The sequence below is a fragment of the Falco biarmicus genome, chromosome 3 (assembly GCF_023638135.1).
Source record: "Falco biarmicus isolate bFalBia1 chromosome 3, bFalBia1.pri, whole genome shotgun sequence".
NCBI classification, from domain to species: domain Eukaryota; kingdom Metazoa; phylum Chordata; class Aves; order Falconiformes; family Falconidae; genus Falco; species Falco biarmicus.
Window position 1 is genome coordinate 29,736,114 of NC_079290.1, and position 288,358 is coordinate 30,024,471.

General features: G+C 41.2%; 7 protein-coding genes, 1 long non-coding RNA gene and 1 other non-coding gene across 15 annotated transcripts; 4 read left to right on the forward strand and 5 right to left on the reverse strand.

Annotated features, from left to right (window-relative positions):
• Positions 1–6,537: 6,537 nt before the first annotated feature.
• Positions 6,538–29,709, reverse strand: POP1 (POP1 homolog, ribonuclease P/MRP subunit). 2 transcript variants are annotated; one of them, XM_056332371.1, is made up of 15 exons: positions 29,370–29,709; positions 26,487–26,669; positions 25,433–25,608; positions 24,252–24,500; positions 23,591–23,678; positions 23,123–23,298; positions 22,240–22,457; positions 22,013–22,106; positions 21,103–21,214; positions 20,019–20,138; positions 12,873–12,988; positions 11,321–11,512; positions 10,268–10,422; positions 9,095–9,433; positions 6,538–8,295 (listed from the first exon to the last, which is right to left on the reverse strand). In XM_056332371.1, exons 1-15 carry the CDS (start codon positions 29,491–29,493, stop codon positions 7,644–7,646), a joined length of 2,994 nt encoding a protein of 997 aa, XP_056188346.1. In that variant the 5' UTR covers positions 29,494–29,709; the 3' UTR covers positions 6,538–7,643. The 2 variants fall into 2 exon arrangements, with proteins under 2 accessions (XP_056188346.1, XP_056188345.1); XM_056332370.1 differs by having other exon boundaries at positions 22,240–22,490.
• Positions 29,710–29,814: 105 nt separating this feature from the next.
• On the forward strand, positions 29,815–38,573 carry RIDA (reactive intermediate imine deaminase A homolog). The gene is made up of 6 exons (XM_056332394.1): positions 29,815–29,956; positions 34,039–34,144; positions 34,699–34,753; positions 35,597–35,665; positions 37,284–37,339; positions 37,769–38,573. Exons 1-6 carry the CDS (start codon positions 29,892–29,894, stop codon positions 37,829–37,831), a joined length of 414 nt encoding a protein of 137 aa, XP_056188369.1. The 5' UTR covers positions 29,815–29,891; the 3' UTR covers positions 37,832–38,573.
• Positions 38,574–38,667: 94 nt separating this feature from the next.
• Positions 38,668–54,050, reverse strand: ERICH5 (glutamate rich 5). Its single transcript, XM_056332393.1, has 4 exons — positions 53,708–54,050; positions 49,561–49,974; positions 47,509–47,622; positions 38,668–44,805 (listed from the first exon to the last, which is right to left on the reverse strand). The coding sequence occupies exons 1-4, from the start codon at positions 53,787–53,789 to the stop codon at positions 44,783–44,785; spliced, it is 633 nt and encodes a 210-aa protein (XP_056188368.1). The 5' UTR covers positions 53,790–54,050; the 3' UTR covers positions 38,668–44,782.
• Positions 54,051–62,208: 8,158 nt separating this feature from the next.
• On the forward strand, positions 62,209–66,203 carry RPL30 (ribosomal protein L30). Its single transcript, XM_056331734.1, has 5 exons — positions 62,209–62,335; positions 62,425–62,475; positions 63,379–63,524; positions 64,669–64,799; positions 66,036–66,203. The coding sequence occupies exons 2-5, from the start codon at positions 62,455–62,457 to the stop codon at positions 66,083–66,085; spliced, it is 348 nt and encodes a 115-aa protein (XP_056187709.1). The 5' UTR covers positions 62,209–62,335; positions 62,425–62,454; the 3' UTR covers positions 66,086–66,203.
• On the forward strand, positions 65,685–65,819 carry LOC130147118 (small nucleolar RNA SNORA72). Its single transcript, XR_008821140.1, has one exon. It is a non-coding gene; the product is annotated as a small nucleolar RNA SNORA72 (small nucleolar RNA).
• A 1,440-nt stretch (positions 66,204–67,643) lies between the features above and the next one.
• On the reverse strand, positions 67,644–143,745 carry MATN2 (matrilin 2). 6 transcript variants are annotated; one of them, XM_056331729.1, is made up of 26 exons: positions 143,515–143,745; positions 133,254–133,421; positions 119,737–120,306; positions 115,124–115,246; positions 110,622–110,744; positions 104,196–104,318; positions 96,163–96,285; positions 92,140–92,262; positions 89,893–90,015; positions 87,468–87,590; positions 87,183–87,305; positions 86,713–86,835; positions 86,166–86,288; positions 82,982–83,104; positions 82,765–82,887; positions 82,552–82,674; positions 82,258–82,380; positions 81,929–82,051; positions 81,665–81,787; positions 81,376–81,498; positions 78,955–79,368; positions 75,676–75,828; positions 71,938–72,009; positions 71,255–71,365; positions 70,908–71,003; positions 67,644–67,995 (listed from the first exon to the last, which is right to left on the reverse strand). In XM_056331729.1, exons 2-26 carry the CDS (start codon positions 133,405–133,407, stop codon positions 67,943–67,945), a joined length of 3,714 nt encoding a protein of 1,237 aa, XP_056187704.1. In that variant the 5' UTR covers positions 133,408–133,421; positions 143,515–143,745; the 3' UTR covers positions 67,644–67,942. The 6 variants fall into 6 exon arrangements, with proteins under 6 accessions (XP_056187704.1, XP_056187702.1, XP_056187705.1 ...); XM_056331727.1 differs by lacking the exon at positions 143,515–143,745 and adding an exon at positions 142,779–143,424; XM_056331730.1 differs by lacking the exon at positions 143,515–143,745 and adding an exon at positions 142,779–143,423 and having other exon boundaries at positions 70,908–71,004; positions 71,259–71,365.
• LOC130146059 (uncharacterized) lies at positions 71,002–75,667 on the forward strand. Its single transcript, XR_008820750.1, has 3 exons — positions 71,002–71,241; positions 72,619–72,954; positions 74,722–75,667. It is a non-coding gene; the product is annotated as an uncharacterized LOC130146059 (long non-coding RNA).
• A 13,148-nt stretch (positions 143,746–156,893) lies between the features above and the next one.
• LAPTM4B (lysosomal protein transmembrane 4 beta) lies at positions 156,894–218,823 on the reverse strand. The gene is made up of 7 exons (XM_056332729.1): positions 218,617–218,823; positions 201,765–201,876; positions 194,732–194,805; positions 193,990–194,112; positions 185,236–185,334; positions 177,492–177,587; positions 156,894–158,949 (listed from the first exon to the last, which is right to left on the reverse strand). The coding sequence occupies exons 1-7, from the start codon at positions 218,710–218,712 to the stop codon at positions 158,875–158,877; spliced, it is 675 nt and encodes a 224-aa protein (XP_056188704.1). The 5' UTR covers positions 218,713–218,823; the 3' UTR covers positions 156,894–158,874.
• Positions 218,824–239,256: 20,433 nt separating this feature from the next.
• MTDH (metadherin) lies at positions 239,257–274,347 on the reverse strand. Its single transcript, XM_056331422.1, has 13 exons — positions 273,652–274,347; positions 267,418–267,522; positions 263,007–263,088; positions 262,383–262,562; positions 260,820–260,888; positions 257,998–258,249; positions 255,777–255,863; positions 253,337–253,435; positions 250,897–251,021; positions 250,223–250,342; positions 247,795–247,914; positions 243,729–243,885; positions 239,257–242,143 (listed from the first exon to the last, which is right to left on the reverse strand). The coding sequence occupies exons 1-13, from the start codon at positions 274,054–274,056 to the stop codon at positions 242,073–242,075; spliced, it is 1,872 nt and encodes a 623-aa protein (XP_056187397.1). The 5' UTR covers positions 274,057–274,347; the 3' UTR covers positions 239,257–242,072.
• Between the last annotated feature and the right edge of the window lie 14,011 nt (positions 274,348–288,358).

Genomic DNA, 288,358 nt, shown 5'->3' on the forward strand with positions numbered 1-288,358 from the left:
TTTAATAACCTTGCAGATAGAAGAGGTCACCTCTCTTGCTTCTTCATAAACCCAGAAATCTAACTGACATGTGAAGCTCACTGTTTTCAATGGTGAAAGGAAAGTTATTATTTTTGGTAGGGTTTTTTGTTCCCATCCCTGAAGGCCACATGAAACCTGGCTACTGTCCTGGGACTTCTAGTTCAAGTTATTGTCTTTATAGTCCCTGGAGTTAACCTAATAGCCTGGGATCTTGTCTGTAGAAAACATTTGGAGAAAAATTAATTTATGTTGTATTTCCTGCATATTTTTGATAGCTGCTTGGCCAGACTAACAGCATCCCTCCTTGTACTGTGGGACAGTAATCTTTCAGCTTTTGATGGCCTTTTACAGAAGGAAATCTGAATGAAAAATACACAGTATTTCAAAATGAAGGCCATGATTTAATCAGAGTAGGGCCAAAGTGGAATTCAAAACACAGATACGGCATAAACACAGCCTTTCTCTCTTCTATGGTCTCTACTATGCTTCAGCAAGAAAGTTGTTGAAAATAAACTGTTTCACACCAAACTGCAAGGGCACTGTGTCTGAACTCTTGGGGGGAAGTCAGCAGAGGACCGCATGGAAGGATTTGATGAGAACCAGAGCGGGGGCTGCAGACCCGAACCCCCCAGGGCTGAGGTCCCCTCCGGGGTGCTGCCCAGCTGCACGCTGCTGGTTTGAAATACCGAGCTCTTAAAACCCAAGCATTTTAACTGCTGAAAGAGATCTATTACTCGAGACACATGCTAATGCTGTGGAATCTATACCTAACTCTTCCTTTGATGTGTTTTAATGTACACATTAAAGTGTGTATGCTATAGAAAACAGTCACAAGTCTACAGCATTACAACTACAAAAACTAAAGTGCTCTAAAATTGTAAGAAATTAAATAGAAAAAAATCAAAACAGCAAATGGACGGCTGCTACCATTTACACAAGAGACTCCAAGAATCTGGCTTAGTGCCCATCCAGAGAAACAGCCAAAAGTCTGTGTCATGGTGGCACGTGTATCAGTTTCCTCGCTGTCCCGTACAAGTACAGGTCTTGGAAAAAACTCCAGGTGGGAACTGGATTCACCTTTCCAGCCCTGGAAGTGATAGATGCCTGAGGCACTGCAGGCAGGTCAGAAAACAGTGCTTCATGCATCTTTCTGCCTTGTATAGAAATGTGAATGACAGACTGTCTTCCCCAAACATGTCCTTGCTGCAGTATGCATTTATGCTTTACGTTACAGGGAAGCCTTTCCTAGGACTTCCATTTTTCTGATGTGATCTTATTTTACTGCATCCACAACATAGTATCAACAGGCTGCAAGGGCACCTTCCACTAAGAAAGGAGATTTTTACAAGTTAATATATAAAATAATATCCAAATTATCTTTATAAATAAAGAGAAAACTCAAGCGTCAAACCATAGTCCTTTTAACAGGAGAGATTAAAACCACCTCTGGCTTTGAAGGTTTTGATTTTAAAGCTGTGTTAAGCCTCCTCTGCTCCTCAGGCAATCAAAGAAAATTATTTGCTCCAAGGGAAGAAGTGATTCAGATGTACGTTCATTAGGAAGTCTCTTACCATGTGTGTCATGTGTGTTCACCCATGTGCAAGCACTTGCACAGGAACATCTTGCAACATTGGTGAGCTCTGGCTTTACACCAGCGCGCAGTACAACAAAAAGGCGTTGATTGCATACGAGGTGAGAAACAAGCCTTCAGGCAGGGAATTGCTATTTTCTGGACATTTCTGGTTTTGTTGGACAATTTGAAAAGGAGTAAAAACCCTAGCCTTCTGCATGTCTACTAACCTTAAAAAGGATAGCTTTGTATGAGGTTTGGTTGGGGTTTTTTCTCCAATGAACCCAGAATGCCAGGATTGGGATCTCCGAGCTATTTGTTAGACTCGGGCTCCCTTCTACAACATCAAAGGACTCCAGAGCTTCACCATCAGCGCAGGAAGGATGGGCTTCCACGGCTTTTGACAGAGTGCTGTCACGTTGCTCCAGGAGCAGTTTCCGCAGAGGCTGTTTTCTCAGGCTCCAGAGCCTGTCTCAGCTGGCAGCTGCAGGATGCACCCACCAGACCGGGTACGCTCCTGGAAACCTCCTCAGTCCCAGCATCAGGTTTGGGGATGCTTTAGGGGCTACGGAAATCTGTAGTTTGGGGGTTGCCAGTTTAGAAGTTGTGCCACTGTGTGCTACCTACAGGCACAAAAGTAAGTTCTTAAAGACACTAATAGAAATTACTGCTAAATTAAAAAAAAAAAAAAAATCTACTGCTTAAAAATCATTAACACCTCAAAATACAGTAGCTCAGCGGAAGTCTTAAAAGGACTAATGGAAACTACAATTAATTGTCTTTTAAGACTTTCCCCAGACTACCATTTTATAGATGCACTAATGTTTATTTTCATCTGTTTCTCTTTGAAAAAAAATCTGGTTACAGTTCTTAGCCAATTTCATACATTTTTGTGATTTCATTTGGAACCCCCTTGATATATTTGCCAGCTAATTTACAAGAATTATTGCATTGTAAAAATATTCAGAAAACCTGGATGCAATTGATTCCTGTAAGACATTTTGTCTTACAGGAAAATAAATTATCTATCATTAACCCTTTAATCCCTGCTGGCCTGTATCAAAACCACTTCCATGTGCACCTTAAAAACATAAAAATCAAAATCACTGTATTAAGCAACTACTAATCTGGAAAGTGTGTTTTTAATTGCAGATTTACAATTTGTTCTTCTGTGCACCTACTCTGGATTTTTTGGTGTGCTAACGAAAAGTAACAGACTCTGACACGTGTGGTCCCTCTTTCTCACCCAACCCATTCAGAGCAACTGGGTTCGCCCGTGGGTGAAGCTGCCTTGGGTGACACCTGGTACAACCGGGTAAGATTTTTCAGAAGTACATGTGTGGTATTTATAATTAATTACAATTGTAAATACATAGGGTTCATCACTACAGCCACAGTTAAAACAACCGGGGCGTCTGTCTCAAGAGGGGAGGAGGAGGTGGCTTATTTCTGAGATGGCATTTCAGCTCATTTTTGAGTGATAAAGCTCTAAACTCAAGTTTTGCCTGTCCAAGTTTTATTTCATTCTTTTGCTAAAAGACAAAAAAAAAAAGAGCCTTTTTCATATTGTCCAATGTGAAAAAAAGAACAAAACCAGAAATTAAGTGATGTGTAAAAGTGAGCCCCAACAGGCACACGGGTTTACAGATGCATGAGCTCTCCCATCTGTCACAACCACTGCATTCTCTTTAAAAGAAAACATTTTCTGGGCTAAGAAACAAACAGCCCTTCTCATCCTATTTATTTATCTTGAGATGAAATGAAATACTGAATTGCACCATCCTTTCTAGAAATTACAGCAAATCCTCACATAGCGGCTCAAATTTCATGATCCAAATTTCTTCCTTCAGATTTCTTTTTCATTCTCCGCTTTACTCTTGCTGTGTCCTGGATGTCTTTTTGATTTCTGTTTCTTAAGAATCAGGCTTAGCTATGCAAGAATGTTAGATTAGCAGCACTGCTGTAAGCCTATGATGAAAAGACAGCTAAAATGTGTCAAGCAAGCTGATGCTGGTACGTTACGCATATTTTGGAGTGTCTAAAAAGTTTGGGGTTTTTTTAAATCATTCTGTGTAGGCATTTTTCCTACTACAGAAGAAACTGTTTCTTTAAGGAGAACCAATTCGGTAACTGAAAGCTGTGTTTTGTCTGTTCTCTTCTTTTGTCACCCCACCTACTTTGCAAACTACCTTGAACTGATTGATTTTATTTTGTCCAGGGCCAAGCAAGCTCTGACTTTCAAAGCTGCCACAAAATATTTTCAGCCCATCTCCTAGGTGTTTTCCCAGAGTTCTCATTATTCAGTACAAGCTTACTTGCTCTTGCAGGGATTTGTTGAGACCAGTATTCACAAAGAATTGTAGTACAACTGAGTTGAATTTGCATGACACGCAAACTATGGGTGCTATTTAGGTTGCTGACCTCTGGGAAGAGCACTTAGAAGTACGGGACTTTGGGTGGCAGTTTTCTGCATGTTGTACGTTTGGAACACAAAACAATGCTAGTGTTTTTCTGCTTTTCTTGGTCTTAGCACTTCAGAAACCTGCCATTGGTATTTTATTCCCTGAAGCTCTGTTCCTACTACCTACCTCACGTGGGTATGTGAACGGATCAGGTTTGACATATCTGGCTCTTCCAGATTTACAGCACTGAAAGAAAAACTGTCATACTGCATTTGACAACCCTCTGTCTGTGTGTGTGCCATGATCCCCCAAGGCTTCCACCTCCATCGAGCAGGCTGTCACCCTGCCAACTGTTTTCTCAGATTTGCTTCAACAACCCCAGCTGCCTTTCTGCTAGGTAACTTCTTCCATTACTTACACACTGCTGAACAAACTGATTGCCCTGAACATCTTTAACGTACACACAACAATCTGGCCACAGTCCCACCTCACTTCATTCCTCAGGGTAATCACCACCCTGTTCTGCAACTTCATTTTCTGGACTTGCAATGGTAAACAATGCGCATCTCAGAGCCACGAGACCCTCAGCATGGTAGGTCCGCTAGTCACTGTGCCTGTCTTAATGGAGCTGGCAATTACCATGGAATTCATGGTTCAGGCTGGGAGAAGACCTTTCACCAGGTGAGTCTCAAGTACCTTTATGCAGCTGCTCTGAGGGAGCCATAGGAAGAGCTACAGGAGCAATGCGTTAGCATTTGGGCTCTTCACAGTGCTACAGATGATGCCAGAATTGCCTTCTGTGCTACATTTCAGCTTCCAAAAGCTCTTGCCAAGCAAGAAATGAGAGCTAAGGGTTCGGGCTGGCATCCATTTTGAGAAACTTATCTGGGGAACAGCATGGGAGCCAGAGAGCTTGTGAGAGCTTCTTTCACTGGGTGAGAGCTTCCTGGGTTCCCAAAAACGCTCATGTATCAGAGCTCACAGGAGCTGATCCAGATGCTCCGGGGTAGTTAAGCAAGAGATAGTAACTGCAGTCCGATACAGCCCAAGAACAGATGTATGCTGCAAGCTACACCTGATTCAACATGATGAACACAGACATACTGTCCAGCTGATGCACTATAACACAGGTTTAATTAGCCACAGTTTGATTATCTGGTGTTGACACAGTTTTTATGACTAACTCACCCTTGAGACACTCCGAATCTGGAAATCCCAACCACAGATAAAAATTTCCTTGCAGCTACATAAAGTCACAGTATTTTTCTGACAAACTTTGGCTGAGAGTTTTGAGCATTTTTAACTTATCGGGCTTGCAGTGCATTTTACAAGGAGAGTGAAGTCTTAAGGCATAAATCATTGACTTAAAGGAAAACAACTGTGTAACAATATTACAAGATACACAGAACAGGATGCACTTGGATTCCAGTTTCTGTTCATTGGCTCACCAGAGACAAGGATCATAAATCAGAAGTAGAGAATGGAAATCAAAGAGAAGTAACAGGAAGTGTCAAAATGAAAACCTGGCAGAAATTACCAATAGGAGGAAAAGAAAAAAGACTCCAGATGTTTCGTTTTTTTAAAAAAAAAAAAAAAAAAACCTGGGAAAAATTCAGTGAACAAAAGATCTACAAGCAGAAAAGAAAAAATGATAGCTTGGGTAGAGGGCTTCTCCTCTTTCTTTCTCACATACAAGCCAGGTCTAGTGAGGCAAGAAAATATGTATTTAAATAAGGGAGGCGAGGGTGGGGGGAAAGCCATATAAACATCACCTCCCCTCTTTTCTTCCCATGAAGCACAGCTCTGGAAACTCTGACCCTAGAAATATTTCAATTGGGCTCACAATTCAAATGGTTCATTAAATCCAGGATTATTACCACGAGAGAACTTGATCAGAGCAGCCAGGCTGCAACGTTTAAGGGGCTCCTTATTCACACATACCTACAGGCTGCAGCACTCGCAGCCACAGGGCGAGGAGCTGTGAATCCCAGCCCTGCGCAGCACCAAGCTTTTCCTCTGGGGCCATCTGCCGGCTTTTGTGCGGATGCTTCTCGGGATGTCTCTGGAACGATGATTGCTTTATCAGGTGCACCGAAGGTGAGCGATGCTGGAGCCATTTGGCATCATTTCTCATGGAGCTGTGGTCCAAGCTGTGCTGATGGCTGCACCTTTCTGTCCCACGTGCTGCCTAACTCTGAACTGGCACACAAGTCTTAAAGTGGTCTTCTGAAGACTTAAAAAAAAAACAAAACCAGCCCCACTTCCAATACTTCCCTTGTGATCAGAGATATTCATCCTTCTGCATGTGTGCCATATTTAATCCCACAATGGCCCTAAACTTTAATATTTGTGGGGGTAAGATATTTTAAATCCTTCCTCCAAGCAAACAACTTCAACCAATGTGAACCTATTAACCTAAAACATTTACAAACAAAACTGTGAATGAGGGAATTAATTTGCAGACTGATACTTTGGAAGACAAAGCCATTAACTAATCCATATTAAATGTCTTAAAGAATCAAACTTAGCCAGTAGACTCCTGAATCAAGAATAGATTACATTTTATTTGTACATGATAATTTCAGGGTAATTTTACCAACTGGCATATATTTGTATTACACTGCTACTGAACTACTGTTTATCACTGTAAATTCGTTTTCAAGCTGCTTAACTCAAGAATGGCTAGAAGCTTAAGGCTACCGTTAAAAAAAACCCCAAACACCACCAAAACCGACCAGCCAACCCACACTGCCCCAGTCAAATCAAACACTTTTCTCCCTTCACCTCTCTAGCATACTTTACAAGTTTTATGGCTGTTTGAACAACATCCATAAACCATACTGCAACATGAAGAAAACTTCAATCCTAGCACATTCCATACAGAAATAATCTCATTTTTAAGAAACCAAAATATCCCCTATTATTAACAAAAAATGTATGCAAAACCCACCAGCAGCAAATTGCATCTGAAAGGATTATTACCTTTCAAAAATATTTTTCTCTCTCAGACTACAGAGAGAGATTGCTATACTTTCCAATTTAAGAGCTCCAGTTGCTATAATTCAAGATTATGTAGCTGGGCTATATTTTATTTGCATTTCATTTAAGCACAGAGATGCTCCACCACAGTAAGTACCCTTCTGCTTTCTGTGCTAGTTTCTTTACTTAGCTCTGTTCCACTGCAGCCACACATATTCAGACACGAAGAATTGTGAGAAGCCGATTGCCATATATACAGGTCCAGATCACATGCGGTTACCTATGTGTGAAAGTGCACTGGAAAGTTACAATCCATCTGACCAAAAGACTTCTGAAAGGACAATACAAAAATTTCTGTGTATTGTTACAGCATCCACTGCTCTGAGGTGAAAAATTAACCATATACTTCTTTACAGATACAGCAGACCCTGATAATGGATGCGTTACTGCTAGAGATCCTTAGCAATGCAGACATCAAAAGTAATACTAGGTCTGTTTATGCATTAGTTATTTTCATGAATAATGCTACAAAGCTTTTTAATTATTTCATAATCCTCAAGATGTTGTTTGGGCTCAGAACCACCTCAAATTTGAGACATATCAGAAAGGCCACAGAAGACAAAACAGGCATTCTTTGGTATTTTTGGTGTTCTACTGTGCCGCAATGATATTTAAACCTCAATATTAAGTCTTGCAAACCTGTACTGTAAAGATGCTGGAGTTCTTAACAAAACGAGTCCTTTTTTATCTGCTGGCTGCCTGTGTAACATATAAAGCAACCCTGTCAAGCTAACAAACCCCAGTGCTTCTCCACAGCCCGCAGCCAAGGAAAAATCCCCTCGAGTGACATATCCCAAGAGAGTTCTGGAGCAGTGGGAAGTAACATCTGGAAGAGCACCTGACCAAAGACCAAGAATGAGGTCTTCATGCTCCTCAGTTGTTTCTTTATCTGGAACATTCAGAGGGTCACCTTCTAGAGCCTTCCTGTTATCCTTCTTCTTCTCCTCTTTTAATTTCTGTACCTTGTGCTTGAATATGTCACAATGTTTGGGTTCCTGAGGACCACAGAAGAGTTTGTCTTTGCTTAGATGCAGCAAGTCATCTTCTGTTGGGATGCAAATCATGGCATGTAATTCAGGGTTCCCCTTTCTCAAGAGAGACAAGGTGACCCATACGAGAGCCCTTGGATAGCTCATCAAGATTGGCATAAAGACATCTTCAGTCATTTCCTTCTGTCCCAGTCGAGAAACAAGGCGGACACGCCGATCTTTTCCAGCAGTGGGATAGCACCAGGCTGATAACTGCATTAGTAGTTTTTCACTCCTATTAAAAATTTTTACAAACAAACATCAAGGATAGTTATTAACAAGTAGTACAACAGAAATCCAGCATCCCACATATTTACAAGAACACGATTAAAAAAAGCCCTAGGGCTTTTTGTAACCTTCCAAGCCAGTATTTGTATCACTTCTAGCACAGAAAGCACACGGGTGAGTGCAATTCATGTACAAGGCTATTTCTTCAGAAGGAGGTATTACTTGTTATAAACCCCCCAAATTTGTTGAATCACAAATGCTCTAAAACCTTCAGTGTCGTTAATGCAGCCCAGAACTGCCAATGTTTTCTTCCCCTGACAACCACACAAAAATGAAAGACTGCATTCAAGCACTTAACAAACACTGTTGCTGCCCTCATGTGTTGCACTGGAATGCAGAGGATTCTCTATTTTCTTTATAGACCTTACTAAGCAGTGCAAGAACCACCTGTGATATTGTATTAGAAAAGAGAATGCAAGCTGATTTACACAGCAACAGTTTTAAAATCACAAACATGAGCTTCTAAAAGCTCCATCCACTTGGAAGCAGACAAAGTATATGTCAACTCCAAAACCACACTGAACTCAAATGCATTACATTTAAGATATTTACTTCATCTAGTCACAAAGTTTGCTGGGAAAACGCAGTAGAAGCACTTCCACTCAACAGCAATCTGTTTATTCTCCTCACTGTACTTGGATCAAATAGTTCTCTCATCCTAATAATCAAGGCTGAGCTCTTGCCTTCCCCAATTCAGTAACTCCCAATAAAGTAACACCTCACATGCACGCATCGCTTTGACATACCTGAGAACAATGAAGTCACTTGTCATAGTTTCATCTCTCTCACCAAAGTTTTGGGTGCCTGTAACATCCTCTGTCTTTAGCACCCCTTCGGAGCTTGTTACTTCCATAGTCTCTACCTCACCAGTCTCAGGGGACGCTTCTTTGAGTACTTCTGCTTCGGGGTCACAAAAGCTATGCCCTTCAGTTGCACAGCGCTCAGGGTGTGGGGAAGAAGGATGTAAAAGTTCTCCTGAAGCTTTCATTCTTCCTTCCCAGTTCTTTGTCAGCTGCCCCCAAGGACAGAAGAAAGGGGACAGAGTGCCCAGCTTGACATAATTTACCCTTTTTGCCGGTGGACGTCTAAACGATAAATCAAGTAGGTAAGAATATTTGTTTCATGGGCCTTTATTCAGTCCTTAGCATTTCAAAAGGTGGTCTGCTTTGTCCTGCTGGTCTAATAATGTTTTCTGTTTTCAAAACCAAGTACTTAGAACAGAAAGTTAACTGTGCGTTCCCTTTGTAATGTCATCAAACAAGAAGTTTAGTTATTCTTCTAGACAACACTGTTCTATTCCCGAGTACCATATCATTTCAGCCATGCTGGGTATTTCTATCAACTGTGACTGCCACCACCACCTTTTCCCCTGAACTTCTCCTACGTGCCCCTCCTAGCAGGAAGGGGAACCAACACCAGCTGGTGCAGAGGACACTTCCAGCTACTACATGCTCATGGTTAAGAGTTCTGTGTTTATTGCAGTGAAAATGAAGGTAAACTTCAGAATACCTGGTATTTAAAAGCTGGACACTGAAATATACCTCTTTGTTCACTTTATTCTTTAACATTTAGGACACACTTTGATATTCTGCCTCTGCCTTCTCCTACTTCTTCCCTCACTTACTGCTAGGGGAGCTTGAAATAGCTTTATTTTATTTTCATATACGCTTGTTATAGCCTCATAACTGAGCATACCTCTGGGAATAGGTTTTAGTTAATTTCTATGCCTTATTTAGCAGAGCTTTTCTGTTAAATATATCTAGGATTCTTTTCTTTTTTATACACTAGGATTTAAAACACTAGTGAAAGATCTCAAAAAAGTCCAAGTCTAAAGAAACACAAAAGGTAATTAAGGGAGTATTTTAAGCAGTACCCATTTTTTTTTTCTTTCTTGTAATCAATTTTTAAGTTAACATTACCGTTTGAATTTTTCAAGAAGACTGGTTTCCAGTTCTTTGGCAAACTGCATTCCTGCCTGGCAGTCTGGGAAATCATTTGGAGTGTGAGGTATTCTTTGATATTCAGAATGCTTTAAAGCCTCTTGCAAGCCACCAACTCGTACACCTCGATATATCTGTTATAAAAACCAAAACCCAAAAAAGCAGTGTTTGTACTGATTCCGGGTTCCTAACTGAAACAAAACATTAATGCTCCAGAAGCTACTGCCTTAGAAAATGGAAATCTGTCACTTTAGCTTTCATAACAATTACCTTAAGTATGGTTTTCAGAGTTCTAGATGCTCCTTTCAACAAAAATGTTAGTCATGCTCTTATATTTAATTCTGAAAAACCATCAACAGAACTGAAAAGAATTTCACAGGCTCTGTTCTCGTACATTGCCAAGAATGCTGTATTACTTCAAAGAAGTCACTGCCCAATTTATTTTAACTGTATATTAGGTATCACTGCAATTAATCCCCCTGCACACTCAAAAGCATAAATTTAAACTGCAAAAAAACATTAAAACTGCCATCTAAACATCCACAGCCAGATGCTCCAAACAGCACCGGAGGAACGTTCAAGCCTAACTCAAACTTTGTGTTTCAAGCTTTCTCCCAAACCAGAAGCTATCAATTTGTTGACAGAGTGGTGGAGATAGCCAAGCTTGAAATGGATTAGCAGCAGGCACCAAATGGTTTCTCTTTAGAGGCATGTGCCTGTAGAAACACAAAACCGAAGAGCTATAGCATCAGTTTTCTCTCCTTACTCCCCACTCTGATTTCGTGCTTTAGACTGCCCTGTGGGCACAGTTACACCCAACAGAAGACAGGGAAAGCTATTATCTATTTTTAAGATTTTAAGACCGAGCCTCTGTCATCAACCAGTTCATACACCCTCTTCTAAAGTGAGATTTTAATCTTATAATTGCGCATTGGTTACACAATGTGAAGTACACTCTCTAAAAACTATTATTTTGAACCAAATTATATGATTTGTCATATTTACTTGCAATGTGCAATGAAAAAAACTTACAAAAGGAATCCAGAAAGCCATGCCCCAGCCCTTTGGGAGATAGATATCCCAGCCACTCCCCCATCCTGGTCGATCTTCTCCAGCCATTTTCCCTGGCTGCTGCACCAACAGTATAGGAATCTTAGATTCAGAAGGACCCAAATCAAGGTGTGATCCAGGTACCAGTAATTGAGCTCTCATATGGTTTAAATCCTGAGAAGGAGGAGACATTTCCCATAAGTTAGTAATCATTTCTCCCTCTTCCAGATACTATTCCAAGATACAGAGAAGAGGTAAGCTTATAAGTAGGAAAAATATACGAGTAACATGCTACATGTTTGAAATTACCTTCATCAAGACATGAAAAATGTGTTGGTTGTTTTTTTTTTTTTAAAAAAAAAAGGTATTAAGCACCCTTTTTCTCCCCTTCTTACTTGCACAGACCTTGATGGAGAGCAGGTACTGAAATTCAGAGCAAAAATATACAGCACAGATGAAGGAGGAAAAACAAGTATTGCAACTTGATATTTAGAGATTTGTGCACAAGACTAGACCGAACAGGTGCTTTCAGACAGTCTGTCAATACATGGAGAAAATCTGAACTACATCCAGGGAGATGAGAAGAACATTTGGTCACAAAACAGTTTCATACAAAGCATGCTGGCTCCAAGGCTTTGTCAATCACCACTTGTTTTATCTCATTGTACCGCATTAAGAATACATTTATAAAAAAACAGACCATCAGACTGCCTCTTTACACATCCCTTCTGCATCAGGTGTTTCATAAGGTAAACATTACCTTTCATGACAGCACGAAGAACACTGTCATAGACAAAAACTGCGCTAGTGTACTACTTTATACGTACTCTGCCTTTTTTACACTACATCAGCCTGTTTGAAAGAGCACAAAACTAATTTTCATAAAGAATAATTAGAGAGAAGTTTCTGCTATAAAAATATTTTCTCTTTTTTATTACAATAGTGCTGAAAGTTTATCATCTCTTGCAACTAAATCATCTTTTTACCCATGCATTTTATGGGTTGCTCCTCCATTGTCAACAGAAATGTCAAGATAGGAGATTTCAAACCTGTAACAGAACATTTAAAGCTCCCTACAAATTACAGGTTATTGCCCAGAACACCCACAACAGAGTGTGCTGCAGTTCAGAACCAGAGGGATTTATTCCCTTCCAACTTCTGTGATTCTTTTGTCAGAATTATCCTGGCTATGACTGAGGAGTGAATGGCCACAGCCTCTCTGTGCCACTTCATCCCTTTTACCTGCTGCACGAGTCAAGGGGATGTAGGAAATCCAATTCCAAACCCTTCTGACAAATAAACATACAGCTATTTAGTCCCGTAGACAATCCAAAAAAGTTTTCTTTTAATTGAATCATGAAGAATAGCTGTGCAAGAACATTACACAAAGGCTACAGAATAACAACTCAGCAGCTGGATACTATGACATTAGGAAACTACTGCTTTTGGATTTATACAAGTTTCAAGAGTCCCATTCTATGGACTCTATGGACCATTAGCCATTTCCTTCATGGCAATCTACCTTCTTAGTTACCTGCTCTGAGATTTTATTTTCAGTGACGTTCTTACAGATGTCCTGGTCCCAGATAAAGCTGTGAGCACAGTCTACAGGTACACCCTCCAGGTACAGCTGCCTAACTTTATCATTATCTACAAAAGAAGAGAACCTTCAAACAAAATTCAAATATTTTTTGTGTCTTCAGAATCAAATTACCAAACCCACTCCATTACCGTAAGTACAACGAGCAGACAGCTAAGGAAACAGACTATTAAAAGCTTAACAAGCATCACTGCTTCTGGAGTATTTTGCTATCACATTTTCCAAATACAAAATATGAAAGACTTAGTGTTAGAAGCATTAACATGGTGTTCTCTTACAGACATTTCTTATTACAAATAACATCACGTTTGGCAATGTAAATTACATCTTTAGCAAGCCACCTTTAATATTCCAGCATTTGACCTTTCAGGCAGAGCACACAGCTCAACAGGTTTGGTAAAAATCAGAAAGAGCAGCATTAGACTGATATATTTCAGGCTTTGTAAGTAAACTTGTAAGAGAAGCAAGGACGACCTTTATGAAATGTACATACAGGAAATATTTTTATGGATATGACTAGCATGCAACTACTCATTTAGCACTAGCTTCCCACTTGAGATCTTTCCAGGCTCTGTGCTTCAAGGAAGGGACTATTCTTTGCTTATGTCTACACAAACCAAAAGTTGCGTGCATTACTGAAGATAAGTAACACTTTAACACTGATTGTTGAAGTATGAAATAAATCTCTCTCATCTTCAGTTTGCAATCTAACCAAAGCAGAGAAAATGTATACCTGCCTTTGGTGATCTATCGATTAAAAGCCTTCTGTGTACAGTACGTAATGCATGCTGATCCATATTTTAAGTGAAATAATTCTTACTAATAAACAATACAGTGAACTGATTAATAGTTCTGCGATTAAAACTTACAGGGACTGCTGTTAATTCTGTGATCTATAAGTCTTACATATTAAAGGAACATAATGTGTTGGGGTTTGTTTTTTAAATCACTTCGTCTATCAAAAGAAGATTCAGCTGATTTTTCCAGTTAAAGTTGACAAAGACTTTAAGCACAGAACATAGGAATTATTCAGTAGTACTAACAATACAATAGGTACTGCTGAATATAATTGCAATAATTATTCATTTAAAAGCTATAATCTTCAATATGTCCCCATTACTAAGAGTTGCAAAATACTTCAAAAGAAATCTTAAATACAGCAGCACTCCCGACAGTTTGACAGTGCTATTAAGCTGATACTTGCTATACATTCTTGCTGATGAGTTACATTTACGTGAGAGGGAGAAAAACTATAAAGAAATTACCAGATTAGGGTGGCATAAAAACTATAAAGAAATTACCAGATTAGGGTGGCATTCCTTCAAATCAAGAACAATATAACTAAAAAGGAAATCCTGTCAATTCAGCTAGAAGAATTCCTTCTCAGACCAAAGATTTACGACAGGAACCCAAGCAAGAAACTAAGAGCTCAACACTTCTAGAGGCAAAGCACATTCTATCTGGAGATACAGCAAGTATCAATGCCTCAAAAGGAGGAGGAAAAAAAGACAGCAACAAAATCATGTAGTGGTGGCGGGGAATTCCTTCCTGACTCTTACAGATAACCAAGGCAGAAGGGCACACAATTACAAGCAAACATAAGGTTAAGGAAAGTGACTTTTCCATCTTCTGTGCAGAAAGCATTTGTGAACGCCAGAATCCCTTTATGTTAAAGTACTTAAATGTTCTAATTCCTTCAATGGTAAATTATTCACTGTAACTTTCTCTGATTGTTTTTTACCACTTCTTTCTATTACCACAGTTCAGATTGTCCTTGTCATATTCTTGGAGTTTTTTACAATTTCTATATTATATAATGGCATTAATATTTTTTTTCCCTCCACTTTAGAAAGCCCTTTTAAGTCAGCCTCTTTCCATCACCACAGTACATCCAATATCCCCCTCACTACCCTAAAATATACTTCTCTCACTTGGCATGTTCTTTCTCCTTGATCCTCACTGAACTTGGAGAATTAAATTTCTCTACTAAGCACACTATAACTCAACTCATAATCCCATATCTTCATACCAGTTCTCTTATTTCTTACCTCTCTTCTGTTTTCTTCAGCCCACCAAGATTGCTGGGGAAATAACCCTACTGATGAATAAGTTGCTGATGATAGCAGATGTTAGAGGTAGTATAGGAAATAGGGAGTTGGATTACTAAGCACACAAAGCTCAGGGACAATCAGCACATTACCTGTTTCTACTGGTGTTAATGGCTGGTGCTTAGACCATACAAGCAGCTAGAGGAAAGTTTTGTTCCATTTCAAGCTGTTCTGATTTGTGTAGCTGATTATCTTAACAGTCTTAGAAGACAGGCCTAAGAGCTAATAGTTCTTCTATTTGAAATTTTTCCCTCCCTCTGTGAGGGCATAGCAGAAAAACTAGAAATGTAAGCACTGCTCGTTCAGACCCCTATTGTGTGTAGTGGCACGTGGTACCAGGACAACTGATGCAAGAGGCGTGTTCACAGGCAAGGATTCAGGCTGTGTGTCTGCAGAAGGAACTTGAGCTCACTTATCTTTCATGACACATTTTCCTTCTATGTTTCTCATACACTGATTGTTTAAAAGCTCTACCGTATTCCATGTTGAGTAGTTTTTAAAGCAGTGGAATTTGCATTCTCCCATAGAAGACAGGAAAAGCACATCAAAATGTTGAAAGTGTACTTTAAAATGGAGGAAAGAACAGAACTAATTTGCAGTCATGCAAGCACTGACTGCTTCTTGGGAGTCTTTACTTCCAGAAGGCATAAACCTGCTGAGAAGGCAGTGAAAAGTAATTTATTCACAGACTTTCCATCCCCCAGCCTGAAGAAATGAGGACAGTTCTTTGATTAAATCCCATCAGCACATGTCTGTAACACATGGCTTGCACACATGCATATATGCATTCAGAGTGAGAGTAACTGGAAGAGGCTGATATTACATTTCATTTGTTAGCATGTTACAGGGAAAAAAACTACACACGCATATCTTAGAACAGCATTTGGAAAAAAAGAAGGGATAAGGACAGATGCGTACCATTTCACACACTGCATGTATGACAATCCACAAGCAAAGACGTGGCTGTAACTTACCTAAACTATTCACTCATTTGACAAACATGCATCTTTAAGTTAGTAAAGATTTCCTAAGAAAATCAGTTCGCTTTCATACAACATTAAAGAACAAGAGAGGCTAAAGCACATATAGAATCTACTAACATACACAGTGCCATTTCAATCTTACTAATACTAATCCTAGTAGTATTTGAATGTCTAGGAAGCAAAAAGGTAGAAAAAGTGTGGAAAAACAGCAAAAGTTCCTTTTTATTGCTCAGTCAACACGTCATTAAGGCAAATGAATGATTACTAACATTTCTTAAATAAAGATCATCTCACTGTATGACGACATCTGAGTAATGCTATATCAAAACCAAGGCTCAGAAAGTTTTTGTAGTTCTATGGTTTGTAAAAAGATTTATTCTTACAGAAGGGGCAAATTAATACCACACAAATGGAATTACAGATCTTAGAGAAGTGTTCTTATTGGGTGGGTGTTACTGTGGAAATCTTGGTAATACTATTGCTGTAGTGATGTATACGATATGCCATGATTAAATTCCTTCCTTTTTTGGTTAAACAAATGGCCCTTCACAAAACTGAAGGACAGTCTCCATTCCTGGGTTACCCTTGACAAACGAACCAGTAAAATGAGAGGACAGAACCGATTGGAAAAATGCTGGCTAAAATACTAAATCAAACCAGAATAATCTTTGGGAACATGTTGCTTCTGATCAGATTCTTGTTGGCTATGTCCGTAATCTGTCTTCAAATGTGGCCAATAACAGGTCCTGGGGAAGCATACAACGCTAGAATCAGCATGTAGCATTGCGTTTCCTCACTCTGCCAGTTCCTAGCCACATGTGGCTTACAGACTTCTTCAGAGGTGATTCTTTTGCACTGAGCAGCCTTCAAAATGTTGTTCAGATATTTAACTGATTTTTTTAACTCCTGCAAGCCTTCCAGGCAATCAAGGAGGCTTATAGGAAAAAGCAATAAATCGAAGTGGTGTATAGAGGCAGTAAAACATGCAACAAGACCCCACACTCCAAGATTACAAACTAAGCTGACAGAATACAGGAAGACCTTATAATAGGTCCTGAAACAGCGAATAGTGGAAAGAGAGTATAATGCTTGCATAAAGAGAACAGATTAGACATAAAATGCATTCTGCACAGTAACTCGTTGTGTCTAGGCTTCCTTTTATTTACACATATGGAATTTTACTTTTTCTTTCAAAACCACTGATAATTAAATGCACTTGAATGTCTTCCCCAACTAGAAAATTACAAAAGCATCTGAGCTTAATAATCTAACATGGATTAAATTTCTAGAAGTATTTTAAAAAAAAGTAACTTCTCTGCTTTTAACTACTTGAGCAAGGTGGCCTATTAAGGCAGAGATACAGCACAGGCAGTAGCTGTCACAGTCAACTATAAAATCAGGTTAAGAACAACAGTCTTTGGAGAGTAACAATAGCCTCCTGTCCTGGTTTCAGGTGGGACAGAGTTAATTTTCTTCTCAGTAGCTGGTGCCGTGCTGTGTTTTGGATTTGGTGGGAAAACAACGCTGATGGCACACTGATGGTTTTGGTTGTTGCTGGGTGATGTTTATATTAAGTCAAGGACTTTTCAGTTTCTGAGGCCCAGCCAGTGAGAAGGCTGGAATGGCACAAGAAATTAGGAGGGGACAGAACCAGGACAGCTGACTGAACTAGTCAAAGGGATATTCCATACCATATGTCATGCTGAGTCTATATAAGCTAGGGGAAGAAGGAAGTAGGGGACGTTCAGACTGATGGCGTTTGTCTGCCCAAGTAACTGTTATGCGTGATGGAGCCCTGCTCTCCTGGGGATGGCTGAACACCTGCCTGCCCATGGCAAGTGGTGAATGCATTCCTTGTTTTGCTTTGCTTGCGTGTGCGGCTTTTGCTTTACCTATTAAACTGTCTTTATCTCAACCCACCAATTTTCTCACTTTTACTCTTCCAATCCTCTCTCCCACCCCACCATGGGGGGAGTGAGCAAGCCGCTGCATGGTGCTTAGTCGCCAGCCAGAGTTAAACCATGACACCTCCCTTTCCAACTAACACCTAAGAATACTCAACAATGGAGACAGGAATGTGTCAGACCTCAGTCTTGAGTTCCTCAGGTTGGAGAGATGAGCTACCAAGTCACAGGATTCCCCCACTGCATGTGTAATGAGTACGCAGGAGATTGTGAATGATCCTGTAACTCTTCCTACACAGCATTAGGAAGTCACTCAAGTGGGCAAAGTAGAAAACAGCAGCCCTGCTGAACCATTAGTCCCTCCTGTTCTCTCTTTAACTGCTTCTATTCCCTTACCATGATGTCCTTTTGATTTTCTACTAGAAGACAGATGTATTCTCCGTCTTCTTTCATCTTTCTGCCTACTCAACTTATTTAGTACTGTTGTAACATCAAGTTCTTTAGCAGAACCTAAATTAGAAGGTATCACAGTTTACCTTTTCTTGCTAGCTGAGCAAGAACCTTCTCTCTCTCCTGAATAAAAGTCAGAGAGGACACAGAGTTTTAATTTCATGATGAAAACAAACAAACAAAAAAAAAACAATGCTCAGAAAGGAACCAGAAACCAACACCAGATGTTCTGAAAGTTTGTGGTTTAGATTTTTGCAAGTGAAGGGTAACACCAAGCAGAAAGACCTCAAAAGGCCATTTCTAGCCAGCTAAAGGAACACAGGCATAGGTATTTTCTTCCCCTTGACTTCCTCTCTTACATCATTACCTCTTCACCATGGCCCTCTTTCCTGAAGGATAACCAGCTCTGGCAGTGGGAGAGAAACTACTATGAGACATTTCCAATGCCTAGATGCCTTCCGCTGATCTTGCTTTCTTGAACACATCTTCACAGACATGACAAGCAGAATGAAGGGAGCTGAATTACTTCTTGTAGTTGCTAAGTCCTCTACCAACTCAAACCCGTATCTGTAAACAAGTGCTACATAGCTCACCTTACTTCTCAGCAGAAAGGAACCAAAGTAGAGGTCATGCATGCTGCAGAACTTCCAACAGGAACATTAATGATGATAAAGTTAGCTGAGCAGAACTAATTTACAGGAGAGAAAGGCTGTCTAGATACAGAGGGTAGATAGGAGGACGTAAGAAAATCCAAGTAACAGAGAGTTGTGCAGAGCTGAAAGACAGTAACTGAAATAGGTGTTCAACATGACTTAAGGAAAAAGGTAAGGCTAGATTATTCTAGTGTCTTGCAAACACACTATCAAGGAAATGAAGTATTTTCAAGTGTCTGGAACCTTCAACTTGTCCTATTTGCTACTGTTTGCTAACTGGCTATTATGTTTCTTGTATTAGGTGAAGCAGTCTGTGTCCAGTCAACCTAACTGTGTACAGTGCTGTGTAGGCGCTTCCAAACCCTACTGCATATATACTGCATATACTCTTGCACATTTTTCAAGGACATTCACATCCAACTGATTTTGAATTTTGCACTGAAACATTGTCTAAGTCAGCACTGAAATGAAAGTTTCAGAAGTCATGCACTTTTCATTCTTAACATAACCAGCATCTTGGCCACTTGAAACGCTAATCTTGAGATGCTAGTTTTTTTCAATGGAACCGCAACTTTCATCCTTGTAGGGCTATAAACCAGGAACAGCATCAGGAAGCCTGAACACCAAACAGAAACTTACGAAGTAGCTTTTAGCACCTGGTTGGCCTTGCCAGGATTCGAACCTGGATCATCTGTATGGTCAGACAGAGGCTTCCACTGAGCACAAGACCAGCTTTGGTGCATGTCCCTCCCTCAAAATTGCAGTTCTAAAACCTATGCAACTTTTAAGCTGTTTCTGTTCTGCCAGGGGCTGTGGAAAGGGGAAGGAAACATTCTGAAAGCAAACTGTAGAGGAAAACAGCAAGACACAATCAGGAGATGACAGTAAATGAAAAAAAAAAAAAAAAAAAAGTGTTGAGAGCAACTGCATCTCTTGCCTTTGGCAGTTCCAGGAGAAGCATAATATAAGCAAGGCATTTTACCTTGGTATTTTTCAAAGTCTGGCACAGCTTTTGTCTTCTTTTTTGGCAAATTGACTCGAGGATCTCCAACAGTGAGGCCCAGTATTGTACCTGGTGGCATTTCTGATGGTGAACTTATCCCTTTAAAAATACACAGATGAACATTGCCATGAAACTACATCTTTTCTGCACCATTTTGTGCATTTTTGCCTGCAGGATGTGATACCACTATAAGCCAGAGAAGCAATCCAGAGTACTCAAATTAACGTGCTTTGAAAACTCACCAATGCTTGTTAAGTGTCCAATAACAAAAGACAACAATAGCAGTGTAAGACTTAGTTTGCAATTACATTTGTGCTTAGCATAGAAGGGAGATCACTCTCACAACTTACATACTCAATTCATTCTTTGCATTTGGTAAATATCTTAAAGAGCCATCTCTTAAAGAACAACCAACCTTTGTCTTACAGTTGTCTTCTAAAGAAATGAAATTGAAAAATGTTTTTGAAGTTTTACCTCATCTCTACTTAACTGCCTCACATTGGATAGCTCAAGTATAGTGTGAGATCTACCAAAGCCAGCTCCTTACCTGCTTCAGCACTAGAAAGTGAGAAGATGTTGTTAACTTTATGGTATTTTACAACTCAGCCAAATAAACAACTATTTATTAGAAACAAAAATATAAAGCAAGGTGTAACACTTTTACTTTGGGTAGGAGCCTACCATTTTATCTGTGGAGGTATGGTACAACTTATTGCCTTAATTTGGTGTGTACGGGGGGAGAGAGTGTGAGTGTATCTCAGACTGTATCCCTCCAGCAATCTCAAATCTAAGTTCATGAAGATAAGAAACAAGATTCAGTTTATACATTGAGAGTTTGGACTACACAGAGGATTAAAATTCCCTTTAAAAAACTTAATGTAACACCTCCTGAGTCTTTGATGTGCCACAGTAATTACCTAAGCACATGCTCAACGGCATCACTCTCTTGATCAAGAAAAAAATAAGCATTTCCAAACTGAAGTCAATTTATTAGTATGCCAGTTTTGACTACTGGAGTTTAAGAGTTTCCCTTTCCTCCCATAGCACCCATATGCCCAAATACCTTCTAATAGCTCAAAGATAGCACTTTGACATTGATGAAGCGATACTTTTTCAGAGTCCTTGCAGTTTTCTACCCACCAGTTATTCAGTCCTGTCTCTGAATCTGCCATCTCCTGGAAAACAACACAACTAATTAAACTCAAGTGGTTATTCAGTATTTGCTACCAGTATGAATTCACTCTCATTTTGCCTTAACCACTATGCTTGCTTTCTTCCTCTTCAAGTTTCAAACCAAAATTTTTTTTCCTGATGCGGTCTATTCCTATACTCCACTTTACAGTAATCCCCAATAAGCTGTTCAGTTTAACCTGTGTTCCAAAAATTAACAAAGCAATCCACAATGCTTCCTAATTCTGTCATTAATTATTTCCTACAAAAAGCCAGAGATTTCATGGCCTCGTCATCTTTGGTGCAAGTAACAAAAAAACCCCCATTAAAATCACAGTGATGCTACCTGTCAAGAGGTGGACAAAATACTAAATCCTGGAGAAACTGCACATTTGACTGAAAATGCAGAAGTTTTCTATACCTTACGTGTCTCTTCCTTTAGCTCTAGGTGCTCTAGCCCTTTGCTTAGAGATATGACCTATGGTTTATCAAAGAGAATATAAATTATTCTGGACCTCTCAGCAGAATACGTCACTACAGCACAAACTACACAGCCCTACTCAACAGCACCATTGTTTCTATTTTCTTCCTATCCTGGCTTAAAATCCAGATAGGGGTTCTTCCCAAGATTAGCATTAGTCAAGAGGTTCAATATAGAGAAGCTAACAGAGTAGAAATACATAGGTTAGACTTTATAATAAGGAAGGCCAGATAGTTTATAATTCCTTCTAGCAACAAAAAGCTTGCACATTCTAGAAACCTTATCAAAATTACAGTAATATCCAAACTGCCAATTTCCTTACTGTTTGGAGAGAAGCAGCTTTCAAGGTCTCTGTAAGGACAGAGTGTGATAATGGGCCAATCAGCCGATATCTGAGAATCTCCATGGTTCTGTCACTGAAACAGAAGAAAATTTCAGGTGAATTTGCAATCATACAACATACAATATTTTTCCCCAGTACTGCTAAGCCAGAATTCAGCTATATTAAGTGGTTAAAGGTCATGGTTTCTGACTCTACTATAAACAAACCTGATCACAATGCCAGTAGTCTGTGAGATCCAAGAGTAGGACTGGAATGCATCTCTAGTGCCATCACCAATTATTTTTTTCACTGGCACAGCTTTTTCTCCTTCTTTATCCTCCATCTTCCTTTTCTTGCCAAGGCAAGGAACAATATCTGTTTGTTTTTGCTCTTGAATTGATGTTGTAACAGGCTCAGGAATATAGATTTCCTCAGGCTCTGAACACTGAAATATTGTTTTTAACTCTCTCAATATGCCCTTAAGAAACATGAAAAGTTTGGATTATGATAATAAGCAGTGCATTGCAAAGCTTAAATACAGTTTTAAGAATTACACTCTACTATTTTATTTTCCTATATGAATTTAAGGGAATAAACTTCATTCTGCTGGAGTCCAGGGCTGGCTAGCAAGAGCTGAAAGTAATACTGAATGTTGCTAGGAATTTATTCTCGCTCAAATTAATGTAAGAAAAATTGCTACTACCCAAAATTTTACTTTTTTTTTTATTTTTATATTTTTAAAGTTCATAGCTAAGTACCAGATCAGGATTATCTGTGATGAGACTAAACTTAACCTGTTGGGTGTGCCAGTAGGAAGGATGCGAATCAAGCAACAACATATTACAAATGTATCCTTAAGCAAGTGACACTAGAAAACATTTAACAAGCTCAAACACTAAAAAATTCTCAGAGGCATGCACCTTCTGTACAAGCTTTATAAAAACAAGCTGTAGAATATAAATATTGTTAGAGTGGAAACAGTCTTCCAACTTCCAGTTCCTAAAGCCAAGTATCATACCCAGCTCTTCCACACTTTTCAGAAGGTATCTTCAGTATTATGTATTGTACATTTTTAAAGAAATCAGAGTTAAACTATACAGAAAAAAATACCTGTTTGAGAGCTGGATGTACCCAGATCCACAACTGTCTGTTTTCAGACCCATCCCTGGGTTTCCAAATGAATGTAACAGGACCAAGCATACCCTCAGGATAACGATCTGCTTGGTAAAGATTCAGGGAACCCTCAAATCTTCCAGATAGACAACTAGCCTCTTCAAATGTTAATCCTAAAGAAGAAGATACTTATTGAAAAACAAAAAAATCTCCTGCTTAAAAGAAAAAAAAAAGAAATTAATTCTGCTAATCCTGTATCACAATTAGTTTATTAACAAGCAACTGAAAATCAGAATGTCTGGTCCTAGTACGAGACATTTTAGTTATGTTTTTCAACCAAAATCACAGCCCAGTATCAACTGTTACTACTATTGAGATTGGCTGGGTATTAAAAAAAGGAAAAAGATGGGTCATCCTTTAGTCTATTCAGTATCTTAACTTAATTTTGAACTACATAAATCTTACCTGTCTCAATGCTACATATTCGAGCAAGTGGCTTCAGAAGCTCATTCTCTTTACCAGTCAACTCCAGGCAACAATAATATGATAGGTCCTGAAACAATAGGATAGCGGTAAAGTGAGAATAACTCTTGAAAGTGACGCTGGCAAGGAAGGACCAGACAGAGCTTCACAATTTACCCCAAAATACTCATTTTTTATTCACTAAAATTCATCTCAAAGAGAAATGAGTTTTCTTTTTTAACTTAAAATCTCTAGTTATAGAAGGGCTGTCAGGCATTCCTCTCATTTGACAGCCAACCTGCCTCTCAAACCAACAGACCAAGAAGGCCATGGAACAAAGCCCCTGTCTTCACTAGCATCCTGCTCATGAAGACGATGCAGGGATTCTCTTCACCCCTTAGCTCTTGAGAAGACTGAAACTGTCATATTTCAGTCATAGTTACCATAAAACTCTTTTAATGGTTCATCTCCTTCCCTCTGATACTCACCACCCTTCATCACAATTATGAAATCACTCCTTTCGTACTTAGCAGTTACTAACAGCTGACACAAAAGTACTTCAAAGAGACAGAAATACTCCTTATAACTGAATAGTTGATTACTGCACCTTGGCAAAATAACAAAGAAAACTGACGTAAAAATAACAAAGAAAATAGACTGGTACCTGAAGAAGGCAGTGTTTTGCCATGGCACGGTAACAAGCCCTGTAGCTCTTCTCCGTAGGGCTATTTCCTAAACAGTATCCCCATTTCTTTGCCATATGAAATCTCTTTGCATGCCAAATATGGGTCTCCAGCCAAATATTCTTTCTTTGCCTGCGATTAAACTCTGCTACCAAATTTATGTGGCGCCTTCTAGCTTTGCGGCATTTAGTCTTTGACTGTTCTTTTTTCTGATGTACAGCTTTCTCTGCCTGTTTTTAAAAGAGAGGATATCGAAGTAAACCTCAAAAGGACAAACTTCTGCAGAAGAAAAATGCTGACATATATAAGCATACAGGAAGCACTAGCATTAAGTTATACTTTATTCTGATGTTAGTTCTCCATAATTCTTGAGGCTAACTAACATTCTGGAACTTTATACACAAGCCCCATCCACACAAGTGCATCAAGGTTTTACTGGAACCCATAGGTAAACCAAAATCCCCACACATTCAGAAACCTACTAGTGAACAGTAAGATCTGCTACTTCCTGTGTGAAGGTTTTGCCCAACATCAATATATCCACATGATCAAATGAATATGACATTAGGAACACCACGAGATTTGAGCTGGTACAGAAGCAGTATGGACTCTCAGACTGTCAGGTAGGACTCTAAGGGTTCTACAACGTGTAGAAAGCGAACAAGAAAGGACTGTGGTGATGTCTTGACCAAATTCTTGACAAATACCCAGTTAAGGTCTGAATTATTATGGGTGAGTGCATGGCTAGAGAGGAAGGCTCAACTGTCTCAATGTTTGATTTGTCTTTTTGTGAAGAGAAGTGGTAGAAATAAACAGGGACTATAAAACATAAAAAAATTCTTAGGGTGTCCTTTGTAAGCTCACCAAGGAAGAGCTGACAATAAACCCCTCCTGCAGTGGACCCTTTTATCATCACTACTCTAATAACTTCTTAAGACATCCAATAAGCACAAATCCAGGTGTTAGTGACATCTACTTGAGCTACCATCTAAAACTGAGGTGTTCCTGCATTTTGAATCCAAATGTCAGTCAAAGTTTGAGAACCTGTAGGGAAGTTTTGCAGATAAACTCAGGTCTGAACATTAATAAATGTACAGCTGAACACTATGCCTTAGCTATGCTCACTATATAGTTTATCAAACACTATAAAACGCACTTATACCTCTTTCCTGGCAATCTCTTGGAGCCGTCTGGGTAGGCGTTTAATATTGTGACTCATAGCTCGCCTTCGCATGTGCCTAGGTAGAGTCTGGAAAACTAGAGAGTTTGAAGACTTCTGTGCAACTGCTTTCAACATGGCATTGATCTCAGCAGCACGAGCTTGAGCAAAGGTAGAAACTGGAATGAAAAGAACTGCATTAGAGCATGACAAACGGCAAAAATCAAAGGGGAACACTGCACGTAAATTACTGAATTCCAGTAGAGTATTCCTAGTACATCGGTCTCATAAGTTTTTGAGATAAAAGTAAATACTGTATACTGTTATTAAAGAAAATTCAATTCTTTAGATATTCTGAAGCTTACAGATATGGTGAAGCAAATACTTATAAATGAATGAATTCAAAAGCCATGATATAACCAACAATTTACGCAAATAATGCAAAATTAATGCAAATAAAACTATTAGCATTAAGTACTTCTTGATGAAATTAGAGCAGCGATCTTTCAGATGGTATTCAGAGAGCTGAAAAAAAATCTGCATGGAAAAAAAGGGAAGCAGTAATCATATTACAGACTGTTTTAAAATGATCAAATAAAATCCAGAGGTTGGTCTTGTTTTCTGCTTATGGAAGCGTATCTACTATCACAGTAACACCACACTTTGGAAAGCTAGTCTGCTCTCCTAAATAAATGTTCTGTTAGATGAAAAGTTGTCTTTAGCTCACATCACGGGGAAAAACAGTTTCACTAGCTGTATTAAAAGCACATGGCTGTCAGTTCTCATTTTGCTGGCAAAGAGAAACCAAAATGCACATTCCTCATTACAATTAAATACAACTTTTCAACCCAGAGGTCTGAAAGGACTCATTAAACAACAGCTGGTCATTCATTCCAGTATACAACTACTACTGTATTTTGGAGAAAATTACGAAAAACAGAAGAACATAGCATCAGTTCTAATTTTTGCTCCTGAACAAAAACAAAGATAGACAGCAAACAATCACCTGCAAGTTGCCCGGGACATAAAAATCATGACCTTTTTCTTATATACTAACCTGTTATGTATTTTGGCATTTCCTCAGAAATACTCTGACGTCCTCCTTGCCATCCCCCGCTTCCTCTGCCTCTCTCTCCTCTGTTTTGTCCTTTTGCAAAATATTGGTCTTTCCTGTAAGAAGGCCCAGATGACTGATTCAAAAATTTCTGCTGATGATACTGCTGCTCTGAACAAACATCTCCTGCAGGGTTTAGAGATAAAAAGAGTTAATAGAAATGCAAAGCAGTCTGAGTAACTGATAACACAGTTTCTCCTCGTAAGATTGCATTGCACATTCCTCCTCTTTTATATATATATACCTATATATATACCTGCAAAAGTAATCAGAAGAATTAAGTTTTTTTATACGAAGAAATAAAATTTTTGCACTGTCCTGCAGCAAGCCTAAAGTAGACTAAATAACTTTTGTACATTCTGAAAATGGTATCCAATCCAGACTTTGTCTTCAATACTCCATCAGATCCAATAGGAAAGATCTGACTAAAATCTTTGTCTATGCAATAAATAAATAAATAAATAAATAAAGTCTATGCAATATCAGTAGTGATTTTTACTACTGTCTAGTCAGAATTTTAGCACTAAACAAGAAAAGTTTGTATTTTACCCTCTTGCCCCTTGATTTTTTCCCCCTAAGCAAATGTATTCTTGTCTCACTTACATGTATTTCTGTTACAGCAATAAATAAGGTAATCATGATACATGTATGTTGGTGCAGTAAGTTACTTTTCTGGTACAAGCATTTAAATCAATATTGAAATTAAATAAAGTCTACAGTAAGCTTCCTAAGGTATAGGAATACTTTTCAAGAGTGATAAGCACCCAACAATACTTCAAGTTTAAGAGGGCCTACAACTCCATACTTAAAGATCTGTTTATATTCAACCTATTCAGTTCAGTCTTCCTTAGGGTTTCTAGTACAACTTCAGATACAGTTCTCAGGCAGCTCCTGCTGGACAACTGGACTAGAAAGGGCCCAGCCAGCCACTCCCACCACTCCACCTGCATCATGACGAGTGCTTGCGGGAACATGAGGCCATACAGTTCAGGGAGCTTCTCTAGTGAAAATCAACCTGCATGTCCAGAGAAATGGGGCAACAGATTAAAAAAAAAATCAGTTTTCAGGTTGATGAGCTTCTTAAACAAGCCTATCCCATTGTCCCAAAAATGCTACCATTGGCATGAGGAACAGCCAGGAGCAAATCTACCTCCTGCAGCATCAATTGATGTGAATTTAAAATGGCAAAGAACCTCCTTTTTCCATTTCAAATAAGCATAAAGCTTAAGTTTTATGTTCAGCAGCAATGCTGTTGCAGCCTTGACGCAACCACACATCATGCAGAACTGCACTAATTCAGATGAAAAAATAGTTTTTACATGGAATAACTCTCTGATCTGGGTTCTCCACATGGCTGAGAGGAGCGCTGTCTGGACAGCGAGGTAAAGGTGAGAAGGAAATAGCTGGGAGAGAGGGATGGATGCTGCCTCAGTAAGCAAATCTGTGTAGACCTACAGCCCAACTCAACTGTGCAAGGGTAACTGGACAGCAATTAACTCATACCACAAACACACTCTTTCACTATCAAGTTTGCCTAAGAATGGAGGAGCTAAACATTTTAATCAGAAGATGGAAGAGTTTCAAAGGACAGTGACTGACTTATTACCTAAAGAAAAATTAAATTATTTCAGGTACTATGTAGATCCATTGTTTTCTAACTCCTATTTATACTTTTTTTCTTTCCTATGAAACAGCCCTATAAAACCGAGATACTGACTAACACTACAAAAGAATGTTATATGGATGAAAATGCATGCTATTTAACAGGACAGAAAAGCATAACCATGTAATCTTAGAAGTTCCTTGTTACAAATAAAGGTAGAAAAAATGTGTTTAATCTGGCAGTACTCTGGTAATGATATTCCAAAATCTTCAGACAGGGCTGTCTATAATTTGCTACGTCATTCTGTCTGCCTAGGAACTCTTCAATCACCTAAACACGCAGTGACACTTAAGCATTTTTTTGTTCAACCACAAAGATGCAATTTGTCAGCTTCTGAAGGCCTCACAGTAACAGGCCCTGCTCTTATGTATGCTTTTATTTTCCCCCCAGAAATAACATAGGTAACAAAATAAAAAAATGAAACTGGGGAGAGGCTGGGGAGGGGGGGGGTGAAATCAAAGTCCGCCTGTAGCACACAAGATGCAGGTCAATGAAAAAAGCATCTGGCATACAGGTTGACGGATTCTTTCAGTCTTAAAGGTCACCTGCGTACAAAATGCTCCAGCAATGACCTAGCAACACTGCCATTTTAGGGAAACGCCTTGCTGCCTCCTGCCAATACTCTCCTATAGATACAGAAGCCACAAGCCCCAGAAGGCAAATTGGCTGGGCATGCTGATCGGATGGAAAACCAGCACATTTATCATAGGGCCAGCAGGCTAAACCAGCTCCTCCTGGGGCTCCTAGGTCTGACAGAAAGAGAAGAGAGATCATTGGATGTGGTAAAACGCCTAAATTAATTTTAAGACTAGAAACCCCAGCGGGTGGGTAGGGATTTGTCGTGTAATCAAAGGGGTGATTGCAGAGAAGCGCACGCTGACGAGATGCAGGGCAGAACCAGGGCTAAAGCACCCAACGGCTGGGGACGAGGCCCCGGGGCTGAGGAGACAGGGACACCCACCCCGAGGGGAAGGGGGGATGGCACCCAGCCCGGGGCGCGGGGGGGGGGGGGGGGGCGGGGGGGGGACCCAGCCCCGGGGGGGGACGGGACGGGGAGACCCAGCCGCGGGGAGCGGGGGGGACACCCAGCCCCGGGGGGGTGCACCCCCTCGGCTGTCACCCACCCCGTCCCTGGGTAGGGGGAACCCCCTCCCCAGCCGTACCTGGAGGTGGGCAGGCTCTGCCCCCGCCGCCGCCGGGGCAGGGTCCCGGCTCTGCGGGAAGGGTGACGCTGGCCGGCTGGTTCCTCATCTTCTTGGCCCGCTTCTTCTCCCGCGCCCCAGACATCTCCGGCAGGGCCCGGGGGGCGCGGGGAGAGGAGGCTCACAGCAACCCACCCCTAGGCGGGCCTGAGCACGCCCGGCGAGGGCTGCCAAGCCTCTCCGCAGCGGAGGAGAGCCGGGGAAAGGCTGGCGGTGCAGCCGCGGCCAAAGCGGGAACGGGAGCGGTCCCCGGCCCCGCAGCCACCCGCGGCGCGGCCCCCACCGGCTACACGCGGCCGCCCGAAACCCCGCAGCGCGCATGCGCGCGCGCACACGCCCACCCCGCCGCCCCCGAGGGACTACATTTCCCAGAACCCCCCTGCGGGGCGCTGCGGCACCAGTGGGCGGGGCGGAGCAGAGCAGGCGGGCAGGGGCAGGCGGGCGGCTCGCTGAGGAGAGGGCAGGAGGGGGCTGTCGGCAGTTATGGCCTCGCTCGTGAAGAAAATAATCAGCACTGCTAAGGCTCCCCCTGCGTTGGGTCCATACAGGTATGCCTTAGCGAGACGGAGGTCTCTGGGAAGGAGCAGGAGCGAGCGGGAGCAGGTTTTGCCCGTCGGCAGGGGCCTGGGGCGGTGGTCTGCCAGGCAGCCCTGAGGGCTGTGGTGGGGGTGGGCTCCTCCATCAGGCACCGGACTCCCCTCCGGTAACCCCCCAGGGACACCTGGGGTCCTACAGCACGGACGGGTCTGCAAGGCTGGCGGCGATTTAGGCGCAGTTTTAAAATGTCTCTCAAAAAGCCAGTTTGGGAAAATAATTCTGAAATCAGTGGTAAGCAGGGGTTTAAAATGTGAATGTTGACTCTGGAGGTGATGGGAAGTGAAGGTGGAGCCCAAACCAGGATGCGCTTTGGCTGCTGGAGTATTCGCTGCCTGGGAATTGCAAATCTCTTATTCTGAATGTGACTTCCAGCAGGTTATAGGTGCTTTTCAGTCTAAAAACTTAACTGCTGTAAAACATGTAATATGTTGCTCACTGTTTTCACAAGTAAGTTGTTGCAATGGCTCTGAATGTAATTTTAAAAAGAAGTGCTCCCATTTTTAATTGGAGAAAGGTTTCGCTTTGCTATTTGGGTGTGAAAAAATACTCAATAACTATAGTAGACCCTTGTAGCTAAGGTACTGAGGGATTTTTACCAAGGCATTTTCTAAGAATTTTTAATTCTGCATTTGGGCTTTGTTTTCCCAATACAAGCACAGATTCCTTTGGTCTAAACTTTTTCCCCTGTAGCATCTTAGTGCCTTCCAGGTACGGTTTTGTCTCTGTTACTTTGTAACTGAGCTTTCTGCTCTTCAAACTGTGTGTCCTTTACGGGAATTACAAAGATGGAGAAATACAAAGTGTCGAAGCAGAGCCCTGACATGAAGGTTAACTTCTGTAAACAAAACTGTTGCTGGGGGCAGCCAGGGGCCTGGCTTGGCTTGTAGTGAGAAGAACATCTAGGATACGGGAAGGTGATGCTTTAGCTGTGCACACACAAACCACTGGCTTAGCCTTCAACATAGCTCTCCACTTCTGTTGGGGATTAACTGCACTCCAACATTTTGTGCTTAGTAGTTCTTAATGAAATACTGCTTGTTAAGCAGCCTTTTAATTGTATGATGGGTCTAACTTCAGTACGTTGATCAATAACTTAGTTTATTGGTTTCAGTAAACTTGTCAAAGTCCAGTGAGCAGAAGTTGCACAAGAACTGCTACATCTCTGCTGTGGAGTCTGAACATAGTAACAGAGGAATGTGGGCTTAATAGAGAATGAGGAATTGGGATGTATGGGCTGCCTTCCTGGTTCTGCTACAACCCTTCAGTATGCTTTTTTGGTGACCTATTTTTACTGTATTTTTGTATTTCCTTTACTGCATCCAGTTTCCTAAACCTTGAGATAGGTAGGTGTATATATAAAAAGATATGTGTGAGTGTGTATGTGTATATGTATATCTCATTAATGTTAATGGAGCCAAGATACTGTTGTGTCAACAATCATCTATGTAAAAAAGATCAGATCATCTTTGCAGTACATGTCTTTAAAGAGCATGCTTCTCAACACCATCTCTCTGCTGGATAACATTCTTCTAATGTCGTAATGTCTGTCCAGTTATGCACTTGGGTATACTGAAACCTGAATGACTCTAGGCACACCAGATTTCTGCTGAATCAGGGATTAATGAGTAGCTACAATTGACTGTAGTTATAGGATACATTTGCAGTTGAAGTATGATTGGGTGTTGTGTAGTTGAAGTTTCTCTGAGCTTCGCTCATGCATTTGACTCCTGTAAAATTATACCCTTTAGTTGGTAAATTGTTAATAGTCTCAGTGAATGGAAGATTCCACCAGTAAGCTTGTCAAGAGAAGGAACTTGAGGGGCAAAGAAAGGGACCCAATAAGACTGCTACAGATGTTGATCTGGCATTGGTATGAGAAGGCTTCAGCTTGTTGGTGTTTTTTCCTAATTATTCACTATTTAGGATGCTCCAAAGTCTTTGTTGGGATAAATGATTTGTTGTTTCATTTGCTTTATAATAACCAATACGAGACTTTTTTAGAGAGCTCATGCCTTCTTGTTGCATGGTTTTCTGTGCTTCAAACAGAAACAGAAGTTTGTGGTCTGAGGGCCTGTGCCTCAAACAAAGCAAGACATGGTAGGAAAGAAAATAAAATGAGGGAAGCATATGTGTTTGGTTCATACATGTATTTTCTATCAACAAGACTGCATCAGCTAGAAAACTACTTCATTCATTCAAACATTTCCTATGAGGACAGGCTGAGAGAGTTGGGGTTGTTCAGCCTGGAGAAGAGAAGGCTCTGGGGAGACCTTATTAGTGGCCTTCCAGTACCTGAAGGGGCCTAAGGGAAGCTGGGGAGGGGCTTTTTACAGGGACATGTAGTGACAGGAGAAGGGGTAATGGCTTTAAACTAAAAGAGGGTAGATTTAGATTAGATGTTGGGAAGAAATCCTGTATGGTGAGGGTGGCGAGGCACTGGCACAGGTTGCCCAGAGCAGCTGTGGATGCCCAATCCCTGGAAGTGCTCAGGTCCAGGTTGGATGGGGCTTTGAGCAGCCTGGTCTGGTGGAAGGTGTCCCTGCCTATGGCGGGGTGTGTGTGGAACTAGGTGATCTTTAAGGACCCTTCCAACCCAAACCATTCTATGACTCACTAGTTTTTCTTCTTTAAATGGTGTAGTTTTGTGATGTACTCTGGTTTCATTAGTTGATAATAGAGAAAATAATCACCACATAAGATATTTTACCATAGCAATTTAGTTACTGGCTATTTTTTCCCCTTGTGAAATTACAGGAGAATTTAGGACAGGGGTAAAAGAAAAGATGGGAGTGATGGCACTCTTCAGATTGCCTAACTGTAATCTTTTTATTGAGTCCCCAAATTAGGTTGGTCCAATGTGAAGTCAATGGATTGAGACAATCCAACTGAGTCAATCCAATTAAGAGAGAAGATATAATAAAAATATTCTCTGGAAGAGTCCCCTTTCTTTCCCCACTGGCATTAAAGGGAAGCTAACCTCTTAATTTAGATGCTTCAGGGAGGTGCCTAACCCTACTTTGTGTAACTTGAGACACTGCTGAATTGTCAAAACTATGTGTTTTCTTGTACAGTGGGAAGAGATAAAAAAGCCAGTGTTGACACACCACTAACACTTTCAAAAGAGTCTTTTCCTAATTTCTCTGTGAAATATTTTTAATTACCAGCTGAAGAGAAGTAAACTATGTCCCTTGTGTAATGTTTGCTAGGTAGTTTAAATCTTTGTTTTAATCTTTTAATCTCTTCGTGGTAATTAAAGACATTAATAATTGCCAACTCTACTTCAGCAAAAACACACCTGACATTTATTTAAAAATGTTTTGCAAATAGCTTGAAATCTTCAATCTTCTGAATTAACCCACCCAACAGGTCACTCAGGTTATTTGGTGAGAGGAAAGTGATTGTTCTGGGAATGGAGTGATCTAGAAGTTGTGCTGACTGGCCAAATTCATGACTCTGGAGGAATACTGCCAGAGAATTAGTGTGCAGGGCTTCAACTTACAGCTGTAACTCACTATCATGGTGCTTGTTTGAGAAGAAAAATGTTCAATTTTCTAATCAGCATTCTTTTGATTTTTCTTTCTCCACTTCCCCCCACCCCGTTCTGCAGCTGAGATGTAGGTGAAAGGTATTGTCTACCTGTCAAACTAGGGTGGGATATATATCTGGGCAGGTCCAAAAATTGTGGAAAATTGTGTTTATTTACTCTGCCTCCCCTCTGCTTTATGCAGTGTGGAAGCTGTGTAGCTCAGTTTAGTGTTGTGCTGCTGTGCTCATACCCTGTGCCTTTGCAAGAATCAGGGTTTATTTCCTCAAAACCAGAGCTATGCACTTCCATAGGTGGTCTAATCCCAGCTCTCCCAAAAGCATACACAGATTGAATGTGTGGTTGTGCGTACAGACTTGTGCATGGAAAACCTCAGTCCTCTGTCTTTCTGAGATGTTATAAACTACTGAAGAATATGTGAAATGTGCCTTCAGATAGTTAAATGTTTTGATGGGGAAACATTAAACCTAAAATGTCACTTGTTTTCAGCCAAGCAGTCCTAGTAGACCGAACAATGTACATTGCAGGACAGATTGGTATAGAACCTTCCACTGGGCAGCTTGTCTCTGGAGGGGCAAAGGAAGAAGCTAAGCAGGTAAGAAGTCTTCTAGCAATAAACTTGTAAGGGAGTTAGCATGTGTGTAGTCAAACACGGACTCATGAGAAACTGAAGACACCTAGAGATCACATTTCACACCCTCTAAAATAAGGGAAAAGCAGGAGGAAGTCCTTCCATTCTAACCCTGTAATTTTCCACCTAAAGAACTTGGAGGGCAGGGGAGGAATCTGTATTTCATGTATGAAAGAATCAATGTTTATAAGAAAGGTTAAGACCTCAGCAATAACCCTGGCTTGAGTCAGGGAAAGATTTTGTTCCCTTAGTAGCAAAAAGGTGATGTGACGTAATAGGGTGAGATGGAGCTGCATCATGCATTTACATCTAATGAATGGATGCTTTAATATTTGTGTTTATTAGAAGTTCCCTTTTATTAATTTCTGATTTTGCTTACTCACTGAGGACTGTTGATGATTTGCTGGGTGAACTTACAGTATAACGTGGATGCAGCCAAATTAAAACTATATATTTACATACTTACCTAAATACAACCAAGCTGATAGTTAAAAGATTTTTGCCTTGTTTTTCATTAGGCTCTAAAAAACATGGGAGAAATCCTGAGAGCTGCAGGCTGTGATTATGGCAATGGTAAGTGCTGCTGTGATGGTGGCAAACAAATGGTTGGTTTTACCTGGATTAAAAAAAAAATGCAGTGGGCTTAAAAAACAAAAAGGCTGTTTGCTAAACATTCAGTTGTTATCAATAGCTGGAAGAAACAAAAGGAATCATGAGTCTGGGTTACAAAATACAAGAATAAGTCAGAATGCAAGTCTTTTTGGTGGGTATCAATGGAACACTGCTTTTCACCGGAAGTTTCTGCCCACAGTGCTAATATTTTAACTCTAACTGGGGAAGCTCAGATATAGACAGAGCTGCAAATGACTACAGGCATTTTAAGCAGCCTAGGCTTTGCTCCAGGTACAAGCAGGTTTGTATCTATGGTGCTAATATTCTAGGAGCTTTCAATACTTTTTGGGGGGAAGGACTCTTAACAGTGGAGCCAAATCAGGCTTGGGCAGTCATGGGTAAAAAATTTAGTATAGACTGTATTTTCAGACCTGTTATGGACTCTTCTGGCAGCAGATATTATATAATATAGTTTATTGCCAACAGTTGGCTTACAACAGCTTTTTTAATTGACCTGCTTATCAGTTCTATGCCTCTTGGAAGAACTGGGCTTAGAATGAAATTTAAAATGGATATTTTCAGAGCTGGTCAGGAATGTCTAATTCCTTAAAGTTTTATTAAATAGTAGCTGTTCGGATTTTTTTAGGTGGTAACTCTAATAGTCAACATCTGTTTGCAAAACTTTTCAAAATATTTAGAATACTTGAGAGAAATTTATGAAATAAAAGCAAGAAATGCACTGAAGATTTCAACTTCTGTATACAAGTCAGAGGTCTAAAATAACGGCAGTTGTGTAATTTCTAGTTGTGAAGACTACGGTTTTGATGGCAGACATGAAGGATTTCAATGATATTAATGATATTTACAAACAATGTAAGTAGATCTTTTTTGTTTCTGTTTTACTAGTATGGCTTGTGGAACAAATTATATTCACATTAGGCAAAGTGTTTTAATGACTCAGATTGTGTAGTTCCAGAATCTTCGAGATTCCAGTTGAAATTTAATAGTAAAAAAACCCCAAACACCCTAATTTGCAAGCATCAGATCAAGCACAGCCTACTTTCCAGTGGATTTGTGTCCTACCATTCCACTAACTCACTGTCATGTGAAGATCAGCTCCTGCCATCCCTGCAGGTTGATCTTCCATGCCTCTTTACCTTGACAGATGCTGTTATCCCTATGTAGTTCCACCATAGGCAGCCTTCAAATGCTTATTTTCAGATTTTGTATCTCCATTTCTTTAAAGTCTCTTTGGATCTTTTTATACAATACCATACACTTTTTATACAAGGATGAGCCACACTGCTCCACTTAAGGGAAAAACAAACAAAAAAAAATGCTTGGTCAGCAAAACTGGATGTAGACTGAAATAGGTCATTCCAGTAAGCCATATTCTGCAGAAGCATTTGGGAGAGTATGCACATAAGTTCCTTATTTACATGGCTTTGGTTTTTAATTAGATAGCAACATCTGGTTTTGAATGAAGTGTTATTGATGAGCTATCAACACGCTTTTCTGCATGTCAAAGTGTGTGTTTAAGCAGGGTAAAAACAGACCAGCTGGATACTTAAGTTACTTGTTGCCTCCTGCTTGTAGTTCAAGACAGCAGTTGCTGTTCTTTGTGAGCTATTATCCTGCCTTGTCAGTGCAGGACACGGAAAGTTACCGTTTCTGAGCTTAGTGTTAACTCTCACTGGTAAAACTTCAATTTAATTACACAAATTCCTTGGAAGTGTTCAAAGTCAGGTTGGACGGGGCTCTAAGCAGCCTGATCTAGTGAAAGATGTTCTTGCCCATGGCAGGGGGCTGAGTTGGACTAGATAATCTTTAAAGGTCCCTTCCAACTTGAACTATTCTATGAGTCTATGAATTCAGCTCTTGCACCTTTACCCTTCTCCCCCCCGCCTTTATTTTGCTGTCCTGGCCCATGTCCCTTGACCCATTGTTTTAATATCCTTGAGCGCCAGGCCTAACTGGGAATGGAGGAATAGGTCAAGGGACTATTTTTCCTATGCCTGCCTTTGATATGAGTAGTGTTGGCCCCCTGTTGACTTTAAGCAGATCTGGCATCTTTGCTCATGACTTGGCAGGGGCCTGTTTCTCCCTCTTGCTCTTTGTGTGAAAGAGCACTCTCCCATTCCCTGGTGTTTGCAACTGGATGATCACCATTCTGATTTAATCGTTCTTTTTCGGCCAAGTTGGTGTTGAGGCCATGCAGTGTCAGCAGACTGCAGGTTATCACTGGCCATTAGAATCACAGCTGTAGCTGGCTTCTTGATGATGAATGGTAGCTTGCTGAGATGTTGGAGCAGTCAGTGACCAAAAAAACCTAAACCAGCAATGGGGAAATGATAGCTGGCACCAAAGACTATTTGTCCTGTAGCCTTGAACCTGAAACTGTTCCAATGACTACATTTTATACAGATTACTTTGAACTGTGTTTTATCAAGCAAAATTAAGTGATTGGTGGATGTTTCTGCTTAAATTACAGTTTTCAAGACAAACTTCCCAGCCAGAGCAGCCTATCAGGTTGCTGCTTTGCCGAAAGTAAGTGTCACTTTTCCGCCTACAAAAAGTTTTCTGAAATTCCTTACTTCTGAAGCATTCTGACAGCTTTTCTTATTATGGAATAGCTTCAATTGCAACTATTTGAAAGAAGACTCTGAAGTATTTAGTTTTTTCTAAGTATACAAGTCTTATTTCCACACATTATAAGATATCTCAATATGAGAGAGAGATTTCTTGATGGTGAAAGATGGCTACAACGCTAGAAATCAGGGGCTATGATACTTAAGTAAAGTGAATTTTCACTATTACTTAGTTCTAGCACTAATTTAGCAATGTTATCAGAAGTATAATCTCCCTCAAATGTCACTCTGTTCATACAAGATTGTATTATACATTCAGTTGCTTTGTAAAAAAAAAAAAAAAAAAGATATTAAACTCCTAATATGTTTCCTCATTGTTTTCTCACAGGGTGCCCGAGTTGAGATTGAAGCTATTGCCATTCAGGGACCCCTCCAAGATGCTTCAGCCTGACTATAAATAGAGACTGACTATCCTATGACAGCCATTTTAGATGTAATACTTCTCCCTGACATCTGTCTGTTCCTACAATTGACTATCAGCAGTTAGGTACAGTTGCAATCAGTAAACTTACTGAGGAAAGGTGCTTGCTTCTGGATTGTGGCCTTGGATTCTCTAAAATATGAGCTTACAGTGAATTCTCTGCTGGAAGACCCTGAAACCTCCTGCTAAAATCAGCTGAGCCCGATTGCAGGACAGGGCCCTTAGTTTGTGCTGGTGACTGGATATTCAGGTATTAAAGTACACACTTGGGTGAATGTATGACAGCTATACTGTGGGTGATCTGGATATGGAAAAATAATGATTTGTAATAGTAAGCTTTTCATAACAATTTTCCCATTTCTTTCATTTTTTCTCATATAAGACAGAACACTTGAATTGCATAGTGTGCATCTTCGCTTTGGTGTTTTGGGGAATTTTGTTGTATTTGTTTCTGAACTGTGTTAAACTTTACAGAATAGATTCCTGTTGGGACTCACATTTTTTTCATATGGAAGCAATTGCTTAAGAAAGTTAATACTAATTTCAGAAAGAAGAAAATTATGCTATTCTGAAGTAAAGCGCTAACTTTATTAATCAGCTGTAAATGAGTAACCTGTAACCTTTTTCATAGCAATTCAACTTTGACTGTTTTGATTTTTAAAAAAATATATATCCCATTTAATAAGAATAAATTATGATTGCATCTCTAAAACTGTGCTTGTCTGTTCTGGGAACAAACTTTTCCTGATTATGCTTCTATACTCCATTACAAAAAAGTCCGCATCTTGTTTATTCAATAGAAATAATTCAAACCATAAGAATAGGTTTATTATCTATCTCCTAATAGCTAAGGATAAAAATAATCTTCCAAGATAGGAAGCTTTCAGCTACCATGACATTATAGTTCTTGACATTTTTCTCTCTACTATTAAGGACAGAAGCATCCGCTTGATGGGGTGATTAAGCAATATTGAGAAGTCAGACAGACTGGTGATGCTAGTAAATTATTCCATCCCTCTGCATTTATCTTCTAACCAAGTTGAAATGGATATCGTGGTTTTAAGGATCTGGTTTGAAAGTCTGCTATCTCATGTTGGAGTTGATTCCCTGTCTTCTCCACAGCCATATGATTAAGCACACTATTAGTTTATTCGGGGGAAAGGAGCAGAAATTCTTCTCTGTTGTAGTCTGTTCACCTCAGCGTCTTGCTCTGTTCTGTGAAGATGGCCATCCAGTTAAATATGGGATGCTATTGTCACTGTATCTTCACTTTCTTTGTGTAGGGAGTAAAAACAGCTAAATGCAGCAGCTTGAAGAATGTACTGTTTCAGTGGCAGAAACGTGTACTTTGTTTATCAAAGGTACCGTGAGACGGAATCCTGTAGGCTGCTCATCCCAGAGGCTGGCTGCTGCTGTTTGTATGCCAGGGTGCCATGACTGAGGTGCTTCAGCAGCTATTTCTAATCCCATCCTGTGTGACCAAACCCACTCAATTTTGGTAAGCCACAAAAGCAGCAGTATAGCAAGAAGAGGGCATAGCGCTGGTTTGCCGCAGGTCAATTCACAGTACTGTGGGTTCAGCTGTCTAACAACTGAAATCCAAACTGAAGTTGTCCTGTGGGTATCATTTGTCTTCTGTGTATAATGCCTACTGATGCTCATGTCTCATACTCCTAATCAGTTAATGATTTTCATATGGTAAGCATGCAAGACAAACCCAATCTGGCAACACTGTTGCTGTCCACCTTTGCACGGCATGTGCAGATACTGCCTTGTCTGAAAATCCCCCTGCGTTCAATACCACAGCCACGTGGTGTGAATCATCTCCATCCTTAGATAAACTCTAAGTGTCCCACTTGTGGTTTCTTACCTTCCTGCTTGTCAGCTATGCTTTCCAGCTCTCATTACTTTTCAGTTGCACTATTGCAGTAACTATATTTTGTATTTTTCATGCATTCCTGGTATCACTTCAGCATACGCCAGAAGGGCAGTTGGAAAGCTGTGAGAACAGTCAGCCCGATTTTACCCCTTCTAGATGTGATGTGAAGTGGCCATTTCTCCTGCTTTTTACTAAGCTTGTAAATTATATCTTTACAGAAGAGAAGATTCATAATGAAGTTGTCACAGCAAGTATGTAGAGATGTATGGATTTTTTTACAGCACTATCTTGCTTTCTGTTGACAAAATGGAGATGATATTTTTATTAGAAGCATGATAATTCTTTTGGTATTTCAGACTGAACTTCCAAGCAACAGCCTTTGAAAAGCACCTGACTTTCCTGCATAGAAACTTCTTATACATAAACTTTGTTAGTTTTGGCTTCTGCTTTTGTTCTCTCTCTTTGGCTATAATATTCATGTCTTTTATTCTCTACAGCTCTGACTCAAGAAGCGATCCCACTGAAGAGAAAGCATAATCAGACTTGTTAGGAAGGAGCTAGTACTAACATGAATATAACTTTCTAGGAAACACAGATCAAATGTTGCTTCACTTTGTCAGTTACAACTAATTAAGAATAATGTAATTAAACAGAGTTACATTTGAAGGTTCCTAGTTTCTTCGTGTTTCTCAGTTACAGCTTTGTTCACGTATAATTACTTTGTTGGAATATATTTCACTTATTTGTAGCAGACTTAGTTAAAGTTCACCCTCAGCAGATGTCAATAGGGTTGAACATGAGCTAAGCTCAGCCTTGTATATTCGCTGTGACTATACCCCTTCCTACCGCCGCGTTATTTCCCCCTGCCTTACTTGTGCTGTGCGGCCTCTTTGCCAACTTTGCGCCTAACACTAGATGGCGGGTTTGGTATTTTTTTTCTGTGTGTGCGCTGACTTGTCCGTTTGCTGATACAACTTTTTTATAGAGCTCCCTCGGGTGACTTTACTGCTACAAAGGGGTGTGAATACACCGTTGCCATCCGCAGTAAGGTACAGTCTGAGACTGAAAGATAAGTGAAACACCTGGGGGAGAAAAAAAAGCATGCTGGATGCAGCTAACAAGATGAAATACATTACTACCATTTAAATTGTTTCTATCAGTAAGTAGGCGCCATTCTGCAAAAAGTCAGGAATTAAAATCCACTTTTAGCTCTATGATTCTTTAGCTTTTAGCTGGAGACCAGCTTCACAGTTTCTTGAATGGCTCAGGTCTAAATATGTATTGTTCAGATACAGTCTCAAAATTGTGTTGTCCAGACACAAGCGTCAAAAATACTAGAATAACTGAAATAAACTCTCTTGTTTACAGCTTTAAACATATCAGCTCTCAATATAAACAATCAGTCTTCCATAAAGATGTTTAAAACTTTTATTTTTTAAGCAGAGTTATATTACTTGATTCTGTTCTTTAAAACAATAAGGCTAAGCCCTTTAATTCTCCAATATAAAAAGCAAGTCTCATGGCTATCTCTTAGGTTTTAGTTCAGCAAGTATACAAACAGTAAGTCCTGGTTTAACTAGAGGTAAGTTAAACTTCACTTTTATTCATCTGCTAGACTGAGCTTCTAGCATGCAAAATATGAAGTTGTAATTCAGCTTGTGGCATTCCAGTCGCACCATTTAAAATTTGTTTCAATCACATGTAATATAAAAAAAAAAAACCCACAACAACAAAACAGGCCCTCTATTTCTATGAAAGTCAAGAAATACTTAAATTTGCATGTTCTACCAGGTGTTTCTTTTAGTAGTTTTCTTTCTTCTTCAAATGATTACATTATCTACACATTAAGCAGTGCAAAAATGAAGTTCAGTACCTAGTTTTAATGAAACTTTGTCCTCTGTTAAAGAACATAACCAAACTCAAACTGTCCTAATCTCCTGCTACAAGCACCTTGCTCCTGCTGCAGCTTTTACCTGAAAGCAGTTTCTTATTGAGTGAAAGAGCCAACACTAGCCAGCTGGATTGCTGATTATCTTCTGGGATCCTAGCACAGTGTGCATGTGTGTCTGCACAGAGCTGACAGGGTGCAAATTTAGCCTTTTCTAGGGCTGTTTCTTGGTAATTGAAGCAAAATTCCAACCAGAACTTTCTTGTTAGCTTGGAAATTAAGTTTGTTCCTTCAAGTGGCCTGCCCAGCGCTCCCTGCGGCACGAAATGATTACTTCTACCTTGGATGAAGTTAAGGGCTGAAGATTGTCTAGCTTTTGATAAACATTTTTAGAGATTGTTTTGTATTTTGATTATGGGTTGAAAAAAAAAAAAGCTAAGGTATATTGCCATATCTCTGGAGGCATATCTTGTAAACACAGACATTGGAGCATATCCTCCTCTCAGCTTCTATTGTGAGAAACATTTTTGATCCACAGACCAATTTCTGCCTTTGGCAACGTCTGTGATGTCTGGGGTTTGCAGAGGCAAATAACTGCATGTATTTTGGCTCTTTATGCATAGTGCATGCTTTGGTAGCTTACAGACCATGCACACTAGACCCCAGTGTGCTCCTGAAGGTAAGGAAGTTCAGTGTACATCTAGCAGCCATGTTTGGATCTTAGGTTTTAACATTCCATGTTTAACTCATCGTCAAGCATATTTCATCTTTTAGAAAGAAAAGGAAAAATACCTTTCATCTGTTGTTGTAATTACAGAATATGTAAGGACTGATGGTAACTGAGAAGAGCTGATACTGTTGAGTCGTTGACTAGCTGAGATTGCTCTTGTTACCATTAGCATTGCTTAATGACCTGAAAAAGTTGAATGGTGAGGTAAGAACGTATATTGTCATCTGTCTTGTAAAAACAGCGGTAAAAAGAGTGACTGAGGTGAGCAGGTTATCTTGATTCCCTTGTATCTTCATATTTTATTTCCAAATGCAGCCTCCTCTGTTGCTGCTAATGCTACTGACCTCTGTCACAAAACTCCTCTTGGTTTATTTATGCTTTTAAAACATTTAATATAACTAGTCAAACTTCAACTCATGATCTAACACACAACTTGCAAGTAGTCAGCATGGCTCTCCCGCTGATTTAATCTCCTGTGTTTGGGAGCAGGGCTGTGCTGGCACAGGTGCTGGTGACAGAACCAAATTCCCAGCTCGCAGGAGGAAACCAGCCATGACATGCAGCTGAAGGTGGAAGTTCTTGGTGTGTCCTGGGCCATGGATGTATGCCCAGCCCAGTCCTGTATCACCCCAGGGAGTCCTCATCCTGCTCAGTAACCATTCCCCCACTCCTCAGCTCTCCAAAGTGCATGGTATGTCTCTCATGGCTTTTTGTCATGCAACAGTTTAGGTAGGTGGACAAAAAGTTTGTCTACTTCTGTTTGAATTTTTAATTCCCACTTTCATGTCAATAGCTTTTTCATAGAACTAGCTGCTTGTTTTTACTAGCCTTCTACAACAGAGAAGTTAAAATAAATAAAAAACTCCGCAACATCCAAACTCTGCAATATCCACCTAGCAAAAAATCCCTAAAAAAAAAAAAAGTAAGTATGCATTTTGGTTCTAAAAGTTTATGGTGTTGTCTAAAAAAATTGATGTGAAATGAAGCTGACAAGTTTGTAAAAGCAGAAACCCTTCAGTTTAGCAATACAGCCAAGGAATATCAGCTTATACAAAAGGCTGATAGGCCAAGGATATCAACTAGATTATTTAATACAAACAAAATTCAGCTGGAGTCAGATGTGCACATGCAGCACAAAATCTAGCTCTTAGAGGGGATTGGTATGATTTGCTAATGACAGTAAAAATTGAGTCCTTTTGTACAATAAAGCTAATAAAACAGCAACACATGCTTGCCCTTTTTAGATAACTGACCTTTTCTCCATGTTCTACTTCCTTATGCCAGAGAATCCTGTAAACACGGTCCCCAGTAATATATAATATACAGTCCCTTTGCAACATTTACCATCAGAACAAATTTCTACTCTCTGTCTGATCATCACACCAATTATATTCAGGGCCCATTCTCACAGGAAGTGTTGGAAAGCTTTCCCATTCCGCTTCACCTCCAAAATGATTATTCAGCATTTTGGAAAATAACCCAGACAGTCCCTGACAGCATACTTCTCCTGGAGGACAGCACTCCAGGGAAATATAATAGATGACCTCTCCTTTGGGAACAGGCTTATATGTGTCTCTGGTTAGAGATCTAGTTTAGAAGACACAAATGCGTATGAGAAGCTGCACAGCTAAAGACAGGTTATTAATCACTGTCGTTGTTAACAGCTGTGAAGTTCTCTTTATATTTTGTGTGCTAGAATTTATAAGACTAAAACATCCTACTTACATTTTAAAATGCCCTCTTCTCCCTGTTTTTGCAGAAGTCATCATATATATTGAACTTCTAGCCTTTAAATACATTTATGTTTAAAAATGGAGAGTGAGCAGCAGACACCCACTTGGGTCCTGGACACTGTACCCTGTATATCTTACATTTTCTGGAAAACTAACCTCTGCAGTTAGTTACAGCTCGGTAAATGGGCACTTCCATCTTCCAGTCCTCTATGTGCTATACACTTCAATAGGTCCATACACTGGTGGTCCAGGCACTCAGAGAAATTACCTGCATACTACCATTAAAAAAAAAGAAAAAGAAAGAAAAGAAAAAAGCTACACTGTATTTTTATCCTGTGTAATGCTGGTTGGAGATTTCAAAGGTTTGAGTTAGTTATCTGAACCTGGGAAAAGTCCTAATTGAAAACTGAATGGTTATACAGCCGCTGGAAAGCTATCCCACTGTGCTAGCCGTGTACAGAAGGCACTCTGGCAGGGAGGTGAAAGTTCATGTGTTTCAAACACTTGAAGCCTTGGCAGCTTGACTCCAAAAAATATGTATAAAACTTTTCCTGGTGCCTCCCATTCATGTCTGTAGCTTGTGGCTCAATCCATAAAAGCATTTCTATTTTCCCAGTCCAATAAAATTTAAAAATATTCATGTGGACAGAAGAGAAGGCCCGCAAAGAGGGTGTTCGTAGAGATACAACTTCTATTCTTTGTTATTAGCTGTCTCTGAAACACACAGAAAAAAATAATGTAACAATTAATTGAGGGTACAACTTGATAGTCACCACGCCTTACAGGAATTCTAAGTGAAAGTTCCCTGGAAGCATCACAGGATGAAGGGGGTATCTGCTTTTCTCCCGATCTTTAAGAATGTTCTGTGTGGACCTGGAACAACCACAAGCAGCCACTGGCTCTGCTTCCTCTTTCCCTATCCCGTTCATATGCAGCCCCCGAAACTACATGTGCTGGCCATCAGCAGCTGAGAAGGTATGTGTCTTGCTGGCTTCCTTGGTAGGTAGAAGATGGTGCCCAAGGGGATGACTGGCAGAAACCATAGTGTCAGAGCATCCCACCCCAAATTACTTCTCTCTTAGGCAGAAGACCCTGCAAAGATAGGTTGGGAACATGAGAATGTGGGACTTCCTTGTAGCGAAGTCCCATGTGGTGGTATTTCACAAGGCTGGGTAGGGAACACAGGCAAGGAGGGAATTTTGCATGGGAATGCAGGTGACAGGTGAGAGACATCCAACTGCAGTGATTCTGTGATGTGTCTGACAGTTAATGCGCATGAACATTGGTAATATAGTGTGAAAAAAAATTCCCTTTACTGGCTTTGAATTCAACACACCCAGTATGTCACTGCAGCACTCCCTGTTCAGAGCTGACCTTGGCTACCTTTAAAACGGTATTTATCTTGCACTAGCGTCAGCTCATATCTTCTTAGTCGTACCCTCTCGGAGGTGAGGCTCTGAATGTTTTTGATGTCTCAAAGTAAGAATTTTTCCATTCCCTTTAGCGATCTTGCTTCCCTGCCCAGAATCTTGTTTTGGTTCTTCAATATCCTTTCAAGATGGAAGAATTGCTGCCTTACACAACAACATCCCTGATTTAAACGGTCACTGCTCCATTCTTAACATTGTTTGCTCTTCTTGCCCACAGCTGTTCTCTGAGCCGTCTACATCGGCACACTCCTATCATCTGAAACGCATTACAGACATAGAAGCAGGGCTGCTCTTTCTGCTTCCTTACAAAACCGTTGGGGAGGATATTGTCAAGGCAGGTAAATGCAGAAAGTAAGTATTTCAATAAAGCTGTCATCATCACATGATGAAACCTCTTACTCTTCAGAACAGGATGCTCTTCTTTGAGGTTTCCCAGAAACAAGGTAAGTGCTTTGCTGAACTCACAGCACAGCTAATTCTTTGCAAAAGCAAAGGGGCAACACATTAAAAACAAGTTGAGTGAATAAACTTTCTCAGACTTCATAGGCAAAGCTATATGGCATAAATTTACAGATCTTGCAAGAGAAGAGTTGCCAACAGCCAACAATACCTTGGCTTCACAGGCTAGCTTAAAAAGTAACAATATAAAGGTGATCATTGTTAAATGAATGAATTAAAGGGAGGTGAGTGCTTTTTTTTTGCCTTTTTTTTTTTTTTGATCACTACTTCTCTCATTCTGCCTGAGTAATCACAAGGTCATGAAGGTACATATGCCTTGATCAAACTGTTTGACGCGCACCCTACTGCTCTTCCAGGCTGCACTGTTCATGCTGCAAACCATTTTCCTTAATCCTGTAGCACAGGTGAAACATGCTGGCTTGCTGCTGTCAGCTCAAAGACCAGAGCATACAATAGCACTGGGAAGGAACCAAAAGGCCTCTCATCCCAGGTGCAAGAGGTTCATCTGGAAGTCATGACAAGTGCTTGTGTAAGCTACCTCCCACCCCTCCTGATGTAGCTCTCCTCTTCTGAATTACAGAAATACCAGCCCAGAGAGATTTTGAGCATGGTTATCTAGGCCAGTGGTTAGGAGGGAGGGGAGCGGGGAAAAGCAGTTGCAGTAACTTCACTGGGGGAAGGGAGGAGGTGTCAGCATCGCCTGCTCATCCATACTTTTCCACATTCCAGCAATACCACAGGGTAACCCCTATCTTCTGTGGCAAACCCCTATCTTCTGCAGCATAGAAATACTTCATGTGATGGACTCAAAATAAATGATGTAGGATTCTCAGTGAATGTGGAGGAAGAAGAAATAACTTTTGCAGAAAGACTGTGATGACAGAATTGTGAGCATAATTTCCAAGTCTGCTAGAGGGACAATCCTATCCCCTTGAATTCTCTTCACTGGTGTGATGATTTTGCAAAAGCACTTTATTTGGCCAGTGATTTTTCCTTCCTACCATGTGACAGCATTTGCTGCGCAATGTGCTTTCAACACAGCACTATACTGCTGATTTCAGCTGATAAGGAAAATGATCTAAAATATGTGTGTGTGTGTGTGTGTCTACAGGGATCTAAGATGACTGACTGGCATGGAATGGAAATCACAAAGCAGTATTAAGGCATTAGCTCATAACAACAAGCCCCTGCAAATAATAACCAGCAGAGTCATGTTTTTAACATAGGTTTTTTATTTTCCAAGACTGCGTGTTACAGTCTAGCATCTCCCCCAAAGAGGGATAATTTATCACCAGTAAGACTCATGTATTATATAAAGACAACCCATGTAAAAAGCATGACTTTCAATAGATTGCTTCCAAAAATATCTCTTAATGTAAACAAAAATATTTATGACTCTCATGTTAAAATGCAGAAAGCAGCTGTACACCAGCAGGAGGTTGACAAGATATGCTCATTAAGGACAGCACAGTCTTTTCTGTCTCCTAAACAATAACCCATGCAGTCCTTCCCTCCTCTGTCAACATACCTATCTCTGTCGATTCTGTGCTATTCACAGCTGCTCCTGTTTCTTCTTTTGTTTCAGGCCCTCCACTTACTATCTCAGTGAGCAGCTCAGTTTCCACCTGTTCTCCCGTCTCACCTGGGAACAGTAACCACGGAGATCAAATTAGGATCCACTGAGAAAAGCACCAAGTGCCCCGGCTCCTTTCTGTAAACCTGATTTTGCATTGTCAGTCCTCCAATGCCCCCTACCAAGGTACCCCCGAATGAATCCATAGGGAACAAACAGGATGATCCCAATCACTTCCCATCGTCCAGCTACATGTATTCCTTGTGCCCATAAAGTTCTCCTCCTGATGCTTTCACAAAATCTCCTTGACGCTCTATTCAATACACAACATGAATACTATTTCTGTTCAAATTATTTTTCCTGGATCTTATTTTATATATACACAGTTTTATTTGCAATTGAAACAAAACAGAAATAGAAAACATGGTAACGTGCCAGTCTGGCTAAAACTGTGCTTTTCCTGGGAAGCTGCTGCCTAATAAATTTACTCATACAGCTACTGAAGAATAAAGGAAAGCAAAACAAATGCTAAGAATCATATGCACCACAGCACAAAAATGGAAGGTCCCCTCCACCATTTGCCTCATGGAAATGAAACAGGAACAAAACTCTTTTTCCCCAAAGCCTTGTTCACTTGCCCTGCAAGCAGCATGAACCCTTTGGTGGTCAAAGCTCCGTAACTGATCTTCAGGCAAATGGTCAGCGTGTTTCCATGGGTGTGCGGTTGTACCACAGCATTCAGGGCACACTGTTCTGCCTCCAGCACTATGCCTCAAAGCTTAGAAATTGTGATTATTGAAACTGGAGTTTCCAGCTGAGCAGAACTACATGTTTTACAGGCGAGCACCCCAGTCATTTACTGCTTACATAAAACAAGACCTTATTCCGAACGACAGATGCTCATTTTATGTAGAGAAAACCTTGAAACTCTTTTGTGAAGAGACATGGGAGAGGCTAAGCCAACCACCACACTCAGCTACTGGGATGCAGAGTCAGATTTATACAGCCAGTTCAGAGGCACACAGTGAAGCCACAGGGTTAGTGGCAGTGCACGTAACTGGCTCTGGGCTTCACACAGACCAGTCCTTCCGCATCTTACACCTCTTCAGGGCAAGCGTGGAGTGAGGAGGCTGCCGATACCAAGTTTCCTTGTGGAGAAATACTTCTCGTGTGCTTCACCTGCTTATTCCCTGAAGAAATGCTCCCCCAGGAAGTATCTGATTCCACACCAAGCTGCTTTGTACCATTTAGGAGAAACCTGGTTCCTCCTGTTAAGTGTTCACCTGCACATGTAGCCCATGAGAGACACATCCTCTGGGCACTAACCCGAAGATAAGCACAGCCTGCAATCTCTGGGAACGAGCACACATCCTGCTAAAGGTCCCTCTCACAGCACGTGGAAATACCTGCCGTCCCAGACACCACTGCTTCCTCATGTAGCCTTCCTCCTCAGCCAGTCATCTTCAAAATTTTTGGAAAGCCCAGCCCCATGTCCCTCCAGCACTGCTTCTATTCTGCTTGTGTAGTAGCCAAGCTTCTAGGACAGACTGGATATGCAAGGGCGCATCAAAGAGAGGCTTTCTCTTCTACATTCAGGCATGCACCTTCCAAGTTCATATGCATAGGGACAGTTGCTTTACAATTAATTCACGTAACTAAGTAGTAGAGCCTTTGGTCTTTGCAAATACTAAGGAATGTGTCTAAACTACACAGAAAAACATTTTAAATGAGGGGTATAGTGAGGCATTTTACCTACTAGAGAACTAAAAGGACATGAAATAGCGAAGATAATGACTGGAAATGCTGATTAAATTTATTACAGCTTGGACTGTTGAGCCTGAGGCTTCCCCAGCCATGTGCTTCTATGCCCCACATTGTACAGACTCCCTGGACCAAATTCTGACTCCAGAAGCTCATACGAGGCTCTCAGTGAAGTCAAAAGGATCCATGCACAACTCCCTGGAGGCAGAATTTGGTCTTCTGCATTTACGAAAGCACAAATATTACCCTCAGCGAGGTGGTCCTCTTCAGTAATATGTACTTTCTCGATGATTTCCCCTATGGAGCTGTCACTGCCCTCTGCCAGCCCACTGGCCTCTGCCGGTGCTGGTGCCCCAGTGTCTTCTCTTGGTGCTGGAGGTGAAGAACCATCGCTCTCCTCTTGCCACGCAGATGGCAGCTCAGAGCTCTCCTCCGCTTCTGCAGGCAGGGGCTCAGTGCCCTCCGGCTCCTCCCTTTTACTGACTGAATCAATCTTCCCCTCTACGGCCAGAATCACAGATCCAGCCTCCTCTCCCGGCAGATGCTCGCCTGGGTTTGTCTCCTCAGAGGCAAGACTCACATGCTCCACTGGGTCCAACTGTGTTTGGTCAGCTATGGTTTCATGATCGTCTGCAGTCGGGGTGTTTTCACCTGATGATCCTTTCAGTTATGATAGGGCAAGGAAAGAAAAAAAGAGAATTACAGGTAATTGGTGAGGGGGCATGTAAGCTAGATGAGAACTAGACCCACAGGGGGGCTGCACAAGCACTGTCAGTCAAAGAGCTCCCACCTGGCTATGGACAACACTTCTTCACAGGTCTGTAGAGGATGGTGCTGCTCTTACACAAAAAGAAAAGTTTTGGCTTGATGCACATCATGTATTTTTATATGAAGAAAGCTGACCTGTTTACAGGTCAATGTCCTATTACATTTTGCCTTACAGGCCTGAAGTGTGCAGGAGGTTTGCTGGTGACAGGACACTGTGCAAGAAAGCACCTTTTCCTGCCCCAAACCAAGCACAGGATCAACGTGCCCAAGGGAGCTGCTGCTCTGGGCTGCACGTGGGAGACTTCTGGTGGTGCTGCCAGGTGGGCTGAATGAAAAACACTGAGAAGAACTTCCTCATCCCAGAGAGTGAGCAGTGCTCATTTCTTAAAACAAAACCCAGTTTGTCTGTCTTTTTAAATACTAAACAACCATTCATATTACACTTTGTCTAATAAAACATTCGACAACAGGAAGACTAAACAAATTAAAACTTCCACTACTTTCATCCTTCACCAACTTACTGGTTAAATAAAGCGATGGGCCATTTTGGCAGATAAGGTTTATGAATAAAGAAGTGGCAAAATTACTCTGACAGGTATTTAAGGATAACAGTTGAAGAGTCAAAATGAGCTATATCTACCTATCAGACTAAGTTAATCACTTTCTGATTAAATTCAGTTTGACAAGAGCTTGTATTTAACCTACTCCGAAGGAATGTCAGCATGAAAACCCTGGGAATTCATGTACAAAATCTGTTTACATAATAATTACAAACCTGGAAAAATTGTGTTTTTGAAGAAAATGATGATTGCAGTGTCAAAGCCAGTGAGCAGAACTATATGATACTTCATACACACATAGCTGAACAGCAAAAAATCCCACAAAACCAACCATCCTGTCCTTAAAACAGCCCCTTGAACACTGCTGCACTTAAGATAACTTCACAGTTCTTTTGAGGCATTCAAGCAAAGCACCTCCAGCAAGCATCACCCGGTCAGCGTGTGCCCACAGACCTGGGGAAGGACAGTTAAGCCAGAAGAAAAGCAAGAGCAGGGAATCTGGAATGTCAAGACAGACAGAAAGCTTTGACTATGGGACACGTAAAATCTCATTTTTTCAGGGAACTGTAAAGCTGTCCATGGTCCAACTGACCCCTCCACATTCAGAGAGGTATAGCTCAGCTACGCGCCTCAGACCACAGACCCACCCAGGGCGGCACACTGCCTCCGACAGCTGCCAAGGGGCAGTGGAAAGGGCAGAGGGACCCAGGGTTTCAGGCTGTCCATGGACATCGCTCTGTGAACCTGCCTAAGCCCCTTTTCAATCCATCTGCACTCTTAGGCTCCACCATGACCAGTGGCAATGAGGTCTACAGCCAACTTACACCCTTGGTAAAACACATTATGGCTGGTTTTAAGCCTGCTGCTAGTCATTTCATCAAGTGACATAGTTCTTAGGTTACAAGAAACAGCAAATATATTTCCCTGCTTACCTTCTCTACATCTTTATCACACTGTGCCTTCCAGGCACACCTTTTCCTAACCCGGAGCTCAACATGAAACAGCTACCAAATCAGATAACTGCAAGCAAGTCTTAAACTTAAGCTACTCTAAGTAGTGATTAAAAAAACCAACTGTGTATGCTCAGAGACCAGACACTTGATCTTTTCACACTTTTATTTTTTACCCCTTTAGACACTTCTCATGCCTTCACCTTGCCTGGTACCAGGTGAACAGGGAGCATTTAAGACCTACAGACAGAAATAAATGAGCCATGAAAACTAGCATGTTACACAGTTTTCAACTGGTATTACCAGTAAAAGAAACAATTCAAACCCATTATTACTAGGAATCTCCTGCCTTTCCTATAAACATTGGCCCTGTAACTGCCAGCTAGCCTCTCTTCATCGAGATGTTTTCTAGAGATTGGGTTATAAAATACCGCCACGCAACGCGAGAGCCACACCACTGGGAGCCCTGGAAGCATTCCTCTGCTCTCATCTGAAATGCAAAGAATTCTCTAATACGGAAAAAATAAATCTGCCCAGTAATCTGTTCAATACCTTTATTCCCAAGAAGAATGAACATCATGTGGCAGTCAACATTCCTAAGATGCCTTCTAGTTCTATTTCATTTTTTAAATTACAGGTTTTATTTTCCCTGCTGTAGACAATTTCAGCTGGAGAAATAATGACAAGCACAGTGAATTTAAGTGGACCATAGCTACAGTATTTTTTGCTTTGCCTTCTTTCTTTCCTTGTGGAAAAGACTCACATTTTTGCGAGTTACTCATCAATGGAAGGAAATTAAATACCTTTTTTCCCCTGTTAACACATTCAGAGAAGTTTCTTTCAAATTACCCTCTCATTATACTAAATTAGAAACTAACTAACATGTCTGGCCAGTAACTACCCAGTTAACGGAGATCTTTCAGCTGTAGTTACAAACCACTTTATCATTACCATGACATTAGTTTATGTATTTAGTACATTTCATAACCTATCCTAACATGGACAGAATTCCTAAAATGCTCAGAATAAATTACTTCAGTTGTTTCCCTGAGCTCTTCAGTGCTCCTGTGCAAACCTCTTTCAGCAGAGGATGGGAAGGCAGAGGAATTCGGTACACGGACCAGGTGAACAAGGCAGCAAGTACAGTATAAAGAGATTTCTGCTGGTGTTTTCAGTGGGGCTCCTCGGTTTGCAGCAATATGCTGGCTTCACTGCCACATAGAGAACGCCCACCCATGCAACCTGCCATCATCTCTGTGGTCACAAACCACACCACCGCCAGACAACACACGGAAACTAAACCCATACAGAAAGCACAGATGCTGCAGCCAGAGTAACAGCAACAGATGACACTTGTAACTCAAGAATACAGGAAAGAAATGTAGCACAATGAAATACAAACAACTTTTCTGTATTTATCTTCAACATCTATCTTTCTGGAAAGGCCACTATCTGTACCTGCAGCCTCAGGCTCTTCAAAGTGTTTCCAAACCTCCCTTCGAGCCAAGAGCTAAATACCACCAATATGGAAACAAAGTTTCATTGAACTTCCACTGAAGAGCAAGGATATTCTTATGAAACATCCTACAAATCCAAATGCCTTGCACCCACAACACCCAAAATTAATCCTCTATGACTTGAGCCAAACTGCAGTCACAGGAGCACTGCGGGTGCTGCAGCCTGGGCTGGGGTTGTAAGCAAAAGGATCGCTGGGTCTGCTATTGCTAGTTCGCGCTTTTTTTTTTTAATTATTTTTTTTCGGAGCGGGGAACAAGGTATTATATAAAAGCAGCAGCCGCACGACCTGTCTGTAAAATACAATTTGAAAAAAAAAAAGAAAGTCTGCGGAGAGGCGCGGAAGCGACCAGCCCAGCCCTGCGCAAGCGGCAGCGGGTTGCGGGGCCACCGCCGACGCGGCGCAGCTCCCCCGACGGCGCGGGCACAGCGCAGAGCCGGGAGAAACCTGCCGGCCCCGGCCCCCCGCCGGGTTTGCGCGGACGCGGGGACGGGCCCCCCGCTGCTCCCCGCAATGCGCCCTCCTCCGCCAGCCCCGCGGGCAGCCCCCCGCCCGACCGCCCGCCCCGGCCCGGCCCGGCCCGGCCCGGCTCGGCTCACCCCGCGGCGGCGGCCCGGCGGCCACGGCGGCTCCGGGGGGCGGCTCCGGGGCGCGGCTGCGGGCGCTGCTGGAGCAGCCCATGGCGGGGCGCGGCGGCCGGCGCTGCAGCCGCTGCCCGACTGGCCGGCCCGGGGCGGGGTGAGGAGGGGCCGGAGCTGCCGCCGAGCGGCGGAGCCGGGGGGGCGCAGGGGTGGGCCTGGCGGTGGGGACCGACGCCCCCCCGCCGGCGGGGGACAGCCGTCCGGGCGCGCCGCTGTGCCGCGTGCGGAGCCGCAAGGTCTGCGGTGGCCGCGCGTTAACCTGGTGCGTGTGCCCGTCGGGAAGACCCACGAGCAAACATCCAGCCAGGTCAGCGTGGCGCAGGGGGAGAGCCAGCGGGCGGGAGGGTCCAGGCGCGCGGCAGGGGTATCAGGCGGGTTTGGAGCCAGGCTGATGTGTGAGGGTCCACGGAGGTGGCTGTGTTGTGAACCCGCGGCCGAGGCTGCGGGCTTCCTGCGGGGAACTGCAGAGGAGCAGCAGGTCTGGGCTACCTGCACGTAGGGCCTGCCCGGTACCTGTAGGCATTTGTAGTGTCCCAGGGGTGTGTGCCTGTCCCCACATGGGGCGGGGGGCTCAGCCCCGTTACTGGCCCTCCCTGCAAATGGCAACAGCAGCAGATACACCGGTGGGACTGGGATGGTGAGACCCTGGGGTCACAGCAGCTGGGAGGCCAGAAGATATCCCTGGGTTGCAGAGTCCTCTGGAGTCAGCAGTCACCGGTAACATGCTTACCGTTGGCCTTAAAGGTAAAATCCAGATAACAGGATTTTTATATTTGCATATAGTCAAATCAGCAGATGTCCAGAGAAGTCCAGGTAGCTTAGAAACTTTCCAAAGGGTAGGAGTGAAGAATGTTGCCATACATTTGCTTGCATAAACAGGTCCAGTGCATTTTATTTATTGCACGCAAGACATGTTTCATTATGTCCTTCACATTTAGAGCAATCACCCATTCTTCTAAACAAACATTTTTTATCCATCCAGAAACTTACCCAAATTGTGTTGCCTTTGGACAATTGTCCAGGGTTTGTTGATGTCCTGCAGCCAAGGTGGAGCAGTAGCAATAAGTCCAGCCAAGGCTGCAGGACATACGGAAATCCTGGATATGCTGTATACCGTATGGTATGTGTGCTATCACTGTAGCACAAGCATCAAGCTCTGGTACACCTGGAAAAGACTGATACAGATAGGTATGTACTGTATGGATGCAAGGTGACCCTGGAGCCGTCAGACTCACTGTGTGCGCAGCGCTCACCGGGTGCACCCGTGTCACTGGGGAATCAGCTGGCAAACATACACCACATTAAGCCTAAACACATTAACATCTTCCTCGGCTCGAATTCATTTGTAGGACACTTTAAAAACAGTAGAAAAAAACATAGGCTGTGTAGGTTTCACTGTGGCTATATTTAAGATTTCTACCAGACACTAGACAGTGAAATGCTGGTAAATTTAGCATTAGCAAAGCATGCTGCTTTGCACAAAAGCACGAGTGCAATAAAGAGCTTAGCAACTTAATTTCAGAAATATGTTCATGCTGCTGGCATGAAATCCTGACAGTGCTGTGGGTGGCATCTGGGTTGGCTCCCTCCACAGCACCTGTGGGGTCCCTGCACAGCACAGATGTGGGTACCTCTGTGTCAGAGGTGGATGTGTGTGTGAAGACACCCCGGCATCCACCTGCTGCCTACCAACTGGGATGGGCTCCGCTGCCACAGGTCAGAAAGCAGAAGCATCTGTGCTTGCGTAGGAGTCTTGACAGCGGAGCAAGCTGCCTGCAGACAGCATGTATGCAAGGGAGGGATGGCAAACACAACTGATATCCCACCTTTCTTCTGTGATGTCCTTTCAAAGAGCAAAGCAAGGAGGCCAGGCCACCAGGACAGACTCATTGAACGTTGGGCACTGAAGAAAATAGAAAAGGAAAGCTACATTCAGTTTTTCCTCTTGCCTGCAGAGCTTTGTACCTGCTTCCCTCCGTGTCCTAACCAAAGGGTAAGTTGTGCAGAGTGCACCTACCATCCGTCTTCCTGAAACAGCGGAGAAAGGAATTTAAGATTTATGAGGCCAGAGAGGGAACATGTGTGGGCATGCATCGCATCGGCAGCCAAGGGTGCTCAGTGGGGGGCACAGGGGCAGGGCTGCTCGGTACTTCACATTCTTTAAACAGGTCTTGGCTAAGGTACAGAAATAGGAATGAGAACCCGAGGGCCGTTCGGCAGGTGACTGCTGAAATCACTAAATAACAATTTCATCGTCATCTCCCCTCCTCCCACGGGTAAAGAAGTTGCATCTTTCCAGCAGGAAGGCGGGGTAGAACGGAGCCAGTGCTGGAGCTGGAGGCAGGCAGGGCCATGGCAGGGCAGGGCTGCAGCTCAGTGTATCAGCTGTATTGCCACGTACCGGGTCAGGCTTGGACAACTCGTGCCCTCTGCAGATCATTCAGCACAAACACGTTCCCGAGGGATGACACGCTGCTCTGCAGCTGCGTCTGTGCCACTGTTCTACCTTGCTGGGAGCACCAGGATGCCCACCCCTCCACCAAAAGCGGTAACTCCCATGGGTTTACCATGGGGCGGGTTACACATGCCGATCAAGAGTTCATTGTGCAAACACGGACTGGTGTGTGCTTCTTTCTTCAAGCCTCTGTACGTCCAAGCAAACACCACTGAGGCCAAGACAGGGCTGGGGCTGATGCCAGTAGGCTCACGCTTTTTATTTCTACTTTCTAGATAATATGTGTCATTGTTTTAGCACGCTAACCTTTTGGCCAGCATCAGTGGTAGTGACACACACTTTCCAGTGAACAGTCAGGGTGAGGAGCTTTGGAAGTAGGAGTCTCAGGGTTGGGGAAGTGAGACATAAATGTGGGACTGAGCATGAGATGAGGTTCCTGGGTGGGTTGCTGGTGGCATGAGAAGGCAGGGGCAGGGAGTGAGAGGGTGTGGGAGCAGGGACTGTGACAGCGGCACGCACAAGCTATGCCCCATGCTTGCACAGAGTCCCAAAGAAATGACTGCAAGTGATCCAGCAGCAGTAGCTTGATGTTGGCAGAGGGAAATCCTTGGTAGCCTTCCCGTCCCTTCCCCTGGGCAGGGCACCTCTCCACAGCCTCCCTGCCTTCTCTAACCTTAACCACACTGGTACTGCCCCAAATGAAGGCAGTACCAAAGTAGCTAAAAATAACCTTTAACAACAAACAAACTAAACAGTCACCTTGGAATTAGTTGTTTTTATAAAGCAAAACTATTCTATTCAGGAATATAAACTGGGAAATTAAAAGCAAATTAAATTTGAAGTGTTCAGGGATAGCTCTGTCTCCAGAAGTAAAGCAACAAATGCCTACGTCCCCTTATACGCAAGCAGAAATACACTTCCAAAAGCAAACTTCATAAAGATTTCTGTAAGGTCATGGCAATTTTTAAGTTCCCCAGGCCAGTACTACATGTTCAAACTTATTTCACTCATTCCACAGCTCGCTAGCTGTTAATAATGTTGAATATTTTATATATGATTCCTACTGCAGCTGTTGAATTTATATCTACTTTCTGATAGACCCAAATCCAGTAAACTTTTCAAAACATTATATTAATCAAGAGTTTTCTTTTTTAAAACTGTGAATCCTTTTCTCAAGTCTTTAGGTATTCTGTACTGAAAGACCAGTACTGACCAGGCAATAAAACACTCTAACTTGTTTATTGTGACAGATAATTCAGGCCCAACGTTCCACTGATGCAAATTTGTGTAGTTCCATTGAAGGCTGCTCCGTGATGCTGATTTACGAACTGCAGAGAACTGCCTTCTGGAACTGCTGGGTTTGTTTTGCCTGGGATGGCAATGACTTTGGAACTTAGCTCCTTGTAATTTCCTGGAAAGGAGGGAACCCAAAGATCTTCTCATCTGACCAATTACTATCGTTAGAAATCTGCATCTGTTAATTTCTGCACAATTTGGCTTTTAGAAGATACACCATACTGTTGTACCGGCATGATATTTAAGCTGGCTACACATATAGGTCTACAAATGTATGTATTTACGTATGTATATATTTATATATGTGCATACATACATACCCCTTAGCATCCTTTTACTGGCTGAAAATACATCCAAGGTGTGCAGATACCCAGGTATTCATGATAGACAGTATTTAACCTCAAGATTTCCCCATTCCCTAATGAGATAACCTTTCTGTGTCTGGCCCAGTTTCCTCTACAGCTCTTTTCTTTCCTTCTTTCCTTTCTCACAGTAAGGTCGCTGGAAGAGCGGCCTAGCAGGGGTTTGCATCTGGATCCAGCAGGCCTGCGCGTTACTGGGATTCCAAATTCTCAGTTATCTGAAACAAAATGCTGCATGTGTCTGCCTGCCAATACAGGGGATGGTTCGGGGTGTGACCCTGTGAAAATCGGATGAACATGTTTGCATTTGCCATAAAAGTGACGCTTATCAGAGAACACAGCCTGTCACTTTTAATAGCCCTGACAAGTGCAAAAGAGAAACCAATGGCTGCAGGTGTTCACACAATGCTGTGTAATTGTGCAGAGATTTTGATGGGACTAAAAACATAAGAAAGGACTGGATTTTTGCATATTTTCATCCTATCAAATAGTATGCTTTGGTCATATTGGTAAAATAAAGATGTAGCCTAGCTTTTCAAAAGATAAGTCTTCTTTTTTTGAACTGAATATTGTCTTTCAGGGTTAGTGTGTGACCTTTGGCACCGGAAGGATAGCTAAAAGTATGCTGCCTCCCCCTTGCAGTGGCTTTAGCAGAGGTTAAAACTTGAAAGCCCCCCCTCCATCACATCACACACATTTCCTGGTTCTTTGCCAGTAACGGGTCAGCACCTGTTATTGTGTCAGGCACCCAGAAGCTCTGACAAGGAGCAAGTCCTGAGCTTTTTGCTCAGGATCACTGCCTGCTGATGCTCAGGGAAGGAGTGTAAGCAGCGGTACAGCTTCAGATGTTCTTCTGCGTCCCTGGCTGCCAGGATGATCCCCACTTTCTCTCAGGGTCAGCAGTGCTGCCACTTCAGCTTTATAAAGATCTCAGAAGTTCAGATAATTTAACAGGCTCTAGGATGTCCATGTACTGCTCGTTGTCTAGGCTTCAGTATTATTTTTTCTCTTTGTCTTCGTCCCAACCTTTTCTCTCAGTTAACTATACACAGCACCTACAACAGCACATGTAACTAACACACACACCTTCTCCCTTAATGCCTCATTTTACTGTCATCGGATTACATGTCATTTTTCAATGAACAATGCGACCACCCCACTGACAAGCTGACAGTATTATTACCATTGCGTTTGAGGGGGTAACATTTGGGTTCCATAACGTGGATAAAAAGTTGCTTTGGGATTTCTCTGCAGAAACACGGGTGCCTGTGCTGCATAGACGGGCCCGCACCTGCAGCAAGCCCAGCGCTTACTCCTTCCAGCCGAACTGCTGCAAGAGACCCCACAGGTGATCCTAGCCAGCCCCAGCTGCCGAGGAAAATGTATGAACGTGCTTGTCCATCCTCAGGTACAAGTATACCCGGCCACCATGGCCTGGACTGTTCTTTGCAGATACGCTGTCATTGGTGCCAGTGCTGCTGCGGGAGGTCCCTGCCTTGCGCTTTCGTCTCATCCTCCAGGGCCACACATTTCCACCCCCAGCAGGACATCCCACTGGCTCTGTCAGTGCTGCCACAGGATGCCAAACAAAGCACTGGCTTGACTTAAGAACAGCTCTGTGGGGAAAAAAAAAGGCTCAGGGTGGGAACTCCTTTGGCTGCCATCTTTACCAAAGTCAATGTATCATGAAGTTATGGCCCCAGCTAAAGGGCGGCCATTAGACTGTTACTCCAGTCACTCACAAATCTGTGATTGCATGTCCAGACTCAAAGAAAATAAGGCTTCTTTATGGTCTTAAGATATTTTCCATCTGCTAGATCACTTAGAATTTCTCAGATACACTGAGTTGGTTTCACTTATCTCTAGGTTCAAAATGATAACGTTGCTCTCCAGGTTTTGGGGATAGGTCAATGCTCCACCAGTGATGTTTCTTGCAGTGCTCTCACTCTCCTAATTCATACCTCTCACTTGTGCTTTCTTACACCACCTTATCAGCATTTTAAGGGGGAAAGGCGGTGAGAGATGTCTTTCAAGACTACTGCTCTCCACATTTGAATGAAATTATCTCCCTCTCTGCTGGAAACCCTGCCCCTGCCCTCTCACTAGGCAAAAGCAGAGTAAGGCCAGGGTGGGAGAAGCAGGAAGGGAGGAGGAGCGCCCTGCTTGCCCTGCGTGCATGCTCATCTTCACTGCCAAACTGAGCACCAGACGCAGAGCCCCTGAGCCAAAGCAATACCGAACTCAGCCCATGAAGGATTTGACCTCCCCGGCTGAATGTGGCCAGTGGGGCAGGCAGGAGGGCTGGATGTGGCCACGGGGCCTGCTGTTAGCGCTGGGAGAAGGCAGTGCTGCTTTTGCTGACGTTGCCAGCTGCTTCCTGGATCTCTTGTTTGTTGGAGATGGAGAAGCTGTCTGATGGGAGGAATAACAGCAATGCACCTGAGTATGGGACGTGGAGAGGACATGGAACGAGAAAAAATGAGATGCAGAATGAAGTTTACTTTTTAGTTGCCAAAGAAAATAAAAGTTTGAAGTATACTTCAAAACTGATTTATTTATACCCTGTAAAAGGCTGAAAATTATTTTGTTTCAGTAAGTGACATTGGGCTATAGAGACACATAAAAATGTAACATATATTATTATTTATATACTATATATAATATTTTTATGTGCTTAATCTAGAAATTATTCCCAGAGGACTTTACAAATAGAGATGAAGCAATGCCTGGGTTTCACCTGGCATAGTCAATCTCCACTTAAGTTTGGTGGTATTTTTTTCTAACAATCTTTATCTCAGTGTTAGCAGCTTAGGTCTTAATCTAGGTGCTTAAAATGATCTGTCAAAACCTAAGGTTGCTACTTAGTGTCTACACATAAAAAAATGGTTGGGGCGACGATGTGGATTTTGACTAAAGGCTGCATGTCACTGAGAGGGTTATTCTGTCGTAAATATTTTGGTAATGTGTGTGATCATATACCAGAGAAAAGTTAGCATGGAGGTAGCCACACCGGTTGAAATGCATAATAGTATATTGCTATAAATTATTTCCCTTATTTGAAATAAACTCTATTAATATAAGAACACTAGAATAACTGAATACAACATGTTTTGGCTTGGCTTTTGAGTTTGTTGATGCGCATTGTATATCGGCAAAGGCACCAGACTTCCTAAAGCAAACAAGCACAATGCTCTTCCAGGCTTGTGCTAACCCAGGCAAGTCCAGAAAACTTTTACACTAGCTTTGCAATTTCGTAAGAAAATGTATACACTGGGGTGCCTTTCTGGTGTGGTGTGTCCTAAGAGCATGCTGTCATACCAGCAGAAGACTTTCTGTCCTGTGGGTGGATGCCCAGGCCTCCTCCTGGTGGGGTGTCACAGGGGAACCCCCTAAACTCACACCCTGAACACCCACATTGCTTGTCCCCACAATGCCCAGGCAGGCACCAGCCGAACTTGCACTCGCTGCTCATCCCTGCACCAGCCTGGGGCGTCTGTCCTAGACTGGACACCACCCTGGGATCTATCACAACTGTTCTTTGCCTGAAACGGAGAAGAACCTCACGTCGTAGCCACGTTCATAGCTAGTGCTCGCGTGTTCAGCAAGCTAATGATGGTTTCCAGAGCCCACGGGGGTGCACGGCGACTCCAGCACAGCGGAGGCCAGAGCTGCTCTCGGGGGGCCAAGGCCATCGCACAGCCAGGTGGGTGAAGCACCACTGCCCCTGCCAAACCCAGGAGCTTTACTGAGGGCACCCAAAGCTGAACCCGCTAACGCAGGCAGCCTCAGTTCCCAGAGTTATTCCTAAGGTCAGTGGCACATTTACTGCTTGAAATCCAGGTGCTGGCTCAGTGTGGGGCAGTATCTCATGGGGACAGGTTGTTTATGGCCGCCGGGCAGCAGCAGGGCCTGGCAGACACCCTCGGGCCTGGCGCAAGGAGGGCGCCGCTGCTCCGCAGGGCACCGGGGTGCTCAGCACTCGCAGCAGGGAAGCGCGGAGCCACACCAGCACCGGCGTATACGGGCCCAGCGGCCTGTGGTGCCAGAGGGATTTATTTTCCCCACACCGCGGCCCTCCACATCGGCCCTGTGGCAGAAGTGACAGGCCCCACAGGGCGCGGGAGGCTCAGGCGGGCTTCCTTGATCAGGGCCTGAAGTCTCCCGCAGGGCTGCGGCAGGTAAAAGAGCGCGGAGGCCGCCGCGTGCCGCCCGGTGTGGGAGGGCCGCGGGGCTGGGGAGGAGGACGCCGGCGCGCGCCGAGGCAGGCCCCGCCCGCGGAGCGCCGCTGAGGCGCTGGCCCCGCCCCCGGCCGGCCCGGCCGCGCGTGGTTTGGCGCAGGCGCACTAGCAGCTGGAGGGAGGGGCCGGGGCGGCCACGCGCGGCTCTCGCGAGAGCTACCGCGCGGGGATCCGCGATGCGTTGTGGGAGCTCGGCCCTTTCTGGCTGCCCGGCCATCTTGGCGGCGCGTCTCCGGTGAGTGGGGCTGGGCCGGGGCGGCGCGGGCGGGCGCGGGGGGCCGCCGCCGGGTGTTCACCCCTCCCGCCGTTCCTCCTCTGTTCCAGGAACCGCCCGACCCGGCGCGAGGCAGCAACATGGTGGCCGCCAAGAAGACGGTGAGTGGGAGCGGGCCGCGGCGGGCTCACGTGGCGGCGGCCCGGCCTCGGCCGGCGGCTGGCGCGGAGCGGGGCGGTGAGGCGGAGCGGAGCGGCGGAGCGGGCTGGGGTGGGGGGCGGGGCCGGCGCGGGGCCCTGGCCGCAGCTGGAGGCGCCTGTCGCGGCCCTCAGAGCTCGGGCCGTGCCCTGCGGCCTTCTCCCAGCGGCTGCTCTGCCCTCGGCGCCTTGCTGAGTGCCGTGCCGGGCTGCTGGCAGGGCCCCGGGGCGGGCTGGAGGGAGGGGGGAGCCGGCGCGATGGAGCTCGCTCGGCCTTTGCCTTTCCTGCGATGTGCCTGCCTTCTGCTTAGAGCCACTGCCAAGTATGAGTTTCTTGTTAGGTGGCGTGGTGCATCGTCGGAAATGGAGTTACCTGCTGTCGTGAGCACTGCGCGCTCCTGTCGGGGTGTCAGCTCGTGTTGCATGTGTTCGCTTGTTTTTGCTAACCTGTGTAACAGCCTTGGCGTGCCCCCTAGAAAGAGACATACGCTAAACGTGGCGTAGATTTGCAAGGCAGAAGTAGCATTTACTTGGGACTTGCCTAAGTGAGCCTGTCAAGGCCTGTCAGATACATCTGGATGTTACTGATTAACGTGGGTAGCAGCAACGACGTTTTAAGATGTATTTTCATCTTGTAAGATACGTGGTTAAGAGGTATTTTTATGAAATTGGGAAAACATAGCATCAGCAACCCCCCTAGCCAAAAGTTTTCGCATACAGTAGGCTGGCCTTTATTCTGCGTGGCCAGTTATGGGGAAGTTATTAAAAGATTGCTTGTATTTGGGATGTCTTCATTTTATTATGTTCCCCACTATTTTGCAAAATGTAAAGTAACATAAAATAATTCTTTTCCACATCTTTTTTCAGAAAAAGTCCCTAGAGTCCATAAACTCTAGGCTTCAGCTGGTTATGAAAAGTGGTAAATATGTGCTAGGATACAAACAGACTCTGAAAATGATTCGGCAGGGCAAAGCCAAGCTGGTCATCCTAGCCAACAACTGTCCTGCTTTGAGGTAAGCAAATGTATGAAAAAACCAACCATCTTTAAAACTAGGACAGGTTCTTTGTACAAATACACTGTGTACTTCGTGTTATTTGCTGCAGCGAGTTATTAATGCAGAGTACTTTGCTGGCATGTTCCAGAGTGCTATGAAGTAAAAGCATTGGGCTGTTTGGTCTGTAATGATTCCAGGTCTGAATGTGTTGAAATGCTTCCCAGCATTTTTCTAGCTTACTAATTCAAAGAGCTTGCACTAGCAAAGATACTGGAAGCTTTTCATACAGTGATACCATTTGTTGAAAGTATAATGGGGCAGAATTCCTGTGTTTTTCCAAAGTAATATATTGGAAAATAATGTTACATGTAGAAAAACTGGTAGTTGACACTGATTTAAAACATTTGAAGCAGACAAAATTTGCTGTCCAACTAAGTTATAAATTTAGGTTCCTGGCCAGTGAAATTGCTTTTTGGGAACAAAATCTTTACAAATTTCCTGACATTTTTGGGCCCTTTTTGTTATCAAGGGATATTGGCAGATTCAAGAAATGGTAAAAGCATAAAAAATGCATTAAAAAAAAAAAAAAGAGAAATGGCAGGACTGTTAGAGAAGGTAGAATGTTAGTGGGGATCCCAGAAGTGTTTGAAGAGCAGTATTGACCACTAGAATCTCCTGGTGGAAGTCAGAAGAGAAAGGAATATAGATTGACCCTTCTTTTTTTTTTTTTTTTTTTTTTTTTTTTGTTAAAGAAAAATGAAAAATGGTTTCTTTCACGGCTAGTGGCAGCCTGATCTCTCCTCAGCATCTGGCCACCAGGTGTCATGACACATTAATAAAGGTCACCATTTATGCACTTTGATGTAGCTCCTACAACCCTTTGGAAGTCTGGAAGTCCTGAATCCCCTGCTTTGCTGTAGAAATAAGCATGCGTAGGAGCAACCTCAGTGGTTTGCACTCCAGAAGTGCAAACTCGGCATGCTTATGGTTCGGGAACCCTTCTATCCAGAACACAGTAGTGATTTTGTGTAGTAAGGAACAGGTGTGTTTTTCTGGATGGGAGGGAGAACTGTAAGATTTAAGTGTGATTGGAGTTAAAGCTGCTCTTGCTGTATTACAGTCAGTCACGTTAGTACTGTAACACCCTGGTTTTGAATTTCAGAAAATCAGAGATTGAGTACTACGCTATGCTTGCCAAGACTGGTGTCCATCACTATAGCGGCAACAACATTGAGTTGGGCACAGCGTGCGGAAAGTACTACAGAGTGTGCACACTGGCTATTATTGACCCAGGTATGTGTGTCTCACAGTACAGTGACCAAATGGATATGTGTCAGTGGTTCCTCTGTTCAGCTGTGAGTAGCAGCACTGAGCCAGTAACGTGCAGGAGTGATTACACACTTTGTCCTTTTCTGTCAGGTTTAACTTCATTATAGGTGACCAAGATCCTGTTGTTCTTTTGTGAGTTCTGAGTTCTTAGAACCTGGAGTTACTGCTGCATATGTTAGCACTTAGCTCCTTTTACTGCTAAACCCTGTGAGCATGTATTTTTTTCTACCTGTTGGTCTGTAATGAGGTTTCAGTGGCTGGGAAGCAACTTCATGGTACGTGTTTCTGTGCCCATCAGCTAGAATATGAGCCTTGTGCAACATGCTGTTTACGTCAACCTTGTCTGACTGTTCTTAATCTTATGTGAGTTATCCTTCCTGGAATGATAATGTACAAATGTTATGCTTCCTCGAATGATAATGTACAAAAATAACCTATATGCGGATACTAATCCAGTGTTAAATTGTATTAAACATTTTCTTCTTAAACTACACCTGTTTATAATTACTAGGGTTTGGTAGCACTCTTCTGTGCCAGAGAGTTGCTCAAGTTCCTCATCTAGACTGCTAATTAGGTGACTTCTCATTCTCTTTCAAGAATCTTTTAAGAATCAGTCTTTTGTTCTGTTGACCAAAATGCATACACATGGATTTAATGATTTCTGTAATAACTTTCACCTAATGTTTCCCCAAGTCACATCAGTTTGAATTTGCTGTTTCTTCAGAAAATATTACTTAGCTTGCTTTTATTCAAATGCTAGCTGTAAACTTATGTTTTGAAAATTTTACTTTTAACTTTGATTTTGGGTGGGGAAGGAACTGCAAGTCAATCTTTTTGTTCTGTAACATAATGCGAATATTCTCGCTGTCCTGATATTTTCGTGATCAGGGGAGGCTAGACATTCGCTATATTAAAACTACGCATTGTGTCCTCCAGGACTAGATTGTTGCTCTAGTACTGGCTTTGTTAATGCTAGTGACAGATATATAATCACTGTACAAATACTTTGTATGGATTAGCAAAATACAGTTGCAAGTATTTTTTTACTGAGCCATCAAAATTACTTGGCTTTTTTCCTCTTTTTGTATTGCTTTCAATTTCTTTTCTATTTATAGAATCAGTGTGTTGGGGTTTGGTTTTTTGAAAACATCTTTCTGTGGGTCTTCTTGCAACAATATGGGTTTTTTGTTTACTTTACAGGTGACTCTGACATCATTAGAAGCATGCCAGAACAAACCAGTGAGAAGTAAATGCTGTAAAGGTGTTATTTCTACAATAAAACTGGTTACAGATCTGTTTTAAGAAAAATTTGTATTATACCTTTGCTGGTTTTAGGGAACAAACTATATAAATGAAGATTCATTACCACTGCTGTGTTTCCTGTTCTGTTAGAAATAACCTTCACAGGACAAAACTTGCCTGTTTCTTTCCCTAGGAGTTGTGGATCTTGAGAGGTAAGTGGAGGAAGACTTGATCATGGCGAGTATGGTGCCAAATCCCAACAGGCTAGGGCTTCCTTAGTGTCTGGCTTTGAGTGCTAATGCAAAAACAAGGTGTAATGGGAGGTACAGTAGCAAGTTTGGGATGTTGGTGGGGGATCGCAAAGGGTTTACTTCAAAAAAAAAGTTGTGCTGTTTTTCCTAACATGTTGTGTTCTTTTCATGAAGACTATCTACTTTGTGATAAGTCAATCACAAAGTACAAAGGCAGATTATCCCCCTTCTCTTTTTTCTTCCAAGAGAATATAGGGTAGCTGATAGACATGATATATAACATGCTTTCAGTAAGATACCAATTAACTTAAAGTTGATTTTAAATTTGTACTTTTTTTTTTTCTTTTTAGTTTTTTGTAAATGTTATATTGGAGACAGATGAATTGGTATTCTCAGTTGCTGTTGCTGAGGACATTGGTGTCTTACAGATTTGTGCATGTTTTGTGCGAGACCGTGATGCAGGATGGTTCATTATTACTAGTGATTGTTAATTGTGGTGCCAGTGCTTTGCTGACATGCAGTAAAAGAAACGTCTAATGAAAATTAGTACGTGCTGGAATCTTTAGAGAACTGGCATTCTGTTTGCTAAAGAATGCCAAAGCACAAGGTACCTTTTAAAGCTTGCTGTTACATACCTGCGCAGACTTCTTAGCTTATCTGAGGTCACTTAGTCTAGTTTTGCTGCAACTACTTCAGCTTCTGGTATAGAATGGATGAAGTTGTGTATTTCCATTTGGAGATAGTAACAGAGGCAAAGCAATGTGTGCCAAAGCAAAGTCTGAAGTGCTGGTGTCTCTACCTATTAAACTATAGCTGGAGATCAGTTCTAGAGATGGTGTAGATGGTGCTGTTAAATGTTCCACACTAGCTAAAAGCTAGTTGCTGCCAAGGGGAAGGAGTAAAACTTGAAGGCCCTTCAGCTGGCCAGAATGACTGGAAGCAATTTGGTGGTTTTGTTTGTGTCTTGGTGTTTGACAAACAGGTGTGCAGCTAGTTGTATTGCCCAATGGATGTGTCCATAATTTAAGTACTAGTTGCATTCAGGAAAGTTAGAGAAGCACTGAATGCAGACCAAGTAGGGAGAAGTTACGTGGTCTGGATGTGGTAAGAGAAGTACTTGAAATTTGGATTGCAATACCCTGGTAATCCAAGAGACTTCCCTCTTGTTCTGTTTTTATATATGTATGTATATATAGAAATATGCATATCCACACAGATAGGGTGCTAAAAATACTAGCAGAGTGAGTGGAAAAGGGAAATACAGAAAAGCAAGCCAAGTAAATTCATACCCTAAAAGTACTTCAAAACATGGAAGTTTCACTTCAAAAAATAACAGTATTTTATTATTTTGCATAGCTTATTTTAGTTGTTTAGTTCTGCTTAATTAGAATTTTTGCTAGTTACTAAGTTGTTTATATATATAAAATTTTCAACATTTCTTATCTGCAATCAATGCAAGACAGAAGACATAGTATATAGATGCACGGATCCAAAATATTCTTTTCAACTTCAGACACAAGATTTTGTTACTTTACTTTGAAACAGTTTAAGAAAATAGCTCTGACAAGATTGTATGTATAAATATACAGTGTAGTATACACTTTTAAGTTTTGATCAGTATTTTAGCCTGTTTTCCAAGTCTTCCATTCTCTTCGTCATTTCTTCCAGTAGACAAAAGTTGAGGAAAGAGAGCTACTGATGGGATGCATTACACAAAAGTGTCAGCTGCCTGATCGCTTTGGTCTATAAGCTTGCTCTTGTTTCTCCTTTTTGTTACCCTCTTCGACTCCCAGTAGCTTCTGATACAATACTCCCCTGTGTTTTCTTCTGCTTTGATCAGCTGGGTTGAGAAAGCTGTGTGAAGCCCCATTCATTAACAAGCATACCTGGACACAGAGTTCAGGCTGCAGCTTATTAAAAAGGCAGGTGGTTCTGAAAACTGGCCATTTTCTTCTGTTACTGCAGTAAAAATGTCTGCTGCTGATGTTGCATACCTGCCCTATGGTGGTATAGCATTAGGGTAGTGTTACTACAAAACCAGCAGTTTCTGGAGAGATGTGGAGTAGAGCACAACAAGCTCTATCTATGGCTGGCTCTGCTGAAAGTGAGAAGGTGTAGCAATGCAAAGCGGTGTGCAACGCTTTCCTGATAAACACCTGCAGCTGACAGGAATGCTCTGTCTGCCGCAGGAGGAGGCTGGCTAAGCTCGCTCTCCCAAGAGCTGTGGCAAGGCTGGAGCTCGGGGAAGCTGAGGAAGAGGGGACCTAGCATCAAGAGAGAACTGCAGGCACTGAGGCCCACCTTAAAAAGGCTTAAGTTGCTGCACTCCACTCGTCTTTTCTAGTAATCCTGGTTTCAACACTTTAAGGTCTTACAAGGGAAAGCGGAGAATTTGGCATCTGAAAGTGGGATCGTTGACAAGGAGCTGTTAGAAATTGGTTAGGGTAGACGGGCAAATTGAATTCAGCTTCTTGGGTTTGGCTGGAACAGCTATGCACCATCGCCCCCCTGCCCCCTTGCACTGACAGGGGGCGCACCTATCCTCTTGCTAGTAAGGAGCAAGAGTGGTAGTGCTGCTGCTTCTGTGGGGACTAGCCTGCCCCTTACATCAGGTTTATGTTGGTAATTCAGCTGTCTGTCATGCAGAAGGGGTTACTGTATACGTGCTAGCATCATTTGAGCCACCTCCTGTGTAACTTCAGAGCCTCTTAAATGTATACAGAGGCAAAGTTCAAGCAGTAGAAACTGTATTCATCTACAGATTGAGAAAGTTAAATGTAATTGGATACAAATTAACAGTTTGGACTGGTCCCTCTTAAGTTTATGGTCTGTAACGAGCTAGTTTTGTAGCCAGTTCTCCGTCCTCCCCCCATATCCCTGGGATGGGGACTTGCCAGCAGTCTTCTGCAGTTATCAAGAACTAGTATATTATTCAGTATCTGAGTTGCTCTTCAGATGAGGCAGAGAAATGAGGTTTGTAATGGAGAAGAAACTGGATAGTTTCTGTTCAAAGCAGTGGTCGTATAGTGCTCTGAGGGAGTGTTTGGCACTTCCTATTAAAATGTATAGGTCTCTGGCTCAGTGTCGGCAGCTTTTCCATCACCTTGAGTCCTTCTTGGACTCTGAAAATCACAGGGTTGCCTGCTCAAATTGTAAAGCAGAACTTCACTAAGCTGTGTTTTCTTTTAAGTTCAGAGTTCCTCATAGCCCAGCTGCAGAAGGTCACTGTGAAGAGGCTAAGGCTTCTGCTGAAGGTGGAAGGAGTGGTCTCCTTTCTTACCAGCATCTGGGTTGGAACTGCATGTTTGGCTGATGTTCTTTAAGGAGATGGGAAATGACCTAGAGATTTTTCTCTGAACTCATTTTGGAGACTTAGGGGAGGTCCCTTCAGAGAGGTAAAAGTTAAGCATTTGAAGGACCTAGCAATAAACTTACGCGATGGCTTTCTCCCTCTTTATAAAGTAATTCTACTTTGCATGGAACAATTTAGTTAATCAGGTGATCAGAACGTAATTCCTTAAACTACCTGCTGAAGGATTCACTTGGGAAGTTGAGAATGAGGCTGGCTGCTGCAGTTACACAAAATAGCTGGAGGTGAAGTCTGAACTGGTAGGCAGTATTTTGCGTCAGGTTAACAGAGCCCTCTGTGGTCTTGCCTGCTGTCGTGACCACTGAGGGCTCTGCTAGCCTGACTGGACAGACCATAAACTCCTCAGGTTCCTCAGTCTGAAGCTGTTGGTATCTAGGAAGCACACAGTTATGAGCTGTTGGTATCGCTGCACTCTTCTCGGCAGAAAATAGGTGCATATTGATCTTGCACACAGAAAACTTAAATAGAAGATGTGATGTCTTTTTACTGTTCGATTAGGCAGAAGCAGCTTTCGTCAAGCAAACATGGAATATGCTGCATAAGTACTGCATGATGCAAAATAGTGCAGAAAGTTGTATTGCCAATTTGCTGCTGTTTCCTGAGATGTCTGGTTACAGGTAGTGTAAAGGCTGCTATACTAAACTCCTTTGAAAAGACTGGAGGACTTGTATATGGGAGAAAAAGCTATTGATCTGCACTTAGTTAATTTTCCTCTGCATTTTTTTTATGCAAAATTAATCAGACCTCAGTCCTCTGAATTCGTCTTGATTTGGAGTATTGTTTTAGATGACTCGCTACATCTGGTGCTTCAGCAAGCAGTTCAGAAGGGAACCATCTCCTGTATTCTGACTCTGTAGGCAGTAGCTGCTATTGCAATACCATCTGAAGAAATAACCCCAAGCAAAGAGTATTACTTGAATTTGGCCAGTCATTTCTTTGCTGTCCTTGGAGGTGTTTGCTGTTAGGGATTATTAAAAGTTAAGATCCTTATTGATACTTTTGTTCCTTCTGTGATCTTTTAAGGCAGATCTCAAGCCTTAAAAGCCTTGCTACTTAAGAGATTAATGTTGTCTATTAAGTAGTTTAGGTTTTGGTGACAGTGGATTGATTTGAGCTATGGAGACAGCTTAGACTTGATGCATTCCAATTATAGTTTCTTTTACCCTGCCCCCCTTGTCTTAAATGTTGGAAACAATTCTGAAAGGATATATCGCTGGGTGAGTTTTCGTACTTCATTAGTTGCATAGTTCTGGAATGTCACAAGGTTTTCACATTTGCACTGGTCTTTGTCTTTTGAAGTTTTTGCTGAAAAAGAGAAACAGTTAAGTACAGGCTAAATAAATTGAATGCTGAATAAATTGAATGGGATGGGGGAGGAAATGACAAGGACTTATAAATGCAGAGCAGGTTTAATACAGCTTCCTGTTCTCAAAACAGGTCAACATCCAAAGGAATGCTCTGGGGCAGATGTTGTAAATACTGAAAAGTAGCGCACAACACTTGGGTCTGTATATTCAAAGAGCAGTCTGGATTATTCTAAGAGGTAACCCGATTACCTGTTGTTCTTGTTGAGTGAGTGTGACTGTCTTCAAAAAGATACTTGTGGTGTATTGCAAGATTGGGACAGGCAATGACATCTGTGATGGCTATTGTGGTTGATTCAGGTCCTGCAGGAAACCCCCCAAAAGTCTAAAAATCAAACCCACTTCACTTAATTATACAGTATTTTTTTCTACTCACATGCACTGAGTTCTCCTTAATTACCGAGTAATCTCACTGATTGCAGTGAGGATCATTCATGGAGAGGACTAGAGATACAAAGATACGAAGGAACCAAGCTGTTAGGCTGTATTTACTGTATATATAATTTAAGTTGTGGGTTGCAGAACTGAAAGGGAGTTGTGAAGGTTCCTGTGAGAAACAGAAGTGATTGAAAGCTGAACATGCTTTAAAATATCAAGCACAGTGTTGAAATACAAGTTTCCCCAAGAAGTAATTCATTTGGATGGTATAAGAAGCATGCAGCCATGCATTTGTTACAGTGAATCTCACATGTTTTGTACGAAGCAGATTTGAATTGCAGAAAGGAGGTTGGCTTGGAAGGGGGGGGTAGGGAGGGGAATGGGACGAACAGTTCTCCCATGGGTGAATTGTTAGGGTTCTTTACAGAAGGCAGCATGAAGAGGCAACTTAGTAACGACTGGGAAGACAGCAGGACGCTTGAGTTAAAACAGCCAACCTGAAGGTTGTGGACCCATCTTAGGAAGCCTCCCAGATAACAGATCCTGCTGGTGAGCTGAGTCTTTCAAGGCTGGTAGAAAGAAATTGCCAAAGGAAGTAAGATCACAAAAGGAGCAATAAAAATGTTCACATTTCCTAGAAATGGAGATGTTTCTTACCAGTAACTTGGTTTTTCTCTCTCATAACACATAGAGAATGCCTCATACATGTGCAGTTTAGAAGAGGTCCACTGTTGGTGGAAACTCGAGGACTTGCTCTTTAACTCAGACTATCAGAGGAGCTCTATAAAACCAGAAGTGCTTTACAAATAGAGAAATAGTGAAGCAATCTGAAGTGATGGCAACCTATTTTGTGTCCTTTAATGAAAATTCTTGCACCTTTCATTGTCACCCATCAGTCCTTTGCAGCGAACTGAATAAGAACTTGGAGAAGGAAGAGATTTCTTATGCTCTTTCAGTTTTCCCCTTTATAATGGGAAACATCGATAGGAAGTTGGGAGTGGTTAGGTGGGATGGATGCAGTAAAGTTTGTTTGATGCACTACAGTTATAAGCAAAAATACAAGTTCCTAATTAATGAGGCACAGCCTTTAAACTGCAGGAGTCTATTTCATACTCCACATACACATCTTTTTAGTCAAAGGGTGTCTGGAGAGAAATGGAATTTTCCTTTATATGTAGGTACAACCAGCTCGAGTCATTCTGTGCACTACCCTTTGTTGCCGCAAGAGGGTAATGTAGAGGCAGCTCTGGTTCGAATGGGTTCTTTTCTGGAAAATAAATGCTTCACCTTCAATTAACTGTGGAGCCCTTAATGGCCCCCGTGAGCCGAAGAATATACATTGAACAACGGCTCGACGTGGTCAACTATGCCAGGGGAGTGGGTAGAGCATCTTGGGAATCCCTGCAAGTATACCCGGAGTTCCTTCACTGAAAGTGAATGTGTGAGGGTAAAAGGCGATTGTGTGAACTCTCCTGGTACAGCACGAAGATGGAAGATGCTTCTGGGCCCCACAGGTTTGTTACAGCTATTGGGATCTCTGTTGGTGTAGTGAATTTTGATGGGTGCACAATAGCATGCAGCTTTGCCAGGTTACACTGGGAAGGAAGTGAGACCCTCTGGGTGGAGTCTGGAATGACTGAGCATGAGGAACAGGAGATGAACAGAGATGAGTGGTATGAGGAGCAAGACCAGAGTTCAGTGGACAGAACAAAATTTAAATCAAAAAGTGTGGGAGAACAAGCTGGTGGAAGGAACACAGATTTTGGAGAAGAGTTCAGGGCAGAGAGGTATGGGATGGGATTACAAGGTAAGGAATGAAATAGACTGGGTGAGGAGTCTAGCAGAATGATGAACTGGGAACAAGGATGGTGAGGTTTCCAGTAGGAGTGGAGAAGCAGGTAAGGTGAACCTTGAGTATTTGACCTTGGGTAATGACTTGCTCTAGGAAGTTGTTCGAGGGCTATAGGCTAATGAGGTGGCTGTCTTGGAATTGCAAAGGAGCTGACCTGAAAAGTTAGAGCTTTGGATGCTGGGCTGGTATAGACAAGTAATTAGGATTCAGATGTAAGGGACAGGGAAGAAACTGATAGATGTGTGGCAGAAGGTTTCCAGTTTGGGACAGAAATTGGGCTCCTCTTCAGGCTTTAGGAACTGCTTGGGGCCCAAAGATTTCTGATCTCATCACCTCTAAAGTTGTGAATCAGACAAGGAGCGAGGAGGCTGCTAATCCCGAGTCTCTTGGTAAAGTCAGTGCAGTGAACATTACTCAAATTTGTTGGGGAACAATGCTAAATTTGGGTGTTTGTTTTTAGTATTCTGTTTTGTGACAAAACCAAGTATTTTGTTAGGAAAAGCCTGTGAGAGTGTCTTCCAAAAAGTCTATTTTCAAAAGCAGTGGCTAGTTGCAGCAGCGATAACAATCCACAGTTTGGAAGGAGAACAGAATGTTAACCAGCAGGCTGCTGAGTACTGTCATCTGATGAGGGTCTTGTGACAAAAATAGTATGTGACCGTGTAATTAAAGGCTCCCATAATGCACATGCTCAGAACAGCGGTGAAGAAGTAAACGTGAGTGCATATTCTGTATGCCTCAAGTTCTCAGCTAAGGACCAAGGCTGGAGTAAAAAGATTACTGCTGTTGCAAAGGAGGAGAAAAAAATTAGGTTGTAAACTAAACTAAAAAAACCCAAAAACACCCAACCCTGAACTTCGAGCTGGTGTAACAGGCTTGGAGGCAGAATTTCTGGTGGAGTGAGTTGATGAGTAACAGGTAGTCCTGGAGTGTCCAGAAAAACAAGGCTGGGTTGGGCCTCAGTTCACAGGTGTGAGGCATTACCTGTTGGTGAGAGAGGACAGAATCCGAGAGGCACCAGTTCTGCCCAGTTACTAGAGGTGTAGTCTAGAAACTGCCACAAAGGGGCAGGATTTATTTATTTTCTTATGGTGAGTAATATAGTTTAAAAAAAAAGAATCGTGGTTGCTAAGCACTGCTGTGGGTACTTGGAGGATGCATTTCCATCACTGAGCTCTGGGGCTTGCTAATGAGCAAGGATTATTATACTGGTTGCCAGATAGTTTTGGCTTTGGCGTCTCCCCAGGCTTTTAAGATGACGTGCTGTCATCAGCAGATTATCTGCCTAATAAGAAGGTTCATTGAACAGACTTGGTTTCATGTGATCATAGTAGTTCATATTTCAGAAAGATGGAACTAGAACTTAGAACTAGGAGAAACACAAAAGAATATACAAGCTAGGAAACATTATCAGATTCTTCTTTTTCAGATTCTTCCTTGACATCTGCATGAGGAAGAAATGCACTGCTGCTTGCCAGCCAATTTGACATAGTAATATTAAAGAAAATAAAAGCTGTTTGCATTTAACTCAGACAGCCAAAAAAAAGCTAGTGAAAATTAAATAATCTTGCACAATTCTAGTGCTATGACTAGTATTATTCACAGTGATGTTTCTGAATTTTGCTTTGGTACTAATTTTAATTTGCAAAATAATAGAGTGTCCTGGGAATGTGCGAGTGGGAGAGACGCTGTCCTCTAGCTGAACAGCTTTCATCCCAGCTCACATTTCCCCTTCCCCTTCCAAAACTTCAGCTGGGAATGTTTATAGAGAGGCTGTTTGTGCCAGAGTGAGGAAGGGTTCTTCTGGAACAAGCCTTCCACATTTGCGGCGCACAGCTTGGGAGCTTATTTGTAACTGAAATCTACTCTTTGTAGCTGTGAATGTATGCTCAATGAACTATTTTTAGTCTTCTATAAATATGCACAACAGCTCTTGATAATGTTTTGCTGTGGTTTAGGCTTTTGCCACTGGTCATAATGAGAATAAAAAATTGCTCTTAAGACATTACAAATCCCTGATTATTCTCCCACATTCTTAATGAAGTAGATCATGCTTCTTTGGGGTGGGGTTCCGTGCATGGCTGACTTAACTGTAGAAAAAGAAAGGGGAGGAAGCAGTTGACTTTTCTGGGCACAGAAGTGTACATTTTATGCAACCTTTATGAAAATAAAGACAATTATTATATACCTTTACCTGGTGATAGATTAAGAGCGTGTATTCCTAACATATTAAAGGGTAGAAAAATTACTGTGACTTATGCCTTGCAATGTTGTGCCACCAATAATCTATGAGCTATGCTGTGACTCTAGCTGTCCATTTAGGCCTGCAAAAAACCTGTAAGTGTTCATCCCTCTCGTCTCAATGAAAGGGGAATACTGTTACCTTCACAGATTTGGACTCTCAGCTCTTCACTTATGTCCTCCATAGCTGTGAAATCCTCAGCATAGAAGAGATGTTTATATGATGGCTCAGAAGCAATTTCCAGCAGTTCTTCCTCAATTGCTTTTCCTATTCCAATGGCATAGATGATTATACCTAGACCCAAAAGAAATTGCACATAATTTTTACACATCAGCAGTTCTAAACTCTTGTTCCTCCACGAAAGGAAAATATGAGCATTAGTCATTTTAGAGAAATGGAAAGTACAAGAAATGTATATGCTGTGTAACTTAATTGGTTTAAAACAGGCTTAATATGCTTTAGTTAAAAGAGATGTGTAGAACCTCAACTGCTTTGCTGTAATTCAACAGGTAGTTTTTAAGTTACAGACATGACAATTGCCTGGCTACTACTGATAGTAAATGAACTCAGGAAGAGTACTGCAAAACATCCAAGAGAATCATACAAGTCAGCCTCACAGCTCCACTGAAAGTTCCTGGTTTGTATGTGTCTCTGTGTGGTATGTGGTGTAAAGCTAATGACTGGGCTGACTGGAAGACCTGTTATGTATTAGGGAATGTGGCAAAGTCCTGAAAGAGGGCAGTAACTTTTTTAGAAAAACATACTTAGTGTTTCATCCAGTTACTCAGAGTGCATTGAAACTAGATTCTTGCACCCTAAGGGACACTAGTGGGCTGGGAGGCACTGCAAAGGGTAAGAAGAGAAGGAAAGGGATTTCTGGGACTAGGAGAAAAACAGCCTTACACCAGGGGTGCTCACAACGAGCATTTGCCCCAGCAGAAGCAGTAGGGACAAAGTAAATGAGGATTTATAGTTTTCCTCAAGCTGAAAGCAGAGGAGGAAGTGGCTCACAGCATTCTCACCTGACAGATTTTAAACAAGCAATGAATACAAAAGTGATCTTCAATATCCCCTTTTTCAGCAGTTATGGTTTTATTCTTGTGAACATGTCTTAGAATCATAAAATCATTTTGGTTGGAAAAGACCTTTGAGATCAAGTCCAACCATTAACCCAGCACTGCCAAGTCCACCACTAAACCATGTCCCTAACTACCACATCTACGTGTCTTTTAAATACCTCCAGGGATGGTGATTTCACCACCTCCCTGGGGAGCCTGTTCCAATACTTCACCACCCTTTCAGTGAACATTTTTTTCCCAATATCCAATCTAAACCTTCCCTGATAAGATGAGGCTGTTTCCTTTCGTCCTGTCTCTAGTTATTTGGGAGAGGACACCTACCTCCACCTGCCTACAACCTCCTTTCAGGTAGTTGTAGAGAGCAATAAAGGTCCCCCCTGAGTCCTCCAGACTAAACCACCCCAGGTCCCTCAGCCGCTCCTCACAAGACCTGTGCTCCAGACCCTTCACCAGCCCTGTTGCCCTTCTCTGGACACGCTCCAGCACCTCAACGTCCCTCTTGAAATGAGGGGCCCAAAACTGGTATTCGACGTGCAGCCTCACCAGTACAGGGAGGGGTGATCACTTCCCTTGTCCTGCTGGCCACACTGATATGATCTGATATAACATTTCTCTTTACATTAGTTCTGGCTTAGAAAGTGTCCACAACTAGTACTGAATTTGTGATTCAGGATGCAACTATTAGCTTCACAGTATTTCAAGCTCTTTTTTATAAGACTCAAGAGCAGAAGCTGCCTTTTCAGCTGGTTGGTTTCACATTAAAACTTGGGGTGAAGTGGTTTGATATTTCTTTGTTATCACAGGGTAATAACAGCTACACACTCACTGAATTGGAACTTTAACATTTTTGCTGAAGAATCATGGGCTGATAACATCATAAAATACACATTTTACAACTCTAACATTTAATGTAAGCATCTCCTTGCTTTTTGTCTTGAATCTGCCTATCATCGAGCATTAGCCAGGAAAGTAAAACACCAGAAGCTGATTCAATTTAATGAATGGACCAGTCATGCTGAGGTTTGTTGCTTTTTAAATACTTGGAGATATCTGTGATAAAGCATTCAAGGCCAATTTCATGTTCAGCATTACTACATTGCCTACGCTGCAATTACACAGGGGATGGATTTGGCTTTAGCATTACAAATATCAGTGTAAGCAGTCTGGAGCTGAGGTTTCATTCAGCAAGTAAGCAAGGTTGGCTTGTACTTCTTTCCTTCTTCAGTCCTGTAAATCCTCCACGTACTTTCCCAGATCTCACTAGTTAGCCTGTAAATATTTGTGTTTGTTTTAAATATTTTAAAGTACACTTTGTTTCTATTTCACTGTGATGGCACCCTTGTTAGCACGTGCTCTTATTGGATTCTTGGACATTTTTCCCTTTTCTCCTTAGAGGTATTAGTCCTGACCAATGCTCTACTAATCATGTATCAAGTTATGATTGATAACATCAAGTCAATAAAACAAGAACAGAAAAATAGATGTGCAGCATCATCTAAAGTCTGGCTACTTTCTCTGTGTTGTGGGCCATCATCCATGGTTCTTAAAGCAGTTTCTTAGAAATTGTTGTACAAAGAAAAAAAGGATCCTTTATTTTCTTGAAAAGTTTTGCAAATTTTCATTTGACTCTGCTAAACTGCTGGGAAGTTTCTGATTTGTGATTCAGGTGTCCTAGAGGATGGATTTCAGCCCACATGTATTCTAAATTAAAAACCACCAGTTTTCAGTTACATTTCAGCATATCACCTGATAAGGCACATAGCAACAGAAAGATAGACAGCACTATAGCTCTATCCTTTTGTAAGGAGCACACATCTTCTTTCCAGAATACCATCAGCACAACAGAATTGGTTAAACATATAGTATGTAAGCAAATAAAAATATAACTTAACCAATTATTACCATGGTATTTCCCAGGAGGATAGATTTTTGTATTTTGAAGAGGCAGGTAAAAGTTTTTTTGATTTTCATTGTTAGAATTTTTGATGAAGTGCCCAGTGTTCCCAAATCTCTGTATCAATTGTCTACCCTTAGCGGATATGTTCAGGGCACTGCATGGCATGCCAGGTGGGTAGTACCACTACCTGGTGGTGGAACAGAACCCCAGTGGTGAGACAGCCATCATGGGTCTCGCACTAGGGATGGCATACATGCCTTGTAGCAAAGGTTCTTGTGAACACCAAAGATCTGATGTTCTGCCACAGTGGTCACTGTGCTAGCCAGACTGCTATGGCAAAAACTTTCTTGATTACCAGATAAGTGTAGCACATCCCTGCTATCACTACGTCTTATTTCTAACAATATTTGCCTTTTAGAATAAGTCAAAAACATCTCTGCTTACCATTTCGCTTTGCTCTAGTAGCCCACTCTGAGACTTCATCTTGGGCTCGTCCATCCGTAAACACAATGGAGATTCGAGGGACATTCGCTGAAAATGGTCTTGCTCCCTCTGTTTCTGTGAAGCTCCTCTCAAACATTTGTTTCAGAGCCAGTCCTGTCATGGAACCTCGTCCCATGTATTTCATTTGCGATACAGCTTTCTTCATATCTTTGGCTGAGCTGAACTGCTTTAATGTAAACTCAGTGCGAACTTCAGTGGAATACTGAAGCAAACCAACTCGAGCAGCTTTGGGTGAAATCTCAAGTGAATCCAAGACTCCCGAGACAAATTGTTTTACAATTTCAAAATTATCCTCCCCGAGACTTTTTGATCCATCGATCACAAACACCAGGTCAAGTGGGCCTTCACTGCATCCTGTGAAATAAGCAGCAGAGTGTTCAGACCATGAAAATCTCCACAAAGCTGAAAAAGGGATCTAGATACCCAGGGACTGCATAAACTCAGAGATCATCTGAAGTACCTTGTTCCTGGCTTATCCAGCTTTGCCAGCGTGCCCGAAGATGTTGTGTACAGTCTATACCAAAACCTAAGAGTGTGCCTATGACTAAGAATTTAACAAAAATACAATCACAGCAAATACTTAAGAGACATACTGCTTTGCAGTATACTACAACACTTGACAGTAACAATCAGAAAATTTTAAGAATGACTGTTAAGTGGAGTGAAGAACACAGCTAGGATACAGAGACAGAGCTGCCATCATTTTCTTACAGGGATAGGCCAGTATGCCAACTTCAGATTTGTGTAGATGACCAGCACTGAAAGACATGGAAGAGAATTGCTGGAGCTGCATCTGTGTTGCAGAAGTAGCAAAAAGGTGAAAGTGGTACAAAGAAATGAGTCAGTGAAGCCACATTTGTATAGAAGGTGAAAAACTAGGAGTCATATTTAGTGGCAGGGAACAGTGAAACAAAAGCCAAGAGCTTGAGGTAGGTTCAAGTCTGGGGGCAAAATTCAGAAAATTCATGGGTTTTTTGGTAGCACAAACCAACCTGTAGTGGCAGAAAAACAGCTAAAAAAACGCAGGTGAAAGAGTTAAATGCTAGAAACGTGGCTAGCTGCTAAACATGGATCAGGATTGTTTAGATAAGGTTTTCGTGCTTGTAACTTAACAGTCTTGTAATTAGGCAGCTTAAATATTGCTGAAATAAACCTTTTCTGATTTACCCATTAAAGCTGGGAGTTTGTCAGGAGACTGACAGATTTGGAGTTCACATACTTTTGGCAAGTGTACACTCAGAAATCAAAGCAGTTTGTAGGCACTATGTACCCATAACAAGGTTAGGAAATTTAGGGAGAATGTCTTTGAAGCTGCAGACTGGTTCTGCCATGTGTTTGTTTTTTGTTGTTGGGTTTTTTTTTATTATTCTGGAGAGGAATTTCCTCCAGCAGGCATAGACTAGTGTGCTTAGTGCAAGGGGCTGGCTGCAGAGATGCTCAGATCCTATTTGATCAATGTAACTTCCAGGAAGATTTTACCATACTAAGGAATATAAGATTTTCATCAGTCTGGATCAAATTAACTTTGACTTCCGTGCACCTCAAGAATGCTGTAAGCACTATGCAAGAGAGAATTGTGCAGCAGAAATTTCTTTGACTGCAGAAACTACTGAATATACCTGTTACCAATTCAGTGTAGGAATAAGAAACTTGCAGCTTTAGAGCTTGGATCTTTCTTCTTAGATAATAACTCTATTTAAAAACTGCTGTCCAATAATTCCTTTCTGCAGTCATCTGAGGAAAAGGTGTGCCAGATGTACTAAGGTCATGGAAATGCAATGAATATGAGTATCAGAACGACCTCAGTGTCATTGCGTAAGTCAAGACAGGGCAGCAGTTCATGATGAATGGTGTTAGGATTGAGATAAGCCATGAACGTGTTACTGTTCTTTTGGTAATGATAGTGTCCCCAACTAAGACACCCATTTTTACAGAATAAATGTTTTTCTGGAGTTCCTGTAGAAGAATTTCTGCTTCAAGTAAGAATTGGTGATGAGATAAACGCTTGTCATACTCTGAGCATGTCATGTTGGAAAATGAGCAAATCGACCTAATAGTACTTTAAAATGGAGTATATAGAGATAAAAGCTCCACAGTGCATGAATGTGATTAAAGTGCACATTCCTTGATAATAAGATTTCACTTTGGCTTTTTTCCTGATGTTTGGAAAGAATTATTATGCACTTGATGCTATACCAAAACAACTGTTGCAATTTGTTAGTTTTTTGCTTACAAGAGCATTAAGTTAATTGTTCAAGACATTTTCCATCACACTCACATATGCTTTGGGCTATCATTTTTGAAGTGAGGTTAAGTAATTTTACAAATCAAAGAAATGATGTCTAAATAAGACGTACTTACCTCTGCATGTTTTCTGATCCTCTTTTAGTACATATCCCTCCTGGCATTTGCAGATGTATGAATCGTCATTATTAACACAAATATGTTCACAACCATGGGCAACTGATTTGCAGACATCTTTATCTAGGAAAAATTGAAATATTTATATGTATTATATTTAACATATTTATAAATTCAAAGACTCCAAGCATGATATTTGAGGAATGTATGACAAAGGCGTATAACATCTTTGTTTGTTTCTGTAGCAATGCCAGAGAAGAGTGGCTGACAGACATACTGAGTTACTTACTTCGACATGTTTTCCCATCTTGTCGCAGGACAAAACCCTCATGGCACTGACAGCTGTATGAACTGTTATTATTAATGCACACATGTTCACAGCCATGGTCAATGGATTTACACAGGTCTTTATCTGAGAATTGTTAAGAGAATTTCTGTATTAGACCATTTCTCAAATGCAAAACTGGCACAAACAAGCTTTGAGTAAAATTAAGTCTGTTATTTATTTTATGACTGAAAAACCGTATTCCCCATAAAGGTTCCAGCTACTCACTCCTGCATGTTTTCCTGTCTCGCCTCAATATAAATCCCTTGTGACACTGACACGTGTATGAATCGCCAGTTGGAACACAGACATGTTCACAACCATGGTTGACTGTTTTGCAGATATTTTTACCTTGGAATAATGAAAATTATATTTAGCATGGTTAGCTAGGTAAATGACTTTCACAAAATGTCAAAAAAATATGGCAATAAATTTCCATGAAGAAGCTTACTTCCATGAAGTTGATTCTAAATTAAAGACACAAATAACACACTACCATTACATGGTGTGTTCCATTAAGAGATTGGGAAGTACAAAACAAAGATTTAACAACTTACTCCTACAAGTTTTCCCATCTTCCCTCAGTGTGAAGTCCTCATGACACTTGCAAATATAGGAATCACCAGTATTAACACAAGTATGTTCACAGCCATGATCAACTGAGTTGCAAACATCTTTATCTGAGAAGAGTGGATGGAGTTTGTGAGGTGAGGTTCATTAGGGAGAGATCATACCTTCTATTAACCTGTCTAAATAGTTGCAAATCACAAACATACACATGTGCAAATACTCACAGTCACAACACTTAAAAGCTCAAATAAAAACATACTTTTATAGCTCAGGCTACTCACATCTACATGTCTTTCCGTCTTCCTTCAGTATGAATTTTTCATGACACTTGCAGATGTAGGAATCTTTAGTATTCACACAAACTTGTTCACAGCCATGACTGACTGAATTGCAAACATCCTTGTCTGCAAACGGAAGAGTTGGCAGTCAACATTCATCAGCAGAGGCATCAATTATGTGTGTAATTCATCAAATTAAGTTCTCATCCTACTTACTTCTGCAGGTTTTCCCATCTTCTCTCAGTAGGAACCCATCATGGCATTTGCAGATGTACCAATCATCAGTATTAACACAAACATGTTCACAGCCATGGTTGACTGATTTGCAAAGATCTTTATCTGAAAAGAGATGACAGCTTGTGCTGGTTAACGCATTTCTACACGAGCATGAGCTGCAGATAAAAAGTACGCTGATAAATATCAAACTACTTACTTTTGCATGTTTTTCCGTCTTCTCTTAGCAGGAATCCCTCCTGACACTTACAAACAAATGAATCCCCAGCATTAACACAATCATGTTCACAGCCATGGTTGACTGATTTGCAAATATCCTTGCCTGGGAACAGTTAGATAATATTTAATGTGGTTTGCTATTTAAACTTTTTTTTGTCAATACAAAGACTGTGGTGGTAATCCCATGAGCAAAGAAAGATGGAAACCTCCAAACTGAAAGCAAATCTCTGGCTAGTTAAACCATAGACAGCTTAGTTTACATGCAGTAGAGTCCTTTACCATCTGAGCAGAAAGAATTGCATAGTTTGGATGGCTTCCCACTGACAATAAATAATTTTAGGATTAATCTGGCTAGATTAAGGAGAAGGATTTTACATTAGGAGTAGTAAGAGTAAAAACAGGGAATAATTTAGTATGGTCATTTAGCACAAATTCATGCTGGTAAAAAAAAATAGCTAAGCCAAACACCACAGGACATGAAGCAAAATAATTCTTTAACATCCTTACATCAATGCCAAGAGCCTGCATAAACAAACCCTGGAAGGATAGGGATTACTCATTTAAGAGGATAAATAAAATCTAACTAGTATTGCTGAAAATTGATGGGAGGATTTGTGTGTTAAAACCAGTTAGTTAAAACCTCTTCAAGAAGGGTGGATGGGGAGGAGGAGAAAGTACAGAAGGAAGTGGAGCCATCTATCAGCATTCCCCGTTTCTTTTTCACTGCAACACAGAAGAAAACATTCTTGATTGCTAATTGAGAACTACCTTTACCTAAAGGTACAACAGTGCTGACAGCCAAGTTCAGACTGACTCTTCAGCAGAATACTTAGGTTTAACATGCAGGGAAGAAAACCTTATATTTTTAAAAGACCTTAAATCTGAGCCAAATTACCTGGAGGTCTCACGATGCCAACACAAAAATTCCAAAAACTACTAGAAAGGAAAATCTTCTAACTCAATAAGCATTACATTTAAGACATGGCAATCTAAACTAGATCCCATTATAGCAGATAAAGAAGAAATTGCCATGTAAGTAAACTTAGCATCTGCTTATACACAGCTGTGTGCAACTCAAACATTTGTTCTTTATAAACAGAATCAAATACAAACCAGCAGCAGACATGGCTATAACTTCAAAAGGATGAATTGTACATAGCTGAAAGCAAATATAAGCCAGAATATTTTGGGATGGGGTGGGGGTGGTGTAACAAAAAAACAGTAAAAGTGAATGACTGCCCTATTTAAGGTTATTTTACTAGATACACCCCAAAAACATAGTCCCATAATCTAAAGAGAATGACAGAGTAGTTAAAAAAAGCAACCTCATTTAGAAATCGACAACAGCTGTATGATTTGAATAATGATTGAAAGAGAAGAACATTCACAGTATTTACTGAACATGAAAATACCGGGAATTTGAAAACACTTAAATAATAAGATAAAGGACAAGGGGGTGCACGGCCAACAAAATAGAGGATAGTATGAGTAAGTTATTTGAAGTCTAAGGAATAAAAAGCATTCTAACAATGTATTATTAATTAATAGATAGAAATGGTAGAATTGCCAATCTTAATGCAGAAGCGTTAAAATAGTTAAGTGAGCGAAGAGTTTCATCAGCTGAGAAGCAGGTCACACAGCACCTACTGAATACACACATTTTAAAATCAGTAGATCCAGGTAACTTGCAATGAAGAGTTGTAACTGGCTGAAGAAGACCTTGGATGGTTAGTGTTATTTTTCAGTAACTCCTAGAACTCTGAGGAAGCTCCAACACACTTAGCAGTCTCCCTCCACAGTGTATGCACACACACTGAAAAAATTACTATTGCTCCAGTGTTTGGAAAGGATGGATAGTTCATTGTAAGCCTGTCAGCCTGACATCAATCTGCATTAAAAAAATGGCATGGATTAATGTGGAACTTGCTTCAGAGTAAAATCAAAGAAAGAGAATTAATATCAATCAAGCTCATGTTATGGAAAAATAGATACTGGAAAGCTAACTAAATATTTTTTAAAATTTATTATGAGGCTGGTTCACAAAGCTCATGCTGTTCACACAATGGAGCGTTCAATAAGGCAGTAATCTCTATTTATTTTCATTAAGGAAACAGTCTACAGAATCAACATTATATGGATTAACACTGGCTAGAGAGGTCTTCAGGATAAGTCATAAATGGGGAAACATGAAGTGGCTTTCTTTCTAAGAATTTGCCGTGATCCTCTACTATTTAACATTTTTATGAGCAACCCAAAAGAAACTACAAAATAATCGCCAACAAAGTTTGTAGGTTACTCCAGTTTTGAGAGAAAAGCAAATAAAAATAGAGCAGCTGCTGATATAAGGAGACATGAACCTTTTTGCAAGCTGGATAACAGCAGATCATATGTATTTTAAAGTAGCCAGAACTAAGCTTATACATTCAGAAACAAAGAATGAATGCTGTACTTACAGGATGTGGGACACCTGTATGACAGAGTCTTAAACAGCTTGTGATCGTGGTAGATAACAACTGAACACAAGCGCTAGCAGAATATTTTGGTCATAGACTCACATTATGTTTGGTCATAAAGAAAAAGATAGATTAAAAAAAGATAAAAAAAGATAGGTAGATTAAAATAATAATTAGGTGGCTATAGATGCTCTGCTCTGGACCCTGCTGTGTTTCCTATTAGACGACTTTGTACCACTGTGGTGCCCCCATAAGGATGCTGATGAATACCAGAGGTTTTAGGGGAGCAAGAAGAGATTTATGGAAAGATCAGAAAACATATAAGGAGCCTGAAGGAGTTTCATCTGCTTATCATTTACAAAAGAACATGCTAAGAGGTTAAAGGAACAGGTTAAGTCGTGATCTGCATGAATACACACAAAACAACACAGTGGCAATTAAAACTTCAATTCAAAGTAAAATGCAGCAACATCCTATGCTGAAGATTTAAATTCAACATACTCAATCTAGAAATGAAGTTCACATTTTCAAAGCTACTTTCAAATGTTAAAATTGACTGGTTTTTTGAAATGTATCTTCAGTTCAAATAATTAATTTCATATAAGTCTTACGATCTATAGAGAACAATATTCCATTCTGACTACTATGAATCGGTAAATAATCTCCTATAAAAAGAAAAGAAATTAATTCTTTTATTCATAGGCTACTTACTTCGGCATGTTTTCCCATCTTGCCTTAGTACAAATCCATCATGGCACTGGCAAGTGTATGAATAGTCATCATTAACACAAAGATGTTCACAGCCATGAGTGACTGATTTGCAGATGTCCTTATCTAGGGATAACGTAGATTTTATGTACTACAGTTTGACAAATGAGAACATTTCCAAAACTTTAAAGACTAACAGTAATAAGCTCCTAAGAAATAAAGAATTTATCCTCCTTTTTGGCAGGCAAAATCCCCAATAAAAAGACCTGCCTCTAGCACAATATGTTTCTTTAGTAGACCTCTGAGTGCAAAAAATACAGTAACATAAAATAATTTACTTTTACATGTTTTCTTATCTTCCCTCAATACAAAACCCTCATAGCACTGGCAAATGTATGAACTGTCAGTATTCATGCAAACATGCTCACAACCATGATCAACAGAATTGCAAACATCTTTATCTGGGAAAAAAATAAGGTTGCTAGTATTTAAAACATGTCTATGAATGCACAGATCATAAAGGAAATCTATTAAAGATAAGGACACTTACTTCTACATGTTTTTCCATCTTCCCTTAGTGCAAATCCCTCATAACACTGGCAGATGTATGACTCATCAGCGTTAACACAAACATGTTCACAGCCATGGTCAACTGAACTGCAAATGTCTTTATCTGAAAATAGTTGATGAAATTTGGTTAAAGCACATCTACAGTGAATATGTTAATGGAGAAGTAGTAGCTTTTATTAGGTGTACTGATACACTGGAAGAAATGAATAGAAATTTATTCAGCAAACACTTCTAACTCTTGGTACCTGAAAAGTTGTCTTTTTTTATCTCCAGTCATACCAATTTGGCTATTAAATACACTATTTCTGTACACAGAGTCTCTACAAGTTTCTGGCAAGTATAAAAATACTAATCCTATATTATAACAGTAAACTGTTGTATTTATTAGAACACTTCCATAAACCTACATACTGTAGATAAAAGTCTGTGAGTAATTATTGGAGTACTTACTTCTGCATGTTTTCTCATCTGCTCTCAGCAGAAAACCCTCATGACATTTGCAAACATATGAGTCACCTTCGTTAACACAAATATGCTCACAGCCATGGCTGACTGATTTGCAGATGTCCCGTCCTGAGAATGATTGATACAAACATAGGTTTGGAATGAAAACATGTTAAAAAAATGTAGATATCAAAAAGTAGGGTTGTTTTTCTTCCAGTAAGAAGTGAAAAACCCCTTTCTTTCCTTGCTTGATGCGCATGCAAAAACGTTCAATAGATAACAGTCACTCACTTCTGCACCTCTTGCCATCTTCTCTCAATACAAATCCCTCACGACACTTGCACATGTAGGAATTGTCAGCACTAACACAAATATGCTCACAGCCATGGCTCACTGATTTGCAGACATTTTTACCTGAGAAAAATTTAATAGATAAAAAATTGCGTTTAGGGTAAGATGTTCAAAATGTTAACAATCCCCAGCTACTGAATGTTCTTGTCCTTGCTAGTATACTGGACTCAATCCTGCAAATCATTTATAGCACCTGCTGTCTTTTTTTGTTGTCACAGAAAGGTACATCTTTGTCCTGTTCATTTTGCAACCTCAGTATTAAGAAGTGCACTGTTCCAGTTCTAGAGTTTGTAGAATTTCATATCCCTAGCATGCAGATTAGTGACCCACTAGGATTTCCAAAGGCACCTAACTCCCACATCCACATTTCAAGTAAACTTTCCAGTGAGAAACAGATCTTTCTATCATCAACTTTTTATCTTCAGTAATGAACCTGCTCAAACCTGAAATAGTTAATGCTTTTTCTTCCTCTGTGCTTAAGTTCAGAAGGTGTTTGTCATTTTTCTGTAAAGTAGGGTTACAAAAATGCAGTGTGTGTAGTATTTAAGGATAGCGAGAAAGACAAATTACATGATCCTGCTGTGGAATTCTGGAAAGTTGCCAGCTATAATTGGGCAAACAGATGTTCATGGGGTTTTCTCATACAGAATGTAGATACAATTCATATTTCAAAATAAAATGAAATGCAATCTATTAATTAACATTATATAAACTAACATCTTGTATTCCCTTTCTTTCCCACACACTTATTTCCCTGCAAGACTTAGAACAAACAGAACAGAACATTCCATCTGGAAGGGACCTACAACAATCTGCTAGTCCAACTGTCTGATCAGTTCGGGGCTGACCAAAAGTTAAAGCATAGTAAAAGCACTGTCCAAATACCTCTTAAACAACTAACAGGCTTGGGGTATTAACCACTCCTCTAGGAAGCCTGTTCCAGTTTGACCACCCTATCGGTAAAGAAGTGGTTCCTAATGCCCAGGCTAAGCCTCCCCTGGTACAGCTTTGAACCATTCCCACATGTGCTGTCACTGGATCCAGGGGGAAGAGCTCAGCATCTCCCTCTCCACCTCCCCTCCTCAGGAAGCCATAGAGAGCGGTGAGGTCACCCCTCAACCTCCTTTTCTCCAACCTGGACAAGCCCAAAGCCCTTACCCGCTCCTCATCGGACATGCCTTCCAGCCCTCTCACCAGCTGCGTTGCCCTCCTCTGAAGGCTTTCAGGGACCTTCACATCCTTCTGAAATTGGGCCTTTCTGTGGGCCCCAGAACCACACACAGTGCGCAAGGTGAGGCCGCAGCGACACTGAACGCAGGGACAGGCGCCGCTGGGGCCGCTGGTTGTGCTGTGTCCGATCACCCCAGGGTGACCCAGCACCCGTGGCTGCCAGGGCACGCTGCTGACTCACGCTGAGCCTGCTGTCACCAGCACCCCCAGGTCCCTTTCTGCAGCGCTGCTCCCCAGCCACTCCTCTCCCAATCTTTACTTGTGCCTGGCGTTACTCCATACCCAGGTGCAAAATCTGGCATCTGGATTTGTTAAATTTCATCCCATTAATCATAGCCCAGTGCCCCAAACTGTCTGGATCCCTCTGGAATTCTGCATGGACAGAACATGTAGCTTGCTTTTAGAGTGTCAGTACTTCTTGAGATAAGCAGAATTTGTCTCTGTTTGCATGGAATAATCAAGTAGGGTGCTGTTGTGATACACAAACTGAGAATAAGGAGCTTTTAATTTGACATGGTAATATCTGGGTGACTGATTTTTTTTTCTGTAAACGTTATTTAACAGATGTTGATGAGATCTATGGGATTACAGTTACAAAATACTTAATGCCTGTGTTTTTTTCAGACTTATCCATTCTTGTTCTTTGATCACTTAGTGATCAACACTATAAAAATTAAGAAAAATTTGCAATGAATGTTTTCTTGATATCTGCCACTCATCCTGACTGCATAACGTAGTGAAATGTGTAATGCAATTACGATATCCCTTTGCAATCATCCTTATAAGGATGCCCCATATATATATATGCCCCATATAAGGACATAAGTCAGAATAAAATAGTTTTGGATCCGCAACAGTTTAATTTCAGGGCTACTTTTTAAATGGCACAGACATTTAAGGTGCAATTCAAACGGCTAAAAGTATGCATCCAGGACCAATTTAGATGCCTTAGCATATCCAGGATACTGACATACTACTGGCAGATATGACATAAAAGGGGAAAGTGAACTTTTTGAATCCTCAAGCATTTAAAATGATGCTGGACATTAAAGTTTAGGCACTCAAATCCTACTTTACTGATTTCTTCTATGGGTGTAATAAAAATCTAACTCTGAGTTCCTGAATAATAACTTACGTTTGCATGTTTTCCCATCGTTACGAAGCCTGTATCCTTCAAAACACTGACAAGTGTAAGATTTGTCACCATTTACACACAAATGTTCACAGCCGTGATCACTCAGAGCACAATAGTCAACTCCTGTAGGAGCAATTTAAGTTATTAAAAAAATTTTACAAATAATGAATTATTTTTCATCTCCAGTACTTCCATGACATATAAACAAGTAAATATAAATACATTGAACTGCTTAAACAATAATCCAGTTCCTTATCTGATAATATACATATAGCATCAATAAAATGTAAGAGGGCCTTGTGGTAAACTTTGCATTGGTTGCTTTAAGCAGAGTTGGGAAATCATACTTTCCTATACTTACATAACTCAACAGAGTCCATGCCTCAGTACTTACAAATCGAATTTTAAAAACCCAGTACAAAACACTTCAGCAGTGACTTTATGTAGGACAGTGGCAAAGACAAAAAAACCCCCTACCTTATGAACATTATTCTTTAAATACAGTCTCCAAATGGCCAGATGCGAAGGTGGCAGTCCCTAGAACCCACTTGTGCACCTGACCCAGCTGCTGTGGCAGCAAGCAGAAAGCATCTCAGGGACCTCAGTGTGCTTTGGCTTAGACTAGTCAAGCTGTTGCAAAGAATTGCAAGTGACAAGTACTGTCAAATACGGTCCATTTTTCATCTCAAATTTCCAAAGTGTTTCTTCTCTGTAACAGGACCCCTGGGACCCCGCAGGCAGCACTTGCTACTGTCTATTGGCTACACACACGGTGTCACTCATTTTTTTGTAATTAGTTGTCAGAGTAGAAATCTGTTTACCATTCAGATGTTCCCACAACTGTCTTAAGATACTTGTGCCTGTGTATGACACCAGAATTGTAATTTCCAGATGTTTTCCCCTTAGGAGTGGTATATGTTAAATCCCTTCCATTCAACTGCTCATTCAGGAAATCCCAAAGTGCCAAAACTCTTTTCATGATAGCCTAAAAATGTTCATAGGGTTTCAACAACTCACCTGGAGGTCAGAAATAGGACAATTTCTTTCCTAAATATATATGAGGAGAGGGGTATGTTGGCAAGAAGAGAAGCTATTCAAAAGAGCTCAGTTTCATTGCACAGAGGGATTCCAGAAGCCACAGCACTGTTTAAATGCTGCTGATAGGTCTCCAAGTACAGCCTGGAGGAAAGTAACTCAAGAGTGTAAAAAGATACCTCTTTTTACTACAAAGGGAAAGAGATTTTCCATTTACAAGTTGATAAAACTCCATAGTTCAGCTGTTTTAAAATTTCCAGTTGTTCTTTCAGACAAATGTCTAGAGACAAACTGTTTCTAGTACAGCCTATTGTTGTTACATGCACACTAGTTCTGCTGTTGCATTACTGTCTGCCTCTTTCTAGAGAGTTACAGTGGCAGACAGCAGCAAAGTCTGCCAAGGTATTGGATGGGGCTAAAAGGGTTAGTAGGGAGGCAAAGTTAAAGACAAATTGCCTTTACTGATTTGCCTCACTTCTGCCTAGATCATTTTTGTGACTGAGCACTTGCAGTTTGACTTCTGTTAAAAATGCGTTGCTCAAGTGAAAGAAAAGAAGTGAACCCTGGAGCTGCTCCAACATTCAACAAATTTGAAAAATAACATACCTCCAAACGCTGTAGAGAAAGTGGCCCAAACCCTCTCATCAAAGAGGTCCAGGAAAAGTCAACAGGCCAAATGCATTCACATTCCTCTTTTCCTGACCTGTTCTATGTACTATTTTTCCAGTGAAGAAGGCAATTTGGCTATCTGCAAGACTGCCATGAATCTAAATGATCACTAGATTTACAAAGGGTGGAGAGCTTCCAGGTCAACTGTTGTTCACTTATTAAGGGTTCCCATGCAAAATGTAAAGCTCAGTGTGAGACTCACACTTCTCCTCCTGCCCCAGGTAAGCTGATGCAGTTCACCTGGCGGACACTGCTGTCCACATGACCTGTCAGTCAGACATTTGTTATGTGACTGACAAACTGCCCTCAACACCTGGGGAGCAGATCTTCCAAAACTTTTCTGAATAGGTGAAGATTTACAGTTATCTTGACAAGTATCCTTTCCTAAGTCCTTTTTCTGTTTGCTCCTACTTTCAAATCATCCTTAAAGTATTACTGAAATGCAGACTGTAAAACTAAATTGAAGGTGTGTCCTCTTCCCTGTATGAAACCAGAAACCTTCTCCAGATGAACTGAGATCAAAAAACTTCTGACAAGACTTACTTGTGCAGGTTTTTAGGTCCTCATTGATGATAAATCCTTCCAAGCACTGACAGACATAGGAGCCATCAGTATTTAGGCACAGTTGCTCACAGCCATGATTGTTTTCAGCACAGTGGTCCACTCCTGTTGAATTGCATTAATAATTGAAGAAATCATATTGGAGCCTTAGATACACTACAACACTGTAGTTAGCACACAATGCCTTTGCAGAGCAAGAGAAAAAGATCCGCACAGCTCTTTATTTATGCAGTGTCCCCCACATATTTGAGTAACCTGAATTACCAACACCTAAGTGAAATTAATACACTAAGTCCACCTGGGAGATAACAAACTTGATGAAGTGCAGATCCCCCCTGCCAAAAATCACAAAGGGAAACTAAGGTGGAGTGAAGGGAGAACCTTGAAGTCCTGCCTGGTCTCACCCACAGAATCATGCTTGCTTTCTTTAAAAAGCAAGACTCTGTCTTTTGTTCACCATAAAATTTTCTCAGAAAGTATGAATATTAGTAACTCTTGAAATAGAAATTATGGCTTTCAGATTATTTAATAAACAGGACATATTTTTCAGCAGGATGAGAAATCACCCACTTAAAACTGGCCTGCCAACAGGTTCAAGCAGTTAAAGCCTAGTGAGGGACAGATACAAGTTATGAGCATGAGAGTGTCCTAATATGTTGCTTTTCCTTGATTTTCTTATTCCAAGTAAGATAAAGCGGAAATTTTTTTATATGCAAAATTACCTTGTATGCAGCTGGTTGTGTGGAAGATGAAGGGTGGGGGAAAGGAGAGAGAAGTGTGAATTTGGTTTAAAAATCACATTGGCTTGTAGAATGGACAGCAAGGCAGTAGGGTGAGATACAAGGTGCACTTGCTGTAATCTGCTGACTGTAAATATAGGAAAAGCACATTTTAGGAAAAAAAGATTTATGCCAAACTTCCTCATAATATTTTATTGCAACGTGCTAATGGTTATTTTTAGTCATATAGGCCTTAATCAGTTTAGCTTAACTTGATCAAAAGTGGTGGAGTTCCCACAGACACGAACAGTCTCATATGTTTCTATCTGCAAATCATTTACAGATGTGAACAGGCATGTCTGCAGCTATTTGTTGACATTTAAAAGCTTCTGTATTTAATGTAAAATTACATAATTCTAATTATTGCTGTTTATTAGTTTATTTAACTAAGCAACGAGTTTGCAGTAATTGGTCCAGATTTACCATTATACATAGATAGAGGTAACGCTGGCTTGTACAACTGAAGCTGAGGTGTCAGTTTTTACTAGTTAAAGAAAGTTCCAGCTGGAACATTCTCCTTTTTCCAACACTTTACATCATCATGGCTTGTGTAACTTCTCAGAGCACACAAAAAATGTGGAACAGAAAAAGAAAATAGCCCCCACCCCCAGTATTCTCTGTGAAAAATTGCATCTGTTTGGCACCATCTTTTACAATACAAACACCCACACTACTGTGAATTTTAACATTTAAATACTCTGGGTTCTCATGCACAGTCTTTTAACACATTCTTTCAAAGAGCAGAGTAATCACAAAGCTGGTAATTGCCAGGTTTTAGAAATTAGTATAACTGTAAATCTAGTCATCCTGTGCTTCATTACATGTGTAAAAAAAATGTAAGAAGGGGAATAGCCAGGATAAGGCTCAGCATTTTAAAAAACAATGTCTGTCTTGGAATGTATTCATTTTTAGATATTCAACTTGTGATAGCCTAAAACGTAACTTTAAGAAGTTCTGAGCTCTTGCAACACATCCAAATTTCCTTAAATGTGGCTTTATCACAAACAGTTTATTTAAAAATAATTACTCCCTGGCCTATTAACTTTTTAAAAATTTCAGTGACTTCCAGTTCCATTGGAAAAATATGTCATAAGCACATCAGGAAAAAATGCTGCCAATATTTTAGATGATGTGCAATATGGTTCCCTGCAATAAAAGTATCTTCTAAAAACTGGGTGACGTCAAGTGGGCGATGTTGTTGGGTTTTTCTATTGTCCTGGGTTTCTGGTGCAACACTGATCTTTTTTGCATAACATTCTTATTAAAAAGAGGATGTTTTACTGAATAGATCACTGAAAGTGTAAAACATATAGAAGGGGGAAGTGTCTACATATCTCCGCATATCAGCATACATCAGTATCAGATGTGCTGCTGTTCACATAGCTCATAGCAATGACACAGAAGTTCAACAGTAAGCACTGCCTCTGTGTTAAGACACCTTGGTTGAAAATATTTTTGCAGTTATTTCGATTGGAGAAGATGATGCTTTAGTTCTCTGTTGGATCAGGGATCTCACTATAGCATTACTTCACTAGACCTGGCTTGTGGTGGACTTTACAGCAACATAGGTTTGCATAACTCAAAAAGATCTCTAAAGGACCCGGGAGCATTTTCTCATTCTGTTCACACCTCGCCCCACTGCAGTAACCAGGTGCTGCAGTTCATGAGACACAGTCATTTCTGCACGTATTGCCATCATACTGTTGGGTGTATCCAGGATGACATTTGCACACAAATGACACTTCCATGGTAACACATCCGTGTTCACAGTCATGCTGACCTAAAGCACAGAATTTTACCTCTGCGGAGAGAAAAACAGTGAAGAATTCAAGCAAGCCATGAGGGTTTCTGAAGCAAAATGGCTTAGAAAAAATCACTTTTCTTAAACAATACTGGATTCTGTGCTTTAGACACCTGTTAAACCTGATAGTGAGCCGAGGATCTGAGAGCGGATTACAAATTCTTGGCTATGCAAGACTTTGACTCCCATAGACCTGCTCCTGTACTCATCAGAAGTCATGCATCATGGTGAAGGAGGAACATCTAGTGCTAGAGTGATGCATTCTCCCTGATTTATAAAGAGGGCATATATGCAAACATTCTGCTTTATTTTACAAACTTATCTAACATGAGCATTGTTATAACAAGATTTGGAATAGGAGCTTAATCCTGGAAATGTCACCAGGTTTACAGCCAAATCCAAAGCCCCCTAATTTTAAGGAAAAACACCCCAAATGGGAATTACAATTTGCCTTTAATTCGCAATTACATCCTTGGCAATAAATATTCTACACAATGCTGTTCTTTTGCTCCTATACTCACCAAGGCACATCCAATCTATAAACCCCTGAATTTATTAAAATACCATATAGATAATAAAGACCAGAATAGCATGGATTGCTGTAAAAACAGCACTGCATAGACAAAGATGCTTCATGAGAATGCATCTTTAAGACTGAAAGAAAATACAGCTCCAAAACCAGATAAATTTTATGAGTGTCTAGAATATATTGCTCCAGGCAAGCTTCTTATTCATAAAATATCAGCAGTACAAGAACTGCCCCCCTCAAGAACTGAGTCAACAGATCAGGGTAGTTAATTTTGCTGAATATATTCTCCTTCAACTTTAACATTACATTGAAAATCTGCTGTGATTCCAGGCCCCCACTCAGGAAGAGCTCTAACATGGAAGTCTTTTTAATGTAAATACTATGTGTGATTGGTTTAGAACCCTAACATTGCTGAGACTCTTTTTACAATTTTTTAGGAAACTGGGGTTTTGTGTGTGACTCTAAGTTGATTTTAATAGCTACGTTATCTATCCAATACTTTCCCAAGCTAATGAAATACATCTGTTCTTGGCTAAACCAACTGGGCAAAGTAAGGTGATTATTTTATTTTTAAAGCTGTTTGTGTTCCTACAAGACAGAGTCAGAAAGTTTCAAATAAGTAATGAACTTACTGGTTTTGAGCCACTCTGGTTCCTATATTACTCCTCAGGTTTCCATAAATGTCTCCAGAAAATGTCTAATACACAATCTAGTTTACAAAACAGCAAACTGTATTTTTCCAGCATGACTGGCTCAGTTAAAATCCAAGCTTTTAAAGAAACATTGGTTTCAACCTTAATCATAGAGAAAACTTTCATCCTTTCAGAAGAAGCTATTCACAGCAGGTTTAAGAAATAAAAGCAGATGAACTTTATTATGTCCAAAAGATTACTCACTTTTGCATGTTTTCTTATCTGGATTAAGTCTAAACCCTTCTTGGCACTGACAAAAATAGGAGTAATCTGTATTAACACACTCTTGTTCACAGCCATGGTCCTGAAGAGCACAATAATCTGGTCCTAAATGGGAAAAAATTGTCAGCAAGGAATATAAATCCTCAAAAATAAACTAGGTAAAAAACCAGTTACTTTGCTTTCTTTTCTTTAGCCTTTTTTTTTCTAGGCACCATTCTGACTTTTTTACCATATTGCTTCAAGCTATGAAAATAACATGTTCTTTTTTTCCAAATATCTGCTACACTTACAAATATCTGGTATGTATATTTCAATGAATTCTCTGAGAACACATGTAGAGAAGTTAGGCTCTTAAATATTTCTTAACATTTCACAGCTAAGTCCTATACATTACTTCATTAAAACTGCCTCTTTTTTTTACGCAGAGCAAGTTAGATATGATCTGTAATAAATACACAAACATGCTTTTAATGCTGTTCATTAGGTGAAAGCAGGACAATCACATCATCAGGAGCACTGGTGTTTCAACAGTTCTGAGTGTTTATTACATAGTTCTTCCAGTTAAAATGCTCATGAAAGGGAAGATGAGCAAAGTCTAGAAACAGCTACCTCGTGTATAAAGTACCTTACAAAGGAAAGTAATTATGCAGTAAGTACTGGGATATTTAGTACATAGTCTACTACTACTGATGAAGTCAAAGAACCTGACATTCACTTAGACGCAGTGTCTAGCCTTCAGTTTTGTATCAGTGAAGTTCATTAATTTATACTAGTGAAAGAATGGTCTCAACCTCTCAGCACTGCTAAAAATAGATAAACAAGTCACAAATAAGGTAAATCACATTTTTAAAGACATCCAAGCACTTTTGAACACCTCAGTAAACAACATGAAACCTGACATTCAGAGGTTAATTATTACTCCCAGAGGTAATTGGCTTCCTGAGGCAGAAACTGTTCTTTCCTTGTATGTGTGGTGGGCTAATGTAATTGAACTTTTTTGTATGATGAAAGGCCTTAGCAATAGTAAGCCACCTATATTTTCAGGGCAAATAAAGTGGAATGTGTCTTTCTAAGAAAACCTGAGAGGCATATTTTATCACTGATGAACTCCACTTCATTTATTTGTAGAACATTTCCTTTACCAAAACTTTTCATGACAGCATATTGCACATACACATATACATAACACAGGGATATCTTACGTTTTTACTAAAAAAAGTAAGTAGAAAATATAGTTTGTTTAAGTGTGCACTGAAGAGACAGAAACCATAAAGTCACCATGTGTGCATCAGAGGAACACAGCTGTATGCCTTCTGGACCTACTCAGTGCTGTGTTGCATTTACCTGCTCAAATCCTTGCTAACTCAAGTGTGCAGGACAGACTTGTCCTGGGTGACTGTTTCTGAAGATGAGCACAAGAGTTGAAGAGTATGTATTATTATCTTTGTTGGAACCTTGAGGCTGTTATGTTTGGAACATCAAAAACACATTTCACAGGGCTTTATTAACACGGTCCAGGTTAAAGATGCTCTCAGATGGCCTCTACCAGCTACAGATCATGTGAACACACACACAACTCAAACAGGGGCAAGAGCAACAGCTGAAGCTCAGCACCCCTAGATACAAGCAGAAGCTACCATCTGACCTTTTGAGGGGAACAGCAGGAGTGGCAGAAGCCCCCTTAACAGTTAACTTAGTAGCTAGGAATGACCTCTGTCTGCCTCGCTGATAATCTGAATTTGCTGCTCTCTTCCAGCCACGCACAGAGTACTCTGCGGGTGTTGGCAGGGTTGCCCTCACATGCAGCGTTCCTTGTATTTCATTCTAAGAAGTCTGGAGTAATTCCCAGACAAAACATTTGTCAGATATGTATGACTGTATTGGTAACATTTACATCTTCAAGCTTTTCTTTCTAGCCATGAGCATGAAAGCTGACTTTCTGTTTTTGAAAGGAAAGCCAGGATTCTGAGGTAATCATGAGATCTCAGGAGCTGGTGCCCCAAACCCAGGCTTGCTTGCTGATGCAGGGATCTGGGCTGGTGTGAGTGGGAGTCTTGGCTAGTTGGTGATCATCCCTGAGATTCAGCATGTAAGCCAAATATATCGAAATTTATGTTAAAGGTTTTAAATTTACAAACATTTAAGATCTCATGATCTGTAGTTTGTTTATGCTGACTCAAAGGCATCATGATTCATAACATATGGGAGCTAGGGGACTCTTCTGCTCTGAAGAACTCTCATGCTGTCTTGACTTTCGCAGCATTAAAAGCCTTTTATTTTATTATTTATTTTTTATTTTATTTTATCTTTATTTTATTAGCAAGGCTCAGAAGATATCAAGTGTAAGGAAAAATGGCTTAGTAAGTTTTATTTATGCTTAGATCCAGGACATGCATCTTGGAAGACAATGATTTGACACAGTATTTGCTCATTCCTCCCTGACTGCTCCTGAATCAACCTCTATGGCTTACCATGTCCAGTCACTTTGATTTTTCCCTAATTGCAACCTGATGGAACTTTCTCCCTTAATTTTAAACTAATTTAAAGCATTTACAACAAAACAGAATGCATTTAATATGACAGAGGTGCACAGAGCTATGAGAAGCTTGTCTGTGGCCTCTGCCCCTTGGCTTGGGAGCTGCATTTAATGTCAGGCTCCCACCCTTGGTTCTTGCCCGAGACACATTATAGGTATGCCTGTGCCTAGCCTTGCATTTTGCTGATCCTGACTGACTGTAGGCTTCTCTTGACACTGTGGACTTGTCTGATGATCACTGGACTGTTGGCTGAGCCTGGTTACTGTCATAGGACCTGTTTTGTCCCTCTTCGGGTACCATGGAACCAAAGGCCTTGCCAAAGAGATTACTGACCCTGCTTGCCTTGTAGCCATCCTTGGCTCCCAGCTTGCACTCCCCTGCAAAGCAGTGAACTTTTGTGTTGTATGTTCCCCATTCCACAGCGATCCAACATGAAACCATAGATGTGCCTGCTGAGAGTTTCTGGTCAAAATCATATGGGAAATGACGTTGGGAATATGGTGATGGAGTCTGCTGCCCTACCTGACAAAAAGTGAATAAGGCCTTCTACAAACAGATAGCAGAAGTCTCGAACTCATGGGCTTTTGTTCACATTAGAAATTTCAACAAGCCAAACCCATACCAGAAGGGTAAGACATCATTGTGCAGGCAACTCAGGAGGCTTCTGCACAGACTTGGTGACAACTGCCTAACATGAATTCTTGAGGGGTGATGTTCTTCTTGACCTGCTGCTGTGACCATAAGATGACTGAGTTCACGATCCAGAAGGCTGGGAGGGCAAACAGCAGAATTCAGACTTCTTATTTTACACGCTCAGATTTCAGCTTATTCAGGGAATTGCTAGGAAGAATCCCCTGGGAAAGAGCCAAGAAGGGAAAGGATGCCTACGAGAGCTAGACGATTTTTAAAGAAAACTTGCTAAGAGCTCAGGAACAAATTATTACACTGTACTGGAAAATCTGCTTAGAAGATTTAAGAGCTTCTCAGTGAACTGAAACACAAAGAGGGAAAATAGTAAAGGGGGAGCCAAGGAAAAAGAAGAGTATAAAAGCATTGCTTAGGTACTTTGGGACAAAACCAAAGCCCAGCTGGACCTATTACTACTGAGGTACACTAAGGGTAATAAAGAAGGGAATCTACAAATATGCTGGTAGCAAAAAGGGAATCACAGAAAATGTGGGCCTTTTGATTGGGGCAACAACCTAGTGATGAACAATACAGAATTGGCTGAGAAGAATAATGACCTTTTTATTTCTGGTTCTCACAGACAAATCCTGCTCCCAGATCTTCATGTGTACCAGCACATTCTGGGAAGAAGAGGGGCTAGCAACATCCATTACAGACGACTAAGAGAAACTGGATATACACAGATCCACGGGATGACTGGCATTCACCTGTGGGTGCTGAAAGAGCTACGTGATGTGACACCACTGTCTATCATGTATGAAAATTGACGGGGACCAGGAGAGATCCCTGATAACTGAAAAATGGTAACGTTACACTCATCTTTTAAAAAAGGCAAGAAAGACCCAAGGAACCATAGACCAATCTGCATCATCTCAGTCCCAGTATCATGGAGCACATCTTCTCAGAATCAATTTCCAAATATATGAAGGGCAAGAAGATTATCTGGAATAGTCAATATGGATTTACAAAGGGCAAACCATGCTTGACCAACCCCTTCACCTTCAACGATGAAATGACTGCATCTGTGGACAAGGGAGGATCAGTGGATGCAACACACCTTTGCACTAGTAAAGCTATTGATGCTGCCTCTCAAAGCATTCTCATTTGGAAGCTGAGGAAGTATAGGCTGGAAGAAAGAAGGGTTAGGTGGGGTGAAAATTTGCCCAGGCCACCAGCCTCAAAGGATAGTGATCAATGACTTTGTGTCTGGCTGGTTGCTAATAATGACCAGAGCACCACAGGGAACAACACTGGGCGTCACATTGCTAAACATCTTCATCAGTGACATAGGTGATGACACAAAGCACACCCTCAGCAAATCTGTGGGTGACACTAATTTATGGACAGTGACTGAAAGCAAACAGCAGAACTTAAATACCGACGAAGGTGAACTTGATATTTGGACCAGAAGATGTCTTATGAAGTCCAGAAAGAAGAATCGCGAAGTTCTGCACCTGGATAGCAAATACCCCACAGTTTGCACAGACTGGGAAGTGACCAGCTGATCCCATAGGGAAGTAGAGCCAGGAGCCAAGGGCAACAATACAGCTGAGCTGGGCAGGGGCCTCGTCAGACAGGTACCGCCCTGCAGTACCCAAGCAAGGTGAGCAGGGCAGGCCTGGAAATGGTAGCCAGGTTTAACCAGAAGTCCAGATCATCAGACAAGTACACACTGCTGAGGCAGGTCTGAGGTCAAGCCAGGAAGCCAGCCTGCATGTCAAGATGAGGTAAGGCCACTCCTGGTGAGGGCAGCCAGGGTCCGACAGAGCCAAGTGATCGCTGGGCAGGTTCACAATGCCAGGGCAAGGCCATGGTCAAGCTAGGAAGTCAGTCTGCAGGTCAGGTTCTGGATCAACGAGGGCTATTGACAGGCTTAGCTGGAGACTGCACTTGACATACTTTGTCCAGTTCTGGAACAATCCCTTCCCTTCTCCCCCCAGTTGGAGAATAAACTGAAGAGGGCTCAGCAGAGACCTACTGCTGGGACATAGTACACCAGACTTGTGCACAGAACTTGAGGAATCTGGTCTTACTGAGTTCAGTGAAAAGGAAGGTCTCTAACTGCATCTTACCATTCGTTCTTGTAGGTCATTACAAAGATGATGGAGCTAAACCCTTCTTGCTAGTGCCAGATGGTGTAACAAGGAACAATGGTCACCACTTGTGGCTTGGGTGATTGGCATTGGACATGAGGAAAATGTTATTCACTAGAGGGAGAGTGTAGCAGTGGAACAGGTTGCCCAGAGAGGCTGTGGACTCTCCACTGGAACTTTTTGAGACTCAAACTGGACAAAACCATAGCTGACTTGATCCACAGTTTGTGGCAGTTCCACTTTGAAGAGGAGGCTTGAGTAGATGACTTCCAGAGATCCTGTCCAACCAGCATTTGGAAGTTTTTGTGTTTCCAGCATAAAGACAGCAGCACATGGTCAGACTGACAGTCTATACAGCCCGATGTGCTGTCTCAAGCAATAGATCCCTAAATCAGAGGATAGAGACAGGACAAGCCTGAAATACTACTTTCCCAGAACACTCTCTCAGCTTCCAGCATGCTGTGGATCGTCAGTTTAAGTAGGTTAAAGTAATTCGTACAGCTAGACCATAAGCTAAAAAACCACTCAGGACATATAAAATGTGTATGCTGTTTTAAGGTCTTTGTTAGGTTCAAACTCAGGGAGAAAACAGTGCTTAAAATCCACATTCTTCAATAGAATAAATTAACAAAAATTTGTGCTTGGACAGTGGAAAGCACTTATGCTATAGTAAGATTTCAATAATATATGGATGTGGAAGTACATATGGAAGTATAAGAGAATTTAGCTAGCCCTTAGCTGACAGATGCTTGACAAATGGGCAAGTTCATACAATCTACAAGCAAAGTGAACCAGTACAAACTGTACTCTGGCCCCTGGGGAGGCAGGAAATTCACCTCCCCTTACTCTGGCCATCTGAAAATTAGGTGTCTGCTCTGGCAAGTCATACAGGCTTCCTGCATAGTCAAGGAAAACAGGCACTTCCATAAATTTGTGTCAGAGCTGTGGAGCAATCGCCTTCTAGAAGCATATGTCTCTCCCTTGATCATAAGACCAGATGTACAGCCTGGATTAGATACTTTCTTTCTAAATGTTAAATTTAAGTGAAATAATTACCAAGTATAATACATAATACAGTTGACAGGTTAACACAGTCTCTCATCATAAAGACGGAAATGCCCTCAAGGCTGTATAAAGCACTGAAATGCTGTGCTATATTGATGCATTATTTGAGAAATAATGTTTGAACACATTGTTCAGTAATATGGGCTAAATTCTCCACCAGCATCAGCAGTGCCATTCACCTAAAACTACCGGAGTTTGTCTGCTTACAGACACAATAGCAACATTTCTTTATCAAGGCTCTGTGCCGGTTTTGGCTGGGGTAGAGTTAGTTTTCTTCATAGTAGCTAGTATGGGACTATGTTTTGGATTTGTGCTGGAAACAGTGTTGATAATAGTGTTGATAATTCAGGGATGTTTTAGTCATTGCTGAGCAGTGCTTAGCCAGAGCCAAGGCTTTTTCTGCTTCTCACCCCAGCCCACCAGCGAGCAGGCTAGGGGTGCACAAGAAGCTGGGAGGGGACACAGCCGGGACAGCTGACACCAGCTGACCAAAGGTGTATCCCATACCACATGACCTCATGGTCAGCATATGAAGCTGCGGGAAGAAAAAAGGAAGAGGGGACATTTGGAGTTATAGAGCTTTGTCTTCCCAAGTAAGCGTTATATGTGTTGAAGCCCTGCTTTCCTGGAGATGGCTGAACACCTGCCTGCCCATGGGAAGGGGTGAATGAATTCCTTGTTTTGCTTTGCTTGTGTGTGTGGCTTTTGATGTATCTATTGAACTGTCTTTATCTCAACCCACAAGCTTCCTCACTTTTACTCTTGCAATTCTCTCCCCTGTCCCACTGGGAGAAGGTGAGAGAGTGGCTGTGTGGTGCTTAGTTGCCAGCTGGGGTTAAACCATATTTATGAAGAAAGGTAACTAAGAATGTACATTAAGGTTTTACCTTCAAATTTCCTGAAAGTGAGTTATGAGATTAAACACTGTGGAGTTTTTAGCTACTTCTCCCAATTACGGGAAGCCTTGGCAAGAGTATTTTCTGGTCTGTCATTACCCTTCTGCTTTATATCCACTCCTAACTCTGGTAATTTTTGAGCTTATTAGCTCAAATTTGACAAACAACGAACAGGAAAAGCCATGAAGTTACTATAACCTGCTGGAAACATGGAAACTTGGTAGAAGATACTGATGTTGCCAGAGCTTTGGCACACTATCAAAGAACTCACTCTTGAGAAAAATCCATGGGAAAATAGGCTGCAATATTTCCTCTGATTGTGGAATTACTCTATTTAATTTTAGCTTGTCTTACAAATGAAGCTGATTATAAATTGTCTTGTACAGACTTGTTTGTTTACCCAGCTAGGGAGATGATATTCTAACTGAAAAATCTGGATAATCAAACAGACCGTGCAAGCAAAGCTTTGGGCTTTTACTGTTGAAATGGAGCCTGTTTTCATGTTAAAAGCTTCCTGTCCATAGAAGGGACCCCTACCATTAGCCTCTCCCCCCAAAAGCCAAACTACCCCCAAAACCAATTTGCATTGCTTTCAAGATCTTTGGCTTCCAAGGTACTCCAACATTTTCTATACCTGATGCGTAATTCAGTGTTCCCAGGACCAACAAGAGTATTGCTGTTAAGAAATGGAAGATGGAAGTACAAAATGTTCATAATTAAAACTTATCACAACTTACTTCTGCAGGTTCTTTGGTCTGGATTTAAAATGAACCCTGGATGGCATCTACAGTAGTAGGAGTCCTCAGTGTTAACACATTCATGTTGGCAACCTTGGTTATCCAAAGTACAGTAGTCTACAACTGAAAAAGAACAAGACCAGCATGTACAATTAGAAAAACAAAATTAAAACTATTATACATAGGTATTATTGTTCTAGTTAAACACAGTAGCTATAAAAAAAGGAAAAGCTTACATAATTTCTGCCCTGAAGAGCCTTTCTGCAAAAAATAGTGCACTTTCAATACCAGTTGGTGAATCAGATTTGATTAGAGCCCTGGATCATTTCTCCTACCCTCTGAACCTTATGAGCTCTCAGATTGTCAGAAGTCTTCTCAACACATTTTCATTTACTGCCTCAGTCATTAACTCTATCCAGATCTTCACAATGTAGACCAGCATGTAGCAAAGTTTGTTTGATTTAGTTCTGTCTTCTGTCTCTCCAGTCCCCATCCTGGAATCCCTCTGCTTTTCCTTAGTTCCCTCCCAGCTTCTCAAGGTTCTCAAGACCTGTTCCTATAGCCTGAGTATATAGGAGACCCATGGCAATACCTTCTACACCAAGGACTGTCACAGTACATTCATTCCCTCCAGTGTGCTCCAGATTCATCCTGTACAAAGCAGCTGCAGCTATGAAGTCTGAGAGCTTCAGGCTGATATTTACCACTGATATTTTGCTTATACGACACCTTTTGTATGAGAGAAATAAAGTATCATAGCCAGTCCTGTCACTTATTTCATAAGTCCAGTCATTTACAATTAATTATTTAATTATTTATTTCCAGGTTAAGCTACTTCTTCACAAAGTCTTAGAAAAAATTAAAGATAAGTCACAAATCAGGTGTTCTGTCACCAAAGAGCTGTCAGGTCCACATTAGGCAATTTCACTTGATTCTTTCTGCAGAACATCTAGTCAGAAAAGTGGACAAGCCATTTTTTTACTTTGAAAGAGCTTCTTTTAACCCTTCAGAATATTTGTGTTGAATCACGTCAAATTAGACTACTTGCTGGCTACTATGTGAGACCATTTTCCTGGCAAGCACCTTCCTGTTCCAGGCTGAATAGCTTCATATAAAAACTTATTTACTGAATATATATTTCAAGGATATGATGTGTCATATAATTAGTCAGCTTTCCTCTTAATTCCAACCACATGCACATTTTCAAGTGTTTTACAAGACACATTAAGAAATAAGTAGGTCAAAGAATATATAATTTTTTTCTATCTAGCATCATACCTGGGAAACAGCCCATATGGATAGTTCCATAAAGTCAACTCCTCCTCTGCATTTAAACCCTAATGAAATGCATTTCTATCACAATACCTGTAACTGCCCAACTAATGATTACAAAGCTGAGAAGTGAAGCGAAGCGGTTACAGTTGGAAGGGACCTAAAATGACTGTTTAGTCCAACTGCTTGACCAATTCAGCACTGACCCAAAGTTAAAGCATGTTGTTAAGGGCATTGCCCAAATGCCTCAGACACTGACAGGCTTGGGGTATCAACCAGCTCTCTAGGAAGCCTGTTCCAGTGTTTGACCACCCTCTCAGTAAAGAAATGCTTCCTAATGCCCAGTTCAGTCCTCCCTTGGCACAGCTTTGAACCGTTCCCATACATCCTATCACTAGATAGCAAGGAGAGATCAATACCTCTCTCTCCACCTCCCCTCCTCAGGAGGCTGTGGAGAGCAATGAGGTTGTCCTGCAGCCTCCTTTTCTCCGAACTAGACAAATCCAGAGTCCTTAGACATTCCTCACAGGGCATGCCTTCCAGCCCTTTCACCAGCTGTGTTGCTTGAGAGACAACTAAACAGGTTTTAGAATGATTTGTTATTAAACATCTGAGCAACTATGACCCTAAGCACTTTCAGATGACAAACTCTTCAGGGAGGAACTGTACCTTCTTATGTCTATGCAGCTGCTAATGTACTGTGGAGAGAAAGGAAAAAAACCCTAATGAAATAAATAATTTTTCCAGCTTGCTTTTTTCCATTTACAGCCTTCTGGGGACCTCTTACTCACAGAAGTAGGTCTGCTGGCCTGTAAGAATAATGAGCATATCTATTTAAATAATACCTTTCCACTAAAACAGTTCAGAAGAGAGAACATTTTCTTGACAGTTGGTTATGGAAGTAAGTATAATTCCCTTTCTTCAATATTTTTTGTATACAAACTGCCATAATTCCAGGCCATCTTAGCCTTGTAGACTGGCACTAGTAATTGACCTATAAATTCATTTCACTTTTAGCCTCATGTTTCATTTTGGTGGTATTTGCTTAGAAGGGAAATTTGTCAACAGCATTCCAGTCAACCAGTAGTAAGTTGTCCATGAAGTTAAATCTTCCTGAAAAGACTGATAAAAATTATACATCTATATTTTTTAAATTGAAATACTGTAATGCTTTGGTTGGTATGCAGAAAATATACACAGTTTGTATAAGATCAAAGCAGAATAATATTTTCCTATTTTTTTAGTGTTATTATTTTCATATTTCTGTAGAGTCATGGATATACACTAGAATGTGAACACTTAGAGATCTCACTGTTTTTAATGTTAGACCATGGCTATCTCAATAAGAAACTTTTCTAAAGGATAAATGAATGACCTTTTTAGTGAGCAAGCAATTAATTCAGCTGTCATCTGCCTGTGTTCGTTCCATCCTGTTTTTCTTGCTTGGTATTAGTTGGTAAATGATGAAAACCATCTTTTACTTCTAGTTACCAGTTCTGCACTCTGGGTGTTTACATTGCCTTCTCTGAACTGTGGACAGCATGGGTCACCTTTCTTTTGGATTGCTGTTTTACTCCTATGCTGTTTATAGGGTTATTCAGGCTTAGGAGAACAAAGTAAGTTAAGGAGAAGAGTAGAAGAAAAGGGTAGGAAGAAAAGGTGACAATAAGTAAAGGCATAAGGAAGATGAAACTGAAGATGGGGTAAGAGTAGAGCAGACTCATGGAAGACTCATAAGAACCTAGAAAGCAGCCAAAAAAAATCTAGTGGTGCCAGGGCTGCAGAGAGGTGCCAGCAGCCAAACCACTGCCAGGAGAAGAGGTCCCAAAGCCCAACAGCTGCAGCAGGATGGAGACAGTCTAGCACCAGCCTAGGAAAGAGGGGACAGCATGTCCAGCAACACCAAGAAGGTGGAGAGACTGAGTGTCCAGCAGCATGATGGACAAAGAACAGCTCATTACCACCAAACTTTGACTGGATTTTGTTCATGTGAAAAGAGGGCAGTTAATGTGGAAAGCTGTTTAAAAATGGGAAGTGATAGTGCTCTGCCACCCGTACATATCATTGAGCAGACAGTTTCAAATACTGTTGAGTCTACAAATTTGTTCATAAACGGTGTGTTGCAAACAGAGTGGTTGGCCATTCAGTGATCACTTTGAATGGATACATTGTGAGCTGCTGGTTGTGAGATTTTATTTAATTATTGCCATTCATGTAACTAGCTGACACATGTCAATAAAACAATTAGTATTGCCTTTGATCCTTAACCAGTGACATTAGCCCATCAGAAAGAAGGAAGAGAACTTGATAAACCTGCCTGTGAAATAAGTTTTCTGCACTTTCTCATTTACTTTTTCTGGAGTTAAAATTTTAGAAGTCTTAGATATCTTAGAGGGAAACCACATCTTAGAGGGAAACCTTTGGTTCTTTGAGAGAACCATGATGTATATATCCTACTGAAATTCCCTCTTCATTCTCTGAATTAAGTGGACAGAGTAACCTTAATAAAGTCACTGCTTTTTGCAAAACTGTTGTACTCAGTGTTCTCTGGCACATGTGTACATCAAGATCTTTGTTCTGATCCTGCTCATTTGATAACAAATACTTCACGTAAAGGAATGGTTAATTAGCTTTAAAGTAATGAAAACTGAGAGTTATCACTCCTGATTCAGTACTCCCTTACAAGATTTTCCAGCAAGGACGATTATTCATTGGTGATCACATCTGCAGAAGCTGTACATCCTTGGTAGTAGCATATTCCTCAAAAACCTCAAATTGTTCAAATATGAAAAGTCAAATTCTAGAGACTGAGAGCTAATAGAATTTGCAGACAAATTACCACCAAACCCACAAACTACCCAATCTTTTTCTGTTCAGGAAATGTAGACAGGCTAAGTTCTGCATGGGTAAAACATAATAAATATACACTGAAACATTCACATGCATCAGTAAGAAATGAAAAAGTTAAATGGTCAAATAAATCAAAAGAAAATTGAAAGATAGAAGTGCTAATAATGTGCTTTAAAATCACAACTGATATAGCTATTGCAGGGGTATGAATAGCATGAGTTCATGTTTTTTTTGCTAAACTAGGTATAAATGAATAGAAACCAAGTGGACAGGAAACACACTATAAAATGCAAGATAACAGTGAACCCTTGCATGAACTGAATTTTGAAAAAAACTGAAAAGAATTGAGAACATGAAAGCTTCAAAAATCATCAATAGAGCTTATAATAGGCCTGTATCTCTCCATGCCTAAGAGAGTCAAGAGGTAGAAAAAATATTAAAGATGTATCACACCTCCAAAAAGCACCCTCCAGAATTTGCAAAGAAATTAACAGGCAAAAAACAAGTGCCACTGTAAGATATTTAATAAATGGCATAGAAATATTTTGAAGCTTTTGGTAAGAAAAATAGACTTTGTATTTATTATAGAGGATAATATGAGGTTTGACATAGGAAGAATTTCACCAAGATTTATTTTTATCCCTATGATGCTATGGTAGCTACCTTCCTAGTTAAAATATCTTGGGCTGTAAAGGACCCTTTAACTTAATAGAGAGAAAATAGTAACCACAGCTGATGACATTATGCATTAATATTCTGTTTAGAATATATGGTAGAAAAGAACTGGGGATGAAAGAACCTACCAACAGAAGTCACAGATTTTCTGTCTCAGGATATAGTCAAATCAATAGCAAAGAAATATATGCTTTATCCTAACACAGGTAAAGGTCTTGAGGAATAAATGCTAAAGTTATTGGATGAACTTCTGTAGAGTGTGTGATGTAGAAATTTCGGCTGGAACATTTAAGAAGCATTTTTAACTAAATAGTCATTATTTGCTGAATTTTCAAAATAATTCAACTTCAAAAAGAAGTTTCTTAAAATGGTATATTAATAGCCAAATTATGCTGAGGATAAATTGTGTTGAGAAATTTAAACACTCCTATACTGAGATCATGAAGCTAGAAGTAAGGAAAACATTCCTGAAAAGTACCAAGTGAATGTTCCTCAAAACTTCATATGTTATATTAGGTCTAAAAAAATCTCAAAACCTCATTTGTGTGTCCCATGTGAAACTACATGCAGAAAGTTCAGTTCCATAATCCGTCATGCATTTTGCATCTCAAAATAGGATTATCGTAGCTCTGTGAAGGTAATAAGATACAATTATATTATGTCAAGAGCTGTTTAAAATGACTAGAGTAAGCTGTTGGACAAAAGCATTATGGTGGCCTGTAGCAGATTTGGGGCCAGGAATTCACTTGGATTCACTTCCATGGGATTTCAGCATATATTTGAAATTAATCATGCAATTTTTTGCCTGAAGAGAATACCTAACGAATAAGGCAGGTTTTTTTCAAGGACTCACTAGGGGTTTTTTGTAGTGGATACCAGAAGGCAGTATTTTCCCAAAACGTACCATGGGATGAAAAATTTACGAGAAGGCTAATAGGCTAGTGAAAAAGATTATACTGAAAGTATTTACTCTGTATAAACAGGAAAGAAGAATAAGATACTTAGGTGGTAACAGAGAGGGAAGTATGTTTGATGTTAAAAAATCATTATACTGCATTTCCACACTCACTGTTTTGAGTTGTAATTCTTAGAGCTGATGTTTGCTTCTTTACTGCCCTTAGCGAAAATCAAAGGCACATAGTGGATGGGTTTTTAAGGGGGGCTAAACTTCCCTTAAAGCCACCTTCCCCAAAAGAGTTTAAAATCTCTCCTGGCATGACGATAAAACCAAGTGAGAAATGACAAGAAATAGTCCACTTTCAAGTATAACTTCTGTCTGAAGAGGAGCTACTGTGTTTGTCAGGCTTTGTTTATTTTTAATGGCCACATATATCATGCCAGTACACTGCTGGCCACCTACATGGATCTAGAATAAAACATCTGGTCTGTTGTTTCAAAACAGCGATGTTATATTCTGTGTGAAATTAAGTGGAACAATTTTCCCAACTCACCATTCATTATCAGTAAAGGCCTATGAACATGCCAATATGTATTCTTCCTTATCTACCACTCATATAGGAGAAGACAGCTTCCCATCATTGCCTATGACTAAACTGGATATTAATTTATATTGAATTTCCCTTCGGTTTGTGTGAAGAGATAAATATGAATTGCTAAACTCATACTTACCAACACAATTCTTCCCATTTGTGTCAAGCTCATACCCTTCATAACACTGACAGACGTAAGACCCAGGTGTGTTCACACAAATCTGCTCACAGGCGTGTTTCTCCACAGCACAAAGGTCCTGAGCTACAAAACATAATTGCACGAATATTAAATTCTTTGACCTTCTATAATGCACAGGTAGACTATAGATCAAAAGCAAAAAAAAAAAAGGAAGCTATGAACAGCTCTTCAGAGATGAGCTAATTTTAAAACGCATCATGCCAATGTTCTGTCAAACAGTGAAAGTCTTATACCAGCAGGAACAATCACTTAAAGCTGAGGAGCTCATTCCTTCAGCTGAAGGCAATGACTGTTGATTGGCCAATGGTGCCTAGCAGAGTTGCTTGACTGTATGTTTCTATAAAAAGTTTGAAGGGCATTCTTCAGGGTTGGTTTTTTTTTTCGAAAAAAAAACCAGCAACTGTTTATTTGTGTCTTTTTTTTCTTCTTTTTTGCATAACTCTCCCAGATAAATGATGACAAGGTTGGAAAGGGAAAGAAAAGGAAAACACAACACCAAAAGAATTGGGGATATTACATTTCCGAGTTTTATAATTTTTCAGTTTTGTGCAAAATACCATAGCAAGTTAGCCCTCCCAAGCAAAAGACCTCATTAGAAAAATTATTATGACAAATGAGGTCAGTTCAGCACCTGGACGAATGAAGCACATTGCGCTTTTTTTTCCAATAGCTAGAGCTTTCTGAGAACCCCAAGTTTCCCAAGTGAAATCTCTGGAAAGCAAAGTACTTTGTGTGCTCAGGATCAAGCCCAAAGACTCCTCAACACATAATGATCATTTAGAGCTACAAAAAAGGCTTTTGGAACATGTTTGAGGAAACTAGCCAAACAAATAAAAATTTTCTTTTATAGCTGTCTGCTTCATATCAAACGGCATGATGAACAGCATAAACAGTTGTTTAACTCTCTTGTTCCAGTATAAACACCCACAGATAGATAATTTTCCAGCTTGTTTCAGCTACATTTCCAGCTTACATATATTAATGTAAGATTCGAACAACTCTAGAGAAGAAAGGAAGAGATCAAGTTAAACAAATGAGTAAATAGCCGTTATCTGACACAACTACTCTCTAGAAAAGTCAGACCAGAGTATGTGAAAGGAGCATCTTTTTCATGCATGCAAAACCATCTTAATGAAATAAATATAAGAATATTTCAAGTTAAATGAAAGAATTCTTTTTTCCCTAGTTTTGTTCTCAAAGATAGCCAAGTTGCTTTTTTATTTTTTTCTTTTCATGTGGAAAGCAACAAATCACAAGTATGGCAGATTTTCTTCCTTCAATGCAAGGAAATCATCTTTTTAGAAATTATATTATAATGAAACATATCAAGGAAAAAACCTATATTCAAAAGAGAAATGCACCCTTTTTCAGCCTGAGGGCACCCTTTTTCAGCCTGAGGCAAAGCTGTCAATTCATTGCTGACTGAAGCCATTTCATTAAGGGCTCACAAGAGCTGAATACTGATATAGTGTACTCTCACAACATTACAAAAAGGGAATAGAAGAATGAAAAAAAAAGTATAACTTTAGGTACAGCAGAATGAAGAGACACTATAACTTTAAATACATACCATTCATCTTTTCTGCATTGTTTAATTTAGAAAGTGTTACAATATATATGTAAGGAAACTATTTGTTCATGGAAGAGCTGACAAATAGATCCAAACCTTAGATAAACACATGTGGTTCATGTTGATCATGTATTGCACTAAACATAAAAATGATGAAGATTTATTTTATTTAGAGATTGAGGAACATGTTGTCTCTGTGCACTTGTGGACAATCAGTGGCCAATGAAGGTAATTAAAGTGGTCACAGACTGCGAGGTTTTCTATTGCCACATTTGCCCTTACCTCCAGAAATAAGCTGTCCAGGCTCGGTCCCCTTTCCTCATGAATTCTGTTACTTCTCTGGGGAGTTTTTAGACAATGGTCTGACCTTATCTAGACTGCTACCATACAATCTCCCTCCTTCACCAATGATTTGCACCATCCCAGCACATTTAAGGCCAGTTTGATGGCTCTCAATATTAGATTCCCAGTGCTAATTGCTAAAATCAGTTTATAGTTTGCTGATGTAGAAAAAAAGTCCATTAGAAGTAGGTTACTAACACTGAATGACTCCCTTTCATATTTAGCAGACTGCAATCTAGTATCATTAGATTGATGATCAAAGCAAATACACAGTCAAGCAAATCTTGAGTAACAGGTAAGTGAGGAAAACCTAATGTAAGACTGAGTCATAGCTAAAAGTAAAGCAATGCAGCAATGGGCTTCGAAAAACGGTAAAGAGGGAACATGTTGTGGGCAATTGTGCATGGGTCAGCAGTAGGAAAGCTACACACAATTCCAAGACTTTCTTGGAAATTAATCTGTAATTTGTGTCTAAAAGCTGAACTACTGGCTGATAAAAATTATGGAAATGTAACACAATAAAAAAGAAGATGACATGATAAAGAAAGATTTATTTTTAATTGACCCAGAATAAAAAAATTCATTTGTCAAAACTGATGTTGGGGTGAGGATGGGGACAATGTTTGAGAGGAAATTAAAAAAAAAAAAAAAAAGATAAATTTTGAATTTCACATAATTTTCCAGAAACTTGAAAGTAGAAGAATTCTTTCCAAAAAAATCTGTAAGAAAATTAATAGTATGAGGAAGACTTAAAAGAAAGGTTTAAAGGATACAAAAGTTTTAAATGAGAAGCACTTTAAGAGAGACACAATGAAAAGAATAGGTTAGAGAACATTACTGAAATCTGATTACGTATTTGGAGCCATGATTTGGGACTCTGACCAACCTCTTTCTGAAGAGCTATAGCAAACATGTGGAAGCAGAGAATATAGGCTGTGTGCAAAATTGTTCTTGTCGCTATTCTTGTCTTAGCTCAGCTGCTAAACCAAATAATAATTAGGAGATATTCCAGATTGGATTGATTTTTTTTCCATCTTCTTGAGGAAACAAAAGCACAAATATAGCGTTTGTTCCATTTAACACAAAACATTCCCTCATAATTCACATACATGCATATGACAAATGTCTACATCTGGTGAAGGATGCTGGTGAGAGGAACTAGAAAACAGAGATTCCTAAAAGTAATTCATCCCATGGCTCAACAGCATAGGAGGTGAAGAGCTCAAAAGCGGTTTCCTGCTGTAGCCCAAAGAGTCTGAAGGCATTTGAACACAGCAGCAAGAGTGCCCATATCACTCTGGTACTGACATTCTTTTGTTCCCATTCCTGTTTACTGAGGCTCTGACTGAAACCATGTGTCCCACTGCACATGTAAGGGCTCTAATCCCCAAGCTGCAGGGTTGCCTCCGATAACTGACATACTCTTGCTGCTTCAGTGGTCATCAAGTTTTTGATATAGAATACAACACTAAGCAAGAGAGAGTAAGAACCCGTTAGTCCCGAGCTACCTGACTGTTCTACGGCACTCTCCTGAGATGTGGAACATGTGAGTTTAGACACAAGGATAGGATTTGAGCCTGCATCCTTCACCTTAATTCTAAATTATCAGCTGTGAAGCGTACATCCTATGCCTTCACCATGACTGTCTCCTCCAGCTTTTTGAAAAGACGTTTCCCAAAATTTTTCTTCCAGCTAAAATCAGTTTGGCAAATTTCACTTGAATCCATGCACTGTCATGGGATAAGAAACTACATTTTTAACAAGTACATTTTCTACAAGCAATTAAAAATAGTATTACATAATATCTTTAAAATAATGGTGGATGCGGGAATAAATTTGGCATACACACCTAATGTAGTCTCCTGCTAATTACTAGGAAGCACATTAAAATGGATAAAAGAAATACTGCTTAGAAAGATCACAATTAAAATGAAATATGGTTTGTTATTATAAACAATAAAGCCAATTACTTAAAACCGAAAAGGTCAACCCTTTTAAAGGAGGAAATGAGAGCATAAGCAAGACTTTCAAAACTATTCTTTGAACAATGGCAATCCCTTATACTTCAAGCAGCAGTTAGGGAGAGCTTTTCAGAATGGCAAGTTATTTCACTGATACTGGGTTTATTGCACCTTTTTGTACTATCTAGTACTGGTTGCAGTCTAGACAAGTTACTAAAGTAGTTGGATTCACTTCATGTGAGATGATAAAACAGTTCTTTCTTTGATAGCTGCTTCATTGCTGAACTTATTACACCAGTAAAATTAAAATGTAATTTTATGTAGCTACAGTGTACCTCTGCAGAGCTGTGTACAAAAATGAGCTTGATGTATTTCAGAAAGGTTTGTAAGAACTTCATTTACACAAAACAGGAAAAAGAATTACGACTTCACCTTTTCAGACCCTTTCTGATGATTACCATTAATTATATACTGAGTTTAGTCCTACATTATGAGCCCAACAAAAAGGGTCTGTGATGTTAAGCACTTTTTGGGAGCATGCAAGAGAAAAGTTGAGAAAGATAACATACTGCTGCAAGTCTTCTGGTCAGCATTCAGAATGTATCCTTGTTTACATCGGCATAGGTAGGAGCCAGGGGTGTTTATGCAGAAGTGATCACAGTGGTGCTCAACTGTACTGCACATATGGGGCACTGAAAAAAAGTAAGTAAAATGTTATGAACTGCTGATCTTACTTACTTGTGGTCACAACTATTAAAAAAATGGTGTAGAAAATTAAACTGAAGTCATGTAGATATTTCAAATTAAGGGTTGACAGTTAAGACAAAAATGGAAGCTTAAGCCTAGAAGACTGCAAAACCCCCGCACTCTTAACAAACAGTACTAGGTATTTATTCCTTTAAAAAGTAGGAAATTTGATATTTTCTGTCTGGTTTACATTAGTGGAATGGTTTTGGACATGAAATTACATGTAGAATGGAGACATCAACAAAATAAAAATATACAATAGAGTATTCAGAAACACTAATTACTTGGTGGTCCCAAGAAGACAATGAAACAAAACCTACCACATTCAAAACTAGAAAATAAGTGGAATTTAAATACAAACTGTTCTAGAGGACATTCAATTTATTGAATGAAGAACATCCCTACACAGCCCAATAGTAAAGAAGAATGACTAGAAAACAACTTGATGAAGAATCTTGCTTGCTTAGTTATTAATGTTAAGGAACAATAAAACAATACATTGATGAGGTCATGCATCTCCAAGATTCAGTAATCTGGGAGCTCAGCTGAGCTATACTGCAGAGTATGCCTTTCTGAGTCTATTTTTAATCTTTGTATTTTATGTCTCTAATAGTAGTAAAATGTAAGAGACTGAGACAGTAAGAAAGGAAAAAAATAGTGGGCCCATTCTGCTAAATTCATCGCTGAACTACTTTTCTCCAGATCAGTATTTTGGAATTAAGACATATCCTTGATGTCCTCTTTCCACTGGAGCATTGCTTATATGTTATTTCTGTAATATGTAGGTGAATTATTTCTCAGAGAACGTTGTTTGAAAAAAGATTATTTTGCTCAACAATTAGAGATTGATGTGCTCCTTATTGGGCTAGACAAAGCTCAAAATTTATGGAGTAGATATTAACAATAAACTTCTAGCAGCCGCAACAGAAGCCTGACAAATAACTTAACACGTGGTATGTGTGGTACTTGTGGGGGAAAAAAAAATGGCTTTGAGATACATACTATGTATCTGGTCATTGGAATGGTTACCAGAGTTACAGATTTATTACTAATATACAAACCACCACAATTCCAAAATCTCTTAATAAGCTTTTTGGATCTCATAATTTTCTGCCAAAATAAAACTTCTCAAGTACTTTTATTTATGTGACAACAGACCTGCTTGGACTTCTCGTCTTCGCATCTTTCTGCCATTCTGAAAAGGAAGTTTATGACCTTTGATACTTTCTAAACAGAAGTTTCCTCCTGGCTCTATTTCACTAGCTTTCAGCAGCAGGTACAGCTTGTTATGACCAAAGAATCACTTTCAAATATGACAAATGACAAATATATTCATTTCAGAGTTTAAGCATCAGAAAATCTTACCATGTATTAATGCTATAGAATGTGAATCTATACAACATCGCTTCAAAAACAGTCAATCCTCCCATATCAAAAGAACATCAGGCTGCAAAACAGAGTACTGAAAAAAAAAGAGTTCTAAAAAAAGAAGCATTCAATGATAGGCATCCCAATAACTCAGTCCCTTTTGAGAATACGTTGTTACTATCTGTTGCCTATCTTTTGACATAGTAGCACATAATCTTTTTTCTAAAATGTCTCTGTTGCACTCATTTCAAAGAATCAGTGGTACTCTGGTCATCAGATTTCTGCGGTAAAGGAGGCTGCTGTCTGTATGATTCCTGCAACCTCGTTTGTTCCAGGAGGTGTTTGGTGGACACAGCCAGGGACTGAAGTAATAGAAAGGGTGATCTCCTAGTTAAGGAATGTGAATGTGAGCATATTGAATTAGATTTTATCTCTGTCTATGTCACAGGGTCCTTATTTGACCTGGGGCAAGCCCATATCAGTATCTTCAAGGAAGCATCAACTCCCACACTGCATGCATTCAGCTAGAGACACCAGGACCCAGATTTGCAAGAATTCAGGGCTCTCTCAGCTGCAAGTGAAGGCTGTAGAGCTGTGACTGGTATGTTATATTGGTCTAAAAATGCTAAATGCCCCATAAAATCAGACCAGGAATTGCCGAGTCAAATATTTAAAGTTTGTGGGTGATCTTGACAGTCTTTACCCTGTTTTCCTTCCTCCAGTGTAAAATGGGGATGGCACCACTATCTACTTTACAGGAGAATGATAGAAGACTTCATTTGCTCCTGACCGATCCCAGCTTTTGTCTTTCTCTCTCTTCTTCTATTTAATCTTCACCTCCTTTCCTGGATTCTGTTTCCATTTCTGTTTATCTTTTTCTGAGTTTTCAACTCTTGCCTCATTCTTCACGCCTCTGATTTCCCAGGATATTGTTTGCTTCTCTTTTACCTCGCTGACCAGTAATAAAAAGAGGTGCCTGGGATCCCCTGGCTTCAACTGCTGTTTCTGATACCCTAAATCTTTAACAGCCAGAGGCAGCAACTATAGGGAAAGTCTGATTTAATAGAGGGTGGAGCACATCCAATTTATATGGACTCTTCTGAGAATATAGCTGCTAGGCACCAGGTGATTTCTGTCATCCATGGGGAAACAGTGGTTAATTTGGTTTACTTTATATTTTCCCCACAGAACTTCATTACTTGGCCAGGTTTTTCTCTTATCTTCACAGGAACCATGAAGACACATTCCCACAGACATAAGGGCAATACAGACACAAGGACAGCTTAGGTGCCAAGGTCTTTTCCCATAGCGTGAAACCCAGCAGACTACATGCCAGGAGACTTGACCAGAGGGGTGCCTTCAATTGCTCTAGCAAATAAACAAGGTGTCCAGATGTTCAGCTCTGCTACAATGATACTGCCTCTCGGTCCACACTGGGGAGGACTTAAAAAAACTAAACACATTTCCTGGGAGGAATGTAGGCGCTCTAGGAAGCAGAGGCTATGGATGCTTAGATTGCTGCCTTGAAATTCAGCAAGCTGAACACTGCTTCACAGCCCAGACTCAATAAAACATTAAGGATCCTATCTGCAATTTAGTCCCTTAAGTTGAAATCCGTAAGAATCTAACAGCTTAAATTCTCTGTTGCACCTGGGCCTGGGTTTTTATGTGCATTTTTGGATCTCACCTTCAATTCCTGACATAGCAAATGTTCTGGAGCATTCCCTGAGAAAAGGAGGCGGCAGCAATCCTTGTCACCTCCATACTCCTTCATCTGTGGGGGTGGGTGGGGTGGGGGTGGTTTTATTGAGGATCACATGTATTTGGATTAAAAATGAGCTATAAAACACTAATACATTTACTGGACACTGCCTAGTCAGAAAAAAACAAGTAAGTGGTATTTGTACTGGATTTGTTTCTAAAATGCAATTAAAAAAATCCAGTAAAATGAAGTTTTGAAGCACTTTCTCTTCATTCCATCTAAACTCTCAATCCATGTTTGGTTATGTATCTTACTACGCCAGCTAATTATATGGCAAGGAAGAAACAGGAAAAAATCTATTATCTGATGAATGTCTGTGATGGTGTTCTGTGCTGATGCAGTTCAGCTGGAGCTCTGTTGCTCTTTGAAACAGTTTTGGAAAAGATCAAGTTAGGAAAATTCTCCAGACTATCCTGACAATAAGCCTCAGTTCTTTTCTGGCAAAAGCATCCCTAGAGATGAGTAAGCATTCAGTCTCACTATGCATTCTTTTTCTGGACTCTGCTGAAAATGCCTCAGCTTAATGCCAAATCTGTATGAAGATCTTTCATATTTGTCTTAGGAAAAACTAACAAAAAAAATTATATTAAGTACATAGATTGGAATAAAATAAATTATGTATGTCATGATATTTGTAAAAGGTAACTTCTTATCAGGGAATTACAGATGGAAGTGATTGTTGCAAATTAATACCTATTAAAACATTATTTACTTTATTGTATGAATGAGTAATATCACTGTAACGGCTTCTCCTAACTTTCTGTACTTAAAATGGATTGAATAAAAATGCTACCATGTCTCTGTGTCTCATTTCCAGTCACAAGGCATGCACGGAGATAATTGTTTGCATAGAATTAATATGTAAACTTTGGAAGAGGGATCCACAAACTCTACAGAATTTTTTGAATAACCAAAACACTGTTTATCAGTTTGAAGTTTCAGTGCTAAGGGAGGTCACATTAAAAATCAATAGATGAAACAACTTATCTAATATTTAAATAGCAGAGGGTTGTAAATTTATTGCTATTATGCAATGAATAGGAAAATCATGGTATGTGTATTTGCCTCACTCCTCATGACCACCAGGAATCAGATCATATTTTATGGCATTTAGCAGTAGAGTACGTTTTTCCCCATATGTATGACTGCTGTTCTGAATGTTGTCTGGCTGGTCTCCCTTTTTTCAATATATATATTCTGACAGATAAGCTTCCATGTTAAAAAAAAATAAATATATAATGCATAGGTTTCCCCCCTGTGTTTTACTTTCATCTGTGCATTCAGATCTATAGATAAAAACCTTACCACAAAGTTTAGTCTGGAAGGCAGATGTCAGTGTTTCAATCTGACTGAAATTAGCAACCAGGAACACATGCTCTTCATGCGGTTCACTCCCAATGGACTTCAGCGTGTTCATATCTACTCTTCCCACTCCAATGGCAAAAATCAGGATTCCTGAGTTACGTGCTTTCGTGGCAATCTCTGCCACTGGATCCTGAGGTCTCCCATCGGTCACTATCATGATAATTCGGGGCACATTCTGCTTCAGAGGTCGAGCTCCTTCTGATTCTGAAAATGCAATGTTCATTGCATACTGAATAGCCAGTCCAGTCATAGTGCCAGTTGCCAGGTGCATCATCCGCTTCACTGCTCTTTCAATATCCTGCTTCCTCCTGAATGTCTTCAGTGAAAACTCATGTTTGACTGTGCTGCCATACTGAATCAGACCTACGCGGGTGGCATCAGTACTGATGTCCAGGAACTGCAAGATGGTTAAAATGAACTCCTTTACTTTTTCAAAGTCATAAGGACGTACACTGCGAGAGCTGTCAATGATGAAGACGAGGTCCAGGCGTTTGTTGTTGCAAGTATTTTCTGGAAGGCAAAATGCAAACAAAAATACTTTACAATAATTTCAAAATGCAAACTGGTTCAGGTTGACCCGATGTCTCAAACATGCTGTCTAAACAAAGACAAACACTGGGAAAATACAGGAAAAATAGGAGATGTCAGAACTAGGGCTACTTGGGCAATATAAATTCAGCCTCAAGTAAGTAAGAAAAGCTGTCTGTTAAATGATCAGTAGATTATTTATTTTTTGGAGGGAAATCAGTGCCCAGCATGACCAACGGCAGTGGAATGGGTAGATACTTGTGCTGTACCCTGTTTTGTCATTGTTGTTGAGATTTTAAGCTCAAACCCCACACAGGCTGGAAGTGCCCTCTGAATTACATAGTTACTATTTGAACAGGCTGCACTGTGCTTCTTTTTGTGGTGGTCCCTGAGAATTTAGAAATTGGACACTCCAGTGAGGCAGGGTGGAATCAGTCCTCCATTACAAAAAGGGAAAACAGAACACAAAGAAATTTGGGTCAAAAGCATCTGTTAATTGCAGTGGCTGATACAAGATGTGAAGGGACTGATTTTTCAGGGAACTTGGCATTAAGCAGCACTTTGCATGTACAAAGTACAGCTCTCAATGACGTCAACTGCAGCTGTGACTGCTCAGCACTTCTGCAAATCAAACCCCATGATTTCAAATGCATAATTAATGGACATCTGGGAAAAGTCTCATCTTGGACTACCTCAGCATCACACAGAAATTCTGTAGCTGCATCAGAGAGAAAATCCTGCTGTCTACAGTGGCACTCAACCTGGCCAAAAGACCACTCATACACTTTCCACCCATCAGCAGTCTTTTTTTTTCCAGTGAAGCAGAAATACCACACAGTGTGTCTATATCTGACAATTGCACAGGCAGGCAGGCCAAGCTATCACAGATAACAGCCGAAGTGAAGGCTGGCTGCCTTCTGGGCATGCTACAAGCCTCCTGGGACCCTGGGTATATCCTCTGGCTTCTGCTTAGCAACCTTTTTTTGAAAGAATATGAGACATATGCATGAGTTGCATGATGAGAATGGACAGGGACTGACCATTCACATGACAGGCTTAAGACAAGCAGGGAGAGGTGAGCTGTGAGCCTTGCTGCAGAAGGCAGCATAAAGCAAAAGATTAAAGGGCTTTAAAGGGCTTAACGGGATGCTGGTGAAGAGAAATCAGCTGAGGTTCAATACTGACATTAAAGATCCCTCCAGATTAGGAAAACCCTGAGCCAAAAAAGCATGGCAGTTGGGGGGATGCCTTAAGGTACTATTGTCTTGTCCTTAAACATTTTCATATGCATCACATTTTGACTGCTGTCAGAGACAGGACACCATGTTAGGTAGACCTGTGGCTTCAGTCAGCATGTCTGCTCCTGTTCTTCCGTTCCCATGGTTATGAACAGACCTGTGAAGTAACTAGTTGCCCATTTGTCTGCCTGGCTTGAAAGATTAAAGGTGGCAAGAATGCTCATTTCACTAAGTTGAGAGACCCCTAATCAGTAATCTCCCTTATTTCCCAACCCAATTCAATTCCCAGTGCGCTCTCATCCGTCTTGTGCACTGAATGAGGCAAATGCTCGGTGGAAACGTAGTATTTGACTGTGTAATTAAAGGTCATGTCATACTGCACAAGTACAAGTGGGCCAATCAAAGACTCAATTGGAAAAACATCTGTCTGTAGGCAAGCCTTTACATGAGTTCACTTGTGACTGCTGATGAATGCTAATCATGTACTTCTGCCAAGGCAAGGGGTGAGAAAGCTGCCTGTTCTCACTTGTTAACTCAGAGGCCTCTTTCATAGATTACCAAGAATATTTGTGGGCATAGAATAAAAATGCTCTTTGATGACAATAAAAATGACTGCCTGGATTTATTCATGCACAGCCTACAATATGGCTTTATTCATAAGCATAGGAATATGCTAGGGTTGCTTAGTCTTTCAAAATCGGAGGACGTTGAATGCAAGCCAAATTGAGCAGAAACAAAATTCCAGTTCTAATGGGATACAGATATCCTGACAACTACTTTCCATCTTATTATCTTAGTGGTATATCTAATTATTAATTATTTTTACTCATATAAGATGAAATATTCCAGCACAGTTCTAATACAAAGATAATGCTAAGATATTATTTGTGGGAGCAGAGCAAGGGGAAAGAAAGATAATTTCAGAAAAAAACCCCTAAGAATATGTCTGTGTATGTGAGGGGAAGGACAGAGAAGGGAGAAGGGTAAAATGACTGCTATTTTATTTTCCTTAAAACAAGTCAAAACTAGAGCCATGGTATTGAGTCCTTTTCATCTGAATATAACGATTTGGATCCCAGTCTGACAAGACTCAGTTATGTATTTTGAAGTCAGGCATGAATCTTGTTGGGAAAAAACCTGGACGGCATTAGCAGACAGTACTACTAGAAACACACCCCATTGTGCTAAATTACTTAAGAAAAAACTGTTGGGCTGAATGTAATACAGTATATTTCAAAACTACTTTCATTAGCAAAACTACATCTATAGAAATACCAAACATTTCCAAATTGAAATGTATACAAAATGACCTTGTAATTATTAAAGTTGATTTAGCTGAGATCCATGAAAAATAAAACGTAACTAATTTACTAAGTAAAACTTCAGCTGGGTGGTATTTTGAGGAGTGGCAATCAGTAATGACTAACAGATCTGAACACTCATCCCCTCAGATAAACTTTCAGTGATACCTTTTTAGCAGTTGCATGTTTTTGCACTTGCCCTGTAAACTATAACCTCTTCCTGTTACCAGCTCTCATTTTGAACAAGGACATTTCTCACAACTTGGCAAACATCCTCGTACCCAAGAGTAATTCCCTTCCACTCTTCTTATGAAAAGTGACATGCTCATTGAAAAGAGCTACTCATCCATAAACCTGCTTCTAAGTCAGCAGAGGTTTTGTATTGCCAACACAAAAGTTAAAAAAACCCTCTCACTGTGAGCTGTATTATCCAAAGGCAAGGCCAGGAGATGCAAGACAAGGACAGACAAGGCAAAGGAAGGAAAGGTCAAGTCAATATGTTCTCCTCCTCCAATCAATATGCAGTTTGTCTGTCAATAACAGTTACAGCGATGCTACCTTTGCAAAGTTAACAACACAAGGACATTTCAGTTCTACTTGGAAGAACCCAGCTGGGAATCAATTACTGAGAGATACATAAAACAAAGCTCAAAAGAATATTTCACATTGAGCATCTTAATTTCCTCTAGATCTGAAAGTTCTATTAAGTTATTTTATCTGATCCCTGCAGGTTTTCTTCTACTCCTTTCTCAAAGCAAATTACGCTCAAGCCTGAACCCCTACTTTGGCTTTGATGAAGTTCACGCTGCTTTGACTTTGCTCACCCACCCAGGGTCTCTATCTGAGAGTGTTTGTACCCTCTCAGCTTATATCTAACTAATGCTACATTGCCTTAATATAACTAAAGCGCTGCCAGGGAGTTTTCCTGAGCATTGGAACTGACTATCTCTAGGCTGTTAAATCATTAGAATAGTTCCTGGTATTGTTCATCTTAGGACAATTAACATTTTCTCAAGCAATCCTCAGGCATGATATGGGAAGTAGCATGAGCCAGGGACTCATCCTAATATGCAATGTGGATTCAACCACTCTTGTAAGCTCAGCGTATTTAGTAGTACAGAAGCAGGCCATTTTATACCACTGGTCTCAGTGCCAGAGAGCAGTCTAAGATACAAGCTAAGCTCAGAGGCCAGCTGGCTTGCATCCACAGTATTAAACTCACCTTCACACTAAAACAGAATGGCTGTATGCAAGCTGCCTATTGGGAATAATCCCAGCCCTCTTGCAGCCTCTGAACCATGCACAGGGACTGCTGGGGGAGTGCTAATCACTGCAGGCCAGAGAACTCCAGCAATTTAACAGCAACAATAATGGTGGAGTCCCAATGCCCAAGAATGTCCCTTAGCACTGTTTAATTTCCTGAAACAATTCCATTTTGGGACATTCAAACTAAACACATGAAAAGGACCAAAGTTTTAGATGGTGATTTTCCAAAAGTTTTTGCAAGCCAGCTCCCTTGATAAGATTAATTGTTTAAAAATGAGTTAGTTATTTTCTGTTGTTGTCCTACATCTTTATGACTCCTTATTCCTTTTTTTTTTTTTTTTTTTAACTTTGATATTACTTATTTGGTTATGTAGGTCTTTATCCTAATATATGAGAATGGATAAATGTTGAAGAATGATATTGCTTTATGCAAAGCAAAAGGAGGTTAGCTCAACTTGGTAAACACTGCAGCGAAGTTAAGACATTGAAAAAGTAATTTATAACAAGTAAATACTAGTTCCATTAAGATGTTTGTTATAGAGTAAGACAATTTAAGCAAAAAAGAAGGATGAGATCAGTTAAGAAAATATGAGATAATAGAAAAATTATTGCCTAAACAGGCAATGCATTAGTGGCAATGTTGAGACTCAATATATTGTTTCTTAGCTAACTCTACAGTAATGTATATACAAAAAATTACACGTGCTGTGACAATGCCAGCAATAACACCAGGTTTATTTTTACATTCTATCTTTTGAGTAACAGAAAAATTAAATAAAAGAGGAGAAAACTGTTCTCCTGGCTAGCACATTATAAAACTCTTTCCTAAATTCCTCTTCTTTCTTTGCCATTTTGTTATTTCATTTTCCCTCTAGTCCTCAACCTTACTGGCCTCTCTTTTCTTTACAACTTCTTTCCTTATAAATCGCAGTATAACTCCTAACAATTTTGTTCCAAAGTGTATGAACTTGCTGGGTGTCAAATATTTGTTCTTAAAGTCCAGAATTCAGGTTTTCCCTAGCTAAATATCCAGCCAAAAAGATTGGATTTGACAGATTCTCAGATATTTCCAAAGGATTTCGTAGTTCATCAAGAAGGTTTAATTTTATTGCCATACAATCATACAAGTAAAGAATACTTAAATTTGCAATTAATTCATAAATATAGCAGGAGCAAAATGCTCAGATGGGAAGAAACACATACTTACATATTACCTATATATACCTTCTAGGAAACCACAGTAGCTTCATTTGCAAAGATCAAGCACGAAGTACATAGCAGTAAATGTAATGTTGCTTTTGAAAAACGCATTTTGTGGTTGTTGCCAAGACTAAATGAAGAATAGCACTAATTCCAAGCACTTCTTGGCTCTAGTAAGACGTTTTGTGCAAGTTACCTTCCAAGAAGGACAAAGGATAGTACGGTACATTTCAGATATAATCCTACCTAGTTCTGGAAGTAAATGTTAGAACTGCTCAGTAACCCTTTCCTGGCACATGTATGTGCTGCACTTGGTTCTGCAGGTGACACCAGCTCTTGCCAGCTCTGGGACAGACCCTGGGTCCAAGACCTGCCCCCATACTCCCTGGCCCCATCCTTGCTCTGAACCTTTCCCCAAACTCACAGGCGTCTGGCCCTAACCCAAAGACTCATTATGAGTTTGGCAGCTCACCCGTTCCTCCTTACATACTTCTTCCTCTGGAACAATCTCAAATGCAACACAGCCTTCAGACATTTCTTTATTGCCTCTGAAAAAACCTTTTCTGAACTTCCAAAATTTCTGGGACAACTGTACAGCAGGATGCTCTTGTCCAGAGATTTCCATTTCTTACCACATGCAAATGCTTCATTATCAGTCACTCCAGGAGAGTCCGTTACCTTGTTGTCATTTCACCTCACTATTTCTATTCCTTCCCTGTCATCCTTTCCAAAACAAGAAGGTCATTATTAATAAGAAGTCCCTCCAATTCCAGAGTCCCAAAACTGACTCCTACTATGTCTCCATTTCTTTAGACTGGTTCTGTCTCTGGCATGAAGCTGAAGTATGGTGTGGGGATACTCTCAGGTTCCTTAGTTTTTTTCATATATTTCAGCTGTTCTGAGATGGAAACTGTCGGGTCTTCTGACAGGAGTCAAACCTGCTTTAATGGTCAGGAGGACTGAGGAGTGGGTTGCTTTCCCTTGTGGGCAGAAAAAGACCCGGACAGAGGGATTAAGCATCTTGATATCCCCAGTCCAGTCCCAGAAGCATCAACATCTACCAACTGTTTCCTGACAGAAACAAATGTTACGTGCTCTCAGCTAAGCATAGCTCACACCCGTGAGAGACAAGGAATTTTCTGAGCCATGATGGAGAAACCTTGTAGTACACACAGTTAAAACTACTTTGAACCCAGTTCTCACAGACAGCCTGGAGGCATTGACTCTGCCTGTGACTGACTGTCTTTCCCTGCACACATCTGTAAAACAACAAATCACAACCAACACAAAAAAGGGTGATTGCATGGGAGAAGATGATCTTCATATCTTTCTCCTCAAAGATCTGAAACTCTTATTTTGCCTGAGCTACCTGGGGCACTGTTGCAACGGAACAGAAATTATTACAGAAGGAACAGATAGAAAAAGTAAATAATAACAGAAAATAGCAGTAGCAGCGTAGAAAATTAAGTGAAAAAATGTGACCTGAATGAGTTTGCGCTGTTCTGCTTTCAGGACATTAGCTTAATGTTTTAAAAACTCCTATCCATGCTTTTTTTTTGTTTTTCTAAAAGTCATCCGTGTCTTTGTTTACAGGCAAGCTATTAGCAACCTCAACATTACTCATTAATCAGCTGATCTGAAACCACATATTTCTATACATTGGTAACAGTTTAAGTATTATACTCTTTTCCAGAGTAGTTTCAGAAACCGCACCATGGGATAGTGCCATACACCATTTCCCCCTGCTCCCCAAAATATATGGGGCATCATTCCCACTGACAAACCATTAGTTCTACCATTTCAGCAGTACTCTAAATAAGTAGATAGTGTCTTCTAGCTTCCACAGCAACTTAAAGGCACGTTGTCTTCATTCACAATAGTGTCTGATTACCCACTTGTGCCTATAAAATGAGATGTTCTTTAAGTTATGTAAATGCTGTTTCCAAGACTTTCAAGTTAATTTTGCACATATGTGCTTTTTTAATTATTAAGCTAAAGTACTCACAATGAAGTCAAAACCATCATACTTTTGAACGTTTGGTGTTCTTTCTTTTGGCCTGAGGTCCTTCAAGACAAAATACACAGAGGAGACTTTGAGATTGTTGAGAACATACAAATAAAAAAGTTTGCAATTTTAATCAGTGAATTATTGTCAAGGCAAACTTTTTCAAACAGAAATGGTATTTCACAGTAATTTGTGGGGGTTGTAACAAACAATTTCAGAAATACAGAGAGCATTTGCAGTTCAGTACATGACACTGTTTTTTCTGTACCAGCAGATGTTCTTTCCTTTTTGTGGAAAATTTAAAAATCTCTTTAAAAAAAAAAAAATAAAAGGGGGGGGGGAAATTGGCAGGAAAAGATAATAAGAAAACAAAGACTAGAGAGAAAACAGGAAAGAGGAAAGAGAAGAAAAAGCTTTATTAGAGGAAATACAAATTAAATAAATACAATAACACGTCTTGTGCTGCTAGAAATAGAATTATATCCCATATAACATTAATTACTGAATTTCCCTTTAAGCAGCTTGAAAGTGAATGCTATTTTAATACATGAATTGAAAATTAATAGTGAATACTAAATATGACAGTTGGCAAGCATAATGTTGTCATGCGGCTAAAAATTGCTAACACAAACCAAAATCCAAACTTTCTGATCTCCATGATAATTGGCTGCAGATGAGCGTACTCAGAATAGGACACAAACCCCTGGGGTCTGTTACAGTCCCAGATAGCCCTCATGGCTCGTTAGTTGGGCCTGCTTAAGGAATAACAGCTTTTGCAAGGAACAAATAGCCAGGCAGGGATGCGATTGCCATTCAGATCCCACCTTCTCGGACTCCAGGACCCCTGCTAGGGCTGGGAAGGCACAGCCTCAGCACCACAGAGAGAGGGTCTCCCACTGCGAACTAAACCCTGAAACTGGAAGACTGGGGTGGTCTGAGCAAGTGCCACCTTCCTGCTGCTGTTTTAGACCTCAGCCAGGTAGATGACGGACAACAATTATTGCAGGGGAGAAGCCGATACCTGAGAGATTAAGATGAAAGCGCCAAGTTTCAAGGCTTGTTATAAAGTCCATGGGAGACATCTCAGCCATTGACACAATCACTACTGGGAAGCAAAGCACACAATTGCTAATAACGTGTTGAGGCACAACGATTGTAAGATGTACCTACACAACTCTGAAGGAAGAAACAGGTGATTTCACACACTGTAAAATGCTTTGCACTTTCTCTTTCCAAATGTTACACCTCTGTTTATATGGCTATTTTATGTTTTGATCAGAGAGAGTCCAAATTGATACATTTTATTATCTTATATCCTCATAAAAGTTTGGTTAGGATTTTGCTTATATTTTGGCTAAATACATGATAATTCAAAAGATGTAATTTGCAACCTCTTCCTACCTTTATTGCCTAGGATAGTTTTGATCTCCCCAAATACTATACCAGCATTATACGTCAAACACGTAATGTAGTTGTTATCATGACCAGACTCATTATTGACACATATTTTCCCCTTTTCTTTGCGGCTAAAATGTAACCCAGAATGGTTAACCTGATGATGTTCTTGAGCCTCGAAGTTACAAATACACAAGTTTAAGAGCTGGCTTGGATACAAGAATGTTTGGAATAAGTTTAACTGACTGTAGTGAGTGATTCATAAATTTAGTAAGCACTATGTGTACTTCATATTAGTTCTCTTCATATTAGTGGAATGATATTTATAAAATGAAGAAATAAATTATTATATATTTTGTTGCAAAATACAATTTAACACAGATGGGGACATTTGTGTTTAGCAGCAGTTTCTACTGAACAAGAGCCAAGTACATTTCCTTCTTGGCCTCCATTCCCCATTCAATTTTGTGCAGCACCAGTTAATCTCTTGTAGTTTCTTTCTTCTGGGATCTTGTAGCATCTAAATTAATGCACCCTAAATTAGCTTTTCTCCTCACATAAATAGTTCTTTTTAAAACCAGGTAGGTGCACATTTTATATTCCTAAAGAACAGAAGGAATGTTATTGCTTAGAATATTATTCTACAGCTTATTCAATTATTCCCATGCATGCACTTCAGAGCTTTCCAAAGAAACATGCCCATGTGACATAAAATACATGCTCAGTTTACAAGAACAGAGTTCACCAAGAAAAAAAAAAAAAAAAAAAAAAATCTTGTGTTTTTTCCACACTGTTGAAATTTTGCTTTGTTTTACAATAAATGATTAAGATGCAGCAGGGCATAAATCCCACATCTGTGCTACCAAAACCACCCACAACATCAAACACCAAAAAAAGCTATATCTTGCAAGGACTGGGCACGTGTTGTTTCTGAATATAGAACCTGCTGAAAGGTGCTGTGGATCTCTGACTGTGGCCTTGAAATCACAGTGTGGAAATCACCACTCTGGACAACTGACACGGCTCTCCATCAGTCTGTTTAGGTGCATAAGTCTATTCCAGTTGTATTTGAAAGAAATGAGCTAATGTAACAGACTTAATTTTATCTTTATAACCATGTAGCACTATATTTCCATTACTGCTTTTCTTTAGTATCCAAAAAGCTATGCTAAACTGGCAAACTGTGCTTTCAGTGATCTGTGTATAATCTAAAAAAGCAGCTGTGCTCAGCAGGAGCAATGATTTTGTCAGAGAGCTAAGTAAAAACTCTTCAGAGCTCTGATAAAGTCTTTAAAAGACAAGATTCTAAACCAAAAGATTAATTTCCTTTAAGGAATCGGGATACTTAGGATCAAACTGACGAGGGGAAAGAGAAGGCAAAATTCAGTTCACAAGTCATATAAGGGGAAAGGCAACTGCCTTCTGCTACAGTAAAGACAAATGTACCATCCTGTTTCTTTCTGTTATTTCACAATATCTTGCAGGACTATGGAAATGATAATTTAAAACATAAATACATATACATTAAAAGCAATATTTTCCAGCAATTAACACAAATTCTGTTATTACAAGAAATACATGTGTATTTTCTACCTCTAAAGCAACTACACGTGTTCTACAACTAATATGCTACAAGAAAGATGTAAGAAGATGTTAACCAACTTAATTAAGTTGGCACAATTGACAAGTTTAAATACTTTGAAGTTTGAGTCAGTGTTTCAAGAAAGAAAAACCTGCAAAACAGTTTGCCTTCCAAGGCCCACACAGAGAGAGTTCTAAAAACTTTATGTCCAATTGAGCCTTGCACAAAACTTTCAGATCTTTAATGGAAATTATTAGCTATAGGAATAATAATTTTAAAAAACAACAAGCAATGCAAGGATTTGCTAAACAAAAACATGCATTCAGGTTTAGCAAAAAAACTAGGGATAAGAAAAACATAGAAAGACATAGCTCATTCCTTCTGAAACCTTCATTAAAACATATAGGCTATTAGCCCTAACAAGACAATTAATAAATCTATGAAGTATTAGTGCATGGCTGCCAAAAAAGTAAATCCTCCTAAAGCTGGGTCTCACAGTACTTTTATCACTATGTGGACAATCCCACAGGATTTTTCATTCATCCCATTTTGCCTGTTTACATTGTCAGCTTCCTGGAGCAAGGAGTTTTACTTCTGTACATAGACACTACTAGTATTTTACCAGTAAATAGTTACCACAACAGTACACTTTTGTTTTAAACGTTGGCAAAATGAAAAAAAAAAAAAAAAAAAAAGGAATAAAATTATTTTAATGCTACTAATATTTACAAGGCAAAATCCTTCATTTTAGTCCTAAAAACATAAAGACCTCCACCCAAAAAAACCCAAACCCCAACCTAAACTTTTGTTACTTTTCCAGGTATCTGTTGGTTCTTTGCAGCTATATTGCTCACTTTTGCCTGCCAAGTCTTTCCACAACAGCAGCAATTGTCATCACCACTACTATTTATATTATACTTATTATACAGAATGGGACAGCTTTTAATTCCTGTTAAATTGCTGTAGTTCTGGAGTGTTTTTATTAAGTCAATAGACTTCATGTCACTGAGAACACGGTTTGGCCCCATTCTTTTTCATGTCATTTAAGGAACACTACAGCTTTCCAGCAGAGTGGCATGCATTTTACACATTCTGTTCTTTACAGAGAGGCACGTTTTAACCATGCCACTGTTTATATGCACTGCTGAATCTGAAGCAGGTGACCTAATTTATTGTAACAGAATGCAAGGCCCAAGAGTCTGACTCCAAACTGCCACGTACTTTTATGGGCTGGACCAGAGAATGTCCCAAGTTTCTTGCATCATTTAATGTCTTGAAAAGGTTCTTTCAGCCAGAGCTGCCAGAACTGTTTGCATCCTGCGCATGCCAAACTGAACAGGGATCCAGAATTTTCCAAATGCAGGAATTGCTTGGCTTTTGAAAGAAGAAAGAAATAACTTAATCTCTAAATTTTTATTTGTATCGACTGCTAATTCTTTTCATATATTTTCCATTATTTAAAATAGGAAGAAAAGGTTATAAAAGCAATTTTAAAGAACCACAGGGAAAAAAAGGCAAACCGAGAAATGTGAAACCTTTTAGTTTCTCCACATAACACCTTGCTATTGTGTTCATTTTCTAGCGAGACAGGTAATTTATTACTTAAAGTTGAACTTTAGATTAGGGTATTTGATGGGGACCCTAAAATATTCAGGAGGGACTACTATTTAATCACATTTTGGAATTTAGGATTTTAGAAAGTTTGAGAGTCTTGCTAAGTAAGGTGTAAATGTGGGTTTTCTCTTTGCTGTTCCACATCCATGTTTTTTGGTGGACTAGTTCTCCAGAGCTGTGGTTGTCAGCCTTCAGTTGCAGAACCCCAAGAATCTCAAGACCACTTCTATTGGCTTTGAGAAAGATAAAAAAGAAAGAAATCTGTTGTGACCTGGCTTAAATTTGTTCTACAGGAACTGAAAACCAATGTTCTTAAATTAACAAAGGACAGATTGCAAATGGCATTTTATGGAATGTTACATATTTAAAGGATTACATTTTGTTTAGGGAAGATTTTCACTTGGTGGTCCCCTTTCTGTCACCCATTCTTCCATGTTCTGGCTTGCTTTCTTCTTTCTTCCCAATATATCTTCTGCAGGACACTTCACATTCCTCATGTTCATCTAAATTAGGTGACCTTTACAGGGAGGCAGGCCACTTAACATCTCCCAGCAGCTGGAGAGAATTATCTGATTAGATTGATGTGTATCGGGAATCCCTAATGACAGGCCATGTCCAAACCCCATCCATGCTATATTTTCATAATCTGACAATTACCTTAAACAATGAGCAAAAGAAAATTACTGTAAGTCATGAACTGTTAGAAGATGAAAAAGTTCACCAGCAAACTGACTAACGATCAACAAGAGAGATGAACCTTATTTTTTAAAATATGACAGACACAAGATAAAACTGCTAGATCCTGTCCTCAGGTTTTTGGCAAAAGAGGAAAAATGATCTACTCATTATAAATACAATTAACTGGACAAAATGAAGGGATTAGCATCAAGTAATGCAATGACAAGCCTCATTTCAATAGCCACTGATTTCCATTCAATCATCCTTATGCACAGCACATACATACAGACAGCTAAAACTCGCTGGCATGGTAAAAGGCAGCTTTGACAGAACCTTGATGGACCAATATGTATTTTCTCCGAACAGTGAAAATAAGATGTTTTTGCCAAACAGTCCTGTAGCAAACATTTATTTAATATCACTTACACAAAGTAGATCTAGAACCTCAAAAGTAAACACCTTCTTTCAACGGCTACTAACCGGTCAACAAACTTTCTCACATTCCGGCTTGCAAATGGCGATCGCCTTTTTATTATAAACTAACTCAGCCAAGGTTTGGCCAGCTGCTCATGCCTTTTATCATTTGTATTTGAGATGCCTTTTGGTGATGCTGTTTGGGTTTTGGTCTCTTGGGCTTTTTTGTAACTTACCTAGTAGAGATTGCGAGCTAACATCCCTTCTTTGGCTGAAACGTCCTCCAGGGAGATCTTTTGCCATGACAGAGACAATGGAAAGCAGACTGTGTCCAAATAGCAGAAAGAAGCATGTAATCATTTTCTTCATCTTCAAGAAACAGAGGGACATTCAAGGATGTGAAACTGCAATAAAGGAAAGAAGGAGATGAGCTCTTTGATTACACAAAAAGATACACTGTAACCATGTCAGCCACCCACCTGCATTGCCTCCCTCCCTTAACATACAAACATGCAGATATATTGGCATGGAATAATACCCACAACTTCAAGAAAGAAGATCTACATAATAAAGTTGAGTTAGCAGACCCTGCGTAGTTTTTATAAGTATTGTTAGTTGAAGTTCATAGTTAACATTTAAAATGTATCAGCTTTTACAATCATTCATAATAATCAAGTATTTTTAAAGCAAGAAAAGGAACTTAATTTCAATCAGCCTGTCAGCATTAACAGGTTCAAGGACACAAACATATTTTCATTATTCTACTCAGCATTCTGTTGCATTTTTTCAGAAGTTTAATGGTTCTTGTAGTCTGAGAGCTACTTGCATCAGAAAAACTTGGAGAATTAAAACAAGAGAAGAGAATATATGCCAGAAACACCAACTATAAATGTGAACTCACAACAGCTCATGCTTCCTTTTCAAAAGACCATCTATAGTTGCTAGCATGAAGATAACAGTGCAGGATGAATCTTGTTTACCCAAGGAGACTTCTGAGGACTGGCAATGGGCTTGCCATAGATCATGAAGAAGTTTTGTCATACTGAAGAACAAATTGACAGAAAAAAATCCTGCACTAAGACATGATTCCTGCCCAGGAGTTTGTTAACGCACCGTCAAAAGCCACAGCTGACTCTGCCCGCAAACAGGGACCTAAGACTGACGTGCTAAACGCTCATCTTTCAGCCATGTCCCCTGTTGCTGGGATTCCTCAGATGGCAATTCCTTTTACCTTCCCCTCAAAATTTATTGTTTCAGGTTGTGAGACAGCATCTGACAGGAGCTAGATTCAGCCTTGGAACTAACCAGCGATATGAAGAAGCTTAGTCAAGAGCTCCCCTAGGCGCAAAGACATGGATAAAACTACCCACTTTCACAACAAAAAACTGTTCTACCTGAAGCTGAGTGGAAACTTAAGAAGCAGTGCAAATTTTAACAATAGTTCTTGGTTCTGTCGAAAACATTTTTAATATGGTCCTAAACCTGGTAAGTAGATAGAGCCACATATCTGTAATAGAAGGCAACTAAATGCTCCAGTTCAGAAAGGAATTCATTTTTACCCCACCATAAGGTACTCACCGAGAGAAAAGAAGATTGTGAGTAAATATTTTCTCTCTAATAAAGAGATTTTATATGTTATTCTTCAGTCTGTCCTACACAATCATTATACCTTGATCTATTTTTCTGTCTATCAATCTATTTTTCTGTTTCAGTAACCTACTCAGCATCCCCAAATATGAACACAATATTCTGGTGTGTATGCCAGAGAGCAAAATGAACTAACTCTTTGCACTCAAAATGCCCAGCCTTGCTTAAATGTTCAGTACTATCCAGTAACAGGCAATACATGATTTAAGGACATTCAAACTAGGAAAGAGAGGTAAATGGTGCTTGTAATAGTGGCTACCAAAAATTAAAGGTTTGGAGCCCTAGCAGCATGGACACTTGGATGGTATTATTGGTAGAATATTTCCAGTGCTTAAAATTTTGCTGGAGGCAACAGTCGTTACTGCTGGAGATTACTGATGAAAGCTTCTCCCAGGTTATCTCCTCACTTCTCAGAATATCATCAACACAGGCTGTGCAAGGGGGCCTCCTTTCTCTCTGGCCTGTTCCTTCAGCACACAAGGCAAATGGACCTCCAGAATACATGTCAGTTCTAGCACCAGTATTTTAGAAACAGAGAAGCCATGCTCAGAGAGCTAAGGAGGGTAGAGAAATATGCTCCTTACAAGGCTATCATCATGAGCACCAGGCATGAACCTCAAAAAGGCTATCTGGCTGCCACCTAGTTGTCAGTGGCCTAACCCATCCCTCCTTCCTGTCCATCCTAAACAGCTGCAAAGATTGGGCTAATCTCTAAGTAAAGCCATTTTACCTGTTCCTGATGGCACATGAATGGAAAACGAACGATCCTGTAGCGCAGCATCTTTATAAAGCATTGCTGATCCATCCATTAACAGCATGGTGCCACAGGAAACTAACTCAGGACAGTCCTACCAGCTCTGCAATGTACACCAAATTAAACCCTCCTACATTCTGGCACTTAACATATTTTATACATTTGTAACAATTTTTGATATTTGGTTACAATTTTAAATTCACTAAACTCACAACTCTCCCCAAGCAACTTCAGAAATGAGAAAAAACCATCTGTGTGTTTGCTGTGATTTTAAGTCTTTGAATTGTTAGGAAACTTATTACATAGCATGCAAATATCATGCAATTAGATGACCATATAAACCAAAATTCCTACTTAATCATTCATTAGCTGTCACTGAATTCTGAAACATAATAAAGCAGTAAATTTTCAATTTTGCATGATTTTACCAGTCCCTTTGAAATGTAAGGTTGGGGGTACTAATCATTGAATAACGATGCCTAGTTTTATGGGGATCTTTTTATTCAAACATAACATAATTTCTATTGTTCACTAGTATTTAATTTTCATCCAGAAACCTTGGACCCTTTGATCTCAGTTTCTTTACCAGCTTGATAAGCAGAAAATAAGCCTACTTACAGTTCCACCAAAAAGGATCCAATTCTCAATTAAAAAAAAAAAAAAAATCTAATATCAACACACTCCTATTCTCACAAACAGTGTTTTATAATACTATTTCAAAAGAAAGCAATGCTTAACAGAGGAGAGCTTTAGTTACCTCATTCTGATATGTATACATTCTGATATGTAAGATAATAAAAAATAAAAATTTAAGTGAAATTGCAACCATTTTTAATGAGAAAAAACCCAAAACACAAGTTCCCAAAGCCAAAGGCTGTGTATGTGATAACAGATGCCACTAATGCAAGCCTGATACCACCCTTTCATCCACACTGAAAGCTTCTGTGCTGCTTTTCTGAGGTGACGACAGTCCAGACTTGCTTTGCTCTAGTTCCAGGTACATGTTTGTGTCCACTGTTTGCATTTTTACATAACCAGTTTGTATTATGGTCATACAGCTTCTCCTCATACAGTCCTCCCACAGTTCTCTCTTTATTTTCTGGGTCTTCTTCAAGGTTCTCTGTCTTCACTCTACAAGTTGGATGGTGTTTAATGCACCATGGTTGGTATTTAACACCTCATTTTCCCAGCAGGCTGAGCCAGGCTGCTGGCACAGCCCCCATGTTGCTGGCCAACCCTTGCTCTACCAGCGGAGAACACATCCCCAAAGTACCAAACTTACAAACACACATTTTTGTGGCTACCCAGAAAATATGTTTCATGCACTTCAATTCCAGCTGTCATAGCAGGAGTATTCAGCATTATACCACTGGGAGCCACCCCCCTGGGGGCAGACCCAAGACCAAGTAACTGTATGAAAGCAAAAGACCAAGAAGAGGGATGGCAATCCATGGATCTCAGCCAGGTTGAGCACCAGATGCACCACCTTCCACTGCTCCATTCTTCTACCCCTGGAGAGAGGAATAAGAGGGTCCTATGCAAGGCTTTCACAGCAACCTTGAAGCAGTCAATGTAGCACACTGCTCTGCTAGACATGTGAAGCTCCTAAGAGAGAACAGGCAACTGCTGCTCACAAAGGTACAATATAGTGAGCGTTGTTTGCAGTATCTGCAGCTGTCTTGAAGAAGCTTGGTATAAAGGAGGAGGTTCTTCTAGAAGGTGGCAAGTAAACAGACAGGCTCTCTTGACCTTTTCAAGCTTCCCTTGCTCCCTAACTGGCTGCTAGTCAAGAGCTAAATATTTCCATGGTGCTTTTTTACCAATTTTACCTGTGCTTGCTTAGCCATATAACCATGCAACAGAATAATTTTTCTGACACACTGTTAGGGATTTTCAATTTCATGAACTACAGTGTAAGAATACTGAAAAATGAAATAGGGACTTCACCTTTAAAATACCTATTTCCTTTGTTGGACAGCACTCAAACAACACAAGCCTGTTTGTATCCTTTCAAATATGTTTCCATGGAAATCTCCTCATAAGGGATTGATGGCTTTTTTGGGCAGACACACTAATGAATATTCAGCATCAGTGGTGACAAATCAGTTATCTTCTCCACTGCATGGTGCATGTTACTAAAATTTCTCCTCTTCATTCTGGGAACTCTTAAATAATGTCAAGGGAAAAGACATGCTCTGTGGCTTATGCTGAAGTCAGTGTCCTTCCATCTCTTACTCCACTTCAGGGATATTTCTTTCACACAGAATCGGGAAACCCTGCCGCTGGCCTGGAAGGCCACCTTTTTTTCATTCAGGTACCTTTAAAATGTACCTGCCTTTGCTGGGCAGATCATGCTGAAAAAGAAATTGGAAAACCAGGGTAGCAATATGTTTCAGCTCATGTCTCCTGCTTCTCTGGGTGACTTCCTTCTGCGTCTTGCAGTAGAAGTTCCCTTCCAAGGCTAAATCAGAAACATGAACTACACAAACCCCTACTTCTCCACCTTCACCAACTGCCAACAAACCTGGCACAATGCGCAGAAGGGAAAATTCTAAGTAGTTACTTGGAACATCAACACCTTTACTAACCGCAGATAATATCCCCTCTCTTGATCCCCATATAATTTCTCATCATAGATGGGAAGGAAAGGGAAGACAAAAAAAAGCACCAGAGGCAGCAGTTATTGCCACTACAGAGGTTGCCTTCAGGCCTTTAGCTTACCTTGTTTGATGATTAAAAGAGACAGCCATTTACTTTCACTAAGCTGCCAGCAGATCCAGCTTCGGTGTTTTTAAGTTATAAAGATCACAAGTGCATAAAAGGGAAAACATTCTGAAGTTCTTTCAGCACTCATTATCTACTTGTTTTTAAGATAACAGGAAACGGCAATCAAATCAAAAGCTTTTGCTGAAGTTAAAGGAACCGCAAACATTCTATATAAGTCAACAAAAAACAAGTTGGCGTCCCCAAGTTAGCAAGCACAGTGAGTTACTTAGAAAACCAATAAGCTCTTATTACATGAAAGCCACAAAATGTCTCATGCACAATCCCATCACCTCAGACCTTAAAAAACAAAATTAAGGACAGCAAGCACCGTAAAGCCCTGTTAACTATCAATTACAACATGTTCCAGGGTACTTCACTATCCACAAGCCAACACATGCATTACTAGTCCATTACTCATTGAAATCACTGTGTGTGGCATGGGTATCAGGACATAAGAGTATTATTAACAATTTCCTCCATCTTTCTAGACCAGTTGCTGACACAGGCCTTTTCCAGTTCTGAAAAATAGCTATAGAGCCCCACAGAGTCCAAAATCATAAGATATCTGTCTCTAGCTATGCAGATACTGCATGGAGCAGGAAGATGATATTTAGCACATTGGCAAGAAGTACCATCTTGCCTTCCTCTTACAAAGGAGCACTCTACTGCCATCCTGCTCCACCAAATCATGCACTGGACTTTCTACAACTCCTTGCTACACAAGGAAGACTTCACTAGGCTCAACAGCACAGAACAGGTACCACTCCCCTAATCATGGTTGTCAACTGCACCTCACCAACATGGTTAAATCATGAAGAAGAAACCAGGTTGCAAGTGTTCTAATTTCGTAAATTCCTCATCTGCTCCTAAACCCTGATGGCAGGCACTATGTGTACATAAACCTACCTACCACTGCACTAAATCCTGCAAAGCAGCAGAGCAGTACTTCCTTGTTAATACATTCTTCAGCTCCTTTTAAGAGGCTAACTTTGGCCATTCATGTTGTCACTAGTGTCAGATGAATCTGGGAAACTCATTATCTAAAAGTCAATTAGCAATTCAGGTGTATTCTGAGAGAGACAACCCAAATGCAAACAGCTTTCACGGTAGCACAGCAAGCCACCACAACAACACAACTGTGGAGTTGGTAGCTCCCATCTTTTATCAATCTAAAATAATGAATGTCCAGACAGTAAGAGTAACCCAAATCTGCAGTGGGTTTAGGACCAGAAGTTGTGTACTCCGGCACAAGAAGACTGGGACAAATTCTTTGCATGGGTCGATTAAGGTCTACTTCCTGACAGGGAGTTTTATGGCCACATATTGTTGTTTTGTGTCTGCAGAAGGGCACAATCAAGCATTTGATGGCAACTTGCCTGTTCCAGACATGTCTGCATAGTAATGGGGACAGGATGACAACGATGGATTCACAAAGTCTTCCAGCTTTTTTTCCTATGTTTTCATATGGTCCTCCTCATCCAGCACATATCCCTACCTCAGCAGCTAAAAGGATATTCCAGAGCTCTCTATATCGAGAGAGCCCCTGCCTTGTAGAGCAATTGGGCTGCAGCTGAAAGAAACTCTATCAGTACCTAATTATTCTGACTGCTGCTACAAATGCCCACAGCTGAATTTTATCCTGGACAATAAAATCAGATGTGACAGGGGACTAAATTAACTTCGGTTTTGAAACAGTAAAGGGAAGACCCAAAATGCATTATAGAGCAGTTCCTAGAAGGGAGGTTAATGACATTTGGTAGTTAGCCAAATATTTGCACAAACCCAACACTGTACATGAGTACCCATATGCAGAGTGCAGCTGGAAGTGCTACAGGAAGGGCAACCGCATCCTGGAAGCCATCAGAAGAGTGCTGGGGATGGGGGAAGAACAGTTTGCCTGTCCAAGCACTGAGATCAGATAAGCACACACATGTCTTGATGAGTATACACACCAAAACATACAGTGTTTCAGAAAGAGCAAAGATCAGCATTAAATTTTATTGTGAGGTGTAAATATCACGGTAGCACTTTTACACAATGGACTCCATTATCTAAAGGGCTTAGAATATATGCACTACATGTATAATTTAATTTTCTACAACTCTGATGAAATAAAGAACATTAAGGGATCTATTATTTATTTTTAAGTCATTCATCTAAATCACATACCTGATACCACTGTTGCAAAACTAATAACTATTAAATTACAGAATTGTAGAATAATCTAGGTCAGAAAGGACCTCTGCAGGTCAGCACCTCCAATCCCTGCTCAGAGCTGAAGCTGGTGACCATTTCAGTAATTTCAGAAACTCACCACATAAAAGTCAATGGTGATGCTGTAGAACAGTGCACCCATAGTATGGTTTACTCTGCATAGTTTCCAGTGGTCAGAGAGCAAGCTTTAGCAGTGGGAATTCTTATTTTATGACACCATCAGTCTCTACATTATGATTTTTCTTCAGTTGCCACTTGGACAATAGACCTTTTCATTATCTTGTTCTTTTCGGGAAGACTCATTTACACTTTCTGGTTCTGAATCTGATCTAGACATCAGAGTTTCCACAAAGGTCCCAGAAGAGTAGCAGGGGAAAACTAAGAAACTTCAATTTTACCATAAAGAGTAGGTATTTATATGAAAACATATATTATACGATGTATAATACATATGTGGGCTGCTTAGTTTTTTCTCTGTGAAGTGCAGTCACAAACCATAACAGACTGTTAATTGTGAACAGAAACAGTAGTTCTGAAACTTATTTGCAAACTCAGACTGCCCCAGTACCAGCACCAGTGAAAAAGAATAATTTGCGGATTAAAACCACTTCATTCTACATACTCCTTGCTCGTAATGAAAACACACTCTAACAATGAATACACTATATAAAAGGAGCTTGTTAATGATGTCCAGATTATAATTAAATAGCAGTGCTTAGTGTTTTACCCTCCCATGGAGATAGTTTGTAAGTCATGGGAGAGTATTTGGATCTGATTAGCCTTTCCCTAGTTTGCCTGGACTGACTACAACATCTTTTAGTATTACAGCTGGGTCCCGAAGGCCCAGATCATAAGCAATAGAGTGTGCGTTTTTCTGAGAAAACCCAGTGAAGTCAATGGAAAGACTCACATAAAGTAATTAAGTGTGAATATTGAGTGCAAGATGAGGATCTAAGCTGCAGCCTTGTGTAATTGAGTGCTACATTTTCTTAAGATATAAAATAAATAAATTTTAATTTTATGAATATAGTTATAATCATAATGATATACAGTACACGAGGAGAAGTTTAAAAAATCTAGTGCTTAAAGCTGACACATCTATATGGAAAGTGTATAACTCAAAAATTATTTTGTACATTCTGTAGGTTTTTATGGAAAAGCCATGTGTGTATTTTATTAAGCCCTTGAATTAAGGAGATTTTATGATCAGATTCAGCATGATAATTTCATCTGAAGCAATCAGCTGCCTGACAGCACAGCATGTCACCTTGTCAGATCTCAATCAGAATCATTCACCCCTTGAATGATGGCCCCAAAAGAAAACCCAAGCATTTAGGAAATATTACATAAACCAGTAGGCTGCACCCTTCCCTTTCTGCTGACACTAATCCATGGTTAAGCAGTGACAGCGGTCAGTCTGACACAGAAAGAACTGCCTTCTGAAACAGGAATATGTGGTCATTAAAGATGCCACAACATTTTTTGTAAGATTAAAGAGCACCATCTAGGTTGGGTTTCCAGGGAATGTATATTACATGCAGCAAACTGTCCCAACTCCTTGTGTCTCCAGCCAACGCGCTGCTCTCGGGAAGCCCGGGCAGCTCCCACGCTGCGTGTCAGAGGTGACCACTCAGGTGACAGTGCAGGGCTCTACCCACCGCTCGGGGACAGCCGTGTCAGAGGTGACTGCTCCAGTGCGGAGCTACCTTGCAGGGCTGTCCCACTGCACGGGGACTGCCAGCCCTGGCCTGGCCTGCTGGAAACCGGTGAAGACACCTGCGGGCTGCTCACTAACAAATGTCTCTAGGTAAAGTTTGGTTCCGATTTTGACTTTCAAATACAGTGGGTTTTTTCCTTACAGCATACGCACCGTTAAATGAGTTACCGAAGCCCCCACAGGGAAGCGGCTGTACAGGGAGCTCGCCCAGACCCACCCACCCAAAGGAAAGGAAACACTTCTGCGGCTGAAACGCGAGCGGCAAAGCGCTGCAGCAGGACCCAGCAAGCGAGCATCCAGCCCAGCCCCAGACCCCGCTGCGGCCCCTTGCCTCGGCCTCCCGCTCCCCGCCAGGCCCCCGCCGCCCGCGCTGCAGCCCCCGCCAACCGCGGGGCTCTCCCCGGCCGCCCCCGCACCCGGAGCGGGCCCCCGGGTCACCGCCGCCGCAGGGCAGGGCCCTCCCTCCGCCCAGCCGGGGCCCCGGGGCGGGGGTGACCCCCGCGGCAGGCTGTGCCGTGCCCCGGAGGTGCCGGCGGTGCCGAGCCCGCCGGGCGGCGCGGGAGGCAGCGGGGTTGCGGGTGGCCGCCGGCGGGACGCCGCGGACGCGCCTGGCGGGCGGCAGAGGCGAGGCGAGGCGGGGCAGGGCGGCAGAGCCGGGCTTACCTGAGGGGCTGACGGGGCCGCTCCGCTGGGCGGTGGGCAGCGGCGGCGGCCGGCGGCGAGCGCGGGAGCGCCTCCTCCCCTCTCGGCGCGGCCCCGGACGGCGCTCCCCCTCCCGCCCCCCCGGGAGCGCCGCGGACTGAGGGGAGCTGCCGCCTGCCGCCAGCCCCGTCCCCGAGCGGCTGCAGCCCGGCTGGGCCGCGCTGAGGGAAGGGCAGCGGGGGGGTCCCGCTAGAGAGACGGGGGCCTCCCTGCCCAGACCTCCAGAGCCGGCTCTTCCCCGCGCGGCCCCGGGAGCAGCCGCGGGTGGCCGGGTCCCTCTGTCCTCAGCCGCCTCCGCCGCCAGGGACGCGGTCCCGCTCCTTCCCGCCTGCCCCGCGAGGGACACAGGCTGCCGGCCCGCTCCCTCCCGCTTGCCCCGTGCGAGGGACGCGGCCCCGCTCCTTCCCGCCTGTCCCGCGTGAGGGACGCGGGCTGGCCTCCCGCTCCCTCCCGCCGGCCGTCAGGGAAGAAACGGGACCGACGGCCCTCACGGGACACGGCCCGTCGGCCCCACGCCGTCCCGCCTGCCCCTCGAGGGACGCGGGACCCGCTCCTTCCCGTCAGCATCGCCAGGGACGCGGGCTGCTGGCCCCGCTCCCCCCGCTTCAGGCTCTCAGCCGCGGTGGCCCCGTCTCGGCCCCGCCGCCCCGTGCCCGCCGCGCATGTCGGCCCCGCCGCCGGTTCCTCCCTGTCAGACCTGGCCCTGCGCAGCGGGCGGGCGGCGAAGGGCGCTCCGGCAGCCCCGAGGAGGAGCGCCTGCCCCGGCCGAGGGGGCTCTCCCCGCAGGCGCTGGCCGTAGGGTCCCCGCTAGGGGCAGGCGGGGCGGGTTTGGTGCGGGTTTGGCCCGGCGGCGCCCCTCCGGCCGGCACCGTGCTCCCCGCGCCGGGCCCGATCGCCCTTCCAGGGAAGCGGACCAAGGGAAGCGTCGAGGAATGGAAATCCCATTCCCCGCGCGGAGACCCCGGGCCAAGGAAAACAGTCCCTGGTGAATCATGCGGGTGTCTGCCACCGCGGCGAGCCTGTGGGAGTCTCCGTCGGGAAAAACACTGAGGGAGGCGTGAAATAAATGGGCCGGGTGGAGGGGACCGTCGTCTCTCAGCTGTCACAGCAGTGGTGCAGCCAGTAGTCCAGGTGGAAAAGCTGAGTTTGGGGTTTGTATCGACACTTAGAGGTCTATTATGTATGAAGAAGAAAAAAAATAAAATTCCTGCTTTGTTCCAAAGTGATTGTGATTTCTGTTTCCTGGAAAAACAAACAAACAAACAAACAAAAAAACCACAAAAAAAAACCCCAGCAGTGAAAGCAATTCCAAATGGCAGAGGTGAGCCGGGCTCACTGTCAGGTCCAATGGGGAAGGGATAGAATCACCAAGACATGCTAATTTCCATGCATCAGGTGCCAACAGGGTCTGAGAGGATATTTATGCCCCCCAGAGTTGCTAGGATGGCAAGCAAACTGAAAATCAGCAGAGATGATTTGGGTAAGTTTTGTAAGGCGCAATTATCTGTGATGTGGGTGTACAAAATCTAATCCCTAAAAAGGGAGGTGTAAATGATGAGCAAATCTCAAACTTGAAAGAGGCTGGATTAACCCCATCTCTTATTCTCAGCACTGGCTCCTGAACCTCACCGGTAGCTAGAGGAAAGGGAAAAATTAAAAAGGCAGATGAATGCTGATAGACATTACAGCAAACCCAGCAGAGCCAAGGGCAGAACAGTTCACCCATTCTGTTTCATCCTTTGTAATGCAGCATAGAACAAGGCTCCAGCCACCATCCCAATTAATGCTCCGTCATCTCAAAATGTAGAATCTGTACCCCTGAACATTTCACTGTGCTGTGGCATCAGGCACCAGCTGAGTTGCCAGGGGAAGACAAAAGAAAGGCATGTTCTCTCAAGTGTTGTGGTGAGAAGATGATGTGAGCGCCCAGAGGCTTGCTTGGTGACTTCAGCTCCAACTAAGACATAAGAAATCCCAAAACTAGCTCTTCCCAGAGGCCATGCAGCCTGCTGCTGTTGGCAGGTTGAACACACAGAAGGTATCCCAGCTGGAGATCAGAGGAAGGAGTATGATGGCAGTGAGTCAGCACGATAAGGCATCTATTTGTTTCAGAACAGACAGCTTAGATTAGAAGATGGGGGGATTTTTATTTGACTTTATTAATCAGCTTTGCTATTCATTTAATACCATACCAGAAGTTCTTTGTATTCCTCACATTACGGAGTCTCACTGTCTCTTTGCCACTTGTCCTTTCCCAAATGACGAGCTTCTGTCCTCCACTCCCATGGTCTGACTTCTTTTCAATTTGAGAGAGACATTGATCAATCTGGCAACATTTGGGAGGATAGGCAGAGGAAAGTTGAAAGATGTTAAGTTAGAAAAAGCTGGAGGCTCCTATCAAGCCACGCTTCAATATGCAGGCAATTATTAAGCTTCTTGAAGATTGCTAACAGGATACCAGACGATTTCTGAGTTCTCCTTTCCTGGCTTCTCTCAGTGCCTGCAAGGATAGTTCTCGATCTGGAAGAAACTCCCAGTGATGTAGGCTGCTTTTGAATGATCACAGGCAACCACATAATGTAAAAAACACATTGCAGAAAGCACGTTCCATCTTAAAAGCAGGTGCTTTAGTAAAACAGCAGTGAATTTGTTTTCATCCTGCTGTCAGAGGACTGTTTCAGACCTTCCTGGTAGTTAGACACTTCCTGCTGATTTCTAGCCTAAATGTACTTATGGCCATTTTATACTTGTTTTCTAGTACCTATGTTGTCTTTCAACTAAACAGTTCCTTCTGTTCTCCAAGGCTTGTTTATCTAGTGTATTTAGTCACAGCAATCATTTTCTCTTTCAGTCTTCACTCTTGTTTCACTCAACAAGCAAGTTCTTGCTGTATATGTGCTGAGTGTGGGTGCGTGTAGCAGAACTGAACATGATATGCCATACGAGCTCTCACCAGAACATTTCTGTTTATTGAAAATACTTTGTCTGATGTGGTCTAGGATTTCATTATAATTTTCAATGGCCACATTACCATTGATGGCTGATAGCCATTTTTGTGTTCAGTTTATATATGCAGCTGCATCGGTTTGCCAGTGGATAAATCCTACCTAATACATGATGTTTCATTTTATACTGTGGCTTCATGTCTCTTCTAGTTCTTTCATTCTTAAGATCATTCAGTTCTTTCCAAACAAGATCTCCTACTCCTTTACATTTATGATGCCTATTGAGTCTCCTATGTTTTATCAGAAAACTTGCACTTTTGCTTGCCAATTTCATGAATGAAAAAGTTAAATGTTTAGTAAGATTCCCAAACTGATCTTTCAGTAATTGCTGATAACTTTCTTCTAACTTTCCCGACTGAACACTCCCTCATCCCATTTTCCTATTGCTGTAAGCTAGGTCCATACTTAGCTCACAGTCCTTCTCCTAGTTCCTATTTCAATCAGTAATTTCCTCTGTGACAATGCTTTTCTGAAGTGCAGACAGATTAGATCTACTGCATTTCCTTTGCCTCAAAAAAGCAGGTTAGGTGAGCACAACCTAGTGCTGGGAAACTAATCTTGCACTTATCACTTGTTTGTGTTTTGCAACATCTTTAGTTTTTCTTTGCTTCAAAATTTGTTCTGAAGTCTTTAGTACTACTTGGATCAGAATAAAAGCTGAGATGGCATTTGCACAAATCAAGTCGCCCTAAAGTATTAATTGCTTTCCACTGGCACCATCTGACAATCCAAACATCAAGAAAATTAGGTATGATACTTGTGCTGTCTTTAGGGATAGAAATTTTCTGCTCCCATTGATGTGAATGTGTTTCAAGTTTCATGTCTCCTTTGCTTGTAATTGCTGCTGCTCTTTCTTATTATCCTGCCTTTGCCTGTGTTGACTGTAATAAAATATTTATAGACAGGAAAGTTTTTAGCATTGGGTAGACAAGCTGAAGGAAGACAGATTTCTCAAAGGCCCAGGTGAAAGTTTTGTTAGTTTCTATAAAAATTTAGACCTTAATAAAAAAGTTGAAATAAATACATAAAAATGGTTGTTATTACAATAAAAAGTCTATGGCTTTTGCCAGTGGAGGGATTCAGATTTTTATTTAATGACGTGCAAGGTTTGAAATGCTTATAAACAAGATCGTAAGGCTGTTGTACTATTAAGTGTCCTTATTATTTATAGGGAAATAAGATCATATTTTTTAAAATAACTTCAAAAGTTTGTATGTGACAGCCTTATTATTGGAAATGTTGTAGGTGTAATACTAACTCATAGAGCTTTTAAGCCACTGCACTGTAATTAATCAAATAGAGTTTCCAATGCATATGCAGATTGCAGTCTATCAATGGAAGCAGCAGCCATAACAATACAACCAGAGGAGATGCCCTTTCCTAGGTCCAGTGCCCACTGAAATGAAGCTGTCTCCACGGACTCCTGAAGAGCCGGAGCAGCAAGTACTTGTCATTTTAAAAAGCACACAATGCAAGTTCCTTTTAGTTACAGCAGGATTTTCAGATTTCTGCAATAACTTGAAAGTAAAACTGTATCAATATTTTCTTTACTACTCTTCCTAAACAGACAAGGCGGATTATTTTTTTTTAGCTTAGATATCTGTTGTAGTTAAAACTACTGTCACGTAAAGCAGGTATGTTACAGTTGGTCAGTGGTTGTCTTTATTGCTTTACAATTCTCCATTATTATCACTTAAAATCATTTAAATGAAAGATAAGGATATAGGGTTCAAGAGTATATCTAATCTATTTTCCCAAAGAAGTAGATAGATAATATACTATTCCCCTAAAAAACATTATCCTTTTGCTGTGTCCACAAGCCCTTTCTACTTCAGGCATGTGCTTAACTTCTTTGCTGCTTTGAGCATCTCTTCCATAGCTAGCCACCTCCCTGACATTTACATGATTCTAATTTGTACACAGTACATTATATAGCCTATAAAAAGAAATGGAGAGAGATTTTTTGGAAATCCATACCGTTTGTTTTCTTACATGGATCCGTTCCGTTCAGCTGATAGTTTCTATAATTCCAGGAACATGCTGCTGGTTAAAGACAAATTCAGTAAAGACTCAAATACAGATTTAATGACAAAGTGTTTACTTCTCACTTGAGCTAAAATGGACTCACCTGAGAGTTAGTAATGGAGCGATGATACATGAATTACATGATTCTGTTCACAGTTCACAGTTTGTGAATTTCATTATATGTATATGTGTGTGTGTGTGTGTGTGTGTGTGTGTATAAAGCCAGGAGAACTGAAACAGTTCAAAGGGTTTGAAGGACTATGAATTTATAAAGAGCACGCCCTTACTCTTCTCCCATATTTCTGTGTTGATTTTGCAGTGGTTTAGTTCTGATGTTTCAGGATTAGGATCTTGGCTGTCTTTGGACTTAATTCTAAGGATCACTTCATATTCTTAAAACATCTGAATAAGTCAAATAACTCACTGGTGTGCATGCCCTCGTAGCCTCCATTCAGTTCTTTTTGCTTTGCTGTCTCTGTACCACTGCAGACTTCCATCCTTCTGGTTGTCATGGATAGCAGATAAATGGGCAAAAGGCAAAAGTTTTGAAGCCCAGATATTGCAATTAACAAAGTTTTTCCTGCTGAAATTCTCTTGGAAACTCCATTTGACTCTCTAAAATATTTTGGAAGAAGAAAATGAGAACTCTTGCAGCTAGTACCTGAAAAGCAAGCATTTGCCTTTATATATAGGTTACATCCTTTCTCAGTTTTCCTCAAAAGAATTATGTGGTAGCTTGTGATTAGTGTCTGGACTGCACAATGTTTACTGGTGAAGAAAAATTAATATATATCATCAGAGGTAAGACTCAATGAAGTTATCTGCTGTTTATGAAATGCATACTGAATTCATCTGCGGATAGCACTTACCTACTTTAACCAGCTGAAAAGTTGTCCCAGGATTGCCACTCTACCAAGTATATTCAGAAGCTTTACTTTTGCTGTAACTTTCAACATGTGGCCAGTAAAATTGCATTTTTGGCATTCACCTTGGCAATGTAAGCCATGCCATGTTTGAATTCAACTTTCCTTCAGAATCCAAGACAGTGTTTTTTTACTCAGTTCTTGGGGAAAAATTGAGATCACATACACAAGGAGTTGAACTTAGATCTTGCAACATGATCCAGAAAGCATGCATGTTGCTAGCTTTAAATCAGTCCTTGCACAATGAAAAATATTCTAAACCTAGTGATGTGTTTGAATTTTCATCCATGTCTGGATCTTAAGCAAAATAACAAGGTTCTTCATGAGCCTTAGGTAACATCTGTGTCATGCTCAGGCACCCAGATTTCATCTGAACTACAACTTTGGCAGAATTTAGGCAGTCTGGCTCTTGCCCTAACAGTGTTCATACAGAACTATGTAGTTCAAAGATAAAAAAAGAAAATTACATCAACATTTAAATCATGGTGATTCAGATGCCAAGCAACCAAATGATAGTCAATCCAGCCAGATTCCTGGGTGCTTCTGTGGTATTATTTGCAGCAGAAATACCTGGCTGCCTGATCTATCATTGCTGTTGTCCTGACTTGAGATTTACCCTGATTTCATCTTCAATGAAATTAGTTGTTGATATTACTACTTGAAAAATGAAGCAGACTGCCTCGTAGCAGATATCAACAAAAACACAGTACTTAAACACATATGCTGGTCTGTATTTTTTTTAAAAAAATGAATACAAAAAACATGACTAGTGAAATTTGCCTGCCTCTGAATGACTCAGCTGAAATATGTTCTGTTAAAAGGCTGTTATGCTAATAAACTTTGATTAATACAGAGAACTGTGACTATTATGAACCAGTTTGATGTTAAGTGTTATGAACCAGTTTGGTGTTAAGTGTTGCATACTGGAAGCATCTTGTCTTTTGGCCCTCTGTTGCCAATCCTGTTCTAGCACACATAAGACAAGAAGTCTGGTCCTTGCTGCCAGGGCTGTGCAGAAGACCTTGGGAGCCAAGAAAGGGTGGCAGGTCTGCCCAGCTCTCCGTGACTCCTTGTGCTGGTCACCCTGTGCTCGGTTTCAGGCATACATCCAGGGCAGATGCTCCGAGCCTCAGTTCAAACAGTAGGTAGTAACAGCCAAGCCACACCTGCCCTTTGGAATGTCCTGCAAAAGGCACTAGAAGCCCCTTCTGCATTTTGTGAAGAGCAGATTTCTGCCTGCTTGTGCTGGGTATGTTGTAAGAGCACATGGGGAGACTCAGGTGGCTGAATGGCTTCAGGGAGCTTGTGCATGAGCTGGGCACCAGCCTGATCAGCCCTGTCCAAACTGGTGGTGTGTTAAAATGTAATTATCAGGTCTTTCTCCTTACCAGATCACCCTCGGCCAAGGCAGGAGGTGAATGCCAAGCTCCACAGGCTGGAAAAAACCTGGTTCGTAACGCAGAACTGCAGGGAGCAGCCAAACATTAAGTTGAAGCATTTGTGAGGTTGGGCAGCCATTGAACTCGCAGTCTAGTCATCAGTTTTGGAATTAGACATCCAAGTTCTTTTTTGAGACTTCTACATATGAAAAGATATAGAGTTTCCCTGAATTAATTAATTCCTGAATTAATTTATGGATTGCCTTACAAAAACAGTCCTTTATTACTCAAAAAAATACCAGGGAGAAAAAAAATGCTTACAAAACATGATCAAAGGACAAAGATGTAGAAAACCAGCTTGTTTCTAGTCTGATTTTTCTATCTGCAGGTTTCTATCATTAGGTGCTGTTACACTTCTGTTGGCTGCATTGAAGACACCTTTTATTGAAGTTTTGTTCCCTATGTGCTTACTTGTATGATGTCCTTAAGTCACCTCCTAAATCTGAGTTATTAAAGGCATTGCATTTCCTGAGTTTTTCACTTGATGGCATATTTTCCAACTCTCTAATGGTTCTTTCAGCTCTTTGCTAACTCACTGCAAGGTTTTTTAAACATTCTGCTTGGATTATTCACAACTTAAGGTATAGGCAATATAGAATCTTTTTTATTTTCCATTTTATTGATGATTTATGCTTACTTTAAAGTCATGGAAGAAGAATTTTAAGGATCATGGAGTCAAAACCTGATCTTTCAGAATATCTCTTGAAACATATTCACTTACTGAATATTCTTTGCTCACATACAGCTGAGATTTATCAGCTGTTTTGCAATCTGTTTCATATGTGCAATGCTGTTGCTGTATCATTCTAGTTCTCTAGTCAAAATACTGTGTTGAATCAGGTAAAGTGCCTGAGAAATGTCCAAGTGTATAATGTTTACAGTTGCCCCCATATTGATCCATTTCATAGCCCCTTTAAAAAAAGAAAAAAAAGATAGTCTGGCAAAGTCTGTTTCCCCAAGCAGTCCTGTATTCTATAATCAGTTTTCTGAGTAATGCACTGAATGACAGAATTATGGAAAAATTTAGGTAGGAAATGACCTAAAAAACAGTCCCCAAGGTTGGTGTTCAGTCTTTCTAGGTTATAGCCTTGTATGGTCAATCTTCTACCATATCTGAAGTCTAAATTAATTCAGGAACTCTCCAAAACACCCTTTTTGAGTACCACCACTGCTGGCATTGGTGGCATTTGCCAATGTTTTGGCTCTGCACCAGATCACTGTGCTTTTAAAGACTGGAGGAAAAACCTTTGAAATAGAAATTGCGAAAGGACTAAGGATGAAAGGCTTCTTGAAAACATATTAGATATAGTAGTAGATATTACAGATATAGAATACCTTAAATTATTTAATGTATTCCTAGTAATGTTAAAAAATTCCTCAGCCCTCTCTACTGCCACATATCTGGAAAATCCATCTAAATGTAAGATGGTATTTCACAGAAAAAGGCATCAGAGCAAAAGTGCCATAAAAGAAAAAGTATGAGATGCCAAAGATCTGTAGTAACCTCGGTACTGTTTGTAGCTGAGTTAAACCTGGCTAGGTAATAAAAGGATACTGCTAATACTGCTGCTGAATCCAACCCAAAGGGAAAAGTTACGCTTACAGTAAGATGAATAAGCTCTTTTTGCTTCAAAAGCAAAGAAGAATCAATTATGTACTTTATCTATAAAAGTTCTTCTTATCTTACTTAGTATCTTACTTTTTATCTATATAAGACATTTATCTATATAAATAAGATAAAAAGTAAGATACTTTTCATCTTACTAAGTATCTTACTTAAAGATAAGTAAAATGGAGGAATGCTGGTTAGAAACTAAAAAATGTCCAGACAAGACATCGTATGTTGGGTGTTTGTAGGCATCACAGATATAACCATGGATCACATCTCAAAAGTTTCCCAGCTTGTGACTCTATCTGGTCTCATAACCCCTGAGACAAAGCCATACCCCCTCAAATATTCACCTCTCTCCTTTTCTCAGACTTCCCTTTTCGAAGCTCATCCTCAGGCTGCTCATGTAAAATGAACTCGTCCCAGTTCAACTGAGACTGTGCTGCCCGTGCAGCCTCTCATCCAAGGGCCACAGGTAAGGCAGCTCCAGCGGTTACACGTAGCCCACACCTAAATGTCACTATGCACAGCCACACAGCAGCAATTATGGAAACTTCTGTTATGTTGCTCAGTGCTGACAGGAGTACAACAGCTACAGACGAGTTTTTCTGAGCTTCACTTCTTCACAGGGAGTCTACTTTTCTGGACTCCTGAAGTGTTCACAGTGTTTGTTCAGCATAATGATACTTTGCCTTTATTGTATTTATTTGTTCAAATTACTGTGTCAGAACTTTTTATCCAGGCTGAAAAATTGAACTGCAAAGAGAGGAAAAAGCAACCAAAAGGTAACAATGTATTATGTTGTGCTCTGGGTTGTTTTTATTCCCCCTGCTGAATCACAAGATTTAAAAACACAAATAAAGTATACCTTTGGAACAGAAACCAGCCAGGTCCTAAGTTGAAAATGTGGCCACTGATACCTTTAGTAAATACCTACATTTAAAAGGAAAACATTTGCATTAAAAAAAGGAAGAAAACTTCAATATTTGTGGACACACACACACACACACACACACACACACAGAGAAAAAAAAGTTAAAAGAAAACCAAACCAAAACTGAACAACGAACTATTGCATCAGCTAGTCTGGCTCATTAAAAGCCTGTTGAACTTCTTTAGTTGCTTTTTCTTTATGAGAAGCAAAGAAGCATGATCACACAATAGCAGGAAATTTAAGCTGGCCTGTGCAACTGATAAAGCTAATTTCATCCTCGGCTGTAATGCAATGAAGGAAATTAAACCCATTCTAGTTTTCTAACGATTACATGGGAGAAGATTTTATGAACTCACAAAAGACAAATATTTGTAAAATTTTTCAGCTTTCAATTTGCTCTTTTGTTCTTCTTGCCTTTGTTCCTTTACTTTCATTGCCCTTGCTGCCCTCAGGTGGGTGCATCTGATACTGCCAAGAATGACCACATTCATATAAATAGCATCAATGTCCCAGAGTGTTCCACCAATTTATTGTTTATTTAGCAGTCTTAAACTGGTGTACTGGTGATACAGAAAATATAACTATAAAAGTAATTGTCTGTCCAGCCACATTTTCTCCATGAGAGACAGGGCACCTGTTTGTGCTTGCCTCTGGCCCAGAGAGGAGCCTGAAAGATCTGCCACCCGTAAAGTAGAACACATCTGTCTTATTAGGACAGTATCTATATTTTTAAGAAACCTTGCCCATCCTGACACTGAGTGTGCTCAGAGGATTTGATGCTGAAAGTCTACAAGTGATGTTGGATCTCTGCCTCTCATTGCATCCTTGCCTCTGCTGTCATGAAGGGACCTGAAATGGAGCACTTTGGAGGGAGAAAGTTTCAAAATTACAAGTGATCAACACTGGGGAGTCCCTGGTGGTGAAGTAGAAGGAATCTCAAAAAAAATCTCTCAGCCTCTCAAAAAAACAGAAGTATTTGAATACTTGGGCAAAGTTTATATGAAAACAGAAACCTGTTAGATAGAGTTATTAGCATGATACATTTAGGTACTGTGATGGAGCCCAAGCTCTGGGCTAAAAAGCTGTGTGTGGCTCATCCCTGCTATTGCTCAGAGCAAAGAGAGGTCGTCTGAAATGGCTGCAGAGACTCTGCCGTGCTGCACCTCCCTCTCTCAGAGCAGCTTCACAGCTCTTCTGTCTCTGCTGGCTACCAGGCTTCTCCTGTAAGCCAAGTAGCCAGCCCTGCGGCATGCCTGATTCATCTCCTTGCTGCTTATTCAGCCTTGAAGTGACCCCATGTCCTCCACTCAGACTAATTAGTTAAGCCCCGCCTTGGCTACAAAGGACAAACCTTTCATGACTTTCTGAAAACCCTTCTGCTTGAAAGGTTTGAATAATCTGCAAGAGAAAAAGTAATTTACTGTATTAAATTTCACATAAGTTCTTCATTAAAATAAACTACTGTTGTAGCTCGTTGTCCAGGATATAGTTGTAGAACTGCCTTTTTGCTTTGAAATAACTTTGTACCTGCTGGCTGGGTGACAATGAGGGTTTCGCTCCTGTTGCTTCAGGATCGCGTTCTGGTGGAGGTAGACAGGCTGCAGGCAGAAGGTCACAGATCTGGCTTCCACACCCTGCTGAGCTATTTAGCTGAAAAACTGGCCACGTTGCAGAACCATTTTGGGCCAAATCCATGGGTGTGGAGACATCGTTTACAAATACCAGAGTCCTCTGAAAGAACTCTAATCCGGATTTATCAGAGCCAAGCCTCCCTTTAGAAAGCTATAGCTCCTGTTTTGGGTTTCTCAGAGCCATGAACTGAGATAGTCCTGGAAAATCTCCATAGCCATAGGCACTGAAATTTCACAAGGAATTATTTTTTTTTGTTGTTTGTTTGTTTGTTTGTTTGTTTGTTTGTGGTACCTGGCTAGAATTTCTGCAGCTGAGACATGTAAATGGGAAGGATACAACTTAGCTCCAAAGAAGCAGACCTTAAGGAGAGGAGCCTTTAAGGAGAGAACCTCTAAGCAGAGCAGCCTCTAAGGATATTAGGGATATGACTTGGCTCCAGAGAAGCAGTTTGGAGACTTCTGTCGAACTGGACAGTTTGGCAGGAATTGAACCAATACTCCTTTAGTTTTCGACAAATAAAGCTGTCCAACAAATAAGACCAAGGTATCATCCACTCCAGTGCTAAAAGTCTGAAACCTCTGGTGTAACAACTCACATAACAGGTTACAGGAGCAATTATATTTCCTCCTGACCATAACACAGGAGAAAAAGAGAACATAAGCCCATCAAGTTTGTAGTGGTGAACCCTGTCAATGCAATGACATCTGTCTCTGTGCTGTTTAAAGGACATCCATGATCATTGCCCTCCCATGCTCTGTCCCTGTTCTCGTTTTTCTCTTTTCTGCCCCGACTGGCAGCCAGATCTTCCATCTTGCCTATTCCATGCATCAATGTGCAGAGTTGTTGATACTGGCAAGAATTTGTTAAAACTGTCCATGGTGTCCCTAGCTGCTATACTTTGGCCCGTGGGGTAGCGGTGAGGAATGCCCTATTTTGAAAGCACAGAATTTATAATTTGTTTCAGACTAGTTATCAGTCCCACTGCTTCCTTGCCAAGCTTTTCTCTGGCCATAAGTCGGTCTGGTATGGCCTTTGGTAACATATCAAGTCTGAATTTTTTTACTAACCAGAAGTCTTTCCAAAGAAGTACAGAAGTACAGTTACAGGCTAACACCTAAAATAATGGTCATTAATAATTGTTTTAGAATATTTAATGTACTTACAAGCACATACACCACACTGGTGGGTCACCACTAAAAATTCGTCTTTGCTTTCTCCAGTACAATACATGGATGAGTATACAACAAAGGGAACTTGTACTATTCCATCAGGAATAAGAGCGTCAGGCACAGAGGAGAGAAATGGGATTTGTGCCTTAGCATGTGTAGGATTTGTGGAGCCTGCAATGCCTATAACAGATATTTAAACAAATTGCAATATTTCAGCAAAAGATCTACTTATATTTCTGGTACTATCAAGGTTTAAATTCTTACTTGCTGGTTTTGTCCCTGTATTTATGATGATCCATGTCAGCATACCCTGAAAATATTTTCTTTCCACTCTTAATTTACTAGAATTATTAATAAACTGCTATATTAGAATATAAGATAACAGGATAGAATTTGAGTAAGCACATGCTGCTAATATCTGGGAGAAAGGAAAAAAAAATCAAGAAATAGTGAAAAAAGCATTGTTAGGAGCAAGCAGTTCACAAAGCACAGGAAATTAAGAAGCTGAGTTTTTAGTGGGTTTTTGTGTTCAGTGATGACTGACTATTAAAAAATCGTTACAGTAAAGCTGTGGTGTGAAATCCCAGGATGAGACATGGAATTGGAGAATAAATTCAACACCTGCGGATAAAGAACCTTCAGCTGGAGTTCATGTCTCTTCACATAACCCTGAGAATCTTCTTTTCCTTTGGGAGCAGGGGAACTCGTCTCCCATGTAGATCCTCTGATATGTCAGCAGAGTGGAGCTTATATATTATCTGCTCCCTCCTACCAGCTGCCATCTACAGTATGTGCAGGAATGTCATGGGTTTAATACCATAACCTCTCTGCCCTCTTTTAACTCAAACTGGACAAAATCCAAAATGTATTAGGAGTACTGGCAGGACACATGTACTTGCACTTACGCACGTATGGTATGTGTGAAGAAGTCTTGATTCTTTAGTAAGACAAGCTAAAGCCTACATAAATTTCATGTGAATTAGCACAACATTATCCCTATAATGATGTGGAGAAAAAGAAGCCCCAACTTTTGGTGTAGCTCAGCATAGCCCAGTTCTGTATCACACACTTCATCAGATTCAGAAAACTGCCTGCAGTTCTGGACAATGAACTAAAAGCTTGAATTATCTCTTGTTTTTATCATACAGTAAATTATAGAACTTAGTGTTCTATTCTCCATTTATACAGTATGGAGGGAAAGCTGGTGAATGGACTGGTGAGTGGACTGCAAAACTGTCGTTTAGGTAATTTACAAAGAAAATCCTGCCATATCAGATTGGCTGGACAGGAATTCGCGTATGTTTGTACTCGGAAGATCAGCAAAAATGATTTCCATAGTCTTGAGGAAACACCCTTTTATTGTAGAGAAGTTTGTATACACAGATGCAATGTATTTACAACCAGCTTTTCTCAAACAGATGACTATTTAAAATCTTTCACAAATCTGTCAAGAATGAAAGAAAATGAAGCTCAGAAGCCCAGCCAGCCAGCCCAACCCCCAAATTCAGACTGATTCCCGAAGAGAATTGTAATGAGATAATAATACACAGAGTTATTCTGAAGGAAGCAATAGGACTGTGACAGAGATCAATGGATAGACTTCAGGATTGGTTCAGTCAAAAGCATTGCTTTGTTTGATCTCAGAGCAGATGAACCCTGAAGTAAAATTCCAGCAAACAGCTGGGGACCTGTCTTTTCCCAGGGGTGTGGAAGACACAGGCAGAAAGAGTCTGGCCCTTCCTTCCCTGGTCTCTGCAAGGATGGTCACACAGTTGCAACCTCCATGAAAATAAGTTGTTGGTTCTGCGTTCCCCTGGAAAGCTTTTTTCCAGAAAAAGGCAGGAAAAGCTCCACTCTTCTTCAGCGTGTGGAATGGAGTCAATGCACTAAAGGTTAGTACAGGTGTCCTCCTTAAGAAGGGTATGGACTCACATGCCAGCCCAGCCACAGGAGAGACAGCACCTTGATTTCTTCTGGTGCCCGTCCAAACTGTGGCTCAGCTCTGCACTGCCCTTTACCTGGGGTGGTTGCAAGGGCATCAGTCTGGCTTCAGGCTGTTCAATCACCCCAAATGTAGAGGAGACAACACAGGGAGAAATGATGAGAGGTAGAGACATGCATTATATTCCCTTTTCCTGTTCCTTTTCAATTAAAAGTGGAACCTTAATCAACAACAAAAAGTTACATGTGCAGGAGGCACTTCTTTGGGAAGAAATAAATACCTCACACAAGCATTCATGGATGGATGAGTCCCATAAGAAAGATTCTCGGCACAACCTATTCAGTCATAAAAGGAATCTAAAACTCCCATGTTGATGTATATGAGAAACACGCAGAACGTATCTGCTAATGCTCAAGGAAGTTCCATGCATAAGTTTCCCATAGGTTGGGAACATATATCTTATAATCTGCATAATTTAGCTCACACTCAGCAGAACGTTGCAATATTTACAGGCACATTCCAATGGGAAAATATTTGCATATTGAGTGAGAAAGACGCAGCTTTGTTACCTAACCATGGGACTTTAAAAGCAGGGATTTTGTGACCTCAAAATACTATATATGAAGTTGCTGGGGAAAAAAAAAAGTGAGTAGGCCAGAAAAGAAAATTACCACACGTTGGTAGGAACTCTTTTGGTTTTTTGAGCGTTAGAATGGTTGCAGGCTAGGACAAAGTGAATCCGTGTAGACCATAGGTTCTGGCTTGCTACACGTCACAGAGTGCTCTGTCTACTCTCATTTCCCATACTTATTCTTCCCAATTAAATTTTTTTCCCATTAGCCAGGTTGATGAGAATAGTGCATAAGACTCATTCTTCTCCTTGCAATCATCACCCTTCACAGCATAATAACTTAATAAATTCTTGCAGAACAGGAATGAAGTGGAATGTCACTTTTTCGGACGTGGTCTGTATTCTGAAGGTGAAAGTGGGCATCTGAGAAACACATTTGTAATGCTTTGGAAGTTTTACAAATGAAAAAAAGAAAGTTACACTCTGAACCTGATTGAGAATGCAATTCTATGTTCTCTAGCACTGCATGTCAGACATGGTGGAAAAAGCTATTCAGTGACTACTATAACCTTAGTGCTACCCAGAATTGTTCTGAAACTAGTTCACTAGTTTCTGAAACACTACTGTAGATGCAGCAAATTATTAAAACTATCTACAGGATTTTAATCATACATTTAGGTTTCAATATGTCAGCAAAACAGCAATGTATTAACCCATAGAGGTTATATCCTGGAAGTGAAATTATCAAACTATTGCTCCAATGTCTGAAAAAAAAGCTATCCTGCCTCGGTACACAGCACACTCGCACTTATGCTGACACATAAGGTGGTGGTGGATCTTTAGCAGCCCCGTTCACAGGATCATCATATGGTGGCAACAGGACCTGCAGGAAAGGAAAGAAAGGTTATAGCTTTTTAAAAAGAAGCCAGCTGATAAAATTTACAGAAAAGAAAACCCTTAAGGCCTTGTCCTAAAAATTAACAAGAGTAAATTAGTAAGCAGGAGCAGAATAGTTAGAAAATGTAACAGTATTAGTTTGAAGTTCCTTCTGTTCCACTTGTGTGCCTGTTTTTACAAAGGAAAACATGATTTCTTCTCATTTCTTACTGACACCAGTGACAGCTTGATTTCAGCCAAAGGTCATTCATTGCTGGTACCTGAATTTGTTTGATCTGGCTATGACAGTAGTTGCTTATTCAGCAGCCCTCCTCTGTCAAGAGTGCTTAAACCACATCTCATGGAGGAGTGCTCAAACTGCTAAGCCAGAGTGAGAAAAGTCCTGAAAATCTCTCTGAGGTGTCCCCAGAATAGCCAATAGGTTTTTTGGGGTGGGGAGAAAGAAAGCAAATGGTAAACAAATTATCCAATGGCTAAATACATCTCCAGTTTTGTGCTTCTGGGGCACTCAGCCATGAGAAGGAAGATTTACATTCCCATAAGCCCTTCAGTGAATACTTAAACATCTGATAGAAATTTGGACAGCTTTAATCATATATCATCCCTATTCATATAAGTCCAGGCAGCTTCCTAGGACATGGGAGGTGCAAGTTCGGGCCACACAGGGCAGAGGAGGGATTTGAACCTAGATTTCTACTTCTTTAGGCAAGCATGCTAGTTACCATGCAATTTTTAGTGGCACCAGTACTGATGTTAATTAGCTTGCACATTAAAAGGCAAAGAAACACTTGGTCTGTGAATCCCAGCAGGGACTGAGGGTAAAATAGATGTCTGAATGAAGAATGAGTCTACATTCCCTAAAATATCTCAATATTGTGTAAGAATATCAGTTGTAGTGCACTGGCAGGGATACTTTATGCAGCTGAAGATCAATTATTCATTATGGAAAACCCAGATTTATCAGCATCGCTTCTTGGTCATTAAAGAGCATATGAAGCTGATTGTCTAAACATACATAGGGAAAATCCTGATCTCAATAAAGTTAATGGAAGTTTTGTCATGAGAAGATTTCACCAGTTCTTAAAGAAGCTGATAATCTGCCTTCTGCAAAGAAACATCTGTACTCATCCCTTTTGGACCTCTTCCACAACATAACAAAATCAGTGGGAATCTTTCTATAGATTTAAACAGACTTTGGATAAGGCTTTTGTGGGAGAGTTCCAAGGGTGATTCACACTATACTTATGTGAGTTTACAGACATGCGTTGATGACCATGTGTTCAAGTACATCTGTGCATGTTAGATTACAGAATGGCTATCTTGGCATCTTCAGTCCTTAATAAAAAATGCTGCATTATTTAGAAAAGGAAATTGTCAGAACCATCACTCTTTTATTAATACCATATGTTTGAGCTTGTATATGCAATATACTATGCACATATCCACTACATAATCTAAAAAGCTTTGTATTGAAAAGCACTTAATAAATCACATCAACTTTTAAGGGTGCAAACAGCTTATGGCAAACTACTTATCTAGTGAAATTAGGACAACATATAGAACTTCAATTAAATATTATGATAAAAACTGTAAATATATTTCGCAATGTAACCTCTATAAATCACACTGCTCGAGCATGTAAACTGTGAAAAACACTACAGTTGAGATCATCCCCCTAGTGCTGATCATTAGTTTAATAACAGGGTTTCTAGCAAAATCCTTGTGTTACTGAAAAAGGCACTAGTTTCTCAAATGTACTGAAACATGTTCATTAGTTGATTACGAAGCAACATAATTAGTAATTAAATCTGATCCACAGATGACTGAAAATGAATCAGATTCACTTTGTGAAGATTTAGTCATCTTATTGGACTCTTGTAATGCTAAGCCCCGGACTGTGGTCCATTCCTTTCAGGTTCAGAGTCCATTTCATCAAGCGTGACAAAAAATGACAGCAGACACAAGCCATAAAGCTGTCCCTCTTCCAGGTCTAGGAGCTGATTAATAAAGGACAAAACTGCCTCCTGTGCTCTGATCCTCTTTTAGATCAATTTGTCCTAAGTCTACTGTAGTTACATCAATATTATTACTTCAGCATTGAGGTTACTGCCATTTGCAGTAGGTCTCCTGGATGATTTACTGATATGAGTGAGCTTCTTCATTCCCTTCACTCCCGTGTGAAACAAAATCTGCCTGGTAGGAGAACAGCCTCCTGGGGAGGCTTTTATTTCTTGGGAGGCGAGCCCTCTGCTTTGCTCTATGGATCCAAAACTCATACGTGGGTCAATAGCCCCAGGGACCCTCAGAAAACACTTTCTCGCCTATCAACAGTTCAACAAGAAGTCAGGGAAGATAGGAATACCTGTTGGAGCCTTTTTGGAGAAGCAACTGGCTAAATCCTAAGACATATGAATTTCTATAGGAGTATTCAAGGTATGTGGGGTATGAACTGGGAAGGCCACTAAATAGGTTGAGAAGTTTCATCCTGAAGTTTAGGGTCACTTTATTGCTGGCAAATGTTATTTGTCTGAACAGTTCTATCAGTAATAACTTTACAGGCTTACTCCCCACACAGTTTTGTGTTTAAATATTTAAATATCCTGAACTTGTATTTCCTGACATGAACGGAATAGTGATAAAAAATAGTAAGTGTAGAATGAGCAGAATTCAAAATTACTACCTTTGCCTAGCAGTGTTTGAGTCAGACAAAGAAAATATGGACAGGATATTGAACAAAGGTTACGACGAACTAACGTGATGGACAACACGTAGATGAAAGAACTTGGAGTTTGTGGAATACATGCTGCCAGCTGGGACCCCAAGTATCTCACGTCATTAAAGTCCTTTAAACTAATTTAACTGTTTTACTTTCAGTCAATGTGGTTTTGTGACTGTTACTTAATCATCTGTCAACTCTAAGTCTAAACAGTCATCCTTCAGCATCCATGACAGTTTGAATAACTCTTCAACTGCTCTATAATTACAAATCTTGCAACTCTGCCTCTGTAAAACTACCTTTTAATTATTTTTGACAAGAACAGAATTTCAGGCCATTACTTTCCCTTAATAATTTTTTCATCTTTTCTCAAATAAGTCTGTTTTGGTGAAAGGGAGAAATATGAACAAAACCTGAATTGTCTCAGCTTTTAACCATTTACTGTTGGAAATATTTACTGAAGGACCAAGTAAGCACCAAGTAAGGACCAAGTTTACTGTTGAAAAAACAGTTTACAAAAATCTCAAGAAAAGGAGAATTCCATTAGAATTCTAATCACTGAATTTATACCAAAGCAGCTGAGATAAGAATCTGGATCAGAGTAGTCTTCCCTTCTCCTGTGTTAATTTTAAATCTCAACATGGTTTAATGGAAGCAGATAAGTGCCTTGGACATAAAACAGCATAGTTATTCAGGCAGTACATTATGTTCTCCGGAGACATAAAATGGAAGCCAGTCACCGAGCCAAAGGGTGAATTCAGAAACTGGAAAATTAGACAGAAACTCACTTATCTAAGAACCTAATGAGAATGGATGCAGTCTAAAATAATTAATGAAGGAAAAAAATACATGCATATTTTAGGTTCACGGTATCCCCACGGCAGAATATCCACTAGGACAACTGATGTGTTTTGCTTCCTAGGCACTACGTCTGAGCATTTCTTTACCTGTTTGTTGTGAAATGAGAAAACTCCATATTAGTTCCCTTGGATGCACTGCAACTAATGTTTACAGTGTGTTTGAGATCGTCACTCACAAATTAGTATAAAAAGTAAGTACAAAGGCCCCCCATTTTTTGGAACTCAGTAATCCCTGTGAAAAGAAGTTCTGTCTATTTATCAATAGATCAGCAAGCAAGTTTGGACGATCAGAAGGTTGCCAGGTTCAGTCCTATAGGATGCCTAAAATCCAAAGGACAGAAGCTCCTAACCTCTTTCACAACACTTCTACCTGCAGTTACAAACCATGTAGCATTTTAACATCTTCCTTTAATATGCAGCCAGAGGAGGAGGTGACATTACTCACTGTTTGTATATTGTCTGGTGATAAAAGCATTGCACAGAGACTCATGAGATCAGAGCTCTAGGGGATCCGAACCCAAGAGGGTTCAAACCCACAGCTCCTATCTACTATATGAATGCTTCAGACACAAGGTTTTCAGTTAGGTGGGAGGGACCATATTCCACCCTCCTGTTGTCACTGTGAAGCCAAGTATGCAATAATCTATGGGAAAAGAGAGAAAACAGGAGGAAGTGTTGCTATATGGTCCCATGGTTAGGGTACTTAAGTGGGACAGGGAGTGCTGGGTGCTGGGCTTTGCTCCAAATACCATTTAAGCATTTTGTGATAAGCAGTCTTGTTGTAGAGATAATACAGAACTAACTGCATTCTACAGAATGCAGAAATAATTCAGAACTGACCCATAAGAAATCCTGGTCCTGACTTAGCTGGTGTCATCCAAGTGGTTTGGATAATCATATTACATAAGCATCCCTCTATTATAAAGCACATGATACAGGATGACCTTCTCTGGAAGAAATAATTACCATACAAGTTTGCCAATGGCTATAACATATTCAGTTAATACAAGCATATGTCATTTCTTATTTTTTTCATCCTGGTTCATCTGGCTTTGGAGAATAAGTTTTTAAAGACATTACTTAGAAATATGCCTAAGCAAATATTTGTATATTCAAACAGTTTGGAATTACCCTTGGCTCAAAGGTGGGTTTTGTTGGTTGGGGTTTTGTTCGCTTTTTTGTGTTTTGTTGGTTTTTTTGTTTGTTTGGGGTTTTTTTTGGGGGGGGAAGGATTGCATAATTTCAATAATCACTTCGTATTTTTGCAGCTGATTTCACATTTACCTCAAATTTTCTCATATTGCTGCAGTTAGCTCTGTTTGAACTCAAGCTCTTACATCTGTTTGTCTAGTACATTCCTAGAGGAGAAAATATGCTTAGTCCTGTATGAGTAAATTAAAACATTTGATTAATTGATTACTTCTGCATTCTTAAGGGTCTCACCCAAAACTCACTGAACTCAATAGAAATCTTTCTGTGTCTCCAGAGAGCTTTGGGCTGCTCTTTCCCACAGCTGCTTGTATTCTCCACTGGGTGGAATGGTACAATTGTCACATAACAGCTTTGAGTTTGAACAGCGTTTTGGCTGGCAGCTATATGAAACTTTTGTGAGTTCCTATGGCAAAATACCTTGCTGATGTCTTGTTAGAAACAAACATTGCTAAAGACAGCTCTAACATACTTTTCTCTAACACCTAGAACAGAAATGCACTTGATAATGCCAAAAAAAGCTATAGATTAAAATTTTCTATGGTAAGTGCTGAAGTTTGTAGTGAGCATTCGGGATGTTTTCTCAAACTTCAGCTTTTCAATAAAAACTCCCGTCTTTCATGCTTAAGGACTTCACACTGCATCAATACACAGTATATAGCCAGGGACAGGTGACAATGAATAGTTGAGTGGAATTAGGGTCATCACTACTGCAATTTAATCCTGGTCCTGTTGCTGACCTTTTGTGTTTTGACAAATCGTTTGACTTTGCCTTAGGAAGGTCTCCCATTTGTAAAACAGGCATATTGCTTGAAACAACTTAAAAGGTGTTGGAAACCTTGAGACAGATTTAAAACCCTCTTGGATGAAACCTGCATATGACTGCATGAGACAGGGACCACACTGTGGAAATATTTACAAACTAAATATATATTTGCAGAAATTTCAGCCTATGTCTGGAAACGTTTACTCCAATCTCTTCACCACAGATATGTATGCATTACATACCATTCTTCTGCAGAAGTGACCTTTACATTTCAGACACCCAAATGGTTACCAAGAATTCTTATGGGAGGCCTGTGCAAATACACAGGGAAGACAGGGAGAGGAGGCAAAAGGAGCCTTTTCTTTCCGACAGTTCACATACAAAGTGTCAGTGGGTTCAGGTCTTACTCTCTCTTTACTTAAAAAGGGAGACAGAGTAACCACAAAGCAAACAGTGGCAGGCAGTTGGCAAGAGGATTGCCAGAGTGCTGGACCAGGTGAAAGCGCTGAACCACAGGTATTTCCTCACCCAGGAGCCTCGGTCCAACGTGCAGTGCCTGGCCTGGTGATGGGACGAACACTGACACGGCTGCAGGCTGAAATACTGCCACTGCATGCTTTCCTTCCCTAATTCAGGATAAAGTTTCTCCTCAGCATAGCACAGGGCTGATGTGTCAGATTCAGGGACAACTGAATTGAAAGATGAGGTTTTAAGCAGCACACGCTCGGTTGCACCGGTCCTCTGCTCTGGGTTCACTCCATCTCAGTGATCCCAGCCTGAGACCAACCACAAGCTTGTACCAATCTGATGCCATTGTGCGGTCTGGAAAGGTTTTTACAGTATGTGATCACATTTACTAATTTCATGTTTACTACCCTGCTCTCCCGTCATTCACCCAGCCAAGAGGAGTAGAATTTCCTCCCACAGCCGCAGTGCTTTGAGGAGCCATTAGCTGCAACCCAAACCACACTCAGCTGCAGTGAAGCAAGCAGAAAGCCTACAGACAGCTCTACAGGGAAGGCTGCTGATGTGACCACCTGTCCAGTTCAAGATAGTCTCAACAGCTCTTGTGTACTGCTGAGTTCTTGACTATGCAAATATTATGAAGATCACCCAGGGAAAACAGAAGACTTCTGCGTGCCTAAACAGCTATAGCTGGCTGATTGCTTCACTTTTTATGCAGGAAAGGCTGAGAATAATTCTCCCTTTGCAATGTTTTCTTGTCACATTTGACAATGTGGTTTTCTTTGGAGAAGTCTGAGATTATAGAGGAAAATGTCACAGCACTAGCAAAAGTAGCAGGCTGCAACAAGGCTTTTACCATCCCATACCAGGTTAACTTCAATAAGTAGTTCCCATGCCTTGCCCTGGCACAGCCACCAGTCCCCACAAGGTTTCAAAATTCATCTACTATCCATGCTGTTTCTTCATCCTCTTCAGGCCAGTCCACCCTGCATCTTGCCTCTGCTGCATCCAACTCCAGGCCCCCTACTTCTCCCTGGGCCTCTACATGTAGTGAGGCACTCTCTCTCCTCCCTCTGCTTCTTCCTGGTCTCTCTTCACCCAGGGCTCCTCTTCATACGGTCCTTGGAGCTATTTAACTAATTAGTAGGAACCAGCCACAGCTGCACATTATCCACATCAGCCAACCCACCGCCGCTGAAGCCAGCCCACAGCTGTATATTATCAAAGTTAATTAACCTGCCTTCATTCCTCTATAATTCCTCTAAAGAAAATGTAGAATTAAGATGTATCTTTTGCTTAAAATTTTCAGAAATCCAGATCTTCTTAGCAGAGCTCAGTTTTGGAGACTCAAGGCACCAGATGAATCACTATGTATGATAATGAGCACTGGACTAGATCTAAATATCACTGATTTCATTATTAATTTTGTATTTTATTTGAAAGGAAATGAGCCTATTAATGTAGCACGTGTTTTATTCCCTGTGCAACATTTACTGGAAGTTACTAGATATACTGATTTTACTGAGGCAGACTCTTCAAAAGTTTCTAACATTCCTGTACATAGGATGGGAAGAAGTAGCGTTTATCAAGAGTTTCTAAAGAAATGTGGGGTTTTCTACAATGAGTGCCCATGAGTTTTTAAGCCCCAGGCTTTTCAGATGTCTCAGAAATGAGTCACCCAAGGTCTTCTGCTACTTTTAAAAATTCAGTTCATAAACTCCAGGTGTAAACTGCACCTTTGGGTCATCTGATCTGGTCATCTCTGAGGTAACTTCAGAAAAGTAGGTAATATTTGGCCCTGGAGAAGAGTCGATCATGCACACTGAGATTATCAAGGGAGAGAGACTGACTGAAACAGGATGTATTAAAACTAAATCCATCAATTAAAACTAAATTGAGAATTCAGAGTTTTCTCTTTAACCCCTTAACATGAAGATACACTTTATGCTGACTGTATGAAAAGACTGACAGCCTTCAGGAGAAGAGACAGCTTCTTCCTAGCAGTGAAGAAACAGGAATAATAATAATTCTGCGGTGAGAAACAGTCAAGTGTTGCATATAAGATGAGCACTGGAGAAAGAAGTAGGGATTAGCTTTCATCCTGCTGCAGCTAAGCATGTGCATGTAGGGACAGCACTGCTGGATCAGATGAAAGGTCCATCCAGATCATAGCAATTAGTGACAGATGATGAAGACAGACAAGTGCAAGACAATGCAGAAGAAATGAAGAAAGAGCAGTGCAAGCATATATAGTCATGACTTGCCCAGAATATTCTCCAAACTGTTGGAAAGTTGAATGTCAAGGAATTGCTGAATTACTGGTCATATCTTTTAGGAATTTTTCTAGCTTGCATTTGAACCCATGCTGACTTTTGGCACCCACAATGTCCTGTGGTAAGCAGTCCCACAAATACCTCCTTTGGTTTGCTATGAAACCTGCCGCTAGTTATTTCATTGAATGTCCTCCAGTTCTTTTGCTAAGGCAGTGAGCAGTTGCTCCTCCTTTACCTCCTCTGCCACTCATAATTTTTAAGACGTCTATCATTCTCTCTTGTTCTGTCCCTCTGTTATCCCACTAAGCATCCTTGCTTCCCTGCAGTGCAGTCTGCAGTTAATGTCTTCACACTAATAAACCGACTTGACAGTTCTGAGTCCAGGCTGAAGAAAGAGCTCCAAGACCAGGCATGTGGAGAGCCATTAGAGTCAGGAGGGAGCTGGGGAGGGTGCTGACCTCCATCTGGATGAAGCTTCCTTCGTGCTCAGGAGAGCAGCAGGCATTTTTACCCACCTGACCTATGTTAGATGTTCTTCCAGATGAGATAAACTGCCCTTTAGAAGTAATTTTTACAAATAACTGCTCATAAATATCTGCTTCAGAGGTGGATGTTTACAATGTAAATGGCTGCTTTGGTCAAATGAGTCCAGTCAAAAGAATTGTTTCTGAGGAAGTCACAGAGCAATGTTTACAAGAAACCTTTCCTATCTTTCTCTTTCTTCTTCCCACAAAAAACCCCCAAACTTTCCCATCTTTCTTTTTCTTCTTCCTCTGTCCCCAGATAAAAAAATCCCTGAGTAAGGGCCAAAACTTTATATGACGTCCAACTCATATTTAATGATATGAAATGAGAAATGTTTTACTTTGGTTTATGCACAGATGCTTTTCTTGAAAAGTTTGTCCAAGTTGTGCTGGTTAATTACTATTTAAGGATTTCATGATATGTTGTCTGTCAAACAAATCCCAAGAAACCTTCCCCTCAACATGGACAGGAAGTATTTTCATGTTTATATGGATGCATTTCCTTTAGAAACCACACTGGAATGATTACAGATGGAGTAACTGGAAGCAGAATAGCTCAGAGATAATTTAGAACCCCATTCAGCGAAGAAGTAGGCCTCAGTGCTGCAAAATCATCTGTGCAAAGTTCAAGTTGGTATGTTTTGTTCTCCTTTGACAAAACTGCTTGTTTATTTCAAGCCACCAGCTTTTTGAGACACTATGTAAGAAACTTTACACGAGTTTATGGATTTCTGTAATGAAGCAGCACAATGTTTTCAGCAGTCCAGATAGAGGAGTAAATGTATATATTACTAGGACACTGCAATATTTAGGGACAGATTGTGATTACCCTTGCGTGGGAAGAAAATTGGATTCAGGAAGCTATTGTCCTTTTCCATCATGTGCAACCTCATAAACGTCATCCAGAATAATGCTGTGATTACCCTCTCCATTCAAAGGCATGGAGGGATAGTCCACCTCAGGCCATAGAAGCCTTTTCTATGCCTTGGCCAGCCCTCTGCTGCTGCATATCATCATTTTGTATGGTGAGAACATAATTTATTTTTTTCAATTTTTCCTTCATTTTTTTTCAAAATGTGCATTTGCTGGATGAGCACATGCTTTCTCAGGGGGTGCCTCCCTGCATGCCATCAGTACTGAAGACTTGCAGTATACTTTGGCTGTGTGTAACAAACAGTTGATGTGTTGTCCTGAGTGCAGAGACTGCAACAGAGCACCAGTCTTTGAATGGAGTTTTTGATTACTAACCCGCATGTCTTTCTAACCTTATCTCCTCTTACAATTACATTGTGTATCCCACTCAAGAGTTAACAAGACAAGAAACTAGGAGTAGCTCACATGGGGCAGCCAAATTGTTTAACAGGACTGGTCATCTCCCAAGAGCGTGGTTATCACAGCCATGCCTGCATTACACATATTGCTGGAAAGGCTTCTGTCTTATCTTCATCTCACCAGATGAACCGTTTTTCTCTATCTAGATGGCTAGGGACATCGGGTGACTAAATGTCAGTCTTTGGGCACCACAACAGAGAGATGGGCCAGTTGTAAAGTCTGGAGGTAGATTTTGAAGTCTCATTATAACATTTGGGAGCAGCGGGATCTGGGGTTTTGAGATGACCAATCTCTAGTTCTGTCTTCCATATGGTTTTTTCACTAATTTTCATTTTTATAGAAACACATTCTTTTGGTATCACTATTAAAAAGTAAGGCATAATATTGCCATATAAAATGCAACTTTTCTTGCACAGTGTATTTAGGCATTTCCTAGTGAATGCTGAAGGGAAGCCTTTGTTTATAACCAAATTACTATAAAACTGTGTTAAAACTACGAAGGACTAGTGTCATGAAAGGCGATGAACTGACAGGGAGGGAAAAGTCTTACGTTTATATGAAAACCCCTTACTGTTAGTAAATCACATCTGTAAAGCACCTGTCAACCAGAAACTCCCACAAACTTTTGCAGTTCTTCTAAATTTGGTACGTGAATGCCCGCTCAGCCTTGTTCTTTCTGAAGCTAAGTGTTTGTCACAGAGTTCATTTAAAGCAGACCTCGCTCTCCTCACTGCTTGTAAGACAGAGGACTAAAACCACAAGTGCTGCACAGTTTGGGACAGACCACAGTGGGCAGTAAAGAGTCCTGAGGGACCCTTGGGAAGGGCGCAGTTGCTCTACGGGAGCTGTTAAAGGGAATTGAAGTCAGACTGAAAGTGGTCCAGAAGCTGTTAAGTAACCACAGGGAGCCAGACCTCTCGATTATTGTCACACCCTCAGCAAAAAATCTGCAGCTGGGTGCTCCTCTCTGGTAGGGAGCGGTTTGCTTTCATGCAGTCTCTAAGAGAACAATGCCACCTACTGAACCACCAGCTGCAGCAGCTCCCTCCCACCTATCTGATGCTCTTTCTCCATCTACATAGTTTGTGGTGTTGAGGAAGCTTTGGCAGAGAGGCTGGGGGCTGGAGGGACTGGGATGCGCAAAGAGTTCCTCCTCCACTTGGCAGAGTGCTTGCACTGTGCAAGGGGATGCGATGCACAGACACAGTGCTGGTGCTGAGGGCAGGACGGCTCCTGGGAAGAGCACTCTGCAGAAGGGCAGGCTTCTAGAGTGGGCCGATTGCATGGCTATAACACCACAGCATGGCTAACTGCTGCCAGGACTGCCCCTTGCAGCCTGCTGCATTTCCCTGTTTGAACAATACCTGCCTGAGTCAATCCAGGCCTCCCCCACCCTTCGTTACTCAGTGTAACTATGACTTGAGTCTGACCTGGAAAATTCACACATGGCTCAGTTTAACACCCATATATCCTTGGCAACAGGGATTTAAGTTGTCATCAGCTTTTGCCGCACTGATACGTATCCTTGGAATTATACTGAAGACTTTGACTCATTTTCTGAAGCCCGCAAAACAGCAGCTGTCAAATGGCAATGAATCGACCCTGTTAGAAAAAAAGGGTCTGTAAAGAAACACTGCAAATTTATAAACACTCTGGGTATTCCTACATTGCAACACTCCCAATTAGTGAATCCAAAAAGATATGGAAGATTTAAATTACACATCCCATTTCATGTCTTCTTTTTAATCTAATTATGAATGTTGAGAAAAGTTTTGTCTATTTCTATTACAAAACTCCTATGAATTGTCATGTATTAGAATAATTCCAGTATTAAAGCTGCAAACATAAATACAGGTTTTGTGTTTAAAATAAAAATCTACCGGGGAAAACAGATAAACATGTGTATTTTGATCTTGTACTTTGACTTTTAAGTAAATTCAATGCCTGTAATGACAGTCCCCAAATCGATACCATTAATAGCCTGTTCCAAACAGCACAGCTGGCTTCTGACAGCAGCCACCTAGTAATAGGTGAGACCTATAACAGGAAGTGTGATTAGCAACCAGCACTTAAACAACAGAGCAAACAGGCAGCATGAAGCTCTCCAGACCACAGAGAACACTGGATTTTAGGACAAAATCCTTCCATAAACAAGGAAGCAATGGAAGAAAGAGCTGAGTATAGATGATAAGATGGGAGACTTTAAAAAAAAAAAAAGAATAAAAATATCTTCGCTAAGATTAGAGGACAACTGACAAGAGATGGGACTTCACTGCAGTTAGCATATGAAATGCTGGAGCAGCTGAATAGCTGCTTGCTGGCAGATGCGGACTGTCATGATACTTGTCTTCAACTTGAAGTCAAACGGAAGAGGAGGAAGTGCACATGTTGCACAGGCACAGTAGCAAGACATGAATGTTGGCATCCACATGGAGCCTGAGCCCTTTCAAGAGTCTTTGATTAAAGACATTGCTTTGGGAATGTTTATAAGCACAATTCTGCAGAAAAACAGATCCAGCATTTAAAGCATATTCCCAGGTCTCATGTAGACTATTGCCTGTGGTTACTAACTAATCACCCCCTTTACTTCAAGCAATGGGTAGTTCTGCTTATACTCTTTTTTTTTCCCTTGCCCCTGCTTCTTCTTCTTCTCTGCCTACTGTTTTACCTGCTTTCCTTCTTGCAGGTTTTATCAGTTTCCACTAGGGAAGGCCAGAGCTTCTCTGTCTGGACTGAGCTGGAGGCTCTGAGAAGGGCTCAGAGAGTGAGTCATGCCAGAGGTACTCATTTGTGGTCTTTGCTCACTTTAAAGTATGTTCATGGTTACTACTCACTGGAAAAAGACGTCTCTGATCTAGTGGCCCAGTAATAACATTATGCACACAAACTCCACACAAGCCCAGCTACCTGACAAACGTTGCCAAGTCTGTAGGATTTTTATGCCACACTATGGAAAATACCTTTAAAGCAGGATTTTTCTCCAAGTTGTCTTCTACTCTGACATGTACCATCCCCAGACTGGCGCAGTAGTAGGAAATCACAGGTCCCAAAGCAGCTATCAGAAAGAAGAGCTATTGCGCACGGTTTGCCTGCCTCTGGGCTCCATCTCACTCTTCAGTCTGTCTAAACGGCATGAGTCTAAGGGTCCTTCGCGCTGTCCTTAGCCAAACTAATCACCTGGCACGCATGAAGAATAACACAATAACACAAAGAATGGCTCTTCTAACCTTACCAAAGAACATTCTTCCTCTGCTCAGAGGAATCACCCAGCAGGACTGAAAGAACTAACTCTGCACTTCTCAAACAGGTGTGCTATTGCTTTGAGAAAGGGAGAGCAAACAAAAGTGTTGACAGATTAGTTACAGGCTTAGTTGCTGTCATGTCCACAGAAGGAATGCATCTGCATTGAAAAAACAAGTAACTTATTAACCACTGTGGATAAATCTATGTCAGATAGCATCTATTGGGGTGATTTGATAAAGTTTGTAAGGATCTAAATCCCACTTTGAAGAGAGATTTACGGCTTTACATTTTATCCCCGCTGGCAGCATGACCGGAGATGAAACTTGCATTGATTGGCTTCAGTGAGAGTTAAAAATAAACAGAATGAAATCCCCTGGCTGTCCAAGAGCACAAAGGGGTTGTTCCTGCTCTGCAGAACAAAATGTCTAACTCTGGGTTATCTTCTGCACTCGTACATTGGCAATTTTTCCAAACTGGATGAACAGTTCTATGGTACTGCTGTCACAGCTTAAATTACTGTAGAAAATGAATCTTCATCCATGGTGTGCTTGAGCAGTTGGCAGGAAAAAGCAGCCCCAGATTGGAAAAGTGGAAAAAATAATCTTCAGGTTATTATGGTTCACTATGGGGGAGCCACCTTACTGCCATGTCAAAATGTCCTACAGACACCTCCAGAAACCGAGGGGAAGAAGTACTGGGAAAAAACTTAGAGAAGGGAGATGATACCATATCCCCAAGAGACACTGCTGTGGCTAAGGTACGGAGCTGGGTCCCCAGATCCTGGCATTATCAGCCCCTGGGGCATGAGGGTCACATCTTCCCACCAGCTGGGGTCCAGGGCATTCCCCTGCCCAGTGCCAGCTGGTACCCCCACCCCTTAATGCAGTCTGTTCATGGAGCCAAACTGGGAATGTTCATGTGGTGTCTCCCTTTGACCAAAGGCCACAGAAGGAGGACCTCTTGTCTAACAGGGGCAGCAGGAATATCCCGTTCACAGCCTGCAGTGGGGAGGATGCCCGTTTGTTCCAGATGGCACACTTGCAAAGAGGATGGCTTAAACCACTTACACTGAGTGACAAAAATCAGATTATCTGGCAGCTGATCAGCTGATAACTGTAGCTATTAGGTTAGTTAGAGTTCATATCTATGAGCATTATTTCTAAGAACCAGTTTGATCAGGGGGAACTAACTGGAAATTTCTGCGCTGGAAATTCCTCCTCCCTGCCCCAGGATCAGTCCACACTTGAGTTGTTTTCACGGCTTTTAGTGGTATGAAAATCAGACAGTTAGTAGGAAGGCAGAGAGACAGCTGAATATTTTTTAAAATGAAGCATTACTGAATTGGGGGCTGGCAGCAGAAAGGGGTCTGTAGAGAGGATCTCATGAGGAGCATGAAAGAAGGTACAACAGACGCAGGAGAGCGCCAGTGACTGGTGCTGGCAGACCAGTTCTGCACAAGGACAGAAAACATGAAAGCTCAACTCTTGCAAGGACATTATCAGTAGATTTCTACCATGCGACCAGCCAAGAAGAGGGATGAATACTGCTGTTGAGACCTGAACACTCTCAACATGAATTTACGGAGTCATGGTGGACTTGCTTTAGATATAAATGGGGGAAACTAGTTGTGAGACCCACCAAGGACTTCTTGAATGCAGAAAGACAAGCGACAAGGAACGCGGAACAAGAAGCAGGCTCACACAGCTGTGCTTAATGAGTTATCCATTCTCCTAATCGAAACTGGATGTGAAGTGTAAGTGTGCTCACATACCTTACCATTAAGAAATGCAGTAAAACAAAAGATAATCTGGTTATTATTTTCAGAACAACTTCCTGGACTGAAGAACCAATTATATACAATCACAGCTCCTTACTCTTTTGAACAAAACCCTAGCACCCTATATTAGAGAAGTTTCCTTCTTTCCTAAGAGAGACGCCTGTAATCCAAACCTCTCGGAAGGGTTCACAGCTGCTGCAGCCAGCAGGTAACTGTGGACCCTTCCTATCTCTTATGCCACAGCATCCCCTCTAGTAAGGATTCGATTGTTCTTGAGAAAAGCTCAGTCACTAATGTCTTTCCATTTAAATTCAAACACTTAAGACATATTTGCCAAGGATTCTGAGCAGGTAAAACAGGCAACTCCTAGTTCAAAGGTTAGAAGAAGGAAAATAATGATCTTTATGAAGGTGTAAGTAAACTTCTATTTACTTGGCAATGAAAGATCCAGGAATGTGATTTTGCCAAGATGGTAATAGATCAGAGATATGAATAACTAGTGCAGCTGACATGCCCTCTCTTACAACAGACATAGGTCTCCCTTCAAAAAATGGCACACAACAATCAAGTAACCATAACACAAATGCAATTTTTATGGCTATTTAATTGTCTGTAATTTGAATTATTAGAGGACAGGGGTTTACCCATTCCTTTTATGTTTTCAGTACAAATTCTGCAGGCATACAGAATTTTGAATTCAAGGCTGAATTTGTTGATGATTTGTTATTGAAGGCAGAGATTTCTTTTTTTCCCTGGTGTGAAGGAGCCCTGCTGAAAGAAGTTTCTTGGCATCAATAAAAATGAAAAAAACATCATTTAAGTAGAAAAGTACACTTGAGTGTTGGGGGTATATTATACAACTTGACAGACAGCAGTGATCTATCACAGGATTTCAAAATTTCATGAGGTTTCTTCAAGAATCCTAAACTCTCAAAGGCCCTCAGCACTCAGCTTCCAAAGCCCTGTTCTTCCACACTTCATTTTGAATCCATTTTTATCCTGTTGTGTTGAGCTTACTTTTTTACAGTCATGTGAACAGGGGTTTTTGCGAATGTCTCTCAAGGTAGACATAGAAAAAAAATATCTTTTTGAGCCTGTGATTTGGGGGGAGTGAAGGGAGAGAAGAACAATATTCTGATTCACAGTGGAGATTGATGAGGATTTAACCCTACAAACTGTTGTTCCTTGCTGAAGCTCAGCAATGAGCAGAAGAAAGAAAGAGGCTGCTCAGGAGCACATCAGCTCCTCCATCACACTGCAGAGCGCACTGCACTGGTGAGTGTCCATGGGGCTTGTCAGGGAAGGATGTGCAAGAGATGGAGACAGACCGGGTCACCTAGAGATGAAGGAGCTCCTCCTGACTGGAGAGGAGCAGTCAGGCATGGGTTTGAATGAAGCTTGCCTCCACTCCAAATAAACAGTTCAAACCCCAGGCTGTTCGTGACTCTCCTCCTGCCTCTCTGGCTGGGCCTGAGAAACTCTTCCTCAGCAGCATTGCTCCTGAGACTTCCTGTATACTCCTGAACAAGAATTTTTGGGTGAATTTTTTTGATAGCTGACAAATTCCCAAACAGCTCTTTCTATAGAACCTGATCTAGCATCATCTCATTGAACCTACTTAGAAAGAATGAACAAAAATTGCATCATATCTGAAAGCAAGAGATTCTGACCATATTCAGATTAAGAAGGTGCATGTATTAAGGAAAGGAGTCCAGTGGTCCAGGACACTAGTTAGGAATGCATAGCCTTTCTCAAAACCTGCCTCTGCCATAGCTGTTTTGTTAAATCAAGATAAGCAATGTGAAATTAAAACTCTCAGTGCAAGAATATGTCATCTGTGAACAGGATAACGGGGCTTCCTTGCCTTACAGAAACACAAGTGCTTTAACGATGAGGAGCCAGCTCAGAGCACTTTGACAATTACTAAATACAAAAGTACCGAGAGGAGTTTTGGTAACCAGACATCTCTGAAAACCAGCCATTTGCTTTGTAAAGGCAGCAGTGAAGCAGGTGGTTTTAATGTTGTTTTTAAAAAGCCTAGCTAAATTTAGTTTCCAGATAACCCAACTGATGGTCTCCCACCACCAACCCTGCCAGTTCTGTGGGTTGCAGTTAGCAATGTTTGAAGATGAGTTACAACTGCCCACAGGCTGAACAAAAGAGCTATCAAAACTATTTTACACAAAACTCCTGGTTTTACTCAAAGTAGATTCCAGTAAAGAAAGTAGTAACAAACCCATATTTTCATACTTAAACATCCTGGTTGCCAGCTCTGATCATAGTCCATAAAACTTCTTAGGCTTTTCTTAAAGCTCCAGGTATCGAAGACAAATAACTGTGCAAGAGTTACAGCTTTCATGTAATAGTAGTAAGTTTTCTAAGCCTTTGCAGCTGCACGGGAATCACTCATTCCAAATGTTTCAAGTTGGTGGTCTAATACCTCAGCCTGTGGAGACCACCCACTGTTAGGAAAACCTGAGGAAGGCAATCCTGAGCATTCTACCTAGATGATCCAAAGGACCAAGTTCACGCTGCTCCCATTCTGTTATGTAAATGACGTAAAGACCCTCATTGCATAAGGCAGTGGAGTCACCCCAGGGACCACTTTGGCACAGCGCCCTCAGTGTGTGGCCTGGGTGGAACCCAGCAGCTCCACAGGGATGCCGCGGCAAACAGCACTGGCTCTTTCCAGGGACTCTTTCTTCTTGAATTCCTTCAGCGCCTTCTGCAACAAGCAAGACATTGCTTAGCGGTTGTGCCCTGCACATAAACATGTCAGCACTAAACTGCTATAAAGTGAACTGACACCTTCTGTTCTTTTAGGTTAAAACCTGTTTATTCATTTCTTTCATGTTGATCTTTGTTTCATACTGTCTCCTTACTAGACAAAACCCATCGTGCGCTGGGAGATGAATCACTGAACTTTTGTTGCCTTTTAGCTCCTCTCTGTGAGTGTGTAAATTACTACACCAGATGTTGAGTGTCCTAAATCAGTTTCTACAACTAAATCCACATTTCACAGTAGGTGTAGACCATAGCAGCCCTGGGTCCTAATCAGTCCCCCACTGTCCAGATCATCACAGAGTTCAAGAGTTCAGAAATGGGGGTCATTCCTGGGGCTACAAGAAAAGCTGTAGTTCATGCTTAACACAGATTATAGGCATAAAATAAAACTGTATTTTAGCAATAGATGTGACTTGCAACCATAGCGCACTAGTCTGTTGAATCTCAAGCCTAAACATAAGCAACAGATGAGGACTCTCAAAGGAATTAGGATAGTTAACTAAGGAGTCAGAAATTGATATAAAATAAAGCTATTAAATATGTAATATTAGACAAGTGCTTGTGATGTATCATCCTTACCGCAGTGTCATTGGTGGTGATGTACACCAACACATCCGAGTTGTTTCTGCTGTTAATGTATCGGTAACAATTCCACACGCAGCTTATCAAGTAACCCTGCAAAGAAAAGGAATTTATTATTCGGTGCAGAAAATAAACCACATACATTTTTCTGTTACAGCATTTCTATTCTTACATAAATAAGAATATGAGCTTGATAGAAGGTAGGGGGGTGAGGTGACTTTACAATCACTTTGCTGGTTGCAGTGACTGCAAGTATGTGTAGGGGATCTGTGAGTCATCAAACACTGTTCCTCATACCGATAGAGCTGGGGTTGAGTCTTGAGAAGAGAAGGCTCTGGGGACACCTCACTGTGGCCTTTCAATATATAAAGGGGGCTTATAAGAAAGGTGGAGAGACTTTTTGCCAAGGCCTGTAGCAATAGGACAAGGGGCAATGGTTTTAAACTGAAAGGGGTCAGAGTTAGATTGGACATAAGGAAGAAACTTTTTATGATGAGGGCGGTGAGCCCCTGGGACAGGCTGCCCAGAGCAGCTGTGGATGCCCCATCCCTGGCAGTGTTCCAGGCCAGGCTGGATGGGGCTTTGGGCAGCCTGGTCTGGTGGAAGGTGTCCCTGCCTATGGCAGGGGGTTGAACTAGATGGTGTTTGAAGGTCCCTTCCAATCCAGACCTTCTGTGTTTATATGGTTCTGTGATTACGGATACTTGCGTTGCACTACAAGTTGCTCCTTCTTGGCAGAGATACTGTAATTTAGACCAATCGGAATGAAGTTTAATGTTCCAGATATTTAATATTACAGCATACTTAATGTAGACTAACTGTTTTGAAAAGAAACAGTTTCTTTGTGCCTGAGTATAGCTAAAGTAGTATGATTTTGTGTATATAACCTCCATTTTACTTAAATGAGCAGGTCACATGTGCTGGCTTACTTTCTTACACCTCTCTAGAAATACAGAGAGATATGAGTTCAGTCAGACACCTCATTACTGTGCATGGGACACTGCATACCAGCAGGGGTGAGTTTTACAACATAAAATGAAAGTACAAGTTAGACTGTGAACAAAAAGAGAAGGTACTGCAGATGCAGAATGTCTCAGAGACAGCAGCAAAAAAATAAACAGAACCAGTTTTGGATTCCTCCATGGTAAAGATGTTTAAATATTGTCAACTAGGGGTTAGCAGTATTAGAAAGCGGAAGCAAACCCCAGTAAAAAGAGCACAAGCATGCTGGGGACTGAAGAATTGTCAAGCAAATTACAGGAAACCCTGGCCAATTACTATGGGATGATCCTATATATCATCTGCATTGTTTCAATACTCTGTTTCACTTAATTTGACATTAAATCAATGTATTCCATATGACAGGAATGGTCTGGGGTCTTCCTGTTCTTGCCTGACTAGAGAAAATAGCCAGTGTAAAAGTTTTTATTATCTGAAATTATTTCTGACCTTTTTACTGTTATTACAAATACTTCTTTTTTTTTTCTTTTTTTTTTTCCAGTATAAAGCAAAAAATCTGTTATTGCAGCAATAATCCCACCACAGGATTATAAACTTCACTGGTTTTGTTCTTGGAGCTCACTTGGCTCTGGGTAGGGCTGCTGCCTGGCAAACAACCAGTTGTCACCTTTTTTTTGTTTTTTTTTTAAACTGGTTGGGTGAAGTGCTGACATCCATTATCTCCTTCACCAGCAGAAGAGATTCCAGTCTGGCCAGCAGAGATGAGCAAAGAAAGTGACTGAAAGGAAGACAAGAGGCAGTAACATGTAGAGGAGCAGGAGTCAGATCCTCAGCATGCCAGGGACAAGGCTGGCAGGACTAAAGAGTTCCCTTTGGAGCTTTCTCCTTCCCATGTAGTCACACATGACACTGATGTGGAGAACATGTTTTGATAGTGTCTAACTAATATTTTTACTTTGTAGGTTCTACATAGCAGTTTTTTCACAAACCTAGTGCGTGCAATTTAAAGTTCCAGCACTGATTGGATTTGCATGTGTGTCTCACTCTGAGTGAGTCATATTTTTGTGACTCACTTGCACTGATGACCTTCCAAAAGCCTCTTATCCTTTTGAGCTGCCCTGTGCTTCCACCCTCTCCAGAGCTGTCACACATGAGCTGTGTTTTTCAGGCTGCCACATGACTCACTGATGGCTCGCTTGCAGATCAGGAAGAGGTTTTTCCACCAGGGCCAAGCTGGCTGAAATTCAGTAGGTTTGCTTCCTCTTCTTTACAGCATCTTACAGACCCTGGATGACTTGGAGATGTTGCAGACTTTAACAATACTTTTGACCATCAAACAGGGAGAGCAAAAGGCTTCTGAAGTGAGCTGAGTCCCAAGGGAAGGTTAGACTGGCTCTATAGCCCAAGCTGTGGGCTATGTAAACCTGCCCCAGGCTACTGAAACAAGCGGAGTAAAGGCATGTACATGGAGAACTGCAACTTTTCCAGAACTAAAAAAAATGCCATTGTTAATTATAAATCGTAATAAGTAGTTCAATAACTTTCAATGCTCAGATACTATGTGCTGAGAAAGGCAGAAGAGCTAGTACAGAACAGAGAGTGAATACAGCACACTTCTGTGGGGACACAGCCCTTCTTTGTAAGAAACCTTTTACATGAAGCTACCTGTTTGCAAACTAATTTCTATACTACTTCTCCCAGAATCCAAACTGAGGGAAGCCCCACTTCAGATAATACAGTCTTATCTGGGAGAAGCTAGCAAGAGATTTATTTCTGAATGCTTCTATTCCACCACACGTGGTGAATAAAAACACATTAAACTCCACAATGAACCCCTCCAGCTCTTCCAGCTCTGAGCCATAGCTCTGACCAGCCCTGCTCCTGCATGCAGGGGCTGTCTCCCAGTGGGTGAGGTCTGCTCCAGCCCTTGATATAAAGAGGTCATCAGCCAGCACACATCAAGTAATTGGCCCCAAGACACTGACCCACATATGGCTGAGAGCGGTGGCAGCTCCGAGCACGTCCTGCTCCAAGTGCTTTGGACATGTGCTGCTGGCCTGCAAATTGTGAGTCATGGAAACTTGTTTTCCTCAGCCTGTAACTTCTTTAAACTTGTTCCTAATCATTGTTTTCTACTGACGCTGCTACGCTGTTAAACAGGATTGCTGATTCGGTTACCGTGGTTTTTTCCTGAAAAACTTGGCTGAGGCTTCAAATACCGCTTTAAAATGTGGGGCTGGACATACGGTATATAAATATATTGATTTTTCTCTCAGGACATGAACGCTCACATTTGGAATAGGTCCTGCACAAAAGGCATGAGGTGGCTTCAGCCTATGCCCCCTCCGCGGCACTCCTGCACAGCGCAGCACAGCCTGCTGGCAGACCCCCTTGGGCGGGCAGCACCAAGCAGCCCCCACGTGAAAGGACGGGTGCGCAAGAAGGGCTGAGTGTGGAAACAGGCACTGTGCCTGCTTCTAGCAGCTTTCAGCCTTCCCCTTTGAATGGTGGGAAATTACTTCAGCCCCTAAGGAACTGAAACCCACAAAACTCTGCAGCCCTGCCTCTCGCTGCTGTTACTGCACGTGCGCTTGTTAAGCGGCATAACGGCAGCAGCGCGCCGCATGACTCCTGCTCATCAGGCACGTGCCCAACCAGCGGTCTGACCAGCATCTTTGTGGAAATTAGAGGCTGTTGTACCCTGTTGTTTCTTGTAACACAGCATGGAAAAGTCTGTGCCGATCTGGGTCACAGCAGCCCTCTGGGCAGCTCCCTCTCTGGCAGCAAGTGCAGGGTGAATGCCGCAGAGCCACCTCGGGTTAGGAGCTGTCTGCACCGAGTCCTGTTTTACTCTCCAGCTGCTTTGAATTTTCTATTTACAGAGCTGGGTTGGTCTTCAGTAACTGTTGAAAATCAGATAAAGATTTCTACACACACTGGAATTTATATGAAGATTTCAGGGGGATGCTAATGGCAGACAAGTTGGCCACATGTATTTCATATGTTGGTGCCACAGATGTGTGGATGAAATCTGCAGTTAAATCAATCTCAGCACACTAGAAAGTGTATCTTTTGAGTATTTTATAGTCAAAGAGGCTGTACAAGAACTATTGCTTATAATTGCAGAGAAATGCTGTGATTGAAAAGAATTAATGATGTCAAACCAAACCACTGGCTGGCATCACTTTAAATGGGGCCAGGACATCATCTGTTGGCTCCCAGGCACACAGACTGGGGTATGCAATTTAAAGCAAATGACCCCTGCTTTAGAGATGCTTGTCCCATAGGTAACCTGCCACCAGAAAGCCCAGTGCTGGAACCTGTCTCAGGCTCTTGTGGAATAGGTGTCAACCTCATGGCTCTGTGTTGGCCTTTCCTGGGACTGAGGATCAGAGCTTGGCTGCTGGGTCTGTGTTCATGGCCCTGACTGTGGCTCCATTGCCCCTGTAGGAAGGCAGCAGACACTGGGGTGATGCACTGCAGATCAGCGTTGCCCCTTGCCAGGAGGCATCCCCCTGGGCTGAGACATGAAATCTCTCGGGGTGAGCACAGAACTTCATTCTGCACCACCCTTCCCACCTGCTGAGGACACCAGAACCTGCAGAATGGTCTCATCTCCAGGCTGGACACCTTGTACACGCAGGTTATAGGCATATTATGGAGGCCAGGGTTAATACCCAATTTGCTGAAGAGCAGCCTGTCTCACTGAACTGAAATACCTTTTGGCTGCCCCCCTGGCAAGTACCTCTTCCTACCTCCTTTCCAGAAAAAGAAAGGCCAAAAAAGAAGAGAAGGAGAAGCTGTTCTCTGCTGCTGCAGAGTGTTTGGAGCAAACTGGGGGAAAGGTTTATTCTGGTTGTGTTTGTGCTCACCTGAGCCTCACTCACCTGAGCCTGGGGGACTTTGCCCAAGGTGGGGAGGGGGAGGCTGAAGCCTCAGCAGCTGGGGCTGGCCAGAGGAAACTGAGGCCCCACTCCCCAAACCAGCTGCAGAGGACAGTGTGACTCAAAAGCCACTGTGTTGGCTACATGCCATTTGAAGTGCTGTGTACAAGTACAGAAATACATTTGTGCTGCTGGATGTCCTTCCTCAGCTAGATAGCAAACACCTATGTTTCATGGTATGTAACTCCGGTTCAGTTTCCAGACAAACACAGTAAATGGAATAACACATTTTGGTCTACTCTGAAAAAAATTCTGAGTGAAACCACCTGAAATATCCATTAGCTGCTTCAGATCCAAGTAAATCCTAAGGACTAAAAAGACAAGTGCTTGTGTGTGGTTAGCTGGCTCGCTTTCTTCCAGCCGTCTCTTGCTCCCCTTCCCTTTTCAAAATCCCGCGACTGCAAAGCACAAAACCACAATATAATACCACTATATCTTGATTTCTGCTCAGTAATGTTTTCCTTTGCATGTAGCTTCACCCAAACCAAAACTGTCATGATGCCAAATGCTTCTGAGGAATTGTGATTCTGTTTCGTATTTCCCACCAGCTGAATGCACCTTTTCCTAATGTAGCTTTTCCTAGGTTACAATGTTTTGTTTTCTCTCCCTATTTCTAGTCAAACTCTAGAGGGAGAGGGAACTCAGGCATATTTTTATGCACAGTACCTTTTCAGTTTCAGTATATAAACGTGGTACCATCTGTTAAGTCTATCAGTGATAAAGTGAGATGCATCTGATAGTGTCCAGCTTTCTTTTCACGGAGCAGATTCCATAAATCTGCATAGCAGCTCTTCTGGAAACACAAGAAATGTGAATGAAAATGCTAACTGGAATTTAGCATGTGTTTCTGTGTGAGTCATTTTTTGTGACTCATTTGCACGATAATATGTTGCTAGAACGAGCATTATGTGAGCCACATATACTCTTGGAAAAAAAATGTGTTAGCCACTTTGAACCAAAATGGATCTTTTGCATTATTAATTTCATAGGTTTCTTTTTTCTGTAATAAGTATTTTTGTCATTCCACTTTCAGTTGCATTTTTTTCATAAGCTTGAGACTTCCTTGCCATACTCAGTCAATGAAATAACAGACCCATCTGGGGTAAAAATGAGATAATGGTTGCATCTGAGAAATATAGAGAGCGCATCCCTTGTGGTACTTGTCAGACCTATTTATTACGTTCATACATATTTCTTAAAGGTGCAAACAAAATCAACTGTACAGCTGTGAACATATAAAGCCAGAAGGCTAAGCTGTATTTCTAAATCACAGAAGAAAAGTGACTATGACTTCCAACAGCACCTTAAAATACCCTATCTGGTTTTTTTCAATTTTGAAGTAGCTTCAATAGTCTAATCCCCTCTTTTGTCACAATAAGTTTCCCTGTTCATGTTATCAAATGTGTTGCCTGGAAGCAACACCCCTGGTGTCACTGTGGCTTGTTGGGACTTCTCTAATCTAATGTAGAGAAAAAGCAAGAACTATTCTGAAATAAAACCCAACAAAAGAAATACAAGAATGGCAGCACTGCACTGTATGAAACTTGCAGAAGGGGGCAAGAAGGGGGCAAACACACCAGCATACTTTCCAAGAGGTCCAAGGCTCAGGAGACTAGTTGAGCCACAGATGGTTGTTTTTCATTCATTGATTTGTTTGATCTTATCCTGAGCTCCTTTTGGACTTCTGCTCCACACAGCAGTGGGGGCCTGACCTCGCTGGACCACAGACCTGGATGTGGTGGTTCCCACGAGCCTGTCCAGCTGTGCTGGGTGATGCTACATCTCACCTTCCTCTGGTACTGCCAACTCCAGCCCCCTTACCTGCGAGGTTGGTGTAACAGCAAATAAATCATCAGTCCCTGTGCCCTTTTGCTGCCTGCTGTGACAATCCTTTATGTTGCCCCTCCCAAGAGGGATCGTTGGGATCTATTTACCTGCTCTAAAACATCCTTTTTGAGATAGGGCACCAGAAGTGAATGCTTTTCCAGAGGCAGGAGGCATCAAAAAAGGCAAAGAAATATTTAGATTTCTGGCTTTCCTATTCCTTTCTTAATACTCTTAGCATTTGATTTATTTGTTTGACCAGAACTGAGCAGTAATATAGTATTTCCACAGGTGTATCTATTACAGCTACAAGATCCTTTTTTCAGGTGGTCATGTTGAGTTCAGAGCCCACTGCCGTGTCTGTGAAACAAGATTGTGCTGCTTCTGTGCCCAGTGCTTGGAATTTATCACCACTGAGTTTCTCTGCCATTTCATCACTCAGTACCATGACATCCTTCTGCAAAGCTTTCTTGGCTGATTGTTTTCCCTATTTTGAAAGATGTTGCAAAACCCCCGTTGTTGTTAGATTTCCTTCCTCTTCCCAGACCTTTTATGAATGTACCAAACAGCATGGGTGTCACTGTTGTAAAGACTGATAAATTGTCCTTACTTTCTATTTCCTAGCTACAGTCTGTGAGATGACCTTTTCTCTTGTCCCCACACATCTCAGGGTGGTTTTTAAAGCCTTTGATGAGAGACTGCCAAACACCTTTTGAGAAACCAAGAAGTCTGTATCAACAGGCTCTCCTTTGCCCACTGGATGACCCACTCCAAAGGATTTATGCCTCATGAGTTCCCCTACAAGCACCATGCTTCCCCATTGTGCCCTACATGTTTGTGTGTTTGTCTATGAGATTTTGCACTTTTTTTTCATAATGTCTATCACTTTGCTCTGTATAACTGCCAGGCTGCCTGGTCTGTGGTTACCTAGATCTATTCTAAAACCAGGCCTCCCAGCAAGGGACATTCCACCCATGACCAGGAGTAGACTTTATGCACAGTAATGCTCTTACCTTAAAAGCCAAAATGATACTTATGAAAAGGAGGATAATCACAACCAGACAGGTAGGGTTCACGGACATAATCTCTTCCTTGTAGGGAAAATTCGTGGGCTGCATAAGCAAAAATAAGCAAAACACCGTATGTTAATCCCACAAGTCATTTAAGAGCCATTCAATTAGTGCACTCTATAATTAACAGCTTACAAAACTTTCTGTGATCTGCTAAACCAGGAGCTCTCTGCACCAACAACCAGTTTCAGTAAGTGTGGCTGGAAGAGGCACTGTGAAGACTCAGCTGCCAAACATTCCCCGGAGGGCTGAGGGATTTGCTTTTTGCTTTGTATGTAGTATGGGCTGTCTTTTCTTCTGTGCACATTGGGCTTCTACCTCCCACAAACCAGCAAAGGACATCTCTCTGGCATCTTTGCAGCAGGAAACCTGCCATCCTGAGCAATGGCAGGCAAGTCCTTTACTTATTAAGTAATCATTACGCTGGCACTGGTTGCCAAAGACCAGTGGCAGCTCCTTCCAGAAAGTCAAAGCAGGAAAAGCTGGACAGCATGATCCTTTCACCAAAATATTTGATCAAAAAACACTGGGTCTATTCTGCTCCATCTTATTTGGACTACTACTCCAGAAGCACTTGCTAGTGCTGCTGTCTGAGCGCGTGCCCCATGGAGGCATGGGTCCTACAGAGAGGCAATGCCATGATTTCAAACTGAAATGTGCTCCAGGTCCTTCTGTTATCTCAGACATGAAATAGAGGTGACAAAATCAATCTTCCTACTTAGCATAGGCTCCAGTGATTTACAGCTGTGAGGCACTTTAGGATCAGTGACTGAAAAACAACCTCTAAAAATGTTTTACTGTATTTGTTATCGCTTAAAGAAAACACACCCTTTAAAATTAACATTCCAAATCGTTTTGCAGTATTGCAAGGCACAAGTTCCTGTTTCAGTTAGAATAAAACGCTGTTCACAGACAGAGCTGTTCTCCACAAAAGGCAGCTCTTCTGCAACAGCAGCTCATTATAACTGAATGCATTAGCTCCTTCCACACACAACTTCCTTTTCCCTTACAGGTCTAATTACTTAACCAGGCCAGCTCTGCATCCTTGTCAGGACAATTTAGACCAAGCTATAGCTGTATTCTTGGTGATGATGGTGTAAATCCAGAGTAACTCCTTAATACCCTTTATATCAGCACTTGACCCAGTGCATCAGGAAATTAGCTTTTTTTTTGGACAGCTGCTAGTGAGAATAGCTCTTTATTTAGCCCTTCCATGAACTGTTCAGATTGGTTAACATCAACCGCAGTTGTAACCGTTAGCAGATAAATGTTACATAAGCACATTTTCCGCTTCTTCAGAGCAATCTTTCTGTTCCTGTACTGAATTTAATGGTTGAAGTTTTTATCACGTTATCTTCTTTGTCAAGGTACAGCTTTTGTAGGAAACTAGCTTGCTATAATTCAGGAAGTTGCTGCTTTTTTTTTTCCACAGAAGGTTATTGCTGAATATAGTGGATGCGGTCACTCAGAGACCAAGAAAGCAAGAGTATATGCCAAGAAAAGATGCACTGAAAAATAAACACAAACCTTATCTGCAGAAAATTTAAGTATTAGTGCCACAGCCTGCCCTCCTGCCTGCAGGAGGGAGGCCATGCACACGGGTAGAAAGTCCAGTCAGTTAAGAACAATTACAGTAAAACTGGCCCAAAACAATTTTTTTTGGTATTGACCTGCCATTAAAAAACCAGTCAAACTAGTCTGTGAATGTAATAAAAAACTCCTAGTGAGGTTTTGGTCCTCCTCCACTCTGGTTTTGGGTACAAGTCAGTGGTCAAAGACTGGATGACTGCATACTGACTTAACCAGAGGTCAGCTTAACTGGGGCTTGCATGTGGGCAAGAGAAGGGCAGGAAAATGACCAAGATAGTTCCCGCTACCTTGAAGAGCAGGAACATCTGCTGGAGCCATAAGCCCTGGCCAAGTCTGGGAGCTGCACGTGCTGTTGAGCAGTGCCTGGCCCTCCTTTACAGCAGCAGTGTTTCAGGTGAAAGGACAACAATTCAGCACTGAAAGCAGCAAGCCAGGAGAGCATGTGAGGAGCAAATGCTGTGGCTTGTCTCCTTCAGGCTCAGCTTTCCAGATCTCTGTCCTGAAGAGATGTGAGCTGTAAGTGAGCCCCAGAGAGGCAGTGGGTGCTGCACCCATGACGTGGTCACCTGTACCCACAGGTGCCCTGGAGATCTTGGTGTGGGGTGTGAAAATTGAAGCTGGCCCCTCCTGGAGCTTCCCGGCTTGCTGTGTGGGAGACAGAGCTTTCAGGTCTGTGATTAACATCCACGGAGCATCGGGACAGCAGAGAAGAAACTCCCTTTGTTTGCTAACCAGGCTGGTGGCACCTGCCAACCAGAAGAAGTTTAACGCTGGTTTGCCCAGGCTGGCCTACAGACAGCCTGATCTTGACTCACAACTACAAACCCCTTCAGTGCAGTGGGAAAAGCAATTTATAAAACCTGCTGCTTTTGGCAAAGAAGCAGGAAAGATGGTGGGAAGCATCTCAGCTGGCTCCAGGCTCACCTGGTGCAGGCACCATCATGGAGCTGGTGCCACCAGCAGGCCCTTGGGATCCTCCCATGGCAGCAGCTGCTCCCAAAATCTCATTCAATCCCATGGAAATGGGTACCAACAGTGCTTCAGATGAATCAAAGACCCATTGCCCTCCACTGAGTGCAGTGATAAACACCAATGTGGGTGTATGAGGTGGAAGGAGAAATCCTGCTCCTGTGCTGGGAATTTGCTCTCCTGTGGGGACACCCTGCTACTGGGAAGACCCTGGACACCGGGCTCAGTGCTGCAACTTCTGGGAAAAGCTCAGTGTCAAATGTTGTACAAGGTTTGATGAAGCTGAGACTGGAATACGGCTGGATGGGAAAAATCAAGCCTGTCCCCAGAAATACAGAAGTAATTTTGCCGCAGGACATGATGAAATTTTCTGCAGAAACAAGAGGTAGTTGTAGTGGTGTGATACTGGCATGCTAAAGTCATAATTAAAGCATCATTTATAACCTTGTCATGGACATGGAGAGGGCTGCATGCATAATAATATACCTGGTAAACTTTTAATTTAAAAAAAATTACTGCTTATACATAGCAAAGTTCTGTTAAAAAGAACCTAAAACTGGGATGGAAAGTATATTTCTACTGTATTGATATTGTACAAAGGCACAGGAAGAATAAGAAGTCCAAGGCTGAATCCCTTTCTCATTCCCTCAGTCTGCTTGCATGACCTTTCACATTTTCCTTCCCCTTGGACCACAAAAAAATCCACTTTAAAAGATGGTCTGGATTCTCGTTCAACAGTTACAATCCTCTGACTAACAGAATCTTACAAAATTGAAAGAAAACAGCAATGTATCTGTAGAATTTTTAAAGCTCTACTATGAAGTTAGTAGTACTTCTTCTTTGGAATTATAAAGTGGCCTTACAGATGTCAGAAAGGATATTCCTTTTTTAAGCTTTAGTTTATAGGAAACATTTTTTCAGGTTTAACCTTTTTTATATTCTCTAGACATTTCCCCTAGGATTTAAAAGCTTGACTGATACCAGCTGAATTGTTAGACAGCAGCATTGCAGGTAGTGCCATAGTAAAGCTATTTAATATATTTTGACATTTTCTTCAGATGAATTGTAATTGTCCTGTACTTTAATAAAAAACAAGTTTGCATAATTCACTTGCAGACTAACCTGTTCTGGACCTCTGCTTCAACTCATTTTATATACTGTTATCAGATGACAGAAGATGAAGTGTTTAATTTGAAGGCTTTAGAAAGCCCATATACCAAAGATTTAGTGGGGTTAAAGAAATGTGCTTTAGGTCAAACTGCTTTAGACCACTACTGCTCCAAGTATCAAAAATATTTTTATTTTACACATGATGGATTTACTGTATGTGAAGGTTTTTGTTTTTCTAGTGACAGTGATAATGACCAAGATGTCCAACAAAACCCTTAGAAAGTTTTATCACATGGTCACCATAAAACATTTCAAATGCTAGATTTGTAACATCCACTTATTTTACACAACCTTTCATGCTGAGATGCTCTTGGAATTTATGGGAATTAAGTGGCATGCCTGTGTGCAACTGGGTATTTAAAGACGACAAAATGTTTCCAAAGATGCTTGTGCCTCTGAAAGAAGCAGCCAATGTAGGCTGACGTTACCAAATAACCTGTGAACACAATGTTCCATATTTTACAGTTACAACATTTTCAACTAGGGCTCTGCCTTCCCTATTTATTATTATTGCTAAAAGTACATGGAGGGTTTCATAGTAGCTTGCAACTCATCGCTGATGGACTGAAATCTGGCAGGTGCACACCACAGTGAATAGGTAACGTAATTCTAGATACTAGTATAGGGAAGTAGAAATGATTAAAAACATGGTGTTTTCAACTTAGAACATGAAAAAAGTGTTCTTCTGAGACTGCCAAATATATTCCAATACCTAATGCATACCTTCTTCCAGATATTCAATAATGGATTTGGAGAACAATTGGGATTTTTCATTTCTGTTATGGAGCTGTGCTCCCTAAAATATCATTCCCCAAATTTAAAGCATTTTTAGAGGAATAAAAACTGTAAGAATGCCAGGAAGAAACGCGACCCTTGCTTTCTGCCTACCTTGGCAAACCTCTGCAAAGGGGGTAAGGGTAAGATGCCTTTTTTGTATGTCTTATTTATGGGCTTATTTATAAATCATCAGGAGGGATCACACCTAACTGGCATGACTAGGTCTCACCTACAGGGACAAGGTTATTTACTGCAGTCAGTCTTGTCCTAAACACAGTGTTTGAGATGGCAAACCTTTCTGCCATGAGTGTGTTAAAAAGTAGGGAAACAAGACCATGGGTACAAGCCTGTTTAACAATATTTGAGCACTGGCACTGCATTGATGGCATTATTACTAAAAAATTTGAAAAGCTTGGGTTTAGTTTCATCTCATTGTGTGTCTGACTATCTTCACATCTCCCTTTTGTTTTTGCCCCCTTGGTGTATTTGCTCCGAATCAAGTGCAACAACCTTTTGACAACCGATGCAGCCCTGCCAGGTAAGAGTAAGAGGGTACAAATGCTGAGCCATTTGTGCTTAGGACCACAGCTAAGACACAGGAGGCACGAACAGCTTCAAAGTAGATGCAGAACAACTTCAAAGTAGATGCAGAACAGCCTCAAAACAGCTTCAAAACTTTGTTGAACAGGTGACATCAGTTGTACAAAATTCATCAGAGCTCTTGGTAGTTTTTGCCAATCACTGATCTCCACTGTGAATGTTAAAACAGAAATGACTCCTTGTTTCTAAATGAACTGAACTCGAACTAGCTTTTAGCTACTCATTATCAGTAGGCCTCACATTAATTTAAACAGCCCTTTAATACCTTTTCTCTGCATATGAAAACTCTAATGGCATCGCCTCTAGGTCTCCTTTCTCAGTAAATGAATCAGGAAAAGCTGATTGTCTCTCATCATTCTACAAGGTACCCATCTTCTATACAGTTTTTGGAGGAGCACTGTTCTTTACAACCAGACACTGTAAACAGGCAGATGAAACCCATGTCACCAACTGAGGCAGGAATTCTCCTTTCCCTTACTAATCATTGCTGTCGTCTTCTGTCCACAAATCCCATGAGTAGTTTTTACAAACAGCAAAAAAGACCCAGGTACTCTTGTTTTGGCACTTAGTTCCCTAGACTGCTTGCAGGGTCACTGCATCCCAAGTGAAATTGTCACACTGTATGCTCATCTGTATTCCTCAAGTATTTACATTTCTTTGCACTTAGTAACGTAGTACACATTAATGACTGAACTCAGGTTCTCAGTCCATCTAGCTCACTCTGATTAATGGCTCTGTCCTTAGTGCTATTTAATTCTTCATTGCTGTCCTGGCTTCAGCTGGGATAGAGTTAATTTTTTTCATAGTAGCTGGTACAGTGCTGTGTTTTGGATTTAGTATAAGAACAATGCTGATAGCACACTGCTGTTTCAGTTGTTGCTAAGTAGTGCTTACTCTGAATCAAAGACTCCTCAAGTTCCCCGTGCTCTGCCAGTGGGGAGGTGCACAAGGAGCCGGGAGGGAGCAGAGCCAGGGCAGCTGACCCGAACTAGCCACAGGGATGTTCCATACCATAGAACTCATGCTCAGTATATAAACTGGAGGGAGTTGGCCAGGGCCTGCTGATCGCTGCTGGGGGACTGGCTGGGCATCTGTCAGCAGGTGGTGGGTGATTGTTATCGGGCAACACTTGTATTTCTTGAGTTTTATTCCTCTCTCTCTTTTTGTTATCTCCCTATGATTAGTTTTACTACTACTACTACATTTTACTTTCTTTCCATGATTAAACTGTTCTTAACTCAACCCATGGGGTTTACCTTTTTCCTGACTCTACTCCCTATCCCACATGGGGAGTGGGGGGAGTGAGTGAGTGGCTATGTCGTACTTAGTTGCTGTCTGAGGTTAAACCACAACAATTAATGTCTGTGTCAGCCACAGGTTTTATTAGAAGTGATTTTGCTGGGAAAAAGTCGGGCAATGCAGGTTAGAGTCTTTCAGAGGATGACACAGAACAGCTAGATTAGGCTCCTGCTCGCAACCTCCTGCTAGAAGGCTCAATCCCTCTAGACAGCGAGCCTGTGGAAGCTCTCCCAAGGCTGGTGTTAGCCTTTGTGAAGAGCCTTTTGGGTACTAAGATTATTAATGGAAGTCAGGAAGAGCTTGAAATCTACTGCCGATTCCTGGAGACCTTCTTCTGCCCGAAATAGAAACTCACTGGCAGATGGTTGGCTTGACCACGACCCTTTGCAGTCTGCCAGCTAACCTCTCCTAATCCATTTGATACATCCTTTATTGATCTAGCGCTTTATTGTTGCTCTGAGCATCACGCTGCGAAGTCAAAAACCTCACGAAAGCCTATTATCTCCCTGCCCGTCTTTATTGACAAAGCCAGTAATCTTGTCAGTGAAAGAAAATGAGTTTGCCTGCAGGACTGATTTTCTGTGAAACCGTGCTGGCAGTCATTAATCATATTCCTCTAGTCTAATCCTTTATCAATTGACTCTCCTCTCAGCCCTTCTGTTATTATTCTGCTTGGTAGCAATGTCAGGCTAATCAGCCTATAATTATCCTGGAAATCCCCCTTGCCCTTTTGAGCACTGACAGTTTAGCACTCCTGAAGTCTCGCAACATTTCATTACCAGTCCAGAAAATGATTTACAACAGCAAGACGAAGATGTATGCAACCAGGGATTTCAATGCTCCAGAGCAGCAATGCAGCTCACAAAGTGCTCTGCTGCACCATCCCCAGCACCTTCCAAGGCTGGCTCCTTGTATTCTATGCTACAGAAGGGCCTATTACTTTTTTACCTGCAGGAACAACAGTGATGTTTTAGCAGACATTTTGAGAGAGTCAGATTCTCTTTGCCTTTCTAGTGAGCTGGCTCCAGATGTGACACCTGGCTTTCAGCAGAAGAGCAGGGGCTTTCTGGGGTGCAGCTCCCAGCCTGCTCCTGTCCCCGTCATGTTCTTGCACAGCAACCAAGACTGAGTAAAAACTGGTTATGACACATGCCCTGGGATAGGTGGGGGTGGGGGTGGGGTGGGGCAGGGGTAGCTCCTGCAGCCACACAGACACTTGTGCTGCTACAAGAGCAGGGCTGGCACTGAAGCAGAAGGGAGGAACTGCAGGTGAAGGCTCCAGCCAGTAGCATTGCCATCTTCTAGCACTCACCCAGCTATGGCTGTAATTCCCTCTTTTCCATTTGTATATCTGAGAACCTTTTGAATTATTTCTCTGCTTCTCTTCCAGTGTACCACCAGCTGCAAATGCAGATGGGTGTTAAATAAGGCAAAGGATAACAGGCCCCTGATGCATCCCAGCTCCCGCTGGCTTGACACATTGCCTCTTCCTGCAGATTTGTGTGGCTACTTATCTCCCTACTGTTCCTCATTACCTGTTATTTATACTGCCCTGTCTAGTTTTCCATCCACATACCAAAGTTCACAGCCAAGCTAATCTGTATTCAGGTTTCTCAAGGCAGATTTTCAGAGGCAGCTGCAGCGCTGGCTTCTCCAGAGCTCTGCAGCTCCACCTGACCCCCTCAGACATGGCATGTGGTCCTGTGATGAGACAGAGGCTGTTAGGCTCTTCTCCTTAGGTGGTTGCAGTCATCCCTTGTAAGCTTACACAATAGAGGCTACAGATGTTTGGTTAAAATAGACCATGTGAAGAAGGGAGCCTCTAATTGTCCCTAAGATAGAATCCAAAAATATTTTCTAGCAAAACCAAACCTACATTGAATCAAACTCCTGCCTAATGAAACATGTGTTAAAGCTACCAAATAAATTAAAAGAGGCGGCAAAACATCCTTGAAATAGCACAAAAAATAAGCCACTGGATATGAACACAATGACACTGAATCCAAAAGCAATTACTTATTATCTATGTCTTGCAATATGAGTCTCATTCTAAATTAAGTGCTGCTGAGAGCTTCCACAGCACTGCAAAACTCCAGAGCTCTGCAAAAATATTGTAATAAGTTAGTAAGGTAACCTTGGCCAGACTAGCAAGGACTGAGAGGACTTTTCAAGGATGGCACTGGAAGTCAACAGGAAACCATTGGCCAGAAATACCAAACAAACAGTGCACCTTCCACAGGTGTTTTTTTTCTCCCAAAGCCCCCAGGGACTTGTAAACATCAAGTAATTTACCAGCTGACGGAGGTAGTCCTGAATTGTGCTGGGATAGACAAGTACACTGATGGCAACCAGTGTGTTGAGAGCAAAGTCAAAGATCTGGTAACAGAAGAAAGGGATGATCCAAGCTGCATGTTGCTAAAAAGGAAATAAAATGAAACTCATCAGCCACAAGTTAAAACAGAAGGATGCCTGTCCTTCTGCGCTACAATCTAAGGAATAGTTGACACAGTGCAGTGTTAAATCGGCTTAAAGAAATATGACATTTAGCCGAAAGGGCTGTCCAAGCCAACGTGGCTGCTGAACTGCACTAATGTGTGGTGTCAGTCCCACAACTCACTGTACTAGGACATTTAGAAAGCACATACTTCCCCCGCCCCCCCCCCCCCCCCCCCCCCCCCCCCCCAATTAATAGGATTAATACTGGGACAGACCACAGGCTTGGGAGGTGAATGGGAAAGAATCCCCTTAACTTTTGTAGGTACAAGATGCAGTTCTCTGAACTCACGGTTTGCACAGGGCTTACTCCTGTTTGAAACTGTGGACAGCCAACACGACTGGGCAGTTTTCCTGCCTGCAGCACCCGGCCCTGCGATACCACTGATCTAAGCAATCAGTCCTGCTGGCTCTTTGACTTTTCTTTTCCCCCTCAAGTTCCAGCTAAACCAAAGTTGCTAGAAAGCAATTTTCTTAACGTTGTTTCTACAGAGTTGTATAGTTCACTTGATTCATATCATCACCAAATATAATGAATTACCTTATATGCGCCATATGTAGCCATTGCACAGATCAGAATCATAAGAAGAGAAATCGCTGTGGCAATGCACATATCTGGAAGAGAAACACATCAAAATGATTGCAGATCAATTCAGAGCTTGGTTCAGTTATTTTGCCATCTACCTTGCGCAGAACATCTCGAAGGGCAGGGTGGGATGTGGGTGGGGATGGGATTAGGTACATCATTCAGTCATTGCCAGAGGAAATTTGGCTTTTGTGGGAAACCTCTTAAATATAAGAATTACAGACAGTGATTAACGCTGCACAAGCCTCTGCAGCCTCTATGAGGCTGTGGAGATGCAATGAATGATTTCATTTTTCTGAGGATTTTAAAAAATCAGGAGCAGTCTTTACAAGAAGACTATTTTGCCAGTGATGATGACATCTGTAGTCAGAAAGCGTCTGCTTTTCTGCACTACAGATTGTTTTTGCACTAACAGCTGCTGTATACCATTGCTCACAAATGTCTAGAAACTCTGGAAAAGGAGAAATGAATTTTTAAAAGAAAAAGTCAGAGGGAGAGGCATCTTAGAGGAGAAATAACATCTTGGAATTTTTCATTTCAACCAAGAATACTCCAGAAATATACAGTTTATTAATGAAGATGTATAATTGTCAGGGAAGGTGAAGGAGTAAAGGAAGGAAAATACTCTTTAAGGTTTTGATTGGAGTAATTACAGGACTCCTATCTCTTTCTTCCACTGCGGCTCAGCTTTCAATTAACTTTTCATTAGATTTAAAACATTCCTAAGCCACAAACTGGCTGGAAGGAGATCCCGGGGAAAAAAATTACATATATTTGGTCTTTTCATATATACCTCCCTTGATACGATGACAGGCCACAGTCAGGACACCAGAAGTGCATTCTGGAACCTGACCTTGCAGTTTGGGAGTGCAACAGAACATTGCAACTGCTTTTCTGAGGCTAAGCCAGTGCACAAAGAGGAGAGAGGACATGAGGTATACAGGACATGACTTTAGAGATCCCACCTCTGTTGGTATCTGCTGTTTACATTGCTGTCAGCACGTGCATTTAAACTACCTGCCTCAATCAGACATTGGTGGACTTGAGACACAAATACAGGACAGTGTTCAGGCTGTTTACTACCCATCACTGCCTGACTCTGGAGGCATTCAGAGTGTGGAGATGCTTCCATTTGATCACAGAGTTGCCACAACATCTGACACCAGCACATGATGAGGACCATCCCACAGCATAGGACAGCCCCTCCACCTCCCTGGCTGCTTTAAAATGAGGTTCTGGGTAGGTGCTCTGGAGCCTTCATCAAAGTCCCTGAAAGGTAGTTGTGGACAGATCTCACCTATGACCACCAGGCAGCAGTGCATGTTCACCTGGGTCATGGCTAAAAAAGGAAGGACAGACTTGTCTATCTTGCCATTTTTTTCCAGCCTACCAGTACAATCATCCTTGAAGAAGACAAAGGAACCAGTCCTTGATCCTCTTTCACCTGAGGGAACACAAATCCTGCACTAGCACAGAGCTCCTGCCAGCACTAATCCAGAACCAGCAGAGAGGAACCTGAGACTTGTGAAGCTGGTGGGAAAGTGAGCAAGAGGAGGCTGTTGCTGGCTGATAAGGGCATCTCCAGAGGATGCTTATGTACGTTGGGCTACAGGCTTCTTAGGTACCGTGCCTATCAATGGCAGGATTAAGGACTTATGAACCTAGGTCTCCCCTTTCCTGGGACACTGCCTGTGTCCTGGGTTTCAGGACTCTTGCTCGCTCTCTCTCCCCCCAGAATTTTGTCCTTGTGATTGCATAGGGACTCAAATGCAATTGCAGGCTACTTCCTAATTTAATGGATGAGTCCCTTTGGCACTCAGAGAGGCACATTTAAACCACTGTAGGTTGATGAGGGCCTGGAGTCCAGATGTCCTTATTCACGGACAAGAGCAAATGCTTGAATCTTTGTCTTACTGTCAAAATAAGCAGGTCTGACCCAGGAGAGGCACCAGCACTCAGCGCTGAGGTTAGCTGCACCCTGTGCTCACTGCTTCCAACCTGGTGGCTTTATGCCCCTTGGCTTGCGGGTGCTTGGAAATGCCATTGGGAGGCAGCTGGGCTCCTTGCTCATAATTCAGGAGGGGATGACATCTCAGTGCACCCCAAATTGCTCTTCATACCAAATGGTTCTTCAGGCAACTCCTTCTCCTCTTTGTGTAGAGGATCTGGACATCCAGCAAGGGGTCCGAGCTGCATCGCCGTGACCAGTCTCCAGCTTTTTAGGAGCGGTGAGGCTGTGCTGTGCCTGTTAGAGGTGACTGAATTCTGCCCTCAAGAGGAAGCACCCACAAAAAAAACCTGTACTAATAAAAGGTACTACAGCCTCTTCAGACACTTTTAACTATGTGGTCATTTGGCTGCCCACATACATCCTGTGAAATCAAAACAATTTTGAATAGACCAGGTATAATTGAGGTAATGAAAGAAAAGGGGAGAACTGGAAATGGCTGCCCGTAGCCACTAACCTCAATTGAGGTAATTGCAAAAGAGGCTCTTAGATCAACATTTTTATTTTAACCATCAGCCTGAAGGCACTGATCACTTATTTAGTCTGTCCGTTCTTAATCCCAGTCACCAACTCACTGTATCCAAGGGGAAGCTGCTGTCATTGCCGTTTGCAGCAGATGCAACAGTCACAGGCTTCGCCTTGCTCATGACCACAGCAGTACTGGTTCACAGCCAGAGCCCAGCAAACTGCAATAAACTTGACATTGAAGCTCTGGTCTGACACACTCACGCTCCCTGTCTCCGGTGTCTCTCTAGCTGTGCTCCACTGTGCCAAGTCCTAGTTGGCTCAAGCTGGTTCTTTCTCATTTAAGGCTTCATTGGTTTTTTTGAGCTGTGTCAGCTTCAATTAATCAGAATGAAACTAGATATGTAGCACATTAAATGAGAAGCTAACAGGGGTGTGTGAATTTTTTTCCAGCCATGATGTACTTCCCGTGGCATTCATGGCTAGAAGGGCTGTACTTGGACCACTGCAGTGGTTACACAGCCTAGTGTCCTAGATGGCTTTTCGAGTTTTCTGCTTGGGTTTAAAGAAACCAGTTGGGTTTTTTTCCTCTTATAGCTTGCAGCGAGATCCTATCTTCCCACCATGCTGGGGAGCAGATGCTGCTGGGGCTGGGCAGAGCTCCTGGCATGGGGCAACTGCGTGCACGGCAAGGTCTGCAGCTGGAGCTCTTTCAAACACATCTCACAAGCATTTCCTTGCCTTCCCCTCTCCTCTTCCAGAGGAGGCTGGTGGTGGGTGCTGCAGGGACAGGGAGGAGCAGCCAGCAGGGCCAGTGCCTGAGCCTGGACTTGTGTGGAGTGATGGAGACCTCAAATCCTCCAGCTCATCACCTGCCCCAGCCTTGGAGTTTATTGCTGGCTCACAGCTACAACAGCTGGGGGCCAGAAAGCTGCTGATCAGCAGCCTGCAATCCTCGGGCAGTTTTGCCCACCTTCTTAGCCTTATTTATGCAGCAGCCTGGCCTCCTTACTGACAGCTAAGGATTACTGCCTCGCTCTCTCCTCCAAGCTTCTTGTGCAAGGTCAGTGCCACCACTGCCAGCTGCCATGCAGAACCCATGTGACAGTGGCACTTTCTCTCCAGCGAAGAAAAGAGGCCAATGAGAAGGGAAGAATTTGCTGCACTTTTGAGCCCAGCTGACTTGCTCTAGAGGAGAAAGCCAGAGGGGAAGATAGAGCCCTGAATATGCCACGTTGTGGCAAAGATCTAGTTTTCTCCCCTCCCTGTGGCAGGGGCTCATGCTGCTGGGTGGTGTTGATGGGCTGAGGCAGGAAGAATACCTGCTCTACCATCCCCATTTACCCCACAGCAGAAGTCCAAGCCTGCTGTCTGTAGGTTTCGCTATTATTTTTTTTCTGTTTGAATTAATCTTGTTAAGCCCTGGATACATGCCATGTTCAGCAGAGAGACCATCACGTTATCCTGCCCTGCCCTGAGCCCTCTCCTTGTCTCGCCTGCCCATCCCAGGGCAGGGACACTTTGGCCCAAGTTGCTGACATCAGTGTCAAAGTCCCCCTCAGTTTCTATAGGCCACACATAGGATTTCAGTCCTTCTTGTCATATGGCTTATGAAGTATCACACACATTCATGACACCGGGAAGGCAGTAAATAAAACCAAGCAACATGCACTGCTTGTCTGGACTGCTGACATGTCAGGACCATGGTCTGTGTATCTAAAGGAGCTGAGCAGCAGGCTCAGGTGGAAACCCTCTGGGAAGTCAAAATTATTTATAGGGCTTTTCCATCTCCTGCCCAGACATTATTAGTCTTTTAACAGCGGCAGTATTACATTGGGCAGCTCACACTTTTCTAATTTTTCCTAGTCCAGCTTCTAGTTCATGAAGTCCCTCAGGCCCTAAGGAAATAATAAAAAGAAAGATGACACTAAATGGGCTCAGCTGAGTATCCAGCACAGGAGGAAGCCCAGCATGTTCCCCAGCTCCCAGATGTGTTTCGGAAAGCCAGCCAAACCACATGCACTGGTGTCTTCCAGTAACTCCATCTGCCACATGGTGAGTCTTGGCAGACTTTCCCCACCACCACCCCTCATTTCCTTTTCTAGAATAGAAGGGAAAAGCACTAACCTACAGCTTTTTCTAAGTGCTCAGGTAAATCCTTTCTCTGCTTAATCAAACAGGCATTTTGGAGCCTCTGGCAACGCTCCAGGAACCACGCTAAATCCTGAAATTAAGGCTAAGCAGATGTGAGCTGAAGAACTGATGCTGCACTGGCATTTTCAAGCAGTTTGCACTAGACTGACTCTGGCTCTGCATGTGACAAGAGTTTTTCCCACTGCTGGAACTTAAAATGGAAAATTCTCCATAAACCAGGCCTGAGCACAGCCAGAAGTAAATATAAATACAAATACTGGGGGGATCCTGCTTTCTTGGATGTCAAGGCAAATTTGCCATTAACTTCAGGTTAGCCACATTTCCACTACTGTGACTCAGCTGATAAATTTATTTCCAGATTACATTCTCAGATCTTTTATGAAGGAGCCTATCTGAGGAAGGAGGAAAAGGGAGTGACAACTTTACATGCAAACTCTGTGTCTGCTTTTTTTGTTTGTTTGTTTGCTATTGATAGGAGTGTCAAAAGTAATAATGAGTAACGGCTACTAGTATTTCCATCATTATTATTTGTCAATACAATTACATATAGATAACAACTTTGGGACCTTCATTAGCATAAAAATGGATGTATCTTCCTGTATTTCATACACGTGGCTTCACATCTAAGGATTTCAGTACTTGCACCTAACCTGGGAAATATTTCTTAAAAAAAGACAAATAAAAGTAGGACAAGAGAAGAGCATGTAGAAGTTTGTCTGACGTTTTATCAGAAAACATTTCCTCATTTTTGAACGAATAGTCATACTTAAAGAAAAAAGAATAAATAAAAAAATCTCTGGCCAGCTATTTCCAGTAACTATAAAAGCCAGTAGCTTGATTCAACTGCCTTTACTCAGTAAAGGCATTAAACCAGAGGGAGTCAAAGAATAAAAGGAAACATTAATTCAAATATTCATTCGTAATTTAACTGCCTGTGAAATGTTCCCTTTACCAAATGGAAATGAGGGCGCTTGCCCCAGAAGCCATCCTAATACAGTCTTGCAGGGTTCACTTCAGAAGCCTCGATAAAAAAATATAGAAAATACAATTTTCAAGTGTAGATGGAAATCCCCAATGTACTTGATCTGACAGCTATTGCATTACAAAACAGAATTACAATTTAAAAGCCGTGGGCACTGGCAGGCCTCTGATGCTGGCTATATAAAACCACACTGACAGACAGTCATTACCAAGGTTAATCTCTGAGAATTAGGACAAGGCAGTCAGTTTTAATATGTCAGAATCAGCTAGGAGCCCATCTGTATCTACTATGGTCCTTACTTTCTTAAATCCAGTTATATAAAAAGAATTTTAGTTGGAAGTTGTAGGTGGTTTTACAACGAAGACACAATAAAGTAGCAATTGTCCCTTATTATTAATTAATTAAGATCCTCTAGGCATATCTGCACTAAAGACCTTGTGGAAATAAGCATCTCTTAACTGATACCCAGCAGCTCTAACACACCATGGGTACAACTATTTTTCTCCCATGTGGAGTATTCCTTTCCTACTGGTGTTTTTATTGACTTCAGCAGGAATGAGGAAAGGACTTAAGAGCCTTTTGCTGCAGATGGGTGAGATTCTGAGCAGCAAGACACCAAGTGTAACTAGCAGGAGACCTTGTTTCAGATTACTGTAAGAAATGCTGAACTTAACTATCTTGTGAGCAGAAAGGAAAATAAACAGACATTTTTTTCAAAATCACATTGAAGGAAAACCTTTCTAGATACAAATTAAATGGTTAAAGCAAATCAACAAATCAAACATTGCTAAATAAGTCCAAACAGTCATGGAAGAAAGAAACATTTGCAAAGGACAGGAGATATTTCCAGGAGACATAAATGGCCTGGCTCACCTTCCCTGCAACCATCTTGAAGATTTTCTATCATGCTCTTTGGTGAGTGAAGGAAGCAGCCCTGTGTAATCGCTAATATGCCTATAACTATAAAGCTAATATTTATATTTGCATCTATTACAAGATTTATTTCAAGACACAAATAGCAGTATGGATTCTTATGCATGTGTGGGCACTGTGGGACATGGTACTGGGAGGTGCAGAGACTCTGTATCTCCCCCTGTCTTGCAAAATCCTCCTGGGGCTTTCAGTATCATTCTCCAGGATAACATCTCCATGTCAAGGGTTGGCCCTGCCCCTGCCAAGGCAGGACACAGCAGAGCAGACTGATTACTAATAGGTAGCAGATAAGGTTACTACTAGGTAACCAGTTTGAACTGTGCCATGAATACACCTTTCATAATAAAAATGCATCTGTAAGATACCAAGCTGGAGCAATAATTAAAGGACAGTCATTACTGAAATTATAGGACAGTTACGTAAATGCTGGAGTAGTTCGTACTTACTGGCATCATCCATAAATTCAAATTCACCCCCTAATTCAGCACTGGTTAGGTGATACTGGTCAGGATCGGTCAGGGCACTCAGCAGAATCAGCAATACCACCGAATTGATAATCTACAGGGAGGAAAAAGGGAAAAGGGTCAAGCTGTGAAAGTAAACTGTGAAAAACCTCTGGGTAGCATATACCCACCACAGTCCGCGCCAACTGTGGCAGAGGCTGTTTTCCAGCCATCCAACTGTAGTATTTAACTAACACTGCAGTTAGTTTCTCTGGGTTTGCGTAAACAGGACCTATTTCTTCCCCAAGTGGCAGCAGGAAAACGGAACAAAACGTGGATTGCCCCTTTCTGTTCTGACTCCCTCCCACACCACCAGAAAAGTTACCGCTGCCCTTTCAGATTACAAAACATGTTAGCACATCCACTCCAGTTTGCTCTGTTGTAAAAACTAAAATCAATTAAAACCAATAATTTTGAGATTATTACAGATGCATGATGTCGTCAAGGATTATTAGCATGGCAGAGCTGGAACTGGGGACAGGCCCTAGGAAATTGCTATGTCAACAAAGAAGAGCTGATTTGCTGGAAGAGGCTGTGTTTTAAGAGACCATGAGCGATGAGCTGATCCACGTGAAATGCTAAATCAGGAGGCCTTGGGGGGATGGGAGTGGGTGGCAATGTGAGCCCAGTGTCTGATGCACAGCTTCCTGTGTCGTATGGCACAGAAAGATGCTCACATACACCGAGGCCTTGGCTATGAAATGTGGTAAGTCAATTAAACCCAAGAGTATAGTATAAAGCCATTCAGTAGAAACAGATTGTCAAGTATCAGCTACGAGAGGAACTCAAGAGGTTAGCCAAGAGCTGTATTTTAAAACAAATTTGAACAAAATGCTCATATCACTTTGAAGCAAAGAGGGCTAATTGAAGAAAAGAAGATTGCTCGGCATGAAATAACGCAGCCTGGCTAGAAGATTATTCTACAGAACTAAGAAGATAACTGATGAACAGGAAAACAGAAAAGAAAGCTGATAATATAATATGCTGGAAAAGATGGATTTTTATTGCTTCGATTCTCACTTCAAAGTCATCCTAATCTGATCACAGGTTACTAACAGCAACAAAAAAGGTGTAGGAACACAGGCTACCATAAGACATAACAGGCTAGAGAATTTCGTGGGTAAGATCAATGCTTTTTGATTGGCAAATTCCATCAAATTTAGCTGATAACAGATCTGTTAGCAATGATTTTGAACAACTACTGAGAATAGATTGAGTTCAAAAGACAGGGAAAGAGCAAGCACAGTTTATGCTTTTTCAAAGCAGGAAGGCCACGTAAAGAAAATCTAGCCAGAACATGAGATTTAAGAATAAAATAAACCCAAGGAAAGACAATCAAGCAGTCTCCCCATCAGCACTTCAAATTTGTATGGTCATAACCAACAATCACCATGGGCTTGTCAAGGACAAAGCGTAATTAATTCCTTCTCTGACAGGCTAAGAGGCCTTGTGGACAGTGAAAAAACAGTGGATATCGTCTCTTTGCATCTTAGCAAGCCTTTTAATGTTATGAGATTCTTATAACTGAGCTAGGAAAACCTGGTTTGGTTGAAAGTGCAGGAAGGTGAGTGCACAGCCAGCTGGATAGTTGTAATGAAAGGACAGCTGTCAAGGATTCACAGACAGTGTGGAAGATACATTGATTATGGTTTTCCAGTACCATTGAAAGACAAGAAAGAAATTGGTATTTCAATTCACCTGTGACTGGTATCTTTCTTTAATTTTCAGACAATGCCAAGCTGTAAGCACTGGGATATAAGATTAAAAAGATTTTGACCAACTATGGCAGAAGCCAACTGTATCCTGGGCTGCACCAAAAGAAGTGTGGCCAGCAGGTCGAGGGAGGTGATTCCCCCCTTCTATTCTGCTCTCCTGAGACCTCCCTGCAGTGCTGTGTTCAGCTCTGGGGCCCCAACATAAGAAGGACATGGAGAAGAGAAGTTTCTGGGGAAGACCTTATAGCAGTCTTCCAGTACCTAAAGGGGGCCTAAAGAAAAGCTGGAGAGGAACTTTTTACAATGGCATGCAGTAATACAATAAGGGGTAATGACTGAAAGGGATAGAGATAGATTGGACATAAGGAAGAAACTTTTTGTGATGAGGGTGGTGAGCCCCTGGGACAGGCTGCCCAGAGCAGCTGTGGATGCCCCATCCCTGGAAGTGCTCCAGTCCAGGCTGGATGGGGCTTTGAGCAGCCTGGTCTGGTGGAAGGTGTCCCTGCCTATGGCAGGGGGTTGGAACTAGATAATCTTTAATGTCCCTTCCAACCCAAACCATTCTGTGATACTACGAATTCAGACAATAGAGCACAATTCAGTACCAACAAGCACAGAGCATGACATTTGTGATGAACTGCAGAACAAGAGGAGAAATAACTGACTAGATAACAGTTCCTCAGAAGTTTGGGTATGAGAGTGAATAAACTGAACGTGACTCAGTGCCATCCCACAAGCTCATCTTTGTGGCTACGTGGTGGTGGGCAGTACTGCAGAAACCTGGGTATTAGACGCACAAGTCATCTTCCCACTCGCCCTCCACAGGGCCTCTGCAGAAAGGGTCCAGTTCAAAGTCCTTCTAAAATGTACCAAGAAAAACCCTGGAGAGGATCCTGCAACAGAACAGAAGGTGATCAGACATCTGGAAAGTGTGACTGACAGGGAAAAAAGTGGGGTTGTTTAGCAAGGAGAAGCTGGAGGCAGATGTTCTCAGCCTTTTTTGTGCAGAAAGGCAAGGAAAAGAAGGAGGCCATAGACTTTTCTCCAGGTCCACTGGGAGATGAGTAAAGTAACAGATTTACATTACAGCAAAAGGAAATTTAGGTTAGGAAGCTTGCTGAATGATAAGAACAATCAGACAACAGAAGAGATTGTCTGGAGGGGGTTAGAGAACTTCATTACTGCATTTTTTCATAGAACAGTTAAATAGCTTTGTGTTGGGAATGCTGCAGACATAGATGGTCTTGTCCTGGCTTTGAAGACAGATCAGAGACTGTCAACATTCAAAGTTACATTCCATAAATCCTACTAATTTTTAACATTATGTGTAACTTTATATTGCAATCCAGTTCTTGCTTACTCTTTTGTGGAAAGCTAAAGGACATATACCAGTAATAAATACGTTACTGAAGTACTCAAAATAGCCAAGCAATCAGAAACTATAAATGCGTATAGTGCTGCTATTTTAGAGGCATACAAGTTTAATCTTTCGTACAGGTATAGTCAGGAAGTTTCATAAAATAGTGACCTAGACACTCTACTTTCTCCATATGGATATGTCCAGATTCAGATCTGAAGTCCAGTGAGGTCAGTAGGAATCTCTCTAATGCTCTTTAGTGCATCACTTTTCTGTTCTATCAGGTTGTTCTTTTGTGACCCTCATCATGACCTCTAAACACCTTCCAGCTGTGCTGTCAGCAGTGCAAGTGAAATATACCACGTGCTTATTTGCTCGCTCTTTCTCTGAGATGAAATGTGTGCACAGTTGGGTGTATTGTATTTCTTAGGGTTTTTCTTTTGTTTTGAAAGTGATGCAACTGTTGAATTTTGAAAAATGCTTTCATGCATAAATTTAATGTGCTTAAAAACTTACTGACGTAGCATCTTCCAAGGACACATAATCAAGGACAAGAGCATAAAGTAATTCCCTACTGATATATGCAGTTAGTATGAGAGTTGAAATCTCTGTTCCAGGAAAAGCAGAAGAGATTTTTATGCTTTCTTAATAAGGCCAAGATTTCTCTTACATTCCTTCAGCAACAAATAATGTAACAACTAATTAACAGTGCTTAGAAAACATTTTCATTATGCGAAGTTTCAGTAAGCAACTGGGCCCTTTACCTTCCCAATGAGACATGTTATCCTCCTCTTATGGATGGAGAAACAGAAACATGTTCACGAACATACACCAGGGTGGTTTTCAGCAGCAAGAATAAAATGCAAGATTTTGCACTATCAGGTCAGAATGGTACCCACTGAGTCCTGCTGCTGGTTACGGTCACGCTGCTACCCACAGTTATAGGAGAGGAGCCCCAGGAGTACCAACGTTCTGGCCCTGCCCAGCCCCACTTTGGACCTCCACACATCCCTGACCGTAGCCCAAGACCCCATTTCAGATCAGCCTGGGGGTTATCAGTCCCTGCTCCAGCAGCACCACAGGAATGCAGGTCTCCAGCCACGCTTCCTGGATGGACCCCCTGAATGCGCATTGTAGCTTGTCTGCAGTTGTGTCCCTGGTCTCATCCTCTTTTGCTCCTGGTTCAGCTGCCTGGATGGCCGCTGGCCCTGGTTCATCAACTGCCATGTTGGGGGCTGTTGATAGACCCCATTATCAGCCCCCAGTTCTGCACCTGAGCTCAGCCCTTGCAGGATGGTGCCCAGAGTGGCCTAACAAGGGACTGGAGAAAGATCCCACAGAAAGTCCTAGAAATGCTTGTGTCCTATTATTCCGATAGAGAAATAAAATAATAATTTTAAAAATCCCCAAATCTTGCTTCTCTGGCAACCAGATTCTCACCAATGCAGAGGGGGAAAATAACTGCTTTGTAGAGACCCCAGAACATATAATGAAACCGGGGGGAAAGAAAATATGGAGGAGGTAGCTAGTCTAAATATTGGAGCATTACTTGGATCTCCTGCTCAAAGTTTACCAAGCACAATTTCAGTTTTGAGTAGAATATATTTTAAACATCAGTAACTGCGTGAGAGAAGGTGCGTGCAGGCAGGAGGGAGAAAGGCAGCACACACTGAGACCAGGACCAGCACTGCCAGCCGCTGCTGCTGCTTCCGTCTGTACCATGGTAAGGAACCAGCAGCTTGTGTACAATGTGATGCAGCTCTGCTTGGGGGAATGTGCAGCATTCAGGATGCAAGGAAGCAACCTCATGTTTGCCACAGACAGCATCCAGCATTTAGAAACCATATAACACATTAAAATTTCAAACTTCTGCACCAATGAGTGAGTTGCCTTATTTATTTCCCACACCATTTGTTCCAGAGATCAGCAGTGAGCTGTGGTGACCCATGGAGATAAAATGCAGGGGAAGAAAGGTGTTAGGAACCACTGCAGCAACAGGCAATGAGAAAAGAAGTACCACTGTAATTTCAGACCCTTCACAGAAGTGCAGCTGCATGGTATCTATCCCAGCTTATCTAAAATAAAATTAATTCCAGTAGCTCCTGAGAGCATGCCATTAACAGAGATCTTTTGCTGATTCCTAACTCAAGCAGATAGAGAAATGCTCAAGCCAGCAACTACATAGGTGTCTGTAAATACTAAAAGAATTGTCAGGAATTACAAGGGCTTAATTTTCCCCTGTCTTCCTCCAGCTTACAGTCAAGAGTTGAAATAAAATTGCTCTGATAAAGGAGTTTAGAAGAGGAAATATTAAGCTTACTTTAAGTCGGTGCACTGCATTAAAAATACACCAGTATTTCTATTGAGATCCACAGGGTCCCCTCTAAATATTCTGCTACAGTTCTCCTAAGACTTCCTAATGCAGTAAAGAGAGATCCTTACATTTATAGGAAAAAGTAAGGAAAAAATCCTAGCTTTATTTATATTGAGGGTTCAATTTATAACTGAACCCATGCATGGAACAGTCTGGATGTAGTTTATGCAGTGGAAGATGTACATACACTTTTAATTCTGGGTCTCTTTTCAGCCTCACTGAACTCGAGAGATCTGCTTAAGTATACACCTTAAATCTCTGCATTGGTGGAGAGCTAACTCACTGCCTGTGCTCCCTGCCCGGGGCCCTTTCCAGTTCCAGGGAGCTGGTTTAATGACAGTGAACACCCCAGTAACAGGTAGATATAAAACCCCAATACTTTCAGATAAGGAGAGAAAAATAGAAAACTGCAGAGATACACTTCGGTTTTATGATATACAAAATAATAAAAAAATAGATTTAATGAAAACATTCTGGGCTAACCCTCCAACTTTCTGTAATCCACATTAGTGAATTATAATAATGTGATCGATATAGGCAGCTAGTTACCAAAAACATCATTGTAGCTTACTTTATAGTTCCGTACCTGATACAGCTACCAGATGAAAGAGGGGATGATGTTTCTGAACCAAACAAGTTGTGACTGAGCAGCAAATAACAGCAGATTTCTCCGAGGACTTTGAACAGTGAGCCATCTCCAGATGTTGCTGACCAAGGCTCCTAAACCTTGGCCAGGTTTTGAACTGGCACACACAATTCTAGTGTGTTTTTAATACCCCACAAAACTGCCAGGGTTTAGTTTGTTGCCCTCTACAGAGATGCTTATTGAAGCAAATCACCAAGGACATTAGTTTTACTAGTAAGAAATCCTGAATGTTTTTAAGAAAACTGAACAAAGTCTCAAACAAAACCCCCATACCCTCTGTCTCCCTTAAAAAACTCAAGGTAAAGTTGTGACTCCAGGTGCTCGTTCTCTGTAGAAATTACAGAAACAAAACCCCAGTCTTAAACTATTTTTGCTCATTGAAACTAAGAACAGAAGAATATTTTATAGTATTTGGATATTTGAAACCAGTATTACTATTAGAAAAAGTAAGAATGTATGGAAACTGTATAGTTTAGCCAACTCAGCATCCTTAATCCCCTCCATCTACCTTTGTCTTCCCACTTGGCATGTTAATTGCATTGTTCTTGATTTTTTCCTTTAGCATAGAAGATATCGATACAAGCAAAAATGCTTTTGTTCATCAAAAGGACAGAAAAACCCTACAACAGGGAAAAAAACCAAAGTTCAGGGTTTAACTCAATAGCTCAGGGTAAATTAGCACTGTCTGGAACACCTTTCCCAAACTTATCTGTTAGCATTGATGACGAGTTAAGGTTTATGAAATATTGGCCCATATGGGCAGATTTTTCTATCTGTTCTCTCTCCCCCTGATAGGCAAAGTATATTTTGTTTTCTGAATTCTGATTAAACAAGGAGGCACTTTTAGCAATAAAGGTTTTACAGCTGTCTGACTGGTGTGGAAAGCAGGCAAACAAGGTGAGAAGGAACAAGGTGTCCCTCCAGTGGGGCCAAGTATCTTTACAGATCTTACAGCAATATCTCAGTCACCTTCTCCGTCAGGGCACGTAGGACCCAGGACCTGCATCTAAGCACGCCTCAGTCAGTGGCTTGAACGCCCAGAAAAGGAGGAGCAGGAGAACCCTGGCTGTCAGAGTAGATACCTCTCTTTTTTTCTGCTGTGTAAGCCTTCTGCCTCACGCTAATGAAAATGTTTCAGCTTGCCAGCACTGAGGGACAAGCCACAGATGTGTTAGTGATGCACAAATTAATGAATGGTCCGAGGAAGGAAACCCAGCCACACTTAGTTATCTTTTCACCCAATAGAACACAGCAGTCTGAAGGGGAACAGAAAGATGCCACATCAAGTTGGGTTACAAGGGAATCCTTCACCCCTTTCACCAGTGAAACTCATCACCAGACATCATTACTGAAGCCAAAAGGTTGGAGGAATACAGAAAAGGATGACCTGTTTATTCAGGAAATGCAAGTGCTTAGTCATATTACAAAGCATCCTAAAAAACCAAAATACAAGTTTTCCTGCTTCAGGTTGTTGCCCAACCTTAGAATAACAGCAGCATAAAAGAAAATATTGTCCCTGCACAAGTTGCTCTTTCTTACCTCCCTGTGTGACTTCTCAAAGCCTGTTTGTGCCTGCTACCTGAAACACTGCACTGGGATAGGGAGAGTGTCAGTCAGATCACAAGTAGCAATTAAGTTTTTATGTTCTTTAATCTGGAGAAGGCAAGGTAGAGTCTGCAATTCTTGTTGCTTATTTTTCTGTATTACTCATGAGAAGTCAAAGAATGATCCAGACAGGCTCAGACCAGCACGCTACAGAGTGCGTATTCTAGAGAGCATAAAATAGAAAGCCGCATTAAATATTTTAATCAGACTATATATATAATTTCAACTTTGGTTATTATAATGACACTAAGCACGGAACTTCAAAGGCTATGCTGATTAAATTGATATAGGAAGTCCAGCATAATTTATCAGCACTCTTCTATACAAATGACTCACTCAACTACTGTCTACTGCCAGGCTTTTAACAGCCCTAAAACTCAAACCACAGGAGATCTGTTATTAATGAAACATGGTAATGACAAAATTAAAAAAAAAAATAGATGGACAGACTGTGCAGGATGCACACTAGAGGTTTCTGCCTCCCTAGAGATAGAGTTTAATTTGTTATACTTAATCTTAGTCTTTCCATGGTTTAAGGAAATAGGATATTTGTATGCAAATCTATCAGTGGATTCTTTGTTACTTTTACATTGTATTTAAATACAGTTGAACTCATATCTGAGCAAAGTCCTGAAAATGATTGCTAAGGTCTTCTGCCCGGCCCTAGGGAAATACAATCATATACCCATGTTCAAGGTAAAACATTGCCAGATCAATTCAGAATTTCCACTAAAGCACACCTTGGTTCAGGATGCTGCGGAGAGCTAGCCAAGAATGGTATGCATTAAAACCTTATTAGAAAAAGGGTTGCTCGATGGGTCAGTTGGGATTTGTTTGGTTTCTGCATTTGTCCTTTACTTCCAAAACCTGATTTTTGAGTCTTGCGGGTGGCTATGAAAGGTTGAGGGCAGACCTGCTAAAGTGTCACTGTTGATGTGAGTCGTGGCAGCTGCCATGAGTCTGAAGCTTGGTGTGGACTTGTGACAGGGGATGGGCCAGTGAACGTGGCTGTAACTGAGCACCCAGGCTGGACTGCCCAAGGCAGCTGGCCCTGGCCAGCAGCTAGTGTGCCTTACCCACACCAGCCCGTGACTCTGTGCTCAAACTCACCTCTAGCCTCTTTGGACATGTGTTACTGCACTGGTGAGAGGAGTGTACCCCAACTTTTGGCAGCAGACTACATATGCCCACTTAATTAAAAAAAAAACCACAAACACAAAAAAGCAAAAAACAACAACCAAAAAAAAAACCAAACAAAGCACACCAAACCTTTGATCAATTATCGTTATGTAGTCACCACAGGCAATATGCATAGAAGACATACAAAAGGGACCGGACTGGGGCTGTCGGTAGTAAACTGCATCGTTGCATCACTCTGCAACCCAAGGCAGGGATTTAGTCATGCAAGGAAGAAATGGGCACACCACAAAGAATGGTACAGTACAGATAATTAGTAAAATAGTAAATAACATGATTACATGTATCTGATCTGTCTGGGTGCAGCTGTTTCACAGTTGGGAAATGCACCTCCGCAAGGTGAAAACCTCCCACAACCCTGTGTTTCTGCCAAAAGCATTTGTCCTGTCTGTTTTAAGTAGCTTAATATATCTCCTGACAGAGCAAAACCTCGCTCAGCACAAGCCAGCAATGAAATGGAAAACAGCCACAGCACTTTAAAAAGCTCTTCTAAGGCAGAGGACAAGGATGACATTAGTCAGAGCTTATTGCAGATATGCGAAAGAGAGCAGACCCACAGGAGGTCGAGGAACAGCGGGCTAGGCTCAAGTCCAGATTATTTCTTCAATGATGCCTTCCTGGCAGATTCTCTACTTCAGATTGACCAGGAGCACTCTCTCGCACCTTCAGCAATGAAGGTGGGTTTTCTCTTCCCGTTCTGCTCTTTGGAGATTTGCGGCTTTAACCCTCCAGCCCAGCTGCATTTTCAAGTCTCACCACTTTAAACTTTCAGAGTTTTACAGTCAAAGCGTGAGCCCCACAATAAAACCTGAGCAAAAGAAAGCAATCAAGGAAATTAATTCCTGGCTATTTTGCAACATCCGTCCCATATGTCCAGGAATATGTAAGACTAATTGCATTTTCACTGACGTCAGTCTAATCAACGATCAGTTTACAAAGCTTAATGTGTTCTCCTCTGGCTCACTAGGAGATACATATTAACCTTCAACAGAACTTCTAAATACATTTTACTTGATTACTGTAATACCTCCTCTCCTTTCTATAAATACATTCATGACTTTTTGTATAAAAACCAAATGTAATTACAGCATACTGGACCCTTAATGTGTTTTTTTCCTTTAACAAGCATTTATGCAAACTTTGCTCCTATTACAACCAACCATCTGTTTTCTCACTGAAGGGAGACAACTGTCCCCTGTAATCCCACTGAATTTATTACCCAATTGAAGGCCTTTACTAGAAAAAAAAAGAGTATTTTACAAAGGTTTGCATTTTCTGAATTGGTAACTGCATTGATTAGATGAGATAACTGTGTCATTATCCTGGACAACTGATGCAGATTATGAGCTATCATTGCAATGATTCATATACTCCGTGAAAACACCTAGTGTGGTATTTGGGGATAGAAGAAAAACTGCGTATGTAAGGGGATTAGAGTTTAAAGACATTTTCAGAAATCCTTGTGTTGTGTTACAGACTGATAAACAGTTCAGTAAATGCATGGACTGTCCAAAAGATGCTTGCAAGAAATTTTAACTCTCCAATGACTTAAAAAGTGTTTAAAACAAAAACAGTAATAAACACACTGACATATGACAGACTCCGGGGAGGACAGACAAAACACTGTTTCTGCTCCTCTTTGCAACATGGCAAACACACAAACCTGGCTATTTTCACTCAGAACAGAAAGCCCAGGTAACTTGGGATATGGTATACCGATGAATCCATCCTTTTTTCAGATAATCTTTCTGGCCTGTTCATGGATTGATTCTGTCACCCATAGGTGAGCGATTAGGGTCTTTGCAAGCTGTCTTATTGATTGTGTGATTTAATTTCCTCCCATATGGTACTTCATTCTGTAATCTAACTGAAGAGGGCCTGAAGCATGAACTGGAGAAAGCAGGTGGGATAAGGTCCTCCTGCATTGCAGAAACCAGCCTGGGTTTGTGAGTGGTGGGGAGAGGAGTCCTTTAAGGGGCTCTCTAGAAGCCATTCTCAAAGCAATTAATAGTTATGTTATTTAATACTGTGTCTCTAGGTAAGTTACAATCAGAATGTAGTTATTGAGAAGGTCCTTCAAACGAGGTATATTTTGTTCATGCTAATGATCACTGCTGGTCTTTATTCTTTGCTCTATCATGTCTAAAATGCATAAATACATTTTGAATTTCTTAAGAAAACACCACGCAGGCCCTGAACAGATACCCATGTGCAGGATCAGTAATTTATTTCCTGCTGGTCTTGAAGAAGATAATGAAATGGATGTGATCCACTCCAAGAGCAAATACCCTGAACTTCCTTCTGATCCCAGTTTCAGTTGGATATTGACATGTACATCAATCATACAGGGGAGCTTTTAAAAGTGGGATGCATATTTTTCTTTATTCATAACAATAATTCCAAGTTTTCTCTCCACTCTCCTCAAGAGCAAGCATGTGCACAGGAAGCCTCTAATGAATTATTTGGGAATGTTACTGGCTTTTTTCAAGAGCTTGGCTTTCATTTTATGAAAAGAAGTACAGGCAATAGAAAAACTAATGATAATTTTACAGACACGGCATTTGGGACGTAAATATTTAGTCACTGCTACCAGTTTCACTACAAGAATTGGGAATCTCAAGTCATTTCAGATTATACCATGACTCTTTCACCTGCCAGCAGGTAAATCTCACTTGCTGCTGACACTACATCTCCTGCCAAGGGATAGGAATTAGGCATGTCATTGGCACCACCCAGCTCTTCCCCCGGAATATACTGCCCAGATCTGGGCCATGGAGGGGCAGCCACCTAGTGAACCCACAGAAAGCCCCATTCTGCACAGCTTCTTTCCCCACTGCCACCAGTACTGAATGGCGAAGGCAGCATTGCCTGCAGGACCACCTGACCCAATGCCCCAGCTGTATCACACTGGCGTGACACAGGAAGCAACATCCCTGGCTGATATGAAGGAACAGAGCCTTCAATGAGCTGGCTGATGGATTATGACCATTCAAACAGACATAAAGTTGGGGCTCCTTTATTCTTAGTCCATTTCATTCCATATAAAAGCAAAGAAACCTAATTTTCTGGGTGAAACACAAGGCATCATGCATGTATTCATGCAAACTGGGATAACAAAGTTTCCAATTCCCTGTAACATCAGGCTTCTAATGGTGCAGTTTGCCCCTTTTCACAACTTCAGTTCTTTTTTCAGTTTTCAGAGTCACTTGATTCTCACAGGTTTGAAAATAATCAGTAACTCCATCTTTTCTTAGAATGTCTTTATTTCCCCTGAAAGGGCCTTTCCACCCTGTTCAAGGGATCACCACTCACACCTCCTTGCTGATGTGAACTGTTTCGGACAGCGTAAAGGTTGCAGGAGTGAGGACAGAGCAGCGTGGAAGGACCCCAGTGTAGGTACATTTTGTTTACGTGAGCAGTCAGTGCTGATCTCTAGTCCCTGCCAAGTAAGCCAAGATTTCAGTAATCTTCTAAACTGGTATTTACACACATTGGCATACATGCTGGTCTGCGTGGGGGCTTGGAAAAAAGACATGAAAATAAGCACGGCCCAGCCACAAAATACCTCAGTTCTCATTTTGACATCAGATCAAGTGCACTCCACTGATCTCAGCTGGGTTTTCAACCTGTAAATCAACGAAGACATAGCAAGTGGTGCTTTTTTTTTTTTGCTTTTTTTCTTTATGCTATAGAGAGGCCACCCCCAGTACATTTTTTCATCCATTAGGTTTCAATCCTTTCATTAAAAAAAAAAAACGGCTGGGATTCAGAGTGAAATTATGCACTCTTTCAACGGTATATTCAGAAAAATCCTGAACTGAAATGTCACGACTAGCAATTCATGCTGAGCTTTCCACAAATAGCAGCTCAAATGTTGAAGCCACGCTGGCTAAAAACTTCAGCTCGCTCTATTTATGTTCTTACTGCACGTCCTTCGGAGGGACCCGCACAACTTGATAACTCGCTGTTATAAAAGGTTCTCAGCCTTCCATTAGTTTTTATTTTTAGCCCCTCTCTGCCAGCACCCCAGGGAGCATGGAGGGAGGGCAGTGGCTCCCAGGGACCAGGGGACAGTGGGGAGGAGCAGCCCATGCCCAGGGCACTGCTGCAGCAAGGCAGGTAGCAGGCGGCACGGCACTGGGCACGCAGAGCTCAAAAATGAAAGCTCCTTCTTTTAATGCTTTCTTTCTCCTCAGTTGATGGCTCAAAGTTTCATCTCTCCATCTGAGCAAATAGGAAATAATTCCCGTTGTCCCAGATGCTGCCGGTGGAGCCTCGGAGTGTGCATAAACCCCGCTGCCACGTGTCGAGAGAATGGAAAATCCTTCCGTGACACTGTTACCACATCTGATGTTGTTCCTTTTCTGTGTTTTAGATAAAGAAAGTGGAGTCCGTTTCCTCAGGAAGAAGACACGCTGTGTTTATAAATGCTGTTACCATTGGGATGTTATTCTGACTCACCAGTCCTGACTGGGTCACTTGGAACTGACAAAAACGCCAGCTTTGCCCTGGACTCCAGCACCCAGGGGAGATCGTAACTGAAGCTGGCTCATTTCAGCAGTGTCACTGTCTTGAGCAGCACGCTGCTACAACTGTCTGGGACAAAACTAAGCTGCTGAAAGTGACTTTCTAATTTTCCTGAATTTTTTATTTTCAAAGTATGACATTTGTAAGACTTCTGTGCCCAAAAATGTTCCTGTGTTATCATTTGTGACCTCTAATTTCATATTATAATAGAGAGAAGTAAAAAGTCCGTGCCAGTGGGATAAAACCCAAAGATTAATAACCAGCTGAACCAAACTGGTCCTCAGGTTTTGAAATAAATGCTAGCCCCCAGCCAGCCACATTACTGCCATTTTAACCTTCAGCATAATGTTTGTATTCAACACGGCAGCAGCCCCTTTTAAGCTTTTCTCCCCCAAGGCAGCACACTAGTTCCTGAAGTGCAGGCTATTCTGCAACCTGATTAGATATTCTTTTCAGGAAATTTCCCCCGACTGCTTTACAAGTTACTTTTTATGTTGAAGTACCTCAGTGCTCTGTGATAGTACGTGTATTGTATTATATATATCCTATACTGCAATACCATGCAATGCTGTATTATATTATTCTAGATGCAGTACCTATGGCTCTACCACGAAGAAACTACTGAAACACAATAGCTATAGAAACATCAGCATTCTGAGATCCATTATGTTCTTAAAATAGAGCAAAGTTAAATATTTATTTCCCAGCTATTGATACTTTATGAAACCATTGCTAAGTGCACGTGGCTGCTGGGTCTGTTTTGGAAATTCACAGTGTTCCTTCCCCTTACCGATGCGGGAAAGCGCTCTCATCATGCAGCCCTGATGACTCCACCTGCACTCAGCTCCCCACTCTCCCCACTACTCGTAGGATCCCAAATATCCAATTAAAACATTAAAACTAAAGAGCTAAAACATCATTGCCAAGGAATACAGGACTTTTTGCACATTTACTCAGACATGAAGTTCTGCCTCCTAAAGTGATACTAACACAAAACGGGTTCAACGTGTGAAAATGTTATTTTAAAAGCCTGTCCATATTTTTAAGCTACTATTTTTCCTCCTTCAGAACCCTCTGCTACTGAATCATTGTATTCATATTCATAGAATTAATAAAACTTAAACCTCACAGACAGCAAGATATGAAAAGCAACAAGAAAACTATTCATTCTCTAGGGGGATGTTTTTTCCTCAAGTAATTTCCTGTAAAGCATAATGGCAAACAGTACACAGAACATATGCTGGCATGGTGAAAAATCAAAGGGGTTTTTGTTTGAACTTTATTTGAGGTAATGTTCATAGCTCATGGGGTTTGGAGTAATGCAACCACCCAAAATGCATGCAGAGAAAAAAAATTGCTACTAGGGCTGCATCTATTTTTATGTACTCAGTAGTACATGGTATCAAATCATAATTGTTCTTCTGAGGTAAAACAATGTTTTCGTATATGACTTTGTAAAACAAAGCTGTTTGCTCAAGCTATTTACTCAAGAGGCTACCCCTTCCTCACTTACTGCTTCCTAACTTTGTAAGCTAGCAAAAAGCTTTAGCGTTTATTTTCAACATGCATCTAATTTTCTATTCTTCATAGTTAACCTTAAAAATCTAAATAGTTGCCACAGATGAGAAAGCACAGAAAGAAATGTGCCCCTTGACATGTTATGGGTTATTGTCAGTCTGAAGTCATTCAGAAATCTGCCCTGAGAAATCTATGAAAGCAAAAGAAGCAAGGTAGGGAAAGGTGTAATGAATGAGGAAGTACCTGCTAGTTAGAAAAGAAAATTTATAAGTAGGTTTTGCAGAAAAATATTATGTGAAATGGGGGCACTGGTGTTTAGGTAACAATGCCTAAAGAGCTGTCGGGCTTTTCTTTGTATCTGTGGCCAGCTGATGCACTTACTTCCCTCTTCCTCAAATATCTTTAGGTCCACTGAACAGCTAAAATATCCGTATCCCTGCCTCAGTGGAGCCAATGTGAAAAGGCTTCATTCAGCTGAAGGCAGGAGGAAATAACAAGCACCCTGGCAGAAACGTTCAAATGCTTTCAGGTCATATTAAAACTTACTGAAACTTCATTGCAGCCAGGCAAAGTGAGGCATATTTTTCAATACTGTCAGTATTTCAGATACCACAGGCTGTGGATATTGCATTTAACGGTATTTTATAAAACCAGGAGCAAGGAATGGCTCAACTAATGCACCATTTTCTCAGTGGAGAAATATGTATTTTAGGGGACGTAGAGCGTTTTATAAGATTTCTAGGACAGAAACGTCAGCCTAGCCTTTTTATTACGCTGATTGAATTTATTTAATGAGCTGCCCTACAATGGAGGCTAGCCCTGCATTTTTCACTTGCTTCTGAAGGGAATTTCAGCAGTTAGCAAATAAGCCCGGGTCTAATCTGCTTCCGTCTGCAATCATTTGAAAAATGATGCTTGGCAAACAGCTCTGCACGGCCTTGCCATCAGACACAGGCCGATTCCTCGCACCAAGAGGCAGGGCATACTGAGCAGGCTGAGAAGCGCATCTACAGAACCGACAGCGACCAACCAGCAATTTTTATTGCAAACCCTGCGACCGTGGCCAGAGCCGGCTCGGGGAAAGCTGCTTTTCCCGCAGTGCTACCCAAGGGATTGAGGGACAGGAGAGGAACCGGGGGCTTAGCGTGCCTCCCCCTCACCGCCTCCTTCCCCTGGCTGATATAACCGGGTGTCGAACAGCCCCTGGGGGCTGGCAGCAGGGTCAGTCCCTCACTCCCAAGCCACTGCCCTGACGAGGGACTTAAGTCTTTCTGGGACCTGATAGCAGCTGCCTGAAAGGCTTCAGCTCTCGCCAGGCAGCCCGAGATACTACCGACAGTTACCTGCCCAGCGAGGAACAGCAGTGACGAGAACACCCGCCCGCTTCACGACGCGCCGACCAGACGTGCCCAGCCAGGGTTTCCCCCGCGGGGTCGGGGCAGCCCGGCGGGGGCAGCAGCGCCGCCCGGCCTGGGGGGCGCCCCTCGCCGCGGGGGCTTCACTCATCACATCTTCCGTCCCCCGAACGGCTTAGTGCTCGGGACCCTGGTGAGCCTGCCCGTGCTGCCCCCGCCCCCCCCCCCCCCCCCCGACCCTAAGCACACACACGCTTCATTTCCCCCGTTTAAGCAGAGCCTGAACACCAGCCTCTGAGCCGGGGGGGCTGGGGCCGTTACGATGCTCACAGTAACGTGTCTCCCTGGGGGTTACCTCCAAAGCCCGCCCGGGCGGCAGGGGCAGCCTCGACTGCTGCCGTGGGCATCCCCCCTCCGCGGGACAGCTGCCCCTGCAGCCGGTGCCGAGCGACCGGGCGGGGACACCGCCGGGGGGGCCGGGGGCAGCCGGCAGGCGCTTACCAGGTACCAGACGCCGAGAATGATGGTGCCGGTGCGGACATGGCAGCAGAGGCAGCAGCTGTTGGAGTAGAAGCGCGCCCAGGGCGAGCTCAGCATCTCCGCGGCTCCTCCGGGCCCCGCGCCGCTCCGCGCCTCTGGCCGCGCCGCTCCGCGGGGGCGGGGCCGGGCCGGGCCGCCCCTCCCGGCGGGCGGCACCGAGGGCGGAGGGACCCAGCCCGGCGGCGGAGGGGGCGTCCCCGCCGGTGTCCCGGGTGGCCGCTGCGCCGCTGCAGCCCCCGCCGTGCCCCCACCGGCACCAGCGCCCGCTGCCGGCTAGAGCAGCGCCGAGAGCGGAGCATCACCGCAGGGCGCGGAGGGGTTTGAAATACGCAGTGAGGGGATCAGTGAGCGGGCAGCCGGGCGCCCTTGGCGCGGGGAGGCGGCACAGCGCGGTCCCCCGGTGGCGGCGCCTACCCGCACAACCACGCACCGACCCACCCTCCTCGGGCACCGCCGCGCCTGGGGCTGGGGCCATGCGAGCCAAGCCGTGGCCGGGCTTGCTTAGCCAAGCTGCCATGTAGCTGGTCTAGCGGCCCTCGACAGGCGAACCAGCGGGGAAAAAACCTCCGTTGCACTGCAAAGAAAGATACTGTCGGGGGACATCACGGCACCCTTTGGAGTTGCCCCAAATTCTGAAGCCGTGAGGATTTAATTTCGTTCACACCGTCCTACCCACCCACGCCCGAAGTCGCTGCTGTCAGGGAGGCTGGAATTACCTTGTGTAACTGATACGCAAGATAACATTAACCTCATTGCCGCTACCTGTAGTTAAAGCCCCGGTGGCGGTGGGGGAAGCAGCATTAGGAAGAAGGACCCAATGCTGCGTATTCCAGCACTGATGCAAGTGGAAGCTAAACTTCCCACCAAGCAGCCGACTTTTTCATATTTTATTGTTTGAGACTTGTATCGTTCTCTAGAGGAAATAGCAAAGAAAATTCTACCAGGAGACCTGTATGCCTAGCCTGACACTAACAATACTTCATTTACTGCCATCTGTCTTGGCTTCCTACTAAGTCCCACAATTTATCATCAAAATAAAACACTGAAAAGTACTCAAATGTTTCCCTATATGGTTGCTTTGGGGCTCTTCTTTATTTCATACGTACATCTGCACAGACCAGGAACTCCAAGGTAAAAGGAGGAGCATTTCTAACTATGCCTTATCCCAACTTGTAAAGTCACTATAGTAAACGAAATTAAAAAAACTTTAAGTAGGAACCTCACATAACCTCTGTTCTTAGCTTGTCCTTATAAAACTGTCAGGGATTTTTTTCTTTGGGGGGGAGGGGACGGCGGGGGTGTGGGTGGTATGTGCATAAAGAGAAAAGCCACTTAACATCAAATTTATAATTTTGACTAGATTATATGGATAAACCAAGTACTGTGTTTTCAAGGTTCATAGTCAAATATGCCACTAACATTCTAGTAAATTTAAACATTCATACTGACAAAACAAAGAGACCAAAGGACAATCCCAAACAATGTTGTCTGGACTATCCCACTGGTAACCTTGAGATATCTTGTCCTTTAATACCAGAAATAAAGCAAATTAGAGACTAAACCCTTGTAGGTACACCTTATAAGTGTATGTGGAAGGTAAGAACATCTGCTTTATGAAGGTTATCTGACCAAGGACCTCAGCTTTTCAAAGCAAAGGGGATAATAAGTAAAGGAGGATGCAGTAGACAAGGACACACAGATGCAAATCTGGAGGACAAGGGACAAAGACAATGCCGAAGACCAAAAGTCTCTGGTTACTGATTGATGGGCCATTGAAGAGCTCCAGGCCCAGCTTTGGAGAGGGTCACCTGGACTTTGAAACTGATAAGAAAGGGCAAACAAGAGGAACATGAGGATTTAGGATATTTGAGGTGAACTCTGCAAAACTTAGGAAGGAATACTAGAGGAAGGGTATCAGGAAGGAGCAAAGGAGGAGACCAGACAGAAAGGGGTATTAAAGTGGTCAGTCATGTAAAGTACACTTGTCTGATGGAGTCCTGCACCTGATCACCCTCTCTTCTTATAAAACCTTTAACTGTCTCTCTGTGTAGTCTCACTCTCCACACAGCCTGCAAGGAGTAAATGCCAGCTGCTGGGAGGATTGGTGTGACTGAGGAGAGCAAGGGGCTCAGCACTGGTGGCTGGAGCGGGACCATGGGTCACAGCCCGTGTGCCTGGGGCTGGCTGCTGGCAGGGTGACAGTCTGTATCTGCCCCAAACCAGATGTGTGTGCTATTTGCTTGCAAATGTCAAGCTGGACCAGCTGGTCTGTACTTAGGGCTTCTTCTACATGTAGGACTGTAGGAGGCACAGCTGAAGGCAGCACCTTGCCTGTGGCCATCTGGGTAGCCATCCTCATCGGTGTCTTGTGCCTGCAAACAGGAAAGCAGCAGCCACATCCATCAGCCTGGGATGGGCACCACCAGGCCCTGGGGCTGCTGGAAGCAGTAGCTGCTTATAACATCCCCCAGCACAGCTCTCATCTCTGTGAGGAGGGATGAACTGCATGTCTTCTTTTGCTTACAGTTTCCCATCAATGGCTTTAACCTGGATATCCTCAGAAGAAAAAGGAAGGAAAAATGAGAAGGTGAACTAATTACTTCAGAGCAGTCTCCTGTAAAATTATTAATTTCCATTCAAAAAGTATGATGGGGAAGATCAGGAAGCATCAGGCTTCATATCACACTCCTGATTTATGACCAGCTGTACTGCGTTTGCATGGCAAGATTTTAGTAGTGGGGGGCTACTGGGGTGGCTTCTGTGAGAAGCCACCAGAAGCTCCCCTGTGTCTGACAGAGCCAAAGCCAGCCACCTATGAGATGGCCCCACTGCTGGCTGAGGCTGAGCCTATCAGTGATAGTGGTAGCACCTCTGGGACAATGTATTTAAGAAGAGGGGAAAAACCTGCAGCAGGATGGAGAAGGGAAACTATGTGAGAGCAACAGCCCTGCAGACACCCAGGTCAGTGCAGAAGAAGGGGCAGGAGGGGCTCCAGGCACTGGAGAAGTTTCCCTGCAGCCCATGGAGGTCCACGGTGGAGCAGATATCCACCCACAACCCTTGGAGAACCCCGCACCAGAGCAGGTAGATGCTCAAAGGAGGCTGTGACCCTGTGGGAAGCCTGTGCTGGAGCAGCTCCTGGCAGGGCCTGTGGCCCCATGGAAAGGAGCCCAGGCTGGGGCAGGTTTGCTGGCTGAGCTGTGACCCTGCAGGGGACCCAGCTGGAGCTGGCTGTGCCTGAAGGATGGCACCCCATGGGGGGACCCAACTGGAGCAGTTTGTGAAGAACTGCAGCCCGTGGAAAAGACTCATGTTGGAGAAGTCCATGGAGGACTGTCTCCCTTAGGAAGGATCTCACAGTGGAGCAGGGGAGGAGTGTGAGGAGCCTCCCCCTGAGGGGGAAGGAGTAGCAGAAAAGTGTGATGAACTGACTGCAACCCCCATTCCTCGTCCCCCTGCACAGCTCAGGGGGAGGAGATAAAGAAAATCAGGAATGAAGCTGTGCCTGGGAAGAAGGGACAGGTGGGGGGAAATTGCTTTAAGATTTGGTTTTATTTCTCATTACCCTACTCTGATTTTGATTAGTAATAAACTAAATTAATTTCCCCAAGTCAAGTCTGCTTTGCCCATGATGGTAACTGGTGAATGATCTCCCTGTCCTTCCCCCGACCCATGAGCCTTGCATTACATTTTCCCTCCCCTGTCTAGCTGAAAAGGGGGAGTTGACAGAGCAGCTTTATGGGTACCTGGCATCCAGCTGGGGTCAGGCCACCACATCAACTCTGGAAGTCCAGAGCAGTATAAATCGCAGGCAGAGTTTAGAGAAACGACGAAGTCCTATCTGCCTCTTTCTATTTTTATTTCTTTGGCATACTACATACTTTGCAGATGGAAGACCTAGTCCCTGCCTTGCGGCAGTTAATAGTCCGCAGCTCTCAGCGGCAGCTGAGTGCACAGGTACAAGCACTGCTGTGGGCTTGCATGGAGCCCCACCAGCTCTCTAAGAGTCACCCACTGATCCCAGCTCTCTCCCTTTGCTACCAGCTGTGGAGGCACAGACATAGCCGCAAAATGAATTAAACCAAAAATATGCTAGGGGTAGTAAAAGTGGGGGTGCTCACAACACAGGTGACAGCATGAGGTCACTGGGCTCCAAAGCACACCAATCCATTTTTCTTGCAGGTAAATGGATTTTGAGAAGACACTTTGGCTGCTGCAAGTTGAGCGTGCAGCTTTCTCTGCAAAACCTCATCCAGAGGATGATTCGCTTTCCTGCCTTGGCTCTGAGCAACCTCTTTGGAGGGAGGGTTGGCTGGTGAGACGTCGGGCACCCAGCAGCAGTTTCTGTCGGAGGCAGTTGCTGGCACCGTGTTGGTCTCCCCCTTCCAGGCTTGCCCACCAGCACAGGCTGCCCCGGGCTGTGAGCCCCCCTGCTAGCATCCATGACAAATGGCCTTCAGCAGCCACCACTCAGCAGAAGGAAACCCATCTACTGGTACTGTTACACAAATGTAACAGCAATGGCCTTAGAAGTGTGCTGTTGAGTGTGTGTCAAGTGATAAGTTGAACAGAAACGGAGTATTTGCAAATATACAAAACTCAGTGTTTACTAACTTGTTTCAGAGCACGAGTGTTGCCACAGTCACAGACTCACAGCCACAGGCTCTGTAGTTCAAGCCTCCATGCCATTCACCTTCCCCTATGAAAGAAGAAACAGCAAACACTTTTTACAGAGACGGCTGTGAATCCACTGTATCTGATCTTGCACCCAGAATGGTGGAAGATCATTTAAGATACACCAGGGACAGCTTCTGAACTGGGTGACACCTGAGTCCCTAGAGGTACAAGACATACTCCGGATCATCATCTTTATACACTGAAACCTGAACAGGACCGGTATCGCTGCCTTGCTCAGGAGGTGATAGCAACTCAAGTGAATCAACAGCTCACTCACAAGCACTTGTTTTAGTTGTGCTGAAAAAAATAATCTTTCCAGTGGGATTCATGATACAGTAAGAATTTTTTCCAAGGGAACATTTTATTCTGAAATTAAGCACTGCACAGGGTCAAAACCTGACACACCCTTGCTTAGCCACAGGTTGGCGTGTAGGCTGTAGGATGTATCCAGAAGAGAAATGCAGACTCATGGCTCCTGCCTGCCCCTCCTAACCACAGCAGAGCTAAAAATTGCTAAACTCATTTCGTACAGCCACTCGTTCCCTGCAGCACACCCTGAGAGCTATGCCAGCCAGCTGGGGAAGGTCCTAGCCCAACTTCAGTTCATTGCCAGTTCTTCTTTGTGCTGCAAGTTGTTAAAAAAATCCAGTATATTCTCTGTCCTGCTTCTACTCTGTACTCCCCTATGTGTCCCTCATGATCTTCTCACTCCAGGGGACAACTTTTCCCTCCCGCCAGAGGATGCTATGTTCTACTTGGCATTTTCTTGTGCTTTCTAGTGCTCACTAATATTGGTTACTGGTACTCCTCTTCCCAACCTTTTTAATACCTATCTGAACAAGATTGCTTGAAGAGGTCAGGTGGTTTGGAAGCCTATCATTCCCACCTTCTGTGTGTACTCACAGTCCACGGAGATGGTGGAGCATAGTTCAATTGGCCTTGAATAATTCAATCACCCTGTTGCCCAGCATTGCCAACAGCACATACACAAAAGGGCAACTCAAGGGAACCACATCTTCTGTTTGCAGGATTAGCCATGTGCTCCAGAGTGAGCAAAGTTGTTGTTAATTGTTTTGTATTTGGCCAGGTTAAGACAAGATTAAAAAAAAACATTAAACATTGTCCAGAAACGAAGGTCTGGGTATTGTCCTTGGGCACAGGGTGCTGCCAACATTGGGAAATCCACTGTGATTGTAGTAAAGAATCATTTTAAGAGTCCACGTTGTTGTTTGGCTTGCTTCAGAGACTGCGTTACAGGATGGCTGCAAGTGATTCAAGTATTCAGGGCTACAGAAATCTTTAATGCAACAAGGTTTAAAAAACACCCATGCTTTCTTAAAAAAGTAACCTTACGATAAATGTCTGACACTACCTCTCTGTCACTGGCCAACATGCAATAAAATAGGACTGCTGTCACATTTCAAAACGGGTTCAAGAGGTCATTCATCTCCTGGTTTTTGTGAAAAAGATCAGAGTGAGAACAGTACCTTTCTCCAGCATGTTACGACTCCAAGTACATCTTGGAAGCCTGTGAGAGCCATCACAGTGACACAGCTCGGTGTGCACAGCTTGCACAGAGCTAGTCAAATTCTTATGTTCCACAGCAAACAGTGGACAACAAATGACTTCCTTTTTTCTTCCTTTTTCATTTCCCTTTTGACTTTGAAAAACTTGTTGAGGGAAGTACCTGGACCTTTTTTGCCAACTTCTGGGATATTTTCTCATGATGCGCCTTATAGAAGATAGTGATTCTAATCTCTTAGACAACTGATATATTTACACATTTTCTTTCATGATGGTAAACTTCATTTGCAACTCTATCTTCCTTGGGCCACAGCTTCATAATTCTGTTTTAAAAGTGGCTGATTTTAAAAAGCATATCATTAAAATATCTTGATACATTGCCCTCATAAATCAGAAAAGCCAAGAGTTCAAGTGTTCTCCAAGAAAAAGCTCACCTTACTGCCTCCTTCCTTTCCTCTTTTCTGACTTGAAAGCCTCTCAGTTTTGCTGTGAAGATAAAGGACTCACAAGGAGGGTGGCTGGTGAGCTCTGGAGTACATCGAGATCCCGGTCTCTCTTGTTTCTTCTGGCCTTCCCATTCATGCTAGCCTCACAGATTAATTTTAACTTTTTGCATGAGAAGAAACCATCTGTGCTACCTTCACTAGAAACCTCAAAAATAGATTAGGTGATTATCTAATTATTTGCCTGGCTGCAGGCTTGCAATTTGGTAACATGTACTGGAACTCTTTCTTCCATGTCAGACACAATATGCTACCCATGGGCTGCAGCCTCCTCAGAGGCATACCTGCTCCAGTGTGGAGCACCTCCTCCCAAAATATGTGCCCCATCATGTCCCCAGCGACGTCTCCTTCCATGTGTCTCTTGTGTTCTTCCTCAGGTGGCTCTTCAGTGTCCCCTCCCTTTCTCCTCTCCCTTGCCACAGCTGTTTTGTCTTAAGCACGTTTGTGCAGGGTTGACACAGGCTCCCCTCACTTAAGTTTTGGCATGCAGAAGATGTTTATGCTGCAGATAGAGCCACCTGGAAGTGGCTGTGACCAGCACAGGGCATGGTGTCCTCCCACACAGGGCACCCCTGCACCCCCCAGCTACCAAAACCCTGCAATTTATGCCAAAGACCTTCCACCCCTAAAACTAGATGATGGGGACAGCACTGTTACAAATTGAACATACATTTACCACAGAGTCCACCCCTCCTCCCTGCTGACCAAGCCACAGGGGTTAACACCCTAACAGACTGAATGAGCGTGTGTTGCAAATTTCTCTTCTTGTCCCTGCAAAACACAAGCCCAGGAATATAATGACTATTTAGGTCATTTACTATATTTTAGAAAACAAGCAATGATTCATATGGTATAAGCAACAACAGTTAAAACCACTGCTGAAGGTAGCAACAGGGTCATGAAAGCTATAGCAGTAGGATTTCATCCAGACCCTGAAGAAAGCAGTAAACAATGTTCCCTTGATGCAGTATGGGCATTTCCTTCTTTTTGGAGTAAAATTATGTGACAGATTTGATCTCTTACTCCAATTCCTCCAAAAGCATTAGCTGAGCTTTGTCCCTTTCCTCTGTGCAATTCTTCAGCTCGCGGTGCCAGATCTCTAAAGGACCTTCCACCCTACTCTGCCATGGCCTCTCCCTTGTCTTTCTGGAAGAGCTTTCTGCCCCAGCCTGCAGGCTGAGAGGATGGATAGTTTTCAGCCTTTCTTGACACTTTTTTCAAGGTCAACCACACTATGTGTATTTCTGTATTATTCTTGGCCATGCTGCTAATGGAATTGTTTCCCCGTATGCTCCCCAGTCTATCCCCAGAGTGATATGTATAGATCCCACCATGACGAAGAGGATGCCCCACCAGCTTATCAGGTGATAGCCCAGGGGCATTTGTAACCATGTCTAGCTGTCAGGGCTTTTGGGCCATGGCATTAGTGTTTACCACTATTTCAGGGTCCTTTACACGTAAGGGGACCTCCAGCAGTCAAAGTAACTCCCCTTCACAGAGGCATCTCCTTTGTGGGAACAGCAGAGTTGGCCATAACTCCACGTTTCCCTCCATCAGCAGATCCCAAAGCCCTTCTCCCTTGTGCAGGTCACTATTCAGAAGTGGCATAGGCCCTGGACTCCCCTGAGCTCTCCTCTTTCAAGCCACCACCCATCAGCTGGCTATCAGCCCAACTCCCCCATGTTACCAAGGCATCTTGATCCTTCCAGAGCCACACTGGGAGCACACAGCAAGCTCCAGGCCCCCCATGGCAGCACGGCACACTGATCTCCTGGCTTTTCACAGCAGCACCAGAGATTTGGTGTTGGTATGTAACTACCTTCTTTGGCCGCTCCTTCCTTCTTATGCATGTTCCACAGACCTGCGGGTCACCTGCTCAGCTCACTGGGGAGCTTCTCACAAAGGCACACAGGGGCAGCAGGGAAAGCAATGAACAAGGGTTTCCCCTGAAACAACTATTTAAAACAAAACTGAGAAGCACCACCAGAAACCCTGGCTGTGGCTTGTAATGGGGGTTTGACATTTGACGTTCCTCACGGTTAGACAGGAACTATCCACAAGCCTCAGCTCCCACCTAGTGACATTGCCAAACCAGAAGGCATGGCTAGTCTGAAAATTTCAAATGTCTCATAGCTCTGTTTGGCTGTTCTGGTGCTCGTCATGGGGAGACACATGTTTGCTCCTTCTTAACCATCCAAACACAGAAGGTATAAACGAAAGAAATTCATGCAGTACAAGTGAACCTTACTGTGGTGGTACACAAGAACTGTTTTGTTACAGAAGCAGGTTGGACTGGTCTAGATACTGATTAGGAGAAGAATAAAGGCACAAGTTTACTAATTTTCAGTATTTGGATTACTCACAGAATAATTTTTGATTAGTAATAATCTGCAAGTTCAGTGGAAATTTTAAGTGTGCTAATGCAAGTTTGAAGATAACTTTTAGTAAAAAACACTTGTGAGATGAATGCATAAAAGTAAAGTATACGAAGTCAAACAGAGTCTGAAAAGTACATCAAAAGATGGAGTATGCCGTGTTAAAAGTGTGTTTATTCTTTGAAATTTTCTACCCTGCAGTGTTTCTATACCACTAACCAATACCTTAGCAATAAATAAAGAACATCAATTCTCTCTCCTCTTGCCTTAGGAAGTCTGTGAATTTCTGTAATAACTTTAGTTCTGCCAGCTAAACAGAGCCAGTGAACCTTGTGCCTCACCTGATGTCCAGGGGATGGAAGAGCTTTGGCTTTTCCCCTCTGCTGGCTCAGCATGCCCGAAGACACTGGGAAGTGGAGACACCACCACTAATCTTGGTAGCTTGGCTCCAAGTGCTATCAACCCAATTGGTAAGTGCACGTGTCTTGTATCTAACTCAAACTCGTTGTCTCTTCCTCCATCAGGCTGAGCCCTTTAACACCTCGTATACTAGGAACCTCCACTCTACAAGGAAGCCTTTTCCAAGTCTTTTTGATAAATTAACCCTCTATTCATCAGACACTGCTTCCAGTCCTTTAAGTACGTTTATTGCTTCCCTCACTAATGTGGGATCTAGACAGTTATGTAAAAGCCTTTAAAACTGCAGGCATCACGACATAATAGTGTTTATTTATTCAATGGACACGGTATTGGCATTGTATCCGCATTCCTCTTCACTTCTCAGATTCCAACATCCTGGGATTTACACTTGACCTCTTACTACAGCAACCTAGTGGAAGGTCATGCTTGAAGTTTCTTTGGTCTTTTGGCCTGAACGCTTATGCCAGACACAGTATCAAACTGACTGGGAGATTTTATTCATAGTCTGCAGTCAATTATAGAGCATGAAATACAGCATATGAGGATGAGATGGAGCTGCTGGATAAATAGGTGGTTGTGCTACCAGCGGTGTCTCACGGCTTGCCAGATTGCTTGAGCAAAGGAAATCTCAGTGACAGTTTTTAATATTGTGTTGAGTTTGTGGTCAGAGAGGTCACAGGTCTTTGATTGATAGGAGAGGCAAACCTTCTAAGAAAAGCTAATATACATCAAATAGCATTTACTTCCTTTTAGTTCCATTAGTTAGATTAGCTAATGTTTAATTTATGGGTTCTTTTGAGTATGGCTCAACACTGGGAATGTTGCCAGATTTTATTCTCTTTTTCATTATGCAGTTATGGGCTTCCCCTCTTCTTTTAAGAGCTCATTTTTAATTTTTATTTTTAATGTAGAAAAATGTAGATATTCCCCCCATTTTTGCTCATCAAGCAGGTTCGGTTTACATATTTGTTTGGATTTATTTTTTTGTTTTTACTTCTATCTAGTAGAAGTCATGATCATTTTGTCTTTTATTAACAATCTCAGTCTAGTGATAAATCATTTTCTTCCATCCTATCGAGAACCAACACTGACTTTTAAGTACGGTCAAGAGGAATTAAAACAACACAACTTCCATAACGGTAAATTATTACTGCCTGTAACATACAGCAAACACTTCCCAGTTTTGTATTTTTAGATGTTAGCCAGGTTTCAAGCAGCAACTCACCACTTTTCTGGAGGCCTGCTTAGACCCACAGGTGTGTTTATTCTTTAGCACGTGAAGCCATATGCACAAAAAACCTGAGCTTTGGGCTATCACCAACTTTAAAACAACTGAACAGTATCACCATCTTTAAGTATCTATGAAGTTATTCCTTTTTTCCTGCTCTCTTCCAATCTTTGGTGGACTCCTGAGCAAACTCCAGGGCATGCCATCCTGTTTTTCTCACCAGCGTTCACCACAGGCAGAGGTTTCCCACAGAGCTTTACAGAAACTTCCAGTCTTGCTCCCATTTTTTTCCATGCTAAGAGAAGCACTCAACTTTCTCATAGTGTCACATCCTCTGCCAACTTGCCCATCTACTGCTTAATACGGAGTCACCAGTGGAGATCACTTCCTTGCCAGCCAGGCCTGGAGAACATGCCATTAGGAGCTGGTGGCTTTATACTGTGAAAATATCAGCTGGGTTTGTCCCCTTCAATGGTCTGTCCTGAAATCCCTTGACAGCTGACGCGCTCAGCATGTGATGGCAATTCGAACACAGTTAGCCAGTACTTGCCTTTTTCTGCAGCCCATGCAGAGGCAAACTGGAAGTACTGTACAGGTGATGTAACACCTTTTATGCACGCAGTATAGAATTACAGCTCCGTGGTATGTCCTTCATGTACTGCAGAGATACAGTACAAATGGATTTGTTACTTCAAGAGCAAGGAATACATTTCTTTAGGGTGCTGATGGTGCAGAAACTTCAACTGAAATTTGTTCCAATTTATAAATGTTTTGTATGTATTAGGAAAAGGAGCTAGGAAATCTAGATTAAAAGCCACATGAGATGGAGCCACCCGTACCAGGTGTATGTGTGTGTGGGGTGAGATTGAAGCTCTCTGGTACTTTATATTGTCTCTTCTAAAGAGAGACAGATCAGGGCTGCTAACTCTCTCTAATTTTAGAACCCAAAGATTCTTTTGGCTTGTCTTCATCACAGGCTCCTCCAATGTCCAAAACATCCTCCTAGGAACCCTCATATCAGAAGTAACATTGATAGTGTAAATCATATGCCTCATTTTCCATCTCCCTCTTTGTATAGCAAATGGCATCACAAATACCAGTATATTTTTTCTGAAATAGCATTATTTGGCAACTGATCCCTAAGTGCAGTATAAACGTCTCTTCAAAAGCATGTCTCACGATCACACTCTTTCTCTGCTGTGTGTCCCAATATAGGTTACCAATATAAAATGTATTACTGTATTGTGACTGTAAAGCATTTTATAGGCATGCACACCCAAACACGTTTGATTATACTCACTTTGGTATTCAGTAATGGACTGGTAAAAGCACAGAGGTTTAATTGCAATAACACAATTCAAATTCATCACCTCTGTTGCAACTCATTTGGTGTCAAACATTGATGCACAAACTTTTGGAATACAAGTGACTTAGGCACGGCCTACGGAAACCCCATCTCTGCAGACCAGAATGATGCACATCTAGATGTCACCTCAGAGAGCAGTACCTCCTATTTTGTACTATCTCAGCATCTCATTCAGTCAGTGTTTCAAGCGATTCTGACAGTGCTCTGAAATTAAGTCAAACATGGTGGGGCACACTGTACGTGGGGAAAGGTATGTAACAGTACAGTACTATTACTATGCATCCTGCAGCTTCCTTATTGCACGTTCTCATAGTGAAGTACCTAACGCTGCTCAGCTTCTCAGCATCTGACTTTCTTTTCAGCTCTAACATGAAAATAACTGATTACCAACATGAAATTCTCCAAACCCAAGCATAGTTTGAAAATGCAAATCTGCATATTTTCCCCCTTCCCCTTTGATGCTTAGTGCATATGAGCCCTTAAACCACTTAGCTACCACATAGGACATCTTCATATTTGCAAGATAGTCAACACCCCTCACGGAGAGTTTTTACCATGCTGATGGAGACGTCCTTAAAGGACTGGTAGAACACCCTGCTGATAGCTCACTTCATTTGGAGCAAGACTGAGCCACTGGTTTGCCATAAATAAAGAACACAGTTTGCAGCTAGGAATTATTTCCCCATTTAACTTGTCAAAATACCTTCTTTAAGGTGGACTCCTCAAGAAATATTTGGAATTATTAAGTCTAGAGAGTTTAAAGCCTCAAACTGTATCATGTCCTCCGCAGAGTACCAACACAAAGCAGAAGTAAAACACTGTGAAAGACGTGCGCTGCTCTCAAGAGATGTTACCATTACGTTAAGTCTTCACATAACGAAATGTGTTCCAGCATGATGTTCTCTGGCAGCACAGAGTGATGAATCCCAGTGGCATACTAGCACAAAGTCAAGATTTTTAGTGATGGAATTATTAATGCAAAGTGAAGCACTTGCAATCCTGCTTCCACATGTTGACCTTGTACTGCATGACAGATGTTCTGCCTGGAAGTGAACAGGCAAAAAGCTCTTTTCTAGTATGACTTCTGACCAAGTTTCCCATAACCTAGCACTCGCATGATGTGACTGCAGAAATCAAAACCACATGGCAACCCTTGGGTATTGCTTTGCCAATAGAGCGGGTCAGTACCAAGGACACAGACACCAAGTTAAAGACATGAGCTTGTCTTTACTTACATTTAAAGCAATAGAATAGTAAGAGAAACAGTACAGCAAGAATAAAAAAGGCCAAGGTAATGCAACTAATCACTACTACATATTACAGACTATAGTGGTTAAGAAAGATACATCACCAATCTCCCTAATACTTTATAATCATCCAGATCCGCAGTCAGTGGGGACCCCCAGCTACAGCAAGGATTTGGAGAACCTTTCCCGGGAACTGGAAGGTCCTGTGCAGCGCGTCCACTTGTAGGTGAGGTCTCTAAAGTCACTGTAAGAGCGTCCAGCTTTTATACTGTTGAATAAACAAGCTCACACAATTTCAAATGCAGAAACATCTGGTTTCACTCTCCTCTCAGATCCCACCAAAGGCTGGCCAGGGCTCAGGGAGGAACCAAGGGAGTTTCCTCTGTCTACTTGATTTTAACCACCAGTTTCCAAACAAGGCCATATATCTGGTTTCATGGCCTTGACGACCTGCCTCTAAGCAAGGAAGGATGCACTGTATCTTCGCTAATGATTGTATTTTATCTAAGCTACAACTTTTGTTAATGATCGTACATATTTCACTAACGATCATGCATATTTTGCTAATGATCGGACACAAAATATATATAACATTCCGTTGGCGGGTTCATCTAGAGGTCAGCTTTGGCTCAGGGCTTGTTGCTCAGGCCTCAATGTGTAAAAACTGCCCCCTCAGTCATCTACACACCAGGTTTTGGAACCCTTCTCCTCTATGATGCACCTCTGTTGCAGCCTACAAAGTGTTTTTTTATATGCAAGGCAGTAAAAGCTAAAGTGTTTTAATCATTACAAAAACAATCACCAGATCTGCTGTTCTGCATGCCTGCTAAGAACTCACCGTAAAAGACACACTCCTAAGACACTGTAAAGAAGTTCCACAGTTAACAGCAGGCTGCATGACTTGGATGACTTTGAACTGCATCTCTGTACTATATGAATATAAAATAGCACATTATTGATTTTCCAGCTGACTTCTACCAAGTGCTGAGCATCCTGAGCCCATTCCAGAAAAGCACTTAAATATATTTTACTACTACTACTCTTCAAATATATTCAATCCTCAGATCAAATCTGAGTAAAATTATTTTTGCTTGTTTAAAAAGACAGGTTTTACCACCACCACCCCCACCCCCACCCCCTGCCTTTTTAAAAAAAAAATTAAATCAGCACATTAGTTCAGAGCAGACAGCTTTTGAACCTCTGTCCTTGGAAACTGCAGAAAATGGAAACTGCATTCCAAAAGAATTCCAGCAAAAAGGAAAAGAATATTTCAAATCTATACTATGATTAAGATTTTTTTAAAATAATCAGCCAGGCATGATAGTGACAGAAAAAACCAAAAAGGTATCTATGGCGGGGACACTCCTCCTTGTTAAAGTCAACTATGAAAGTCCTGCACTTGGAGTAATACCAGTATTAACCCTACTCTGCACAGGCCACAGGCTTGACTTGCAGCAGAAATACTGGGGAACCAGCTGGAGTAAGAACACCTCTGAAACACCACCACAGCCTCAGCCTTACTTAACAGCTACGCTTGCACCTTCTGGAGGCGAGTCAAATGGGCAGGGCAGGTGTGGGGGAGCCGGCACTGCTGCTGTCCGGTGTGGGTCGGTTGATCTGCAGGAGCACAGGGGTCACCATGCAAGCTCACCTTGGGTTCTTCTGGAAGTGCCTACTCAGACCATGCTGGCAAGAGTGGAGTAAGAGCTTCATCTGAAGAAGTTTCAAAGAACTTGAAAGACTCTAGCTATGCAGCCAAGCTAAAGGCCAGTGTAACTAAGACACAAAGCTGGAACAAAGCAGTTCAAGAGTCAAATGAGAAATGATCCTGGCACAGCAGGGTTACTTGGAACAGATCACTTGAAATAGGCACCTAAGTAGCTGCCCCATCCTAAATTGTCCCTGGCAAAACTCAGCTGGGCCAAGACTACAGCCTTTGTTTCACTGAATTTAGAGGGCTTTTTCCCCCTCCACACTATCATAAAAGTAAACACAGATAGATTGGATTCTTCCATAATTCAGAAGCATGTAGACTCTCATGGTGCTTATGAAAAGGACACTGTTTAACGCCGCATTAGTCTGAAACAGTACAGTCTTTGAAGGAGAACATGTGGACATCCCAAAGTCTCAAACCTCTAGAGAAAACCCCCTTGAGAAATCCATGCAGGATTTGACTGACAGAAAATACAACTATTGAGATGTATTTTATGCATACTACAGAAAAAAAACCACAAATGGAAAGCCAGGTGGCCGTCATGTGGCATTTTGTAGTAGTCCATGTTTTCTCTTTATAATTTTGCTGCATTCAAACAATTGTGCATTCTTGAGTTGTATTCTTGAGAAACTGTCCTGCATAAGCATGGCTTTTGGTATTCTTTTTCTGTTGTGTTTTGTTATTTGTTTTTAAAAGGATATCCCGTTTCATTCAAATGTAAACCCATTTTTTATGCTTAGTCTGAAATATCTTCTAGATATTTCACAGTCCCTCAGTTAGGGCACAACACACAGCTCCAAATTCACTGGACAGACTTGGCAAAAGAGGTGTCTGTATGAGGAACACTTACAGTTTTTCAGCTTGTCTGGATGAGAGCTCCACAAAGTCATCTTAAAAGATTCCTTTCCCCCTTCCCCAAGAGTGATCTGGAAGGGAAGCTCTAAGGAAAGCATTCTGGCTGCAAAACCAGTTTTGCCTGTTATGTTTTGATATTGGGATACTTCAAGCTTACGGTCAAGAAGACATTACCTTGCCAGACATAGCTTGCCTATCAGTTTTGGATAAGCAAGATGAGGAACTAGAAGATGAACCAAGAATGGAGAAAACAAGAGTTTCAGCATGCGCTAGATCCCTGAAATACCTGAGGCATGGATTATTATGGATACATGGAATATCATCTATTTCAAGCAACCCTTCTTTTACCAGGCAAGCACAAAGCAGTAATGGTTGACATTGGTACAATCACACTTGGGGAGCCTTTCAGGACTTCTATGTGTGCAGATCAAATAATTGAAAGGATGAGGGGGCTCAGAGGAAGGGACAGTGACCTAAACAGCCCAAGCTCCTTTCAGCCTTTTGTAAGGCAATTCTTCCAGTTTTCAAAGCAACAAAGAAAAGTTCAAAGAAATACCTAATCACAGTGTACACAAATAGGGAATTTATATAGGAAATAGGTTCATTAGCAAACTAATTAATTTTCCACTTTTAGTTATTTAGTTGGTTTGAGCTACAAATAACATCACTTTAAGTCAGGATGATTTAACTCTTGCAGCCAAGCTAGAAACCAGCCTGTGGCTTTTCATAAATTGTAATGACGGCTTCAGCATTGTCCCTCTCCCCTTCAGAAAGATGTTGCCTCATTTCACAGTAACCAGAGATCATAGACTACCAGGTTGGAAGGGACCTCAAGGATCATCTCTTCCAACCTTTCCTGGCAAAAGCATGGTCTACACAAGATGGCCCGCCACCCTGTCCATCCATATCTTACAAGATCCAATGCTGGGGAATCCACCATTTCCCCGGGGAGATTATTCCAATGGCTGACTGTTCTCGTGGTGAAAAATGGTCCTCTTGTGTCCAACGGGAATCACCCCAGGAGTAACTTTGACCCATTACCCCTGTCTTTTCCATGTGATACCTTGTAAAAAGGCAGTCTCCATCTTCTTTGTAGCCACCCTTAAATACTGGAACACGGCGATAAGGTCTCCCCTAAGCTTTCTTTCCTCAAGGCTGAGCAAACCCAGTTCTCTCAGCCTTTCCTCACATGGCAGGCTTCCCAGTCCTGTGGTCATCTTCATGGCCCTTCTCTGGACCCTCTCCAGCCCGTCCATGTCTTTTTAGCACAGCGGGGACCAAAAGTGAGCACAGTATTCCCGGTGTGACCTGACAAGTGCTGGGTAGGGTGGTAAAATGGCTTCTCTCTGTGTGCTGGTGATGCCCTTGTTGATGCAACGCAGCACCCCGCTGCTTGCTCTGCCGCAGCAGCACACTGCTCATCACGCTGAGCTCTTGTCCACCAGGGCCCGGGTCCCTGCCCACAGAGCTGCTCCCCAGCCGGGTAGATCCCAGCTGTGCTGCGCTCCTGGATTGTGTCTTCCCCGGTGCAAGACTTACGTTTGTCTTTGCTGAACTTCTTAAGGCTCTTGTTAGCCCACTCTCCCAGCCAGTTCCTGCAGGGTGGCTCTCCCTTCCAAAGTGGCCACCTCCCCACTCAGTTTGGAATCACCAGCAAACTCCACCAGGTACGCCTGACCTCATCATCTGGATCACTTACAAAGATATCAAACAGCGTTGGGCCCAGTATCGACCCGGGGGGACCCCACTCGTGACAGGTTGCCAGTGTGAAGAGGAGCCATTGACCACCAGCCTCTGGGCGCGGGCAGCCAGTTCCCCACCCACTGCTGGGCCACTTCTCCGGGCCGCAGCATCAGCTTCTCCTGGGGGAAGCTGTGGGGAACTCGAAAGCCTTGGAGAAATCCAGGTAGACAGTGCCCACCACTCGCCCCACATCAGCCGAGCGGGCTGCGTTGTCGTGGAAGGCGATCTGGTCTCTCAAGCACGATTTGCCCCTGGTGAATCCGCGCTGGCTTTTCCCAGCCACGTGCTTCACTTGCCTTGCGGCAGCTCCTGGGGGATCGTTCCACAACTTTCCCAGGGACCGACGTAAGGCTGATGGGCCTGGAACTTCCTGGATCCTCCTTTAAGACCTTCTTGAAGATGGGGGTGACGGGAGGTTCTTCCAGTCTTCTGGCCTCACGACACCAGCCAGCTCTCAGCACCCTTGGGTGGATTTGCAGGACCAAGCTCCTGTAACTGTGCACACACCGGCTCTTCCTTCGCTGACGCTGGTCCGTGGTTGCACCAACTTGGGCTCCTGTTCCCGGGGCTGGGGCCCAGAAGCGCTGGCAAAGACAGGGGTGAGGAACGCGCTGGGAACCTCTGCCTTTGCAGTGCTGCTGGTGACCAACGCACCGCCACGCTGAGCCGCGGGCCAGCGTTTCCCTTCTGTTTCTGCTTGTTGTTTATGTGCCTGAAGAACCCTTCCTTGTAGTCTTTGACATGTCTGGCCAATTTCCGTTTGAGCTGAGCTTTTGCTTTTCTAGCTGCATCTCTGCACACCCTGGCAATGCCCTTGTGGCTCTCAATGGGTATTTGTCTGCCTTTCCATCTCTGGTACGCTACTGTTTTGGTTTTGAGCAGGCTCAGAAGCTTGCAGCAAAGCCAAGGGGGTCTCTTGCTCCACCTACTTCCCTTACGTTAAAGGGGATGATCTGTTTTTGTGCTTCCAGGAAAGCATTCTTGAGAAACTGCCAGCACTCACTAGTTTGTTTATCCTCCATGGAAGGTCCCCATAGAATCCCTCCCTTCTTGAGAAAACTCATTCTGTAGTAATTTCAGACATGGCTGCAGGTATTTTCCACATACAATAGCTGCTTATGTGTATAGGTGAAAATGCAAGGTTACAGATCTTTCTTAACGCCTTCGGAGACTTGAGAGCTGAAACAAAGCTTGTACATCTCCTTGGATACACACCCAGCCGCTCGGCCCCTCGGCAGCAGAAGGACCAGGAGCTGATAGAGCTCCTGTTCTTCTGACTGGCTAAGCCTCAGAAAGACACTGGTCTCCAGTCCAGCGTGCCTCTTCAAAAGACACATTAAAGCCTGGCCGTCCAAGAATGAGTGACCCCAAATGACAGTATCACATCAGAAGAGTTATCCCCCACCCAGAGCTTCCACTGCAGCTACCGCTCAAGGCATGACTTTGTTCATTAGCCACGTAGGTAAGGATGGGCAAGGAAACAGTCACAACAAGCTGTGACAGCCTTAGTCAGAAGGGCCTCTGAAAGCAAAGCTCTCAGTAACAAAGTGGTTTATACTTCATCAGATACTTGAAGTAAGGAATCATTTAAATGCAAGTCAGAGCCTATTGAACAACTAAGTGGAAACATGGTGTGTGGAAAGGACTTTCTATCCCTGAGGAAACACGGAACCGTCTCTTAACTAGTTTGTTTTAGGAGTTCATTGCGGTGATCCAGTTCTGAGTGGTCCATGACTTACCCTCTGCCATTGACTGAATTAAAAATACTGAGCCAAGTTAACAGGTCACTTGATGCTACAATTAGGACAGAAAATGTACTTGCTTTGAGCTGCAGATACTCCTAAGTATGTTTGTTTTAAGAGCATTGTATGAGACCCTGAAACCAGGAGTTGAATGTTAATGAGTTTTGAATGCAATTTTCTTTTCCAGAATACACAAAAATTAGAGACATCATAATTTAAGAACTTGATTTTCAGTGAACCAGAAACGTTGCTTGGTATGACTAACCAGATATTTGTAAGAGCAGAGGTTCAATAGTTTCTTAAACTGAAGGAAGCTACTATGAAGACTAGACGATTTTAGCAATTCTACCAAGTTTCAGTAGAAACAGTATATGAACTATTAACATGATATAGAGTACAGAAAAAAATAATCCCCTCCATCTGACAAAGTAAGAGTTCTCCCACTTCACTCCCAACATCCACCCCAACTAACAGCAGTTGTTAGTCCTGCAGGGAATAAAATCTGAGGTGCAGTGATACCGCACTACTTTCAGCTTAAGAACTATTGGTCACGCAGCTCCTCCTGCTCCTTCCCCCCACCCAAATTCACTCAACTGATGCTCTCAGTTCTTAAGTCACAGAAGGGTTTGGGTTGGAAGAGACAGAGGTCATCTAGCTCCCACCCCCCTGCAATAGGCAGGGACACCTTCCACCCGACCAGGCTGCCCAAAGCCCCATCCAGCCTGGCCTGGAGCACTGCCAGGGATGGGGCATCCACAGCTGCTCTGGGCAACCCCTGCCAGGGGCTCACCACCCCCACTGAAGAAATGCACTTGGAATTTTAAAAGTAAAATAATTTTAACAGTATCTTTTAAGAACTAGTTGCATTTTTTAGTTTTTTTCTTCCATTTACAGCAGAACAAAAGAAACCTTTCAATACTGGCATGGAAAATTGACTATCCTTCATTGGTACTCAGCAGTCACCAGAAGGAGACTCAGAAGAAGTGGCTGCAGCAGACTTGAACTTTTTTCAAACTGAAATCTTGACTGACAATCAACTTGAGTCATTTAAAGGCAAAACAACTACGGTAACAGCTGAAAGTCTCCTTAAGCCATGTATTCTGACATCTGCACTTTTCAAAAGCCTTATTCCCATGGCTAGGAGCTATTAATAAAGACAGTTTCCAATGAGATACAATTCAGTTACAACACAACAGTACTAGAAGTATTTCTATAAAGTTTGAAATGTTTTTAATATGTACATTCTTTCTTAGTAAATATTAAAGTAGTGCTTTTCTTGCACTTTTTTTCTTTAGACTTCTAAAAGGGCATCAGAAATACAGTTTTCACCCCCCTCCAAACCAATGCACAGTTGTTACCTTCGTAACAAGCACGTATGAATTCTGTACACCTTTCCCTCCCCACAAGAAATAAAAATATGCCATGACTATCCAATTACACATCATCACAACAAGTTTAAATTACGCATACAAATAATTCCAGAGTATTTAGAAAAACCCAACATATTGGATTCATGAAGCCATTCCATGCATTCAACACCAAAAAAAAAAGAAAAAGAAAGAAGAAAAAAGAAAAAATGATTAAGTTTCTTTAAATGGTGTTTTGTCTTTCTATCCAAGTACCAGAGACCGGATTCAGTGTATCATTAAGACTAACCACTGCTTGAGTCATAGAAACATGACAGTACATAGATAACCAAGTTTCTATTTATAGACAATATGCTATACAGTTACTACCTCTTTAATGAATGTCAAATAAAGCAAGTTTCACTTTCTAAGACGTTGAAACTGCACATTAAGAAAACAGTAAGAGGTGCTGCTAAATAGGTAACAACATTTTGAAAGGAAAGCTATGTATTTATATGATCCTGCTTAGTAGTAGCAGTTAATATAGCAGGGTTCCTATGTTGTTAGCTAGTTTGTTTCTTTTTTCCAAAATGACAAGCTATTAAAGAGCTAGAGCTTACTAACCCAGAAATATCAATTTTATCTTCCAGAGGGGAAAAAAAGAAAAAAGAAAAAAGAAAGAATTTATGCAGTGAAAGCTCTTGGGTAGTACCTCTCATTACATAAAGTCTTCATGTTTTCTACAGAAGTCTCTCGTAGCACAACATACAGATTGGAAACAGACATTTCAGACATAAGTTACAAACCTGAATTCAAAAAGTATTTTTTTTAACCTTTATGAAGTAAAGTTATAACGTTACTTACACGCAAAGGACTCGGCATAACTTTGTAATACACTATTTTAGTGTCTGCCTTAAGGTACTCCTTGAAAAGCTGTACTTCAGTTCTAAATTTATTTTACAGCAATCTTGACAGGTATCAGTCTCAGGCATTACTCCTTCCCGGTAAATAAATCAACATCATCAACATGCTCGATTTATTTTTAACAAATAAATTTTAGAGTGTCATATGTTCCTGATATACAGGGGTTAATACCTGTGCAAGTTAGTATCCATTTATTAGCAAAGCTCTCCGTTAGCAAGGCGTATTTTCAGTACAATTAAAAGCAGCTTGCTGCATTAATTATTCTCGCCTTGAAATACTGTTGAACAGTCAAGTACAGTTAAGAGTACAAGATCGTTGATCAGTACTATGTGTTACAGCTGTTAACAATTCTGTTTGTGCCACAAAACCAGAAGTCAATCATTTAAAAAAAATCTTGGCTCTTTAACTGAATTTACCAGGTGATGTTAATTACCATCCTTATCAAATTTTTGTAAAGACTATTTACAGTGTACATGGCTGAGCATGCACCTTACAGTCACAAACACATCTGCCAGTTTGATACCATGTAATTACACAGTGCCTGAAAATGACAACACATCTTAAACACCATTTTAATTAACAGTTTCAAGCGGGAAATGGTCTTTATTTTACAACTGCTATACTTGCATGAATTTTTTTTTTTTTAATATAAAAACACTAACTCCTGTCCAGAAGTCTAGACACATTCTACATACTACAGGTTAAGGCAGTAAAAAAATGTGTTCCTGATAACTGGTCTTGACAATGTCAATTAAAGCTGTCTGAAGCCACTCCAGCTCTCCAACAGATCTCTGAAATCCCAAATAATTTTTGAGGGAAACTCCCCTCGACTTTGCTTTCTTCAGAGTTTTAGTAATAGAGAACAGAACAGAACTGGGTATGGTAAGTTAAAAAAATAAGGGAAGGGAATATGTGATTTCAATTCATTCCATGAATTTAAAAGTTGAAAGAATACAGTTTTAGATGGGAGTTGGAATCAACCAAGAACAGTAGGGAATGAAGGAGAAAATCAATTTTATGCACATTACTGCATTCTTAAAAATATACTGTTATCTTCAATAATTCAAGTAAGGTAATAGACATTATCAAAAATAACTTCATGAACCATACTCAAGTTTCAAATCACATTCTCAAACTTTTAACCCAAAGCAGTTTATTGTGTTAACTTCATATAATAAACCATGAAGGTCTGACTGTACAAATGGTTAATGATTTGCACTTGTGATTCCTGTAATAGCCAGCAGACTTGCTAACCAACTTACTGTAAAGATATGGCAGATTATGTATTTAATCAAAGCACTTTAATTTAGGCATGAAACAAATTCAAATGGTTGACATTCTGTGCTTCTAATGCATCACTCTTAAGAGGCGCAAGAAACACCCACTATTGTACAGACAATTATTTTTACAGAAAACCCTTCCTTGAAATTAATCTTTTATCCGCAGCTGTAGATGAGTATAATCTGTTGTAAACAGGGCACTGTGTTGTAAAACCAGTTTTTAATTAAGATTTCTCTCCAAAAGTTGGAAAAACAGACTCTTCAGAATGTCTTTCAAATGTAGCATGTTCTGTTTGCTATATCATAAAGTTACTTTCCTCTGATTCCTTTTTAAAGATGTTTGTGTTCACAGCAGTTCTGTTTTTAAAAATTGTTTGAAACTTATATAAAATTCTGTACATGTTCACAAATTATTGCATAAACAGCATAATCTTCATGACAATATTCAGCAACACATGTCCATTTCAGGAAGTTCACGTTTCCCTTCTTGCTTTTTTCTTCTTTTTAACTTGTTTGGGGGATTCCCAGCTTTCTTCAGACTTTGCTAAAAATAAAACACAACTACAGTGTCAGGACTGAGTAAGTTTACACAGTTTAAAAGTTTGACTTTTAAAATCCTGGACAGTACACCCCACATTATTATGATGTAATTCAGAACAATCAACTAGCATAATTTTTGAAGGAAGAGTTATATTTACTTGCTTCTCCCAAATAGTCTAATTTGAAGCGCATCTAAAACAACATTTGCTAATTTCAACCTACTTTTTTACACCACAATTACATAGAGTGATACAGAACAAAGGTTGTTCCTTTGCAAATGTATTATTTACAGTAGAGTCATCATTTTTTGGCCATCTGGAAATAATGTACATGTACACAATTGACATTAAACGTTCACTTTTATCAGATTACACTGCTTTTAACCACTAAATGTGACATGTCAAAAGTGTTTTTAAAAACAATGTTATGTAAAGATGTGGTTACAAGGAACCCATAATCAAATAAAAAAGTACTATGCTGTTTTATTAAAAGAGATTACCTTAAAACATGCTAGTTGTCAAAAGTGGTAAATTGGGTAAAGCACTTTCTATGCTGAACATTAGAGATGTTCTTTCAATTGTTAAGGCATGAATCAGTCACAAAACCCTTCATATTTTAGAAAAAAAAAAGTTGTAAACTGATACACTGACTTGAAAGATTCTGTTTAATATATTCAAAACCAAGAAGCCAACTAGAGTGGTTGAATAAGACTAATATTATGAAACCATTTAGTTTGTTCTACAGTCATTAGGGACAGATATAGTACTTCAGCACTTAGCCAGGAACTTCTTATTTAATGAGATTAATAATGACATTTCAAAGTGTAATTCAAACAACTTTTTTTTTTTAAGCAATGCCTTTCACATCATGACTTCCCTTCCAATTTTTCTGTCTTACTGGGCAAGTACCTCACTACAAGCGCTTTTGCAGAGTAATGCAGAGTATATGTTTGACATCTCTGGGCACAACATAATTTTGAAAAGCAATATACCTGCAGTAGTTCAGCCTGACATACGTGCTGTTAGGCTACAACAAAAATAAGTGCATTAGCCATTACCTTTCCACTGTCTTATTAGCACCCGTTTTCCTTCATGACTACTACATTCCATGGAAGTATATCAAAAAAGATGTTAATGACCCAAGTTGAGAAGTCAAAAAGAAAATTTAATTGCTTATATTTTTTTTTTTCCAAACAAACATCCTGTCAACTGCTATGTTAGTACCAATCTATTCCACTGAAGACTCACAAGCAGGCCTTTGAAACAGGGTGGCAGAACTACTTAAGTCACAGCATGGAGCTCCAGTCCTGATGGTGAGGAGTACTTCCAAATGTCTGTTAAGGACTGGACAAAGCCAACAGACATTTTCAGTCATCCAAGCCTACAAAGCCAGTTTTTCCTCACAGTGGAAGCACATTTGTCAAAGTACTTCAACAAAAGCTAAAATACAGCAAGATATAGAAATGAAACAGTACCCGATATGGCACATTAAACCTGAAACTCAGGGCAAAACATTGTAACTATATACTCTCTATGGGAAAAAAGTACACCCTGAATTCAGACAAATGAATTGTAATGAAACATACTTACTCTGTGGAGGAGGCACACTGTTTTGCTTAATATTGGGACTAGAAACATCTGTCTCTTGCAGCATCTGTGGCACTTGGGAAGCCATCTTGTCAGAATCGCTCTGTGATACAATTACAGATGGCTCAGTAGAAACAGCAAGTGAAGGAGCCTCCTCAGGCTATTTGAAAAACAGAAAAAAGTCATACAACAGTAAAACACTCCTATGCGGTGTTATTTTGGTGGTATACTTAGCAGCTGCTGGAAAGATAGCATTGAAAAAATTAAGCCAATATTAAAATCCTTCAACATTTTAAATCAAGGCTGCAAGACTATGACTGCCATCTAGTGCCAAAACTTTTAGTTGCATACAAACAAACCACACGAATTCTTAAAATGTGACATGCCAAGAAAAGGATAACAATCACTAAGATCCTAGAGAGGTCCTATAATACATACATCTTCAAAAGAGATGCAAAATGGTGACACAAAAACATTTTTTTTTGCAAAGCAAACAGGCAAGCTGTGTAGGTCCAAATACACAACTCAAATGAAAATAAAACAATTTTTTATAATATTTAGGAAGTATTTGCATTCATTCCTGTCAACTGCTCAAAACACTCTGTATGCTTATATTAGAATAACAGCTATTTGTGACAGCAGTCAGGAAGTATTTCAGTGGAAACTACTGCAGGAATAACTGCCTAGTAAGACATTCCTAGTATTCTCCAATTATCCAGTCTATTTCAAAGATACCACTGCAGAGACAAGATCTAACTGTAGCTTCCCATGTAGCACTTACTGGAATTCAAGTACAGTAAAACAGAACTCAAAATGCAAAAAACATTTTGACATTCCAATAGGAAAGCCAGATCATAAAATTATATGACCCCAACAGCAGGCAACCCACTGAGAAACAGCTTCAAAGAAGAGTATTTTAGAAAACAGTGCCTCAGTCAAGTAATAAATCCCAAACTTTAGGATGTCATTAAGTAGTTATGGCTGTAGTTGTGCCACAACAGCCAGGACCGGGAACCGCCACAACAGAACAGTGCAGTCCACATCCAGCTCTTGATGTGGATGTACGCAGATCCGACATTATGGTCACCAGTTTTTACTGTTTTCATTACGAATGTAAGCATCTAAAAAATGTTGTCAGAACATACAAAAGAGCAAAATGCTAAGTGTTTTTTACTTTATCATACCGAGCAAGAAGTTAAACAGTTTTAATTGAAAGAACCCAACACAAATTTGGAGAGTAGCAGTTTGCTAACCTTTTATGAATAAAGGAGTTTGTTGTGCCCTTGCACATCAACTGAAACAAGTTTGTTAATAACTACAATTGCAATATTTCTCTTATCTACTGAAAACATGATAATATTGATTTTTATATCAACCATGCTGATGAACTCCCATCTTACAGGATTTCCAAGCTTAGCCAATTCGTATGTTGTCTAATGGTTAGCAATCATCAGCTACATAAATACGAGTTTCAACAAAATGCATGTGGCCTCTAAAACAAGGACAAGTTAAAGCTCCTAGTTCTGCAAGGTAATTGATTCAAATCACTGGTATCATCTTTTCATCAGGACAGATTCACTCTCCACCTGCAGGTAAAGCAACTCAATCAAGATTTAAGTGGCACACAGCTGTCTCTGGCTGACTTACAAACATGTTGCAGCTTGAATGTTAAAGCATGCAGTATTACCACAAATGTAACTAAACAGGTACATACAACATTATATGGCCATTTTTCTAAAAAACATACTTCTGTCTGAATTTTGGATGAGGGGAAGCGGAAAGTGATACCAAACATTAAGGACTAGGTACTACTCTTTGCTAGGATATTCTGTGTTAATAAACCAGTTCAGAAAGGAAGCCTGAAACCATGAACAAAAACTATTTGTATTATCAAATAAGCATGTGCATAGTTTTACAATTTATTAATGAAGCAGTGACTTGTGAGACTCTTACAAATAAAGTGTTTCCAAAGAGATCTCTTAATTCAAAACCTGTGCTTGTTGACAGAACACTGAAGGTTTCCACACAACCCAGTGTATAACATGGGAAAAATATCACCACCAGATAAAAACCAGACGCATTCAACATTCAGCTGTTTCTGGTCTTTACGAAGATATTCTGGATAGTAACTTATTTGTGTTCAGTTTATTTTTCCTCATGTTTGGTTCTCATGTTTTGAGGCATTTGCTCAAGACTAGATTACCTACCTTGGAAACTTAAGTCAACAATTTCACAACATCAGTCACAGACTTGTTTATAAAACTTTTTGTAACAGCCAAGTCAAACAATATCAGAAGGCATCTCTGCATGTGTGAAATTACAATGAAGCCAAATCTGATAGCAAGGAGACTTGATAAAGACCACAGGCATTGTCAGATGCAACAATTCATAAATCATCCTTTCCCAAGTCCAACTAACTTCCAGAGAATGTCATTAGTAATCTTTTTGTCTTCTGCCTGGCCCCCCACCCCAGCAAGTCTTTGTAATACAGACTATGTCTTGTCTCACAAAATTGCCCCTAACACAGCTATATAGAGGCACATGTATGAGCAGATTGAATTTAAGACCCAAGAAAAACAGGAGCACTCAAGCCCCCCCAAAACAGTGCACAGTGTGGGTCTGCATCAGAGCTGATGCCATCAAATCACCGAGGAAGTTGTATATGGTTTTAAGCACTAAACAATTGAGCAAAGTCTACTGAAACTAGCTGGTATTTTGGCAGTGCCAACACCTTGTGAGAAAAAACAATAGAGTACCTAACTGCAGACCAACAGAATCATTACATGTAGCTGAAAAGTATTTCTCAAACTAATTTAGATTTCCAAAGAGCAAAACCTAGCCTTTTGGGACACACCATTACACTTCTTTCTAGATGTCAACACCACCCACCTTGATGTCACAATCTAAACTAATTTCCTGTCTACGCTTTTTCAACTATGGCCTCCAACACAAAACAAATAAATAAATAAATCACAAGCAAATACATTATCTTTCATAACACACACACTGCCAGGAATAAAGCCACTTGCACACATAAACAGATTATTTTTTTTAGATACATCTTGAAAAAACCAAAAACCACAAAACTCAACTTTGCACTAGTCAGATAGACCAGGTAGCTTTTGCTAACCTTGAATTAAGGCTGAACTGAACCTAAATGGAACAAATATAGTAGTATTTTGATGCAGGATATTTAGAATACGCTGAAAGTATGTCTGAATGTGCTTTTCAAGGCACGTGTTCTCAATAAACACTTTCTGTACTTTTTCATCGATTACCTGCAGCCTCTTGTAAAAGATTCCATTCTAAATATTTTCATTTGAATTTTAAGACCTTGTTATCTTTTACAAAACAAGTGTTTAGCAATTAAAACTCAATATTCTGACAGATACTCTTTGGTACCAAACTGTCTCACTGGTATTATTCACCCTTTATGGAATGCAAACCCAACACCACTAGAAATATTAAATACTTTACTTCTTCCTACAATGATGCTTGTAGGGTAACAGTATCTAAAAAAGCTCCTACTTGGAAAAGGATTAAAAAGAACTTGTATTGTCTGGAATCTGTTTCAACTGTGAGCTGAAGCAAACAGTCTGTTAATTAGTTTAAATAAAACCTTTTCTTATTCAGTCATTAACATTAAGCCCAGCACACCCACTGAAAATAAAGTCTAGACTGTATTTAAGTCAGAATACAGTAAGCCAGTAACAGTTTGTTTTGTTGCAGTGAAACAGCAAAAACGCTATTCGTCTTGTGCTCGGACCCATTAGTTCTTCGGTTTCCGTATTTCAAAGTTTTAAACTATTGCTTGAATATTCAAACAAGAAAATAACTTGACAGTCATGAAAGTGACCACTGATTTAGAAGATACTGCTTCGCAAAACTTGTAACTAACATATCTAAAATTCAACCTCTCAATCACCTTTACATTCATAAACATATAGCCTGAAACAGTATTCTTACTGTAACTTTACCTACACAAATTAATGTTTCAATGAAGTTTGAGCACTTCCAAATCCAAAATTGTAACATAAACCCAATTTTGTATCCAATTTTGTTTCCCTACCTTAGCTGGTTCACTAGTACTCATGGTCTTCAGAGAAAAAGCTATTTCCTGCTGTGGCTGAACTTTTGAGGTATCCTCCCGAAACTCCTCTCCAGCTTCTCTATCCAGTTCTTCAGTGTCCTACAAAAGGGGCAGAGGGGAAGGGAAAAAAAACCAGAAAGAGCTTGTGTTTGCAGTAAAATTCTGACTCTTCTTCCCTGCATATCAGTTTTTTTGCCATGATCAACTTCAACTAAGAAAATCTATCTTAAAATACCTAAAAAAAAAAAGTAGTGGGCTGACACTAGTCTACACTAACACTCAAGTTTTATAGAATGTAATAGAAAAATACCCATAGAACCCAATAAAGCTCAGAAAGCAGTACTCTTCATGCAATTCACTGTCAAAAAATCCTGCTATGTCTGAATGAATGACACTTCACACTCCTGTGAAATTATGATATGAAACTAAACTGCAGTTACTCTAAAAACTTTGTAAAAGTATAATGAGACTTGACAGCCCTCAACTCTGCTTTGTTACAAGCAAAACACACAGAAACTGAAAATATACCCAAAGTATCCGAGAGTCTCAACCTTTATTCCTTAAACACTCTAATGGTGAAAGTTTTCGTTTTGCATGAGGAATTAGGTTACATTTTTTATAGCACCAGAAGAATTCTGTGGTGGTGAACAGTAAATAGAACACAGGTCTCCAGTTTTAAGCTGGAAGTACCTCTTGAAACATTGTTCCTTCACTTACTTCCCCCAGAACCCTGTGAAAAATGCAGCCATAGCTTAGGTCTGTTGATTCTTCACAGCAAAGAAAACATACTGCCTAACAGCTAACTCTGAAGGTAGCTTCCACTGCCCTGACAAACACTGAAGTCAACAAACATGTGTTAACGACTTAAGTACAATCAGTGAGAAAGATGGTGTTTAAGTGAACGTGTTCATTTTCAGGGGATAAATATATGAATTAACAATGATAACTTATCTGTGATGTATTAACAGCTCTCTTTGCTCCTATCAAGCAGCGCCCCCTAGTTTTCCATAAAAATTTAATAAACATGAAAATTCCTCTGTAAACTGATGATCTCAGACTGATGGACTGAATGAAAAAGTAACAAAATCAGAATGGTTGGAGACCAATGGGTAGAATAAATGGATCTAACTATCCTAATACAAACAGTAAGATTCCATTTGACAAATACAACTTAAAAGGCAGCTCACAGGCAACAGAAAAAACCTCTATTTCAGAACGCACTCACTGACCTCAAGATCCATGCAAAACATCCACAAACACCTGTTAACCATAACATATTAATCTTGACTTTAAACACTTAAGAGTCACTGAAGATACAAGAACATGACAGATTTCAATTACAAAAAAATTGCAATACTAGTACCCTCAGTTTTAATTTGCCTCACAAGAAACTGCAAATTGGCACAAATATCTACCTCCACATAGACAACTTTAAAATAATTATATGTAATTTGAATTTAACCTTTTATAATTGTTTTAATAAAATCTCAGACTGAAAACACAATCATGATAAAAAGCAAATCCAAAGCGACACTTTCCCTCTCTCCAATTCACCTTGTCAGATTCAACTGAGCATTTAACATTTTGTAAACAATGCAAATTATGAATAGCTGCTACTACAAGCAGAAGCAGGATATATTCTGAGCACGAGCTATTAAAACCTTTTTCCTATTAGGAAAGTACTTGTCTTCACATATTCAAACACTATTCAATTGCCAAACGAAGCGTGATCTGCTTTTTCTATTTTTACAAAACTCTGTTTCCATGTAATTCTTCAAAAGCTATTTAAGTAACAGAAAACTCCAACTATCCTCAGTTTGCAAATACTACCTCATTCAAATCTGACTCCCAATAGCTCCACCTACCGAGTTCGAGGCATCGATACTTGCCATTTCACATAAATCAAGTTACGACAGTACTCCAGAAAACCACTATATTCTCATAGAATTGTACTTTAAGATAGCCTAAGAGAAACCTTCAATTTCTCTCATTCTCCTAGCTAGCCATGTCCAAGACAGCTGTCTTCCAAAAGACAGGACGAGAAGACTTCCCATGTAGAGGAAAGCTCCTCCTGGAAGCATCCCTACAGTACAGAATCCTGATGTGATAGAAAATAAATAATTCAGGATAAATACTTTCCACATACTTCATGTTTTCCATAAATCCAGCAACCCTACATTGGATTCACAAGCCAAACACAGAATAATTAAAATTAAAAGAAATACTAATAAGAGAAGGATTACTTTAACTCTTGAGAAACAACAGTAGACAATTTATAAGTAAACAATATCATCAGGAAAAGAATTTCCCAAAAATAATTTTTGCTTCAGACACTAATACATAAAAATAAGGTTTTGTGAATTCCTCACAACTGCCTTTTCGATTATCCAGATTTTGTTCCATTTACCTGTGCAGGAGAGTTAGCTTCCTCACCCTGCTTCTTCTTTTTCTTCTTCTTTTTCTTGGACTTGCCACTTGTAGAACTCTGAAGTATTGGTTCTGCTTTTTCTCTTTCATTATCTGAAGTCTTCATAAGGGAATACAAGTTCTTTAGCATTGAAAAATTACAGTGAAACACATCTTCTATAGACTAAACAAATTAATAACTATAAGGAATTTAATTGCATATAGAAGTATAAATGAACACAATCTTATCTGTTTAGTTCATTTTAGGAAGACCACATTCTTTAAATGCTACCTGGCAATATAGGTACAGGGTTGGGAATGAAAAAGGTAACAGAGCATCATGTACTCCTGGGAAATGCTGTTTTTCATAGAAAGAATTAAATATTGTTAGGAAGTATTTATGAAAACAGATCTAAATCCTCTTAGTCTACAACAATAAGGTAATCCTTATATTATGGTGAGACAGTAAAATTTGACATGGAGCTAAGTGGCTTCCATTTTCTCAGTAACAACATTGAGTATTTTCCTTCTCTACCTATAAATTCAAGAATTGTGCTACTCTTACCAGTGTAAAAGAGATGAGAGATTACCTTTATCATCACCTTTAAGTTACTTTAAGAAATAGTAGTGGTAAAGGCAAAGTCTTGGAGCTAAGGAGAAAATATCACCTTTTACCTTCTGAACATCAGGTATCTCTTCAGGCTGAGGAACAGAAGCAACTTTTTCTTCATCTACCCAGTTTCCCCACTCTTCTGCTGGTGCATTCCAATCAGAGCTGGGATCAGCTGAAGAAAGTCCGTCTACAAAGATTAAAAATATTTTCAGGAACATCTCCATACTTTTCAGGTGCTCTTTGACAGTTTAAAAATAGTAATAAAAAATCTATACATAAACCCACTTCTTTATAGCAAAATATAAACATTCATTTCATGTATTTCTGGAAAATGTAAAGATATTAATGACAGCTAGAAGACTTTTATAAGTAACGAGCAAGACATTTTACAGAGCAATCAGACTGCAAACTAGTCACAGCAGCAGCAAGCTCGATGCAATTGCTTTGAGGTACTTTTCTACACTATATGAAGAAGAACAAAATTTGAGAGTTGTACTCTATCTTAAACCTTCTTCCTAGTTTGCAAAAAAATTAAGGTGAACTGTAACACTGATCAATCTTACCTCAGTAAGAATCCTTTACGAGTGATATATCTGACAGTAAATCTTATCAAGCCAAAAGTCATCTTGTAACGCTGACATTTTTTAACAACCTTATTTTTTCTAAGACTAAGTCCCTACTCCATTTCGCTATAGTTCATTTATGATGGTACATATTTATGTTGTCACAAAGGAGTAACAGATTTAAAGGGTGAGTTATATAAAAATTAAAAATTTCTGAAAGGAAGATCTAAGCCTTAGACTGTCTGTTTAGTAGAAAGTTACAGCAAGCCAATTTTAAACCAGAACACCCTGGAAAAGATCATCTGCCATTTCACATTTATATTAACATCAAGAATATTTCTCACCCTCAGACTACGCCAAACTGAAGAAGAGGCAAACTTGGTCTGTCAACCACAGTGGGATTCAGTTTAAACATTTGAAAATTAGTCAAAATGAAAAGCAGTAGTAAGCACAATTAAGTTTACTGGCAAACATTATGAAACCAGATACACACTAAGAGAACTCAAGATTACTTATAATAGATTCCCACTTCTTGCTTTCATATAAAAATATTACCTCAATTACATTTACTTTGGACAATTAAAATTTACCGATTTGAAAAAATTACTGCCCAACATAAAATTATAACATACCTACTGCCCTCTCACTACTTGCTTAAAGGAAAAAATCCAATATTTTTGTTAATAATAAAAATAAGTATTATTTGTACATACAGTTAATTTCCTTGTCCTGAACCTGATATAGTAAGCTGTATCTGTGTACCACATGGGAAGTTTTAGGCCAATTTCCCTGCTTCTGTTATCATTCACTTGAATCAGTTGACAGCTATGACCAGATTACAGATGCTACAGCCATAAACATCCTATGCTCAAAAATGTGAATAAATCACGTTTTGATAATACATAAACCCGATTACTTTCAAATGACTAACTGAAATGTGCTTCCTTCATCCTTAAACAAGATAACAGAGAAGTTTCAAAACAACCTGGTATCACAGCAGGCATGACAAAACTAGTGGAATCAAGGACTGCATCAATCCATTCCACTTTTGCAGTCATTAAACAGGAAGCTGTTCTTATAGAGAAGATAACATGCAAGGCAGCTTTTCTGGTCAACTTGAGCAACGTTTCAGGCAAATAACCTAATGAGAGGCACAAAACTATTTTTCTTAAAACAATCTCAGAGCTGAGTGAATAAAGCTATCAATTACAAAGGCAGTTCAAATGGTGAATTTAAGGCTGAAGCTTTCTTCACAGGCAGTTTCACTAGGAAATATTTAGGAATGGCTGTACCTTTATTATAATACAGCCCTGTTCAGGGAGACCCTGTGATAAAGAACTACAAGAATATTTTAAAATTGGCAGGGAAGGAAAAGGGGACAGGAAACACCAATTTTAGCACAATTCCCAAGTAATTTCTGTGACTTCTATCCTGCATATGCTTTCTATACACATAAGAACTTCCCTATGTTTTCTAAACAAGAAAGTAAGTTAAACTAAATACAAGTGCCTTATGTCATGTTAAGTTTTCAGTAAGGTACAAACATGTAAAAGTAAACTCTGTGAATGAAATATAATCTGCTAAATATGTCATTTGCCGACTTGCAGTAGATTTTTCTCACCATTTGCAATAAGACTGTTTTAATTGATTACCAAGATTTTCTAGCAAAAGCCAGAACTACCTTAAAATGCATGAGCTTTCTCCCTTCTGAATTTCAATGTCCAAGTATTTTTCCTAAAAACTAACCATTTTCTATTATCATTCGTCAAAATACTTCTTCCTGCTTTCTTCAAACTGCCAACTAGCTTTACAGAAATGGAATGTTCCAGGTTGTTCTTCAGATGCTCACTATTGGCTAATACAAGTAGGTAAGTAACAGTGACTATAAAGTAACAGTAATTAACAAAATTTTCTTTATGAACATTTTAGAGGAACATACTTAACCCAGACCATTCGTCATCAACAGGGGGTTGAGCATGACTTAAATCCCACTGAAAATCCGAAGCACCAGCCTGAGAGACTGATTCACTGTTGGATCCTGAAAGGCAATAAAATTATACTCATAGGTTAACAAGCTTCCCCAGTTTTCCCGGGTGAAAAAATTCCAATCAAAGGAAGAAAGGAAGACAGGAGGCTCAAAGAAAAAAAAGTCTGATTCTAAGGACTGCACAGGACAGGAAAACTACAAGGGTCTTGAAAATGACATATATTCAGAAAACAAGGGAACTGAAGAAGGAAGACAAAATTAAGTCAGGAGAAGAATATGAGGGGGGGGAGGGGGAAAAAAAGAGGCAAGGGTGAATAGCAGTAATCTCCTCAAACTGAGAAATACAATGAAGTTTTATGGGTAGAAAAAAATTATTACCCTGTATCAGTAAGAACCCTTACAAGGAGAAGCTTAAAAGAAAAGAGTACTAGAAAGAAACCTCATCAATTACATTGCAGATCTAGCAATCAAGTTACTTATTACTAAGAATCCAATTCTCATTTCTGGGAAAAAGTTCCAGGAACATATAAAAGCAGCATGACAAACAGTAAGGCCAATACCAATCATGGTAACTGAAAGTGTTAGACATCTAACATAATTATGTTAAGAAAAACAGGGCAACAGCAAACAGATCATTTTATACAACAATAACACCAAAAAAACCTTAATGGTGAGACAAATTTATTACTTTATGATGAGACTTACTTTGGAAAGGATGTTTAAATAGAACCACAGGTACCTGAGTCTATTTTATAAACACCTCTGCAAGAGATACCTCAGATGACATGAACATGTTCTCATTTTTTGCTAGCCAGTCACAAGTGAGAAGTAAATATTTATTCATGTGGTCACTCTGCATCACAACATTGTTAGCCAAGGTGCAAAGAAGATTAATATACTTCACTGTCTTCACACTTCTCTCTCAAAGTTGGAATGGTGGTATTGCAGATGAATCTTAGCCTGTTGTCCCACTTTATTAAACTTTAAGTTTTAGCCTAGAGACAGAACTTAAATTCAAGTGGCTCCATGGGAAATGTTACTTTGTTACAACTCTCTGTACAATTAAGACTTTGGTTTTTCTTTAAGACAAGGTTTCTGTAAGTTTTCATTAAGCGAACTGTCCTTTGGGAAGTCTGATAAATTAGGCCTTGGCATTTATAATTTTTGTTATCCTGGCTCAGATGTGCATAGAGAATGAAGCACTCTGAGCTGTAGGATACTGAGCTCAAGTTCAACAGTTAAAAGACTGTAAACTGCAATACAAGTAAGTATATCCTAAATGCATAAGCACTTGGCCAGCTACTTCCTAGAAGAAAATAGCTATGGCAAGCCCAATAACTTCAGTAAGCAAGAGCAGAAAACCTGACATATGATCCCTTCATTATATGTATTAAAAAAAAAAATCATCACAGTAGCACTTGTGTCAGCAAATTAACACACAGAATTTGTTATGAAGCCAGGTTTGCACTCCAAAGCATTTTCATCCTTCAAAATCAGAAAACCCCAGAGCTCAGCTTTCCCACATGTCATACAGAGAAAAGACTTCAAATCCTGCCTATGAAACTTATTTTGAAAGTAATGCTTCAGTTCCTTGAAGGGGGAAAAAAAAAAAAAGTCTCCCAGCATATCAGGGTAAATGGACTTTTCAAGAAAGCAATCTTCCCATCTCCAACTTCAGATGCAGCAACACTGAGAAATCTCTTATGCCCATTACTTAGACTCAAAAAACCACACATCGCTGATCTAGCTTTTGATCATCCATTTCAAGGGCAACAAGGCTGGCAAAGAGTCGAGAACAAGTCTTACGAGGAGTGGCTGAGGGACTGGGGTTGTTTAGTTTGGAGGAGACTCAGAGAGGATTTTACTGCTTTCTATAACTACCTGAAAGGAGGCTGTAGGCAGGTGGGGGTAGGTCTCCCCGATAACAAGTGACAGGACAATAGGAAACGGCCTCAAGTTACGCTAGGGGAGGTTTAGATTGGGTGTTAGGAAAAATTTCTTCACTGAAAAGTGGTGAAGCACTGGAACAGGCTGCCCAGGGAGGTGATGGAATCACCAACCCTGGGGGTGTTTAGAAAAATGTGTAGATGAGGCACTTATTCACAGGGTTTACCGATGGACTTGGTAGTCCCGGGCTAACGATTGGAATTGATGATCTTAAGGGTATTTTCCAACAGAAGTTATTCTATGATTTAAAAATTACTTCAGTGCATAATTTCAGCATCACAAAAAAGTTTTCCAAGCTTTCATAGAAGGTGTCTTCTACCTGTTTCCAGTTACCAGTACTATTTTCAAAGAACAATGAGAAAGATGCATATTAATAACATTTGACAAATTCTATTTCCACCTGGTGGAGAGAAGAGTGGAAACATGTCTGCAAGGGCATACGTACCAGAAACTCCAGGAGTTAATCCAAATGAAGAGAAAGTAGTAGAATTCTGTTCAGAGGTATTAATCCTTGCATCCACATTCCAAGCAGCTGTGGCAAGGAGGTGGTGGTGGTAGTGGCAGCAGGGGGAGGAGGAAAAAAAAACAACAAAAAAACTTCACACTGTTGGCAACACTGAAAAAGTTAACTATTTCATTATGAAAAGGGTCAGAAAAACAGTGGACAGTCCAGCTCTGTTAACATTTCACACAACTGAGGGCATTATTTCGCTTACTACATCAGCAAATCAGTACCGAGATGAGACTGTATGAACACTCAGCTTGAATCTATTTTCAAGCTTTCTAAGATCTTCCCTCTACAGCCTTTTGTATATATAAACTTCTCAGAACAGAAAAGTAAATGTTTTGAGCCCCACACTATTATTCTTCTTCCCATTATTGCAATCATCTAAGTTACCAAATGAGTATTTATTAATCTGTAGATGAAACCTATCTTGAAGCATATTGTATATTGGTTAAAGAACAGAATTGAGTTCAGAGTAATTTTTGACAAAACAGGACATATTGCTTAAAAATTAAGATATACTTGACTGTTCAGTGTACGGTAGAAATTAAGCAGAAATAATCAGAGGCACTAATAGTGTCAAGGTTAGAACGTGATTCTTAATAAAACCTACCAGCAGCTTTTATTTAGAATCATATTTAATTGGGTGAGTGGTCACTCAAAACTGGACATAGTATTCCAGATGTGGTCCAAGAAGGGAAAAATCACTATCCCCAATCTACTGGTTCCTGTTAATACAGCCCAGAATACTCTTTGTGTCCAGCTTGGTGTCCACCAGGACGCCTTATCCACAGAGCTGCTCTCCAGTCAGTTCCCAGCCAGGGGTGCTTCCTACGCAGGTGTAGCACTTCACATTTGCCCTCTTTGAACTTCCTGAGGTTCCTGTTAGCACATTCCTCCAGCTGGTTTAGGTCCCTCTGGATGGCACCCCTGATGTGGAATAAATCAACTGATTCCCCTCTCCCCAGTCAAGTTTGGTGTAATCTGGGAATCTGATGATTAACACTCCCTTGCCTCCTCCAGGTCATTTATAAAGATAATAAACAGGACAACTCTAAAGTACAGGGCCCTGTGATATTCCCCCTTGTTACCAGCCTCCAGGCAGAATAGGACTCACTAACCACTACCTTCAAGCCTGACCAGTTTTTCAACCACCTACTAACTTAGATACAATAATATTGTGAGACACAGTGTCAAGAGCATTACTGAAGTCATCATAATGGATGTCCATTGCTCTCCCCTCACCCACAAAACTAGTAATTTTACCAGAAGCAAATCAGCCTGGCCAGGCATGAAGTATTCTTGGTAACAAAAACATCAAGCTGGTCCCAGTCACTAAGAACTACCTTATTAGAATATACAGCAGAATACAGCTAACTGGAATATGAAAAAAACTCTTTGACTCTACTTGGCAATAGTATAGCTTCCAATGGTATAGCAGGTCCAGCCTCAGGAACAACATTTCAAGATATGTGAAACAAGTAAAAAAGGTCTAGACTAAAGCAATGCTGCTGACTACAAAGGAATACTGCTCTACAGAAAAGGCAAGGATCACTTACACTGAACAGTCAGAAGGACTGTATTACAGCATCTACTAAGTTAAAGGCTGTTGCCCAGAATTCTCCATTATTATTATGGACAGTATAAGTGATAGAGGCATAAAATTGTACTGAGAAGACTAAACCCGATTTCTAATAAGAAAACCAGTGTAACACTAAACCTCATGAGAGCTGAACACTCTTTATGCCTGCAGCCTAAACAAATATCTGCCAAAAACGAACAGTTGATTTGATCATGTTCGATCAACAGAATAGATTTATGACCTGGGTTTTAAGACATTCATTAAAAAAAAGTAGTTACATTTCAAAATGGCTTAGTATTCACTTTCAGAATTTTAAGAAAGTGACATAAAAAAAATTTGATTCCTTCACAGAAATCAAATTATTTCAGATAAATTCCACAAACTGTTAAAACTGTAAACAAGACACATAGATGTTAAACCACCAGAACTTACAGTAAACAGACTGCTTAGTTCACATTTCCCCAGACCACTTCCAGATTTTTTAATATATAAACATAAAGCTATTTATGAGATTCACTACCAAAAAGTAGCTTATGTAAAAATGCTTAAGTGAAGCAAGTTTTCTTTGGAATAGCTTACCAATAGGAGTGAACAAAGAACGCTCTTTCCAGGGCCTGCCCACCAGGGTTACACCCCAGTCCTTTCCATTTCCATTAGCATCTCCAGCATCCTGGCCCCAAGCCAATGTCTCAGTCTTCCTCTTCCCAGCTGCAGTTGAAGGAACAGATGTCCATTTCTCCTCCCCTACACCAATCTGTGAGGAGATTTTTACAGACTTCTCGTTCCAGCTTCCTCCATTTACTGTATGGCTTTCACTCAATCCTGGAGAAACTTAAATACATGCATAATGAAAACATTATTTAAATTAAGAACTGGATGAAGAATTAAGATATTATTTATGTGTATATACACTTAAAAAAGAAAGTACAAATGAACAGCAGCTTTGCTACACCAGTGTGATACAGAAGAGCTGCTGCTCCGCCTCAGCTGATTTTCCAGTTCAGATGACACGCACCATCTGTCTACCAACTTGGAGAGTGAGGAAAAAACAGCATCAAACTACACTCTCCTTCCTGCATCCCTTTCTTTATAGGACTGATACCTTGGTGAACCAGATCCTTTAGATTAAAAAAAAACCAAACAAAAAAACAAAACAAAAAACCAAGAAACCCCACACCCAAAACAAAAGACGAGGGGAGGAGGGTAGGGGGTGGGTAGTGGCTACTTCCAACACTGCTTACAGAGTATGGTGATGATTTGTGGAAAACCTCACACACTAAATGGAGAACGATTTGTTTTATAAATGCATACAGCAGTTCTCTAAGCAGGAAGTACAAGAAACGACCAAGGATTAGAAAATGCTTCCCAAACACTACACGGAATTTACAAAGGGCATAGCTATCATATTGACCATGGTGTCCATCAAGGTTAGAGGAAAAAAATAATAATGGTAACACTCGAAATAAATTATTTTACATTACACTAAGGTAAAAGATCACAGGACTGCAACAGTTTACCCTGATGAGAAATTACTAGCTATAGCAAGTTTAATGTATACTTTGAGAGCAGTCAGTAGTACACCGAGACATGAAGGTAACAGTAATTTTTTTTTCATTTATGTCCCTATAAAACAAAGTGCTGCACCCAGCCTGACCTCATATATATCACAAACCTTTCTCAAAGGGTTCTGTATATCAAATCCCCTCTTTTTACATATGCAGTGTAAACAACAGGAAAAACTGATTTACAAACAATTAAGAAATACCTGCATATTGCAAGTGTAACACTTAAATAGTCAGCCAAAACCTGATGCACAAGTTGGTCAGTATTATGTGCCAACAAAAACTACAGACCAAATATTTTATTCTTCAAATGAACTCATAGCTCGGGCAGCATGAACATACCACATTCAAGGCAGCTTCACTGGCAAGGAATTGATTAGGTGATGCCTACATTTTCTCAGACAAATCACTTCCAAACACAGACATCTGTCAGGTCACTAAAAACTGTGTGCCTAAACACATCGCCCTTTCTCCATGGCACTAACCTTGTTCATGTCAGTCAACATCCTTTAAGGATAATAGGACATCTTAGGGGAAGGCAACAACAAAAATAGCAGAGACAGAAGGCAAACAGTAGCTGCTAAAAACCAACTCTCTTGGAAACCTTGCAAGACGACAGCTGAAGTCCTGAAGCAGGAGCTTGATTACTCTGTTTATCATACTACTCTGTCACAAACATTTACCTTCTATACAACCAGCAAGATTTCACAGAATCACAGAAAACTCAAGATAGGAAGGGATCTCTGGAAGCCACCTAGCTCCACCTTCTGCTCAAAGCACAGCTAACTTCAAAATAAAACCACATTATTCAAGTTCCAAAAAACATAAAGGTGGATTGCCCAGAGATGCTCTGAACTATCTCGAAGAGCTTTTCACCTTGTGGCCAGTCAGAATTTCCCTTACTGAAGCTTGGCGAGGGCCTCTTGATCTCTCATTATGCGTCTCTGAATATTAGAGTTCCCTCCTTCTGGGCTACAGTCCAGGAAGTTTGCACATGAAGTAAGTAAAGCTCTCAAAAACCAGCAGCGTGATTCACTTTCTGGACCTGGGCGCTTTTAATAACTCATTTGCTGACTCGTTTAATTACACTAACTACTTTTCATTAAAGCAACACCACTGATGTTGGCTACGAGTACAAAACCACCATTTTGATTTCATTATGCTAAACTAATTTACTTCAAGCATTACTATAGCAATGTCTCTTAGTAGAAAACTGCTAAGACTCACTAGTTGATCGCAGCCTAAAAATAGCCAAATATTTCAACAGTTATGTCTATGATAGTATCAGGTATGTAAACATACATTCATATTTAAGTACTTGCGAAATTAATGTATTTAAAATATGCCTCTCAAAGGAGTATGTAAAGAACCCAGTAACTTGTGTATACAATCTGGAACAAGTCCAAATTTTGCCATAATCAGGACTGGTATCTTTGAGATTTTGCAGTTATCTATATTAAGTTTTTCTTCGAACAACTAACCAATTCATTAACACAAAAAAATGAGTAAGTTTGAAAAGCTAGCATAAAGAATTTTTAAGTGAAGCCTGAGAATAAGATGTACTGTTCTGGAAATAACAATTTGTACAATAGGTAATCTGTCTGAAAAATCTACGTATTGAACCTTTTTTCTACACATACTATTCTCAACCTGTTAAGAAGTAACTGCAACTTAGAAGTATAACATTTACATAACCAAAAAAACCAGCTGCATAAAGTTCAGTGTTATTAATAAAGATAAGATCAGTAACTGCACAAAATCCTGCACCAACATTTTGTATTTTCACTTCTGTAAAACACTTCTAGTTACTTAGGATGCCTAATAATGAAAGCCTTTTACCTTGTGGAATTGATGACTCCCCTTTTGCAGGTTTAGAGCTGCTAACCTGTGCATTCAGAAGTACATCACCTGATAAAGAAGTAAGAGAAAACAGAGCTAGAGTAAGTTTTTAATCAAACAGCAATACCTGTAAAAATCTTAGAAAAGTAGCCATTACTGATATTCTAAGGAAAAAAACCCAAATACCTCAAAGTAAATTACGACATTCCCAGAAAGCTTAAAATTAAAATCCTCTATTTTTTTAAATCTGTGTTTATTTTGCAAACAGAAAGAACTCAAAAAATTCATTTAGGGCCTACAAACCAAGCAACCACAGATTTCAAAGAACTGTAGCTAGTTTTCCCAAGAATGGAGAGCAGAAATCGAAAACAGAGGCTGTCCTTTTCAATCAAGGGGCAGCTCTATTTCAGAAATATATAGCTATTTCTAATTTCCACCTTACCATAAAAACACTAGATTAAGCTGGAAAGAATTCAGCTGTGTCTGGTACAAGGCAACACATAAGAACATCCAATGCATAAAGGACTCTGGCTAGAAAGGTTACAGTAGTTATGGCTAGCTACAGAGCATATACAGACAGTTGGAATTACCATTTCTTGAGGCTGTTTCTGTGTAAATGGACAGAAAAAAAGAAAACAGGAAACAACTGATCTCATCCTTGGGGACAAGAATCATGTACTCTGTCAAGATGCAAACAAGCGTCAATAAAATCACCAGGTAAGGTTTGCAAATTTCACTAAGTTGTTACTAGGTACCAGACAGTTGCTAAGGCTCAGTCTTTTTGTCACCCTGCTAAAACATCAAGTTTCATCCAATCAAAGTACCCAATGTATCAGTATGTTAAAAGTGCATTAGAAAGCTAAACTGTTTGTCTTCGGATTCTTTTAGCTTCTTAAACCATTTCTCAGTTGCAGCCAAGTATGAATTCCTGTGCCTACACACAGTTTAAACCGGCCCATGCAACTTTTTTCTGAAACAGTAGCAGCCACAGAAGTTAAAGCCTACATTTTCTTATTGAATCCTTAGCTGTAATAATTGATTACAAAATCTGAGCCAGATGTGCCCCACCATTATGAACAGCTTATGTACAGGTACTACTATGTTGGAAAAAATGTCTACATGCAGTGAATGATCTGTAAAGATAACTCATGAGCATAACCTTCCCACAAGGAAGCATTCAAAAAGTCAAGGAGTTGGCGCTGCCAGCAGCAGTGCTGAGAGTGTCTTTGAAGTTTCCAGAAATATAAAGGGCACAGTCAGCAGAGCAGAAGTGAAGGAATGGGGACATATGCCTATGCAGCTGTGCAGCTACTGACAGAGCACCAGTGTGGAGGCCAGTGTCTCAGCCACTTACTCCAGAACATTCTCTCCTGAGCTTCTCCAAAAGCGTGGCTGTAAAAAAAAAAGGAGTTTTGCACAATGAAAAGTTTCTTTACGTAGCCTGAACTAATCCTCAAGAGTTACACCTCCAAATATACATATCATACATTCAAAACAGAGTTACTATTTAAGCATTCAAGTAACCTTCCTAGAATACATTCACAGACCTATCAACCACCATACCTTTATTTTTTCTGAGGCCAACTGGAAGCGATGGCGTAGGCATCAGTTGTTCAATGGATACAGAAACTGTATTTTCCACCCCTTGGAGATTTGATTCTCCTGAGCCACTGTCGGTCAGCACCTTGTCTCGCTTACGCTGCTGTCGCTTCTCCCTGTTACTGATTTTCGTTTCCCAGGCTCCTAAAATAGCCCCCAAATAAAACCATAAATAAATCGGAGAGCAAAAAGGAGAGTTTTAAATTGTCTCATGTCAAGCTGAAATTGAGTACAGGTTCAGTCTAAAAGTCACAGACATAGCAGTCAACTTCAACATTAGTTTGAAAACATGGATAGCTGGCCAAAGGTAAGTTTTTCTGGATGCAGCGTGATGATACTTTGCTTCACAGAGCAAAACATGAACAAGACGAGGGCCCTATTATCCATAACTCCTCAGTTTTTCTACGTTTAACTTAAAAACCTCCGTAAGTTAAATACTGTCATTTCAAAGATCAGGTTTCCACATATAATACATGACTATAGAGTTATGACAAAAAGTCTTATGTTTTTTTATGAAGCACAAGTAAGTCTTAACAGCATTTAAGCCAAAATGTCCAATTGCATTTTCTGTCTGTCTTTGTTCAGTACCTTCATCAACTTCCTTTCCATCTTGACGTGACATATCCTGAACCGTTTTAGCATCTCCCTTGGATTTCTTTTTTTTCTTTGACTAGAATAAAAATAAAACATTATCTTAATAATTACTTAGCGATCACCTGTCACAGTGATTTAGAGTCTTCCCCCCCCCCCCCCCCAATAAAGGCGTAAATTTGAAACAGATTTTCCTGACCAAACAACCCTGTGTATGGACTGTCCCTTGAAAAGAGTACTAAACAATACTAATTGCCAAACATAAGACTGCATGAGTCTTTCATATTACTTCCATAGTACACAAATGGCAGGTGGGGGGAATGATAACTTCTGCTGCAGAGCACAAAGGCTGGTGGAAGCAGCATAGCTTCTTCCAGTCGCAGTTTGGCAGGAAGATTTCACTCCGGCAAAATTTGTTTTATGCAGAGTATAAAGTTATACGAGGAGAAATAAATAATGCCAGTGGCTCCTTCAAAAATTTAAAGTTGATAAAAATTCCAGTTTGGAAAATTACTTCAAAACTGGAACTGTGGTTAAAGTCCATACAATAGATATACAGGTTGGTGGTTGTTGTTTTTGTTGGTTTGGTTTTTTTTTTTTCAAGGTTTCACCAGTTATGGCTTGCTTCTTGGCTATACAAGCAGAGATAAAGAGAAACAGAGATGACTATTTCTGCAAACTGTTTTAGTGCAACAGGTAGCAATATCAAATGATAAAAAGATACAGAAAAAAGACAAAAAGTGACACAGGATACTGCGAGAGAGTATATTGCAGAAAGCCTTGGAGTTTAATCTTTTGATAAGCTGAAGTGACGACAAATTGACTTGCCTACCTTCTTAGAAAGGAAATACAGTACTGAGAAGCTTTTCAATCCAGTGAAGGTATAAGAACTACCAGATAAACCTGAATGAAAAACCCCAGACTTTTTAAAGAAAGACGGCTATCTACTCAAATGTGTTAAGGCGAACTATTCACTGATTCACTGTCTCTGGAATATTCAAATAAGAATATTCTAAGAATGCTGAACGTTTTTCTGGAATATGTACTTCTGCCAGAGTACAACTAGTAATTGCCAGCTTTATACCCAAGTTCAAACACGATTTTCTTCTAGTCTTAGATGTTCAAGAACAGTATAATAATCTCTCTAGAATTCAGAGTTGGTAACAACTAAATTATCACCACAGCTGCAGCAGATATCCCATGGGTCCACAATGGCCTGCAGTTCACATGCCTTTGAGTTAGCATGACCAAAAAGAATCATGTAGCTTCAATAGAGGTAATGAAAGTAGTACAGCTTGTTAGTGTGGCACCAGAGAGAATAAAAATTTCACTGCTTATATGCAATGCTGTGCCAACACACCTGTAACACTTAGAGAACAGACTTGAATAGTTAACTCATGGTGTACTGCACTAAGGGACCCACAATACAGATACAGCCAAACTGAATTATCTCACTTATTTGCTCAGTAGACTATCGTTACCCATACCAGTTGTCTAACTTCTAAAAAGCCTCCAAAAGAGAAGGGCTGGTTTCAAAAGCAAACAGAAGAATTAGTCCTAAGAATATGAAGAAGCCAAATTATTTGCCAGAGCACCTTCTACGGAAAGAATTAAACAGGGAAGTGAAAAACAGCATGAAACCCACTTATTAATTGCTTCTTGGAACTGAAACGGAGGAAAGGTTAGTAGTTCTTACCTACATCTCCCATTTTCAACTACACTGAGAGTGGAAGTTAAGATCTCAATCTTCCATCCACAAAGCCATTAACTACCCAACTGTCCTCTGGCAGTAAGAGAACACCCAAAAGGACCTCAGCAGTCTCCTAGATGACAGTTTAAGATGGCTGCTCCTCCAAGTTATAACTCCTATTCCTTAAATAACTAGCTCTTAAAGAGCTATTGGCATCAAATTTTACACTTCTCACAAAACCAAAGCTTAATAATTTAGAAAATAAGTTTGTTTTTAAACCCCCTATTTGTTAGTATGACTAAGAATTCAAATCTTGAAAATATATTTACTTTCCTAACCTGACCTGAGAAACCAGAACCGTAATTAGTTATCCAGTTTACTCACCACCTGCCAACTTAGCGCTGTAACATTCACTATCTCAGTAACAAACTGACTGAAACAGCAAGAGATGTTAAAGGTTACTGAGCAAGCTAGTGGGTCATTTTGCAGAAGCCTGTTCATTCAAAGTGTCACCTTCTGCAACACAGAAAGCTGCCAGTGTTGGCTCCGCCACCAGCCAAAGAGCACATGAGGAACTCAGCAAGCCTGCCAAAATTTCGTAAGTCTTTAAGATGCACTATCCCCCATGCAAGAACAATTAAAAAAAAAAAAAAACAAAACACAAAACCTTTCTTCCTCATCCCTAATGGTCTATTTATTTTTAGTGTTCAACACAAAGTACTTGTGTGTTTGCAAACCCAAGGGGCAATGAAGTTTTAACATGCTGCAATCTCCTCCAGAGTCACTTCTTAGATACAGTTGCTCACATTAAAAACTAAAAAAATCCCCTGTACTACACAAGTCACTAAAATGGAAAAAAGGGAAGAAAGTATTCAAAGCATCAAGAGAACTATAAACCATATGAACAGCCACAATCCAGACATTACCTAAAGCTTCTTCTCCCCAAGACAACACAAAGTAAATAACTATCCTGAAAAAACATGCATGAAATTCAGAACCCCGAAGCAGCTAAGAGATACAGAAACACAAAGGGAGTACAATTTTCATTGAAAGCATATATTCAAGCACAAAAGAAAAGAAATCATACCCTTCAGGTCAAGTTATATATATATTCATACATCTCGGCACATGCACATACTACTTAAATCCCACCTATTGACTGATAGCATCCATCCCGAGCAATACAAAGACACATACACAGGACTTCTTACTATCTCCTCAGCAGGTTTGCAATGTTACAAATGTAACAGATGTCCTGAGAGGCTTAACCAAATAATTAAGATGCCTGCAAAGTTACCCATAGTTTAAAGAAAGTTCTTGGATATGTTTTTAATTGAAAGGTTAGCAATCAACCCCTGAGGTAATCATGCTTTGCCCACAGTTCTCCAAGATGATAGGAAAACATAGCTAGCTGAATAAGCATCCATATCCATATAGTGGTAATGATTTTCTGGAGCTGCAACTTCAACTTAACATTTTAAAATTCAGATCACTGTTTGCAACGTTAAGGTAAAGCTCAAGTTAACGTGTTACAACACCTTACCTACTTGGAAACCTGCTTGAGATAAAATGAAAGGTGAGAAGAAAAACAGTTATTCCTTCAGGATCAAATTTTCCTTATATTACTAAAAAAACTGCAAAGTCAATCCGATATGAGACACATGGAGAAAAGAAAATAAGTGCGTGGCACAAAATTTTAAGGCAAACCCATTTCACAGAAAAGTCTTTCTATTTGCCAATGCTAAAAATGTTGAGAGTCCTACAGCCAACTAGCAGGATACAGTCTTTGAGCCAACATACTAACTGCAAAAGAAGTTATTATAGGATAGTCAAGTTAATTAAAGCTTGAACGAGCTAAACCCATTACAATAATCAGCTACTGGTTTCTGACTGTTAATGCATAATCATTTATTTTTCAAATATTTCTCAGTATAGTTAGAACAAATGCATTTTGTTGAAGAAAATACATCAGAAATCCATGACAGCAGGAAAGTTTCATGCACGTTAGCAAGAAGAACCAAGCCAAAAATTATCACCAGAGGCCTATCGTAAATACATCCACGTTGCCTACAAATGACAGTATTTATGATAAAGCAAGAAAATATGACTCCCCAGTGCAAAAATTAACACTGCCATTAGCACAATTACCTTTTAGATAAAGCTACAGACCAAGCTTTAAGGAGATGTTTCTGATGTAGCTGTTTAATTTGCATAAAAAAAAGTTCACACCAGACTTCAAAGCCCATATTTGTCATCAGAAATTAAAATCTCTGATCAATAATGGATACATCTGACAAAAGAAATAAGCAGGCACATGGTCTTAATCCTTTGAATAGCAGTCCCCAAATTGTTAAGTGCATTTTCAAGCCACTTAACACCACTATCATTTTATGTTGCATCTCAATAGAAGCCAGCAAAGATGAAACACAAACTTAATTTCTGTAAGTTTAACATCTTCACTGGAAGAGAGATACCGGTGTTTAGTGAGTGGTGGGGAGGGAGGCTTGCTTGCAAACATTCTGTGATAAGGTATGATCTCAGAAGTGAAGAAAATACTGCTTTAGCTCTTTCCAATACCAGATTAGACTAGTACTCTTCATAGTAAGAAATATGCCTCTTCGCTCATGTTAACAGGGTCTCAAATCACAAATAAGAGTTATTAGTATTGAAATAACATACACTAAACTTTGACATTTTCATTTCATACACGTAACTGACCTTTTCATTCTTCTTTTCTGTGTCCACAGGCTGCTTTACATTTTCTTTACGAACAGTTTGTATTACTTCATCCTCAGATACATCAAGGAAAGACCGTCCATTGGGCTGTGTAAACAATAACGGTGAATAATAGAAAATTTGGAGAAAGCAAAGCTCAAATTACACCATTACTAAAATGCAACTATTTATTGACTGAAAAATGCTCACAAGATTATTGAGTAAAGCAGACAGAATCGTGGGTTGGTTCTCCAAATATCTACTGCAATTATGTATTTACTAAACATAGAAACGAGAAAGGAAAGAAACAGGTCTCTTCATCTCATCTCAATCCTACTTAACATATGAATTGCTTATCAAAAGGTGATTTTCTGAATGTCATCAGTTCTCAGAACAGCCACAGTTCTCTGTGCCATAAATTATCTAATTACATGAACACACCACTTTGTAGCAGTTCAGCAACAGGCGGAATTTTGTAAACCCTTTCTACTTTGACCAAATTTCTGCATTTTTTACCTATGCATATCGCTCAAAGTTCATTTCCTTCACAAGTTAAACTTCATAGCAGAACAGAACTTAGAAGTCAAACACGAAGCATGACAACCCATTGTTCTTTTCAGACAGACTTGATTATTAGGCATTAACAGTAGTCTACCATTTTCACCTCATAATAAGGGAATGAAAATTAGCATGTATTATTTAACATGTAGAGTTAAAACTCTGGATAGTCATTAATCTTTATCAGTCACCTTTGACAGCGAAGGCGTACACCTCCTTAGCCCATATATTCCCCATGCAAAAATGTAAGAACTTTTAAAGTCATGTCTACTGTTAACAAAAAGCTGCAACTGAAGCTACTGTGTTTTAACTGCAGAAGAGGTAAAAATAAGCAAAGCATTTACTACTGTTAGCCATTCATTTAACTGAAAAACAATCGTCAAGAGTAGTAATTGATACTGAGTCCACACAAATCTCATCCTGATGGACTCATAATGATTCAGATATATTAAAGACTGAAAATTAAGTAAGACATTAAGCATAAATAACTACCTCATAGTTGCTTTAATTTCTGTTTAAATAAAGCCCAAACTTTATTATCTTTGGTTATTTTTGTTATTAAAAAACCAAAAGCTATTTTAACTGCACCACATGGACCTGACTGCTTTAAAGTAAAACACAGGCCATGTTACAACTTAGTGTGACTATTCCTTGAAGTATCAGATCTGACTCTCAATTTAACTTTTAATGTATTTAAGTCTTGCCATGTTATATTATGCTTACATATCAGCCTTGGCATGATTTCACCACTGCATAACATAGTACAGCTTACTGTAGTTAGCCAGCATGCCGACTTCTTATTTTGTAACTATTAATAGAAATTGAAAGATCAGGTCACCTAACCCCTCTCCTCCTGCAACAACCAGCTTTAAACTAGACTTCATATCTAAGATGCGGTACATTTCCCTTAGCATTCTGAAAATGAAGTATATTTGACAGATTTGTGTCTCACTCTCTAGAAGTTCCTCTCAACAAAGCTCACAGTACTCAATTCCAGAGGGATACCAAAGACCCAATGTTCAATCTTGAAAATAACCTGTTGCCAAAAACCAGTTCTTGAACCCCTCTATTTTCTCCAGATTCCACACAGTCATGTTATTAGTGGTGTGATGTCTTTCAATCCATGTTAGTACCCGTGGCGTTTAAGAACTTAAGCTGGAGAAAGAATCACTATTTCTAAGTTATTTAGCATTAAAGCTCAATAACAGATTCGCTGCATCTATGATTGGACTTGTGTCAGAAATGTTTACACCCAGCTAATTCTTTTCATTCTGTACCTTGCTTTACGTCTTAGCTACTACATATACACTTTAAATTGAAACCCACTTTCTTAATCTGTCTCAAATTCAGTAGATAAGTTTTAACCTATAATTTTTAAAAAAATAAATCAGCTGCTTCTCTGAAGTAATAAACTAATTCATATCCATTAAGAATCCTATGGAAAAATTAATCCACATGACTGTTTAAAATGCTACCTGATCACATAAACAACTGTTAGAAGTATGTTTAAAAACTCATATGTTGATACATTTCTCCCTGAATGTATCCCTGAATTGTAACAGCCTCCTTTTGAGTGGAAGCTTTCCACATTTATTTTCTTCCCACTGATGAATCATAGAATTTTAACCAAAATTCATGTGACCATTTTTGGATGTACCAAAGATAGTAACAGAAGTAGGAAAGAAAAAAGCTTTTCTATAGTATTTGGAAGTGTTGTGGTTTTGTTTTTTTTTTTTTTTAAAAAAGTGAACTACAGCCAAAATGACTGTTTAAAACTTTAGGGTAATATATTAAACATCCACTACCAATATTAATTCATTCAAATTGTGCTATTTATTATTTGCCATATTTTCCTCCTCATCCTAAAAGCTACAGAAAAGATGTAACAAGGCAGAAATAGTGCTTTCAGTAATACTACTGGTTTCTGAACGCATTTCTTGCCTGCTGACCTTAAAATCCTGATATTTAAACGAACCTTTTTCACACACATTCATTTGAAGGCATTAAGATAATCCAAAAGAAGAAGAAATGTTTTGCTGAAACTGCTAAAATGAGTAACATGGTTCTTTAAGTATGGTACAGTGCAATGGGTAACTCAGTTTCACACTTCAAACAGCAGTAATAAAATTGCTATCATTTCAGTTTTACAAGGCTTTATTAGCCAAAGCCCTTAGTTACACATTATAAAGACATGCCTACTTAGAATATCTTTGGCCAGTGAAAGAATCTGTTTACTAGTGTTATTTTCTGTAAGCTTCTCTTAAGAAACTAAGCAATATTCTGTTTGAGCCCTGGAGAATCCTACAGCTCTACTTCTACAATCAGTTAACACATACACAAAACCAACACGAGTATCAGTTGAAAGTATGAAAAAGTCTTACGTAGTCTATTTCTAAGTGCAATAAGCATAAACCAGTCATAGCCTGAGAAGTTCTTTCAAGCAGAAAACTTTGTCAATTAAATGCAAATGCTTTTACTGAAACACATAGCATCTACTGTCCAGGAATACTTCAAACAGGAAGTACACAGTCAATTTGTTATTTTTTGCATCTACAAATAGATGGTACGAATGTCTTTAGAAAGCTGTAGAAGAGTACACAAGACAGTTACTCTCAAGTTTCTGTAGTATTTTTCAAATTGTACAGAACCCATCTAAGAACAGTTTCACCATTTTCTGCTGAAGGTTTAAAAAACAGAAGAGAGGCACAGCAATTACTCAGAAGGAAAAGGAATTAAAATTAAAGATGAAGAGACTTTTTGGAGAGAAAAAAAAATAACAGGGGCCAAAGAACTCTGTGACAGAAGACAAGAAGCTCTGCCCCTGCCAGGAGCTGCTAAAAAAAAAAAAAAAAAAAAAAAAAAAGTATAAAAAAAGGCTTTGGGTTTACTGCACAGAATCTAAAGTAAGGATACCATGATACTACCTTGCTCCAAGCAGCTGAAGAAAGCCAGAACTGGCTCTGTAAACTATAGTGTTAACGAATGCTAAATCATTCCAGATTCATTTTTTTTCCTGTCTGCCCATAGCAAGTAAATAATCAGTCTCAGAGTCGCTACTGTATCCAGTCAATGCAGTTCTATTCAACTAAATTTATTTTACTAAAATTATCAGTTAAGTTGTACCCTACCTATACAGGAACCAAATAAAGCCGTGTGCAAGAAACAAAGCTTTAATACTCATTTTTCCTCAGAAAAGCTACAGCGAAGAGCGTTTCTGATCCTGACTGATGAGAGTTACACCTCACCTGCCATATGATGAGCTCAGTAATTCTGTATTAAAGTAACCCTACAGCTTTTAATTAGACATTTGTAGTGTACTCTTTAATGCTACAGACCAGTTGCACTAAGCTTTCTGAAATGCCTGCAATGGAAATCTAGACCTTGGCATAGCAAACCCTGTAGTAAATCTACTGATAATAGGCTTACTCTTTTCCCTTCACAGAACTCAGTATCAGCATCGCAGTGTACAAGAACACATGACAAAAATGACTAGGCAGCAATCAACAAGAATTTTTGCTACATCTTTAAATTTTCTAATGTTATTTTGAGGATTTTTCCATGTGAAAAAAAATATTGTGACATGCTAATACAGGTCTTACAAACTTATCTTGGAAAACAAGCATGAGGCAGGCCTATTAAACTTTGCCACCGGTCTAAACCTATTTGCACTACAGTTAATGATTCAGTTCGTGCATTTTCTTTTTGGAAAAGGTGGGTTTTTTTTCACCTCTGCATGGAGAAAATGAATATGAAATACTATAAAGATAACTTTACAAATCTTAACAATACAGAATGACAGCTCGACAGCTGAAAAACTATTTCACTCTCTTATGAAAAATCTTTGCTCTTGCATAGCCTTAACTTTTATTTTGTGCCTAAGTAAACCAAGCTTGAAACATTACAAGTATTTATATTCACCATAAATGTCTGCTAGTTAAGTTTTATACAAAATTAACACAAACTTCGTTTTTATGAAGCCCTGCACTAATCTACCTCTTCATTCTATCTTCTGTTGAGGCATTCATGAGTCTTCAATGATGACTTGCAAGAGTTTATGTTTTGTTTTTATACTGGAGTTTAAAGAAAATAAACCAAGCAAAATCTAAATTATTTCAATGATTAGTCTTTTTTTTCAAGAAGGCATAACAGATCTACTAAATCCTGAAAGATGTGCTATTCAAAATGGCATAAAAATTGCATCCCCAATGTGCCTTCTCCAAAATGGAGACCTAGCTACACTGGAAAGATTCTGAAACAAAATGCTTCCTCTTCCTGGTGCTCAGCAACTTCCAGAATCAACTTCAGTAGTTCACTGCTCAAACACAGGTTGGTGGTACATGCAGACCATTTTTGTTTTCTTTGAAGATGTTCTAGCCTTCTCATTAAAATAAACCCCAAACTTCTTAATACTGCCACAGACTCAAATGAAAGTACAAACCAATTTCCTCTCCTTTTTCTGGTCATTAGGGGAACAATTCAGATTTTATAGAGCAAGATATAATTAAAAGACACAGTTCTAACAGGCAGGGGACATCTGCTGCACTTTCATTCCTATAATCCATTTGGACATAAATAGGATTACAAACATACTAACAAAATAAAAGCTATAGAAGCAATCCCTTCAAGCCCCAAAACTGTGATAACTGGAAGCTTTAAAAGGCCAACTGATAATTTCTGCATTTGACTGATTTTCTCACGAAATGCCCACATACTGTCAAAGATGGAAGGTTCCCACACCACACACTGAAGATTGAAAAAAAAAAAAATGACAGGAATGATCTGTTTTTAAGGGGCTGCTAAGACACAGATTTCCTTATTAAAGCAGATGATCCTTACTGTAACAACTAAATCGGGCATATTCCTACTGAGGCAAGCTCACCACAAGACTGACGTTAACATGTTCTGTTGACAAGACACAGCAAAAAGGCTTACTCAAGTTTGAATCATCACAGCATTTACGGGGCTCAAAATGCTGCTTCCAGTAGTCTATACCTGCCTGAACTAAAACTCCTGGCTTGAAATCGAGCCATGATACTAAGGTCTCCACTAGTGGTTCTTAACCCTGCAAGCACTCGATGAATACTAATTAAAAAAATACTTTCATGTAATTCTTGTTTCCATTTACAAGCTGCTAAAAACAAACGAGTGTTTGCCTCATCACCCAAGACTATCAGCATGTAATTTCCGTATGTGAGCGCTGCTCCTCCAGGTTTTCAAAGCCACCGAGTGACCCAGACAACACGAGACAGCTCCAGAGCAGACAGTCAGGACACCCCCCACCCCTTCTCAAGGCAAATATCACCCAGGTGAATCGCACGGCGGCTCAGGGGGGAGGCTCTGTGGTTTGACACCCTGCGGTCGGTCCTCGCCCTTCTCACCGGTGCCTACCTGACCGGCTGGCGTGTCACCTAACAGGGGGCACCGGGGACAAGGACTGAAGAGAGGCAGCCGCGCTCGGGGCCCCTCGCCAGACGGTCCCGCCCGCCCCCCCCCGCAGGGACTCGCCGCGCCCGGCCGGGTGCCACCGCAAATACCCGCCGCCGCCGTCCCCATCCCGCCGCTGTCACAGAGCCTTTCATCCCCCTCCCCCGCCGGCGCCCGTGGCCGGCCGCCTTCCCCGCCCCACCGTCTCCTCACCCCTTCCCTCCCGAGCGGCGCGGCCCCGGCAGCCCCTCTCACCCGCGCCGTTTTCTCCGGCAGCTTCTTCTTGTTTCGCTTTTTCTGCTCGTCGCCCTTCAGGTGCAGCTGCCCGGGGCCCGGGCCCGCCGCCTTGCCCTGGCCCCCGCCGGCTGTCAGGCCCGCAACGGCCGCCTCGTCACCCTTCCTCTCCGCCGCGCCCCGAGCTGGCTTCTTACGGAGGCCGCCTCCGCAGGCCACGGCCAGCAGCAGCCCCAGCAGCCCCAGCCCCAGCGCGGCCGGGACCACCAGGGCGAGCCAGGTGGGCAGGCCCTGCGGGTCGAGGCCCAGCTCGAGGCCCAGCTCGGCGCGCAGCAGGCCCAGGCCGCCCGACAGGACGTCCCGCACCCGGGCCGCCGCCTCCTCGGCCTGCTGGGCCGCCGACTCCTGCCAGCTCCCCGCAGCCATCGCGGTCCCCTGCCCCGCAGAGAGCCAAACCGGGCGGGGCGGCGAGGGAGCGCTCAGGCCGAGCGCATCGCGGCCTCGGGAGAGCCGCGCTCGCCTGCCCGCGCCGCAGCGGCCGGGGGCGGGTGGGGAGGGTGGGGGAAGGACAGAACGCGAGCGGAGCCTCGGCGGGACGCGGCTGCCTCAGCCCCGGCGGCACCTGGGTCTCCTCCTCTTCCTCCCCACTGCCCGCCCTCCGCCGAGCGCGCAACGTCACCGCCCCGCCGAGCGCCCGCCGCTGCCGCAGCGCGCCCGCCGTCACCGCCGCGCGCGGGGCCCACTGTGACGCCTGCAGGGCGGGCACCCCGCCCAGCCCCGCCCCGCCCAGCCCTACCCAGGGCGGGGGAGGCGGGGGGCGGCGCGGAGACCAGCCTCGACGTGGCAGCCAGCGAGCGGGGCGGCGGCGGCGGCTGCCCCCGGCGGGGGGGCCGCGTCGCGTCGCCCCTGCGGCCGGGGCGGGAGGCCCCGCGGCGCTTCACGGGGCGCCTGAGGTGGCCTCTGCGGCCTCTCCGGGGCCGCGCCGCTTCCCCCGGTGGGGCACCCCCGCAGGACCGTGCCAGTGCTGCGGTACGCGGAGCGGGTCGCCCCCGGCCCGCTTGGCGCCGCGCTGAGGCAGCGGGTGAGGGGCGGCCTGGGCGCCCGTGTCCCGGCCCCTTCCCAGACCCGCGCCGCCGTGGGCGCGTTTCCACAGTAACGATCGCTCATCGGCTCTATTGTAGCTTGCGGTCGCCCCGGAGACGCGGCGCGGCCCCGGCGCGGTGGCGGGCGCTCGGGCGCTGGGGCCGGCAGGTGGGTGCTGCTGCCAGGCAGGGGCCGGTGGGGGCCCCTCCGGAGCCACCTCTGCACAGAAGGCATCTGAAAACGTTGCAAAAAAACCCAACACACCCAAACAAACCCAAACCCCCTTTGTTTTCTTAGTTCTAATTACACTAACCAGGGTAACGTAACAACATGGGCACTTTTTTACCAGCCACATTGTGTGAGATCCTGAGTGCTGCAAACTGGCTTGAATACGTCAAATGAAATAGTTCTATGAAATATACAGCGGTGTGTATCACAGGAGGAGTTGTTTTGTCATTCGTGGAGTTGAAAACTGCGTTTCTCCACGTGCTTTCAAAATGTGTGGGCTACTTGAAATTTAAAATGTAGCAAAATAAATTTTGTAAGTAAAAAAGTGAAATAAAAAATTTGACCCCAAATGCATGTCTTGATTCTTCAGAAAATCCGGACTCGCAGCATCCAGAGTCCCTGCAGAATGGGAGCTGTCAGAACCTGAGCCTGAACCTGGCATAGTCTTACACAGCAACTGTAGCCTTCTGAACTGGTGCGTTGCTGGAAAGTGATGTTGGCTTCCATTCTTTCCACTTGCAATTCTATGTAAAAAAAAGGTTCGTCTCTCACAGCCTGCTAGAAAAATATCTGTGTTTAGTGTGTTGAAATTGTGTGGGATACTTGAAATTTAAAATGTAGTAAAGTAAAATTTGTAAGTAAAAAAGGAAAATAAAATTAAACGGCGCAGCGATAGCTCACGCTGCTTTCACATACTCATAACTTTGCTCTATTTTGTAAAGTCAATGTATCTTTCACGTACAAGTACTGACATGTTTTTACTGCTTTCAAAGTTTTTTAGTGAAGTCCTCCCAAATTGCTTCTAAGTCCTAATTTCATTTATTTATTTATTTATTTTTTGATACCACCAGGCAGTCAACTCCTGCTTTTCTAATCAGCTTCAGCTGGAAGGATATTGCTGGACGTAGTGGCAGCAACAATCTCAGACAGAGCATTTTACTGGTAGACATGTATATATTTTTAGATTTTTTTTTTTATTATTCAAAGTCATAATACTTTTTTTTATAAGCCTTTTAAGCTTTAGCATGGACCATGCACATTTAGGAGAAAATATTAACTGTCATTGTACTGGTTGTTGCATAATTCAACCACTCTAACATGCCAAATAAATTATTCTACAAGTAGTTTCTTTGTTTAAGATGTTGTCCTATATAGACAGAGGTGATGGAACACTGATCACATTTTTGAATTCTGAATACATTAGCTGAAAAAATAAGTCTAACAAATTTGAAAGCATGATTCAGCTACAGTGGATGTTTGGGTTGGTTTTTTTTTAATCCAAGGCCGTATAACAGTAGATACTGCTCGTTTTAAAGAAAACACTGCAAGAACCTGTTGGGTTGAGTTCCACAATCCAAGCGATTGACTTTCAGACCCGCTGAAGCTTTTGACATACAGCATCGTGGCGCCACCTAGTGGCAGCATCATGAATAGCCGAACAGTCGTAAGAAGGATTTGGGCGGGGCGTGTGTGGAATAAAGGTAGCACATCCTCGCTTGAAAGCACTTGAAAATAGCCACTTTCCGTTTGGTTCGGGTGGTGAAGCAAGTTGATCTGGAACTAATAAATATCTTTTTAGTCTGAACTGTTAGATACAGTCATAAATAGGCAAACATTTTGTAGCAATTGAAATATTTTCAAGAAAGTTTGACTCATTAAAAACAGTGGGAACAAACATACTATGACAATACTCATGAAATAAAGCAAACCTTCTATTTCATGCTAATTTTGATACTGAAATTAGTCTAGTATTAATCTTAAAATGCCTTAATAGATTTGATCAAAGCTACCTCAAGGTTTTTTTCTGGCAGTGCTGAATATAAAACATCTTTCTCATGTTATTCTCCCAAGGATCATAGCAGAAGGTTGAAAGACACATTGAAAAAGAGGAAATAATGACAAAAACAAAAAGAATGAAGACAAAGCTTAATTTTAATCTTTGTTTTAATGTAATCTTTCTTGTCCCTGCAAACATTGTTTTACCACAACTACTATTAGACATATCCTGTATAATAGTATATATATTATTGTATATATTAATATATTATATATATTGGACCTGCCAAAGGGAAGAGTGGATAGTTAAAAGAATTCTCTCCTGAGATCCTTTCCACATGGGTCATGGCTGAGATACCGTGCTGAGCTTCAGCTGACAGGAGGATATATTTATCTGAGACATGGCTAGAATATTTTAAGTCTCATCCAATACATTGCCTGGAGTATTTGGGGCTAAGTCTCCACCAAGACACAGGTTTGGAGTTGGGAGAGAGGCAAAGCACAGAGCTCCACTAGGAGAGAGACTCGAAGAGGGATGCTGAAGGAAGGTATAGGTGGGAAAAAAATTGTCCCCTGAGAACTGGTTCATGTGAGCTATGACTGGGGGACCTGGGCTAATGCTCAGTGACCTCCTGTTCTCAGAGTAGTGAATAATTTCAGCAAGTCTTTGAGCAATTTCAGTTTTTCTGATGCAGTGCTTCAGGAAGGATTTCTTTCCTAAGGGGAAAGGAAGAGGACAGTTCAATTAGATGAGTAATCCATGTCCCACTTTGACTTTGGAAGTTCACTTTTTTATTTATCCTGTTGACATGATCAGCTTTTTGAGCTATCACAGAATCTTAAATCAAAATCCACTGTCAAGGACTACTGTGTTCTTCAAAGTCTTTCTTAATTTTACATTATTTTTCTTTATAGTTCACATTCTTGTGCATAACCACATAATTCAAATATAGAAACATTCTGACAGAAATCATAAACATAATTCCCTGTGTGAAGAATAAGTCTGTTCTCATTAAACTTTGGTATAAATAGTGTTTAGTTATCAACGCTAGATTGTCATTATGAGTGATAGAGTTCATGAATGTCTTGGGAAGTGAAGAACACTTTGGCAGACTGTTCATGTTCAAATTTCTATCAGCCCTAAGCACTGAGAAAAATAAATATGCAAAGACTTGCTACCCAACTAAGAAAAAAAACCCCTTTGAATTAAAAGAAAGCAAGCACCAAATTATAGGCCTATTAGCTCATACCACTGGTTATCCAAATTTTTTTTCTGTATTTTTTCAAGTGTACATTAAATATCTCCTGTAATATGGCTTCTAATGTATAATTTGGAGAGTTTTCACAGCTTTATTTTATAGGCAAGACAGTTTTCCTAATACAGCATTTTAATCAAGAGATGGTTGCTGTTCATACAGATGGCACCAAGTTAACTTGAAACAGTGTGGCTCATTTAGTAGCAATACAATTACAGCATCCGAGTGTGCAGGCTCATTTATGCATTTAGCCCTTTGCACTGCTGTTTACATTGCTGACTGCTGTACTGTCACTACCTGAGCTAGCTAGTGACAGAAGCAACAGGGACATTAAGTATAGATGTATTCAAACTCTTTTAGTTGTTCCTGTATCTTCTGCTCCAAATAATTTTGTTTTAGGCTGGGATTGGTTTCTGTCATTCTGAGCTAGAGGAAGGTGGGAATATTCCAAAACGGCCAAATGTTATCAGAAAACTCCTGTTCAGGGAATTGACAGTCACAGAGGGAAACATCTGTTTCAGTGACCTTTTGATGCAGCACACCTGGGGCTTTCACAGGAAGCCTCGTCTGGTCCTGTTTTCCTGATGGCTCATAGAGCAAGGTGCTGTGAAGCCTGAGCACCCTTGGCTGTGAGGGCTACCACAGAGAAGACTTACTCTAGCCAGCTGTAGTCTTAGAAACAGAAAAACCCCAAACCCAAACCCTTGCTTGAACTAGGATATCATGGTTTTTCGGTCCCTTTGTTAGTAGATGGAAAGCTGTATAGTCCCATGAGAAGAGAAAAAAACACCCCACTGGTCAGTCATGAAACTATGAATAATACATAGAACATATGTGAATTCAGTCTGCACTATCAATGCTAGATATGACATTTCCAAACTTCTGGGTACTTGATTTGGCATTCTTAGTTATTTTTCATGTGAGAATTTATATACCAATTAGATTTTTTAGAAAATCAAATAGGAAGAAAAGTTTTCCTGATCTTAAAATCTACTTCAGATTGAAATTATTCCTAAACAGTGTATGAAACATCAGCCTCAGTTAGAACTCATTGAAACCTGACTCCCTGAAAGATCACATTGTCTATAGTGTGTATGTCTGTACTGTTTAGTGAAATAATCCCAGGGATTATTTCAGTTCCTGGCCCTGGGGTAGCACATGCTGCCTCACACTCACGCTGCTTAAGACTCTCCTATAGCTGATGTCCTGTGTCCATACTGAATAGGGGGTGCCTCTGGGTTTTATTTGAGTACCATGTGATGTTCCCATGACCCTAAAAGATAACTGCTGTTCTTTTTGTAGGGTTTTTTTTTAGGTCAAACTGTCTGAAACAATGTGAGGGTTGTGTTGCATCTTGCCAGAGTGAGGTTTTTATAGAATGAAATGGAGGGGTGTGTGCTTTGCTGTGTGTTATAAGGATCTGTGAAGATGTTTCAACACATGAAGACTGTGTAGGTCAGACAAAGTCAAACCTTATCAATGGTGCTTACAGTAAACTACCCTGAGCATGCTGCCTGAATTTTGGTTGGAAAATTAGCTGGAGTGGTCCAAAACAAACCCAGGATGCAAACTGATGGTTAAGGACTGTGAATGATCAGAGTAAATGATTCAAATTTACTCTTTGTCAGCTTTTATTCATATAAGTAGACCTATCTAAAATGTCTAACATAGGTACTGAAAAGAAGTGTTCACTTTTGAAAATTTCCTCTTAGACATTAGCCAAGCTCAACCTGAAAGTCTAAAGTAAAACATGAAAGACCACCTAGATTTCTAAGAAGTTTTGCGCATTAGCTGCCAGACCAATGCTTTTTGGTAATCCTGTAATTGTTACTTAATCATTCCATGTGTGGGTTTGATCTAAATCACAGCACTACTATGTAAAACGTTCACTTTTAGAATTACAGAGTAAATTAGGTTGGAGTGACCCATCTATTCCCATTCCCTGCACGGAGCAGGGCTAACTTTGATCAGGGTGCTCAGCCTTGTCCAGTCAGGTTTTGAAAGTCTCCAAAAATGGAGATATTTCAGATTCTCTTGTTTCAAGTTTCAGTGCTCGGTCACAATCTTAGTTGTGAAAAATACTATTTTTATATCCAGCTGGAATTCCCAGTGATGCAGCTTGCAACCTTTGCCTCTTGTCTTCTTGCTGTGCACATGGAGAAGAGTCTGGCCCTGTTCATTCTATAACTATTCTGAAGACAGCAATTAATTTCCTTTTAGCTTCTCTTTTCCAGGCTAACCAAAACCAACTCTCCTACTATGTCATGTGCTCCAGCTTTCTAAGTATTTAAAAAGTACTGAGAAAATTAATTTTACACTAAGATAATACATTATAGGGCCAAAATTAGTATGTAAATAAAAGGAAAGCTGGGAAGTAAACAGGTATTTTGGGCTGAAAGCTAAACCAGAACAATGGGGAAAATGCCAAAAATTCCTCTCTGCAAAGACAGAAATGATTTTGGCAAATCAAAATGTAAAACATGCCTTTTTTCTTGTTCCATTTAGAGTTATGTCTTTTGCTTGGTCTTTTTCATGCTTTAACTTAGGCTATTTTTAAAATGAGAAAATGTTCTTCTCAAAAATTGTATTTTAAAGCTTTTGGCATTTCTGAACAGAAATATTTTATTGCAAAAAAGTTGAACTGTTTCAACCTATATGGATTTTCCACCCTGTCTTCTAGCTAAAACTGCTAGTCAGCGGTTTGACTCAAATTCATAAACTTTTCCCTTCAGTTCCATTTTACCATATTCACTGTTAATTGGTTCTTCTGTAGGTTGAACTTTAAGAAGTACTTTATAGATTCTAAAAGGTTAACAGGCCTAAGCATTTCATTAAAAAAATGAAGACCTAAAAAGTGTTCCACATATTTTGTAGTTCCACATATTTTTCAAAGCATGTTTGTGATCATGAACCAGTATGATGCAAACACTGCAGACTGCACACATAATTTCTGAGCAGCATCCCAGCTTCCTACCTAGCGCTGTGCTGTCTCTATGCTATCAACATGGCATACTGGCCTATGGCCTTTGACTTCAAGAAAATTCTGCATGTCCCCTTGCCTTCTTTTATTTTATTTTTAAAGTCCCTTTGAAGTAAAAACGAAACCCCAAACTACCAAAACCCAGTCTTCTAACCTAAGGACTAACTTATATGTTACTTAGGTTTATTATGTGTTGTTTATAGAAACTATTCAACAATTGCTGCTCCATTTTTACTGTGTCTAAAATAGACATTCTATTTCCTGTATTAAAATCATACTCTCAAATCAATCAAGTCATAAAGTGTGGGATATTCTTTGGGGAATTATAGTGAACAACAGTAAGAGAATATTCTCAGGATATCAGCAGTCTGTATGCATTAGGGAAGAAATAACAGATGCTTAAAAATCTTTAAAAGAAAATGGACTCTTATTAAAATCTAAGGTGATACATTTATGCAGATGCAAAAGTGCCTCCAACAGTTATATGTAATTCCTAATGCTGATGTCTGGATAATCTTTTAAAGTGTTTCTATTTATGGTGACCATTTTCCCCAAAGTTCACTGAGATAAATCCTTCTGAAATACTGTATTTCTTGCAGTGACATTCAAACAGTAATGAGGAGAGGAGATTTTTCAAAAGGCCAATAGATGGTTCATTTATTTATTCAACAGGGCACAAATGACATACTGTGTGCTCCAGAGTGGACATTAGGTGTTTTTCTCTTCTTGTTGGCCCTATTTCTTTTATTTCTGAATTGTTTTTTGAAATTCAGAAATTGCCATTTCTGAAATGTCATCCGTTTGTCCTCTAACTTACCTTCCTCCTAACCCTTCCTGTCCCAGATCCTGCCATGGTTTTCATTCCAGCATTACGCCCATACTCTTGCTCTTTCCTAATTCCATAGTCCCTGTAACTCATTCTCTCTCTCTCACACACTTGTTTTTTGTGTTTTTTTTTTTTAATTAAACATATGTCACTAAGATATATAACATAACTGAACAGGGAATAAGAACTAAATATAATATAGTTGGAAAGTTTGCTAGCCTTTACTCCAGTTACTCCATGTGTATGTTACATCTTGCTTTTATCCTGTCTGTGTTACAGTGCAAACTGTTCAGGAAAGACAATACCTTTTCTGATGCATCATTATAATTTTTTTGTGGGGTCAGGTACACTGGTGTCCCCTTCATGATGTGCCTTGGGGCATCTCTGCAACATTGCTTTTAGTTACTGCTGTAGAAACCCAAACACTTGAATGGGTAAGTCTGGCTGAGAGAAGTATGAAAGAGGCTCCATCTGCTGCATATGTTAAAGGAGAACAACATCCAGAAATAAAGAAAGAGAATTTGACTTAGTGTCAATACAACTCCCTTTTTGGCTCTTCCTTAGAGATCTGTCTTGGCTGCTAGGGAGAACCTGAGACATTTCCAGCCTGGTTAAATTGTCTGTCTAGGCTGATAACTATCCAAGCCTCAAAAAATCACAGCAGAAATCGAATCAGCTTTTGGAACTGTCTACTCCTAAAGACGGGGAGAAGTAGAGTAGTTTAATTCTCAGGGAAGAGGAGAAGATGCTATAGAGCTGGAGAAGGGTAGATCGGGGGAATGAAGGGTAGTCAGAGAATTAGAGTGTCAGGAAATTGTCTGGGATGACTTAAAAAGGAACCTTTCATTTGGTCCCGTGTTCCCTTACTTCATCAGCCATGGTAGCAACTGCTTGCAGTATACTGGGATACAAAGGAAAAGTGAGAGTTGCGTTAATAGTAATAATGACACTAAAAATGGCTTCCTTCCTTCTATTATCAGGATTCTTAATCAGTTACAGGACATTTTAACAGGCAGTGACTGACTAGGAACACTGGATGTTGCTGCAGTAAAGTGTTAGAGAACAGGATTTCCAAACTTGCACCCATTTAATGAATTTTGTCTGCTGTAAGACTGTCAACAGCTTTATCCAGCACTGAAAAATGATGTAGATCACCTAGAAAGCTTTGCTCTGTGGTGTCAAGTAGATAAACCAGGTGAGCAGCATCTGGAGAAAAAAGCCGACCAAAGTATTGGACAAGTGTAGTTCCTCATGTCTTTCTTGCATTAATCCTCTCAGCTAGAAGCCACCAAAAAGAATAGTAGGACTTCACACTACTTTTTGCTTTCTGAGGAGCATGTCAATCACACTTTTGCTTTTACTCAGTATTAACAATTCTGACAGTGTTGAAGACATGTAGCCTTTTCTGTTCAGCTTGTTAGATACAATTCACATTAGACTAGAACATCTTGAATATTAGGTGTTGCTGAACACTCCTTGCAGGTGCAGAAGTAAAAAAAGAGCAAAAGTGGGCTACAGTTTAACTGCTTAAGTGATCCTTGCATTGTCCAAGTTCTTCACCTGCTTATTATTTGTATCGTGCTATGAGTTCTCTTGAGGAACTCACTGAGATGTGCAGCGTACAAACAGAACAAAAAGGCAGTTCCTGTCCCTGAGACCTTACTTTCTTTATGATGAATAGATGGTAGATATCTCCTACCCCCTTCACTTTGTTCAAAAGTATTTATTGAATATATAATCCTTGGTCATGTTATCCTTGGTCACAGGCACAGCACGCAGGAAGCATCAATCCTGTGCACATGCAGTCATCCTCCACACAGCTACTTGTCTTCCAGAAATGTTTGCCATGCCCTTGCCCCTATTGTGCCTCTCTCCCTACTTTAGCATTTCTGCAGCTTTGGAAATTTGGCCTTATGATAACAAGTGGAAGGAGTTTAAAACAAAGGTGAACTACCCAGAGACGAAGGAATTGAAATCCTTCTTAGTGGAGCAGTGTAAAGGCTTGCCAAAACCATGAAATCATGTCAAGAAGAAAAGTGTCACAAATGATCCCACTGAGCTCAATATGGGGCTTTGTATTGGCATGCGCCTGTGAGTTGAAGCTCAAACATCCAGAAACTGGGCTACAGAGAGGCAGCAGCAAGTTCCAAGTGAGTCTCAAAAGATTTTTTTTTAGCTCTGCCTCAATGTTGTCAGCTAGGAGGGGGAGGGAGAAATTTTGTGCATAAGGAATAAAAATATATCACCCACATTTGAAGTGTATTTACATGATTTGGATCCTGTCTTCCTGACACCAGTCCAGGACAGTGAAATATTTTTTTGATCCTTAAAAAAAAAAAAGTGTATTTTCAAGATCTCATTTCTTTTCCTTTCTGATTTTGTTCCTCCTGACACTAATTAGCTGCAGCACATAAGACAGAGCTGCTATTGCGCAGCACAGCTTTTTCTGGGCACTAGGCAGCAATACCACAGGACTCTTTGCACTCACATGAACCCGAGACAGGAACAGGCAAGGGTGGACTGAGAAAGATGAAAGAAAATAGCTTAGAATTTAGAGGAGGTTGAAAAAACTCTGGTTTTGACCACTCAGGAAAGGTTTGGTGCCTGGGAACCTTTGCCACCAGAGAGCAATGGAAGCCTTCAAGTACACACATCACCCACTTTAAAAGACTTCCTTGTCTGTCACTGAATAACATGGGTTGTTCTTTCATATTTGTTCTAATTCCAGTCTAAAGAGACTAAAGATCAGTTGTGGAAGCTTTAGTAAGGCTTTCTTAAAATTATACTCCAGATACACAAGAAATATTTCAAATATTTGAATCTGTTTTCCCTTTTATTTTCTGTTTTTGTTTTTGTTTTTCTTGGGTTTTTTTCTTGTTAGCAAAACCTAGATTTTTTTTACAGGATGTTAGAGATTTTATATGCAGTTATTCTGGGAGCAATAAGTCAGTACCTGTTCTAAATCCATTAATCCATAATGTTATATACATGACTAAGTTTCTTCTAGTCTCATTAGGTATTTTTTATTTCTTCTTGCTTTCATGGAAATGGGCATTTTCACTACAGTCTTCAGTAGACAGGGGAAAAACTTCTGTTTATCTCTGCGTTACTTCATCTCCCTGCTCCTCAGTTGCATGAGAAAATGGTATCCTGTTTATTGCTGAAGTCACAAAATAACTTCTAACCATGCTTATGAAAATCCGAAAGTAATGGATTACTAACTGTCTAACAGTAGAGTGCCCCTGAGACCAATGTGGTCTTCAAAAATTATGAGTAAATCGGTGGGGAATTCTTGAGAACAGATTTCTCAAAAGAATTAGTGTATGGCCAGGGACGCAGTGGGATCTTCATATGAGCCAGTGCAAGAAATGCAGCAACTTCCAGTCAACTGTTGGTGCTCACTGCCAGCCGCCCACAGCTCTGCCCACGCATCTTGGTCTCTCCAGCCTGCGGTTCTCAATGTGCTGACTCTCTGAACATGAGCTTATGCTTTTCAGCTCTCTTCATACCAGAAGAAGCATGAAAATACTTGAGGTTCATTTTTAAAGCAGCATGCAAGCTTGAGGGCGGTACTGGTACAGTAGGTTGAGGTGATAGATCACTGTCTTCTCCTTCATATTTCTCTCCCACTTTGTGAAGAAAATGTAAACTAAGAGAAATGCATGCATACATACACATGCACAACCATTTGAGGGAAGTGGTAAACCCTATCTTTGATAGTTGGTATGTTTACTGAAATGGAAGGCTTCAGCCACCTCTGTTTACATCTTGGCCAGCAAACAACACAGTTTCCTTTACTCCAGTAGTGATAAATTCTTCATCAGAGCAGAAATGGGAGGAAAAGATATTGTGTAATTACACCATTTGTGGAAGTTCAGCCTATAACCCGTGCCTTGGACATAGTCCTCTGAGACATACATCCCATATTGCTCAAGGAGTCTTGAAATAAATGATGGCTGGGAATATTCGGTTTGACAGACTTCTCAGGCCAGTACTAATTTCTGATCCAACTAAATCCCAGCTCTGCTCCCACCCTGTCTCATTGACTGGCCACTTTGCATTCCTCAGCTCACATTTCCATGCTTGCCTTACCTGTACTGTTTCTTCTCTCCTAACTCCTCATCTAGTCTTTCTTCCTCAGCTTCTGCATTCACAGTGATTTCCAGTCTCCTCCTTTAGATTTGTCACCTGATCTCAGCTTCATCTCAGCTTCTTGTTCTAGTGTCTTTTCCTAGACATTTCCCACCATAGCTGATCTCTAATTAAACCCATCTCCCTTTCATACCTCTTTCTACCAACCTATTTGTTCACTCAGACTCTTCTAGATCTTCAACTCAATCCTGTCTCACACTAGATCCTAAGCTACCCACGCAGCCTTTTCTCTCCTCTTGATTATTCCCATCCTACTGCTCTCAGCACCTTGGCAGCCTATTCCAGCTTTCCTCTGTTACGCTGCAGCTTCCACACCATGGCATGCCACACCACACCACACTCACCACAGCATTCCTGTCCTGACCGGTTCCCCTGGTCTCTCTCCCATACCACTGAGACCCGACATTGTGCCTGTTGAAGGTGCATCCCTGCTCTCAGATCACACTCCCAGACTTCATCCAGCAGCGACAGCAGCTTAGAGCCAGAAACATGGGGAAAGTCATGCAAAGCCTGAGGCTGGAGCTTGCTTGGGTGGATGGGCTCTGGGAGAGTTTAATTCAAAATTGGGGTCTTCTACTGAAAAGTCTGTTATGCACAGGCTCCAAGGTCATGTGGCCAAACTGTGGTAAAATTTCATGAGGACAGCAAGTTCATCTTCGATAAATAGGCCACCCAGCTTGCAAACAGAAAGTCCCTGTACCAAAGGATGAATATACTAAAGCTATTTAAAGAAAAGCCTATCAGAATTTTTTAACGTGGTTGAAACAATGTAATTTTTTTTTCTTAGTTATCAGAAACAGCTGAAAGCTTTTGACTGAAGTTTTCTAGAAAATTGTCTGGAGGCAAACAGCCAGCATGGAAAATTCCAGACTGAGTAATTCACGTGTGGCAAAACTATACGCAGCTGATAACAGGGCTGTGCATTTGGAAGTGATGGATAATTGTCATAATAGCGCTACCAGTCTGACTAAAACACTCTAATGTATTAACCAAATCAGGTAGAGTACTACTGCTCACCAAAGAGTAGTACAGGCAGTGCAATTACTTTTAGCTCAGAGGTGATTATAACGTTTCACTCCATTCATTCACATCATGGAAATATGATTTTGAAGCCTAATGGTATACTTTTAAAGGCATTATGAAGCACAGCCAAATCAAAACGTTGTGTCAAAATCCCAAAGATATTTAATGTGAGAGTCTACATGTATGCAACATATATGTATGTGTGTGTAACAGTAGCCATCTATATCAATTGCAAGTGTTCCATTACAGGAACACTAGGTTTGATTGCCATTTTAAAATGTTTTATCATCAAGGTTAACTTAAATGCTTTACTTCGCATAACATGAGAAGACCAAGACCCTTTTCTGCTCAAACATGCAGTACTGTGTATTCTATGTTTCTGGCAAATAATTGCAGAGTGGATAGGGAAAGATTGTTTTGTCAAAATGCTGTGAATGCAAAAATGTTTTTGGTGGGGTTTATGAGCTAAAACGGGAGCAGTGTGGGATACCATACAGAAAAGTGGATTAGGACTTAGATTGTCTAGTCCTCTTCCATTAAGTCGCTCTGTAAGTCATTTCTCTTCTGTGACTCATTTCTCCACTGGTAAACAGCATGTGAACGTCTTTATTATGTTGTAGATTAAGTTTCAATTTCCCAGCTCCTAGAATGCTGTTAGTTCAGTTTTCCTGTGTTTGGGCACCTAACCAAATAACACCAACCTCATTAGTGCTAGAAAATATCCTTCCAGCAGATGGCAGATCCTGCTTATCCAATGCAGTCCTGTCACTCATCAGTACAGCCGCTGTGGGACCTGGAACATCAATAAAAGCAGGAGCTAATAGCTGAAAAACCAATCCTGAAGATACAAGCGTTTCAAAACCATGTTGGGTTGCATGATTAAAGTCTGCTGCATTTCTCATCTATTTAGTATGGAATTCCTAGATATATCCTTCTTTTTTGCTACACTTTCTTTACTGAAGTATTTTTGGAAAAAAATAGTTTGTGGAGTTATGATAAGTGATCTGGCTGTTCAAAAATAAGGGAAACTGTTCTCATTTGGCCATGAGGAGTAACATTTGGAGGTGTTGGTGGACAAGAAGCTCAACATGGCCCAGCAGTGTCTGCTTGCAGCCCAGAAAGCCGACTGAACCCCGGCCTGCATCAAAGGAAGTGTGGCCAGCAGGTCGAGGGAGGTGATTCTGCCCCTCTACTCCATCCTTGTGAGACCCCCCTGCAGTGCTGCGTTCAGCCCTGGGGCCCCCAGCATAAGGACATGGACCTGTTGGAGCGAGCCCAGAGGAGGGCCATGACGATGGTCAGAGGGCTGGAGCCCCTCTTGTATGAGGACAGGCTGGGAGAGTTGGGCTTTTTTGGCCTGGAGAAGGGTCTGGGGAGACCTTGCAGCTGCCTTCCAGTACCTGA

Excerpts from the sequence above, each read along its gene's own strand:
- RIDA (XM_056332394.1), top strand. The coding sequence starts at position 29,892 with ATGGCCTCGCTCGTGAAGAAAATAATCAGCACTGCTAAGGCTCCCCCT. Across the intron at positions 29,957-34,038 it reads CCTGCGTTGGGTCCATACAG|CCAAGCAGTCCTAGTAGACC; the intron begins GTATGCCTTAGC and ends ACTTGTTTTCAG. Across the intron at positions 34,145-34,698 it reads CAAAGGAAGAAGCTAAGCAG|GCTCTAAAAAACATGGGAGA; the intron begins GTAAGAAGTCTT and ends GTTTTTCATTAG.
- LAPTM4B (XM_056332729.1), bottom strand. The coding sequence starts at position 218,712 with ATGCTGAGCTCGCCCTGGGCGCGCTTCTACTCCAACAGCTGCTGCCTC. Across the intron at positions 201,877-218,616 it reads TTCTCGGCGTCTGGTACCTG|ATTATCAATTCGGTGGTATT; the intron begins GTAAGCGCCTGC and ends TCCTCCCTGTAG. Across the intron at positions 158,950-177,491 it reads TCACCACCAATGACACTGCG|GTCCTGTTGCCACCATATGA; the intron begins GTAAGGATGATA and ends CCTTTCCTGCAG.
- MTDH (XM_056331422.1), bottom strand. The coding sequence starts at position 274,056 with ATGGCTGCGGGGAGCTGGCAGGAGTCGGCGGCCCAGCAGGCCGAGGAG. Across the intron at positions 255,864-257,997 it reads TTCTTTGTTCACTCCTATTG|CTGCTTGGAATGTGGATGCA; the intron begins GTAAGCTATTCC and ends TCCTTGCCACAG. Across the intron at positions 250,343-250,896 it reads AGATACCTGATGTTCAGAAG|ACTTCAGATAATGAAAGAGA; the intron begins GTAAAAGGTGAT and ends TCCCTTATGAAG.
- MATN2 (XM_056331729.1), bottom strand. The coding sequence starts at position 133,407 with ATGTCCCTCTGTTTCTTGAAGATGAAGAAAATGATTACATGCTTCTTT. Across the intron at positions 82,675-82,764 it reads AGATGGGAAAACCTGCAGAA|ACAAGGATGTTTGCAATTCA; the intron begins GTAAGTAGGATG and ends TTCCGTTTGCAG. Across the intron at positions 82,052-82,257 it reads AGATGGGAAAACTTGTAGGA|GTAAAAATATCTGCAAAACA; the intron begins GTAAGTTGTTAA and ends CATTATTCCAAG.
- ERICH5 (XM_056332393.1), bottom strand. The coding sequence starts at position 53,789 with ATGGGCTGCTCCAGCAGCGCCCGCAGCCGCGCCCCGGAGCCGCCCCCC. Across the intron at positions 49,975-53,707 it reads CGCCGGGCCGCCGCCGCGGG|GATCATCAGGTGAAAACACC; the intron begins GTGAGCCGAGCC and ends CATAACTGAAAG. Across the intron at positions 44,806-47,508 it reads CACAGAATCGACAGAGATAG|AGACAGCTAATAACAAAGAA; the intron begins GTATGTTGACAG and ends TGTGTGTTTCAG.
- POP1 (XM_056332370.1), bottom strand. The coding sequence starts at position 29,493 with ATGTCTGGGGCGCGGGAGAAGAAGCGGGCCAAGAAGATGAGGAACCAG. Across the intron at positions 23,679-24,251 it reads CAAAACACTGCCTTCTTCAG|GACCTATCATATTATTGTTG; the intron begins GTACCAGTCTAT and ends CTATTGTTTCAG. Across the intron at positions 22,491-23,122 it reads TACATCCAGCTCTCAAACAG|GGCATATTGAGAGAGTTAAA; the intron begins GTATTTTTTTCT and ends ATGTTTCTTAAG.
- RPL30 (XM_056331734.1), top strand. The coding sequence starts at position 62,455 with ATGGTGGCCGCCAAGAAGACG. Across the intron at positions 63,525-64,668 it reads AACAACTGTCCTGCTTTGAG|AAAATCAGAGATTGAGTACT; the intron begins GTAAGCAAATGT and ends TTTGAATTTCAG. Across the intron at positions 64,800-66,035 it reads ACTGGCTATTATTGACCCAG|GTGACTCTGACATCATTAGA; the intron begins GTATGTGTGTCT and ends TTTACTTTACAG.